The sequence below is a fragment of the Coloeus monedula genome (genome assembly GCF_965178545.1).
Source record: "Coloeus monedula genome assembly, chromosome: 1".
NCBI classification, from domain to species: Eukaryota; Metazoa; Chordata; class Aves; order Passeriformes; family Corvidae; genus Coloeus; species Coloeus monedula.
In genome coordinates, this window is record NC_138781.1 from 83,109,014 (window position 1) to 83,397,371 (window position 288,358).

A 288,358-nucleotide genomic window follows, 5' to 3' on the forward strand; every position below is an offset into this window, starting at 1 on the left:
GTTATTTTTTTCCACTTTCATGAGGATTAAACTGGACAACATTCTTCCAAAAAGAGTAAGAATGTTGACACAAGTCAAATATTCTTCCTTTTCTGTCTTTATTTTGCTGTTGTTTGTAGCTCAGTTCAGGTGTGTGAAAGCAAGTAAGGGATATATTGTCCTTTGCCTTTAAGCAGGAAGTCCAGTGGGTGTTCTACAAAACCTAAAGGAAGATGGGAAGTCTTTTCTTTTAGCTCTCCCAGATGTCCGTGCAAGATACCAGACACAAGTATGACACAGACAAGGGAAGAGTCTTGCACTGCCTCTCAAGTCTCTAAGATCTGCAGAGTGCCTGTGCTGTGCCTGTGCACAGAAGTGACGTTACCTTCTGAGCAGTGCTGCTGGAATTAGCAACCTGTGAATTTTTAGTACAATTCTAATTATAGATCACTGACGTCCCTTTTTTTGTTAAAAAAGAAAGAAGAAGAAAAAAAGAAGAAATGTGCATTACCACTCCTGGAATAATAATAAGTCCTGATAGAAACTAAATAATGCAGAACCTTAGTTTTTCCAAGGAACAAATCATCATATTAAAAATCATCATAATAAAAATCATACTAAAATTTTAATATGAAAATATTAAAAAGCCAATATCATGATAGATAATGCTGTGAGGTTTGCTTCTCTTGTTTCTGTTTCATGGCAAAAATTCTAATAGAATTTAATCAAATGGAAATGGAAATAATTTTCAAGTTAAAAATTAGCCTGTTAAAGATTGAGGTAGAAAAGTAAAGCTGAAATGACTCTGAGAGCACTAGCTTACTCAAACAGTTTTGTAGAATCATAGAATATACTGAATTGGAAGGGACCCATCAGGATCATCGAGTCCAACTCCCGGCCCTGCACAGAACACCCCAAGAGTCACACCATGTGCCTGAGAGCATTGTCCAAACTCTTCTTGCACTCTGTCAGGCTTGGTGCTGTGACCACTGCCCTGGGGAGCCTGTTGCAGTGCTCAATTCACCTCTGATGAAAAATCTTTTCCTGATATGCAGTCTAAACCTCCCCTGACTCAGCTTCAGGCCATTTCCTCGAGTCCTGTCTCTGGTCATGACAGTGAAGAGGTCGGTACCTGCCTGTCATGGTTTAACCCCAGCCAGCAGCCAAGCCCCAGACAGCCACTTGCTCAGTCCCCCACCAGTGGGACATGGGAAAGAATCAGAAGGGTAAAAGCCAGAAAACTCATGGGTTGAGATAAAGGCAGTTTATGAGGGAAAGCAAAAGCCACACATACAAACCAATTAAAACAGGGAATTCAATCACCACTTCCCGTGGGCAGACAGGTGTTCTGCCACCTCCAGGAGAGCTGGGTCTCATCACACATGGTAATCAATTGGAAAGACAAATGCCATCACTCCAAACATCCGTTCCTTTCATCCTTCTCCCCACTTTATATACTGTGCATGAGGCCACATGGTCTGGAACATCCCTTTGCTCAGACTGGGTCACCTGTCCTGGCTGTGTCTCCTCCCAAACTCCCGAGCACTCTCAGCTTCCTCACCAGCAGGAAATGGAATACGGGAAAGGCCTTGGCTCTGTGTAAGCCCTGCTCAGCAACAACAAAAACATCTCTGTATTATCAACCCTGTGTTCGGCACAAATCCAAAAGACAGCCCGTATCAGCCACTGTGAAGACAATTAATTCTACTCCATCCAAACTCAGCACATTCCAGCCCTAGAATGCTTATTCCATACCATTTACATAATGTCAGGTGCCCCACTATTCAATACAATCGCAGTAACCACCACCTTAACCAGCACACTGCCCCTCTGCTTCCCCTCATGAGGATGTTGGAGGCAACAGTGAGGTCTCCCCTCAGTCTCTTCTCCAGGCTGAACAGACCAAATGAGCTCAGTTGCTCCTCATACGCCTTCCCCTCCAGGCTCTTCACCATCCTCGTTGCCCTCCTTTGGACACTCTCTAATAGTTTAATGTCTTTCTTATATTGTGGAATCAAAAACTGCCCCCAGCACTTGAGGTGAGGCCGCCCCAGTGCAGAGCAGAGTGGGACAATCCCCTCCCTTGCCCAGCTGGTGATGCTGTGCCTGATGCCCCACAGGACAGGGCTGGCCCTCCTGGCTGCCAGGGCACTGCTGGCTCATGTTCAACTTGCCATTGATCAGGACCACCAGGTGCCTTTCCACAGCACTGCTCTTCAGCATCTCATTGCCCTTTCCATACACATATCCTGGCTTGCCCAACTAAAGTGCAGAATCCAGCACCTGACCTTGTTGAATGTCATATGGTTGATGATTGCCCACCTCCCTAAGTTGTCAAGGTCTCTCTGCAGGGTCTCTCTGCCCTTGAGAGGGCCAACAGCTCCTCCCAATTTAGTGTCATCAGGAAATATATTCAGTGTTCCTTTGAGTCCTGTGCCCAAGTCATGAATGAAGGTGTTGAAGAGAACTGGGTCAAGGATGGAGTGTTGGGTTGATGTTGTGTGGCTGTCATATCCCCACCCAGCTTCTCTCTCACCCTCCTTAACAGAAGAGAGGGGGAAAATAGGATGAAAAACCTTGTGGGTCAAGACAAAGACAGATACTGGCTCAAGCAAAAGAAGAGACAGCACAGGGAAAATTATTTTAATTTATTCCCAATTAAAATCAAAACATAAACCACCTTCCTTCCACCCACCCCTTCTTTTTGCAGGTTCAGCTTCAACCTTTCACTCCCAACTCTTCTACCTTCTGCCCACAGGGCAGTGCAGGGAGATGAGGAATGGGGGTCAGCTCCTGTCTGCTGCTCCTTTCTCCTCCTCACACTTCTCTGCTCCAGCCTTGGGCCTCTCCATGAGTCTCTCAGTATAAACCTGCTCCATCATGGGCTCTCCATGGCTACAGTTCCTTCAGGACATGTCTGCTAGGGGCTGCAGTGTGGGTGTCTGCTCCACCATGGTCTCTCCAGGGTCTACAGGGAAATACCTGCTCCACCAGGACCTCTCCAGGGTCACAGGGCAATCTCTGCTTGGGACTGACTCTGTTTGGCATGGGGTAGTCCCAGCCTCTCCTCACAGAGGTCACCTCTGCAGCTCCCATCCTCACCTGCCCCCCGGCACCTGTACCCAGTACACAGACAAACATTTTTCTGTTTCAAAATATGTTTATCCAGTGGCTGAAAAATTTTATTTTGTGCAGGAGATGGAGTGCTGGGGCTGGAAAATTCCCTCTCATGAATCAACAGGATGGTGCTGCAGTCAGAGCATGCCTTCCTTTTATAAGAGGCTTACGTGCCATGACCAGACACAGGAGGCCTCTGTAACTACACTTGGAAGGGAGATAGAAATAATTTAAGCGTTGGTGCTTAAAAGCTCCTTCTATATTTATAAACATTTATCCAATGAGCTCTACACAGGGCCCAGCATTCTGTGCTACAGTCTCACAAGCTCAAAGTTACACTTACTAAATCTACAGATGCCTTACTGCTCTTTAACCAATTCATGTGAAAAGCAGAACATAAGCCATGAACAATGAAATGCCACCTCAGAAAAGCCAGTTTATCTCCTGCATGGCAAGTTACCAGCATACCACAGACAATTTCCTTGAGAAACTACGAGAATTCACTTCTAGGTTATCTTTAAACAACTTCCCAAAGGAAGAATTTGGGGAGAAATAAAAGATGAAACTGACTTAGGATCACTGGGAAATACTTGTTCTTAATTACTACTTGAATGAAGGCTGCTTTCCCAGAAGGACCACAGCTCCACTTGACCAAAGTGAGATCACAGTTAGTATCTCAAAAACCAGTATAATAAAGTATGCTCTGATCAATATACTCATATTTTACTTTTAGGTACTTGTGTTCTCTGAGATTTAAAGAATATTTAAATGGTCTTTTACAGGATCCTAAAAATGAAATTAAGTACTATATGAAAACATTTTATTGTAAAGATATCTTTTTTATTCTCATCCAAATAAGTAAGGAGCTGGGGAGAAAAATACTCACCAGCAAAAAACCAATAGATTTAATTAAAGAGGGGACAATATTTCTGTGTACAAATATTTGAAAGACACCTGGGTCTAGAAGACTTTAACAACTTCTCAGTGAAAAAAATGGTCCAACTAAGAGAAATGAAAATTGCTAGTAAGAGAAATGTTTATGGCAAATATCACAAAAGCCTTTTTAATGGTAGGATAACTCAATATTAATTTCTATGGCACAATAATTTTTCATATGACTGCATTTATGTACTTCCATATGTAGAAAACAAGATCAGGAAATCATAAACAGAAACAGGATTAGTATAGGCAGGATGCAGTTGTTAAAAAATAGTGAAATTTTGTTGTCCTGCAAAATATTTTCAGTAGTAAGAGTGCCTAGTGCAGGATATGAACATTTTTTCATTGACCTTGTATTTGGATTTGTGCAGGACTGGCAGTGCTGTAATCACCTCCATGCCAGAAGATGAATTAAAATGAGAACAGGTGCATAGAGAGGATATTAGGATGAGAAAGGAGCAGGGACTCTATTCCAGTCACTACAGAGAGGGGAGGAGGGGCGTGCACAGAATTAGAAGAGCATGGCTTGTTCTGCTTAACAGAAGTCGAGAGGGAATGGTATTGTTCTCCATTAATACATTGCAGAATAAAATTTATTTTAGGCAAAGGACGAGCCTAAGATGGCAGAAGAACTCAAGGAGACAAATAGATCAGAAATAAATTTAGCTAGAAGTTCAAGGTAGTTTTAAAATATTCATGGAATGAATCACAGACAACAATTCAAGTTGGAAGGACCCACGGGAGGACATCTAATCCAAGCTGCAGAGTCAGCTCTGAGGTCAGACCAGGTTACTTAGGGCTTTAAGCCACCAGGTCTTAAAAATCTCCAAGGATGGAAATTGCACAACCTCTACGGACAACCTGCTCCAGCTCTTCACTGTTCCCAGAGACGTATTTACTTCTATCCCACCTTTTCTCCTGTTACAGCTTACACCCACTCTCTCTCATTCTCCCATAAAGCCCCACTGGGAAGTGGGTGGCTCTGCCTTCTTTATAACCCCTCGCTGGGCCCTGGCAGGCTGCCTTGGGCCTCCTCTGAAGCCATCCCTTCTCAAGGCTGAACAAGACCTGATTCCTCAGCCTCCCACACAGGGCAAGTGCGTCCGCTGAATTTGTTCAGTTTCTTCATGTCTTTCCTGTACTGGGTTGCCCAGGGCTCTGCAAAGCACTAAAAGATGAAAGAACTTGGTGGTGAAGACAAAGAAGGCATTGGTCTTCTCGGTGTCCACTGCCACAAAATCACTCTCCCCACTGAGCAGTGAGCACACAATTCCTTGTTTGGCCTTCCACTGCTCACACAGAGGATGATCTTTGTCTTGCCCTTGACATCCCTACCAGTTCCCACTGGGCTTGGCTTTCCTAACCCCACCCTTGAAAGCCTGGGCAATATTTCTAAAGCCCTCCTCTGTAGCCTGGCCCTGTTTCTGCCTCCTTTATGTGGCCATTTTCTAGAGGAGTTCTGTCATGAGTTCTTGGCTTAGCCAAGCGAGGCTGCTGATACACCCACTTGTTTTCCCAGGTATCAGGATGAGCTGTTCTCATGTGGTTCATATAGTCATGGCAGCTCCCCTCATCTCTTTCACCCTTCAAAGCTGCTCCTCTGTGATCTCAGCTGCCTATGCTACACAAGATGCCAGCTGCTCACCTGGCGCCCCACGTTTGGGCTCTGCAATGCTCCTCCCTTCCTCCCCTCAGGATCTTCATCTCCTCTCTTTAACACCATAGCTAAGGCTCCCACGGGTCACCACCTCCCCTGCTGGTGTCTCCTTGAAAGGGACAGCAGATTCATGAGCGATCCCATGGGGTGGTCCAACCAAGAAGTTGTCCCTAGCACAATCCAGAAACATACTCCTGCATGTGTCCTGACATGCTGCCCCTCCAGCAGTGACAGGGAGGTTCATGGCCCCAAGGAATGCCAGGCTCTGCCCTCCCCAGACTCCCCTGAAGGTTTTAAGTAGGTGCCCTCCCTCAGTCTGACCCCGTGGTAACACGGTAACATGGCCCCCCGTGCTGCTGTCCTTCTTTCTCTTCGCTCGGTTCTGCTCATGTGCTCTCACCAGTCCCTCAGCTGTCCCACAGGAGAACTCCAAACATACCACCTGCTCCTTTAAGCCTTGGGCATCCCTCCTCCTCTTCCTCCCTGCCTGACTTTCCTGCTTGTCTTTCCTGAGTGTGCCACAGTGAATTACTGGAAGAGCCTCCCAAGAAAAGCAGTGACAAAAAATCCAGCCTGAATCAGAGGGGTTTTGATGACTTTATGGAAGTAATTGGCATGTCATTACTAGTGGTGGCAGAAGTCTGCAATTAATACCCTTCTGTCCTGGTTCCAACCAGGATGGGGCTAATTTTTGCATACTGGGAGAGGCATGGCCAGGACCTGGAGGTTACTCCGTACCACCTCAGCTTCCTCTCTCTTCCAGGGAGGAGTGATTCCTCCTGGTCAAGTAAGTGTGGTGGAGGGAGATGTCCGGAATTGTCTATTGTCACAAGGGGGCTACATGTGGATAATTTCTTTTCTTGTATCCTCTGGCTTTAGTATTGTAGCTGTTAATGTTTGTTTCTTATCTCATTGCTGTTTCCAGCAAGTTATTGTGATCTCGGCCCATGATCTTTACCTATTTTTCCTCCAATATTCCTCTCCAGAGCAGTGCATGGTTTGGAGAGTCCCAGTGGAGGCAGTGAGCTGGGGAGAACCATTCCTAATCCACGACACCTTTCCTCTCCGTGCTCATTTCTATGGACATAAAATGCACACATCTCCTCTTCTGAAGAATTTCATGTCTCCTCCAAACAACTAAACTCTTTCTCTAATTAATCTAGTTAAGTGAGAAGCATGCATTTAAAGGACACCAGAAAAATCACCATTTACTCAACCCCAGGACCAGATTGCAATATGAAGTGAGGTCTTGCCTGAAGTTCCAGACAGAGGAAAAACACTGGAAATCAGACCTCATGTCAAACTTGCATTTCAGTCACCATCCTGTTCGGGTATTAAAACCACAAGCAAGACAGAATCAAGGTGTTGCACAAGCTAAAGGTTTGCACCACCACCTCTGGGAAGTCACATTTTTTCAGTTTTCCTTTCATTAATCACCACTGACAGTAAAACTGCAGAACCACAGGCAGAATAAGGGCAACTTTTGAGTTTCTCTTTTGGGACACAGTTAAAATAGCAATAATTTTGCAGGGAACAGCCCTCACATTCATATGACAGAAAGCAAGAAGAATCAGATTCTGCTCATGCAAGAATAGCAATGTTGGCTCTTAAATTGAAGACCACTATCCCAAAACTGTAAATGGTGAAACACAACAAGGGTCACAATGAAAAGTTATTTCCACTCACTACTGTATATATAAGGTTTTAAAATATTTAAAGTAAAAAAAACCCCAAACAACTCAGCCCATAACAAATAGATTACTATTAGAGGCATATAGTTTAGGGAGTCAAACTGAGCACAAGTTCCTAGACTGCACAGACTCAATAATTGTTCTGAATATCAATAAGAAAACAAATAGAAACCAAAAAAATATGCTTCATAAAGAGTTTCCTGACCACAGAAAGCTAATATGAAGGGAGCTCTGTGAAGTAACTCCCTGGATTCTCATTTCTTTCCTTTGGAATTATATTAAAATTCAACTTATTGTTAAATCATGTAATATTTAAAGCAAAACTTTCCACTCCTCTTGCAGCTGGGCATCATCGGTATTAACCTGCTCTGGTGTGTAAATCAAATTCAGTGATTCAAAGAGCGCTGCAAAGAAACAGGTAGAACGTTTACTGAGCTCTGCCTGCCTGATGACACTACAGACAAAGCCACAGTGGTTTGACAGGAATTCTTTTACTCCATTCATAAGGTTCCATGGAACCCATCCTGAATGCAAAGCAAACTGCTTGTTGGCTCCTCAGGAATTAATTTGCAACTTGGACTCCACTGCAACAGAAACTTTGAGGAAAGGGTATATTTGATTTTGTTGTTGACTTTTCATATTAGTTGCTTCATAATATTTGGGGTTTTTTTAACTACAGAAGGTCTTAGTTTATTGTGTCTCTATTCTGTAAATGACATATCCGTGGAATGCTTACCAGCACTGAAATCTAACTCCAGTCTACGTGCAGCAGAGTACAGGACAATACAAGTGGGTGCTACCATAGTGCAAAGCATAGCTCTCCTTCTGAAAACTTTACTGGTGTGTTAAGATTTCTACTGGATTGAATTTGAAAAGAATTTATTATCTGTCAGATCTGCAAGTCTGTTAATTATCTCCTGAAGAATATGAATATTTTTTAATGATTTAAAAATAGGAACTGTTAGCAGGTTTTCTGAAAAGAAAGGAAGATGCTCTTTAAAGCATTTCATTTTTCTTGTTTGCCTTAAGTAAAAAAAGTCATTTTAATGAGCCTCACAACACTTTTAAAAAACCCTAGTGAATTATCAGTTCCTAGAAATACCTGTTGTATAAGAGGAGATAAATTAGTGTTCAGGACTGAATTGACTACCTTAAAGAGGACACCAAAAATAAATTTAAAAACCAGTACTAGTCGTATTTTATGTATTAAAATTAGAAAAGAGGTTTTGGTTCTTTCCACATTCAGAAATTTGTCAGGTGGATACTGACATTCCTCCTGGATTTAAGAAGAGATACTTATAATGCACTGTAGAGTGCAAACACAGTCTGTATTAAAGGTGATGCATACATTAAAACCAGTCACACGGCAAAAAAAATAAAAAGGAAAGACTAGGAAACAGGCCTATGAGAAGCAAAACACCTTTCAAAGATCACCTGCAGATAACAGGAAAAAAGCAACTATTAGCATAACTTCCTCCTGCTGTGGCCAGTCAGCTATCCTGCAGGCTTGTAGAAACCCATGGACATCCTCCTACTTAATGAATTCTCCCCTGACAGATCGAAGCTATCCTTTCCCCTGGAGCCTCCTCACGTACAAACTCTAGCTGAATTTGACCCCAACTTGTCACTATTTGCTCCCTTACTTTAGAAGCAGTGGGCTTGAGGGGCTGTCCTCTGACCTACAGAAGACATCTCAGCTGGCCAAAAATTCGTAAAAGCCTCATAAAATGACATTTTCACCAGGAAGCAGCTGACTGGAGCCAACACAGAACTTGTTTTAACACCAGACCAAGCAAACCATACTGAATCAGATCCATGCTGGCAAGTCCATCCAAATGACAGAATTTGACATCAGCCATGGGCAGAGACCAGAAATGGCACCAAGGTCACCACAGGAGGAAGAGCTTAAGGTGAATGAAAGGGACTCAGACGATGATGGTATAGTGACCCAAAAAACTTTCTTCAGTGCCCACTGTTCCTTCCAAGCCTGAAACCTTGCTTTGTCTTACACATGAAGCTAGAAAAGGAACAGCCAAACTTCTGAAAGCAAAATTTATGTTTAATAATTTACTCAAAGGTCCTATTTTTTAGGCCTGATCAGCACTAGCTCTTGAGGAAAGAGTACTTCTCCCCTGGTATGACCTGCCACCAAAAGGCAAGAGTAACTCAGGTTTTTGTTAATAGATCCCTTGGGGCAGACTTGTGTGACACGGCACTGAGTGGTCAGTGTTTATAAATGTACATGTTTATAAATGTACATTTATAAATATACATATGTATATGTTTATTTTAGAACAATTTGGTTGCAATGGAAAGCAGGTATGCAGCCCTTTTGGTTGTTATTATCTATGGTAATATAGCATATAAAAACATAAAAATAACACTTAAGAAAATATGTAAGGAAAAGACAGAAAGAAAAAAAAAAAGGATAAGAGTAGAAAGATATCAACTCCTGTGGATCCAGTCAGAAGACTTGATTATTGCAATTTCAGTGTTCATCAGTCAAAGTGATGGTCACAGTTTTGACCCATCAGAGATGGGGGAAGCCCACAAACATAGGGTTTAATGGGTTATTAATATTCCAGTCTTTCACATCCCCTCCCTTATTTTCAACTTTTGTCCTGCCAGTTTTGAAAACATTTCAAATTAATTGGTTTAATTTGAGTTAATTAATTTCCCCCATTTGAAAAAAATGAGGGGAAAAAATGCAACCCAGAGCAGGGAACCTTGTTTTCTTAAGGGAGCATATCAGTCACCACATGCGCCTCACCCAGATTAGGCCAGGACTCTAAACGTTGAACGGGAGCAGCTAGGTCTGTAAGGAGTGGAAAGCTGACCTCCATGGGAGGAGATGAACTGAATGTGGGTGATGCTCTCACTTTGCCATGCCCCTGCAGCGAGGCCTCACCTGCAGCAGCACTCACTGCCTCTCAGCTGCCTGGGAACTGACCCAGACTGTGGAAGGCTCGGAAGCCTCAGCAGCCACTGTCATTCCTGAGGCTGGCTCTGTCTCTGCTCTCTGCTGCAGGCAGGGGCCTCTGGTAAGTCCATGAGGCCTCAGCCCCTCTTTACCTTTCTGCTCCATTTCAGAAATCCCTGTCAGCAGAGCTGCTGCTGAGGAAGGTGTCTCTTCCTTCCCCCAGTGGCAGCTGAGCTGGAGAGCTGTGGTCAGGGCTTGACAAACAGGCAGTCATCCTCCCTCCTGCCCAGCCCTACCCAGCCCTGCCACCACACAGGAACCTGAGTAAGACAGATAGCTTTTACCATTGGGCACAAACAAACAAACTCCTCTGTGTAGGTGCAGAGACACACTTGGATTTGTTTTTTCTAATGCATCTGGTCAAAACAAATAGTAGCTTGAGTGTGGTGCAGGGACAGACATTCAGTGTCAGCTGCATTTCTCCTATCTGGAAGCATCCCTGAATAAAACTCTTTCATGTCTCTTATAAAGAAAGCAATTAAATCCAGAAAAGGCACAAATAATTTTAGTGTAATATGTTTTGTGCAATATGTCCCTGATGGACAAGGACATCTATCATGCAGGCACAGACTGACTCCATCTGGGTTGTGCTACTTGTTAAACTTTGCTATCTCTTGTCTCAGGCAGATTCAGCTTGTATTCATGAACTTCAGAATGAGTTTTTACACTTTGAAATGGAAGGTCTTCTGTACATGGGCTGATGTTAGCAATACATTTCAAACTACATTCAGTGCACACTGGGGTGGGACATTTGTTCCCACTAAACACATCTGGGCTATCACTCACTCCCAGACATTAAGGCAATTTATCCACATCCCACTTTGCCACTGATGACAACTTGGCACTTGTCCATGAAATGAGTTACTGACAGGCCTGTTCAATATTTATCCTCAGATCAAGTGTTTATCACCTTTGTAGGATATTAATTTGGGTGTTACATATTTAATAAATGCCCCATTTACTCCAGTGGAGAAAAGTGTGCTTCATTTTGTTTATCAATTAAAACACTGTTTAAAAAATGCAAACATGGTCTCTGTAAGTAACAGCCCCTAATGACCTATCCACCATTTCCAGTAATTCATAAGGATAAATTAATTTTCCTGTCCTCTTCCCAAATTCTCATGGTTTCTGTGGAGGTTTCTTACCTATCACTCAAGCGAACTCCCAGACACCTCATGGCTCACATACTGAAAGGTGAATTCTTCACATGCCAGGACAGCCCTAAACTCACCATTTGGGTACAACCAGCATTCAGCTCTGCTCTGTCACCCTGTCAGTGGAAGTTGTAGGGGTCAATCTCTTCCCAAGCACCCCCTAGATGTGCTAAGTGCTGTAGTTAGGGAGCTGTGTGTCAGCATTTGCCCGCTTCCCCAGCTGAAATGGACTCGGCTCATGCCACAGCAACCTCAAGAGCTGAGACACAACATGCTCTACAAAATCCATCAGAGGCCAGCAGCTGTCCCCTCACACTGAAAACACAACCACACTGCACAATTCAGCTGAACAAGCTTCATTCTTTTGCTACATCTCCCTGTTGTGCATTTACCATCTCATCAGCACACTTTGTTCATCTTGCCCCAGGCATGGACAAATGTAGTGGTCCCACCAGAAGGGAAAAGGAAAGTTACTTGTAACCAGATTTCTGGGAAAAAGAAGTTGTACCCTCCCTTGCCCAGGCCCATTGTTGTGCTGCCCTTCAGCAGCAGCACTGCATCCTTTCACTGCTGCACTCTGTGAACCCAAAACCAGCCTGTGAGGATGATGCTCCTCCGAAGTGGGACTGCATGCAAAGCCCAGTCCTCAGGGTGCTGCTGGATCTGACTGGGGCACTGCCACCAGCCAGAGACAGGCATGCTCTGCAAGGAGGGACATACTGAGCTCCCGGGCAGTAGACAGACTGCTATCTTACCCCATCAGTGACTTCAAGCCTAAGGATGCCCAAATATTCTCTCACTCCCTCCATGCACAGGCCAGCAAGCTGACAGTGTGAATCAGCCAGTTGAAGAAATCACAGATAAGGGCCCAGGTCTCTTCAGCTGAGTTGGTAAGTGGCCAAGGTAGCACAGAAAAGACAGTTATTGGTGGAAAGGGACAGAGCCAAACAGGAACCCAGGCTTTCACCCTGGCTTTAGTGAGGACTTTTCACTCATTTTGCTCCTCTGTACTGGGATTCCTCTCACCCTTTAATGTACTTAGAGTTTAGATTCTTAGATCCTTTTCTTTACATATACAGCTTCCTCTCTCTCCTTATATAACATATCACAAGGAGCCTCTGCTCTTCAGCAGGGCCTTTTAAAGCCTACCTAAAAGTAATATAATGTCATGTAATATAGCGGCATCCTCACTCGAAACCTTCGGGATAATATTAAACTTGTACTAAATACAAAGCCAGAATTTTATGGTGGCTTGAATACAATTAATTTGAGAAATAAAGATACAGTGTAGAAAAATATATGCAGATTCAGTAATACAGAATTTCAGTAATACAGATTTACTGTTTTGAGGAAAACATTTACAGTAACACATGGGTGTATTGAAGCTCTGGTTCTAATGCACACATTCAACGGCCATCATCTCGACTGAGAGGGAATTTTAAAAGGAAATAAAAAAGCCAGTGATTAAGATTTTGGGGATTGATTTGGTAAGGACAAAACCACAGACATTTTTATAGAACCTTTCTTTATAAAAGAAAGATATATTTCTGAAAAAATGATCATCCAGATCTTACAAAGAAACTTTAGACCCTATAGCATTTTAGCTTTGGCTAGCTTTGGCCTCTGTGTTTACATGAAGTCTCTTTCAAACTGAGCTGCCATTTGCTCTTTCTGGTTTTTGTTTTTTCCTTTCGCCCTGTTCAATTCAAATTCTCAAGTGGTTTCACAATGACGGAACAGTTCTACTCAGCCAAAGTGGAAGTCAGCCAAGATACCCAGATGAAGAGATTTTCAGATGAGCTGGGGGAAATTCATTATGCTGAAGGAACATCATTATTTTCAGTAGCATTTGGTAAAGTGGAACAGGCAGTAGGTGATTATTAATCATAGAAACATTAGCACTTTGGCTCCTCTATGCAACCTTTCCTCCTCTGCTTCGGTTTCTCTGAAGTCACACTTGCTCTGGGCTATTAGTCTTGGACTTATGTTGCACCTACTCTCTCAGCATCAGCAGTGATGGAGAAATTTCCCTGCAAAATTAAAACTGGAGATGCTGCTGTTATACAAAAGCAATCAATAATGCTACTTAACCCAGAACACTGAGAATGCTACAGCACACACAGCAAAAGCATGCCATGATAACATATTTTTTTCCACTCATTAAAAAAAAAAAAAATCATAGACTAGCTTGGGCTGGAAGGGACCTTAAGGGTCACCTAGTTCCAACCCCACTGCCATGGACAGGGACACCTTTCACTAGGTTGCTCAGAGCCCCATCCAACCTGGCCTTGAACACTCTCAGGGATGGGGCATCCACGGTTTTTCTGGCAAATCCATTGACATTTACAGTCTAACCTTTCCTTGGTCTCATCTGCAAGTTAGATTAATCAGCCTTGATAGTACCTGGAAAAGGAAATACAGAGATCCACCTCTAGGACCCTGAACTCAGAGCCAGACCCTGATTATGAGAAAAGAACAAAAGCATCTCGTGAAAATTTCCCAAGTGTTCACACTGCAGATCCACCAGCTGGCTATTGTTTTGAAGGAAGCTAAAAGATTGAAAACCCTGAATGGTGGCACATACCAAAAAGGGAAAAAGTGAATTTCAGTAGTGACAGGGCACAACTCTGGCTTATTTAACCCAGAAAAGGCTCCCATGAGGCTTACTTAGTAAAAAGCATGTAACTGTCAGAGAGAGCAACAGTTGACCTTGTTGCAATGAACTCGGATCTTAACAACATTTACCAAGAAACAACTGGAAAAATCCAAGCACCTGTGTACCAGCTATTTTGGGACAAGTGAAATACTTGTGCTACATCAACTATGCTATGCTTTTTAGGCTGTTTGAACTTACCTACACTGAATCTCTAGAAGTCAAAATTATTAGACATAGACTGTAATGGTTGTTCTGGTACTGGAAGTCTATTCTTTTTTCTTGCAGACTGGTCAGAGACTGATATGTCCCAATAGAGCTCACATTTCAGTAGAGGAAGAGACAAACTAGTAGGCAGCAATGGATGGCAATATGATAAGAGATGGGCTGTGGTCTTCCTTCCCTGTTGCCATGAACCAACTGTTTCAAAGAGACATGTGAGCTCTAGATAGTGTAAATAGGAGTTTTGCTACAGATGACAGGAGAATGACAGGAGCATAAAGGAGCTCCATTCAGTAATGTTATTTCTGAATCAAAGCTCAAGCTTTGCAGTCTACAAGCAGATCGAGTTACCTGATGACTAAGGGGGTCCTCACGAAATCTGGACTGGGTTCCCAGTTTACATGCCCATATTGGTTTATCCCTGAAATCTGAAAAAGAATCTAACCTAAATAAACCATGATATCTTTCCACAGTCATTTTGCCTGAAAAGAAGAATTCTATCATTAGTGGCACTGGCAAACCCCATAAAGCCAACACAGAGAAGTGGCACCAGGTGAGGTGGTCCATAAAGTAAAGGAAAGCATATGTGTGCCAAGCTGCTGCATAATAGAGGGGCTGGAACCTAATGTGGATTTAGACTTCCTCGAATCACAGCAGGATTATCTCAGTTAAGACACATTTTGCATCATCAAGAAGAGGGAAGGCTAAGTTTTACTTTTCTTCCAAATGATGCTTCTGGATGGCAGCAGTGTCTGCTCTCTCCATTGTGAGAGTGAAGTAATAGATAATGATGCAAAGACCTTCCCCTCTCCCCTGCATTCCCAATTCCTGTTGCATTTCAGAAGTAGGCAAAGTGACATCCAATTTGTCCAATAGGTGTTTCCTCCTCTAGAGTCAGACGTAATTGAATATTGGATGCACAAGCAAGCCCACTGTCTAAATTGCATACCACTTTTTCTTTAAAAGGCAAAAAGTTATTCAATTCTGTTGTGCAATGCCCTCTTCACATTAGGTTAATTGAGCCAGTACCATTAGTTGCATGGGGATGAGATATTTTGTGCCCTGAATAAACAGGGCTGGAAGACTTGGGCCTTACATCTTCTTGGGATGATCAGTTAGAGATGAAAAATCACAAAGGCAATGAGTGCTTGTCTGCTGTGACTGAGCTTAGCTTGACAGCTGGCCAGCCTAATGCTAAATGTGCTAATCCCGTTAAAAGCAGGGCAATTAGTCAGAGCACAGCAAGGACATGCCCGTTAACAGTGCTGAAAGCAAGCAAAGGAAACCTTCCCACATTACAATACATACTTTCCTTCCCTAGAGGGCTTTCGGGATACCTATTATGGAAATGTTTACTTCGGTAACACTGAGGGGGAAATGGTGCAGTGACGCTGCTGATGGTGATAGCCTTGACGTTGTACAAGGGAAGCCAGCAGTCATTTGTACAGAGGGACACCAGCAAAAGGATTTCCTACCTTCTCTGTGATGGGTCTCATAAGAAAACTCAAACCAGAAAAGAATACACAGTATAATTCAGAAACTGACCTGCTCTAGCAAGGAAAGACCTTCTCCTATTACAGTCAGAGTGAATTGCATGTGGTTAATAATTAGGAGACATCTTTTGGTTAGATGCAATAATCCATGGAGTTAAAAGGATTGCTGTTAAGGCACAAGAGATTCCTGCTAATACTTCAGGTAAAAAGCTACCACTTATTTTACATTGACCATGGCTGCTTACCAAGATTTCATTTAAATTTTTCGTAGAATTACATTATCTACTTTAAGGAATAAAAATCCTGTTGAAGCAAAGGCCTGGAAATCCTCTCTTCAGTATCCATCTCTTGAGTAAGTCACCAAATGCACTCAGAGGAATATCTGGATGGAAACTCAAGATGTGCTGCAGCCCCTCACACAACCCCCAGAGCAAACCCTGGCTTGGTCCCTCCATGTACTTGTGGAACCCTGCCCCACGAACTGGAGGAGGAGGAGTGGCATAGCCTCCTAGGAAAGGGGCAGGGGCAGGAAGTCTGCTGGGTGTTGAGGGCTGGCTCCACTCAGCTGGCACAGCACTGGCTACGAGAGGATGTGGTTTGAAAAGTGGACATTCTGTGTGTATTCAGTTGTGCTAGCTCTGGATTTTGTTGCCTGTTGCTGTATGGACACCGACCTGATAGGTTTGTTGTTTTTATGACAAAAAGGTTACACAGACTGAGACAGAGCAAATTACAGGACTGCTTCATGTTTCAGCCAGAGTCAATGGACCTTGGGCTCCTACTAAACTGTTTGCCAAGCTATAGGAGGATTTCCATGTGAAGAGATCACTGGATTCATTGCCTCTAAGGCTCAAAGGAATCATTTTTGCAAGCCAGCTGGGTATCCTGTAAAGCCTGTAAAGACTGCAAAATGCAGAACGTGTGGGGATCTTGAACAAAATGTTCTCTCTTTTATCAACAAGGAACTGATCTTGGATCTTCTACAGAAAAAAATAAATCCCATTGAGACCATCCAACAATAACGGTAATGGATGGGACTCTTCACTAGCTGATGAGAGAAATAACAGACAGCAGCTATGGAATGGAAGTCTCTGTCCCCAGAAACAAAACAACATTGTTTTCATAATGGCAGAAGGTACCCCAGCTACCAGGGAGCTACATTTCTCCTTTTCTGAACAGAGGGTTTGCACATAGCCATATGTTAACTCAGAAGATGACAGCTCACAGAAAAAATGCATGAGGTAGTAAAAAAAAAAAGCAACAGGGAGCTGCCTGCTGGATTGTTATGAAGAATTGCTGTGAGAAAATGTTCATCCTGCTAGGCATTTCCAGGAGCATTGACATTCAGCTGCTCTCCCATTATAAAACTGTCCAGGAATGACAGCTGCCACCTTTGCTAAGCGGTGTTGGAACAGATTCAGCTATGGCAGGGGTCATGTACAGAAAGCATGTGCCTTCTCACAGGTACCACACCAAATGCCCAGGCTTTGCATATATGGCTACAGCAAACTTTAAAAAACAGAAAAGAAGAGTGGGAATGCAGATGGAAAGAAAGAACAAGAACAGAAGCATTCCTAGATTACTCTCACACATGAAATGCTCAGATAACCTGTATAGGTACAGCTTCCAGGCAAGCCCTAAAGATGTTGTAACTTGACATCACAGAAAAGAAAATCCTTACCCCACCAGCATCACTGCTGCAGTCAGGCTTGCTCTGCTCACTGCTGGAACATGCACTCAGAGTTAGTTTTCCTGCGTGGGCTTTGTAGGCAATACGTCTTAACCCAATAATAATTCACAGTGCATTTGGACAAAGACAAACCCTGAGGGCTTTCCTCTTTGTGCGAGAAGGTAAGATCCCCTGGGCAGGGATGCATGCGGGTCCTTTCCCGCAGATGGAGCCCTTGTCCCAGCGAGCAGCCGCTCCTTGGCTGAGCCCCGGCCCGGGGAATTCCGGGCTGCGGCACAAGCGGGTTTCAGCTGCTCCTTCTCTCGGTTTTATCCGACTGGGATTTTATTTTCACTCCGGGACATTTGCATTAAATGAGCTGGTTTTATTAGCCAATTCCAGGACAAGCCAGGATGGTGGGGAATTATAGAGAGGGTAGCTCAGTACTAGCCTAACAGGGGGTCAGGAACACAGAGGGAATTGGAAAGAAGTATGAAAGCAGAGTTGTCAAGTAACTCTCTTTGTTGGGGGTTTTGTTTGGTTGTTTTTAGTTTCCTTTTTTCCAGGAAAATATCCCATTCTGCAGGAACCCGTAAAATCTGACGGTGGTTTGATCCCCTTTCCTATCGTTGCCTGTAATTAGCCCCTGAAAATCCTGCAAGACTCATTTATGGATAATTCTGTGCTTGCCCAGGTGAGAGGAGTGGGGTGTTTATGCCATTCATGCAAGAAGGAAAACCGAGTGGTTGAGCACAGCAAGCCATGATTGCTGGAAAAAGCCAACACAAATCTGCAAATGAAATTTTTCCCTAAAACACTCTAAGTTTCAAATTTTGTTTTATCCTCAATTAGGAAAAAAACAAATTTTAAAAGTGCTCACAGAGTAGAGCTATACATCCAAATAAATCACACTAAACCCTGTAAAGTGATACATGCTGATGATCTCCAATGTTTTACTTGGAAGCTGACATAATTTCATTGAATTGTTTTTAAGTGGTTTTGTTCAAAGAGTGAATGGAGACATTTTTGGAGGGAAGCTGGTCAGGCTGGTCAGGAGACAGGTCAGACTTGGAAGGGAGGAAACATAACGCAGGTTTTATCCAAGCCAAAATGAAAACTTCAGCATTTAAAAAAAGTTTTAAAATCATTTTGAAAATATTTTGGTTCTGTGACAGTGAAACTGACCTAATTTCACAATTCATGGGGAATTAAATAGTTTCATCTGAAAAAAAAAAAATTCAAGAACAAACCCAGCAATATTTTTGATCCCAAATCACCACATTTCTTGGCTGCCAGTGCAGCAGAGAACTAGATTATAGTACTGAGACAGATGTTATCAATAATGGTAGGCCAAGAAATAACTACATGTCTCAGTACAAGAGAGTCCTCAGTATTCTGAATCATGTCAGGCTATGAGGGAACACAAGAACATTCCAGGAAAATCCAGAGTGGTGACATTAGGTAATGTCACTACTCAGAAAACACGATGAAGATAAATGCATGTACTGAATGTGCTGCTTTCACGCTGGGTGAGCAGTGAAGTACGAGCCCCCACAACTGTAAAACTTCATGTGATACTTCAAAAATGTTTAGTTATTTATGTTACAGACCCACAAACTTTATCAGTTTGGAACTAACCCTCCCAGGTTCTCACTCAAACCTTGTCTTGAGCGAATCTGACAAAATCCAGGTAGTCCTTTCCTTGAAAAGCTGAAGAATTCCAGTAAACCACCGTATGCCATCTGCAGCAGAGGGACAGTTGTTCAGACTGCAAGGATCTGCTCAAGGACCAATCTCCAGACAGCAGGTCTTTGGGAGAAGTCTTCCTTGCCCTCAGGAGGCACTGCCTTTCTCAGCAAGACACAGGCAGCAGAAGGTCCTCAGATCAATTTTGCAAGATAAAAGAAATATGAAGAATCTACTCTAATTGTCAAAATTACCATAAACACTTAGGAGCCATGCAACCAGAATTCGTCTTATATCCATTATATTTGCTATTTGGCACTTGTATAATTCAGTATTTTGAATATAAAGTATCTTTTCATAGCTGATATTATATTTCCTACTGACTTAAACTTCCCAGTATGAGAATAGACTTGTAGATGTACCATAGCTTTTAACCCAACACCGTTGTGACAATATGGGGCTTTATTTAGGCTAATATCTACTACTTAAGCAAAATATAAATTTAACCACTTTTTTCATTAAGAGAATTTAACCTTATTAGAAAGGATGAAGAAGGAGAGATGGGAAATTTTCTCTGCAGAATAAACCCATTAACACCTTCTTCTTACAAAATAAACCAGGACAATCTTTCTGCACAGTATGAAGATAGAAAAGGCATTCCTGCCTCTTATTTAATAGGCAGTGTTGGTTAGCAAGGAGAGCTGATACTGCCTTCAACTGGTATCCCAAACACTGCAAGTCAGCAGAAACATTTATCATTTTCACATGAATTGTTCAACTTGGGTAATGATCCAGGATGACTCTTCTGCAGTAAAACATTCATGCACAAAAGTAAATTAAGTTCATGCTGTCATCAGCTGCCAGATTTTTCCACACAAACCAGCCTTACTTGCAAAGGATTTATCAACTGTTTTAGCTACCAGAAAAAAAAAAAAAATCATGTGGGGGATAACATTTGGGGGATAGCTTTCAGCATTTAATAGTCTGAAATCATGGAAAGCAAGGCTCTTGCTCCTCTTTTATACATGCAGTTAATTCTTTACAGTAAAATCTTCCTAGTTGGGCCTTTTTAGTCAAGAATTTAAAAAGAAAAAAATAAAAAGAAAAATCAAAGGATTTCTGAGAGACCTTCAGGGCATCTCCTAGGTAGAGAAAAAATATTTTGACTTTAAATCAAAATGAAGCAGGTAGGGTATAAAAGCCACCACAGAATCTGGGAAAATGAGGTAGGGAAAAAACCAACAAAGCAAAAACAGCTAGGGAACAAACAACAGAGAGAACAAAGAGACTACTTAATAGCAAATTATTTAGTACTGAAAAACAGGCAGCAGTGTAAATTGCCATCACCTCGTAGAACATCATGCAGGAAAAGAAACCCAGGATAACACTTGCAACCCCTTAAAGGTATGAGCGTGCTGCAAACATATGTTATGCAGCTGCTGGAACCTGCACTGCAGTCCCTGCTTCTAGAACTCAGCTGGGCTTCAGGTCTTCATCCCTCCCTCCTCTGATCGCCGCTCACCTGGGATGTGCAAGGGAGGAGAGGGAAGAAGGAGGGGACAGGCAGTTCGCCATGTGGAGGTCCCCAGCTATGGGATGAGGTAGGGCTATCCCACACCAGGCTCTGGGACAAGCCCTGCAGGTGTTGCCTGACGCCCCACCCCTCGCAGCACCTGTGGCAGGGCACATGGAGCTGCACACCACGCCCTGCACGGGGCTGGGGAGGAGCCCGGCTGTAACTGCAGAGTCAGGCTGCTGCTGTGCTGCTTCCTGCAGCCCTGGGGCCCAGCATGAGGGGCTGTTTCTTCATCAGCTAAAGGGCAGAACCAAAAGCAGAGTAGGGTTATAACCTCACAACTATGTCGGGTATTAGGATGTTCTCAGTGATTCGTAGACTGTGACTCTACGTCCCTGCTCCTTCAGCTGGGGATGAAACCAGTGCCACAGCTTGAGATGACTTCACCTTTCAAATCCCAGAGACCTGCAGCAAAGGCCAGGCAGTAAGAGCTAATATGTCTCAAATTTTTTCTTATTCTTTTATTTTTAAACATCAGAAACATTTTTGTTTTGAAAAGGAAGCTCAAACTGTCTTTTCTTCAAGAATAAATATTTGCACAAAAATTGTGGCAGGCAGCATTACAAAATGATCATATCCTCACATGACAGTAATTTCTATGCCTGCCTCCATAGTCAACCATTTGTGGTTTATCTTTTGTGTGTTTGTGGCCCAGCCTGTCTGACCTTAACCACAGACATTTTCCCAAGAAGTTTTGGATGCATGTTTCCCCAAGGAAGGGCAACTAAAGGCATTTGAGATGGCCGATGGCATCTGCCTGGCCTCCCTCTGCCAGTGCAAAAGGGCACAAGTCTTCCTCAGGGACTGTCACCCCGACCAGCCTTCTGTGGATGTCTCAGATACCCTTGTGCATCTCTAATGGCATCCAATACATCTGTTTTGCCAGCTAAATTGAGCCTTTGGTGTAACACTTTTCCCAAAACTTTGGCCTTAATGAATGTAAACAAGGAATGAATGTAAGCCTGCAAACGTGTCACGGATCCACAAATGTGTAGGTTGCTTCACAGTGACAAGTCTTTCTGCAAACAGCTGCTCTACACTGATAGGATTTTCCCCAGTATGAGTCTACATTTACATTAATCTGTAAGGGTATTACTGGCAGAACACCTTATGAAAAAAGAAAGGCAGGCTGAGATTACACAAAAAGAAGCAGCTATTGATGACCTTAGAGAAGAATCAGGATGTATTTAAATATCACTGGTATTAGTTCTACCTTTTCTTCATGCATTGTGGACTAAATGGGCAAATTAAGCAAAGCTCTTAAACACATGAAGTATTGCCACCCTGTAGGCAAATTCTGTGGAGAAAATTAGGTGAAGCCCAGGAGTGTTGCAAACAATGTCTCAGTACTCCAAGGTCAGCACAATAATTCTGTATGGACTTTTTTTCTTTTTCTTGGTTTACCATGGGTGACTTCAATCCTTGTTCAAAGCAAAGACTTGATCCTCTCATACTGCCATAGTTTCCTATTTGTCTCCATGTTTCCCTAAAAAAATTATTAAAGAAAGAGTTAAGTTCTCCAACACTCAGGTCTTAGTTCAGTTGTGCATCTACATGGGCACATTTGGGGCATTTGTCTGAAAACCTGGGTGTACCTTGACATTCAGCCATGAGGAGAATGGACTAATTTTTTCCAATCTTGGCAAGATGAGGACTCTTAAATCAAAACAACTTAGTCACATTATGAAAGCTGAGACCCTTGCTGTATTTATATTCCTCACTGTGTTTGGATATTTGCGTGGGCCGAGGGCCAGAAGTAGGCAAAGGGTTTGAAGGAGCAGAGAAAGGACTCTGTGTTGCTGATTTGGAGATAATTTCTGCATCCTCCAGATGAGTTTGGGAAACACATAAGGACTGGCACTTGGTGACAGTACAGTTTCTGTCAAGTGTATATTCACTAGTTGTATCCTGCCTTCTAGGCATCTAAGGGGGATTCAATTCTGATGCCAAACATCACAGCCAGTTTGACCTGACTGAGCTGAGCGGTCAACTGCCCTTATACAGCTGCTTGTGTCTGACACATGGCAGGCCTTGCTAAAAATTAATAAAGGGAAGCAGAGATGCTTAAACTTGTCTGACAGAGCAGAGGCTCCAGGCAAATTCTGGTCTTGATTACAAAGATGCAGTCTTAAAGAAATCAAGAGGTTTTTTGATTTCCAAAATTCCCCCTGTAGATGAGAGGAGTGAGAGAGACCTGGAAAATCAATGTCTCTGTGACCAGCTTCCCAAAGTGCAGGAGATGGAAAGAGCACAAAATGTTCTCCTTCCCCTGCTCTCTCTTCCAAATACAGACATGCTTGCATTGCAGCCTGCAGCAATAGGGCTTAAATATGCAGGGCACCAAGCCCCCAGCAAAATTTCAAGTGCCTACTCCCATGAGAGTCAATGGATGAGAATGTTAGCTCCTGAGTACATTGGGTTTTCCAGTCTGAAGCACAAGGATTTCAGAAAAGAGGGTGATGAAAATATTTGATTTGGAGAACCTTGAGCAACTCTGAATAAGGGCATTGCAAGCAAGAAATGAGCATGTGCTCTGTGTCACGGATTTGCTGAGACAAATACAAAAATATGAAAACAACTGCTGACAAAAAGGTCCATGTAGCTGAACCGTCTGTCTGACTGTAGCCAAAACCAGACACACACCAGAGAGAAGCACAAGAACAGAGCAAGCGTATTTTCCCAGCATAGCCTGCCAGGCTCCAAGACTTGGTGCCTCAGGCATTTCCTGAGCCAGAGGTTGTCTGTTGTATTTAATAGCTGCATACATGTTTTTCCTCCACAAACTTGTCTAAGCCCTTCTTAAATGATGTGAACATTTAGCATCCACAACACCCCGTGGCAGGGGTCTAAAGCTTTAACACATGGCAAACAAAGAACTACTCTAATTTGCCATGGATCTGTTACTTACTGTTTTCACTTGATGCCCCAAACTCTCTTTTTCCCCCACTATTAGTCATGGTAAACATTCTGTGCCTTCATCCATGAAGCCATCCATGATAACATGACCTTTGTCATGCGTGTCATGTCTCACCATAGTTAACTCTTTTCCAGACAAAGCATCCTAGCCCACACTGTGATGCCAGATACAGAAGCCATTCTCAAAACTTTTTTGGTGCCCTCACCACCCCAGCCTAACAGGTCCCCCTTTTATTTATTGATCCTTTGGATTTCTTGTAGAAAAGCTGTGTTGGTTTTTCCTTACAACCTCATTTATCCATGTGCTCACTACATGTAATCTTTATGATAACTTCAATTTACCCTCCAGCTTCACAGTACCACATTTGACTCCCACAGGAGAAAATCATTTATAAGCAAGAGATTACACATTACCACTCGTAGTTCAGCTTTCAGCCCTGAATTCCTTTGCTCTCTTTATTGGGAATTTTGATGCAATTATCCCTTGCTTTTTCTTATTTTTTGGCAGGAAAAGGGAAGGCTGCTCTGTCATGCTCTCAAATTTAACCAGCCAGAGATTTATGAACTCCGAAGTTCAGGCTGCAAGGCTGTCTTGTGTCTTCATCAATTTGCCTTACAAAAAAAAGTAGACCGATGTTCAGAAATCAGACACCCCTCTGATCTGAAGATAAGCCAGTCTCAGTGTTTTTGGATGAGGTTCCCTTACAAAGGGTAAATACCAAGCAACTCTAAAAGGCCACTACTTAAAAAAACCCAAACCAACAAAAACCCACCCTTCCCACCTCATTTTACAAAAATAAAGAGCCTAGAGTCTCTCTTAACATGTCCCTCTGTTGCATCTTCAACAACCTCCCCTCAGCTTACCAGGACATGGTCACCTCGGCCTTGTCACAGCTCCCTTTGCTGCTTCTGAGCAGCCTCTGCACTGTGGAAACTCTTTGGAGACAAATCTGCCCGGGCTGGATGCCAGGAAAGCCCCTTCTGCAGAATGCACATTTCTAGAAGGAGCTCCCGTTTCTATCCTGCGTTTATGACAGGGCTCCAACAGTCTCTGCAGTATGGATACCCCACCAAGCAGACTTTCCTTTTGGAGTCCAGCATTTAATGAATGAGATTGCGGTGCCCCCTGTGCCAAACACCTGACATGAGGCCCGGCCTGCCTCAGGGCACTTCAGAGCCCCTCCCGACTGGCCACAACGCCAGAGAGAAAAAACCCCAGTGGTGCTGCCCCCGCCGTGTCACCGAGGTATGACCTGACCATATACAACATGATAGACGCATACCTGATTTTCTACTACACTACTTCAACAAAGAGGATTTAATGGTTTGATTATGCAGACCACTTTCCCCCAGCTGATTCACCTTGTAATTCTACATATCCCCATAATAAAAAGCATCAGAAAGCATCATATTTACTGACATTCATGCATGGACTTCCCACCTACACTGAGATACATCAGCAAGATTTGGCCACTGAGCAACTTGTAGTCAATCCCCTCAGTTAATCACCTGGATTGTCTGCCAAGTAGATGGCCTTACTCATCCTATTAATACTGAGACATCCATCATTTGCATTACCTGTGACTATGGAGGTGGAATACCTCAGACTGTCGGAGGAACTTATGTAACTCTTTGGGGCAGAAAAGTATTTTCTTGAAAGTTTTTGAAAGTACTTTCACAGCATACAATAGACCAGGAACAGACAACTAGGGCAAAATTGGGGTGTCAGAAAAACAGAATTTGATATAAGTATTTATAAATATTTTTCCAGTTGTCCTGATAAAGGCTTGGGATATATCCTTTATAGAACAAGTGATTAAGACATGAAAAAACTTGATAAGGGTTAAATTAAATTAAATTATAAATGATACATTAGCTACACTTATTTTTCATACCTAGAAATTCAGTTTTTCTAAAGCTCTGATGTCTGTCTGCTGAGGCAACAATATTGAAGAAGTAACAAAACATCTCAAGAATAGCCATTTACTTGTTTTAAAAAAAGTATTTTAAGAGCCATCAAAGATAGACAATGAAACATGAAACTGTTAAAAACATTCATTCCTTTTGGCACAGATCCCTCTTCGCATTCTTTCTCCTCTTTGCAAGATGACTTTTTCCATGTCTACCATTTATGTGAGCTTCAGGCTACAACATGCAATGTTTTCTTAAAAAACAAAGGAAAATGAATCTATTTTAACCCAAAGAACACAGTAGCTTTAGTGCTAGAAGGAATGGCTAAGACTTTGGTTCTGCATTCAAAGTGCCAGGGTCACTTATAAAAGCTTGGGGGGGTTACTTGTTTTGAAAGATCCCTTCTTCTGGTTCCCCTGCTTCTTCCTCTGGTTCTTACTCTGTTGCCTGTTTAGTAACTTTTATATTGGCTTAATCTGACGTATCTATGGCCAACTGGATTGTTGCACTCATAATATTTTTGAAATTTGCATTAGCAGAGGCTACTTGGAAAAGATTTCCACTGACTCCTTTAAATCTCAGTTGTGCCTCTATGATCATCCAGAGGACAAGGCAAAAATTACCTGATGTTTCTATCCAGTTTACACAGAAGACAAAGATGGAGGAAAAACCTGCTCTGAATGTGTACAGCAGGGTGCATGAAAATAAGCAGCCCTTAGCTATTTTACGAAGAAAACTGATTTAATCTGTTTAACAGCATGCAGTAATGCTGTTCAGTTAAATGTATTTTTGTTAGGCTAAGTTTGAATTCTGATGTCTACTGGTGGCAGGAACTTGAACCTATGATTATTATGCCCTTTAACAGTCCTCAAAAATGGCTCGAGTCTGGCTCCACACTAAGGTGGCTGCACCTCAGCAAAGCTGAGCAGCTGGTGTTGCTGAAATGCAATGCCAAAGAAGAACAGACCTTACAAAGCTGCCTTGCCTTGTTCTTCTCACCAGGCTACCTCACACAAAGGTGAAAAGGCAGGAAAAAGACACTGGGGCTGACAATCTCTCACCCCTTCATATACTGGTAAAGCTATAGATTTCTGCTGGTAAAGACCTTCCAACCTCACAAAATATATAAATATATATAAAGGTAAATATTGGATACATTAAATGCAAAATTACTACTTTATTTTTGGTTTCAAACTTGAGGCATCCTCACTGAAACACTTTGTCAGCCTTTCTCAGAGCCTGTGCCAAGGGAGTGTACTGTATTTAAATAAAGTTCAATTAACTTTCTTCATGTTTCTGTTCCTACCCCAAACTTCATTCTTCAGTATTTACCTCCTCTGGCCCAACTCTCCCTGCTCAGCCAGTCATACAAACCCACCTCTCTTAACCCCAGTTCCAGTTTCTTTGCTTAAAATCATTCAATCTCTTATCATCTCAGTCCCAGTCCCCCTTGCCCAGGAAATCTTCATCCTTCTTGTCCCCGTTCTCAAAACCCCATCATTCAAGCCTGCCCTGACTTTCCAGGCAGCTTCTATATAATTCAGGTCATTTCCTCCTTCACACTGCTAGAGTGATAAACGCCTCTTAGCTTTGCCAAATCTCAGCCTTGCCAGACTACAAGCTCCAAAAGATCTAAGCATGTCCCTTTTCTCCCTGGTCACAGAGTTGGATGTAACGTAAAGACATGTAATGTAGGCAAATTTAGGTGAAACTTACTGGGAGATAGGAGGACACGTTGTCTCAAAGCTGACCTCCTGGCAAGGCTCACACTTTCACTCTGAAGGCCTTTGAGGAGATGAAGAGCAATGGACCGTTTTCAAAGGAAAGGTCACCTGGAGTTTAACATGAGCAAAATGACATTTCCTCCAGCTTTATTTACAGAACCAGATGAACCATTTCAACTAACATTTTCAAAGCCCAGCATGGGAAGTTTCAGCATGAATAGCTAAACTGACAAAATTATAAAAAACTGAGGGTAGGTAACTTTCCTGGGAAAAGCTTGGGGAAGAGGAGCCACGCACCAACTCTGTCAGAGAACTTTTCCCCTCTAAACTAACACTGGCAGCTGAGGGGTGGCCAGCCTGCAGTCCAAATAATTACTGTGTTTCTTTTTAATAAGAGTTTGGACCTGCTTCAAGCCTAGTGCTAAAATTAGATATTTTACTAGCTTTTTAATTTTTCAGTTCAAAGTCTAGAAGTTTTGAGAAACCACATAAAGCCACTACTGAAGGTTTCCGTCTGGACCACAGTTCTGAGTTCAAGACATCCAACAGAAGCTGTTTTGCATTCTGTAGGAAGCCAGATGAGCACAGCTCAAAGAGGCAAAAGTGTTGCACTTCTCATCAGTTTCATGCTGCTAACAGGAAAAATACAGTTCCACTTTTTACAAAAGCCAAGGGAAGGATGAATACCTGGATGCTGAGTTTTGGCTATAATCACAGTGCATGGTAGTTTAGATGTGCCTTTTCTAAGAGACCCCTCTCTAGAGGACACAAATGATTCCAGAGACGTAAACAACATGCCAGTCTGACTGATGTGATTCTTTGCTGCTTTTCTTTGATGAGATCACCATATGCTGTTGCAGAGCAGAAGAAGCCTCAATGCGTGAGCCTGAATTTTATGGTTCAAGAATCACCTATGTTTTCACTCAGAAAATTTATAGTCTTTGCTAACCCTAAACTATAAGACACATCAGTCACACATTGCAACCTTTCCAGCAAACTCAGCTCCACATGCACTATTTCAGTTTCTTTTTTGGTTCTGTCATTTTGGAAGTAGACATAGGAAAAAGGTTAAAAGCCAAATCAGGCAAGCTGTATCAATAAGTTCAAATTTTCTTGAAGTAAGTAGCAGTCTCAGAGTACCAACTCAGATCATGTAAGACTATGTACTTAAAAACATTTGGCTTAGAAAAATTACCTTTATTAACTTTCCACCAGTGCCCCCCAGAGTAGGATTTTTAGAGCTTTCAAAAGGCAGCAGTGCTCCAGTAAGGGCTCTACCCTTTCAGTCGTTCCATTTTACTTTTCCCTTTAAATATGTTAACATGCCTTTAAACCAATGCAGAGACCCTCCTGAAATTTTTACACATGTGCTTTTTATATGTTGTTTTTCCTTTTACTTACACTTCCAGCTTCTGATTATGTTTCAGGGTCAAGAAGAACCACATGAGGAAAATCAAATTTTAAAGAGAGAGATAGGCGAGGTCATAATCCATAATAAATTTTTTCCCTCTTTTAATATAGTCATCCACCTACCTAATGGGCTGATATGCTCAATCACCTACCTACTTTTCAAGTTCTGCAAGTATTTAATCTTTTCTTTTTTCACTAGCAGTTAATCAGTTAGTGCAAATGATGCTGCATGCTCATCAGTTACCAATATATTGCTTTATTTCTTGGTAGCAAATTAAGGCTTTATAGTGAGATTTGTACAGTACAGGCCAATTTAAACATTAAAAACTTTAAAAAACCATGTAGCACTATTCACTCCATTTTACATAGCCAGAAAAGTAGCTTTTTTTTTATTATTATTTCAATAAACAATTAAATGTTACTAGTGAGGCCTTATATTTCACGAGTGCAAATGGCTCAAAATCCCACCATCCTCAGGGCTCAACATTTAAATTGCTTGAGGCCATTTTTAGATAAAGGATAAACAGAGAGTATAGCTGGCTCAGATAAAATATACTGTATTACTTGCTGGAGAAGAATCTCTTATTTTAAAAATATGGAAAGGAAAACCCAAATGAAATTAACTGTCCAAGGGATGGCATCACCCCCTATTAGTCACTGACCAGTAACAGTAGCAATGAAAAATTCATTTTCCATGGCCCTCTTCGCTTCAGTATAATTTAATTTATAATTCAGAGCTGATGCCATCCTGTATATTAAAAAATTCAAAATTGGAGGAACGTACATAAGTTGCAGGAATTTTTGCAGCAGCAGGACAAGTTTCCTCTCCAGGGACATGTCCAAACCATTGCCCTTTTATTTTATTTTTTTTGTTTTGCGATTTGAGAGAGCATTGTTATAAGTATTTCCTCGGCAGTTACATGTTTTTCTTGAGCATATTGATTTTCACCTCATACCACTGACTTTATTAGTATTGTCTGGAGATGATGGAACTACTGCTTATGGAAACCAGACACAGTGCTTCCCTTCTTATGAGCCACTTACAGCGTTTGAGATGAACGTATGAATTCACCTGTCAGTCAGGCACAGGGGGCCTGCCTGAAAATATCATCACCCCTCACATGTCTGGCTTTCATTGAGCATTGCATGTGAAAATACAGAGAAACAGCTGCCAGAAAATTGAGAAGAAAGTAACCATGAATCAACCACACACTCTGGGGAAGGAGCCAATGAGATGGGGGACTTCCAAAACACTCCTGCTCATACAAGAGCAAGAGTGACCATGAGAGCACCAGGAGCTCCCAGTGTCACAGGGCAACACTGGTGTTTACTTCTTTGTTGAACACAGCTGTATCTCCAGCCTAAGGAAAGACACACAGCCGAAGTCTCAAAAAATTGAAATCTAATGTGAGTAACACTCCAAGCCCCTCTGTCCCCAGGGGTGCTATCTAACATCAGGCTAATGTCTTTGAAGTTTTGAGATCAGCCATCTATCCTTTGAACTGGAAGGCCACAGAAGAGGGTCAGGTTTCCAAGTGTATTAAGGCACATACTGACTTTGCCTCAACGCATGTGCCTGGTTTGCTCAGGGAACATCCACTGCAGTGGTGCCACAGCTGCTGAAAAGGTACAGCAAAGGGACAAAGCCAGAATTTCTGGTGACAGCCGTGCAGCACAGCAACTTGGACTGCCCCGTGCAAGCTGCTCCACAACATCTCAGAGCCTTCCCGCTGTCCTACAGTACTATCTCAGCTTGTAGCAGAATTACAGCACCTCCTCAGGCTGGTTTGCTGGCTTTTCCTTTTGCCAGGCCACCAATATCCCATTTGTTCTCCTTCACTCACGTGAATACGTCACTGCTTATCAGAGCCAGAAGTCCCTATCTACTACCAGAGGGTGGTACTACACATGCAGGAGAGGACAAATTTATAAATGAAGGCAAGTAGTGACCTGGAGGTGGGCTTCCCAAGAGAATCCATGCATGGGCACAATCTCCAGATTCACTCCACAGAAGTGCTCAGCAATGGCCAGCAGGTCTTACTCTGCCTCAAATGAATATGTTTAAGAACATTACCCAGTATTTCCTGAGGGGTTACAATGGATGACTACCAAAGAGAAACTACGTGGAGACAAGAGGATGCTTTATCAGCCATATTGGAAAAAGTTGGGGAACACAGATAAAATATTGCATAGTCAGTTTCATGAGCACAGCTAGAATTCAGATGTATTTGACACAGCTTAGTAGCATTTCCAAAGGAGGGATTATGTGCTATTTCCTTTGGAGGCAGCTACTGTAGCCTGGGACAAGAATATGGCTCTTATGGAAATGACACCCCATCAGGGATGCTGAGCACTCATTGCTTTCGCATTAAGGCAGCCTCTCCACAGAGACCCACGGCACCTTAAAAAGTGATCATACAAAAAGCAAACAAAATAGTCCTCTAGAAAACCCCCTCACCCACAAGGTACAAGAAAAGCTGACTCCCGTGAGCGACAGAAAAGACAGCATTACTGAATATGGGAGCATGTGTTTATACATCAGTGTTTTTAATACTGCATTGCAATGACAGGTGTGGGGTGTCCCTTTAGAAGAAAGCAGGGTTGGTGTGCTCTATAATACAGCGCTTGCAATGTCGTTTAACAAATCGCAGAGCATCCACAGAGACTTCGCAGTCCTGCACGTTCAACATCTGCAGGTCAAAACAGTTGGCAGCTACAATCTGCAGGCCCTGCCCAGTGATGCTCTCGCAGGATTTCAGGCTCAGGCGCTTCAGGTTGAAGCAGTTGAGGGCTAAAAACTCCAGGCCGGTGTCTGAGACCAGAGGGCACTTGCCGATGTCTAGCGATTTGAGTTTTGTGCAATTTTTGGCGAGGTACTCCACGCCGTGGTCCGTGATGCCCTCGCAGCCCCGCGCGTTGAGGTAGCGCAGCTTGCTGCAGTACTTGGCTATGTATCGGATGCCCACGTCCGTGATGCGGCCGCAGTGAGCGATGCTCAGGTATCGGAGGCGCGACTCCAGCTTGGCGATCTCCCGCATGCCGAAGTCGCTGACGAAGCGGCAGTCGCTCACGCTCAGTTCCTTAACGGATGTGCAGTAAATCATCAGGTAGCGCAGACCCTCGTCGGTGATGCGGACGCAGCGGCGCAGGTACAGGTGGGTCAGCTGGGTGCAGTGGGCGGCAATGGTGTGCAGTCCCTCGTCCTCCAGGACAAAGCAGTCTGTCATGTCCAAGTAGCGGATGGAGATCTGCTTCCCGTGCAAGGGAGACAGCTTGATGGAGGCTTCGCGAGTCAGACTGATGCACGTTACTTTGGAGCAGCCTAAGTGGAGAAACACAGTGAGTTTAAGCAAGCAGTAAAAACAAATCTCACAGCAGGACCAGAAAGCTGGCTGTGGAATGGTGTGCGGGACGTGATGAAGGTATCTTCATGTTGCAAGAGTGGAATCATCCTGACTGACTACTCTTGACTGGCTGTGCTGAGTCCCCACACCAGAGGAAATAATAAACTCCAGTGAAGTCAGCGAGGTTGCTTTGAGATTGTGAGCACTGGGAAAGCAACAGACTGATTTTGTCCTTATCCCAAATGTAAAATGATGGTCCTGGTCTATGCAGGGACAGGCTATGATCTGTTACTGCAATATAAACCCAGTGACAGAGAAAATGATACTACGTGACAACAAATGCAGTTTTTTGATCAAAGTCAGTCTCACTGCTGACTGGCTGAATTTGCAAACCAACATCAGAGGCTTTTTCACCATCCAAACTCATTATAGAAAACACAACCCTGCTCCCTTCCCCCCCTCCCCTGCCCCAAGCATTTGGAGAACAGATGTGAATCCAGCCCCAAGCCTGCAATGTGGGAAGGATGCAAAACTATGGCACGACTGTGTGCTTGCAGAAGGGTGGAGATTCGGATAACCTAAGGAGAATAGGGAGAATTGGTAGGAGCCACCAGACTGGTAAGGGCATGCGAGGACACAGCAGACAAAGAAAAGGACTGTGTCCAATGAGAAAGTCTGGCCATGAATGGATGTTACTAGACTAGAGGAGAAACACCAGACCTTGCAGGCAAAGACAAAGAACTCGATTAAAGGGAAAAACACACTCAAAGACTTTCCCCATTTTTAACCTCTACTCAGTGCGCAGTGGAGAGTGAAAGCTTTTTTTGGAAAGTGTGGTTTCTGCTGCACTGCAAACTGGCAGTCAGGCTTCTTAGGGAAATTCTTAAGCTGTGCCAAGTTCAGCTGGGCACTTTGCATTAGCATAGCTAGGAACAGCTGCAAGAAAGAAGGGAGAGTATACCCATTAGTGATTGAGGCCCAACTGTTTTAGCCATAAATGTCTACTCAGAGAAATTCTGCAGGTTATGCCCAAAAAGGTGCCCCCAGGTAGAAATAAAAAGACCTTTTCTGTATTCCTGGAACACTGGCCAAGCAGTATGAAGTGACTCATAAAAAGTGATGACCTTAGAGCTCCATGTATCAGAAATCCTGCAGAAATCCTGTAGTGTGGAAGTAAAGAGCAAGATAACGTATGGAAACTGCCTCAAAAAGTTAAATGACCCAAAGCTATACCACTTGCTATAACAGGTTGTCATTCAGAGGTTTAGTGGGAGGTATGAATATGCTTCAGTTCTTAAAAGCAAAAAGGAAAAAAAATCACTTGAGATAACCCTGTGGACTCACACAAACGTAAGAATTGTGGGATATGGAGTTGAAATAGTTTGCCACCTGCAAATAGAGTTCTACATTCATCAGTTAAATTTATGCTGGATCTTTAATTTGGGTTTCAAATTTAGTTGAACAGATGCAAATTTTACCTTAGGCCTCAGAAAATTAAATGGGAAAATTGCCCACAGGTCATGCAGAATCAAGACCTTGAAGTAAAACGCTCTATTCAACAAACGTCTTATAACTGAATGCTATTTTCTCTTCAGACTGTGTTTCAGACCCATCTGTGCTCTGGAGCAATCTCTGGAAATACTTTTGCCTTCAGGTAAGTACTATATACACACTCAGAAACATAAAGGATTTTTCTAAAGGGAAGCAGTACAATACGAATGGTGTATAAAATTCACCTCTAGTGTAGTCTTTGAAGTAGGTGATACAAAATACATAAAAGGAGTTCCACAGAAGAAGCTGGCACCTAGGCAGAGTTCTGCTGCACCTGATGCAGCTGTTGCTGTTGCATTTGGCTGAGGAGGTTGCTGGATTAAGAAGTCAGTCTAGATATTTTATAATCTGACCAGAACTCAATTTTAAATCTGGCTTAGTGAGAATGATCCGTCCACGAGGCCAAGGAGAACATTCTGTCTGCTGAGAGTCCAAGAAGCTTTAATGACCGTAATTAGAGAGTGAATGTGTCAGAAGCCTTGCAGCGCGGCTGGAGTCACACACATCAGCGTGTGATCACTATTTGACAAGCTCAGTATTGCCTTGTCTAGTTACTTTGGCTACACTGTAAAACATTTCATGGGAAGGGTATTCAAAATGGTTTCACCAGAAAAAAGAGTCCATGCTGATATAGAACTGCCTGATTTTTAGCAAAATGACAGGTTCCTGGGTCCACAACAATTTTTCTGTCCTAAATAATACAAAACGTAAAAATGAAGCTCTTGTAACAGGATTTTCCATAAAGTAAGTATAACTGATTTTTAAAAGGGAGCAGAAACGTCCAAACAGACTGAAGAACATGTTGGCTAAAGTGTTAGATAATAACTTGCAGTCAAGCTCAACCAACTTCTAGCAATATCTCAGACCTGCCCACAAAGCCGATGCTGACAGTGACAGAACTTACATTGTGGAAAGCTCCTGAAGTTAATACAAACATCTGGTTTTGACATTAAAGACTTTGGTACGTTTTTGCTGCCAAGTAGCCATCCAAGGGGAAAACAATTCACCTAGATGTACAACTGTGAACTGGGATTTAATTAACTAGCATCACCCACCAGCACACATCCCCACCTCCTCTTGCTCAGTACGGAACCAAACCAGTGAACCACTTCTGTTCTCAGAATTGCTTGAGTGTGTAGGTGCAAGCCTTGTCCTCATAACTACAGACAGAAGCAGGGGAAAATGGAATCCTCTTCCAAAACATCCTCCAAAATTACCCACATCAGAATGAAAAAAGTGGACTCAAACAAGAGCCTAGAGATCAATTATCCTCAATTCATATGCAAGTACATGCAGCAAAAGCTATACCTGAACCCAAACACCCTGACTTCTGAGCATGTCCAAAATCAGGAGTTTTCCCTTACATGCTCCAAACAGAAAGAACAACTTATGAAAAAAAGAAATTAAAATTACTCTCCTATCTCATTGATGAGACAAGATTCAAGGAAGACAGGCATTTTATTTGTTCCCTACACACTTTATACCAAACTGATGAGCTCTTAGGGACAGACATTATCTTCTGGGTCTGAGAGTAAGAGACTTAGGAAAACCACAAATGAAGATAGACCCCAAAATAACCTGTTTCAATACCTGGTATCATCTTTTCCCTGCTTTTGAAAAAGTCATCTTTGGTCTATAGCAAACCCATAAAGAAGAGCTGTGGACCAAAGCATTTTCAACCACCTATAAGCCCCCAGGTATGCCAGGGTGTGAGCTTCAAAGCTCTAGCTCTAAATCCCACAGGTACATACGTTTTCTCCAGGCACTGGAGATGCTTCAACCTGAACGTGTGATTAGCAATCCAGAACTAATGTCAGTGTGTACCAACAACAAATAATTCATATACAAGGTCACTGTGAATAGACTCCTGTGGAGTTCCATAGACTCCTTATTACTTTACAGTTTTCAGAAAGCAATCACAAAAAGTGCATAATTCTGATTTGTTGGTATTTGTTTTGATGTCTTCCATGACATTCTGCCATCCTAGGAATGGGGTGAGAGAGTTGGATAAATCAGCTTAAAAAAATAAAAAGGCAGAGAAAAGAATGCAAATCAGTGTACACCAGATAGGCAGCCCTGGAAAAAGCAGCTGATCTGGTACCAGTGACTTGATAGCACCACTTCCTAGCCCCTGTTGTTTAATTCCCTATTTTCATCCAGCTTGTTGCCACTGGTACCTCTGCAATGGCAAATCTGGTTCAGATGATTTATGATGGCATTAGACTGATAACAAATGAGATCACAAAGCAAATGTTGAGCAGCAAATTTGCTTCAGTGCTCTGCTTGGCCACATCCTTTCCATTAAGTGGCAACCCATTTGCAGAGAGTAAATTCTGTGCAGCTGACCTTGGGAAACATCTTGTTTCCCCAGATCAGGCTTGAAGAAAATTGTCTAAAACATTTCTGCTGATCTAAACAGCTGCAGCGGCAGCTTTAAAATATAAAAAATAGGGAAGAAAAAAGAGAAAAGTTCAAGCTGGCTAAGTCTTGTTAAAATAGCAATGGAAACAAGGGGACCTTGAAGTTTAACTAGGGATGACAACTGACATTAATACCCGGAAAAAAAGCCTACACTTATTCTGAGCAGCTTCTCAAGTCACTTACCAGGTTACAGATATATTCATTACCTATATATATATAGAGAGAGAGAGGTGTGTGAAAAAGATGAAACAAATTTTGCTGAAGTAACTAGGCTTCACCACATGATGTAGCACTGACTGCAACGTGGGCCCTTCTATGGGTGCTTTGTGCAAAAATCTGTAAAAATTCCTCATGCCATTTCAACAGGCCATTTCTGCTAGCTCACCTCCTTTGGAAGAGGCCTGGCCACTCCAGAGGTGCTGCTGGCATTAGGGGCGCTGAGATTCTAGTGCTGCCTGTCTCACAGGTACTGTGTTAGGAGACAGGCATTCCTACTTCAAAAAACAGCACAGAAAGGATAAGTGTGCAGTTGTGGGGTATGACAAACATGAGAGGCATCTGTATTGGAGCATTCCCTGTTACCTGACACATCCAGGTGTTCCAGGTTTGGGCACAGTGACACGACATCAAAGACTGCCTCATTGGAGATGTTGTAACAGCCAGACACCTCCAGCCTCCTCAGTTCTGGACAGCACTGGGCAATGGTGTAGAGTCCTCTGTCTGTGAGCCGCCTGCAGCCACTAACAATTACCGTCTCCAACATGAGACAGACGTTGGGAGTATCCTGACAAAGCCTCCGGGTCAGCACTTTGAGAGCCCTGTCCACGTTGATTGTCTCGCCAGTCAGGCGGATAGTCCTCCACAGCCGCGGGTCCCAGGCCAGGTTGTACCAGCGGCGGCACACGCGGGCACAGCGGCACAGCTGGTTGGTGGGCAGGAAGGAGAAGATCTGGATCATGGAGTGGTCGGGCAGCCGGTCTATGTTGGCCTGCTCCTTCTGGTGCTTGGATGCCAGCCGGATGAGAGGATGGGTGAGGCGGGTTGGAGGTGGCGAGTGGACCATGGCAACAGTTTCCCCAGTGACTGAGGATGAAGATGTTGACGACCCTCTGCCATTTTGGAACCCAGGGGAATTTGGTGGAAATATTAATGCTGGACTGGGTGTGCTGAGCGTTCGCATGCTCAGGTCGGAATCTGGAAGAGAGAACACAGGATTTCAATAAGCACTGGACAGACACAAAGGTTTCTGCACAGCACAACACCCTGCTAGCCCATTTGTTTGGGGTTTGTTGGGGGTTAAGCAGTCACTTTTACCAGCGCGAGTGAGAAAATCTATTTCAAAAGCCATGTGAGCAAAGGAGACAATGCAGTTCTGAGCCCTGAAGAGGAGAGAGCAGAGGACGGGTTTTTTTTAAATCCAAGGATTTAAATTCTTTATACTCTTAATTAAACACTGCAAGAAATTAGTATTTTTGAGTCACAGGCTTTTTTTTTTTTGCCAGAGAGCAACTGTCCATAACCTTGGCACAGCTGTGGGCTCTTAGGGGAAGAGAATACTGTGGTCCTTCACCTCTCAGCTCCTTCAGCCATTCAGCAAGAGGCCAAAAAAAGCTCACAAGGCAAATTCTGCTTCCTTCACCAGATCTGAGCATATGAGAAAAGCATAAATCCATACACTTATTTTCATTGTGTCATTAGGGAAATTAATTTTTCAATCATGCAAACTGGAACTCAGAAGTTCAACGAAGAGCCCAGTGACTAGTTCTTCATATGCACACAGAAAACACTCCTTTTCAATGGACTAAAGTGAACTTCAGTTGGATTGGAAAACGAAAAGCCCAGAAAAGTAAGTGACAAAGAAACAGCATGCCTGGAAACTTGTTGAATTTTTACACAATATTTACACACTTATTGCTAGGGATATTCGTCACACTGGAAGCAGTCAACTCAACTCCCCTCCCCAAAACAATTTGCTACTTCTTTACCTTCTTTAGTTCATTTTAGTGCCATAAATCAGGCACAAAAATTGAGATAATTGAGATATTTTGCTACTAGGAAAGGTTACCTTTGCTGTAAGATTATTTCAACTGTTTTCCCTTTGTGCTGACATTGCCTACAAGTAATTTCCACTCCCGCTCCCAGTTTCTCCAAGCAAACCAAGTAAAAGACTGGAAGAAAATGAAGATACAACTTCAACAGTCAAGCAAATGCCATGGGCAATTCATTTAGAGACTCTGAGGATATTTTAGTGGTATGCTACACAAGACACAACCAGTGTATGAGAGAGGCATCCTGCTGCTGAGCACACCCCCTCCATCTCAGTACTGATCTCAATAGAAATCCTTCATAAAAGAAGGCACCGCCCAGAAATGGATACAGTAACCACAATTTAGTGACCAGCAGAAGAATAACAAGTTTCACAGACAGATGGTGTTTTTAGCACACCAAGCTTTTCTCCCCATCGCATCTCCTGCCGTCACACCAATCTTCAGGCATTTCAGGGAAGTGTACAAAGGCAGCCCCTTAAGTAACACTGACTCTACAGCTCTGTGATTGTGACAGCACAAATTAGGGCTAAGCAAGATACAGCCAGAAATGCATTCAACAAACATGCCCAAACCTGGATTTGGGCAGAGTTTTTTAATTAAGTACATTTTTGATGAATTTGATCGTTACACATAAACATCCCTGTCAAGCTTTTACTCAGCCCAGCACAGGCCTGCTCTGATCTCACAACCTACAAAATAGCAACCACAGGCCTCTATTTTCCCAGTGTGTCTGCAAGGGAGAGAGGCACAAATGTTTAGCTGAAGAACCCAAGAAACAAAGTCTGATGGCTTGCTCAAGATCACCCAGTTGAGCTGCAGAGAGATCAAAATCATCTTCTCACACAATGGAGGAAAAACCTATAGTACCCAGCTCCTTCCGTCTTCCTTTTCTGTATCTTGCTTTACTTAGAAACTCACTATTTCAGCAAATGAAAGCAAAGAACACTTTCCCCAAGGCTTCTGAGTCCGTGCTATGGCTATGTGGTCCTAACACAGGGATTTGTGTATTTATGAGCAAGAACAGTATCTTCATGCTGAGTGGGTTTTGCAGACGCCCTGCTCCCTTTGACACCTCCTAACACCCCCCCTGGCAGCTATTGCAAATAATTGCATCGAGGAGTATTATTTGGTAAGTGTCTGGTATATGCTGGTATTTCATAAATGAGATTTACAGCTGGAGAGAAAAAACCCACAACACCAGCAGCAGCCAGGCTCCTGCAGACAAGCACTGACTCCACAGGCTCTTAGGCAACAGTCCCCGAGATTAATTTTCGCAAGGATTTACCATATGTTTGACCACCCTCACATTATCACCAAAACCAGGGACAGTGCCTGAAGTCAAACATGTGCAGAAGATGTGGCAAACCCAGAGCCTTTACATTTTGCTCTTTTTTTTGAGATTTTAATACAAGAATGTTTCTAATATAAAAGAACATACACTTTTTTCCAAGTGCTGGATGCATCTTTTTACTATTACATGTATTTGATATTGTCAGTTCCTTTCCTTTTTTTTACTTCTTCATTCCCTTTGGGCTTTTGGTTGGTTGATTGTTGTTTGTTTGTTTTACACAAACCAGAACAAAAAGGAAAACAAAATGATATAAATAAAAAACCAGAACAAACACTTATTTCTATTCCACGAAAGAGAATTAAAATCAAAAGCAAAAAGTTGAAATTATATAACATCTGCTTTAAACTATTTTTAGTCCTGTGGGAATGAGTACCTTCTGTAAGACATAGCATATTTGGAGAACATACATTTTTAGTCAATTATTGTTGAAAACACCTTAAAATTTCTGTAGGGTTACAGTCTTCCTTAGTTTCCATTTCTACTTTAGCATAAAAAAGCTTTTCATACTCCATGATTCTCCTCCCCTTCCCCTGGTGAGCAATACACCAAGCTAATACGGCTAATCTCCACTCCTTTTGGATCAGAAGTGGCATTCCTTCATCACTCCTGGGCACTGTGAATAATCAATACCTTAGACATTCCATGTGCATAATGAATTACTAATATGTGTTTTTTAACTTAGACCTCGAGTTAAAAAAGGCCTGACCTTCTGTTTAATGTGTATGCTCCGTGCTTTCTTTGTGCTTGCTTAATTCTCTCATTAGTGTAGCAGTTCCAGATGTGCATCCTGTATTTCCTTTCCCTTCAGTCCTGAAGCGACATCACGTGAAACTTGCTCCCTCCATCCTCAGGGCATGGACTTCCAGACAGACACATACACATACATACACATGCACCGTGCCTCCCCACCACAAAGTATTGTGGAAAAAGACTGTAGTGTTGTCATTGTGTTTAAAAAAGGGAGTCATGAGCACATTACTGGTCTGCTGAGCCTGTAATGCAATAGGCTCTCAGACAGGAATTTTACTGGTAGCTCAGCTGAACTCCATACAGAGGTATTCCTGCTTACTGTTTGCTGTACACCCCTAAGGGGAAACGAGAAAAAAAATAGCAGGTGAGTCCAGAAGCCAGGAAAAACTTGGAAAGCTTTTTGTTAGCATTTAAAACTTCAGCAAAGCACTTGTTCTACTGTACATTTTCCAGACTTTTCTAATGTTGTTGGGAGGGGCTTCCTATAGCACTATCTCAACCTCTAGGAGTTTCCTTCGAATTTTGTTCTTCGCCATGTACTGAGCACTAGCCAGCAGGCTGGGGCAGTCTGAGAAAGAGCAACTTAATGATGGTGAAACATTAGTAAACACAACCTTGCAAGTACAAATGAAGCTGCTGATTACAGTTCTCAAAACACATCTTTACACATACACATGCCCTATACAAGCATTTCTCTTGTAAACTCAATTGTTTACAAGCCTGAAATGCAACTTTAATTTTGCTGATTTTAGAAAGTAAAAGCAAATTAGAAAGCAGTCCTGCACTTCCCTCCCTACAACCTCTTTTGCCCCTTTGCCTCCAATCTTCTGTGCAAGATGCCTTTTATTAAAGCTTTGATCAAGCTCTGAAAGTTGTTTGTTGATGTAAGACAAAATTTCTTAACAATCTTTAAAGAAATCTCAAAAGATGTGTGCCAGAAACAGAACCATAAAAGCTGACACAGAGGGAGAAAATGCACTAGAGGGAGTTTTCTTATTCCATTAGAAATCTGGTTTATTTCAAAGGATTCTTTCTCCCCAGTTTGTTTCCCAATTAATACATACATCTGGGAACAAAAAGCCTTTAAATATATAAGATTTAAGCCAAGATCTAGTCTCCATTCTTTCTGGCATTGACAATAATATGCAGTCTCTGATTTCAGAACCAGAGAGAGAAAACAGTGTTGTATTTCCATTACTCCAGCAATGCACACTAACACAGGACACTCAATGTCCAGATCCCAGCATGGACTTCTTAAGATTGAACCACTTTTCATTCTTGAGGCATGACTCCATTCATCCACACCTTTCACTGTGGTAATGTGAATGAGTTTTTTTTTTTTTTAAGTGAATAGTATACTGAGCTCTTCAAGCTAAGAAAATTAAAATGAAAATTTTGCAAAAATCAATCAAACTTCAGATTCTTATCTGACAACTAAAAAGGATCCTCCATGTTGATCTGCTGTCACCACTGGCATTTTTAGCAAAACTAAGGTAAGAAATAAACCATACTGTGTTCAAGCTCTGAAAAGTCAGTATACCTGAGAAAAATAAAAAGCAATTGTCATGTTTGTAAACATTAGATGCAGAGTAATGTGTGCAAGAAGCATTTACAGAGTGCCAAAACGTCACTGACTTAGCGTCTCTTCAGTAAGTGTTGCATAGATATTACATATTTTACTAACTGCAGTGTGGGTACAGACGTCACATTTTTACCACAATACCATCAACCTCAGGCATGCCAAGTAAGTACTCCTTTTACAGAGACTGGGAAAAGTGGGAACTTAATGGTTGTAGCAGCTACAGTCAATGGTGCAAAGGCTTCTACAGAGGCTTCTACAGGGGGTACAATGTGGGCTGATTCAACAAGAGACTTGTAAATTTGACAGACAGATTTCAAATACGGCTGTGTGCCCTTATAGGAGAGTAGGAAAAGGAGTTAGCTAGGACAGCAGGGTACAACACAGCCATTTTCTTTCCAAGGCCCTGGGTATGGACAAAGTTCCAGAAAAAGTGATACCTACAAAAAAATAAAGAACGTCTTCCACATCGCAAACATCCTCAGGCATTTCTCTCAGGATGAGTTACCCTACTGACCTCGGTTCCTCCCAGTCCCAGGAGGCTGGGAGGAACTGGAGAGTCTGAGATAGCAAAAAGGCAGCTGGAACAAAACTCACATGCAAACTTGTGTGGGGCTGCAGCAGTCAAGAATGCCAGAAGGAAAGGGTTGCCCAGTGGAGATACCTGCATGATTTTGCAGCCTTTTACAATGAAGAACATACAGAATGAGAAATAAAGTTGGATGAGGTCTCTCATCTCTCTCCAAGAACACTAAGTACACTTAAACTATCTCTGATGTGCATGTCTGCCCTGTTTTTAACTGCTAGGGGCAGCTATTACTCAGCTCACTGAGGTGCCTGTTCCAGTCTTGTCACTGTATCAAGTTTCTAAGTTTTTCCTCTTATTTGGCTCGCATAAGGAGCTATTTCTTGCCCCCTCTTCTCATGCTTGTGAAAAATGAGGTCTTCACTCTCCCTGTAAGGATTTCTTACATGCATTTGCCTTTCCTTTTATTAGTCATGTTACTAATATTCTCAGTTTCTTCTATCTTTTCCTTTACATTTTCTCCACTCTGTGTGTTTTTCTCTTAAAGCACAATGCTCCAAACACCATCCAACCTCACCAGCAGTGGTGAAAGTGGAGTCCTGCGCACCCATATTTCATGGAAACCACATTTTCAACCTTCCAGATTTCAACAGTCTCAGAAGGCTGATGTATTTTCACTATGTGACTCAATATATTGCCCGGATTCCCATGTGCCATACAGTACCTGGACATTTATTTTTTTCCTCAGTGTTTATAGAATCCATTCATCTTCCCTACACCTGTATCCTTAGAGAATGCTATGTTTTCTCTCTCCTTAATCTACTTTTTCAAGAGTATTTTGAGTACTGAGCAAGCTTCTCAAATTGTGTTAGTTTTCAGTTTTCCAAATATACTGCAGCTCCAATGTTGTGAATTTTAAGCCATTTCTCTCTATATTGGTAATTTTGTGTCTCAATTCACTTCAAACAGGTGGTTCCTAGAGAGAAATGGGAAGTCTGGCAACCTGTTAGCAAATACTGTAAGGCATCCCAGATGAGATCAGCTCAGTTGGTCAGAGCATGGTGCTGGTAACACCAAGGTTGTGGATTTAATCCCTGTGTGGGCCATTCACTTAAGAGTTGGACTTGATGATACTTGTGGGTCCCTTCCAAATAAGATATTCTGTGATTCCTAAAGGGTTCCTCCTGAAACATCATCACAGTTGACAAATGCTCAGAGTGATAACTACACAAAATACTATTCCCCTCCAGTGGCCATCTTATCATGATTTCATTTACTCCGGCTTGTTTCCAATACACACATGCGAAAGTCCTAATAAACCTGCGATGGGTTACAGCTACTGCTTCCCTCTCACCAGACCTCTTATTTTTGCCAAACAGAAAATTAAATTGAAAACTGAGGTCAAAGGAACAAAAACACTTTGGCAAAGGTGAAAACTAATTTCTTAATCCTGTGTGATGCTGCTGGTCATGCAATTCTCATTTTGAGAGCAAAGTCCTGCGGCAAAGCTCGATTTGTCAGTGTAAGAATGAGCAACCTTGGAGCTCACAGAGTAATCGCATCCACATGGTCTTGGAAGGAACAGTTCCACAGAACTTGAAATAACCTTTCATGGTTTTTAAAAACCTCCCTTAGAATGTCATAAGAAACTGTACCTATTGTATAAGACTAGAGGCTTTGTGGAACAGGGATATGTTAACTTCAATCTGAAGCCATTTCATAGTAGTTTCTGTGTGACACTTTACACCTTGGATTATACTGGTGTAACTTCCCTGTGATGTTGAGCTCCAGTTTTCTTTAGCCTATGAACTCCTCTACATATACTTGGAGACCTGATCTTGCATTCCTGGCATACTCACAATAGATGCTTAAAGTCAAACAGCATTGCAAGTGAAGTAATCATTATAGTTTTATTAAGCAAGTAATTCTTCCTTACAATGTATTTGTCGAAAGCTGAAACTAATTTCCCCCCTACCGATTTTGTCCCCTGCCACTTGGCAGGAATTAATTTTATCCCCATATTTTTGAACAGAGCTAAAAATACAAAGACTGAGGGGGAGGAAAAGTAAAAAAGTGATTCACAATTAGTTTAGGAAGTTAAAGCATCTTAATTTTGCCTTCAGTACCACTGATGATACTAGCCCATCAGCTCTGAGTAAAGGGTTTCACAGTGCATCATTGTTAGGAATTACATAGAGATGGATTAGAAGGTGCATTTTTTCCATGTTCAGTAAATACGTATCCCAAAATGAATTCCACACATGCTTAAGTACTAGCTCTCCTTAAATCCTTCAGGTCAGATGCTCTCACAACTCTTTATGGTATGCCAGGGAGCTCCTCCAGCTGAGCTAGTTTATATTTACATTAGCAAGGAGTGCAGCCCAGAAAGAGGAGTTTTGTGAAGCAAAACTAATATTGCTGAAAACCCAACATCCACAGGCCTGGGAAAGGGGTGTTATTGTTTTGCCAATATTAAATTTAATCCCCAACCCTGAATGCTCAGTAGGGGTTGCCTTTGGTGCTTTAGGTGTACTGCCAGAACATATTTTTTGGCTTTAGTTTTGCCTGAGTGTAACTGGGTTCATATACCTTGTGGTGGTTACTAAAACAGAGTAAGAAGGAGAGGCATTTCACAAGTGAGCTTTGGGCTTGAGCAAAATTGCTAATGTAGATAAATCCACCAGACAGAAGAAGCCCCTGTCTACCTCCTCCAAATCATGAGTTATTATCTCCCAACCTATTCCATACCACTTTGAGGAGAGGCATCCTGTGCCCTGCTGGATTTTCAGGACTGGATTATCAATGGACTGGACACGCTGCATTTCATCATCCCCCATTTTCAGGATTATCACACCTATGGGGATCCATGCTGTTCAATTCATTGCTCAGAAATGTGCAAACCAAATGTAGTTAAAATGAAAATAAGCATTTTACAAGATGCTTATAAATAAGCATCTTCAACATACTTCTTTATAAAGGTTTAAATAAGACAACAAAAAGATAGCAAGTTTGCTTAATATCAAATCATACTAAAAAAGCCTGCCATCATCTCTCTCTCTTCTCCTCCTAAATTTGACAGTCTTAATTAACCCATGAACCCCATCCTGGTGAATACAAAAACCCTTCCCAATTTATCCAGAGAATGACTTGTTTCAGTGAAACAGGCTTACAACTATATCCTGCCTTTTCTTTGAGTTACTCTAACATGCTCCGAGGTAAAAATTTTGTTGAGGTAAAACATTTTTCTACCTGACTGGACAACATTTACATTACTGTGTTCTACTTTTAAAATCTATTGCTCTTTATCTTTCATTTAATACCAAGTTTACACCAATGTAGAGAAGATGAGTGCACACTGCTTTATAGTGGCCCTCAAGCTACACACGCATGGCCAGTCACTTAGAATAACAGAGATGGGAGAAACAGATCCTACTCTGTTTTTGAGTGATAACCATTAAGTTTTTGTCGATGTAAATGTATCTTTGCAGTTTATATAGAAAACTGGAACAACTGCTTAATGTCTCCCAACTTCAAAATGCAGAAATCCAGTCAGCTGCTCCAGACAATTGTAGCTGTTCCACTATTTCACCTTTTAAAAATAGGAGAATTTGGAATAAAAGATGTACCAGTTTAGATTACTACAGAACTTCAAGACAAGTTGCTGGAATAAATTTATGGGAGAGAATCCCCAGTTCATGTGGATCAAAACCACAGGGACCTGCAGAACCTGAAGCGTAGTTCTGGCAGATGCGTGTAACTCTAAACCAAAAATAATGTACAAAACAGAGGAATCTTTGCCTCGAGGAAAAGCTGACAATATAGTCACTTTGTTGTGTAATCAAGAGGACTTCCATCCAGTTGGTAGCAAATGCTGCAGTAGGCAAATAATTCCCCCAAGAACGGCTGTTTCCAGCATATTCACCATAAACAAATTATTTGTGCAAAAGAACATTGTTTTTCATAATCAACGGTTGGCATTTTAAAAGCATGCAACTCTCAGAAATTACTGACTTTCAAATTAACAGGGGATCCAGGATTTGACCTTCAAAATTGGAGAAACAAATGGCAAGCAGTATGCTAAACAGAAGAATATATGGTAATGAGAGATTTAAAGCCATGAAATTGTGCTTCTCTCTTATCACTCAAGTTTAGATCACAGAATCATAGAATGGTGATGGGTTGAAAGGGACTTAAAGATCATCTAGATCCAATCCTCCTGCTGTGGGAGGGATGACTTCTACTAGACCAGATTGCTCAGAGCTCCACCCAGCCTGGCCGGGAACACTTCCAGGGATGGGACATCAACAGCTTCTCTGGGCAACCTGTTCCATTACCTCACCACCCTCACAGTAAAGAATTTCTTCCCTATATGTAATCTAAACATACTCTTTTTTCACTTCGAAGCCATTTCCCCTTGTCCTGTCTCTCCACGCTCTTGTTAATAGTCTCTCTCCAGATGCTAATGAAGCATTAAATCAGTGTAATTTAGAATAGTACAAATATCCTTCCTAAAATAAATTCAGGTTTTGAAAACATAGTCTTTGCTGGTAATTTGGAAAAGATAAACCTGCAAATTATAGGACAGAGTTGTACACAGCACAAGAAGAGGCCTCGATTAAAAATAAGAAAACAAACCCAAAACCCAGTTGGTAAAGCCAATCCCAACTCAGCTTGGTTCAGCCCAGTTTGCTATGGACCATCCATGAGATACCTGCAAGTGCCCACTTGGTGTCCCAGCTGATGAGTCATGTGTCAGAACAGTAGACACATCCCTCTATCAGCTGAACTACCAGTACGTGAGTGATAATGAAACAGCAACAAAAAATGCAGCCAACAGACAAGAGAACATAACCTTCATCTAAAAAAACTGCTTAGCAAGTTACCATGTCACTGCTCACTCCAGGGTGAGGTTGGTGAGCTCTTTTCAATCCCATAGGAGAATTACACTGAGGCAGTAACAGTTTTCCTGACTTTACAAATGAGATGTGTTTACTCCCAGACTCATGCTTTTGCAGCCTAGGAGCCCTGCCTGCATCCATCTGCAGGATACCCATGGATTACAGAACATCAGTAGAACTGTGCAAAGTGCAGCTAAAGGCTGTCATGCAACACCTGATCCTGATCAGCTCAGATCCATTTACCTTAGTTTTCAAAGTTTATTTTCTTTTCCAGGAATGAGATTCCTCCAAAAGCACCTGCTAGCATCCTGGCAAGCACTCTCATGTTTTGAGGGCAAATACCTCGTTTCTAGGGTTGCATCCCTCCTCCCTTCTGACACATGGCCAAACTGAGAAAAACAAAGCTGGTCTCCAGGGCTTTTTGAAGGAAGGGTAGAAAACTTCACTTAATCCTCAGTTTTGCATTTCTTACAAACCCATAGTGTTGCCACTACACGTACACACAAAGGAATGTATTCAGCAAAGAGCTGGCCAAAGCCAATTGCCCAACGAATCACCTTTGGGACCTGGGTGAGAGGAACACTGTGGAGAGGTTGAAAGAAAAGAAGCATATGCCTCCGAAGCAGAAACCCATGACAGCAGCTCAATCTAACTTATCCAGCATCTCTCCAACAAAGATACATAAACCGAGGTTTCTCATAATAAACACGTCACGTTATGAGAGCCCTGGAGTGACAGCGAGCAGTCCCCTCTTGTTACAAACACACACAATACACACACAGCAATGCACTGAGCAAGCATGTAGTGCTTATTCAGAACCACAAGGATTAAAACTTTGTTTATGGGAAATTGGGGAGTTAAGCTGGGAAAGAGACATGGCCACTGGCAGCTTTCTTCTACTAGAAAAATGTAACTGGCTCAAGCCCAACTGCACTAAGTTACATGGATTCCTGACCACCAGTGTGAAGCAGTCCCAGACTGTGTCAAAACAGATGGTACTTATGACTGCAAAAGCATTCAGAGGGCATTAGCCACCCTCTGAAACCCAGCCCTGCCGTCTGAGGTCCCAACTGCTGTGTCTGTGACTTGTGCTGTATAAATTGCAGATCGCTATTTATGCGCAGCAGCATATGGTAATCTGACATTTGAGGAATATCAGATGTACATACATGCAAGTAAATCAAGAATTCAGCACTCAGTATTTATGGCAACTTCAATAACTTCCCAGTCTACTGAACTCCACAATAAATAACTGCTTTATTGTGCCTAAAATATGAACTGACTGTAATTATTCCTTTCCAATTCATTGTGATTTCAATTTACCGAATGAGATAAACAAAATTGTTCACTGACTCTTTTTATGTCATTCTGATTTCATTAACTCAAAATCAATGTACAAAAAAAGAAAATGTGATGTTTATGTCTACACAATTGTTGAGTTATTATTCAAAGCAAGAACTCTGGCCCTATCTAAGTTTTCTAGTCTCTTGCATGTTAACCTAAGCTAATTATTTAAAACGTCATCACTAGCTCTATATAGAATTTTACATTTATCCTCAAATTTATTATCTCAGATTTATTACCAGCTTATGGCAGTATCTCAGGGAGTAGACTTAAAAGACAGGACAGCAGAAAAAGCAGCATTTGGAATCAAGAAATATTAGACATCTTGACAAAGAAAGAGGAAGATAAAGAGAAAGGCCCTTATTTTCACAAAGCCCAAGAAAAATGGGAACCTGTCAGGGTGGTCTCATGAATATGTATATACACCTGATAGGAAGTTGTACATGAGTTCCTTCTAAATATAATTAGTCTGTGTTTACCAACTGAGTAATTCAACAATGCTCCTCTTTTTAAGGCCTTGCACAGAAGAGCAAACTCTGCCTAATTAAGGCAAATCAAACCCTCGTGAAAACGTCATAATAAACGTGCTAATTCCCAAACACCGAGTGGAAAGGTTAAGTGATCTTGACCTGTGCCGCTGAAGAGCAAGAAGGATATGCTAATATGTACCATTATCTCCAGCATATGTAGATAGAGGACAGAGGCAACAGAAAGGTTACTGTACTTGCAGAGCTATGTAAGAGGAGCAGTAGCCAAGTTTGACTAAGAGAAAACTTTGTAGTTGAGGGTTAAAAATTATGACACAGTACACAAATAAGTCAAGGCACAGGCCAACTCGGTTAGGATTGACATCTAGAGCTTTCTAGGAAGCAGCAAGATTAAAAAAAACCAAAACAAAACACATCAATAGAGGAATTAATCTATCAAGAAAATTCTGCTTTAAGCTGTTGTTTATACAGGATGACCCAAGGACTTTCCCACCCTTTATCATCAGCCAGCTCTCGTTTTTTAGCCATCCTAGTCTTCCTGAAACAGAGAAGTAAAACTGTTACTGAGAGAATTTGTCAGGGGGGTGAAAAATGAAGGAGTAACTGATGCTTATTTTCTTCATTGTCACAGATACACATTTTGGGCTGAGAAGCAATGCCCTTGCTACAGCTTGTTCCAAGTCATTTCAGTATTCACTTTTACAGATATTGTACTCTATGCATAAAATACAGACCATTCTCCATTTTGGGAGGAAAGAGGATGAAGTTCGCTGCAATGCACATGATCCACAGGAGCATATTAAACTCTGCTCATGTGGACTTTGATACATCTCCTGAACTTCAGTGAAAATTCCTCAAGATGGTCTTTTTTTTTCTCACCAAAGTTATACCAAAGATCCTTGTAACTTATAACTTGAGCATGAGACTCAGCATTCACTGGCCTCAGTTATGACACTCCTGAGCAGCACACTCCACCGCCAGTTTTCCTCCTTGGTGTAGAAAAATTAGTATGTGCTCTCCTTTACGTAGAGTTGAGGCTTTCTTGGTGGGACACACTGTGCTAAGCTTGGAGACAAGGACTATCAGAACTACTGAACTGGTACTGAAATCCCAGTGAATTCACCCTCAGACCACCTCCAGCTGAAATGACACTTATCCCTATAAGACCTGCTTCAGAAGTGAGGCTGATGAACACAAAGTTATACACTTTCAGAGAGAGAAAAGCAGTGTCCAACTTCTGTACTACTGTTATATTTAAGGAGTGAAGTGATGACAAGGTTGTATTTGCAGGATGTGTGATGTAAATTAAGGTACGCATCATAAGGCCTGGATTCTAGAAAAGACGTTTAACTCTGTGCTGTAGTGTCACTAGGTACTGAGGCTTCAAGTGGAGAAATTATAGTAATGACTTACTTCATCATCTCCTTCCTAATTGCACAAGACTTCAAGCAGAACAGTAATAATAAAAAAAAAATTGTAAAAATGTATTCCTAGCATTCTTCAGTATAATTTGGAAACACGGAATACAGCCAATAAAGAGAGATCACAAAGTCGCATTTAAAAACTTTTAATGAGAAGGTAAAAAATTTTTATTAGGAAACATTTAGAAGCACGTAGTGACTTCACATTTTCCAGCTCACTGAATTTACAAGCAAAGAGGCTGATGCTGCAGTTCCAAGTAGTTCCTAGGATGTGCAGAGTACCAGAGGCTACTGTAAGTTCAAAGCAGCCAGCATCTCACAGGATCACAACTCCTCTCACTACACACTAAATCTGAAACACTGCCAGGTTAGTTCACTCTCTCTCTTCTATTTGTGGTAAAGAGACTTTTATAACATCAGTAACTGGCTGGAAAGTGTTGCCCTCATTTCATCGTACTAAGTTACACTCCACTCATGTTGTATTCATGACTATTTATAGCATGAACCATGTGTAGGAACATGACACTGCAGAAGTGTCACCATGAGAAACGCTAAAGTAAGAAGTGAGATGAAATTACAAACACTGGGCCACTAATCTGCTATAATCCAGTTATACATTTACTTGCTCTGTCATTTTGATTCCATTTACAGAACACATGAGCTGCATGCAAGGCAGTGATGCTACTGGCATTACACAAAATTCAGGAAAATACTTGTGTAGCCCTGAGGGTGACTCAAAAACTAGTACGAAATTTTGAAATTTTCACTATTTAATATCTTATCCAGTCTGGGAGACAGAAAAATCTGTTTCCAGTTCCTGATCACCCTTAAGTTTGTGGGAATAGGTGTCTATCACAAGACATCCCTCTTGTTCAGTTTGGACTGACTGTTTTGACATGATACATGGAAGGAAACAGAGGTGGCAAAAGCACTGAAGTAGAACATTTTCAGTGACAGGAGTGCATGTGGCTGCTTATGTCTACAGAGATCTCTCTATACTAGAGTACTGAGGTCCTTCCATTTGAATCTCAGGAATTAAAATTCTCCCTAGGATCACCTCCATAACACATGAAATGGGTCTTTTGTTCACTACCTGCTGAAATGGGACGTCTGTACATCAACCTGGAGATGGAAAACAATCTCTCCACCAAGCTGCTTCTCATGTGACTTTTGCAGTACCTGAATTCTACCACTGCAGCATCAGGCTGTGATTTAACTCATCAAATCCTGGCACAAAAGTAGCTTGTACCTTACAGAAGGTGTCTATTCATGAGGGCTAAAGAGCAGAGTGCAAGGACTGACTCTACAGTTCACATGGAGCATCATCTCTTATTGAACAAACCCTGATCTTCACCATCCCACCTTTTTAAGGAAAGACCTCACAAAGCTTTGAGTTTACTGAAATGATGTAACAAACACATATGCTGCTGAAACAATATTTGATTCACAAGGCTTTTATGTTTAATGGCCTCAGCAGATTAGAAGTCTCTATTCCATAAGCTCTGGAAGGCAGCAATACATTCTCAAGTGATCTGCTATGTTATAAACCAGACAGAAGCCATTTGAACACCACAACTAGAAAAGGCTTCAGAGAGGCACACAATGCCTCCAGCCACGAGGGCTGACCATTAGACATGGACATCAGCTCTTCCTTGCTCCAAAACACAGGTGGGATGCCTGCCCTGGGACTGAGCCATGGCTCCTGCACACTCCAGTGAAGCAGTCACTTCTCTTCATTACTTTCTGTATCTACAGCACTCACCAGTGATGCTACTGAGTCTTCTTTACAGACTATAATAAGTTTCATGCAAGTGAAGCCATATCTGGGGAACAGTCCAGGCAGAATAAGTTATTTTAGCTGAGATTACAGCTGGCAGAGCCTTCCCCTTAGGCAAATTGCCTTGTAACACAACAAAGCCTCATCTGTTTGTAGTACATTGCAGCAAGTTTGCCAGCCTTTCTCTGAACAGATATTTGCTCCTTGATGGGAATTCAGATTTTTGTTTATAGAAAAACTCCAAACTCTCAAGAGCAAAAAGCAATGTCATCACACTTGAACTACATTCAGCAGCCTTGCTGTACACAAAGGTATGGGTGGGGGCTATGCTTCTATGCCCTGCCTATGCAGCAGAAGATTACTGATGATAACAAGGTGAGATCTAGGAACAGATGATGATTTCATGGCCCAACCTTGGAAAATGGTCTGGGACACCACCATTTAAGACAGGAATGTGAGTGAACCATTGGTGGTGCGCAGGTGTTAAAAGGACATAAAATCAGTGTGTGCTTCCCAATACTGATCATGTTAAAATGCATGAAAACTGTCATCTCTAACCAGTCACCTTAAGAATGTAGAAAATCAGCAGCCAGACAGAGCAGCCTCCTAGTAAGCGGCCAGGAGCTGCCTGCTTTCAGGAAAGCTGCTGCAGGCAAAGAGCCACAGATCATGTGGTACACCCGAGCTTGTGGGTGCTGCCTCACCAGCTGCAGGGAGCAGCACTGGGTCCCAGGAGGTGATAGCACCCACATCTCCTGCAGGATATGGGCGTCCTTCAGATGGGGAAGGGGGGGAGACCGTAACCCCCACATGCTGGTAGAGTATGTGTGTGAACTTGTGGAAGAGAGTCTGTAACTTCTGGAGATTAGTTAAAGCTGTTTAAGAGCCTATTAACATTAATTCAGTGTTCACTGCTGTAATTTATCTGTGGCATTACTGGTACTGATCCCAAATGAGCAGTTCATTGACTACTGATTAAATCCATGCCATTATTAAACTGCTTTGATCCTCATTTTAGTTTAAGCTATGTGAACTGAATAGCATTCTACTGCAGCACATGTGATTCATCACTCGCTGCTGTTTGTTTCTGTTATACTTTTAAGGATGGGAAAACTGATTTATATCAGGTGTTGACAAGAATTTCAAAATAAAGCTAGGGATTAAAGAGTGTTGTTTAACCAGCTGCAACAAGCCATTGCTAAGAAAAGGTGTGGACAAACTCCAAAAGCAACCTAGATGTCACTGTGGATTTGTGGAGCACTGCTAGCGCTGCATAGTGGAGCAACAGGGAGATGCTGAACACCTGCACTGAGGGATCATGTTCTGCCTTGGCAAGGACTGCAGCTGATTCAGACTCTGATTTCTCCTGCAGGGAATCACAGCCTTGGTATAATCTAATTATCTCTCCATACATATATGTGCATTATTTCCATATATAGCTACATTTGGCTGTCCCTATAGGCAGTTTGCTATAATTACAGATGGCCAGAAATGAAACAGCGGCTTTGAATTTTTTTATTAAGTATGGAAAGTAATGGAAACCACAGAAGTGCTAGGACTGAAGGCTTACCTTTTATTTATAGAAGGGTGTACCAGGGAAAACTTAATAATATACACGTAATGTAATTAGGAAACCAAATTAAAGACAATTAAATAATTTAAAACTTTTTTCTAGGAAAAAGGATCAAATTCCTTATGAGTATATTCTAATCACACAATTAAACCAGAATGATTTTACCCTATTAACTTTCTCTCTTTTCTTCTTCTTTTGTGTTAAAATATGTAAAATCAGGAATTGGCATACTACAATAGATGAGTATATAAGTATGAAAAAAAGCCAAGCACGCAGTGGCACAGCGGTAAGGACTATTTTTTAAGCTGGGTTAAATTTAGCTTATTATGCTAAAATTAATGAAAAATTAATTAGGCAAGCCACAGAATATAGCTTTACAATAAGGGGGACTTGCACAGGTTTCATCTGCTTTGTTTAAAATGGAGATGCTTCATGATAGCACTGCTCAGAAAACAGATGGACACGAGCTGTAAGCTTTAAGACAAGCTACCATGGTATCGTAACTGTTAAGTTTACACTGCAAGGAAAACAGCTTTTAGTGTGTGTCCAGCAAATCCTTGTAACTCAGCCAGGCAATGGCCCTTCTCACTTTCCACTTACTTGGATCTGTATTAACTTATGAGAGGCATGACTGCAGTACTATAGTTTTTTTCAGGCTCATACCAATGTTTTGATCAAATTCTCCCTTATTAAACACTTACTCTCCCCTTTCAGCAGAGTGGCAAAAGAACAGACCCGATAAACCATGAGAATGACTTTGGGTTGTACCAGGTCTTCAGGTGAGCTCCCATGCAGCCCATGAGATGATGCATCCTGGGGATGCACTAATGCTGGACCAGAACTCCTGACCATGGGAAACATGGAACGTGGCCCAGAGCTGGGGATAGCTGCAGCTGTGGGAGACATGCTGGGGAAATGGGAGCCTTTCCCAAATGATGGGAAGCACCGTGGTTTCAGAGGATATGTGCACTGAGCTGTTGTCAGCTAAGATGGTGTAAAAAGTGCTGCCGTTTCACTCTTTTCCCTTTTTTGCACCCTCTGTTAAAATCCATAACTCCACTGCACAATATGATGTCAAAAATGTCATACAGATAATGATGAGTGGAGCCAGAGGATGAAGCCAGACGTTTATTCTTCTGTTTTAACCAATATAAACTGGATTAGGAAATTCAGTTTATATTTAATTGTATATTTTAAAATAAGCCATAATAACTTTTGCACTAACATACAAGGAATTCAGAAGCTGTTGGATGTCTTGGCAACCTTGATGTAAATTCGTATTCTGCTTCTTTTAAAAGACTGTGTCCAAAAGAAACACTGCATCAAAAGTATTGTTGAGACTTTCCTCAGCACATGTTTTGACATCTAGGCAAATCTTCTGAGTCAGGACGGTTGAGAAGCTCAAGCAACAGACCTGATGCTGCTGCATCTGACAGATTCACTACTGGGAGAAAGTAAATTGCCTGTCTTCTTTTGACAGCTGAACAGGGGACCTCAGCCACTTGGCTTCGTGCTCCCCATCAGTACCCTCCAAGCTGTCCAGCTTCAGCACGTGGCCAGGCAGGGCATGCAGCAGGGCTGAGCAGCATCCTCTGCAGCTGACACTGAGGTGCTCCTGGTGACATGGACAGAGCACTGAAGGAATTTTAGGGCACTTTGGGACACCCATGCTCTCAAAGCAGCTGACAGGCACCTAAACCACATCAGTCACCTGTGAGCATGCCACAGTATTACCTGTCCCCTGCTCTCCTCCCCAAAGCACTGGCAGCTTACTTCTATCACATCTAATTAGGCACCAGGAGTCATTTAGCGGCCTGAGGGGCAGATCTCAGACAGCAAACCCAACCTGGTTACAGAACAGGTCTGCTTCCTTGCAATTGCACATTCTGGTACCAGAGCATTAAAGGCAAGTGGGGTTCACAGAGAGGCATAAAGATTTCTTTCTTCACAGGAATATTACACGTGGCATGACCACGTGGTGCCACCAACCTGTGTTAGGCATCCCATGAAGATCATGCAGAATATGACATTCTGCAACACAGGTGGCTCAGGAAAGAAGCTAATGCATGGTACAACAAAACCTTCATTAACACCTCAAGTTAGAGGTGGTAGCAGTCTTGAAATACAACCCTCTGGACACCCCACCATGCACAGTGTGGAATCACCAGATTCTGGTATGCAGCCCTAAAAAACCTGGCAACCCTAAGGTTCATTATTTGAAACAGCTTACATCTTCAGTTCAAGTTTCATTTACCTGTATCACAGAAGATATCCAAGCTGAGACATGCTATGAGGATTCTCCTAGTAAGTCAATAATCACAACAGAAGTCTGTTTGACAGGAATACTGCTTCACATTCACTCTTATGAAATCTTATGAAAAAAATGTGAAAAAAAAAAAAAAAAGACAGAGCGAAATCAAAGCAGGTAAATTAACCAGCCTTCCCTAAGACATGGAGTTACCTACTGTTAGAGGCTGTGGTGAGGTTAAAGCCTTTGTCACTGGTTTCTACCATCTGGCCAACACATGACACATTTTAATTTTCTATATACTATTGATGCCTTTTCCTGGTCTTAAAATCAAGAGTCAAACATGGTTGGAAGGGAAAAAGGGATTTTACCTTGGTATTTATTTTAAGGATCCTTAGGGGCACTACGTCCAGGTGGAATGTACCTCCATGCACACCTCCATGCACACCCCCAAAAGATACATTACAGATCTTACTAATTAGCATATCTATTGATGCCTTTTCCTGGTCTTAAAATCAAGAGTCATACACGGTTAGAAGGGGAAAAGGGATTTTACCTTGGTATTTATTTTAAGGATCCTTAGGTGTACACGTCTAGGTCATATGCATCGAGATGCACCCCGCCGAGTCTATCTCTGTGTCTCTCTCTCTGTGTCTCTACCCCCCAACATTGGGTATAACATTATAGGTGTTACTAATTAGCATATCTATCAAAGATTCCCCAGTGAGAGGCTCGAGTGAGCCCCCCTCCCCAAGGAACCTTCCCCTGGATGGTTCTATCTTAGTTTACAGAATGTGTTCTGGAGAGGACCTTGGGGTCTGGGGCACACTGATCCCTAGCTACGAAGCTTCTAAAATGTTTAGTCTCTTAGCTTGACAAACAAGTCCAAGAATGTAGGCAAAAAGCACCAGGAATACAGAAGTTGTAAAAAGGCATAACAGGGGTATAAAAGAAAAGGCAAAAATCTTCCTGGCATCACTATCAAAGATTCCCCAATGAGAGGCTTGAATGAGGCCCCCACCCCAAGGAACCTTCCCCTGGATGGTTCTATCTAAGTTTACAGAATGTGTTCTGGAGAGGACCTTGGGGTCTGGGCACACTGATCCCTAACTACTACGCATCTAGGATGTTTAGTCTCCTAGCTTGACAAATAAGTCCAAGAATGTAGGCAAAAAGCACTAAGAATACAGAAGTTGTAAAAAGGCATAACAGGGGTATAAAAGAAAAGGCAAAAATCTTCCTGGCATCATGTACTATAAACACATTCTAGATTTAGGCTTTTTACATGAACCTTCTACCTGCCAACCCCAAAACAGCATGCTGCACACCACAACAGAGAGTTGCCATCCGTGGGATGGTTTGCTTTTGCCTCTAACTGCTCTCAGCCACGACACCCTCCCACTCCCAGGACGCTCTGCAGAGGAACTCCCAGAGCTTGCTCCTCTGTGCAGATACCAGCACACAGCACAGCCCTGCTAGCAAGGAAACTTGGCAGAGGCTCACAAAATACACAACTTAGCAATCAAGGGCCTTGTTGAATTGGACCTTTTATTGAACACAGCTCTGGCCCTTGTCTCCTCTCTCTGTTTATAAGGCTTACCAAGTATATAAACTATTGCTCTTAAATTATGAGGACCCACATTTATGAGAGCAATTATCCCTTGTTTAGAAAGGCTATTTGTCTTTCTCTTGTCTTGTACATGCCTCCCTGCCTCCTTTGCCCAAAACAAAGCAAAATGTTTGTATTTTTATTTGAGGGTGGGCTCCATCTGAAGTTCACTTAATGAGAGGAAATCTCTGCTATAACCATTGGATTGGGGGAGGAGCTGGAGGAGGAGATCTAGTCTTGCTTCAATTCAAATGAAAGTTAGGCAAGGGAATTGTCTGTAGGAATAGATAAAGTTTTTGCTTTTATACATCTACAAAATTAATTATAAGGTCGGGGCAGCTTGGCTTTAAAAATCACAGTACATATCAGATAGTAAGTACCTTGCTGTCAACTGTGTACTAGAGCAGAGTAGGGTTTGAACATGGGACTGGCCCTTCTGCAGTCTGTTCAGATGAGATGGAAAGTAAAAACTCACTGCTGGGGCTTTAAGAAGACCATGCTATCTCTGGAGAATGGATTAAATTATAACTTCCAAAAGACAAAAGTATGTTTTTGTAAGACTGCTCTATGCAGAATTAATACTGCCAACATAGCACACATTTGAGCTCTGCAAGTGAGCACACTTGGCTGTCTGACAGTGCTTCCCAGGGAGCTGTCAAGTACCAAGCATAGACAGACTTCCTTTAAGTTTCAGAAAAATGATCCCACATATCAGCTCTGTCATTCCTGTAACTCCAACAAGAATCTAAGACCTGAACAGTCCCATGGCCTGCAGCCTGGCAGCTATTACCCTGAGGACCTCTGCTCTTCCTTCCTGTCCGGAATTTGCAACACGTGCCCTCTGCTACAAAAGGCAACACCCAGATTGAGCCTTTGAAATCGTGGAAAAGAAAGCTTGGTTGCCTGGAAAACCACAGCAGCAGTAGGGAAAGGAAACAGGCATGTGGTGTAGCTCCTCCTTTCCTCAGGCACACACCTCCTCACTGTGAGTAACACTGGAACTGTTCTGTTGTAAGAAATGCCCCAGCTAGAGGAAATCCTCCAGTATCCTTTCAAGTGTGAAACCACAGAAGTACCTTCTGAGAGATGAGGATGGGACAGATCTAGAGTAGCTGAGCTTCCTCTTGGAAAATAATTTTTAAAAAAAATTTTAAAAGGAAGATATTTTTGAAACAAGTGCTACAGAACTGTCAACAGAAGAGAAGAGAGGACTGGCAGGTACAGGGAAGGATGCAGATGGGCAAAGTCACTGCACAATCACTGTGCAGAACAGAAATGCAGCATAGAAAAATGTTACAGTGCAGATACTGCAACACGTGTATTAATCAACGAGGCCCGTGGAAAAGAAATATCTATGGACCGATTCTTGGTAGATGTTTCAGAGATGTTTATTTCTCCAGCCGCATGGCCGGGGCTCTGCCGAGGAACTGCTCAATCACGGGACCTGAGGGTCCTTGCCTGTACAGGGGAACACAGAACAACCAATGGGGAATGAGGCTGACCAGGGGCTAGGGAAACCCCGTGCCTCCCTTCAGGGCCCCTCTGCCAGGACCACATGGCAGGGGGGAAGGGACCCCAACAGAAAAACCTTCCAGGAAAGTGGCTGTTGTTCTGTTCAACAAAGCTGATCAGAAGATACTTCAGAAGTGAAATCAATTTTCTAAATTATGGATTCTTAACACTGACAGGAAAAACACTTTGACCAAGTGGTTTCAGTGGTTGTTTTGTTCTCCATGTACCAGGCACCCATCCCCTAGGTGACTCTTACTAACTGAAATTCAATGTTTCAGTGCAGAAAGCAGAAGCACCAGACACTTGCAGACTGAAAGTACATTATTCTGTTTATAAGCCAAAGTTACCAACACTCCCTAACACAGCTTCCATATCCAGATATGATTAGAAGGGATCTTTTAATGGGACTTACTGACACAAAGTTATAATAGGAGGTTATCTTTCATGAGGCAGGATGCATTACACACTCAACAGTGCATTACTGAAATAAAATCACAAGTTTCCCTCCCTGTAGAAACTGCTTTCAAGGGTAAATGAACACAGTTATCTTTAGGTATAAATATGAAGTACTCTAGAATCACAGACCCATTTAGGTTGGAAAAGACCTCTAGGATCATCAAGTTCAAGCACAAACCTAACACTGTCAAGTCCACTACTAAACCATGCTTCCAAGTACTACATCTACCTGTCTTTTAAACACCTCCAGGACTGGGGACTCCACCACTTCCCTGAGCAGCCTGTTCCAGTGCCTGACAACCCCTTTGATGAAGAAATTTTTTTCTAAACCTCCCCTGGTTCAACTTCAGACCATTTCCTCTTGTCCATTCACTGGTTGCCTGAGAGAAGAGACTGATCCCTACCTGGCTACAACCTCCTTTCAGGCAGTTGTAGAGAGCGATAAGGTCACCCTGAGACTCCCTTTCTCCAGGCTAAACACCCCCAGCTCCCTCAGCCACTCCTAAAACTCATTCTCTTAATTAATCATGAAAAGCATAAAGATGAGCTCATGCAAGAGCTAGATGCCATTCTACTTTCCAGAAGCAGACTTTTTTCCTCTCCAATTCTTTTTTGTGTTGTTGTTGTTTTTTTGTTGGGGGTTTTTGGTTTTGGTTTTGTTGGGATTTTTTGTTTTATTTTTTTGTTTTGTTGTTTTAAACCATCAACAACCATTTTTATGGATTAAGTTTATGCCGTGTCCTAAATATGAATTTTATAGAAAGCTTTTGCTGTAAAAGAGTCGTCTGGTTTGATAAATAGTCATCTTGAACAGGAAATACTTGCATAATGTGAATATATCTTGGACACAGATCTAGCTCACAGTAGGTCTTTTGTGCTACAGAGACTAACCTGGAACTGTTCCCACTGATACTGCTCTAAACAATCCTGCTGGACTGCAAAGTGTGGATACCAGCATCTCCTTTTGCAGGTTCCAGGCTCTCCAGCTGGAGAGGGGAATTTACCCAAGTTCCACCAGATACAGATGAAGAAGAGAAACCACCTGATTACTGAGCTGTGTAACTTGGCCTTCCAGTCAGAAAGCCTCTGATCCCTATTACATGGCTCAGCATTGCACACTTAGCTTGGAATCGAGGGCCAAAATGTGGAAAACCCCAAGGTTACTTGTAGGCTGGCAAACAAAACCACTGCAGGCAGCAGTCTCAACTAAAAAAAAAAAGTGCCAAAGGACAGAGGAAGATCTGGTGGCTGTAGTCTGCTCATGTTTCCAGAATATACTCAATTAATGACTGCATTGAAGGTCTTGAAAAGAACCATGTGGCCAAAACAACTGGGAAGATCTCAAAGGTGAACTCCTTATTTATGAGAAAAGGAAACAAAGTGTGAGTTATCAGTCAGTTCTTGTCATTCAAGGAAGGATCCAGACAGTTTGATAGGCTCACATGTAATCTAGACAATGTGTTTAATAGGAAAACAATAAGTACAATGGTTGATAGATTAAACTATTCAAGGAGGTAAAGATGAGGGCTTGCTCTGGAGAACTTCAGAAAAGTCTTAATTGCACTCCATTATTGGACATTACATTGTCAAATCATTTAATGTATGTGTGAATGAAACTCATTTGGATGAAGTTCCAGGCATGCTCACAAAAATATGTAATTTTCCACATAAAGTGAAAGAGTTTGAGCTGACCATTACTATTGACAAGTAAGGACTTGTGATTGCAATAGACAGTTACACACCATAGTTTAAAGTATACATAGTCTTGACCAAAAAAGCAAAGAAGGGCAAAATCAAAACTCTCACAAAGGAATAAAGAACAGGAAATGAACAATCATCATCACACAGGAAAAATACAACTCAAGTTTTGCATGCAGTCCTGGTCCTCTCCTCTCAAAACATAAGCAGAAACAGTTCAGAGAAGGATGCTGAGGACAAGTGAAAATAAAGAACAGCTTTTGAATGACAAACATTTTTCAGTCAGAAGAAGAGACAATCAAAAAAGAATATGATGGAGATCTGTACAGTCACAAGAGGCATTAAAAAGCTGTACCTCACTTATTTGCTTGCACTAGAGAGGAGATGATAGAAATCAAACTAACCACTGACAGGCTCAAACCAAACAGACATGAGAGGGCAACATCTGTAGCTGAAGGATGGCAGCATTTGCAGAAATCACCTCTTCTCCTATCATATTCATAATGTTTATAGTTCTTGTTCAGCTCCATCAACATGTAAAATCTCACTCCTTCCTCTCCCATGTGGATTTTTAAATCCTGTAAGAATGCCATATAAGCACTTCCAATAAATATAGGACTGAAAACACATTATACTGCAAAGTGTTAAGAGCTGCTGTCTCTTCTATATAGAGTATTGCAAACATGATTGAAACTGATGAGTGTTTTCAAGCCCTAAGGCTGACTGGAAGGTGCAATTAAATGCCTCCTTTTATAAGAACAGCTGGAGCCAAATGGTGGTGAAAAAATGGTGAGGGCCATAAGTCAAGAAAGTAAGCTGTGAACCAGGTCAAGAAAAGGTTAAGTTGCAAACAGGCAATCTGGCACTTAGGACTAAAAAAAATTAATGTGCAGCCAATTGCTTAAGTGTGTAAATATTAGGCTTCCAAATAAACATGTCTGAATAAAAGGGGAAGAAAAAACATGGCAGGAGATGAGCATTTTCTGTCAACAGCCTTACAAAGGTAAGGTAGACCTAGGTAACACGCATGGGAACAGCAATTTAACTCAAAAGACTGGTGGGTGCAGTGCATAAGCCAGCCCCTCAGCTTGCTAATACCCTAACACTCTACAAGTCTCTCTACAACTCCCCAAAAAGAACTGATGATCTCAGAGGTCATTCTAAATGATTCTGTGATAACTGCCTTCCTGAAGTTCAGAGAAAAATTCTTAGTCTAATCTTTGAAATTTTGAAAACAACCTTCCCAGTTCCCATACACTGCCAAAGGCTCAGGCTAGTATTACTCCAAGTAAATTTTGAGTTTTGCAAAGTTTGACAGTGTTTTCTCACAGGATTTTTTACATTTCAGTCAAATGCCACCTGTAAAAACTCACAGAGAAGAACTGTGATCTATGTCTGACCATCTGCAGTATTATACATGAATTCTGGTGATAAAAAGGAAAATTTTGTTTTCCCAGAAGGTCCTGCAGGACAAAAACATCCAGAAAATGGTTTGTATTTGGCAATACTTCTATTAAAATCTGGTCAAGGAAGAAAGGAGAATACTTTCCCAGCTATCTAAATCTCAAGATGAGTAAACAGAACCATAGTAGGTATATGGCAAGAAAAGACAAAGTTTACTACTAGCAGGATCTAAAAGTTATTGCTTTTTTTTGTCAGAGAAAAAAAAAAAGTTATAAAAAAGAAATAACTCCCCTCTTCAGGGCACAAGAGGCAACAGAAGCTGAGGAACAGGCTCACACAAGTAGCTCATGTACAGAAATCACACCCTGGGAATGCCTGATGTGGATACCGCAATTCATTTCCAGTGAATGAAGCAGCAAAAGCTGCTGTTGTCACCTAAGGGAAAGGGAACATGGTACCAGTGTGGGAAGGAAGAGGGATCCTCAGTGTTTGTGCACAGTTTACAGATAACCATGCAGTGGCATTTTCCCTGAATACTTTTTTCCCCCTTCAGCATCTCTCCACTCATGCATACACCTGAGCTTCTGCAGTAATTAGAGACACCCCTCCAGGGCCCAGAATACCATGGAAGGGCTCACAGGCAATTCTGTGATTTGTTCTGTATTGCACACACCAAGCAGTGCCCAGCTAAAGCGTGATTAATCTTCCTTGAGTGTATTGCTGTCACTGTGTCCTTTATTCACATGGAGTTACAACATCAAGCAGCCTTAAGCAGGGCCCAAGTGCAGCAGCAAGCAGCTTTTTCTGCTTCACATCTGGGAGTGCTGCTTTGGATTAGAGCTGGATTGCTAATAAAGCAGCAGAAGTGGCTGAGGGTGTGCCGAGAGCCAGCAGAGTGCATGCCTGTACAAATGCTTTAATCCCAGAAAGGAAGAAGTCAGCTTGAAGTGAAGCTTCAGTGAATTGTTCCTGCTGACCTTCCAGACTACCCTAACTTTGCCTGTGCAGAAAGGTCACCTTCGCAACAACGAGCAACTCTATCAAAAACATTATTTTAACAGTAGTGCTGAGAACACAGTGGGTCTGTAATTAATAAGACAAGGAAACTCCACCAAGGTGTTTTTAAAGGGTTTGGTTAGAGGAAGAAGGCAAGAAAGCAACTTAATGAAAAAGCAGCAAAAAAAAGACATAATGCTGAGAGTTCACTGGAGTTCAATTTTCATATATGTAATACATTTTTTTTCAACCCTATTGCTGTTTCTAAAATAGTCTGCTGTACTTCAGGAGCAATGAAGCTAAGAGCTAGGTTCCTCTTAGGTTATTCGAAAAGGAACAGGTATTATCTGACAACTTTATTACAGGTTCTTAAGTGTAATAAACACCTGTAGGGAACAGCAGGAGCATTAAGAAACAGCGAAGTGAACTAAGCAGGAACAAAGACATTCATGACTTAATATCAGGACAGGAACTGCAAATATGTTTGGATGCTCAGTCTGAATTATTAGATACACAGTACTTGTAGTTAGGAGGCACACTGCCACAACATGAAAAAAAACCCAAAACCCACTCCCTTCAATGACTTGTATAATAAATTATCAGTGAGGCAAATCACCATGGCTGGGCTGATAACTGCAGTATTACCAACACTCAAAGAACAGCTGTACACTGAAGGAAAACCTATGCTGCTGTCAGGGGATGTACATTGAGCACAAAAATATTACTCATCAACTTTTCTGCAGTAAAAAATAAATGTAGCTTTACTGAATCCTCATTTTTTCTCATGCAAACCTTCTGAAGAAAAGCTTCTCCACCATGATTTTAAGAGCTGTGGTGGCCAGCCTGCAGAGGCATTCAGCTGCCCAGTAGAGCAGGCAGAACCTGGCCAGCCCCATCCTGCAGGTTGGCCCTGCTCAGTTGCAAGGGTGGCTATAACCCATACAGTCCCACATGAGACAGCTGAGATCGCTGCCAATGCACCAGGAGTATAAGCACAAAAGCATCTGGCATATATCTGTATTATGTCAGGGAAGAACGTCACAAGTTTACCTGCCATTACTTAGTCACAGGAAATAAAAAAAAGATCAGTTCTGCTAAGTTCCCTCTCACCTCTGAGTCACTCCTTTCATTTAGCCTCACCCCTTCAGTTTGAGGTCATCTTTATGCATGGCTGTTTATAGTTTCCCATTTAGTCTATTCTGGTTTGCTTCATTTGACTGGCTTCACCTTTTGAGCTTCATGCTACTTCTTCGAGCAGTTCTGAAAGACTGCTGTCATACTGTAGTACACAGCGTGCACTTCACCACCCAGCTTAAATGCCTGGGCAAGAGAGTACCCTAATGGTGTGCTTATTAATAAAACTCTGCTCAGTACTGTTTGAATTCCATCCCTTCTTCTCCATGACCACTACATCTTTTGAAAGATCTCACACTAAGCACTTCTTGCCTATTGTCTTAATCTTCCATGGTGTTTTCCACCATATTCCTCACTTTTCATAGCACCACCAAGACCCTTTAGTTCTGATTGGGAATGAATTGTGGAATAGTACACAGCACTGTTTAATTTCTTTTAAGGGTTACAGATGCTGAATGCCATTGTTACTGCAGTAGTCCTGTCACTGAGGCACCTCTTTTTCTTTCTTTGGGCAGCAGGTAGGTCATCAGGCTTCTCTCATGCGCTCCCCCAATTTCTGAGGTAGTTTCTCCTACCTCATGCAAAATCCTGTCCTCTTTTTAGCATTTATAATTTTAATTCTTCTCTGAACCCAGGCCTAACTCATGGAGATTAACCAATTCACAATATAGGGAAATCTTACTCTCCATCCTGAGCAATCCTTCAGATCTAAAGGAGATCTGTACTGCTGCTTTATATTCCCCCTTCTTTACACTCTAATAGGCTTTTTACAGCCTCCATCACCTTTGCACGTTCAGGAAGGAAACAGTACATAACGGATTGGAGAAACAAAATTACTGAATAAAAAAACAGATGCTATGCCAGCTTATGCAGTAAACATTTGTAACAGCTCCACAAACCCTGGAATGGCTTGAGTCAAATTATTAATCAGCTTTAATGAAAAAAGAAAAAATTAAAAAGGGGAAAGAAAGCTACCCAAAAACATTCTCAGTCTGGTATTTTCCTTGTCAGACAAAAAAAAAAAAAAGAAGGAAAACAAAGCCAAAAGGTGTGTGGTGTGAAGTGCTGGATTCAAAGTCAAAAGCTATATCTAAACAAAACACTCCACACAATGCCATGCAAGCTCTTGGAGTCTGACTCTTCTGTGTACCTCTTAGCAGTAAGAGATGGTGAGATGCAGCAGTTCTAGTCAGATCAATTCTTATTAAAATAACATCTTTAAAACGGCATGCTTGGAGTTTTAGTTGCCAGCATCAAAAGATTTCTTTTTTAACAAGTCACATAAAAGACTAAAAATATTAAAGAATCAAGAGTTTAAGTTTGAGAAGAGCTAAAAAAATTTTTTTTTTTAAGAACAAAAATCAGGGACTTAGAAGGAGAAGCTCACAAACTTACCAACAGCTTAAAATTTAGACATTATTGTGTTTCTTTGTATGATTTATCTTCAAATAATTCAGACTCAAGCTTTATTTGATAACCTAAAATTATAGAGAAATATTTAATAAGCTTTTAAAATTTTTATATTTTGCACAAGACCCATCCAAGGCCAACGTAAACATGTTTCAGTCTGGATCTCAAGATTTACACTTGCAACTTCTTCAAATTCTGACATTTACATTCATTCTGCAGAGCATTCTGAAAGCATTGCTTGTACTAAAGAGTGGCAAAGCTATTCCATTTTCACTCGAATTTGATGTGACTATGAAGTTTTCCTGATGGTAGGCCTTTGCTCCAATGCAGGAACTTTTCATCTTAATAAAAATGCAGCTGAGGAGAGGAAAGGACTCTAACATATAACTGCCTTATTCCAGCCAGACCAGCATTTAACTTCTTATGTATTTTACTTAAACAAAATATGTGTGACTCTAGGGAAAGCAACATTAATAAACATGATCATATAAACTTTGCAGTGAAAATTCAATTTTACCTTTAATAGCGTCTCTCAAACAGTAAACTTTACTATAAGACCAACAGCCTAATCAGATCCTAGCACCAAAATCAGGTGTTTCATTTTCAATTTTTAATGTTTGTCCAATTGCTTCTTGGAATATTTCATGCCCTAAATAAGATAGAAAATGCCAATGAAAATGTCAGATTCTGCTGGAAACTGGACTGATGCCTCCACTCTCCTCAGTTCCAGGAAAATTTTTCTTGACCAAGGAAAGCATTCCCCTTTGGTTACTGCAAGATTCCATATCTGAGAAGCAGATATATTAATGTAAGCAATGAAATACTAAAATTTGTCCAGAATGCTGTTCTAAAGCTTGGGTTAGCAGCAATTTCAGAGTCACACTGCTCTGAGATGATGGCACAAATTACATCCAAAGGCAAAAAGAAAACAGTTGTGATACAAGCTGATGATACATCTTTACATTCCTTTGGTTGCTTTAAGTCTGTCATACTCTAGACTGTTCTCCTATGCACTATCACCCTCAGCACTTATTCCCAGTATTTCCATTGAAATTTCCAGAAATGCTCTAAGGCATTTTCCTCTCTGCTCTCATCACAGCATTTGCAGCACACAAATATGCACAGCCTGGCTTGTCCCATAAGTATACTTTCTGGTTTAAGACACTATTGTTCTTTACATGCAAACATATAATTTGCCAGACACTAATTTCTTTCTCAAGCCATAATGTCTTTAGCATATTTAAAGGCAACTCCACAAACTTTATATGCTAGGCTAGCGCATCATTAACTTTTTCAGGGATGCTATTTACATCTCTTTCCCAAGAACACATGGAAGAGCTTTTGCCCTTTTGGAAATTCTGTGTGGAGCCAAGCTTTCCACACTTAGTGGAAGCACTCAGGTTTCTGGTAGCCTCCGGTTCTGCATGCTCAGTTTGAGTGATTACACCCAGACTTGCCATAAACAGTTGCCTCAGCTTCTGCAGTGGGGCACAAGGAAGAGAATGATGTTGCATCCATAATCTGCTCTGACATTGTAATGTTTCCACCCAGGTGTGAAAAAAAAAAAAATCTTGACTCTCAACTGCAACTTTGTGTGGCTGAAGAGTGTAATGAAAAACAGCGACTTATGGTCTGCAAGTGCAGTTTGAAGACAACTTTGCTGCAAAAGCAAAAAGAACTCCCCTGCCCCTGCAGAGTCCAGGCTGATCACGAGCACTACATATACAGCATAAGAGAGAAGAGGTGCTCCAGTTCTGTATGGTTAAGATTTTGCCAGAATACATAAATATAAGAGGGGAAGTAAAAGCTGTCATTCATATGCAAGGTTAATCTTCGCAGTTCTATGGATTGTTATTAGATAACAAAGGACAAGAAATTCACAGGGAACATAATTTTGTTACTGAATCTTCTGTACTTTTGTCTCACTACATGTTCTAATGGTGTTGAAAAACAGTCTCGCACCCACAAGCCTGCCCTAAACTCTTTACCTATCCTATGGAAAATATAATTTATTTGCAAAGATGCATGGTGGCTATAAAATATGTACATTTTTGTAATGTTATAAAATTATCCTTTCATGTGCATTTCACCCAGGCACAACAGCTATTGAAAATTTTTAATTACTGCCATAAATTTTATACCTATAAAGGGGAAAAAATGCAAATGCTATTTGCAATTGCATCCTCCTTCTCTAAAAGCCAAACAGTTCGAAAATCAGACAAAACTTGTGCACAAAGTATTGTATTGATGGGATTATCTCCCAAATATATTGCAGCACACACAGGCCCATACCAACTCTTTTCACATTCTCTGGAAAGAAAAACATGAAATTCCTCCACTCCATTACCTGAGTTTCTGGATGACTCAGACATATGTTTCCAGTCCTTCCAATAACCTGACAGGCTCACAGGTTTCTGCATTCTTTTAAGATTACTCAGACTAGGGAAACTGTATGACAAGTTGAAGGAACTACAACAGCATTACTTTGGCACACATGGGGACAGAAAGGCTCTCCAAAATCAGGAGCATTAAAGAACAGAAAGAAATTACTCTTCGAGAAAGCAACTCTGTAGGATTTAATGCAAACTCTGAGGGACAGACAAGGTGAAATGTTCCAGGCGATTTCTCACTATTTGCAGAAGACTTAATTACTTCAAGGACAGCTTGTTTCTGCTCTTCTGGATGCTGCAAACCTGTCACGCCACAGGACAGATTTACAAGATGTATTTCCTTCAGTGCCAAGCCAGATGCAGGAGGTTCCACCCTGTCAGCTGGGTTGATTTGACTCCACACGTAACCGCATCGCTCCCTGGATTGCCGGAATGCTGCAGTTGTTAGAGCATCCTATTGTGTCACAGCACCGCACGGCTCGCACAGCTGCGCCCGGCCTCGCCGCAGTCTGGCTCTAGCTCACGCCTGGGGAAGGCAGCACCACAGTCTCTTCTCTTGCATGCCAGAAGAAATGGATCAGTGAACCCCAGGTGGGATGTGCTGTGCAGCAGCCAAAATGAGGCCAGTTTTAAGAGGCCAAAAGCAGCCCTTTGAAGTGTCAATAGATGTAATGCTCTGCATCATGTCACAGAGTTTTCTGCCACGGATCACAATGAAACCCAAGGTTTGCTGCAGAGAGATGTGATCTGCTGTCATGAGCTCGAGCAAGCTATGACAGCCACTGTGCCTTCCTCACTAGTGAGGCATGTTGCAGTTGGGATATATGAAGGAAGAATGAGAAAGGACACAAGACACAAATCAAGCACCTAAAGGGACTTTTGGAAAGCCAACTTATGACAATGAAACTGTTAACATGAGGGTACTTACAGACATCTGGAAAAGGATTTCCAGTGCTTAACCTTTGCTTTCAAAAACAGAATATGCAGACATTGGGAAAGAGATGAAGGTATAGGTTTTGAACCACTCTCAGCCTCTGCAGGCTTGTTAGATATATGAAATAATATATTTTTGTTCCCCAGCAAATGTCTTTTGAATGAATAGTGTAGAACCACTGCAAACTATCCACAGGGAGAAATACCTAAGTAGTCATTCTGTTGCCATGTATCTACTCCAGATACTATCCTTGCTACTCACAGAAAAATTCAATTGTTTAGTGAGTTTAAATGACTGTTAGAAGGAATAATTTCTGCCGTCTTTTGCTTAGTCTTAGTAAAGTCTTTTCCCCTCATGCCTCCTTCTCATTTTAGTATAAAATATGTTCCCATGTTAAATGTGACTGCAAAGAAAATTACATGATTAACAACTGAATTCAAGTTATATTCATAATCTTTAAATTCTGTCTTGAAACTTGATATATAAAATCCCAATTGCTTCTGAGAATTAAAAGAAAATGTACATAAAAAGCTTAGCACAAAATGCTTAAATCCCATCTTCTTTAGCAAGCACATGTTCTACACAGTTGAATGGGTTCCAGAATGAAGTTTCACATTATTTCCAAATAATCTTTACTGTCCTATAAAGCAGTCCATCATATGAACTTTTTGGATTGGACACATAAGCAGATAACACAGACACATTTATTTAATGCTGTAACTGAAACCAGGCATATATTCAGTATAAAACTTACCCCGAGGATCGAGGATTGCCAAATGCCTAGGTCAATGAAATGGGAAACTGGGGCAAAATATTGGGAATCCTGGGAAACTAGACCTGAAGGCTCCCACCCCACAAGGCACAGGATGTACCAAACTATATCTTAACACCAACTCTTCCAACTCTGAGTGGAGCTTTAAGATATCAAATCACATTTTGTCCTGCTATGGTGGGTCCTCTCACCAGCCTTTCTTAAAGATGCTGCAGAATAATGCAGCACCAGTTCCAAACATTTCAGCATACTTGATGCTGTGAAGAAGGCTCTGTTGCATCCACTGTTCTCTTGGTCAACAGGACCAAATAACTTTATGTACAGCATGATCAGGTCAAAAAGAAGAAAACAAAAAGTGGATGTGCCACCCTCAAGTCCATGAAACAACTACTTGTGTGCAAAAATGGGGGCTACAACCCTGTCGTTCAAGTGCTCACTCAGTCTTCTGCCCAGAGTGTGGTGCAAAGCAGAACCCACCTGGGCCAGATTACTTCCCATTCTTTATAAGAAGTCACATGCTTGATCACTGATAAGGGGTACTTGGAACCCTACTTCATAAACCAAAGTACCTAGCTTGTTTGTTTATCACAAATAGTGACATTTTACCTTCCCGTTCCACAGAAGAAGACAGAAAAGAGACTATGTAGCACTTGTGTTGCTAAAAATGGCTTAAATTCAATCTCAAAGTACCGTCACAGTACCTGCACAACCCAAGGGAGGTGGTGGCCAAGCAGAAGCAGATTGAACATTTGACCCCTGACTGGAAAAGTGGTGATGTACCCCAGTTCACTTCAGCTAGGTCCAACTGCAACAAACCATCCTGGCCTCAAACCTTTCCCCATCTCTGGGAACACTTTGAATGAAGCCTTTGGTTTGCTAAATTCATACAACACCAGAAATGCATTAATGCTTTTAAACTCTATGTGTCAAAAGGAACTAAACACCTCTTGGGCTAACATTTTTTCCAAAACACTTTCACAACCACGATGGTAAATCCCACTTGCAACACAATCAGAAACATGACTGGAGCAGTGGCTTGCACCTCCCAATAAGCATTACATGTCATCTGGTGGGCAAAATGCCCTCTGGGAAACTGAGGTAAGAAACCACAGCCAGTATTTGCCTGAATGAACACATAGTTGATTAAGGCCAAAAAATATCTAGTTACCAGAGGGAAAAAAACCCAAACAACCTGGTGATTGCTCAGTCTGGAGAGAAGCTGGAAATATAAATTCATATATGTTCCACTGGACACCAAAAAAAAAGTAAAAAAAAAATTACAGACTCAAGAAGAATAATGATCTTAAGGTATTTCCAATGCCCCTCCCTCCTCCCAGACAGCCTCTCCACAATCCACAGGCAGTGTAGGTTTCAGGTCATGCTGTTTTCCGTAAGAACTCTGTATCTGTCCACCTCTCCTCCTACTTTATAGTCACCCATCTCTCCTGCTGTCAGGTGGTTGGACCAACAAACCCTATCTACACTCCAAACAGTTGTTAAACTGTTAATGAACTGTGAAGACTGCTGCAGGCTATTTTGGATCTACAGAACAGCTTGTGCATCCAGAAACATGTATTCCTCCCACTCATTATTATTATTTGCTCAAAAAAAAAAAAAAAAAATTACCTCTCCTCACTAATCCCTCCTGTGAAACTTCAAGCACACTGCCCACGGAAAAGTGGGTGTTGCAAAGCTGCATCAGGAAGACGCTGCTCAGTGTTGTCCTCCAAGCCAGCAGCAGCCTCACCTCCATCTGCTGTCATTTCTAATTGTTTTCCACCCCTGACTACTTAATGCTGCCAGGCAGGCCCTCCTCAACCCCGTGTAATTTACTTAAGCAATGCTATGATTCATCCTGCACAAGGTCTTTAAGCAATGTGGGTTATTTTCCACACTTGTACTGACAATAAAAATTTCTCAACTGTATTTCCTTTCACAGACCCCAGACTGTGTATTAAGGCATCAAATATCATCAGTGTCCTTCAGGCTGGTGGTGCTCTTGGCAAACCATACTGATCAGACCATGGCCAAACTGTGACTGAACTGTCAAATAAGTCAGTGGTAAGAAAGATTTCAAATCCTGTTGGGAGATACGACTTATCCAAAAAATGTAATAAGTATGGGGTTTATTTTTATTTTTTAAAAATATATTATGTGGTTGCTTGGTTTCACTTAACCTTTTAAAAAAACTATTTGGTGGTTTAAGGAAAGAAAAACTGATGTATTCTGCCAATTCTCTCATTCATCTATTTTCTTGTTCTATTGTTCTCCAAGTGTCTGCTTCACTTGTTAACAATTAAGCTCAGAATCTCTATGTTTTTAGATACCTATGCACTGAGGTAGTATCCACACACACCAGGAGAGAGTGAATTGTACTGTGACAGCAAGCAAGGCAGTTCCCATCTGGCCAAGCTCATTTAACCCCTTTCTCAGGTGCTGAAAGTCCTTCAAGGCCCGAGTGAGGTAAGGCTGAGGTGCTGCCACTGATCCAGTTTAGGAACCTGGGCTCTAATCCTTGCTCACCTCTGTCCTGGAGTCTGTGAAGGGTGGATGTGAGTGACTGCAACTGTCTGCTCCAGCTGGTCAAAACCAAAAATGTTTCTAAAATGTGTAAGTGAAATTAAGTGCTGCCTGCAGTTGCCTTCACGTGGATATGAAAACATCACATACCAGCATACTCTCTGGTATGCAGGAAAGAACACTGATTTTAGTTCTGAAAGGTTCCTGTCTCTGTCGTCACACAAGGTAGCAGCTGTTGGAAGTGGCCTCATATGGATTCAAGATACATTGCCTCTCATATATCCTAACACACTTCTTGGGATGCCCATGGAATACAATCCAGTAAGGAAGCCCTACAAATGTCCTTACATGACACATATAAGACAAGTATCTTTTACATCCACAAATCCAGGGGATCTGCTGTTCAACCAGAAGGCAGTTGCAAAGGTACTAGATTTTTATCCCTGTTTTGTGGGGGAAAATGTATATAATCCAATATTCTCATCTTCCATGAATAACCGCAGCAGAGTTGTGGTTTGGTATGAGGACAGGGAAATACCAGGCAGGAAGAAAACACTGTCTCTGTTGGCACTAACATAAGCTTGGCTAGCAAACCACTCTGTTCTGCAGTCCACAACACAAATTGTATGGAAAAAAATGGAGAGAGATCAATAAGAGCCACGAGAATGACTAAAACATATTTCAGCAGACTAGGAAATTCAAGCATCTGAGGATATTTATCTTACAGAGAAGGTCCAGGATAACCGTTTGTAAGTGCCAGTAAGAAAAGACAGATTTGATAGAGGATCACTCAACTTTGGACATAAAACATATAATTATGTATTTGGAAATTGAAGTAGACATTCTTATTGGAAAGAAGGCTTATTTTTATTTAAAAAAAGAACATCAAATCCAATGAAGCTCTGGAAAAACTTATGAGATTTATTCTCTCTACCCATTTCTTTTAGCTGATTTTTAGAGTTGTAGAAATGATATGCTGTTACATAAGGAAGTAAAGGTCTGTGTTTCCTGTCCATGCAAGAGGTAATATGCGCTCAGTACAGACCCTTCTGCAGCAAGAAATGACTAAATTCATAGAAACTTGAAAGATATTTTGCAACCTCTTCAAAGAGTTTATTTCTCTTCACTACCACTTAGGTCTGGAAGTAATTAACATTATGCTGATATTTGGTTTCAACTTTTTAAGAAAAATTATTCTGCCACCATCTTTGCAACCACTTAAGCAATGTCCCTGAGTAACTACAGAGAATGAAAGAGGAATGACAGAGAGGGGAAAAGAAAGCAATATAATACCTTATTATTTAACTGCCAGATGCAAGAGCTAGTCTACAAGGAGGGCATCTCCCGTTAAATCATTTGCTAACTTTTCAAAAAAAGGAATGAGTACTATTTAATTTGCTTTATAATTCAGTAATACCTGGAGCATTTGGTTGCAGCAACTAAAACATTCCCAACACAGATCATAGAATCATTTAGGCTGGAAAAGGCCTCCAAGATCATCCAAAGTCCAACCTTTTACCTAATACCACCATGCCCACTAAACTGTATCATGGAGTGCCATGTCTGTCTGTTTTTTGGACACTTGCAGGGGTGATAGTGACCTCACCACTTCCCTGGGCAGCCTGTTTCAATGTTTAACCACACTTTCAGTGAAGAAATTTTTCAGAATATCCAATCTAAACCTCCCCTGGCACAGTTTGAGGCCATTTCCCCTTGTCCTATTACTTAACTGCCTGGGAGAAGAGTCTGACCCCCACATTAACACAACCTCCTTTCAGGTAGTTGTAGAGGGCAATAAGGTCTCCCCTGAGCCACCTTTTCTGCAGATGGAACAACCCTACTACCTTCAGATGCTCCTGATAGGACTTATATTCCAGACCCTTCATGAGCTCCACTGTCCTTCTCTGGACCTGCTCCAGCACTCAATGTCCATCTTGTAGTGAGGAGCCCAGAAATGAACACAGGATTCGAGGTGTGGCCTCACCAGTGCTGAGTACAGAGGGACAGTCACTGCCCTGGTCCTGCTGGCCACACTATTGCTGATACAGGCCAGGACAGCCTTGGCTTTCTTGGCCACCTGGGCACATGACTGCTCATGTTCAGCTGCTGTCACCAGCACCCCCATGTCCTTTTGCAATGGGCCACTTTCCAGCCACTCTTTACCCAGCCTGTAGTGCTGCCTGGGGTTGCTGTGACAGAAACCAGCACTTGACCTTGTTGACCCTCACACCATTGGCCTCAGCCCATCGCTCCAGCCTGTTCAGATCCCTCTGCAGGAGCTTCCTACCCACCAGGAGATCAACATTCCCACCCAACTTGGTGTTGTCTGTGAACTTACTGAAGGTGCAACTCGACACCCTCATCCAGATAATGGATAAAGGTATTAGACAGGACTGGCCCCAGATGCTGAGCCCCAGGGAACACCTTGGGGGACCAGCCACCAGCTTGATATAATTCCATTGACCCCCAACTCTCTGAGGTCAGCCATCCAGCCAGTTTTTTACCCAGCAAAAAATACACCAGATGCTCTTCAGCCAATATGTATCCTCTCATCTCATCGTGCAGAGCTCTGCCTTCCCCTCTGTGAGTGCAAAGTTGCCATGCTGGAGTATCTGAAGAGCTGTGGCTGCTCACACACCCAGCACTCACCCAGCACCACGACTCACACACAGAAAAGGAGTCTGCTCTTCTGGGTTGTTCTCCTTCCACCACACAACAGCCTGCTAGTGGGCCTCCCTCCTCCACGGCCTGAGATGTCACTACATGTGTGGCACAGGAGCCAGGTCACCACAGCCTCTGGCAGGGAAGGGAATCACACCGTGGCTGAAAGAGATGCCTAGGGACCTGGGGGCTGTGAGCCAGCAGATCCCAAGAGGCAGCCTGCTGCCCTTGCCACAGCATAAATCGCTGAGCAAATGCAGAAACTCCAGCCCCTACAGCTAGTGACCGCTGACAGGAAGCTGTTGTCATATGGTACCTCATCAGTCCCACGTCAGATCTTAACAGAATACCCTGGCAAAAGCCAGAGGGGTCACCAACAGCCTGGAGAGATGATTTTTATTTTATTTATATATGTTTATATAAATATATATAAATATATTATAACTGTGAAACATGTTTCATTAGTTCTTATCACAAAAGTTACTGAAATGAAATAGACAAATATCTAACTACCTCCTAGTTCTTGAGCTAGTTGGCCTTTACATCTAGATTGCATTAGGCTTTGCTTGCATTTTAATCAAGTGTGAAGTTTGATTATAAATTATATTTATGATATGTAATGCATGAAAAAATTATATATAAAAAACATTAAATATTATAGTTACAGTATTATATAAAACACATTCCTTATAAAATATAAAAATAATATCCATTGGACTTCCTTTACAGCAACACATTTATTAATTACAGTACCCAAGACATCAAAATAACCCTCTGAAAATTTTGAAATCTAGTTATGACAGAAACGAGCATGGAAAAGGAAAAGTGAAGATGATGAAGGCTCTGCTTTGTATCACACACGTTCCCTGACAGGCTGCAGCTGCTACATCCATTCTTCCCCACACCTGGGGAAAGAACCCAGCTTGCCACTCCTTTCCACTCTGGGGAGCTTTGCTCAAACCCAAGAAAGGACAGCATCACTCAGCAAGGCTGGGCTGTGTTTGAAGGCTCATAGTTATATAAACTAAAAGGAGACTCCACTCATGCCATGTAAAGCCAGAAGGAGCCATGTGAAACCAGCTCCCTGCCAGCACAACGTGGAGCACAACCCAACACCACTGACTGAGCAAAGCAGGAGTCTGGAAGAGACTAGAGAGGCTGAGCATACTGCTAGCTAGTCACTGGCTTATAGTTCCACTTGTTAATTTACTTGCAGGAATCCAGAAGGGAAAAGCAGGCTCATGTATAAAGGCATGAACCATCTGCATGTAGAAATTACTTCACCTATTCAGAATCCAGGGAACGGTTCGAAGAACACAAACTTTTTTAAAAAAAGGAAAGAAAAAATAAGACTATGAAATAATCTGGCAACTTTCTGCTCAGGAAAGAGCTAAGGGAAACATATCCCTGCTGATTATGTGTCTAATAGCTCCAAAAGCTGTGTTCTGTATCAAACAAATCTGTGCAGCACAAGCCTGTTTGCAAAAGGGAGGGCAGGTCTTTAATTGACCACTTTGGAAATGATGTAAGAGTTTTACAAAGGAGCAAGAGAAAAGAAAAAACACACAACCCGATTCGTAAAATTAAGACATTGCAGCAAATAATATAAAAATATACATGCTGTTAAAACCTAGACCTGTTCCTGTACTACAGAACTTACATGTGCCAAAGTGTGAGACAGTATGTGATACTGTGGAGCCATGTGAGACAAAATATTGTGCCACCAGAACTAAAAATCTAACAAGAACAATGGGTGTTTCCCTATTACTGCCCAAGAGACTGCTACATTAAGGAAATTACTGACCAAGGTCAAAGGCTTCAGAATTTACTTTGATGGTATAATTAGCAAAAAGCCAGAAACATTTATTGTAATCCCAGATCTGACAAAGCCCACTTTATAACTTGGCTTGGCATTTAAGTGGCTTGTCTAGCATTACATTAAAGCCTGGGTGATGGATCAGAATTTACCTCATATATATGTGTATCTAGATTTGCCTTAGAAGTCAGTCGTTAAAGATATAATAGGCTAATTTTTTTTTTTATCCCAGTGACTTTTCAAACACTGTAAAATACAGAAACTCCATGTCTCTAAGAAATACATGGTAAAAGAAAGAGGAGTTTTTGCAAGTTTAAACTTCAGCTTTTTTTCATATTTTAACAAGATGTAAATATATTCTCTAAATAAAGTGGTCTGAAAAGAGTTTTTTATAGACTTAATCCTAATTTTGATAATGTATTAGAGCACAGAACAACAAAAGCCATATCGATTTTTCAGAACAAAACCAATTTTGTGTGTTGCAAGTATTGTTAAAAAAATACATTTTCCACTGTGGTTAGAAACTTACTTGCATTTGTTCCCCAAATCAAAGTGAGATGTGGGGAAGCATCAACACTTTGTGCTGCCCCTTGGTTCAAAGGGTGCAGCATTCTCCAACAGAGAAGGGGGCTATCAGTGGGAGCAGCACTTAAGAGGAACACGTGGTTTGCTCCCAGGCAGGATAAGGAGGCCTCACGGCTCATTAAGGAGCAGCAGCAATGCTGCTCACCTCAGTGCGCTGCTCACGCTCACACCACGCGTCTGGGTATTATCAGCAGCGCAAATATGACTCACTGGGCTTTCTGCACACAAATGCACACCCAAAATCCTTTAAAATCATTAAGCAGCTGTCTCCTACAGCCCCTGGAGAATCAGTAAGTTGCTGAAGTCAGTCAATCAACAGGTCTGCAGTTCTGCTCCAGGTGGACTCCGGTCAGTTGGAACAAGGTGGAAGATTTTCATCTGGATCCTTTATTCAGCTGACAGGGAAGCACAACCCAAACTGTTAAAGCAACTGAGGTGATATTCTTTCCTTGGGGCTACTACTGAGTTGCAAAGAAAAGTAAAAGCTGTATCTTTGTGTCCTGACATGCACTTTTGGGTGTTGGTAACTACAGACATGACCCAGGGGCTGTCCAAACCATGTGGTGGAACGGTGCATTTGATGCAGTGCAGCAGTATAGTCATGTATGTGAGAGGAGTAAGTGTCTACTCCCAGCTTCCCTCACCTCTCTTGCTTCCACCAATTTTGGATGTGTTTCGGGAGATCAGGTGTTTCAAACAAATTCCAGAACCAGTCTGATGAGTGGCAGTCACCAGCTGGATCAAATGAGACAATCTACCCATGTGTGGGCACTGCTGCAGAGAAGGGCGGTTCTGATGGAACAAAACAAAGGAACTTCATCAGGCAGGCTCCAGACTAAAATTGAAATAATGGGCAGCCCTAAGAAAGATTTGTACATCTCTCGATCACCAGATCTTTGATGAAGACCAAGGTCTCCATGTTTTCAATATTTCCATGGTCTAGCCTGCAGTTAAATTATGCTAAATGCAGTGACTGCAGTTAAGAGTTCTACTAAATATTTTTTGTCTACTGTATTTTAAGCAAGTCCTGCAGACAACAGGAAAAAACCTGTTCTTTTCATACTTACTTAAATGGCATCCAGAAAAAAAAAGTTAAAAGCCTTGTAACAACCAGTGCAACTTTTAATTTAACAACTTTCTGTAGTCCTGGGGACAACTGTTTCTAAAACCAGATGAACAAAGGGGGTCTAATCCTTTATTTTAAGAACAAAGGCAGTGTAATCTAGTCATTAAATATCTGAAGATGTGGTTTAATGACATGTGAAGAAGTGCCTTGGAACAGGCTGGGGAACATGTGCTAGCAAGAGCACAGATTCCCATGTTGCTGTGATGGAAATAAAAGCCATGCCAGGCCACTAAAGCACTTGCAATAATTAAGCCTTTAGCAACAGAGACCAGATAGCTGGATATCCTAAATTACAAAATCTACTTTAGCAATAATAACATTTGTGAGAAGTTGCTAGAGGACAAAAAACAAGGCAAAGATACATCATAAATGCACAACAATCTCAGAGACCTTTCCCTCCAATTTAGTGTTAACTGAAGTTAATGAAAATGGGGGATATATGGATAAAAAAATTATTAGCCTAATACACAGAGTGGTACCTACAGGCTCAATTCTGCAATACTGTCTTATGTAACACTAGAAATACTACTATTTGGATAGTAAAAAAAAGTGAGCAAGAAAACAAAGTAAGTAAATATTGGCCACTGAACCACAGGTGAAGCTTCTATTTCATTAGAAAAATCAGAACGAAATCTTCTAATCACTGACCATGCAGTTATAATCACTTTCTATTGCAGTTGAGTGAGTGTGGAAATGAAAATTTTGGTGATGTACTAAAAACATGATCAGAAATGCAAGCAGCCACCTTCTCTAACTCTGTATGTGTGTGCACACACACATATATATATTTATGTTTGGTAAATGTGAAAACACGGAAATGCAGAAATATTTAGATGATGAAGCAGGGGTAAGGACTATTTGCTTGCAAAGTGCCAGCATTCCCCAGAAGACTAGTTTCCTGTATTAAAACCTGCCTAAACACAAATGACCACCTGTACCTGAAATAAACTAACTGTTACCATCTAATTGTAGCTTTTTATTACATTCTGCTTCCCCTCTCCATGTTAAATATTTAAAGGACATCCAAGGGAAGCACTTAGAAAGGTTTTAGATACAGAAAAATCTGTGTCCAAGAGGCGTCTCAACCAGCACAGTAAAATTCCTCCCCAATACTAGAACTATCACTGATGTAGTTCACACGTCTTTTTTTTTTAAACTTAGCCACAAGAGGGAGTCAACAGTACTTGAACGCCAACACCACACCCTTCCCCACAGCAGAACCAAGACATGGTGCTTAAAAAAAGAGTTTAAAAAAATCACATTCTAGAGATCCCAGTGAGGTATTTTATATGCACTTCAGGAAAATTAGGAGCACTAGCTATGGTGTAAATGGGAAGCTTCTGTTTCTTCATATGTGAATTCATATTCACTTCTTCGTACATGAATTTCACAGTGAAAAGAATGCCTATAATGCATAACACAATGATGCAAACAACTTGATGCAAACAACATAACAACTTGATGCAAAATTTCAGTCACTTCATGGCACCATCCCACTCACAGCCTTTGATAGTGGTACCAATGATTTGAATTACCCAGCTCTGAGCCCTCGTGGCCTCTTCTACTTGCTCCCAGGATCCGTGCACACAACAGCCATCTCTGTTGGGATGGTACCCAGAGTACCTGGCATGGAGTAATGTGCTTTTGCTCAGCCCCTGCCATCTAAAAGCTGTGTGTGCTTGTCAGGGCATCACCAAGTAGGCAGGTAAGCCCAAGCACGAAGGTCTGCATTTTGAGTTGTGGGAAGAGCAGGGGGCCTCTCTAAGAGGCAGGCTGGGACACCTCAAAAAACTTTACAGTCCGTTCTCTCCATACCTTCACAGCCTGAGCCACCTGAAGGCTGACTACAAGCTGTAGATCCAGTATCCACCTCTATAAAGTAGCAATATATTGGAAGAAATTAAAATAAAATTAATTAAGGAATCTGAATGAAAATCAGGTCTGTTCCTTTTTCTCAAGGTAAGGTCAGGACAGAAGTACTTGACTCTTTAGACTCTTTGCCACCTCTTTTTCTTGTATTTTGCCTTACAAATCATTCCTAATTAGATGTAGTTGGCCTTATTAAAATAATTTTTATATTGACTAAAATGAATTTAATTCTGTGGATAGCTGCTTTAAGCTGGAAACAATACTCAAACAAAGCTCAAAGATATAGTATATTCTTCTCTTCATAATATGTCTACATAAACAAAGATTTGTTCTGTCCATTCCTACATTTACTTAGGAGCTCATAAAACAGAGAACCAAATTAGAAATACCACCCTTTGTTTCAGTGACCCATCATTTCTTACACTTTCCTTCTCCCATATTCCATCTCCCCCACTATATTTGTGAGAAGGGTAAAAAACCCCACCATTCTCATTATGAAGTGTATTTCTATTCATCTGATAAAACAAACTGCTTTCTCAGGATGTCTTATAATCATACTTCATGTTCGTGTTCTGCATTTCTACTCAGATGTTCATTTTGTCCTATGAATATGCAAATGACCACTACTGACACAAGCACTGAAGATGAGTTTGCTTTAAATGTACCAAAAAAACCCAAACAGAGAAACCAAACAGCCTCTCATGCACACAAACCAAACAATAACCTGTTGAGAGTTTCTGCTAGCTGAGGCAATAGAGGAATTTCATCACTAACAATGCTCACAGTTCCCAAAATAATTCTGGTACTTTGAATTGTCTACTAGCCTGGTGATTTATGATACAGGATGCTTTTAAGTGCAGATCCCATTGAAAGACTGATTTAATAATCATGATTTTTTTGGTGAAACTTCCTAAGTTCTTCCAGCTACAATGAAGCTACAATAGAAGCCTTTAAAAAGTAAAGATTTATCATCATTAATTGCCACAGAAGACCCTGTCTCTGCACAGAAGGCCACACGACAAAGTTCACAATGAGCCTTAGGAGGCCAGTGAAGAGAAGAGAACAGCTGGGTACCCACACTGGAGCATCCATTGCTTGTAGAAAGTCCATGACATCCTATTCAAACAGGGGAGGACCAAACAGGTATGAGACAAGATGAGGGCAGTACCCTCTCCGCCTACGTTTTTCCCACTAGGCTTGTTTCAGATTTGATTGGCATTTGAACTAGGAAACAGGCTGCCAGCATTAGGGGATTCTCTATCACCAGAGATTAGCTCCCCTGGGAACGAACTTACCTACCCATTAATGCATTCCTAACACTTAAAGATGAAGACTACAAGAAATACTACCCAGTCTTATGCTTGATGACATCAAATGTTCCACTACCTCAGCTAGGAACAGCTTTTGCCCCAGATCATAGCCAGGAAGACATGCTGGGCACATTCTCCCCCTCTTCCTCAGACCCACCAGAACATGTCAAGGCTGGGGATAAAGAAGCACTCTGTGCTGGGGACAGAAAATCCTTTCACTCATGTGCCTGGATAGTGTTCTCTGCTTATACAGTCATTATGGCTCAAAGAAAATTCCATTCCTGTAACCTGTGATGCTGGAGAACACATACTGCAACAGACAGCACACCCACTGGGAGGAAAACCCACTGTCCTCTCCTGGAAAATCTGCCTTCAGTTGTCTCTCCCATTTTCCCTGTGATCTGAAATAATGCCCCGCAAGGCTGAATAAAGACTACAATTACAGCTGTCTTTGTGTGCTGTATAAAAGATAATTGATGAGCGTTGTCCTTTTCTTCAGGGAGCCAGTGCAAGGCAGTGGAACCTGAATCAGCTTAGACAAGGGGTAGGACCATGTAGGCACAAGGCAGGAAGCAGGCCACTCATTTTAGCTGCCCAGCTCACTTGGAGCTTAACGCAGCTTTGAATTTTTGCATGGCTAAAAAGCTGAAACCACATAAACCCACCAAGTTTTACATGTTTCCATCCACAAAGAAAAAACTGACCTAGATTCCCTCATTCTTAGAGTCCCTCATAGTTCTGGCCAGGTTTTCATAGGGTTGCTAACCTTGGCTGAGTTAAGGGTTTATAATGAAACACTAAAACACAAATACGTTTGAGCTGGCTTGGATTTTATTATGGATGTTTTGGATGGCTGTAATGCTAGAGTCAATTCAGACGTTCTGGGTACTTTTCATCCAAAAATTGCTGCTTGGAAAAAAAATCCCATGTTTACAATAAATTAAAATCAATCATTATTTTGGGCTTGATTCTCCACTTCACCATGCCAGCAGAGCATCTGGTTTAAGACCAGGCTCCTGAACTTGCAGTGAGTGTACCTTGGTTTTATATCCTCTTACTACAGTAATGAAAATAAACCATTTGTGAAAAAATTTACTTGCAACTTCAAAAGAAGCAAAAACATAAGGTGACAGACATGAAGGAGATGAGTAACGAAATAAAATACTTAGAGAAAAGTCAGAAAAAATAAAGCCAGAAATTCAAAATATATCAAAAGTAGTGAAACAAGACTCTGACAGTGTAAAAGACAGCATCTTCAAGCTTGTGAGATGACCCACTGCCTTGAGACGCATATGAAAATACACCATTAATGTGAGGCTTATGATAATGGCTTCTTAATTAATTTACTAATTTAACTAAGAACTTCATCCTCAAAAAGTTTAAGCAATGACATACCTCCACTGCCAATCCACAGCTCTGGAAGAACTTGGAACCCACGTATCTGAGGTACTGGCAATGCAAAGCAGCACTTTTAACATGCTGCTAAAGCAGTACAGGCCCTTCTCAGAGGACTCGGAATAACTTGACATTGAGAGTATGAAGGCAAATGAAAACTACCATGAAGACACCATGCCACAGGCTAAGTAATGAAGGAAGTATTTTGAACGTGAAGTTTTTTCATGCTTTGCTTGATAGGCTGTCAGTTCTGTCAGCATGTAGCATAGACTGATTTTTGCCCTTCAGTCAGAGCAGTGACTTCAGGTAAGGATGCAGTAGGACAAAGGGAGAAAAAAAGGGCGTGAATGATGCTGTCAAAACACTCTAACTCTGGAGTTCTTCAGAAATCAAACTGATGTCTGATGCTACCTTCAAAGCCTTTTTGCACTTATTTTAAATTCTTCTTAAGAAAGCAATATTTTCTCCTAAAGAAAAACTTAAACCCAGTTTTCCATGTTAAACTCCCCCAAACTGAGTTTGCAAAAAGTAGTTGTACAGCAGGAATAAAATACTCTATACTATGCAAATACTGTGCATACCTTAACAATAGAGAGTTCAGAGATGCCTGTTTTCACTTACAAATAGGGACAGGGTAATTCTCTGTTAATTTTGTCTGCACTTTATTGAAATAGTTATGAAAGGAGGAAGAAAAAGCATGCCTCAAGCTTTGCCAATATCCAAACAAAACAAACAGCAGCAGAGTTTTGTTTTCACTTAAGTTTCATTATAGTTCATATATAGAGAATTAGTGCAACTTAAGACTGGTTTGTATTTAAACCCACGTGTATGACAAGACTAGCCAACATGCTCATTTGCTAGTGGAAAAGTTTTGTTCCTGCCATTGTTTCCTCATGTAATGTGTTTTCATATATTCTGGGAATCTTCTTCCTAAAACAAAAGTAGATCTTAACAAATTAGCAGAGCTGAACCAAAAAGCCCAGTCAAGAAATCCGAACTTCCAGGAGTTTGCAACTGACTTTACAATTCTATGGCTAATGTTCCTCCACTGTGATAACTGAACTTGGGTAAGGGTGGCAAGAGAACATCAGTCACCCAATGAACAAGCAAAACAGCCTTGGCAAAGCTTTGGCAACACTGAAAGCCAAAGACACAGCCAGAAGCAAGCTGTGTTTTCCCCAAGTCAGGAGAGGTTACTCAACAGAAAGTTCTCGCTATTCCTCATGCTGCTCGTGCAGTTTGGCAGCTGAGCCATTTCCTATTAATTCCTGTTACAGCTCACTGCAGGCCATCAGCATATACAACCTTAATGACAATCAGCAAGAGAAAATATTTAAATTCAGCAAAGGCACCAATTGTATGCATCTCAGATGCAAACAACTCCCAGCCAGTATGTGACTGGTGCATTACATAACACATCTGCAAGAGCTTGGAAGTTATCTAGAAAACCCACACAGGCAGAGAGATTAACTTTCTAAGTCGTAGTCCCTACATGAGGATTCAAGGTGTTCAGTCGTTTAAGGGTGATGTTCAGCACTTCAAAAAAAGCATCTTGGAAAGAAATAGCATTACATCTATGAGCTAATTAACATATTTCAGACAATTCATGACAGAAAATGCATGTTCAAACACTATGTTTCAATTCTTTGTTACCTGCTCTAATTGCATGATCATTCCAGTTTTACACTATCCAGGGGAAAATGCTAAGGAGTAAGGTGTAAGAAAGGGCAGTTAGGCTTCCATTTAGCAGAGGGAGTGACAGATTTTCTTACAGAAGTGGAAAATAGAGGCGAGCTCTCCTGAGTCAGTTTTCTATACTGTGTGTATGTTGTGGTTTAGGCATGGTATTCCCCAGTTCAGCGTTCCCACTGAAACACTCCAAAGCACGTGCCATTTCTTGCTTCTTGCTTCCCCTTCCCCCTCCCACTGTGGCAGGATAGAGAGAAGAATTGGAGGCACAAAAGGCAAAGATCGTGGGTTGAGATAAGAACAATTTCCTGGAAACAGCAACGAGATAAGAAATGAATACTAACAGCAACAACATTACTAACAGAGTGCACAAGAGAAACCAGGACAGCGTATTAACAATCACTCAAGAACTTTTAAGACCAAATCAGTCAAGAAGCCTCTATGAATCAACCATGACCTCAGGTAATCTGATTTAGCAAGGAATCAGAGGACAGTATACAACAGCTTAACTTGAAATTGTTCAATGGTATTTATGCTATATATTAATTGTTGAGCCATCCAACAAATATTAGATCTCTGTTCCCATAGTTTTCATGTCAATTTTCAAAGCAAGGAAAATACTCCTCCATCTTTTTCCAGACTCTGGTCATCTTTCCACCAGAAATTAGACAGGAGACAGCACAGCCAACTAATATGGTAGGCAACACGTGACACTAATCCTGACCTGCTGGTTGTAATCAAAGTTGTGACCATCAGCCTAAAAGCCAAAAGGTCAAAAGGCTCCATGTTTCAACAGCACTCTTACAGCAGCTGCTTCCTGCTTGATTTATTAGCTTGAAAAGAGCAATCTGGGAAGGACCTTCCATGGGCAGAGTTGACCATGAAATTTCCACCACGTACATGCTTCAAAATTATGCCTCCCTCTCCTAGATTAAAGGAAATTCTTGGGAGGTTTTTTTTTTACCCCAGGACTAGTATGGTGGGAACTCCTGAGGATTTTGGAGGGTTGATAACAAAAAGAGGCCTTCCAGTTGGACAGAAACAAATATGCTATGAAGTGGATGGATACCAGAACAGACATGAAAGTGGCAAAGTGTTAAGACAAAAGAATCGATCAAAATTGCCAAAATGCAATGATTTCACAATGCTTTTCAGAGATGGGAATAAAAAAATAATAAAATTAGAAGGGGTCTTAAGGACTAATGGAAGCAAAACACTCTGAAAAATATTGCTTAGAGCCCTGGCACTTAAAATATAACATTAAGAACAAGAACAAAACCATCATTTTCAAGATACAAATAAACCCTTAAGAGAAAGCAAACTCCAACTAAAGAAACATGCAGGTGATATTCTCTAGATCAGCATGTGCCATTACAGCCTATAAACATTTGAAAAAAGCAATTTGGTCAAATTCGTTCCAGCTCATTTAATCTCTAAACAGAGAAGCTAATCTCAAGCCAAGACTAATGAAAAAAGAATGTCTTCAATCTAATAGGTCAAATGTAAACAGGTTTAAAATCAAACCATTTCCAAGATATTAGAAATGACACTATCCACATGACTGTTCATGACTCCACATGACTCCTCTTCCTCATCTGGAAGAGGAAGTCCAGGCCTGCCTCCAAGTCTCCTGCCCTAGTTTTGTTCCTACCCAAAGCAACCACTGCTTAACTGAGTACATATAATCGATTTACTTGGCAGGGTTAATAACACTCAGTGGTATCACTGTGACTGAAAAAGAAGCTGAGAGCTGTGTGTTGTTTGGAGAGCCTTAGATTGCAAGATCCTTTCTTGGGAACTGAATGACCAGTCTGCTACTAACACAGTTTCCAGCCCTACTCCTGCTGCTCCTTTAACATCCAATTCTTCTCTACAAGTTTCTGCAGTTTCACCAATGGCTGGATAAAAAGCTGTCCTGCTTGAAGTTCCTCCAAATCTTTGTATTTAGATGTTTTGCCTTGCCCCCAGTCTCCTTCATTCTTTTTTTTTTTTTTTTTTTTGATTGGGGGCCTTTTTTGGTTGGTTTTTTTGGTTTGGTTTGGTTTTCCATAACTATGCAACGGTAGCGCATTGTTAGAACATGATCTAGAATGAAAGTTCTTAGAATAAAATATAGAAAACCCCCACCCCAGCCCACCCCAGAACCCAAACCAAAGAAACACAACCCCCCTCACCAAAAACCTCACAAGCTCCTCCCTCTCCCCTGTGCCCCACTCAGATAGTTACTGCAATAAATACTGAATCAGAATCAAAGCACATAAGCTCTTGGTGACAGGAACTAAAAAAGTCATTAATTACAGAAAGTATTTCACAAAGAAATCTACTGATCTGAACTACAACAGAGACAAGCTAGTTTTTGGATTAAATTTTAGGCAGAAACTTTCTGTGTGTAATTTCGTACAGCCTGATACACAAGTCCTTGGGTCATACTATTGCTCCCAGAAAGTCAAAGCCTGCAATTTCATGGCTGCTGAGCTCATTGAGCAGCACAAGCCATGAGATGCCAAATCCCTTCTGTGAAGCAATGAAGGATCTCAGATTTTTCCTGAATGGTCACTGTACCCTCAGTGTATTGCTGGATAAGACCTTCTATTCCCCCTTCAATAACAAATGGTATGACTTTGCATCCCAGCAAATCCGCTAGCTTCACCAAGCTGAGCTACAAGAATGCAAGCTGTCTGCAAATAGCCCAATTATTTTCCTCTATCCATTATATCTAACCTAATCTGAATAAGGACTGATCAATTACAACTTATTTCAGTGTTTTCAGAGGACTTCTTCTGTTTCTAATCAAGATTTTACATTAGAGCTATCCTTTCATGCCACAAATACACAAGTGTAAAACTTTCTTTCACTTAAAGAGTTGAAAGCTTACTAGGAATTATCTAAACCATCAACTGAATCTGCAAACTTCCATTTGAATTGTGTGAAAATATCAGATGATGTTATACTGCAGCTACATTTATGACTATGTCACTGACTGCACCTTTTGGTAGAGCTCAAAGTACTTCTGGGGTAGTCAGTACTACACAAGTATTGGAAATAGTGATGGAAAGTTGGGCAGTAGAACTGAACTTCTGCTACTGAGGAAACAGCAGCAGGGCCAAGCATGCTCATCAAACAGCTAGTTCAAAGGTACAAATTGAGGTTAACTCACCTTACTCAGTATGGCCAGAGGAGTCCAGCTCTATCTCACCTTTACTGTTCATAAGAGTTCAGTTTTATCTCACCTTTACTGTTCCACTAAAGTAGCTGAAGGCAGCAATACAATCTTGCCAAGACTGTTCTGCAAGCAAAACAAGCCCTGTCACCTCAGCCTTTGCTTACAGGTAAGTGCTTGAGCCCTTGGCCTTCTCTGATGATGCTTCATTTGACTGGCTTCATTAGGCCAATATCTTTCACGGTCTGGGGAGCTCAAACCAAATGCAGTAGAGCAGGTGTGGCTTCACAGGTGCCAAAGAACTACTTCCCTCAGTTTGTTAACCACACTTTTACTAATACAGCCCAGCCTTAGGCCATTTTTTCCAGCCAGTTGATATTCCCCCTGCCCTCAAGTAGATCAGTCATTCCACTTAGTTTGGTATTATCCATAAACTTGCTACGAACACACTCTATACCATCCACCTGGGTTATTAATTTGGATTTTAAACAGTGTTGGCCCCAGTATCAGTGCCTGAGGGATACCAGTGGTAATTGGCCGCTAGTTGAAATTTGTGCAGCTGTTAACCTGCTGATTCATATAGTAACCAATAATCTCCCTTCTGAAATGCATTTTATAGTGTGAAAAAATAATTTTAAAGAAAGTTAATTAAAAACCTTCTTTATGAAAACACTTCTCAGCATTTATCCTAACAGACTGTTTTCCTTGAAATATAAGTTCATGTGGCACAAGTTCACGTTGCTGTACCAGGGAGCATCTCATACTCTCAGTGATGCCACAGTTCAGGAAATTATTTACATCACGAGCTGCTTGGAGCTGCTTTGTCAGAAGTGCAAGCTTTGGGAGAGTCTGCCAAGCTTACCACAGAGAGATGGACAGCTTGTCCTAGCTTCAGCTGGGATAGGGTCATTTTCTTCCAGGTAGCTGGTACCATGCCGTGTTTTGGATAAGGATGAGAATGATACTGAGAACAGTAATGTGTGATAACACACTGATGTTTGATTTTTTGCTGAGCACTGCTTACTTTAAGTCAAGGACTTCTCTGTTTCTCAGGCTCTGCCAGTGAGCTGGTGCACAAGAAGCCAGGAGGGGGCATGGCCAGGACAGCTGACCTGAACTGGTCAAAGGGATATTCATACCATAGAACACTGTACCCAGTGTATAAAGTGGGGGAATTTGGCCAGGAGGGGATGATCCCTGCTCTGGGATGGGAATCTGTCAGTGGGTGGTGAGCAATAGTATTCTGCACCACTTGTCTCTCTTTGGTTTTATTACTCTCTCTTTTTGTTCTCTCTCTCTCAACTTTAATTATTAAACTGTTCTTAACCAACAGGTTTTATCTTTTTCTGATTCTCTTCCCTGGTCCACCACGGAGGATGGGGGGAGTTGTGAGGAGCCATGTGGTACCTAGCTCCTCTCTAGGGTTAACAACAGCTTCACAGTCATCCCTCAAAATCATTGGAGTAGGTAAGACAGGGATCCTGACTGTCCAGATTCCCAACTGAAGCTTGCTTTTTCTCCCCAAGCAGAGTGCTGCATATGCAGAATTTCAGCTCTCAGTTCCATTTGCCATGGAACATCGCTTGGGAGACCTGTAACTTATGTCAAGTATGAGAGTTCTTCCTGAGAATAAACTGATTTAATAATGCTTGAGTTTTTAATCATAAAAAACTGACAGACCATGCCTGCAAGGAGTAGAGAGAAGTTATGAATTACCTGGTTAGAATGCAAAGCCATTCCACTTCAGCATTAAATTAAATTTTCTAATCTAACCCCTCATGTACTTATCCTGCTTGAGAGCTTCTTGGTGGGACGAGAGCTACTAACATTGATTACTACCCATGGGGGATGTTCCTACAGAAATACACTTCCACCATGTACAAACAACATTAGTTTCAGAATTTGTGCTATTAGCACACACTGCTTCAAAGTGCAAAGAATGACTTCTTTGCAGGCCTTCTCAGAGACCTGTGCCTCCAGCAGCAGCAACACACGAAGTGTGTTTGTCTTTGTGGTTCTGGAACAGCAGAGGGAAGCTGCAAAGAAGACAGCTGTCCCTGGAGAGTCTGTCACCTTTGGGCAGTCAGAAACCTTTGTTTTGATCTGTAAAATGGATGTGAGCATCACCACAGCTCATGGTGGCACTGAAACAGCTTGAGGCTCAGCCTTACTGTGCAGTGCTGCAGCTCCTGGGCACCACAGAGCATGATGGCTCAGCTCCACTGTGGCTCCACATCAGCAGCCCCACTGCAAACACCCTGAATGTCAAACACACACAACGTACCCCTGCTGAGGCATTTAGAGGTGTCTGTTTTCCTGAAAGCTGCTCCTTCTGCTCTGGATACTGAGTAGTCACAGAAAACTGTGTTTAATCAACACAATATTCTTCTACTTCATAGTAGGAGAAAAACACATCTCTTCAAAGAAGTTTTCCTGGAAACCAAGACTGGCTTTACTCAAGGAGAGACTGGATTTGGGTTCATGTCTCCCATGTCTCAAACAAACCTTAGTAACTGAACTTCTGGACATTTCAAAAACAGATGCTCTGCTGTACCTCGGCTTTCCCAGACACATGCATACCTATTAAAAAGTTTTGATTCCAACAAGTCAGCATTTTTCAAAGAAAAAAACTGTGATCCAAAGGATGTTCAGTTTCCATAGACAGAATAGTGCCTTTGACATCCATCTCTGAAAATATTAGGCTATTTAATCACACTATCATCCTTCATGAAACTTCAAATGATTAAAGGGAATGGAAAAACCAGAACCTGGTCCAGCTTTCTGACATGTCTCTCCAGACATTGTCTCTGGAATCGAGATGCTTGGCTTTATCTTCATCCATGCCTTAGAGTTAAGCCCTAGGATCAAGTACCACAACTTTGCATCCAAATCTTGTATTGTTAAGCCCATCCAGAAGGCAACCATCACTTCAGTGTGAACCATCTGCTCTCTGTCATCTCCAGTTCCACAGTATATCACTGACAAGTCTTATTGGTGAAATTTCATAGCATAGACAATTAACATATACAATGCGTGTGCATGTAGTATTTATTTTAAACATGCATGTATGTACACAGTTTAAAAAGATCTTTGCAGAAACAGGAGGAGAGGAAATCAGAATACACAACATTTTTAAAGGGCATGGACTCAAGCAGTGTGAGACTGAATTATACAGAAGACTTTGAATTCATTACCTCTGTCAGTCTGTGCCGTGGCAGAGGTGGAGAGGGCAATGGAAGCACTATTTGCAAGCAGCTTAAGCTCACTGCCTGCTGTAACCAGATGAACTGTGGCAACCACCTGACTTCCACGAAAATAGTGATTGACAGAAAAATAGAACTTAGAAAAAAATGAAAATTAAAGTTAAAATTAAAAAAACCCCACACCTTAGAAGCACTATAGGAAGACTTGGGCCAAGCATACACACCAGCCTAAACTTCCCAGTGAACTCAAGCAAACTGCAGACCTTCAGATGTAGGAGCAGATACATTACATGCTTTGTGAAGGGAAGGCAGAGCAATATATGCTTCTCACCAGCACTGTCAAAAATGCTGAGAAAGAGGCAAGCATTAAGGATCAGTTTTAGATAGTCCTACTTCCTCTTATCACTCATGACTGTCTTAAAGGCAAGTGTTCCCACACTCACCTAACACTACATTAAGTTCATATCTTCCACCACAAACACTTTTTATTCCTTCATTTATTTTCTTCCTACCTGCTGGCAGGTGACACTTAAAATATACTAAGTTGATAAACCCATTTACTGCACATTTAGCTAACAGAAGTTTCTCTGAAGGAGATATAACCATATTTCTGCACGCACAGGAAAATACAGCATCTGTAATAAGTCACTAACTGCTTTTATGGCCTCAACTGTCCCTTTTATTGTCTGGGAGATTTAACTACCAGGCTTCTATAATAAGCTATGCTAACAGCATACCTTGCTGCTACTCAATAGAAGAATCTTCCCTCCCTTGCATACCAGATTTCTAATTCAAGAGAATCAATTTTCTGCTTTGCTTAAAATACCCATTTAACATGCAACAGTCACAAGAACACTGTTAACTGACTTAATAAATACACTGGTGTCTAATTCCCTCATCTGCTCTGATCCTTACAGCCTCCTGCAAGCAAGCAACACCTGCCGTGACTCCCCATGACTTCCACAGCAATGCACGCTGCATCAGGCATCTCACAGGCTCAAGCCTTTCAGAGAGCTTAACAAGGTTTCATGTAATGAGGTTACTGAGGAATGCTCTTTCCATGGAGAGAAGTTATTCCTCATCTGAAAACAGCTTCATGTTGTTAATTAATGTTTTCTTGCCTCTGAGGGTCATCTCACATTCTTTTCTATTCATTCACACAAGAGAAGGAGCTGCAGTAGCTCTGAATGCCAAGGAAGACACGATGTCTCTAGACCTGAGGTGGGGAGAAGACCATGTGAGGATCTAGGAGTGGAAAGGGCACATCCAGCACCACTAGCAGAAAGATGTTGCAGTGAGAAACTACATGTAGCTTTTCTAAATAAGTCTGCACATAAATTAGAGCCACATAAAACACACTCCTATGTGCTGTCTAAGATCCAACAGTCATCCAGTAAAGCAGATGACTACGTCACAGGTATATTCAGAGGTGACTCCGTCTCAGGGAATGCAGCATGGGAACAGCACACACAATTAAGAGACATGGAAGGGTAGGGGTCAAGGTGCTTTGCTTTTATTTTGGTTTGGGCTGTTGGGGATTTTTCTTAGAAACTATTGACAGAAGTTGCAGAAGAGAAGCAGGATCCTGTAACAGACTTTACAGAAGATTAGAGGGAAAGAACAATAGCTTATGCAGAACAGAAGAACTGTTTTGTCTGATGCTATGCCAAGCATGAGTTAATAAACAAAACAGTATCCTAAAAGAATTTGTTAATATGGCACCAAGTGTCTCCTGGACGGATGAAAGATAAGGCTATGTAAAGCATTGCTAATCTATTTGAGCACCAGTTTCTGCTACTCAAGTTGAAGCTATAGATCTTGGCTGTTGGAAGACCTGCTGATTTGCCAGTGAGCTGGCAGCAGTCCTTGGTGTGCTGTAAGTTCAGCCAAGCAGCTTCCACATCTTTTCAGAGGACCAGCTCTTTCTAAAGTCACAAATAATTATTTCCAGTAATTTCAGCCCCCCAAACAAACAAACAAAAAATTACTAGCTACCTACAGAAGTCAAGATAGATCTTAATAGGATCACACATTTTTTTGAGAAGAGCTTTCAACTTGTTCTGATCCCACTAAAACCCAAGCAAGCAATTTAAAACATTCCTTTATTGAAGTCCCCATTGTCCTACAAGCCATCCATCCATACCTACCCTCCAGGTATTTATGTTACTTTATTGCACCTCTTAGTGCAGTAGATTAACACAGACTCTGGCCCAGAGAATTTATTCTCTTATTTTAGCCAAGACACAATGAAGAGAGAGAGGGGAAAATAACTGAGAATGTGAAAACTAAGCTATATGGTTATGAAAAGGAGTAAGGTCATGAATGGTAGAAGACTGGCAAAGAATTTGGAGGAGAATGCAGCTTTGCACAACATATTGTGATATGCTAGACTGAAAAGATGAACACCATTTGGGTATGTCACAGATGAGAAATAGGCAATTTACATTACTTAGCTGGATTACAGTGACTTGACTTTATGGATCAAAGCAAAGAGAAAATCCTAGTTTGAGTGAAGCTATGCAGTTAAATCAGTGCCATGCAAAGATGCATTCTAAGTTTCCGTGAACTGTCAAGAAAAGGGATTAAATACAACTTCAGAGCAGTGCCTGATGAGGGATTTTTACATGCAATTGCTTTCCATGATCTTCAACATATGGTTATTGAAGATCAGATTGCTTTGTTCCCTTCCTGTAACACAGATTTATGATTATGTTTGTTTTCCTTTCTCTTCTAGAGCAGAATTTTTAATGCAAAAAGTAATGAAAAAAGAATCGTGCCATTAGAGTGTTACATGCTCCAAGCAGCAACTCCCTCCTCTCCTGCAAGCATCCTGGGACAGCTTGTACTTATCTCAATCACCAATGTACATATGCAGCTCAAACCAAGGCTGTGAGGAACTTGGCAGCACTTACCTTTACAGGCTTGCCACTCCCACAATTTTGTTGCTTTCTGACCGGCATTATAACACAAAAGAAGCAGCCAGAAATGCCTAGTTTTGGCACATAAGGGTCACAAAGATGTGCAAATTACAAGTTTGTATGGTTAAGGTAGAAACCAGAGCCTGACTGAGACACAGATCCTGTAAAATCATTTTGGAGAAATGGGGATTTTCTGTTCCTAGGCCAAGTTTCAGGTTAGGATTGGATACCAGACTGATGTTTGTATTCAGTCCCATGACTGCAGCTCCTTTCCAGCATAAGGAGAGACAAAAACACCCAGTGCTCCCACATTTAAGTAACCTTAGCAGAATTTGGGCCTTTAATGTTTATAGCTTATGAAATAAAGCTAGAAACTGAAAAGGCTTTTTTATTATTATTCTTTTTTTCCCCACCACATTTCATTTTCTGATTTCACAGAGTATTCTAAGTTGGAAGACACTCAGGACAAAGACAAGTATAGGATTTCAGTTACATGCTCCTTACACTTGTAAACTTTTAGTGCTGTTGCATGACCTTCAAAACTCCAACAAACCAAAGAAATTAAATCAGGAAAAAAGAATATAAAATTGCAGTCAGCATTTTACAGAACCACTCCTATCACAGGTCACTAAATGCTCTTAAAACATTCCAAGAAAGCAGAGATGCTGGGAACACATTAAAAAATAACAAACCTGGCCCCCAAATAAAAACAACAGTACTTGATTAAGATTAATCAATGCAGATATCTCAATGTTTATCATCTGCATGCGAAAGAACAGGGAATTATAAACAGGGCTAGGAAGGGAATATGATAGGATGAAAAGAAGCATAAAACCAAGGAGCTCCTATCCTAAACTGTCCCTCTATGAAAAGAGAGAAAGTGCTTTAAGGCAGAAGTGTGTGTATGTGAACTCTTGCTACATCTGCTGCCGTGTGCTGCAGTGTACAGACACTTGGGGACCTGCCATCAAAAATAAAATGAGCAGTTTGCCAACAACATACCAAACATTAGTGGTCTTTTACATAGCTACAGGTTTTGCTCACAACAGCGCTGCCAAATGACAGCAGGGTTTTGTTCAAACACTTGCTTCACTCTCGCATTGCAGAACAACTGCCTGCCGAGCTATTGCAAATTAACCTGAGAAGTTTCTGATAAATATGTCTGTTGTAGGCATACGGAAAACCCACAGGCTTTCAGTCATTTGTGTGTCACTACAGGGCCTTTAATCACACAATCATTTGTTAAAACAGTTACTGTGTGAAAAGTAGAAAGAATATGCTATGGTTTCTTGCAACATAATACTAACCAATCCAAAACCGGAGTAAAGACTTCCACAGCACCATTCAAAGTGTGTTAAAAAGGAAATTTCAAATCTAGCAGCTCATCAACTTCATTGGCTTGCTTTGGTTATCATTTTACAAGCCATGAACTCTTAGATTAAGTATGATCTATTTGTTTCCATGTGGTCGAGCTGTACAGGATCGCTTGAAAGTACTAAAAATTAGAAAAGTAAAAATGCCTGGAGCTACTGCTAGCTTAAGAGGAGCAAAATACCAGCCCTTACCTATCCATGACTGTACCGCAGTTCAAGTGAAAGCAGATAAGCATTTCCATTAATACACACAAAGCAGAAAAACAGGTGCATTCTTTAGTAGTCAGCTAAACTCCACTATAACCTTGTTAAATTGCTGATTAAGAGCACGATATGGTCAGAAGAGGGGGCAGAAGATCAGCATCCATGTGCAGCCCGTTCAATCATGAAATGTAAATGGTCTTCTGAAAATCACTAACAAAGGAAACTCAAGGCCAGTTCAGCCTACAGACAAGGTTCATTAGTCCACATCCAAACTAAAGAACTTGGCAGGACAAAATATCAGCATCTTGCCCTTGTCATTTCTAAGACAGTTGGAAGTCAAATCTTTGCCATAAAGCAGTGTGAAATCATCCAAACAACTACTCTTTCCAACTGCTGCTCAGACTAGTCAGTTGTCAAAACCAAATTGAAACAGATAAAATCAACAACAAAACCCCTCCCAAGAAACTCAGCTCTAGGAGATATTCTTTCAGAATTGCTAGAAAGTGTAGAAAGTCTTTGCTTGTGTTATAACAACCTTTTTCTCTTACGCAAACAAGACTGCAACTGCCCGTCACATCTGAGTTTCAGCAGGTGAGATAACCTCTAATGAGTCACCAAACTTTGCTATCCTTGAAATAAAATTTAATTGTGGCTGGAGAAGTAAAGGATCAAAAACTGAAAGCTAAAATTGAAAAAAACAGCTTTGAAAACTTGGAAACAATAGCAGTAAAAGAAGTGACTGATATTTGACTGTTGCTTAACTGCTCTTTGATTAGGTTGGGTGTTTTGGACTGTGTCCTGAGGACCATTCTCTCCTCTCTCTGTGCATCTCTTCCAGACATCTGGATCTCTCACAATAATGACAATGCTGGCCTGTGCTGGACTTGTATCCACCTGTGCCTATGACCACCCTATCAAGTCTCAGTCACTTCCCATGCTTTTGTCAAAACAGCAGCCATTTATGTAGCACTGCTGAGGGACCTGCTGTTCTATGCATCACTTTTCCCACCAACCAGTTCAGGAGAACATACACACGCTGCATGACTGGCCTCAGGTTCCCATTGCGTAGTCCATGCCAAAGGTGTTTCTGGACCAGATTAAAAATTAACATTGGAAAATCTTGATCCCTCCTGGCCAATCCCCCAGTTTATATATGGGGCATAATCTGTGGTATGGAACATCTCTTCAGCTAGCTTGGGTCAGCTGTCCTGGCCATGATCTCTCACAGCTTTTTGTACACCTACTCATGGGCAGAGCCTGAGACACTAGCGAAGTCCCTAACTTAGAGGAAGTGCTGCTCAGCAACAACTAAAACATCAGTGATATTAGTGCTATTTTTCTCATTCTAAATCCGAAACACAACACTGTACCAGCTACTAAGAAAAAATGAGCTCTCCCCCAGCTGAAACCAGGACAATGCCAAATTTAGTCACCTAAATTCACATTCTTGTTTCAAACAGGAATTCAGCACTGCTGAAGGGTTGCCCAGTCTCCCCAGACAGTAACAGAGCTGGACAGAGGGAGGGCTGTCCGGTTGTCTCCTCCAGTCCGTAGGGAAACTGCCAAGAATTCTAACCACCAACTGACTCTGCCTCTCCTGAACAGTCAGCAGGGCCAATGGCATGGACCAGCCACCCTTAAGCTAAGGGGGAAGTGACACCAGAATGTTCTATTTCTCTGCATCTCCAGCAATCCAGCAAAGCAACAGCTGATATATGAAGACATCAGACAGCTTGGCCTCCTGCTTTTGAAGGAAAGTTAATCAATACCTCATGGCTTCTACTTCCAGAAAACAGCACCAACAGGTGTTGCCATCATCACTTGACTTATCACAACCCAAGAGGGACAGACTAGGACTCTCTGGCAGTCTGGGCATAAGCCAGCCACAGCCCCCTTCCTTTGCCTCTACAGTGCTTGTTGCTTGCTAGCTGGGCTGGAGATTATATCTCAGCAAGATGAGAAGCCATCCTGGTTCCTACTCTTCCTTCTGATACACATTTTATTTCAGAAGACCTTCCCTTTTCTCACTTCACTATCCCAAGGATAGATTTATGAATCTCTACCTCAAATTCCTTTTGCAAAAAAAAAAAAAAAAAATTCCTTTTGGGTTTTCAGACTACTTCCTAGAAGGGGTCCAACTCTTCTGTTTACAAGTTTACAGTATTTGAACATAAATTTCAGCATAAATTTTCTCCCTGTCTTGGCTAATTTGTCTCCTTCTGGAGCCTGCCACTAACTACCTAAACAGACTCCCAGCTTTATTGCATGTGCCAGGAATATTCAGGTAATGCAGCATGTAAAGATTATAGAGTCCAAGCCCACTTCTCCAAAACCCAGGAAGAAGAGCTTACCTAAGTGCATATGGGGGGGGGGGAGGGGCAAGAAAACTGAAGTAAGGGGAATTGGAACACTGGAAAAATTGTTCTGAAAGGTTTCACATTTTAAAAAGCTAAAATTTTTTAGCACAGCAGACATGTCAAACAATGCAACTCTATTTCAAGGCATAGCACTGATCGGCTGCAGCTCCTATAAAACACAGTGCCGCCAAAAGTCATTCTGTATTTACTGTTTCAATTTCCAAAGACCTTCTCCCTCTGCTATGGAAGGAACTGTTTGTGACACTGGAACAAAGTATGTTGTAAAACTTTTTTACATACAACAGGTCAAGTTATTGATGCTCTCAATAAAGTTCTTCTTTGAATACTTCTTTGATGAGGTATTATCACCACCATCATTTTGTATAATGAAGCATATCCATTTGGCAGGTTTTCCTCTGGAAATTCAAATGTCTTCTTTATTATGCCATTATAACATTGACTCTATTATGTCTATTATGCCCATTTCTGGGCCTTGTGGATATAATACTCATTTACCCACCATCAAAATGAATATTTTCTATTTTTACTGTTAGAGAAACCAGCAAGGGAAAACAACCCACATGTTTCTAGCTTACTTGGCAATGCAAGACTGCTTGCAATATTCAGTACATTTGATAACATTTATGAGACAAAAAAAGTCACCCTTATTGCCTAAACCTATTAAGGCAATATTTTCTATCTGCTAATTAAATATTCCTCATGCTTCTCACTGTAGAAGTGGTAAAGACCAGTTTCACTAAGAAATAACTGGTGACTGCAGACTGCCCATAAAGTTGTTATTACTCCCCATGAAATAATATTTTTCTTATGCTTTCAGTGTAGTACATCTCCAGGAACAAGACACCTCTTACCAAGCTAGTGCAAACCATTCAATAAAATTTAGTTTGTGCCAGAAGACAGACTGTTAACAGCTGTTAAATACAGGCTCTGCTGAAGATTGTATTACCTGTTGGGCAGTTGATTAAAGCCACAAATGAGCTCATCTAGGAAGGGAAGTGTCTACATGCAAATAATACAAGTGTTTGCACAAGAAACTACAGAATAATTATTTCATCATTTCTGCCATATGTTATATATGTGTATGCATATACATATCAATATGTATATTAACAGTAATATAGATTTACATTTTGCTAATACAAGCCCTGGCTCAACACCAGACAATGCTACTGACAGCAGAATTAGGCACGGTAAGAGTCCAAACTGGCAATGGTAGGAGGTCAGATGTAGGAAGGTAGTTTCTGTATATGCTTCCTCCAACATGTAGATCAATAGTGAAGTTGCAATCCCACTGCCTGGAGGTGATCCTAGAAGTCACCACACCCCAAATTACATCTCTCCACACATAGCATTGCTCAAGCCTGCTACAGAACCCCTTTGAACAGAGATGGGGTAAGGGAAGATATGCCAAGTCTGATATGAACTGGAAAAAAAAAGTGTCTGGCCACTCTTTTTCTGAGCTGTGCTGACCCAATAAAATTAGATTTGACATTTGAGGTATTTTGTTCCATTGATAACTTTCAAGAGTGGATTTTCCAAGAAAAGGCTTCATAACTTAATTTACTTAAGCAGAACCTGCCTCCCAGAAAGGACTAATTTGTACTATTTATTTGGCAAGCCATTAAGTACTTTCTAACTGATGTATTCTGTTCCTAACAAGAGTCTAAAGGGCTCTCAGTCTGCCAGAGGAACATACACGCACAAAGGCACAGTTGCTCCTCCCCTAGGATTTAATGGTTCTAAAAACTGAACTGTAACAGCCTGAAAAAAACAAAACAGTTTCCATGCTAGATTACTCCTATCATCAGCTTCCAGTCAGAAATCTACCCCACCTGATTTTGCAGTTGTAACATTAAGTATCTTCTCCAGCAATCAGCAAAACAAGATGAAACAAAAATGCAAACTGTAGAAGCCATTTCCAGCAGATAAACTCCTTGCTAGCTCTCTCCTGCCTGCTGCTAAGTCAGCCTTCTATCTAGAGGAAAGACCTTTGTGATTTTTTTCCTGCTTTAGTATTATGCTGGAAACAATGGCCTTTTTGTTCTGTGGGAAGAATACTCCGTGCACAATCGTGTGATCATCGTGCGGCCCTGCGTCCCAACCTTTTCGAAACACGGCAGGCACAAAGCTATCCAGCTGACTAATGAGAAGACCCAAGGGAAACAATGAAAAAAATTGTCACTTCCAACAAGGCAGAAGGCCACTTCAGTATTCCCACAACCTCTTGCCAGTTTTTCTTTCCTTGTGCGATTTCCTACATCAAATAACTACTGTCAGTTTTGACTGCTTAAATGATTAATTATTCTGACCATAAATATTCTTAAGAGAAATGAGAACAGTGACCTAGACCTGGAACACTTGCCATAATAATCATAATATGTCCCTGAACATGAAGAAGGGTCTGAGACACTAAGCAGTTTATTCCCTAGGCTCCAAAACCCAGATGCTACCCTGCTTGGCCTCCCTGAGGTAGGTCCAAAATACAAAAGCTCAGCTCCCGATCATGTAGTCCCCCTGGAAGACACCTGTGTAACAAAACTATGCTACAAGTCAGGGCAGAAGCATCATTCCAGAAACGGAGACCCTTTTCTGGAAGTTTTTTGCCTGGTTACAATACAACTAGAGCCTTCTGGGTGCACCCCAGTAGTGACTGTGCAGATTTGCAATTGGTTTGCAGCTGTGCCTCTTGTCTGCAGCATCAAAGCATTTCAGTTTGCTGTCTCACCCCGCCACACTAGCAGATACAATGGTTATGTGCTATGCTTGTGTTTTCAGAGGGTCAGAGACACCCAAGCAAGTAGGAATTTTTCATTGTGTTCATTCATAAGAGGAAGAAGTTCATTTCTTCAGAAAAGGCAGAACCAGATGATGTCCACCCTTAGACAACTTTTCACTATCTCCGCAATTCTGCAACTAATCGAGCAAATGGAGGAGCAGGGCTGCAAAGTGCTGCTAGGAGCCCTACTTCACTTTGCAAAAGTAACCTACATGCCACACTTAGTGGTGAAACTCTTCACCACAATTACAATTCTTGGCCAAAAAAGTGCATCAGTTACTTAGAGAGAATTCCATGATTTAGTCATGGTCTGTCTTGCACATGGTTATCAATCGTACTAAATCCTGCATATTCCATTCAGCAAAGCCATACAGATTAAATGGCCAATGAGAACCCCAAATATACTCTGAAAAGAAGTGGCTTGCTTCAACTCACTCTGCTCTAACTTGATGGCTTAGGGCCTTGGGATCCAAAGTAGTCTCAGATTCATATGCTGGGGAAGAGAAGATTCATCCTAAACTGAGTACAGCTCTCACCCAACCTCGGTCTCACTGTCCTTTGAACTCCACACTGTATTCATTGTATGTGGGGGGCTGAGGGTGTTGGGTCTGTCTCTTCTCTCATTCTTGGGGAAAAAAAAGCCAAAGAACCCCAAAAAACCAAACAACCAAGCAACAACAACAACAGAAAAAAAAAAAGGGAACCAGCTAGTATTCTTGTGTTTTCTTCACAACTAATTTCTTTCCACTGTAGTACTCCTGCCCTACAAGACACAGGCAGAATTTTTTGAGGTAAAAAAATATTCCACATTCAGGAGGAGTTCCTATATTTTCTTCAGATTATAATAAAGTGATAGAATGTGTTCTACTATGCATTTACTTGACTAAAAATAGACTTTGACCCACCTGCCAAAACTAACAAAAAGCAAACAGAAAAAACCACCCAAATATTGTAAAAAAAAAAAAAAAAAAAAAAAAAAAAAAAATCAATATAATGTATTCCAAGTTATTCTAGAATATGACATAATTTATTTTAATGTGTTGGAATAATAGATATTATGATAACATAGTGATATATCAGGATGATAAGGAAATTGTAAAATACTTTGGTTTTAAAATTTAACATCCAGTTATTCTCCAGAGCCCCATCCAGCCTGATCTTTAATGCTTCCAGGGATGGGGCATCCTCCACCCCTTTGGGCAACCTATTACTGTGTTTCACCACCCTCACAGTAAACAACTTCCTTCTAACAAGTCTAAATCTTTAGTTTAAAACCATTACCCCTTGTCCTAACACAATAGGCCCTTCTAAAAAGCCTTCTCCCATCAGAGAGAAGAAGATGTACATGTGCATGTAGAGATGTATGTGACAGGAAGCAGCAGGTGCCACATTAACTGAATGCTGAATCTAAGGATGTCAGTTTTCAGAGTCCTTCACTCACCACACAGGTATCAGACATCTTTGCTTTATGTCAGTATTTTAACAAAGTCTAAACACAACACATAACTCTTGAATTTGACAGTGGAAGCTGCAGTGTCCTTTGTACAAGGACTATTAAGTCAGTTTAACTGGTGCTTGCTAAGGAAAAAAAACTAGATTCCTTATATCCTCCTGTCTAAGTCAAATGTCGACCTGTCAAAAAAAAGCTAGAAAGGCTTCCCAATTTCACCAAAACTTCATGTGCCACATTCACATGCAAGGACAACAGAAAGGTTTACTAAAACCCAAAAGCTGTAGGGTTAGAGAAGGAACAGATGACAACCATGGAGTATACTAAACATGATCTTTCACTTCAGGGTCTTCCTCCAATCTGACTGCCCTGGGTTACAAACAGTAGTCATTTTATTAGGCTATGACTGCTAGAGATGCGCTGCAAAGTATTTGTAGTGTTTGTGATGTTAGCTTGTGCTGATAACATGGGATACTCAGTCATCCTCCAAACAGCATAAAGCAGTTCTGACAATTCATGACATAAGTTTAATTGTACTATCAAATTGCAAGGGTTTCTCTCAGGCTCATCAGCCTAAAATTTAGTGGTTTGACTGTTCTGCTTTGGATCCCTGAGCACACCAGCTGTAGCACTTACCACTGTAGCCTAATAGACAAAGCAATAGAAGGGAGTTGGCAGGCAAAAACAAAAATGTGATTTTATGGGCTAGCATATACCCACAAAAACAGTGGTGGAACACAAGCCCAATCAATATAGGACCATAGGGACCCCTGTTTATGTAACGTGAAGCCAGAACACATTAAACTCTTAAGTTCTTTCCAGTGTTAGAGGTTTGCAGCATGCTTTGTACAGACTTTGGAACAGTATCTCCTCTACTTTGCCAGCAAAAACATTACAGATGGAACTGTCAGATCTTCTTGTTTAGTGGTGCCTGCCATTCTAACACGTGACTTTTTAAAATAACAACTGTCACTCATCAGATAAGCTCAATGTGTTTTCCAGCACCTGCAAAAATGCTTCGAGGACAGAGAATAGATTTCAACAACTGACAAAGTGCCTCTCAATAAGCCATTTTAGGCTGTTTTAAACTTCATGCTTTTCACTTCTATAATTCTGGTTTTTTGTTGATTTTTAGGATCTGCCACTGCAAGGATCTGTTGTAGATTTGCCGCTTACTTGCACATTTTTTGCTATTTCTTCATTTTTTCAGAGTTAAGCAAACAGTGGGCATGCAGGAAAGATCGTCCTCGAGATAAATTTTGTGTATATGGTGTAAAAACGGCTACAGCAAGCTTAAGATTCCTGTCCTACGAGTCTCATTCATAATTTATTTCCTCATACCAATCAGGATTCAGAGAAGGCTTAAGGGTACTTTCAGTCATGTCAGCGGGAGTAGAGGAAAGCCAGCACAAGGTGTATTTGAAAGGCAGCCTTTTCACAAATGAATTTTCACTGAGATCAAATCCCAAAACCAGATGCTGAAAATGAGTTCAGAGTTCAAACCCGGAGTCTGGCTCCTGCTACTTTTCTCACTTGTCCTTAGGAGTGACGACTAAAAAAATCATTACTATAGGGTATTGCATAAAGCAGTCTTTTTAAGTACAATGTTATTACAAAAAAAAAACAAAAAAAACCACAAAAAAAACCGCAACAACAACAACAAAAAAAATGAAGCAACAAAACCCAAATCCCAAACAAACTGATTTCAGAGAAAAGACCACTTTATTATCTCATAATAAAGAAACTGTAAAAGAATGTTGCAGTCATACAAGCAGAGAAAGAGTTAATAAATACAGCACAACCAAGCTTTTGGGGGTCTCCCAAGATTCCCTGAGAAGTTGCAGAAAATCACTGCTACCAAATAAAATCAGCTAACAATTAATTTTAGACCATAAACTTTCCATTACAAAAACATCAGTAACAAACACTATAAAAAAATCCCTCTCAAGAAAACTTAGCAGAGGTCTAGTTAATCAGAATACCAGGAAGGAAAAAAGCAAACTTGGAAGACTGACACTGGCACAACCCTTGCTGATAAAAAGGAAGAAGCAGGAAGCAGACAGCTCATGTGATATGGCTTAAGCCATACATATGCAAAGACTTAAAGATCTACAAGCAGAAAAGTTAGTATGAAGAAGATGCATCACACAAGCAAAATAGTATCATTTATAGAAAGGTTTGGTCATGACAAGTATTTTGGGGTTTTTGTGATTTAGTTGATTGTTTCTGTGGAATGCATGTTTTTGCTAATTTTGGCTGGTTGAACTACAAGAAACTATTTCACAGTTCCTGCTTCACTACAGGTGCAGAATCAAGATGGGAAACAATATTTTTCTTGTAAACTTAGAAGCATTTAAAGAGTGCCATTAATAAAGCTAAGTATTACAAGGTAATTCCTTTAAAAAGCTTTTCTAATGCCAAGCTACATTGACTGTCCATACTAAATTTAGGGAGGGCTATTAAAAAGATGATGTTACTTGCTCAGGCATTTTAGTCTCTCCATGTTCATTCTAGACTTTGATGCATTAGGAAAACATTACCATTGCCAAAAACCCCAATGGCATTTGTTATAGCCATCATTAGAAGCAACTAGAACAAATTTAATACCATCCACTTCTCTCGAAACAAGGTAGCATTTAGCAACATAGACCTGAACTTTACTCAACAAATGTAGTTTTAATACATCTATTTTAACTCTAGTATTGAAGGAAAAGTGTATCAACATGTTTCTGTAACAGAGATGATGATTTAAAAAGAAGCAACTGCTGACGGGTTCATTAGATGCTTACATCTAATTAACTACACACACTAGTCAACACTTCGCTCAAGCGCTCAGTATTAATCTGAGTTGCTGGTTAATAAGGTCCTATATGCATATATATCCACATTTATATAAACATGTGGTGTTAAATATGATACTGTCAGTCTCCTTTAAGAGGAGAGTTTAAGTTTGTGAGTTCGTTCCATGTTTCTTGCAGATGTCTTTGAATAAGTGGTTTCTACCATATTTTTGGGGGGAGCTTTTTTCCTAGGGGTGGTTGCTTGTTTTAAGACTGTCCATTCCATCAAGATAATGTTGAGAAACTTTGTTCTGTGGAAAATATGCATGACAACCTAAACAGAGACTGATCTCCCATCTTTTCTACGGCAAAAAGGCAGCAAAAACTTAATCACAAACCACCTGTTACTCAGCCTGAATGATGGTTTTCTATTCTCATCTTTAACCAGCCACATAAAGTACTTGCTTTCTTGCAATGCTTGCATTGCATGAACTCTTAGAGCATCCTTGCTTCCCCTCAGGTTAAATGTAACATGTACCTGATTGGCAAAAGATAGTCAGAGGAGATTCCGGTAAGATTTTCATTTCAGTTAACTGAATTTCAAATGTTAAACTATGTCGCCTTTACTTTTTGTAATGAAAGTGGTTGGAAAGTTTCAGCAACCCACAAAGCATTTCCTGAAGGCCCAAAACTCTGAAGCTTTATCAATTATGAGATCTATGTCAGATTTAAAATATTCATGAACACTGCAGTTTGACAGTGTGGCAAAGTGAGTAATTATATGTCCAAGAAGGCACTGCAGCAGTTGCACTGCCAAGTCCGAAGGTCCTAAAAGTATTACAATGCCATGGGAAGGTGATGTTCTTAGGCAACCTAGTGTCCATTTTGCTGTAAGGATGCAAACACAGGACAAAGTCAGAGGAAAGGAAAGAAGTACAGCACAGACCTATTGCTTTCGCTGCACAAAAGGCAGCACAGGCAGTGAAAATGGAAAAACACCTGAAGCCATGGCTGCCTCCAGAGGAGGCTGGGAATCTGTCAGCCAAGAGGCTCAGAGTGTCTGTCCTGCTTATCTTGCTGAAGAACAGAGTAGGAATTAGCCATGAATATTGGCTGGCTTCTGCAATTGCCTTCCTTAAAGAACACCAGATTTCTAACATGCTCTGTGCCAAAGCTTCTCTGATAAAAGTGGGGGTTTGAGGGTGGGCTTTATGTGGGGGTTTTTTACTTATTTGGATTGGGTGTTTTCAGGGAGAGAGGGACTATTTTGTTTGTTTTCAGCTCGTTGAGTAGGTTTGGTGAGAACTTTTTTGTTGTTGTTGTAAGTCTTGGAAGACAGACCTATAGTCAGGAAGAAAAGTAAGGAGACTTAGGGTCAGTCTAGATAATGCTTCATAAAAATACTGAGAAAGCACCATCATTGTGTGAGAAAACAGAAATTAAAGTGGTGTTTGCAAGCTGTCATCACAGCACACATTTCTGTGGGTATGAACTAACATCCTATGACAGATTTAGATTTTCATCTTCTTTCCTATGTGAAAGGCAGTAGCAAAGTTGTCCTTTTAAGTATAGAGATCATTCTTGGGGTAGCACTATGTTTTCATACACGCAAACGATAGATTTTTCACCTATGGAAAAAGACACATGTAGTACTCAGTTTTTGCTTCATTAGTTTTTCTTTCTTTTCTCCTGTTTCCTAGGAATCAGTTCCTGACTGACATAGGTTCAAAAGAAGACGGGCAGATATGTTAATCATCGACTACCAGAAAACTAACTCAGTGGAACGTTTGGTTTTGTTTGGTTTTTATTTTCCTTCAAAAATGGTTTGAGAACCACTGAATCACAGATAGCTGGGTTGCCCTGTTCTGTGTCAAAGGAAGGACAGAAAACTGTCTTTTCAACATGTGTGTTTACATGAGCCATTGGCAAGGCAGAGATTCTCTAATTCCTCTCCCCTCCCCTTTTGGTCTCAATGTTTTGGCCACTGCCTGATAAAAAATGTATGAAAGAAGCCATGCAACAACAAAAAATTTTCACATTCCAAGCATTAACATCACATATGCTGAGCACCAGACTCAATTATAGCTTTAAAATTCATTACAGATGTAGCTTAAACCAAATGGGTGCAAGATGTACAGTCAGATATGAATTTACAGACAAGTGTTAGGAAATAGCTGGCAGAAGACAGTCAATGTTGCTTGCATTTTGCCAGCCCAATCTTCTCCCCTTTCCCTCCACCCCTCTCTCCCCTTAGGAGTTTTGGCAGCTGTGTCTCAATCTCTTCAAATTACTCTTCTAATTGGGTGTTTCTATGGAAACAGAGTAGAAGACACAGTACCTCTCCATTAAAGAACTATAAAAACAAGAGGTATACCATGAAAAAAACAGAAAGGATGAAGAAGAATAATATAATGGAAAAAGTTCTTACCAACAATGAGGAACTGTACAGCCTTTAAACATTTTAACAGCACAAGACAAACCAGGACCACACTGATGCTGCCAAGTTACCACATAACCAGCCGTGACTCTGCAAGGATGGCTTTTGACTGAAACAGCAAGCATTGTGCAGTTTTTCACATAAAATCTCTCCAGGCCTCAAGTGCCTGTGCCAGTGGCCTGATACAGTCTGTGTCTGATCGTATTTCTCTATAACGCAAGATAAAATTCTTTTGCAACTTCATCCTCTGCAACCATGTACTTTGACATTTAGTGCATTTAGTGTGACCTCAGAAGGGAGATTTCCTGATACAGTACAGCATTCCAAGGGGAGGAGCAGAGAATGTGCTAGACTGTGACCTAGACTGTGCATCATTCCCTAACAATGTTGCATAGATTAGCTCTTTGATTGGTGTGTTTCGTGTACTCATGTGGGTTTTGCAAATAGCTGGGAAAGCTTACCAAATTCAGCCCCCAACCAGAACTGGTTGAGTACCAATGATGACCACCAAGAAGCTGCAGCACCACACCGAGAAAACATGAAGTGCTTATACCCAAAAAGAGAGTACAAGATGGAGCAGGTGTGCTTCACCCAATGCCTGCCTCCTGCAGAGACAAGACCTGGCATTGTTCAATCTCTTAAGGAACGCAGTGAGTTGATCCTGGCTGTGTGCCTGGGGCTCACCAAAGCCACTCATCACTTGTCCTTAACTGGGCAAGGGAGAGAAAATCTAATGAAAGGCTCATAGATTGAGATAAGGGCAGGGAGATCTCACTCAACAGCTACTGTCATGGGCAAAACAGACTTGACTTGGAGAAATTAGCTTAACTAATTACCAATCAGAATAGGATAATGCAAAATAAAACCAAATCTTAAAAAACACCTTCCCCCCAAGCCCTCTTTTTCCTGGGCTCAACTTCTTTCCTGATTTTTCTACCTCCAGCTCTCCAGCACCACAGAGGGATGGGGAATGGGGGTTTCAGTCATTTCATCATCCATTCTCTCTGTCACTGCTTTCTCCTCAGGGGGAGGACTCCTCACACTCCCCCTCTGCTTCACTGTGGACTCCCTTCCCTGGGAAACACCCTCCACAAACTTTTGGAACACCTTCTCCCTTTCCTTTACTGGTGTCTGCAGGGCTGTTTCTCTCACATCTTCTCATTCTTCTCTCCTGGCTGATGTTGTGCAGTAACTTTTTCCCCTTTGTAAATATGTTATCTCAGAGGTGCTTCCACCGCCACTGATGTGCTCAGCCTTGGCCAGTGGTGGGTCTGTTTTGAAGCCAGCTGTCTTTGGCTCTGTCGGACACGGTGGAAGCTTCTGGCAGCTTCTCAAAGAAGCCATCTCTATAGCCCCTGACTACCAATACCTGGCCACACAAACCCAATACAGGGATTAATCACTTCACAGAATTTAGACTTAGCTTAGTCATGTCCTGTCACCGATACTGAAAAAAAGTTAAGTCTATTAATTACAGAATCTCAGCAGTGTCAGGTCACTGGACCTGGCTGCCCAGCCCACCACTTTAGCCTACAATGAGTGGAGGAAATCAGTAACAGGCATTCCATCACTTCAGATCCCAAGTTTATTTCAAATCAGTTAAAAGGCACTGCCTACTAGTGAAGGAATTTCACAGCAGCCTCAACTGCAAAAGAAAGTACATTCAAGATTTAATCAATTTACAGCATTCCCTTACCTCATAAAACACACATAGCAGGAAGAAGGACCACATGTGGAAAAAAATCAGTTCAGAAGCATAATGCAAAATTAAAAATTAAAGAGTGGAGGGGGAGAAGGGAACTTAATGCTTCTTTATTCAAGAAGTCTGTTGTGCTGGATTTTTTAGGGTGAGGTTAGGAGGTCTCACCAAAAAACAGGCCTTCAGTGTTTTCAAGCCCTGGTCACAAACCTTGGTAATGGCTTTTATTTGTTTGTTTTTTAAATTAGTCTGCAAATATTCTTCTCTGCTCTTAGTGATACTGAAGACACTAACACTAGGTAAAATATTTTCCCTAACTGTAAAATGCAGTTCTCATTAATGCACATGTATCTCTTATAACTAGGTTCATTAACTTCTTCCCTCCAAGTTGTTGACTAACTTTTCAAAAGTGCTGCTAGAAATACAGGGCATCACCAGCAGCTGCTACTCAGCCGTGTGAGGCAACAATACCCTCTAACTGTACTGGAGTAACAAAGAAGAATTTGTCGATATATTTTGGGAGGGCTAATGAAGAATTACTCTTGTATTCCATGCAAGTTAGTAATTTATGTTCCTTCTTAAAAATAAACATCTTAATTTCCAGCAATCACCAAAATAAAGATAGAAAGTATTAAATACTTGACATTAACAAGTGGTGCTTAGAGCTAATCAGAGATTTTTAACCTCGAAGAATAAATCTGAAATCCAGTGATAGTTTTATGCAATGGTAGCAGCAAGGAGTAAAACAAATGTACTTTTGTTCAAGATCATGTTTAATGTTGGGATTTGGTTGAAAATCTCGTTAGAAAGCTACATTGAAGACTGCTGTGCTTATCAGTCTACTGGTTTTTAAACAATATGGTAGTTAACCTAATCTGATCTCTCTGTTGCCAGGGCCTAAGAGCTGAAACAGAGGTCAGGGCAAACAATAGGTCATGAAGGAAATAAAACATTAAATAAGGTGGCCAGCTGCCAACTGTGCCTTGGCATGAGGAGCTTATTCTTCATCCCCATGCTACTCCACCTTTCCCAAATAACTCCCTGAGGAAGGACAGTGAAATTTGACATGTGATCAGAGTTGATAAGCCACCCCATAATTACAGTGCTGTGCTCTAAACTGTAACCTGCACCTCCTTCCACCCCCACAAAGTTTCTCTACTACATTCAAAAATATAGCAACAGGGGTATTTGGTAGTTTTTCTGGGAACCCCCCACTTAGGTGAACACCAGTTTGTGTCCCTGAAGGGACACTTATCCATGTCTGCCTAAGATACAAAATACTGTCACAGTTGCTCTGGCAGCAGAAAGCAGCATTCTCTAGATGCATCTGGTGAGCAGAAAACCCACACAAGAGGTAGGTGACCCTAGGAACACAGGAAAAAACAAAAATAATTCATTTTTTAGTTTCCTTTTGGACCACATATGAGCATAAATCCATGCATAAACGAAGGTATTTGTAAGAACACTCATCTGCTACCTCATACCTTAGCCACTCTTGACTCGGGAGAGGCTTACTGATATGGCCTTTTGATGAAGAAATGCAGAGAGTGGTTTGGGGAACAAAAATAACTTAAGTGATCTTTTACAGAGGCCTGCATACTCACCAATCATGTTAGGAAAAAGATCACCAAATTTCAAGGCAGAGAGAACTTTCAAAATTAGGAAAGATTTCTTTTATTCCCCAACAAAATACATTATGTGTTACCAGACAAGTTCATATTTTATGACAGTGCTACAAGGAGCCCTCATTTTCATCAGTTTCTTGATCACTTGTTGTAATTTCCCCAGTGTACTGGGAACTCAAGTTCCTAACATCTGGAGTTCTTGTCTTCATACTGCAATCTATTTGGTAAGAAAAAAGCTGAAAACAAAACCCCAAATAAGACATCTAATTAATCATTTTTAAAGTAATTATAGTATTCCTTTAAGTGTGAAGATATTCTCCCTCCATGCTCAGGAAAATCAGTGGCCAAAAAAAAAAAAAGTGTGTATCACGGAAAAATTTTCTGGTTCTCATTAACATGAGGAAAACCACCTGGAATTTCAATAGAATTAAGAAAAATATCCATTTCCTTTAAACAGATATGAAAAAAAACATGTTACTTGAGAAGAGGAGACTGATGCAGACTGATTCCTTACTCAAAATTACTTTTAACAGCCTGTAAGTGCTGCTGAGCAGGGCAACATGATTTCATGAAGCTTTGTGCAGTCTCACAAAGATGAGAGAAACAACAGGAGCTCACAATGCTCAGAGCACACATAAAGTGAAGCCTTCCAGGACTCCCACTCAGGCAGAGGGCCAAAGTCATACCTAGATACAACATGAGTGGGCTACTGATTTACTGCAAAGTCAACTGGGTTCACTGTCTAGAAAAACGAATGTTTGCATGCACGTTCCAGAAAATATGAGCTATTTCCAATGTAGAAAACAGTTCCCATATTACCCAAGTCTCATTTACAGACAACAGAAGTAATTTTTGCTGCCCCCATGCTGGACAGCTGCAGTATATCATTGCCGTTTTCCATCTCAACCCCAGAGAGAAAGCAGAAATACTTCTGATGCACACTCTGTTACAATTATTTTAAAAGGAGAGAAAAGAAAATTACCTACATAAAAAATTAATGCTGCATGTTGTTCAGCAGCACACTGGAACAAAGGAGAGGAAATTGAAGAATCATGATCCTTCCAACACTGCTGCAAAATGCTACCTGTCATAACATTGCCTCCATGTGCACCTTCTGCTGTTCTGCCCAAAACAATATGCAAAGTGGGACAGTTTTCAATTTCATCATTTTGAGGGAGATCTATAGCTGCATACAAACTGACCCTATTTCCTGCTTGCATCATTTGCAGTTATGTACTTTACATTTTCTTGTGACATCTCTGCACATCTTCTCACTTCCTTGGAAAAAAAATTAGTGGGGGGGACAAGCAACAGAAAGGAGAAAGTTCCATCTGTCTAGGTTACTTCTCATTAAGCCAACAATAGGCAGCTCCTTGGACAAGGCCAGATCTGGAACAGGATTTTAGACTACTCGGTACATCTTCACAATATTCCCAAACAAGTCATTAGTTCTGGTCTATTGTATAAGACACAGTTAATGTTCCTAGACATCTGGCACTAGGTGAGATGTTTTTAGCAAATATTTAATAAACAGCAGAGAAATTAAATGAATACATGCAAATTTTAAACACTGAATTTAACAGCTTATTGAAGGTTGTTTGATCCATCAGGTCTACCAAATCATCAGGGCTGCTTTTATACTGCCATGAAGTTTGACAGCCGCTGCCTTGCTAAGTGCCAGAAGTCATTTGCTTACAACTCTTGTGCACTGAGATGTATTATATTTATACAAGAGAATTGAAGAGTACTGGATGTGCTACAGAGTATGTTAATTTGTTTCCAGAATGCATCCCTGACCTACTGTGCGCACTCCAAGCCCTATACAATTGTCACTCAGAGCAATATGATAATCCAGCCTGGCAAAGACCAGGAGAATTCAGGCTTTCTAGTAAGCTGTGGCTATTGCTGAGGCAATGCAAATGAAGAGAACTTAATACCATGTATTACCAACTCAGATTTCAGGTCAGATATGTACCATTGCATTTCTCTTACATCAACTGATGTAATTAATCAATAACAAACTTTTAAGTAAGCCTTTTTTTATCACGTGAAATTGCAGCTGAGGTGGTATTAAAAAAAACAATAAAAATCTCACTGCAATTGTTCCATGGATTTATACTGCCTAGAAGTATTGTGGAGACATCAAATCAGACAGAGAGCACCTTCCATGGAACTGTTTTTCCATCACTATGAATGCAGGCATATCCCCATTGAGATATGGCAACCTACACTCCTCAAACCACACACCTGAGGAATCCTGGATACATGCAAGAAAAATCTACCCACAATTCTATTCAGAATTCAGCATTTCCCTCTGCATAAAAGAAACCTTTGCTCTCCTAAGCTGTTTAGGAATTGTTTTTCACATTTTGATAATCTCAAGAGGAGAATGGTAAAAAACCAAGGTATTGGTGAAGAAGTAAACAAAACCCATTATTATGTGCCTACACCTGCAGGATTTCTATCAATTTCTTTGCTTTTCATTATTTCCTTGCATTGCTGACCTTTTGATTCCTTCTTTTCTGGCCAGCCTATGACAGTCTAAGCCAAACACTTATCCACTCTTCCATTAAACTAAAAAGACAAATTAGGACTTAGCCACGGTGGGTGACAAAACAAAAGAGAACAAAACAAAAACACTTGTACATAAGCAGGCTAAGGAGAATCTGCTATTTAAAAATTAACTCCCAGTTTCATACACATTTTCCTTGTTGGTGGCAAAACTCACCCACAAGAATGGGTGAAGAGCTGGGTAGTTGTTTTATCTTGGGCTCCTGTAGGCATGGCCAGTGGTGCTGGCAATGCTACAAAGTTTACTCAGCATGGCGTCGTTTGGTGGCATCCAATAGTTATTTACTTTACAAAAAGTAAACAAAGCTTATCACCAGGAGACAACACACCAGAGCCCTAGACAGGCCACAAACGGTCACTGAACTCATCTACTTTACCCTAAATCACAACAAATTTGCCGAGATTTCCCTAGGATTTTTATAGGAGGAATTGTTCCTGTAGGCAGATTGGTCACTGAGGTTGGACAGGGCTTAACCAGCAGCATCTCTAGAGTAAAGGTTGTGGGAACAGTTGCAGCTGCATTTGTGTCCAAAGCTAAATATCAAGTTCATAAAAATAATTCATGGAAATGGGCAGAGGGATTTCCCATTAGAGAATTTCACAGAGGACAAGAGTAGCTTATTTGCTTAAAATAACTGTGTTTTTAAAGCCTGCAATTAGTGTGTGTGTGTGTGTGTGTGTGTGTGTGTGTGTGTGTAGAACAGTGTCATTTCAACCCTCTAAGCAACTTTGAATGACTCAGCCTGGTACCTTATGCAACAAGTTGTTGCCTAACATCTGGAAGGACTGTGTGCTTTCCAAGAGAAAGAAAAACGGCTGGGCAGGGTGGGGATGAACAGCTTCCTTCATTTCCCCAGAAGGCACTAAAGAAAAACCTCAAGCACATGGTGCCCTATCAAATCCAATTTCCTATTTTTGTGGTAAGGAAGATGTCCATTCATCTGACGTAACAGCCAATATAAACCAGCACCTGCCACACTTTAAGTGATTCCTCTATGCCTTGCATAGGCAGAAGTATCTTTTGTTCACTCCTTATAAACACTTATTTCTACAGTGTCACTGAAAATCTGATAATATTTTGGAAGCCGTTTGGCTCTGTCTGACTGATGGCATCATGTAGTTTAATTGCTGAATTTATATTTTTCTCATGCTTCACATTTACTTACATGGAGCATATCAATTTCTCATCTTAAACCAGCTAGAGAATTTAAGATTAAAACTCTCAAGGGTTAATACTAAGATCAATACTTCAGTATTTTCACTAAGGACTTCAATGATGGGAGTAAGTCTGCCTAATAGTAGTTCTGGTCAAGGCCCAACTCAAGCCAAGTTTGGAGGAATTGAACATCTGTACTCGGTGTGTAAATATGACTATAATTCAGTCACCTTTCTCCATAAGTACTGGACAGCCTAGGGCCTGCTGAGCTTGAAACTGATGCCCAGCCTATGGTAAGACTGCTGAAAACCCCAGTGAATCTGCACCTGCTCACAAAGCTCTCCAGCAGTACAGGTCCCTGAAAGTGATATTCCATCTACACTAGAGCCAACAAGCTCCTACAGCCACCTGAGGAAAACGGACATGGGATGAGTCACCCTGGAAGGAGAGTGCTCAGTTTGAAAAGGCACAAACAATGACACAGTAAGAGAACTACTTAAAGACAGCTAATAGAGAAGGAGGGCTGGCTCAGCTTCAGAAGTGCTTAAACTCAGGAAGTTATCCCACATGAGGAATGCCCTGGAGGGAAGAAAGTCTAAGAAAGGACCACAGATTTCCTTGAAAGATGACATCTAGGCATCTGTCGGGAATACAGAAGGGTGCTGTTAAGAAGTAAGAAAACATCAAAGGAGAAAACACTGGTCTAGAAGCACAGGAATAAGATAGAAACTGCCCCAAATCAAATTTAACTAGACATTGAAAGGTTAAAACATCTAGTAAGAAGTTCTTCAGCTATATTAAGAAAAAAAAGGAACATATAATATCACAGGTAAGTAGTAGAGGTGTTGTCCAGAAATAAATGTAGATGAAGATCATTTAGGAGCAGTTTGATAACCAAGATACAACAGTAAGAGAAGAGCTGTTCTAACTACAGAGTGTTGCTAAGAACAAATAGGCATTTTGGCCTAGAACAGTTTTAGGCTTTGAATGAAAGAAATATTCTGGATCCTTAGAGAAATAAAGCTTTGAAATAATTTCCCACAGAAATGAAGGGGAGGGGACAAAGGGCTTACAAAAGGGATCAGCAAGTTAATAAAAAGGATTGCATGAGGCAGTTGCTCCCAGAGCAGAGCAGCTGGTCCCAGTGTCCTGGGACATCCCTTCAATTTTTTTGTTGTCCTTCAGAACAAGCCAGTAAAACCCTTGCCCACCTTTATTACGAGAGTCAGTATTACATTCACACACTGTCATAATTTGCAAACCTTTTTTAACCCTTATTTCATTACTAAATGAAAAAATAATCCAGCTGAAGAAATAAGTGTTGGTGCTGAACATTAAAGCATTGTTCTACAAAGCCTTTTCTCTTCCGAATACAATTAATCCATCTCCAAAAATGGACTGAACTGCATGGGAATAAATCAAGGTTCTAAAATCCCAAATTACTATACAAGTGAAGAGACACTGAAATCATTTCCTCCATCCCTAATGACTTCGGTTTCAGTTCTGAGATGCAATCAGAGCAGTTTGTTAATGCGTATCGATGTTAACTCAGTTTTAGAGAAAAATGGCTGGAAAAGCTCCAGTGCAAGTACTTTCTCAATATGTGCTTCTCCTGAAATGAGTGTCTTTCAGAAGACTGTATAATGGCCAATCATTTGCCCAATTTTAGGAAGAAGTCAGCATAATAGTTGAAGATTTTCAGAAATAAAAGTCACTTTTTTCATAGTGAAATGAATGCTTTCTCTTGCATCAAGTAATAGGATAACAGTATTAAAAGTGAAAACAGAAATAAAGTTTCAAATCACAAGAAACAACTGAAAATTCTGACAATCAAATGAAAACGTTTTCCTGTTTGGAGTAGTCTTATAATGTAAACTATCTTTACAGCAAATGTCTCTGTCTCGCTCCATTATCTATATTCCCAGACTTAATAAAATCCCACATTTTTCTAAACTTGTACTATGCCTCATCTCTTTGCAAAAAGTTGACGGAAGTTTGCTTTTATAAAAAAAGCTTACAGGTATTAGAATGGGAATATAAGTTGAACAAAGGAGAGACCTCTCCTCTCATAGTAAAAGAACAAATTTGACTCTTACAGTCAGTTAGACACGGACTTAAATTAGTAAACTCAATACAGATTTTAGAAAAAAAAGCAGAAATCGAGTAAGTCTTCAGGAATGTATCACTTTTTCTATGCTACAAGGTATATGTAGTTATGATGCAAGTTTAGGGGCAGGAAGAGCTGGCTTTAGGGATTTGCAGCATATTTGTAAGGGTTTTCTTTTCAGCTGCTGGGGTGTCAAGTAAAAAACCGGAACAACGTAACTGAAGCCTCCATAAATTAAATACTATTCTAAACTGCAATTAAATTGTTCCCTGCTACTAGTTTAATAGTCCCTCCTTGGTTTCATCTTCAGCTTTCTGTGGCTTACATTCCTTGCCGGGATACGTCAATCTGTATAAACCACAGCAAGAATTGTTAAAACTGTGGTGTCTAGGCAGCTGCATATACCCAGCCAACAGCAGTCAAAAGCATAGAAAAAACAATTAAATTTTCTCCTGCATGTACGTTTTAAAAGAACAACAAACCTTACAAGCCCTGTAGAGGAGTCAAATAAAACTCTGCTGGAAATACTAAGTCCGACTTTGGGCACACAAGCACCATGGTGTAAACTGACATCAGCCTTGGGTTCTGATCGACTGAGCAGATGGGAGAGAGGCAGGAACACTGTTGTGGGCTTTCAGGACATTGGCTTTGTGGGGAGGCTTAAGCTTCTGAGGAGATGCCAGGTGCCACAGCTGAACGGGGATGACACCTCATGATGGCACGCAGCTAATGCATAGGCAACTGGGGAGAGGGGCTGTGAAGGAGGAGCTTCTGAGCAGCCAAACTCTACTGTTTCCAGGATCTTGTGCTGCATTTAAAATGCAAGGATACCAACAGGAGGGTGAATACTACCCCTTTTTAAGTGCCACTGGGACAAAACCATAGGGGACCATTGAGAGAGGTCTTTGGCAGAAGCTGCAGTGAGCCTGGATGCCTTTGCAGAAAAGCAGGCAAGCAGTGGGGTTAGACCTAGAGGGGGTGAGCAAAGCCTACAAAGCCAAGCACGGACTTTAAGTAACAGCAACAGAGTGATTGCTGAGGAAATTCTCCATACTTCCTGAACTGCAGTACAAACATGTCTCCCAGATACTTAACACCCATTTAGCTGTTAGGAAAGCACCAGGCAATTCAATGGTTATTTTGAAAGTTCACCAAAAGATTGTTTCTTGCACCGAGCACAGCATCTTCTCATGTGACACTCCACTGAATGCTTCCATCAGCCTGGGGTCTGATACTGGAGTGATGCTTTGTGTCAAAACAATTTGCCTTTTCAGTATTCAGTCCTACTGTGCTGTTAATCTGTATTAGCTACAGGAAGCAGGAAAATTCATGGAGTTTTCAGCTCTGTTGATGCATATGAAAATCTTTACATGGCAAAGCCCTTCGTATGAGAAAATGAAGTAGAATAATCATCCTGCAATTAATAACTTCTTTAACTGGGCCCATCTAAATACTATTCAAGCAACCTCTACCATTGTAGCACGTTCAGTTTGTGACCGGGCAGAAACACCATTTTAGTGTAATGGTTTGGTCCAAAATAATGATTACTGTTTACCTTCTGTGAGATAAGAATTAGGAGAAATGCAAAGCAGACACCAAACTTGAAAGAATATAAAGAAATTTATTAACAGACCTAAAAGAGGGAAAAAGAAAAAATAAAATCATACCACACCTTCAGAACAGTTCTCCTCCCCCAACCTTCCTCCCTTCTCCCACTGACAATGTAAAAATACAACCCTTGAGATGTTCAGTCTGTTTACCACTTCCATAATAACCTTGTTCAGTTCATTTAGGAAGAGGAGTCTCTCTTGCCCATGCTACGAAAACATTATCACAGTGAGACAGCCGCCCGGGTTGGTTCTCTGCTCGCATGTGAGTCCCCTCCCACAACTTGCAGCTTTTCCCACAACTGCTTTTGAGGGTCCACTCTTGAGCTACTGGGGTGCAATTTTAAGGTTGAGCTGTTCAGAAACAAAAGTTCTCTTCACCCATCTCTGGGAGCATTTCATCTCTAAGAATAGAGGCCCTTCTCCTTCCCTGGGAGCAAAGGGTCCTCTTCATCTTCATCTCTAGGACTATCTCTGGGAGCATCTCTAGGAACTGAGGTTTTCTCCTTTTCCATTTGGAGCAAAAGTCCTCATCGCTTCCATCTCTCCCTGTCCAAAGTTCTCATGAAATTACAGCTGCATCAGCATCTGCTTAGCACAGGTGCTTTTGCTCATGAGTACAAGTTGAATGCTCCACGCCCCATGCCTTCATGAAATTACAACGGGTACTCTGATATATCATAGCTTCACAACAGAATTTCAGCTTTAAGCATCTCCTCTTTCTCTTCCCTCAGGTTTTCAGCTCTTCACAGCACTAAAAGGGTTAATCTCACCTAGGCCTTGCAGCTGGAATTTCACTTATCGCTGTTGGTCACATGATCTTTTGCTGGACAGCGGTGCAGATTCAGCTGAATCTTGGCCGCACTGGAGAGGGGGAGCCGGGCGCTCCGGGTGCCCACAGCAGGGCTGTGGGGGGTGGGGGGGGTTCCGTGTGTGGAACAGGGCCCATTGGCTCCAGGATGGCCGTGGCCCGGCCTGGCCTGGCCCGAGCAGGGGCCCCGCAGCCACCTGTCCCAGCACTGGAAACGAAAGAGGAGCTCTGCTCAGGGTTTGTCTATTCTTAAGTGTGGATCACAGAGGCGGTCACAATTTAAGTGGCTAAAAAACTTGTCCATATTCAAACTGGCCAGCTGATAGGTTCTGTCAGGTAACAGAGGAAGCTGTAAGCACCCCTTTGCAAGAACATCACTTCTGGAATTATGCTTGCTAACCCATGACAACCATCTAAGACATGACTCATGTTTCAGCATTCAAGTGGGTCCCATCTTGGAACCCATTTCTGGGCACATGTAAGAATGAGATTTAGAACAATCAGCAAAGTTTAACCAAGAGGAAATCATGTCTGACCCACCTGACTGCCTACAGTGATTCAGTGACATTGACTTTTTTAAGCCTTTTATTGGTATCTTCTTCAATATTTTTGCAACCAAAATGGTACACCATGGTCTGGATAGCTGAACAACCAGAGGGGCAAAAAAATGTTGGATGGTTGGTCCATTCCCAAATGCTCAGTCCTGGAGATTTATGTGACAACATCTCCCTTACTTCCAAGTTCTGGACTCCCTGATACCAGACTAACATTGAAAAATTGGAGTAAGTCCATCAGGAGGCCCCCAAGGTCATTAGGCTACTGGAGCACGTACCTGTGAGGACAGGCTGAGGGATCTGGGCTTCAGCCTGGACAAGAATCAACTGAGGAAGTGGCAGGAGGAAAGGGCTAACACCAGTTTCCCAATCCTACAAGAAGACTGTCAAGAAGAGAGAACCAGGCTCTTCACAGCAGTGAAGATGTGAAGAGGCAATGAATATAAGTTGAAATGAAGAGTCCAGATGCTATGAAAGGTAAAGTATTTTTTGCTCTAAGGAAAGTCAGTGGAAGAGGATTCTCAGCCACTGGTGTTGGGAGTTTACAAAACCCAGCTGAATAAAGACCTGGAAATCTGGGCTGATACAGCAGGCAGTTGGACTTTTCCACCAGTTGTCTTCCAACCTGAATTATTCTATAATTTTGGAAAATACTATTTATTTTCTTTTACAGAAAAAACACTGTAGGATGTTAGATGTTAGATTCAGAGGTATGACAGATTCGCTAGTTTCTGAATGAAGCAGATTTGCTTCATTATTATAGGTACACAAACTTTTCCAAAGCAGCTCTTCCCAGCATGGACAACCTGTATCAAGTCCAATGAAAAAAAAAAATACCATCTAAATTTCCCAAAAGGAACTAGAATTAAAACTCAAGAGTGCCTCATGACATTAAATCATTCATACTATTACCCCATATAAAAAAGTTATTTCATGTGAACAAAGGATCCCAATCATGCTGTGGGATCAAAAAACATGACTGCTGCCTTAGTTAATTTATCTAAAGGCTTCCTACAAGCAGAGGCATTTATGAGAATATCCCCCTTATCTGCTTTTATTAACAAAGTCAGGGCCAGGCAACTACTACCTCATGCATGCAACACTAGACTCTACTTTTGCCCCTACTGAATACTGCCTCACAAGATATTCCCTGTAACAAACTTCATACTACAAGGGTTAAAGCATCCATGAATGAAAGTGCTTATAGTACAAAGATTTAAGTACAAAGTCATTAAGGACAAGTCTGCACTCTGGAATTTAACAAGGAACACCAAATGCATCTGGAAGAGACTAAAACAGGCTGTAGCACTTTTTCCCAGTTATCTTCCTAGTATACTACTATATCCTTCTTTGAGTCCTGCAGCATTTAGCAAGAGTTCTATATGCTAAGAGTTCTAAATGCTATTCTATAGCATTTGTTGACATATTGTGCAATTCTAAATGTAGGACACCATTTCTTACTGTCACAATGAAAGCGCTGTCTTTTGGGGACAGAACAATATTTTACTTTTACTGGAAATGGCAGAGGGAAGAAGATTCGGAACAAGGACTTCTAAAAGATTCCTAAATCCACCGATTTTCCATTTCCATAATTTGCAATGTTTGAGCAGTCACTACAGTTTGGAAGCTATCGAGATACATGACTCACTTCTGGAGTATTCCAGCTGTCACTGATCTCCCAGAAAAATGTCTGAACAAATGAAAATGCTTTAGCAAGTTTATCTGCAGCCAGAAAATCTCACACTAGTAATTCAGTTTTATTGTAAGTGTCAAGATACTGCTAATGTAAATGGACTTTGTCCCTTGGCTCAAAGAATCAATATATCTCAATTTTTGAGAAGACTTCAACTTGCCATACCTAACAATATGAATTAATAGAAATTCAAACAGCTGACACTGCTCAACATTACAGTGAGCACATTCCCACTGGTACTTTCTAGGACCCCAACAGCACTTTTGGAATCAGGGTTCTGCAAAAGGACTGGAATTGCACTTCCAAGTGCAGGTCTGAGTGGGAAAAGCTTTTTCTGCCATGACTGCATTCATGCTTAATACTTTCTAGCTCAAGGTCTGAAGTAATGTTTAGCTATCTTGTAAAGTGACAACATGTCTTTATTTCAGAGCTGCCTACTCTATGGACAAAAACATTCAAAAAGCATTACTTCCGTCACATGGGAGGGAGAAGGAAGCTTTCAATCCTTTGCAGATCCAAGTTACTGCAGATAGTAAAACACCTGATTTATGTGTACAGGCGCTGTTTGCCTCTGCACATTATGGTAGAAGGACTTTACATTTTGTTTTTTGTGGCTCCAATTTTGCTTCAACAAGTCAATTGTGGGTGGAAATAACCAAATAGCATGTAAGATGCCAAGCAGAGGCCTCTGCAAACTTGGCCCAGAGTGTGCATACTTGTCAGTCTTAAGTTTGCTGTTCTCATTTTAATCTCCTGTGCTTCTTGCATCTGCAAATTGTTTAGCAAATTTAAGTCCTTCATTTATCCACTTACAACCCAATCTGCTTTCCTACAATATTTTATCATCAGATTTATGGAGCCGCCATTGTTTCACTTTGAATTTAAATTAAGTTAGATAGTAAATGATGCTAATCTTTAAGCAATGGCCACCAAGAAGGTGCAGGTATCAGTAACAGCATGTTGCTTATTTAAAATACTGCTGCCGGAAATCAGAGGGCAAGTTTGAAAGGGAATTAAACACAGTCATATTTCAACTCCACCATATCTCAAATCGCACTATTTTACTATTTTATTCCTGCAGATTACATTAGATGGGCAAATATTATGTGCTAGTGAGATGTTAATTACCCAAATGATTTATTTAAACCTTCAGGTTTTTCCTTAACACAAAATGCATAACTTGGTATGTTCTGTACCCAGTTTCCTGGGACACACAAGGTATCTTTCTTTTCTTATGATCCTTTGACCTATCCATTAGTGGATGGAATGATTAATACATGGAAACCTCAGCAATATGATAATTCTTCCCTTGCAGAAGGGAGCAAAGTATAAGAGGATATTACTACAATATAGACAATGTCATTTTTCTGGAAAAAATAATATGAAACTATCTAGTAAAAAGCCACACAAACATGAAATAAACAAAAGAGAGAAGTTTAGAAGCAGCTCCCCACTTTACCTACCAAAACAGAAGAAAAAGAAACAAAAAGAAAAAAAATAAATAGAAAGGGTCTGACATGCAATGAAACAAAAAGAATCATTCCTCACTTCAGATTTCAATGAGTTGCACATTTCCAGACAGCTGTTCTGTTTCAAACAAACAGAAAGGTCTGCCTCGGGATATGAAAGCTTTCTATCAGGATCTTTTTGGCTAGATAGGGGTAGTCTGGCATGGAGTACCTGTATCTGTATATCCTATTGAACTAGGATTGTTTCTCCTATTATACTAGGAAAAAAAAAAGAAAAAAAAGAGAAAAAAACCACCAAATCTACAAAAAACCCTCCACCCCCCACAAACAAAACCAACCCTAACAAAAGAACTCCACACACAAAGAAAGGAAAAAATGCCAAGTCACCAAGCCCCAAACTTTTAGGAAATAAATTCCTCTTTTAAATAAAAAAATGCTACAGGCAACTTTACTGCCATCACATAACATTGTTCTTTGAGAGTCTTGCCTTGCAATGGAAGTTTCTCTTCCCTTGCATATTTGATTTCCAGTTCCTAGATGAATTACAAAAATTAGTCCCATGAAGTTCTGGGTAATTCACTTAGCTCCCACTGCTCTTCCAATCCTTCCAGGACTGCAGCCGTTCCAAGGCAAGCACAAAACCCCAAGTATATCTGCCATTTGATGTGCTATGTAAGCAAATAATGTGTCTTTCTCCTGGAAAGAGATGCAAGTCTGACAACTTATTTCATGCTGCATAATTTATTTCAGACCTGAACAGCTAAATGACTTAATTGGTCTCAGCAGCTGACCACTATGGTTTGATGGCCACATATGGCCAAACCCTGAGGGAAAAAGAATGCTGGAGTTAGCATGGCAGCCAGAACTTTAAAATGCACAAACAACAGGTGAGAATACAAAATCATCTGGTTACCCAAGACAGGCAGCTGCAGACATAGAAGATGTGAGACAGCTGCTTCCAGTTGGTGGTGTTGACTGTTAGAAAACTAGTTATCCTTACAAACTTAACATATCTGCAATAGATATCCCCAGGAAGACATCTGGAAAGGCACAGAGGAGTCTTAATTTCCCTTAGAAACAAAATTCCATCACAATCCATCTTATCTGTAACAGATGCTCATTCTGGAAAAAAAAACAAAAAACAAACCACCAAAAGCAGTCCACCATAGGATTCCCCATCAAAATTCAACTACAAGTTTTGAATTAAAAAATTATAATTATGTGTAATTCACAGCATCTTGGGACTAGATACTGGCCACTCAAACAATACAGAAGAACATGAAGAACATGCTGCTCAACGCAGATGCCAGCGGAATAGTGCCACCAGACAAGAAACCTGGGAATTTGAATTCAGATCAAAAATCTGTGCTTTAAGACTTGAACTCTGCATTTGTTTTGGATAACAGAGAACTTCTCTCTTTCCATGAGAAACACATGCTACTAGTCAAAAAAATGTTCGCATCTAGCAAAAGCAACAGTAGCTGACTAGTGGAAGAGTTAGTTATTGATGTCCAAGAATGAGAAAGCAGTTTAGGTACAGAAATCAAACTGCTGCAAATTTATTGTAAGACTTTTTACTCTATATTTGTCCAAACCAGCTCTCAATACTGAATTATAGGTACACTTTCTTTTTCTAAGGAGCAAAAGAAAATACGAAACTGGCAAAAGATTTTAAAACATTTACCAACAGGGTTTAAAATAACCAATAATAGCAGAGAGTGAACAAATGGCTTAAATATGGTAACATGCTGGAGAGATAATTTTTTGTCAACCATGAAGTGTAATTTGACATGAATGTTATTGCTGGCACTCATAAAATAGCATCATCAAGAGCATGCTAGTGTGCCAGAAAAAGTCGCCTATTAAACAAATTCAGCCCTTGCTTCTTTCCCCGTTCCCTCACTGTACTCAATAGCTCTGCAAGAAGGAACACAGCCCTGAATTCTAACTAGCTGAAATGTACTTGGAGAGCACCTTCCTGAAAGCTCCTCAAGCACAGGGCAAGTAAAAAAGCTGAGTTCTATCTGTTGGCATGGAATTTATTTTAATTTCATCCATCCAGCTCCACAGTTCTATCCCTCATCAGGTAAAACATTAATATGGAACTTGAGATTTCATTACAACTGCAGTGTTCTGAAAGAGCAGCATTTACCAGCTGCACAAGGACATCAAACTCACCTGAGTCACACTTAAAATTACAAGCAACAGAACAGAACCAGAACACCTCAAACAGAAAACAGAGAAACTCCCTTAAAGGCCATGAGGGTCAAAAATATGAGTAGGAATCCTTCCTTCCAGTTTGCTTCCCATATTTCTATGGTGCTCTGCCTGTATGTACCAAATAGAGTTAGCTTTTGATGGGTCAAAACATAGGAAATTTTTTCTAGGATAAATAAAAACAAGGGTACTGGGAGTTGGAACAAACCATATTTTCATATTGGAGAATAGCAGGTGCTTTTTAAACCATGAGTTAATTCTGTACAGAAGCAACACAATTTGGTTTGAACTTTCAAAGTAATCTGAAGTCATTAAACAACCAAATTCTGCATTGAAACAAGGCCTCAGGTGAATTATTATTATCTCTGACCTTTAAGACTAATTGCAAGCTTAACACTTGTAAATATGTTTTTATAGCATTTAACAAACGGGCAAAAAATTTAAAGTGATGTTTGAATGCTTGAGTTTACAAACATATGTCAAGGACTTAACTTTTGGCACAGATAAGTGAACCAAGTACTTTGAAACTCGATGTCAAGGCTAACAGCTGACCAATTCAACTGTAAAGGCACTTTGGACTTCATTCACCTGAACTTATGGCTGTATAGCCAATACTGAAGAGAAATACTTCAGCATAAGGAAACCATTGATCATATCAATATTTGCTAGGTCATAAAAAACTGATTATACTGAACAAGCCTGTTCTAAATCAACACTAAGTGTTGGGGTCTAATACTGTTTGTGCAGCAAACATACTCACTGAGAATTATGATCTACTTTGTTTTTGCTCATTTTGAATGCTTTTCTCCTCAGATGATTTACAGTTTTATTTTTTCTTCCAAGGCTCAGTTCCTGGAATTCTTAAACTGCTCCAACTCAGCCACTTCCAGATCATCCATTAGTTGTTTCATTAAAGTTGTGGATTTACAAGGCCCACTCAGCATTCTTTCACTGACTCATGTTCTCATCAGCAAGCAAGTTCTGACCAGTAACTATTTCACCCCAAAACTGAGCTCTGCACTATCTGTACAAGCCACCTTGCCAGCATGCATGCCAGCACCAACTGGGTACCCAGGTTTTACCCCCTCCCAGGAGCCACTTTAAGACTTTTTTTGAGAATCCAACATTTAGTCATGCCTAGTCCTGCAGTCCTCAAGCATCCAGTCTCCTTGAAACCTCACATCAGCTGGACATTACCACGAATGCTGGTAACACATCTGCCTTCCCTCACATTTCCTCCTGCCTTACACAAAATATCTCCTGCCTTGAGGCAGCTTTGCAAATTCCATTCCTCCTAGAGCCAGGAAGAACTGGGAAACACAATGCACACTCAACCTGAGAGAGAGTAAATTAGAATATGTTAGTTACATCATGTTAACACTGAAAACCCACCCATTCTTCCCAATATTAAGCCAAGGCATTTACAGAAGGCTGTCAGAAGTCTGAGTATTGCTCTGCAAATCTGTGACTCTCCATGAACCAGAAAGACAGCTCTCTAACAAATACAATCTGAAATATTACCACCTTTAAATAGCACTGAACAGGGACTCCATGATACTGCTGGCTTGACTGCCTATCACAACGGAGCAGATTGAAAGAGAGACACTTAAATGTTCATGTGTACATTACAGTTTCTATAAGGAGACAAAAAAAAAAAAAAAAAAACAACCCTGATAGAATCAAGAGTCTTTTTCCTCCAATCTTTTTATGCTGTTTCCTATGGAGTTCTTTACTAATGTGTCCAGAATATATAACTATTGCTTTAAATTCAGGTGTTAGTTTGTTGCAGTGTCACTATGTTTTAGTTTGCTAAAGACATGCTGCAGATGGAACTGTTGCTTTTAAATTAACTTTGGTAATTTGTGATAATTTCTATTGCCTGTTTTCTTACATTAAAGTTTTATATCTAGAGTAAGAGAAAATTAAGATGCATGTTATATTAATATAAGAAATACTTAGGCTTGCACATAGGCTTCATTACTCAAAGATATCATAGATGGATTTGAGCTATATTAATAAAAATCCACGGATCCCCCCAATATGCCAAGAGGGTTAACAATCCCTCTTAAACCTTCCATGGTTGGAATGATCACAAAATGTAAAGTAACACCAGGAAATAAAAATACGAAAGTGTAGATTGGTGCCATTTTAGCACTCCCAGACATGAGCAAGTTACGGCGTTAACATATCCATTCAATTTCCTTGGATGTATGAATCCCAATATGATCCTCCCCCAAGCACAGTGTGTGGTTAGCCTTTAAATGGAGCAGTCTTTGCTTCTCATATGCATATCACTCATCTGATCATACAGCCTAAATGTGAATTGCACCATTTTTTTCCAAACAATTCCCTTAAGATTCATGCCATTCACATTACTAATAGGCATACTTATTTTACTCCTCAGTTTCTTGTATGTTAGTATTCTTAGTATGTTAGCCCTAGTAGCTTCTAAAAAATTAACCATAACAGTACTGTCCAAATCTGAACTACTTCAAGTTCAATCAATATTCAAGTCTCAAAAAACAAACAAACCGAAATCAAAAATAAAAAAGCAAACAAGAAATGAGGTTTTTTCCATTATTTTACTACCTCAAAGTGACTAAAACAAGTATCCTACATTGTTATGTGATATTCACTTTGTATAAATGTAAATAAGTCCATTAGATAAAAGGCATGTGTGTGTGTGAGTGAAATCTGGCCCATCAGTCACTACATAGCTTACACACACAGAAATATGCTAGCAATGCACTGCTCAGCCACTTCAAAACACAGCAAAACAAACTGCATCAGCTGCTGAACACAGACTGATATCAGGGAAATTCCTGGGTTAAGAAAGCAATGCACACGGACTCCTCCTCAACCGTAATTACTCTGAGAATAAATTATATATCATTGTTAAATAAATCACAGGTCATTACCAAGTCATATAATTCACCTTCAGGAGAAACAACAAAAATGTCGGATACTAGTAAGAATAAATCTCTGTGCCTAACTGTACTTTTTTTCTGCATTTCTGTATTTAACATTCACTGTTCCCCTCTAATACTTATTTCATACGCTCATTAAATTCCTACCAAATGCTTAGATACGTCTTAATTCCTGCAGCATGAGCACCATCACTCTGAGGGTAAAGGTTCAATTTTGCTCTCAAATCAAAGTGATGCCTTGGAAGCCCTGAGTTAAACTGAGATAATATGAACAAAACTGAACCAAATAGATTCATATATTGGTAATCAGCCAGTCTGCCAGCTGTGCTACTGGAGCAAAGTAAGTTATCTGCCAATTCTTGAGCAGGTATGTGCTCTCCACATGAGGAACCAAGGCTCTTGAAGCCAGAGGATTATGTTTAGATAGCTTCTATACTACTTTCACTAAAGTACATTTTCTCAGGCAGACTAAATATGGTCTGGGAGCATTCTCTGGCAGATGCACATTTAGTAATGTAGGTCTCCAGATTAAGGCAAAAAGAATTTTCGTTAGAAGCAGCACTAACCAAAACTAATGAATTTAGGGGCACATTTCATTTCAAGCAGGACTGAACCCTACATGACAGGGTTTTGTGAGGTTAGTGCCTTGTACAATAATTTCTACAAAACACTGAACAATGCTCTGCAAGCAGAGGGTGAGAAAGGTCACAACTTCTAGGTGATCTCAGAGAAGAAACAATAGGAAGAGTCACTGAACTTTTCCTTTTCTTGTTTCCAGCTAACCCTGCCAAAGCAATCCCAATCATTTAAGATTGTTTTCTTCTTTATTCAAAATAAAAGTTTAGCTTATTAATACACAAAATTTTCAACTATTTATTCTGCTCAAAGCACATGCAGATTTCATTTCTTATCACCCTGATATTGCTCTGGTCTCTGCTGTCATATTCAGAAACCCCATCCATTGTGTTGTGAACCATAGGAGAACTGCATTAATGATGATAATCCAAACAGCATTTTTTCTACACACACAAGTTGCTGCACGCTTTCAGAAAACACATCCTGCTAACTTCACACCAGAAAGGATAAAGACAGGTTCCAAGCAAAGCCATGCACCAAAAATTTTACATAAAGTATTGCATCTACTAAAACAATATTGTTCACTTAAGTAATTTACTAGGTGTACACCTAAGACATTACTTCAAAATTCATGTGTTAAGCCCTGAGGGAGTCGGGAACTTTCATCTACATGGCCTGTTTTGAAATCTGGCATGAGATGAGTGCCGATGAATAAAATTTGTCACAAGGCATTTTTGCCACGTAGTTTTGCATCACTGAAATAATTTTTTTCACCCTACACTCATTGACAGTTGTATTAAATCTGATTAATACAACCATTTCCATTGCACTGTCAGATTCTAGTGAAACATGAGTTTCCAGTGGTTCAAGAACTGGAGCTGTCAACTGTAATTTAAAACTGCACCCAAACAATGACACAACATTACCTCAGTATTTCAAAGATATCTTAAAAGAAGACTCCTTAAAAAAATACCCCCTCTTTGCATGAGAAAAGTCCCATTAGAAATCCCCACTAATTAATAATTTATATTCTTAGAAGAATTATTAAGAAGTGTCAGATTTCAGACTCCAAATTGAGCTAAACCCCCAGAGGCAAACTGCAGGTTTAATTTACTGTAAGAGGATCTCATCATTTTCATTAAGCATGTTATCTGGAGAGAGATTTGAGAGAGGACTGATGGCTTCCAGACTACAAAGCACTTGACTCCCAAGAACCTACCATTCTGTCAAATCTCTTAGTATCATCTAAGAAAAAGGCAAGTGCAGAATAGCTTATTGCTCCATGTCAGAGCTGCCCAAATTTTTTACTTCTCCTGTCATGCATGTTTCCTCCTTACTGACTCTATTCTGAATAGGAAGCACAATTCATACTGACAATGTAATTGCTTAATTATTGCAGCCTGCTTACCTTCCAAAACAAACTAATCCGAAAGAAATCAGAGGAAAACAAAAGCAACTGATGGCATCTCATGAGCCAGAGCATTGAAAACAGTGGAAAAATCAAATAGAATAATGATCAAAATATATTTTTCTAGTACCAGTGCCACAGAATTCATAAAAAGTTAAAAGGAAACTTTCAGATTAGCATTTGGTAGTTTGTGCTCATGTCTTCTGCTTCCCTTCCTCCCCCATCTTACTCTGTGGCAATGTTTGTCTGGTAAAACTTTAGCAACCACAGATGCATACTCTTTAAACTAGTGGTATGAATATAAGTTTATTCCTAGGCAACCTGAGTATGGTATTAACAGTCACTACTGGTGTCCTACAAGACTTCGACCACAGCAGGACATATCAGGAGCAGCACCTTTAGTTCCATCCTCAAAGAGAATCTCCTTCCAACCAACACTGCCCACTGAAGGCCAAATGGGAATTCAATTATTTTGTGCTAGGTGCTTCAGAGAGAACACACTCTACCCACACCCAGTAGCAGTCTGGGTAAGTTTTAAAGACAGAGCTAAACCCACCCAAAACAACGTTGATTTTCCTATTTCTTCAATTCACGTTAAACAAGAAAGGTAAGCCCTGAACTCTTTATTCTTTAATGTGCAGGATTACTCTGCACATGTGTCTTGCTTATATCTCCTCTCAGGATGTGGTGAGCATTACTTACAATAATATTCTTTTCAAGTTCTGCTGTTTGCAGACTCATTCTCATTTATCATTTAATCAGAGTTTCTAAAAAGATGCAGAATGCTGAGTAATTCTTCATTCTCTTATCACACACATAGGTTTAAGCTTTTCAAAGAGCCAACTTTGCAAACTGAACTAGTCTGAATGTGAAGCTGCATTTGGTTTTTACTATACAACCTTCAGGAAAGGCTGAGTAAGTTAGCATTATTCTCCAAGAAGAACTTGTGCAATTCCCTTGAAAGACATAATCAATGGCTGCCTATTAAATACATTTCTGCCAAAAATTCATTATTTGACTAGTATGATAAAAAATTTGGTAGGACATACCATACTAAAATATCTTTCACACAATACTTTAACTCATGATACTTCAGCGTGAGAATTAAATGATTTTGGAAAAACACTGTCCTCTTTCTTTAAAGCAATGCCACTACCAACACCAGCCAGCAACACACACACGGTGTAATACCTACCTATTCTGTGTTCTGTTTAAAGCAGCCCCTACATCAAGACACTTCCATCTTTGCTGCCTGAAACAATTACAAAAACAATATAACACCAGACCTTCTCACTCCAAATTCCTTCTCTCAAATGGGACAGAGGATTTCCAGGCTTCAGTGTGAGGGACCAACAGGTAACACTGTTTTCAGAGGAAGGCTCTCAGTGGAAGTCTCAGCCTGAAATGGATCCACTTCTGCGGAGAGTGGGAGGATTTGAAGAAACCAGGCAAATGGTGTTTGACCTTTGCTCTTAAAGCAAGCAGAAAAAAAACCCAAAAGCCTGAAACTCACTGGGTGGCACATGTAGACCCTTTATGCAAAGCTTTGTTTTTCTCCTTCAGTTATGCTTGAACAGTCAGAGAAAGCAACATGCCAGAAAGAAGTTTTGTTGTTCAGCTATCTGACACTGCACGCTCCCTGGAGGCTTCCTCTCAGATTATCATGTTGTGCTTAGTTGGGTCACAATATGTTTCTGTAAAATATTTCACTATACTTGGAAAAAAGCCTTAACAGCAGTCTTAGGGGAAATCACCATGAATAAAATGCCAGGCTGCTTTTCCTAAAAAGTGGCAGATATGAAGTGAACTTGATCGGGAGTGTTTGAAACACCCCATCACCTGCTAGACTGGCAGTTCTTGAGTCAAACACAGCAAGTACCTCCAAGCACAGTGCAGTTATCCAGCCCTGAGATAATTATCACCGCTAGATTATGTCAGTGCAACCAATAAAAGAAGTTTATTTGAAGCTTCTGTTTACATAGAACCCCTAAGGTATTCTTGTTTTGAAGAGGTTGTTCAAAAATGGTGTCAACACAGCTTCAGCATTAACATTAAGAGATACATTTTCAAGCAGGGCTTCTCTGACCTGACCTAATAAAATAACTTATCCACAAATGCAAGCAATATTTATAGAATCCCTACGCGATCTTAAAACAAGAGTAATTATTTTTCCATACTTGCAAAAGAGAATTTATATTTATTTTAAATACCTAAATGCATCCTCCCTCTTTTTCTCTGCAGGAACAGCCAGTTATTTTCACAGCTGAAAGCAATAATTTCTAAATGGGAAAGTATTTCCAAACAAGAAACTTCTGATTATCACCAAGCTGCTCAATTGTTATTTCATTTGGATTTTTTTGTTCCTCTCCTCCACAAACAACCATCCACAAAGAGGGTGGAATTTAGGTGTGTGTAAGAACACACATTTACAGGCAATAAGCTCTTCAAAGCATGTACAGTTTCTACAAAAAGCACCATTAATACAATTCACATTTGGCACCACAAGTGTGCTTAGGACGGGAAAAGTACTTTTCTCCTACCACTTGGGAGAGGAACGGGAACATCTTTCAAAGTCTTACCTATTGAGTCATAGCAATGATCATATTCTTCATAAAAGACACAGATCAGAGGCTAGTTTCTGCAAGAGCCATCTTTCCCCTAGATGTTCTTAAAGACTGAATTCCGCTAACTGAAAAGATTAGTGCGGGTTTTATACAGGCTCTTCTCTTCTGCTGGTTCCAAGGCTGTTCTCATAAGCAACCACCAAGCAGTAATCATACAGCCAAAGACTACCTAGAATAAGCTAAATCTCTTCTCACAGTCTTGTGCCTACACAGCTGTAAATATTCTGAACCCCATTCATATCAGAGCAGTGGCAAATGATTCCTGCACTAGTCTATCACTGAAATACTTGAAAACTTGGACAAGACGTATCAGAGGCAAAGACTTGAAGGATGGAAACAAGTCCAATAAAGCACAGTATCATAAAATACAGATCCATTAATATCATGGGAAAATCAGAATACATGCAGCTGTCCAGGAAATAATCAGGAAATTACATTAATTAGAGCCCTTTTCTCTGCTTGACATTGCACCACAATACAATGACTACTTTTTCAGCTGCTAGTAGGACTTATACTAGATTTTCCTAAATTGAACAGAGTGATAGCAAAGTGAATTAAGTTAAGAGGCTATACAACCTTGAACTGTTGCTTTTCCACTACACGCCAGAGAAGAACACAACCCCATTTTCACAAAAGATGTTCCAGGCAGATCACAGATGTTTACAGATGCAGCCAGTTAGAAAACCAGAATAGGCTGGGCTGTTGCCTCTTTCTTCTGTTCTAGAAGGAACAGATGAAAATAGTGGAAAGATTTCTCCCCCCCCCCCGCCAAAAAAAAAAAACATCATGTCAAGTTGGTGGACTAGATCCTTTTGTTTAAGTCCTAGAGGACATAATGTCCTCAAAAGTGGCAGAATTACCTTTAAGTAGCAGAAAATGAAGCTTACTATTTTCCTGTCAGCTCCGTTTAACGAGTAACATTAACCCCTACAGGTCATGTCTGGCTGAAGCCTTTCAGTGTTCTTATCCCTTTTTCCTCATTGTCATAAAATGGTTATTATACAAGAGTATATATAATTTTACATCAACAGTAGGAAAAGTAATGTCTCTGAACTAATATCTACAATACATTCCTTATCAGACCAGAAGTCCTTTCCTACAAACACAGCCTTCACAGAGGAAACTGTCCAAACAGAGTTGACAGTAACTCAAGAGCTGCTATTACTGAGAAAGTCTAATTTCTCGGCTTTATCCAAAGCAAATCCACCCAGAATGAAATTTCACAAACTGGGTTCTTAAGACACCAGTGCACATTTCCAGGCCATTAACTAGGTTCACATGGCTTCAGTTCTACAGACAAAAGAGGGTGTTTCAAAAGCTTAACCACAACCACTTCTCCTCAATGCCTCTATTACTAAGAAAAGCCTGGTGACCCTCCATTCTGAAGTACTCCTATTTCAAATTCATACTCATGACAAATGGCCACAAAGAAAAGAAACAAATTTGCACGGGATGTGAATTCTCTCTACAGCTGGTACAAGGAACATTCCATTTTTCAACATCTACAGACATTTGGGGTTTCATTGTGGCTAGGAAAGTGTCATATGTTTATGTGGAGTATGCTCAAGTCCAGCAGAAAAATTAGGAAAAGACACAAAAAAAATCAAGTTATACTGTAGAACTTGGACAATTGAGACAACAGTTTAAGCCAGAGGTATCCTATAGAATCCCATAGACCTGCCACCTCCTAAAGAAACCAAGTAAAACCATGGTTGTGAGGTAATGGTATACTTCTCCTTTTTCCAAGAAATCTGTCTCTATGTAGTTTCACAAATTCCTGCACAAAGAAAAATGGATGAAGAAGCAGAGGCAAGGAACAGGAATACCACAGAGGAAAGACTGGCTCTGATCAAGGACCAGTCTTGACTTTAAAAGTTAAAAAGTGATCTTTGTCCTAGAATGTTAGATCACAGTTAACAGTCTGTTAAAGGTGGTTGTTTTTGGGGGGTAGAGGGAGCTGTGTGATGGAGACTAACACAGGGATTAAGCCCCTTCTACTTCATACATTTTCTCAAAGCCTCACAACACAGGATAATGAAAAAGAGTATAAACTTGCAGACTGGGGGCGGAAAAAAACCTGGGTGAGTTAGGCATGCACAGGAAATGAAATTAATTTCTGTAGGTATAAGATAGAATACAGACAAGAACAAATGAAGTTCGGAGTTTTAAGGATCCAAAAGGGTACAACTGAGTACAGTAGACATATAAGATTTATGGAAGGGCAAAAACAGAGGCAAGGACATGAGGACAGAAAAAATAATGTTACGTTCTATTTCTCAACACCAAGCCTAAATATCTGAAAGCAGAGATGTGCTTGCCAGAGAGCATGGTTGGTGGTGATGTGAATGGCAAGGGGAAGGAAATTCAACATGTGGAACCACTCAATAGTTTTTACACAGTTACTGTCCTTCCCACCCTCAGTGCTCTGTGCAGAGCCCAGCAGAATTAATTTCAGTGCATTTACAAGCAGGTTACTAGCCAGAGGACACATCCTAACTGGGTTAGGATAAAAGCTAGACTTTGGGAGAATTACAAGCAAATCTCCTCCACTCCACCCTATAACAAATTCTCTGTAGGGTTTTGGAGCTCAGCAGGAGCAGCTCCATATTCCTGAGTTCTGAAGGTGGTCATCACTCCTTTTCCTTCCCTGCACACTAAGCAAGCAAAGAGGTTTGCCAGTGGGTACCTAGCTATATCTTTTGTGGCACAATTATAGCAGTACACTTACACACCAGCAAAGAACCATCTTTCTGCAGACAAGACTGCTGATGCACAACAGCCCACCCTGAGACATAACCATTAAATGGGATGCTCCCACACAAGGGTTGACCCTCATATCAACTGACCAGGTTTGATTAAACTTTTGACAGCAATTCCATACTTTGCACTGAGCCAAGAGACCTGTACCTATCATAGAACCATAGAATACAATGGGTTGGAAGGGACCGTCAAGATCATTGAATTCAATCCCCGGCCCTGCACAGGGCACCCCAAGAATCACACCATGTGCCTGAGAGCATTGTCCAAATGCTTCTTGAACTCTGAACTCTGTCAGGCTTGGTGCTGTGACCATTTCCCTGGGGAGCCTGTTCCAGTGCTCAATCACCCTCTGGGTGAAAAACCTTTCCCTGATACCAAATCTAAGCCTCCCCTGACTCCGTTTCAGGCCATTTCCTTGAGTTTTGTCACTGGTCACCACAGAGAAGAGATCAGTGTCTCCCCCTCCTCTTCCATTTGTGAGGATGTTGAAGACTACAATGAGCTCCCCCTCAGTCTCCTCTTCTCCAGGCTGAACAGACCAAGTGACCTCAGCTGCTCCTTATGCTGCTTCCCTTCCAGATCTTTCACCATCCTCATTGCCCTCCTTTGGACACTCTCTAATAGTTTAACATCTTTTTTATATTATGGCACCCAAAACTGCCCCCAGCACTCGAGGTGAGGCTGCCCCAGTGCAGAGCAGAGTGGGACAATCCCCTCCCTTGCCCGGCTGGTGATGCTGTGCCTGATGCACCCCAGGACACGGTTGGCCCTCCTGGCTGCCAGGGCACTGCTGACTCATGTTCAACTTGCCACTGACCAGGAGCCCCAGGCTCCTTTCTGCAGCGCTGCTCTCCAGCCTCTCCTCCTATACACACAATCAGAGTTGCCCCATCCCAGGTGCAGAATCCCGCCCCTTCCCATACTAAACTTCATACAGTTGGTGATCACCCAGCTCTCTGTAAATAAATTGGTGCCAGTGCCTTTTTCACTTCCTCATGAGCCTATGTAACAAAGTAAAGAACATTTTCTCAAGAAGGGCAAGTCCCCTAGCTGTAAATGAGGCCCTGCCCTTACTATTTACTACTTACCCACTACTACCAATGGGACCTCCTTCAGACTAGAAAAGGTGTAGAGGATCCCAGTTGTTTAAAAAGACTACACACATATATGTGTGTACACACACACACACACCATACCCCTTCCACTCCCTCAGTTCATTTCTTCAGATACTAATGGCATTAGAACATGAATGCATGGGAACTTCAAAGTTAGGATACAAGTCAACATTGGAAAAATTTTTAAATGGGAGCAACACAGCTAAACACCTCTGGTCAGTTTTATTACACTGATTCAACAAAAAAGCACTGCTTCAGTCAATATGTTTTTCTGTTCAAACAACATGTTGCAGCTCTTCAAGGTTCCACTGGTGAAAAGTCATCTCTTTCAGAAACAGAAAGGTAGCAAGTGAAGCATGAAGCAGTCCTCCTTTTGGTGAAGAAAGAGATGCTCTCATTTTTCTCAGGGGTTAAAGACAAGTGATGAGTTAGTGCTACCCATGTTCTTAGTACACTACGTTACTTAATTAATATGAAATGTCAAGTATGTGGTATTGCTAACAAAGAATTTTAAATATTTTAATGTGCATAGTAAAGCAATTTGCTATGTTCAGTGCAAAAGTTTTAATCTACAATGCTAAATACATGAACCAACAAGACAAATTTATAAAAAAATGAGCACAAGACTAAGTCCTAATGCTAGGTATGTATACCACATAATTGTGGTGTGGCAGTTGTGTTTTCCAGTGTCCAAATAAAAATGTTACATTTATGTCTTTATTATAAAAGCTTACAAACACTACTTTTGTCTGACATTAATTCACACTCGTATTTTGCAGGTTACTTAATATAAGCATAAAATATCGAGATTAATGCTGACATGCCAAACAGACATTTTTGTGTTTACCAGAAACATCTAATTATATCTGTCTACATAAGTAATGAACATAATCTAAAGGGAAGTCAGTATTATCTAAAGCACCAGTGCAGAAGAGTAATTCTGAACTTGCTGAACTAGCAATCCTGTGTACTGATACTTGCGTTGACAGGGATTAGTCACAGCAATATTTTTAAGACATCAGTTTACATCTGAAAAAGCAGTCCCAAAACATTTGACAAAACACCTGCAAAGGTGCAAAGAGCAAGATAAGTTCACTAGCATTAAGGAATAGGATAAATCATGCTTCAGGACTTGTGAAGACAAAGTAATCTGAACACACAGGAGCACCTTCTTTTCTACAAATGACCACCCATCTTAACATTGACCAGGCAATTTCTTCTGCATTGGCTATGACTGAGATTGAATCATAAGCTTATGAAAAGAAAACTCTGCACCAGCGTTAAGAAAGTGCTGGCATGGCTTACAACTGTAACTAATTTTCCATGCTGCAAGAATCACCTCTGATATTAATAACTGCATTTCCATTTCATGTAGGCGAGGATTAGAAAAACTACTTACAGACACAGATAAAACTAAGGAGATACAAAATCTTTTTACTTCACAGTGAGATGTCATCTTTAGATGCTACACCACGAATAACAGAGAAAAACCAGCTTTTACCATAGTATGACTGTATTTTTCTCAACAGCCAGCCCTGAAGATCAAAATGCAGAAAGCTAACTCACAGCAGCAGTAGATCTGAAGTACAGGTGTCAAGCTTTTAATTGCTTAGCAGTTTTTCATTTGTGGGGTGGAAGGCAGCAATTAAAGCAAGAAGATTTTAATCATAGCTCAGGAATTGCATTTTCTGTTTTGCATCTCTGTGCTCCCAAATCTGGACACGGCAACAGTGTTTTTAGCAGCTACTTCGTTACCCTGAAGTCTGACCTGATGCTAACTAAGGTCTGTAACTTGACAAAAAAAAAGAAATTACTGTAAAGTAATTAACATTGGGAAAAAATTTTTCACATTCCAGCTAGGAAATGAGAGATCAGAAAAAGAACACAGGAGATCAGACTCATGGCTGCATACAAGACACCCACAACATAGCAAGAAGCCACTTCAAGCAACACACTGCGACAGCATGACAATCCTTTTCAAGGTACTTGTGAGCACTGGAACAGGCTGCCCAGGAAAGTGGTGGAGTCACCATCCCTGGAGGTACTTTAAAAGACTTAGGTGCCTAGAGACACAGTTTAGTGGAGGACTTGGCAGTGCTGGGTCAAATGGTTGGCCTCAATGATTTTAAAGGTCTTTTTCAAACTAAACAATTCTATGATTTAAAGGTAAAATGAATAGTGGAATTTTCCCACTACAACTTAATGACTGGGGGGGAAAAGGGGATGGACTCCAAAACACAAAAACAAAGGCACAGTCGTGCATTTCTCCCTCTAATCCAATATACTGTTGGAAATGAATGCATCCTCATTTAAAATTTGCAAACAAAAGGCCCCATACAGCATATGGGACATGCAGTGAGATTTCAGCTAAAATATAGCAAACAGTACATATCCAGATGCTGGCAGAATTAAATCTCATCATATACAGCCATGGGATCCTAGATCTATCTGGAGGTATCGTCAATTTTGGATGTATGTACTGGCCAGTTTTGTTTTCTTTTTCAGTTTGCAAAACTCAATTTTGTCACTGGGAAGCTAGCTGATTACATAGAAAAGCCAATAATTAAACTCAGTCTTCAGAATTAGTACAACTATCCAAATTTTTTATTTTTTTCTGCTTATGAACTACCAAGAAAAATCATTGACCTTAGAAATTGAATTGATTAAATACTCCTTTGACAGTGAATGCACTGTATTCAATCACTTTTTTTTTCCTGGTTAAAATCAGCATTTTATTCAGAGCCTATGCAAAATGGCTTTTTCACATTTAAGAAAAAATTACTTAACAACCAATTTTGTGTCTTCGGGCTTAATTTTAACTTTTGAAATCTTCAATATTAACTAGTACGTAACATGGGAGGAAAGCTATATTTACATTTCACAAAAGAAAATAGATTCCAAATTCAATTCTGCGTCTGTATCATAAACCTGATGTAAGCATATTTAGATCCCATAAGACTGTTACAGTGCAGTAGTTCCTTACTGTATCATGATACTAATGAATAACGCAATATCTGCAGTAGAGAACAAAGAAATACTTTTTTCCTTGAGAGATTTTAGCAGCATTTTCTCACAACATGATTTTAGATTAACTGCAATATTACAGAATATCAAAACTTTGCCTGTATGGATCCTCTCAGTTACTCTTAAGTTAAAGAGGTCTATCACTTAGCAGTTTGAAATTGTTGCCTTTTGATCCATGAGTGAAAATATATTGAAAAGTAAGTTTTAAACCATTTTGGATTTATTGAACAAATATCATTCAAGTCAGATTGATAGATGGTGTACTATCATATTCAGGTTCTCTTTATTTTTGGGGTTTGCTAAAAAAACCTTTACTATTCAAAATATTTAGATGTCATGGAGAGTGACTTTGATTTGAAAAGAAACAAAAATAATATTTTAAGATACCAACAAGTTTATAGGCAACTATACATTCTATTAAACTGTGTCCCACTGTTGCAGCGGGGATTCTTGCAACACGTGTATCAGACAACGTGGCCTGTGGAAAAGAATATATGGACCGATTCTTGGTAGATATTTTCAGAGGTGTTTATTTTTCCAGCCGCCTGGTCGGTGACTTGGCCAAGAACTGAACAATCACAGGACCAGAGGGTCCTTCCTGGGCAGGGGAACACAAAGCAACCAATGGGGAACGAGGTCGACCAGGGAGTAGGGAAAACCTGTAGGACCTGCCTCTACCCTGGGGCCCCTCTCCCAGGACCACATGGCAGGGGGAGGAACCCCAACATCCCAAAATCTTTGATTTAATCAAAGATTTAATGTAAAGAAAATTATTGGTATTAATTATTTAAACTTGCTTCTTGCACATTTTCAGGGACGTGTTCATTCTTAAGAGTTGTTTCTAAACTAACTGAAGTGGCAATATTATGATGATAAAACAATTAAACCAAATGAAGGTGGCTTACATTTACCTAATTAAGAGTGATTGATAATCTCAACATTCAGTTCAAGCCTAAGTCATACAGCGCTATCCAAATGAGTGTCTCCTTTGGCCTTTGAATCCTTTAAAAAGAAATATTTGGCCTCAGATTTCATCAGGAACATCTGATTCTTCACAGTCAACTTGGTACTTCACTTTTCAGGAAGAAATTCCCATACCCTCTCTTCCACTTCCCTCCAGTGGAATCTCCACAAGGAATGACACTAGGCACCCACAAATGCTGCTGTTCCCCTTCCTCTGCTCCCCAAACTCTACTCAGCATGTTTGCTGATAAGTCATTTGTTCATAACCTTCTTGCTAAGAAAACTTAAACGCTGAGCTTCCATCACTCCAGGGCTGGAATCAAGGGAACAGTAAAGTGGGGAAAGGCTTTTTCTGTCCACAACTATGAAACTTTACTGGACTGACCACTGGAGTTTAAAGCTGACAAATTTACCTTCTTGAGTAAACCGGTAATTTACAGGTAAGGAAAGACCATAAAGGTTATATAACAAGACAAAATACTGGAATTAAGGGAAAGCATCTCACATCTACCTCTATGTCCTTAAGCAGCTTACTGTAAAAGCCTAGATCCTCTCCAGTTTTCTGAAGGAACAATTGTAAGGATAAATGTTGCTTAACTTTAGAGACCTCATGATGGATAGGCAAAGAACCAAAATGTAACATGTTCAGGTAATATGTAAAAATAATCCACATTCTCCCTTGAAAAACAATCTTTTCCAAACTAGCTTGTGTCCACAGAAGTCTAAAAGCAGGCATCCACATTCTGCGTGAAACAGCGCTGTTGCTGATGCTTAAACTCTTGTTAAATCTCTCCCATTTTATAGCTAATCACATTTTTATAGCAGGCATGAAGCATTCTACAAGGCCCTTGCTGAGCTGTTCCTGTAAATCAAAACCTTATTCCATCTTTCTGCTTGCTGGCAGCAGAGCAAGGTTACTTTTACCATTTATGGTTATAAAACTCATCCAACTTTTTCCCCCCTTCAGTTGCTGCCTTTTTTCCACTATTCTTTCCTTCTCTGTCTCACTCTGAGAAAGATATTCCAAGTTCAGCTAAACTTCAGAACTCATCTATAACCTTTTTCTTGTCTCCCAGTACACTTACAACCTCATGAAAACATCTAATGAGAAGACAGTGAAACATTAATACAGTATTTAGGTCAAGAGCCTCCTTCTGACCTCAAGCCACATGAAACAAACAAAAAGCCACACAAGAACAGCAGGAGATCAGAAGCTCTGTATGATAAGTTATCACTATATGGCCCATACATATATCAGCTCACAAAATAAGGCCCAGATCAGACTGGAGGCGCTCAGAATGATACTTATAACACCCTGATATAAACACTCAGTTCAACATGTGAGCAAGAAGGCTGAAGAAACACAGTTAAACCTTACTATTTGACCCACATATAAGCAGCCACCACATTCTGCAATAAAGCAAGCTTAAGAATGAGGGAGGAAAACAATTCCTAGATTTAGATATGCTGTCCAATTACATCCAACCCTCCTGGCACATAGGGTATTAAACTGAAACAGCCTCTATTTACAATGACCACAGACTGAAACACCAGATTCAGTTTCTTCTCAGGTCTGGTTCCATTTTTCTCTCCTCCAACTTGGAGCCGGAACATCCTGCCACAGAAACAGGACACTCTCTGCCCTTTCACACGCCTCCACAGGGCACATTATCAACACAGCTCTACAAGAAGCTATGTTGCATGGAAGAACAAGGATGTACATTGGAAATTCCTGAATTTTCAGCTAGAAAGAACTCCAGCCCACACTGCATATGGGAGCAGTCAGCACACATGAAAATCATTACAGGGATGTTATTACAGGAGAACACATGTCCAGTTACAAAAGCAAAGGAACTGCTGCTTAGAAATGAAGTTTTTCCAATGGACATGAAATCTACAGTGCTTCAGAAAGATATAGATACACTTCTGGACTAAATCAGATTTATCTGAACATCAAGAACAACCTCTGTTTGGTCTCAAATAATCCTTTAACAGTGTCAGCCCATTGTTTAAAACTTGATGTTCAAAAGAAATTTAAGCGTAGCACATTCTCACATTTAATTTCTACAGTCATCTTACCCAGGGATTTGCCACCACAGAGAAATCAGCACTGAAAAAATACTGACATTTGAACTTAAAATTTCCTGAATCTTACAGGTGAAATGAACAAGCCACAGAAACGGTGATGTACATGTGTACAGAAAAAGGATTCCTAAGGAGATTATTCCCACATTAACTCGGTGGCTCATGACAACAAGCTGGTCTGTGAAGCCACATCACTCCATTCTTTTTGTTCCATTCTGCCTCAAGCAGAAATCTGCAAGCAATCAGTAAAAATGATGCAACTACCTGCTTATCAAGGGGGTTTGGTTCTTCTGGTTTCTGGAAGTATGCCTTAAATAATGCTGTTCACTTAAAAGATGTTTGATTTTGTGCATAACTTCTCGTACATATTCTATGCAGATGTGAGCATAAACTGTTACAATTTTCCACCTGGATATTCACAGTGACTGTACTGATTAATGGCTCCATAACTATTACATCACTCTTGACTTCATCCCTTGTAGTTAAGCACATTTCATGAACAATGGAACAGAGGGTAATCAAAGGAAATAAATTTTCAAGGTCCTAAGTCCTTGACACACAGACCACCTGCATGAGGTGCTCAAAATATCTTTACATCCTGAACTCAAGGGCAGGATGAGGCAACGGAAACGTTTGGAGTAAGAGCTGGGTGCTGGACACTGGGGAAATAGTAGCACATAACGAGAGAAAGGGAGGGGGAGGAGCCATACAAAACCTTGCTCTGCCTGCAGAAGTTGCCTCCCCTTCCCCTGAGCCCAGCAGGACAAGGTACCAAGAAGTGGGGCTTCCTTTCACCCAGAGAGGGAGTCCCTGGGGAAGAGCTGCAAAGAACAACACCTGTGAAGGTGTCTCCATGCTTGTATTCTTTTTTTCATTATTTTCTTGCAGAACTTACGCTACTACTACTAAAACTAAAGTCACTACAACCATCTCCTTCCTGTTTGTTGGCTATCTCACAGAGAGGTCCTCAGAGCTGCTGCCTTTACCTTCCTGCAAGGGAGAAAAGGTTGAACATCCACTGAATCAGAAGAACTCCCAAAATTAGGCTGCCTGCAAGTACTTTCTGATAAGAAACTTCAACACAGCCATCCTCTCTCATACTTAACTTAATTAACTACAGATGAGTGCCTTCAAGAACTCATCAGCAAAGGCAGAGAAGGAACTTGCTATAACCTTTCAGCTCTATAGCTCCCCTATCCCAATGGCAAACCAAATCAAACATGGGTTCTTTATTCTTCAAAAACAAAGGTCAGATTACAGTTTCATGGTAAGATGAATAAGTATCTGGAATAACACTATTATGTCAATGGAGATCCCCTGGATTTGCACAAAAAATCTGGCTCATTGTATTCCAAATTGCTAAAAATGTGGTTGACATCACAACATAGAACAGTAGCTAAAAGACTTGAAGAGAGCTCTACTTGCATGCATTTTTCTGAGCAAAAAGAGCAGAAGGTTAGATTCCAATCCTACTGTCAACATAGCAAGGGTCAGCATTAATATTTTCTTCTCATGTAATGAATTGTCAGACCTCAGCTATGCTGCTGTCCTATTATCTCCTGGGAGGAAGGATAAATTGGTTAATATAGTTCTTTCCAAAAAAAGCGTTCAAAAGCAGAAACATCTGGTATGTTCATTAGTCACTATTTGGCCCGAGTTCAGTAGTAAGGCAAACGACAAAACCCATTCCCTCTCTCTTACCTAGAGAGGTCACAGTAAATGGGACCCTAGGTTTACGGAAATCATCGCTAACTGGAAGGAAGGTGGCTGTGAAGCTTACAGATACACTTTGTTTCCTGTTCTCAGCAGCAAAAAAATGCATTCACACACACTATCATCTAATGGCCACAGGAAGTCATATGATTTACAGGAGACACAGAGATTCAGGTAGTCAAAATATTTTTAAATGTGGCATTAAAGAAACCCAATTTTTTTTTTTTTTTTAATTTAAAGTATGCTAAGAGTTAGCTCAAAAAGCTAAGCCTACAGCCACATGAAAACTGGAAAGAGTTGCAGAAATCAAGCAGTGTGAATTAGTCTGAAGCAAACCTGGGAGCTCAATCCAGATACCAGAAGTTTGGGTATAACTCTTTGGTCAGTTGCCCGTGCAACTGGACTGAGCAATATTGGAACCACACCCTTGTTTTTACATTTAAGAATACTAGTATGGTTCAACCTTAATTCAAGCCTGCCAGAATTGGAAAATAAACATCAGAACCCTATCAGTCTTTCTCCCATCTGGACTATACTAAACAGCAGCCATTTACAAAACAGAATACCAGTTTTTCACTCATCATTCATGAGAGAGAAGTACACATGACATGCATGAGGCACACCATCCAAAGAGAACTGTGTGATGAGATTATTAATGGGATAGTTTAATCACAGCAAAATCCACAATAGGAGTTTGTTGTTGTGATGCTCAGTATTCTAATACCAGGAGTCTAGACAACACCTAAGAAAGTCCCTAAAACTGCGGGCCATCTTTCTGCATGCACATAATGTGTTTTCACACCTGATTTAAGGTAAAACTTCAGTTAAATTTAGGACACCCAACAATGTCAAAATTACATAGGTATTAGGTCATCACTTTACCTCCAACAACCCTTAGGCAGCTGAAGAGTGCTTACATGCAACCTGCCCCAAAGCTGTCTGGACACATCAGAAAGATAGGTAAATGCTGCTCTATCCAAAATACACTGCGAGCACTACACCTGAATTATTGGTACCACAATTAGAGTGACCACAAAAAAAACAGCAGATCTTTGAACAAGCACCACCTTAATATCAGTTGAGGCGGAAAAGGTCCAAAAGGATTTTTTAGAATTCATAAACATAACAAAGGCAAGCTAAAGCTTTACAGCATTTCCTTATTATAAAATGCTTGGGTTCAAAACCATGACTACTGTTTCACCTTAGGTCATAGACCACTTTTAAGTTTATTTAAAAGAAATTCAACCAAAAATAAAATTTTAGACTATAGTCTTGCATTGAAACCTGTTTGTTTCAACAATTATTGACCACCTTCTGATCCAGTACATAAACCTCTGCTATTCAAGCAAGTAGAGATTTGAAAAACAGCCGTTGTCATACATCACAATGGAAAGAGCAGACTGGAACAAGGGATTAGCACCGGGTTTCATAGGCATTTGCAAACAGAAGGCACTAACCATGTACTTGGGAGATCTCCTACCCTGTCCCACTCTTCCTGACCAAGCCAGGTCTCTTACCACTCCGATTTTTATCTTCCTTCCCCCTTCAAATACTTGTCCAGCTTCTTTTTCTCTGAGGGCTGTAAGAGACAAACACTTCCTCACCCACCGTCTGCTTCTAACTTTTTAGCAGTTGGAGGTTTGGGATGTGAATGTGGAAAGGGTGGGATTTTTGTGTTGTTTTTTTTCCTACTTGCTTGCTTATTTTTGCCACCTTTTCAGTCCAAACTACAGCATCTGTGCAAGCAGTAGAGGGTGGCACTGGGGAGCTAGGAATAAGTTTCTTGATCAGCTCTAGTACTCTTGCAAAAGATCCAAGGTTGTGTTCATGGTGACACCAAAGGTTTTAAAGACAACTCTCATCAAACACAGCCAAGCCGAATGTTCCAGGGTTTACAACTCAACATAATTTGGATCTGGCATTGCAAGGGTACAGGCTTCTGACAAAAATTAGCCTAACTCAAACCAGGGACTCTGTATTCCACAGCTAGAGAAATAAACAATAGACATCAGTAAAAATTATAGTAGGACTGCAAAACCTTTTTCTCAATCTCCACAGAAGTAGTTAATATGATGCAATGAAAAAGGCTAAAAAAAAGTTAAATATCAATAGCACCATACTACAGACACACTAAGAAGTGATGTAATTAAACTTCTGTGACCCTTTTGTACAGGTTATCTTTACGGTTGAGCCGCTTCGACACACACATTTAAGAGCATTGCTTCAGACTGTAAGAAACTCATCTGTTCCTCTTAAAAGGTCCAAAATTATATTTTATAATATTTTAATATAATATTTTGTAATTATATTTTATATTCTTAGAAGATCACCCCATATTTTAAAAAAGGGCGGGGTGGGGGGTGGGGATGTACTACACAATGTAATTTTTTACCCGAATTATTTTAAAAATACTAAGCTTTTTCCATAAGGAAATGAAGTTTAATTTAATCTCATTATTTTCTCATATCTAGCTTCTTCTTGGTTTCCAGCAGCCCTAGCAATTTCAAAACTAGCTAACAGCTAAACTTTTTGAGGCAGTAATCTTACTAAAATTGTTAAACATTTCTCTAGACTGAAAAATGGAAGGACATCTCCTTATGACTTTCATTATCTATTTTTCTTCAAAATAAGCTTGTTCTGTTTACCTTCAGGGATCTTCAATGTTTACTATGCATAATCTGCACTATTGAGCAATTTCACTTTCAGGAAGTAAAATTTTCAGCTTTTGTAGTTGTCATTGGCTTGTTTTTATTCTTCCTGGCAAACATGCTGTTACTTGCATACGGCATCAATGTGAACCCAAAAGGGAGAAACCAAATCTGGAAAACACCTTGAGCCTACAGTCTTATTAGTTCACTGAGAAAACTGAGATGTTTTGAAAATGTCATTCAGCATCTAGAATCTGGAAGTTAATTCTAACTCTATCAAACTTCACAGTGTGAAGAGACATGAACTATTTTAGTCAGAGCCTACAAACTTTGAAACAGCAACTAAGCGCACTTTACTAACTGAGGTGGAGACCCTAACAGGGTACCTCCTGACTTTCACATCTATAGCAAATAGTGATGCCTTTTATATACAGCTTTTTGCTCCAGCCAAATAGTTTATTCGTTTACTATGGATCATACTTTCAATGAACTCCTGGAACAATTTTTCATACGCTTCACCTCCTTCCCACATACAGGAAAACATGTAAGCTCCATTTTATCTCACATGTTCCTACAAAGAATATTCCACATGTTTCCCCATGTGCCCTTCTGCTAGATTTTCCTATAGTTTTAATGCCTATAAAAGTTGACCCTACAACAGAACAGGTAGATCAAAAGAAGGCTTCCTGGAGACACTTCACAAAACCACTTGGACATTTCAAAAAAGCTTCCTTGGTAGTTGCATTGTCAGAGATGCTCTTCCAGCCTATGCGGTCACCAAAATCCTGGTTTTCTTTAGTCTACTATTCTCTAAAAGAAAAAATGCAGTATTTTGTAGTCAAACTGGAAAGATGTTATCTTTCACATCAGCAGGCAGAATCTGTCCATAGTAGGAATATACTCCACTCCTAAATGACAATCCATTTCCAAACTTACACATTAAAACCAGCACTATCAGAAAAATACTCATTTGTGAACAAATCCAACGTGAGAGCAGACAAGGGATAGAGTCTGCAAAAGCTCATAAATAGTCCCTTTTCATTTTTAGTTCTTCTATTTCACACCAGTGTTAGCTGTTAGTTATAAGTGTATATATAAGACTTAAGTATTAGTCCTACAAATATCTAGGCCAATCTTTCTTTCCTTCATGACTCAGCAGAGGCACCAGAACTTAACACAGGCTCGTTCAAGGCTCATAGTAAAATTTGACCTAATATTAAAGTCTAATTCTCTTATCCACACCAAGTATGGACAAGTTCTTAATCCTTTCTCTTCGCAGTCATTTTTTTCTGTATTCCAAGACACACTTATGTCCTCTTGCCTTCCCTGCCTTATACTAGATTAAGGAAATAAAGGTATTTCAGTGATTTCCTTTACATGTCAGGTTTTCTGGACTTCAGTTCAATCCTGTATTGCCTTGAACTTACTCAAATCATTACACTTGTAATGAAATACACTCATAAACCCTCAAAACAACTACCAAGATGCTTCTTAAAGATAAACACAGCTTAAAATGCAAAGTACTTGAAATTCAATCTAGCAGGGAGCTCGTATATCATACTTTAATGCTTTTTCAAACTGAAGGAAGGCATTTGAAATGCCAGTGTGAAAGAACTCTGAAATAACTCCATTTATATGAAGTTGCCTTTTTAAGACACTGTAGTACTATTTGCCACCTCTATAAAAAATAGTAACATTCACTTTAAATACCACAGGTTTTATGGTGTCAGCCAGGATGGCTGGGCAGAGCTGGGTGCACCTAAGTGCTGCAGGACATGGACTTCATGGATTACAAAGGCACTTGCCTCTCTTGATACTTGATAGACCACATACATCTGAGAACGGAAATACCTTTAAAAAGCCCCATGGTGTTAGAAAGTGCACCACCAGACAAATGAAGCTATTTCACTCAAGTTTGTTTTGGCAGGTTTTCAACTCTCTAGTCTATCCTTGCCTTGTTTTCACACACAAGCCTTGGAACAATTCCATTTATCAAGTGTACCTAGACGGAGCATTAAGTTGGCCTCTGAAATAAGATGGGGACAAAAGGGAAAAGTAACACGATTCAATACTGTTAACAATTTTCTCACTATAGTTTTATGTACGCAGGACAAAAAGTGCAAGGTAGACAGGGGAAAAAAAAACACATATGAAATCTGAAGGTGCAAAAGACTACTTTTCAAGAGATGCTTCTTGGCAGAAGACAATGTTAGCCAAATATTAAAACCTACCCTTGTGAAAAAAGTCATCATAATATCTCAGAATAATTTTCAATTAAGCTAGAAAAGGGATATATACTTATTTTCCATAGTCTAAATCAGACAGTTGTTAGTGCTTCATGTAAGACTGAAGAGCTTCCAGTTATGCACATTATATTTTTATATATTAATAGAATGGCTATAATTACACACATATCGTATATCCAGCATAAATCTGCTAATGGAAATATAAAATTACTCTGTGTTTCAAGCAAAAGCTACACTTCATTTTACACTGTCTTTCAAGGGAAGCTACTTTTTTTACAGTACCAATATACACATTAGATACCACCAGGAAAGAGTAACTAAATATGTACACTTGGGCATCTATTCACATAAGAAGAGCTTCGCAATTGCTGAATTTTTATAGCAACTTTAAGAAAATGAAAAAATTTTGGCTAACCATTACCATGCATTGAACTTGAAAAATTAAAGCATCATCCTTACTCTATATTGGAATTTAACTTGGACAAAATTCAGCTTCCATTTTATTCTCAGACATTTCAGTAAACCATAACTGAGTTATGATCAGTTTTAATTAAGTTAATGGGTTATGCAAAATAAACTACCTAAAATCACACAAATCCTTTTTACTAGGGCCTGCATTTGGCTTCTAAAAACCAGTTTAGTTTGGCAGACACTTATACTTACCAAATGGCAAAAGCAAGAATAAAAAAGCAATGAGAAAACACTGCCACTGGGATGACATCTAATATCTTAAAAATTGTCTCCCCTAATAAACATATCTTGCAATATTTTCAATGGTGTAATCTACAAACCTTTAAGGAGGAAATTGTGTTCTTATGACCATGAAATTCCCAGAGCAACTTTGTTGAGCATTTTAAAGTATTACTGCAAGATACCCGCCATCCTTCCTGCTGTATTTTCTCTGTGCTACATAGCTATCAAATAGAGCACATGCTCAAAGTCAGTCTTGTGCTCCAAGCTTTTATAAAGTAAAACAATTTAAGTCAGACCCTTAACTTGATTCAGAGTATCGAACTGATGGACACTTGTTTATTCAAATTATAAATAAGATTTTTGCGTATAGAACAAACCAAAGTACAGATAAATGAGTCATTTATAACACAACTTAACATTCACCATTTAAACAAACAAAAAAAACCCTCGCCATTTTACATCTTGTTATAGTTTGACTTCATGGCAGGCAGCCACCCTGCATCCTTCGTGGGTGAGGAAATGGACTGAAATTATAAATGACAGGAGTGGTTTCTAAGACTTAGAAGTTCCTTGATTTTTCCCACAACAGTGCCTCTTTTCAGTGGAGATGTCATTACATCAGAAGTTTCTACGTGAGGGTTCAAAACTTTTACTATCAATATAAAGAAAAAAAAAAAAAAACCAAAACAAACCACCACACCAAAAACCAAGCAACCCAAACCTATTGTCCCCAAGCTAAAGTTCATGACTGGACTCTGTATTTCATGGAAAAGTTTCAAGATCTGCAGATCAACGAGTTGACATTCACAGCACATTACTTCAACTCTGTTAACCACTTTGGCAAGGAGTCAGTCCTTGTACAGTCATCAAGAAGTACAGACAATAATTCTTACCCTTTCCCTTCTAGGTCCACACTATGTGCTTGATTAATGACTGACAAGTTTCACCAGTAACATAAATCGACACATTTAGCAGGGAAGCCATGGAAAATTGTTTGCCTATCAGTAGAAATTAAACATAGGATTTGTACAAAGATTAGGCTTATGAAAGATGGGACAGATAACTTGCAGCAAGACAACATAGCAGTAACTTCCCACCACAGGAGGTCTTCTGGAAAAGCTTTACTACTCTCCTCAAGTCTCATCTTGGACAACAGGGAGTAGTAGCAGTGTCTCAGTAACAGATACTATTGCAAGACTGCAACCAGATGCTTTTCTCTGTGTTAACCAGATAAACAGAGCATATTTTCAACACTTGAACTTGTCTACTTCTGGTGTAGTCAAAGTTCTTCACCCAGAACAAGTCAAGATTAAGCTACTCAGTTACAGCTTTACTTCTCAAAAGAAATTAACCAGACATCTAAATCTATCTATTAAATCTATCTATTTAAATTATCCAAGACAAAAGTTTAACTGCTCCTAATAACCTAATAATCTTCAGAGCAACCAGCAGGTAGATCATGGTGATCACTTATGGCATTTTATATTAGATTTACAATGCTGAAGCCCTTTTCTGCTTACAGAAAAAACAGACAAGGTTTTTATTTCCTTCTTCCTGTGCATAATATTTAGTGAAGAATAGTCATGATTGTTACTCCAGCAATCAAGCCTATTTTTCTGATTGTGGAAGTTGGTTAATTAATTTATGACTGCCATCGCTTGTTAAGGAATTTCTTTCCGAATAACTGCACAATATGGGATATAATTTCATTTCAGGTGAGACTATCAAAATACAAATTTGTGCCAGTTTGGCCAAATTTTGAAATGTATAATAGAGCTCCAGGAAAAAAAAAACAAACCAAACAACCAAACAAAAAACAAACAAGCAAAAAAATTTTTAAAAAACCAAAAACAAAAACAAATGGAAAACCCAAAACCTGAAAAAGGAAAAAAAAACCCACCACTTTTTTTTTTTTTTTTTGGCTGAAACAGCATTCAAGTCTACTTTGCAATTGCGTAAAGTTCTGCCAAGCAATTCATTTCATTTTCATCTCCTGCAGGTAGTACTCCTTCCATCCATGCTTTTCATTTGAAAATGGATTAGATATAGCCAGAGGGTGGAGATTTTTTCAAGAAAGCCATGAGCCACTACTTTACACCTCCAACCCTCATGTCATCTGAGAGAGCTGGCATCAAAGCTTTCAAGATTACTGATGATTTTTCCTGCTGGCCAGCTGAAACCCAGCAGTACAACAGAACTGAGTACTGTCCTAAACCAGTCTGAGGTCAACAGACCTCAACCTTCATACTGTCCAAATCTGAAGACTCCAGAGCTCTGCTAGGTCTCGACAAAGAAGTTTGACTACATTAAATGAAGCACATGCACAACTACAAGGGCTCCAGAGAAATTAGTGACTCATTTGCCTTTAATCCTATGAATGCCCTATGGTTCTATAGTCAACCATCGTTTAGCAAAGTCATTTGCCTAGCTACCATTACAAAAATTAAGGTCTTCACACTTAGCAACTCCAGCCCAGACAAGAGATGCAACAGAACAGGGCTGTGAATACCAGTGGCTTCTGCCTCCCACACGACCAACAGTCCCTCTCACCCTCAACATGTAAACCTCAGTGCAGCCATACTTTATATATCCTTGGAGAGGATTAATTTAATTTTGATTTCCTCCCTGTGTTTGCTTTGGAAGTTTGCAGCTTGAGCAATATATATACGACCAAAGTTTGGCAGCAAGAAGCCCGTAACTATGATGTATATCATTTCAGCCTGGCGAGCATATTCAAGAAAATAAGCTGGCAGTGAGGACAGCTTCATCTCACATTCAGAAAGTGGAAGAGTGGTGTAGGAATAAGGAAAGGCAAGACATTTCCAGAAGGTAAATTTAAGATGGATGGAGTCTGATATCGTCCATGTTACTTAGGGAACACAGTGCTCAGCAAAACAAGCTTTGATCGTGACAGAGGAGGAAGTGGCAAGCATACAGATCTTTAAAGGCCTTTCCATCGTCTGACAGGTTTCTAGTGTGTTGGTTACTGATACCTTCCAAAGCTTGCCAGAGCAGTGGTAAAAGCAGGGCTGTGCAAAGAGGTATTATTGTCACAGGATAGCACACAGAAAAATAAGAATTTTGCTGGTCCAGCTTGCATGTTTGAGCATAATCCTAGATTGATGAAAACACTAAGTATTTGCTATAATATTTTCCAGTGAGAGGAATAGTAATGAACTCTGCACTGTACCATTTCCAATCTAAGTGTCAGTTAAACATTACAAATTTCAGTCTCAACTTTTATTCCACCAGTTGCCCATCACAAAGAAGTTAAAAGCATGTATACTATGCTATTCTAGATACAAAATATTTTATTCCACGTAATCATAAAATCATGCTTCTATGATAATACCTCCAAAAACAGCTTCTGCTGCATTCCAACAAAACACGAGGACTTTCTTTTTAGCTTATTCATGCGGTTTCTCAATAGCTGAAATGCATTTGCTCAGCTGAGTTCTGTGGTACCTCCCTGCAGTCATAAGCTCCGATTTATGAGTGAAGAAGGCACTATTGCCTGGAGCAAAATAATCCATCTGTCAGGCCACAGACCTTGTTTCAGGGATTTTCTAGTACACAAGGGTTCTTCACTGTGTAAGAACTCAAAATTATCCAACATCACAACTTATTACTGCTTCAGTAGAGTACTAGTCTTCCAGCATTTAGATTCCATGTGCCTAGAATTGACAGTGCTCCTTTCATTAGACCTCTCTATTAGTTTGGCAAGATTCTCTTGTTGCTTCCAGCAGAAGCCTTCTGTAAAGAGACAAGTGCTGAAATGCAATGCTCTACATTTGCCTTAATGTCTTGTTATCACTGCTTAGCAGTGTGTTATCCCTACAGATAAAACCTATCCCTACAGAAATTGCAAAAAAAAAAATTAAAACATAGTCCATTCAGACTCAGCTCTGGTACTGAGTTTGTGACTAAGCATGACCGTTCCATTAAAACTAAAAAATTAGACACAGATGAATAGGAGTTATCAGGTTCAACTCCATAGTCAAAAGCTCATCAAAAAAAAAAAAAAAAAAAAAAAAAAAAAAAAAAAAAAAAAAAAAGAGGAGATAAAACCTGTTTAAGATCAGTGCCAGTTTCCTACACAGAATTTCACCCAGGCCCAAGATTCAACATGCAATGTTCAAACACCAAGAATAAGACCATGTATTTCAACACCTACATAAAAGCTTTTATTTTTTACTTTTAAGCCTTTGCCCTTGAGTGATTCATGGTTTGAATACTGCTATCTGAAGACTATCATACTATGCATGTGTAAGACAACATCATTTACAAGATGGTGCAACACAATTAAACACCTGGTTTTCCCTGGCCTTGTTCTGTCAGCCTGCAATTCTTTCCTGAGGAAAAAGAGAAAATTATGGTTTTTCAACTACTTCCAGATGTTAAATGGCAATGGCTCTGACCAGGATACCTGAAGCTTCAAAAGCTCTAGCGAACTTGTACATCCACATTAAACAGAATCAAATTAAGCACATCTGGCATGGTAAGCAAAGGCATCATGTCACACTTCCAGAGCCCTGCACAGGATGCCTCGACAAACTGGGGGCAGGAGTATCCTTCATTTGGATCGAATTCACACAGACATGATCTACAAATGAGGATGTTGAGCTGGCACATCAATAAAACTGCACAGGAGCCTAAAGACTTCAAAGCCCAGCAAAAGATTTAATTCTGAGCTGAACACACCATTACCAGACCACAAAGCTTGCCCACAAAGCTGGGTTAGAATTGAAAAGATCACAGTCCAAGGACAGCAAATTTTTTCCGTTGATATTTGAACCACATTAGTATTAAAAAATACTCAAAGTCAGAACAAAATTGATGTTACTTGTTTAATTTTCAAGAAGCAACCAAGACAATAAAACCTTTCTAGCTTTTGAGAAAACACGCACACACTACAAACTACTGCAATGCAGTGTTAACGAGGTGAGGACTGGCTATGTGTTCACAGTTTAGCATCCTCCCATGCCAAATTTCTTTAAAATTCCAATATGCACAGAGATGGGAAGAGCTGAAGCTCATCCCAATCTTGAATTTAGTTTCCTGGACACTACTAAATGAACACAAACAGGAATAAATAACCCTCCAACACATAAATAGCATCCTAGCACCTAAAACATATACATTTTTCTTGCTACAGAGAAATGTGTCAAGACATAAATGGAGACCAGGATCATTGACATATGCAGTACATACCAAAGTGCAGTACATAGCAAAGATGATCTTGTCCTCAGGTTTAAAGGAGCTGACAAACCTCATGCCTCAGGTTTTCACTTAAGTTTCAACTATTTTCTTTTCATAAAGGCTTTGTGTAATGTTTGATCACTAGCTGCAGTTTACCTCACTATTACTATTCCAGTGCAAGTCCTTTCAAGCACAGCTCAAGCTATTCTTGATAGATAGCCCCTTGATGGGACACACCCATAGGTTCAATGATGCTCAGACATCAAATGAACTCCTTCAAAGCTTTGAAGAAATATGGCCTCTCTTAGGACTTGAAATTAGTGACACTTACTTTTGGATTTAGCGTGAAAGTATAATTTAATCCAAGACAATAAGCAATATTTTCAGACTGCTTATATTTTAGAATCACACACAATCCCAAGATAAATATCATTAAGTTTTATATAGAGTTTATTATTTATCTTTTGGATAAAGGAAGTCTATCCAGTTTCCCAAGTAACATCAAATTCCAAAGATCCGCCATGATTACATTTGCTGTTAACTAAAACATCTACTACAAAATACTTGTTTCTCTGGCATGCACTGGCTAACCATTCAGGCAAAAAGTCACCATTTCCACAAAGAGGCCCAAAGGAAACATTTTGTCCTTTCTGCAGTATCTGAGCCTGCTAACTTTATGAGCATCATATATCATACTGAGCAATAGACAGTAGAATAGAAAGGTTTGGTCACTCAGTTTTAACCATATTCTTTTTTTTATGACTTTGCAGATACTGTTTTTCAATTTCTTTTACCTAGTTTTACTGCTTGCAGTTCCAACTACAATCCCTTTTTTCTCCTATTAGGCAAAAAAGTTTAGTTATTTTTTAGTTATGGTTTTATTATTCTTCCTTCAAAAGCAGTACAGAATATCACATATTTAAACATGGTTGCTTCAATTTAGAATCAGGAAATGTTTAACAGTAGAAGTTCATTGCATATTGTCCTTCTACACTCCTCTTATTTCCAAGATACATGAGAAAAGATCTTTCTCTCAGATAAGGATACATAAGGAGTTGACCTAAAATTTTATGTTCCAATTTCTGTGAAATTAGCAGGTGTAAAATTTAAGCAGCATTGAAGCAATTACACTACTCAGTTAAAGCACAAATGAAGGATAATAAGTTACTCTATCAGTCTGGCCATTAACTTAACACCAAATTCAAGAGGCTACCCCTGTTGTTCTTTTGCTTTAGGGTTCTGTTCACACCAAAACTGGAATAACCAATAACAGAAATTAGGACATGAGATAAATTACATCAGTTCTGAGCCTTGTTTTTTCAGTTTGTCTGCTGTCTAATTCAAAATGAACATCTATCAATAATCATGACAAGTAGTGTTTCACAACCAAATCTCATGTTTGCTTCAGAATCTTCACAGTCTTCTCCTTATGAACAATATTTTAAAAACAACTAGCATCATCACAGCAACACAAAAAATATATTAGGTGGGGATATTTTGTGTGTGGTTTTGGGCTTTTTTTTTTTTCTTTTTTGCCAAATACAAGCACACATTCTAAACAGAATTAAAAATATGTGAATGCATAAACACATCAAGGTGAGAAGATACCAATTCTCCTTCATTCTAAATAGCTATTTAATATGATTGGTAAAAATCTGAACCCAGTGACTGAACAGCAGTGCTGTTATTTTGAGTTGGATACACTTCATTGGGAGTGACATACTCAGCATAGTACAGCAAATATTCATATTTCACTAAATGCTATGGGAGTCTATCTTCCTTAATTAGACAGTGGCAAAAGTGATCTTTATGAAACATTGAAGGATAGAAGCAGATTTATCATTCATCTAATGCTATTTCAGAGGAAAGGAAAATAAACGTTCCTTGAGAATTTTTTTCCTCAAAACGTATTTGTTAAGTAGCCTGTCAAGTTAACAGCACCAACTGACACTCACTGATGTCATCTTTTTTTACTGGAACATGACAAAGCATATTCAGAATATTGTGAGTTTTATCCAGGTCCAGAATAATCTCCCATTAAAACCAGGCACATCAGCTTCTTGATCAGCTTCACACATTTTACATGGCAAAAGCTTTCAAAAGACAAACCCTAGGCTGGACAGAAAAAGTGTAGTACAAGTAAATCTGAGGTATGAGGGCATTAAAAGAAATTTGAGATAGTTAACTCTACAGGAATAGCAAAGGGAAAATACACTCACAGCTAAAATCAGATTGAGCTGCAATTTTGTCTCAGATTACAAAAAGTTACCAAAATCTTGTTTTAGAAGTGAAAGAAAAGTAAGAGAGCATTTTCAGAAAGCAGAATTCAAGCTAATGGTTTATCTCAGCCCACAATACAGAAGGGTCACACAAATAGTTTTCCAGGACAGAACCCACAAAAGGCGGTCCAATTATAATTTTATCATTTAGACTACATGTGTGCCTATTCTATAAGGAAAACTACCATACAAGTCTTTCCTTGACCAAGGTAAATGACTGCTCTGAACAGTGAACAGTTTCTAAACTTCTGGGTGCCACAGTAAGTTTTTATTGCTCAAATGGAAGCTCAAACCCTACCTGATGAGGCTTACAAAGTTTCTTATGGGGGGGAGGTGGGAAATGTGGGTGTGTCTAATAAATAAACAAATAATCAGTGTTTATGTAGGTCTACATGGACATATAAATACCTTCATATTAAGCAAACATCACAGCTGGAAAAAAGAATTTATTCCTACTGCTCACATCCTTGAGATTTCTTTCTGTTTGTCTTTCAGAGGTTCCCATGCAACATTATTTCCCTATAATGAACAAGGTAAAAAAACTTCCCACAAACAGTGAATATGTCACAGTGCTGTAAAATTTCACTCTCTTAGATATACAAGATGGAAATGGACTTCATGTTATGGACAACTAAAAGCACTATAGATTAGATTAGGCACTGGTAAACCCCAAAATGTAGTTATGATAACTCTGATACAAATTTACAACAGAGATTTATGATGTATCCATGCAAGCAGCATGCCAGGTCACAGTCATCCAGTAAAGCTATCTAGCTTCTTCCCACTCACACATTCACATGCCCAAGGCAGCACAAACACCTCAAGTGGGTGACATACCTATGAAAAGTCTCCGTACTTCACTTTGTGAGAGGGTAACTCCAACTAGCTGATCTAAAATGACTACAGGATCTTGCAAACAAGCATTTATAATGCACCTCTAAGGAAATCCTGCCTGCCTTCTGGCAAACCTATGTACACCCAAGAGGACAGAGTAAAGTAGAAATCTCCTAGCCCAGTGTAGCTGAAAGATTGCTATGGGCACTTGTTTTTTCCCTAGCAAAAAAAAAAAAAAAAAAAATTTAAATTGTTAATACCACAATTTTACTTGGAGGTTCAATAGATACAAATTTCCAAATCCACCATCACAGCTCAAGAAGAAAACTATCCTTAAATTTTAAAGGAAGTATCACAACAGCCACTTAGTGACCATGCATCAGACAGCACCAGACCACAAGTTATATGTTCAGCTGTAGCTGATCAAGGCTGGAGGAACACATATATGGAAAATCATCAGATTATACTCATGCTCACAACTTCTGCTTATACTTCCAGCCTAGTCTGCTGTAACTGCCTAAACCAATGGTGATCCAGCAGTCAGAATTATCAGGAGCATAAGCATTATCATTATCCACCCTTGAACTGCCATTTTCATCAGCCAATCTCAGTACATACTTCTCAAGGGAAATCTGGGAATGCTGGCAGAAACGAGGAGATGCCAAACTTGAGAAAAACACAGCAGCAGGAACTATGGTACAATAGCCAGAAGAGAAATACAGAATGGCTCAGCAACTCAAAGCAGATATTTCTCAAGCACGCTGCTAGTTTTGGCACCGTTGGTGGTATCAGTCTTAAAAATTATGCAGTCATTTGACAAGCTGACATAAAAAGATAAGATTAGGAACATAAGGCAGGATATTTGATGCAATAAATTTAAACTACAGCATCTTAACAGGGATTGTGAAGTTATAGTCAAAAAATTTGCTGTTCCAATTTTATTTCGTTATTTCAATCAAGAACTAGAACTAATCTGAAGGAACTTGTTAGTCTCAGTTCATAAATTCTGAAAAACTGATAAACCTGACATACTTAAATATGCATTATCAGGTTGTACATATTCTTCAAGAAGTCTTAGGAGACAGTCTAGCGTTCAAGGATGCGGTTTTGACCAACAAATGCTGGGCATTCTTCAGATACTTCATCATTCTTCGAGATGACGTCACTTTTCAGAGAAGGAAACTACTTTAGACAGCTATTATAGGCAATAACAGGAGGAACATTTAAGTGTCAGAACCTTCCTGTGATAACAGTATTTGAGTAGTTTGGTACAGCATTTTACCCAAAGAATTATACTTGGGATCCTGGATTCCTTAAAATCAGATTTACAGGTAATTGAATAAACTGCAAGCACTCCTACCAAGCATCAGACCTTACTCGGAAAAGCTAATGCCAGGTTTTTAAATTGGGATCATTTCTCTTTAACTGTACTGTAACTGCATTTGCTCTGGTGGGTCTCACATTTCAGGCAGCAGATCAAGTAAGACTGCAGTTTCATGTACATTTCCAATTTGTTCTTGGTATTGTTTGGGCAAGTTTTAAACATTTGGCTATAGCATTTCAGTACAAATTAGCCAGAATAACGTAAGGTTTCAATTTGCAGGTTTAACCTTGCCAATGTCCCAACTACTTTTGCCTTGTATTTGAACTCTAATTTAAATGCTGATTGTAATGGTATTGTTGTAATTAGCAGAACAGTTCTGCAGGAACACTGCCTATTAGATAGCAAAAGCATATCAAGATGTGGTTAAGCACAAAAAAATAGCGCTTAAGAGCAAGCTCTATGCAACTTTGTACCTTCAAATACTGCTTGAGGTGATTATATTTGTGTATGCATTCAGATATGTTGGTTAAAGGAATTTAAATAGTGAGCTCTGTTTATTCAGCCAAACTGTTTATAGTTTTGGATTTATTACCTGTCACGCCTTTCAGCCCCCTCTTACTCCTCCTCAATCTTTTTGGCTTGAAATGATTCTGTTTTGGCACATTCTGCAATGCAACATTTCATTTTTCTAGAAAACTCCCCTGCTAGAAAAGTAACACAAAACCCCAGGAAACTTACCTAGTCTCCAGTTTCACTACCAGCTCACAACAGCCACAGTTCACTCAAAGCCAACTGAATCTCTACCCAGTTCCAAGCAAGCAGGGGCAAATTCAGGCATTCATATCAACTTCTGACACACTTTGGTGTACAGAAAGCCTGCTTTGACAGAACTTCAACAGTAGAACCAAGAGCCCAAATACCCAATAAAAGGCTGCAAAGACATGAGGACAGAGATGAAAAGAAAACAACTGCCATCAGAAGAATAGGAACTATGCAAAGATTTGCATTCATCCAGAAAGAACCCCTACAGGTTTTCATTTCTGATACTGGGTTAATAAAATTCTAATGTTAAAGAGAAAATGAAAAGAAAAACGGTGAAGAACTGTAGTGGGAAAAGATTTCTTAACAGGTATCAGATGAAATAAGTGATCATCAAGAAAATCCAGGTAAAAAACTGCATCTCTTTTCAGCAATAGTCTTTTGCCACAACACCTAGCTCAGTGCCCCAAGAGGCTACACAAACAACTCAAAACCTTCAATGGAATGCTGAAATACCAAGCATAGCTACCTACCTATTTATGTGAACCTTAATACACAGAAAGGATGTCTATTTGCAAACTAGTTCTCTGAGATTTTTATCTCCCTCTGAAAAAAGATCAGGATTGCACTCACCTGAATCTCAGTTTGAGCTGATTCTCAGTCAGGAACCATTTAAAATACAAAAAGCATTCAGAAGGAAAGAACCGGCTCCATCTTCCCAAATTTTTCGTGTTGTCCATCACAGTCCACAACACAAGCACTTCTCCTCTTAAATTCATTGAATAAATTAAGAATTACTCAGAGATCCAAAAGATACCACATGTTTTGAAAGAATTTGATCATGAAGCCAAAAGAAATTAAATTAATTACAGCCTCCCTGAAAGTATCCTATAACAAGTACTTTGTTCCCTCACTTGTAAGGTGAAATGAGAGGCACACAACCCAAATAAATTTGTGTTCAAGAAATGTCACTTAATATATTCCCATGTAGAGCAGTGATAAACGTTTTCTGATACTGAGGTCAATTTTTTCTGGGAAAAGACATTTTTCTATATAGAAGCTTCAGTGGCCAGGTCCCACAATAAAAGGATGGCCAAAGGCCACAAACACAGCCTGATCAACCAAGCCATCATCTTGCACAGAGTACAGTAGCACTTTTACATGAGTAATTAAAGCACTACATATTTGAAAAGTGCTACATTTTCACATAGTTGCCCCCCAAGATGATTTAATGGAGGGAATGGTTTCTAATGAATGTAATTGTTCCCACCAAGCTATATGCCCTGCTGCTCTGAGAGACATAGAATCACTTAGGTTAGAAAAAACCCTTAAGATCATCAAGTCCAGCTGTAAACCCTGCACCATCATGTCCAGCAGGAGGAGGATACAACTAAAACAGGAAGGAGGATACAATTATGAGAGGGAGGGCTTTTCTAGTACATACCTAAACTGCAGAAGAAGTACCTTGTGTTGAGATGCATACAAACAGCTACTGCCAAAAAAAAAAGCATTTGATCTGCACACTAAACATACATTGCAGTGCACTCTAGAATTTTCAGAGTACTGCAAAAGGAGAAACAAAGTAAAATACTAACTCTTTGAAGGTCTCTAGAAGTCAACTAAAAGCAGATAAAATTTTATCTTCTTCAAAATACAGCAGCTGGCTTCACCATATTTTTGCAACACTCAGAATACTAAGATTTAATGGGATATATTCAGAGGTACTTCAGCACTGAGTCCCCTTGCTAAAATAGTGTTTTGCTTCAGACCTAATCCTTCAATTTGATTTTACAGAAGCTGAGAAATAAATTAGAACTTATTCATTGAGCTCATACATGAGCTCTCAACTTAAAGCTGCCTCTGGATTACATCTTAATGGCTCTATAGTGAACTGCAAACAGTATTGATTTCTTTTATTTGAAAAACAGTCTGTCAAGTTAATACAAAGCGTTCAGCTTGGACATAACATTCCATGCTTTGCAGGTAAGTGTTAGAAGAAAACTCCCTGATCAAGGCAAACCCATACAAAAACAGTCATTCAGTCTAATCTTCTAAATCAAGTTTCAGACAACAATATTCCAGCTGAGACTGTGTCTAGCAAATTGCATTTAAATGGCCCACAAAAATCCATTTAGTCTTTCACTTGCCAGAAGAGCAATGGGGGGTAGTAAAAACTCATGCGTTCTCAAGTTTCTAACTATAATTGATTGATAGGGTAAAGAATTGCAGACAACGTCCGAGACTGGGAAGGAAGTAAAAGGCAGTGATATTCAAAGCTAAAGAAAGCTGTATCCTCAGGAGAGAGGCAGTGTGGAGGCATCAGCATGCATGCACACCCACAGGCTACCACCTTCCTTCTGAGCCAAGCTGTAGCCAAACAAGCAGGTCTCTCCAGCCTGTGATTTACACTGAGGACCAGACATCTGGGTTTTGCCACCTTCCCTTCACTGAAGTACACAAAGTGAGAGCCACTGGACTCCAGCTTCAGCACCAGTACAGCCTCACCTTTGCATCCCTCTCAAGTGCATCACTGGTATCTCAAAGCTTGAATTTAAGAAGCTACATGGTCTGCCAGGTACTGTCTGCTTTCCTCTATGCAACAAAAACAGAGTAGTGGTTACCCCTCCAATGCATCACTGAGTGAAGCTTGTTTGGCTAAGGATACCAACACACACTGTCCTTCTCTGGGGGAAGATCACCCAGACACACTCAATAGCAGGATCAACATTTTGTCTCTTTGAAATATAAAATACTCCACAACTCTACAGACGCTCTAAATCTACAATGTGAGGGAGGGTACCACTATTTTGGCCATAGCTGCACCACCTGTGCCCATCAAAAGAGGTAAATTATGTTCCCTTAACAGCATATCTAGGAGTGGAACAACACAAGCCATTTCAAGCATCTTGTTTCCCATTTTAGTACCCATTCTGTAGAGAAACATCATAGCTCTGAAACTCGACAGGTAACATGATTGCAGTCATCAGGATGAAGAGTATGGTTTGATTGCTTAAACTGATGGCAACACCTGCTGTCAGATACTTCCTGAGGTGGTTCGCCCTTCCAAGCAAGAATCCTGCTTGGATTTTGCAGCTCTTGGGAATCTGTACCTGCCTAAGTAGTACTTTATATGATTGCTTCTCTGCTGTACAGTACAAGAGCTAGGATGGATCAGTCCCACAAATTTCCTTTCTAGTTGTTTCAAGGCATTCCCTTGATTCAGCTTCAACAAGTGTTGTGTCACCTGTCTTACAGAAACAGAAGACAAGCTGTACAGAACTGGAAAGAATTAGGTCTGTTTGAAAAGCTGGAAAGCAGAGGCTGTGAAAGGCCTTCAGCCCCAAACATTCTGCTCTTCACAGAGCTGGGCACTCAGGAATTCAGCTGGCAGTAAAAATTCAGAGGATGCAAAGAAGCCATCTGCCATGTGCTCAATCAGGATCATTTCCCATGGCAATGAAGGCGAAGAAGAGTTCACCTGCAATGTTTCCTAGTCCCTCCCTTGCCAAACCTAGATACCTACAGCTCGCCACATAACACATGACTCATTCATAGGACAGCACACAGTGCTGTGAATTTACAATACAGGCAGAATTGGAGCATTCTCTCCCTGCAGTAAAGTCTCCAGTGAAAAGAAATATAAATGTACCACCCACTGTACCATGGTAGGCAAATACTAGAATGGAGTAGGTAAATTTAACTAACAGTTAAAAAATGTTATGCACACACCCCAAAATACATAAGTGCCACTGCTTTTACAGCATCTAACACAATCAGACTCCTGTTATTAGCTGGACCCTGGACATTACTCTCTATAACTGAACAGTACAAAAACATTCAGCCTTCCCTAAGCGCAGAACTCAACTCATCTTGTGGAAGGTAAGAGTCTTTATTATCAGCTGAATCCTCCTTCAACATAAGTCTACTGTTCATGGAGAAAAGAGGCAGCATTAGTAAAAAATCCAGACACAAGTTGATAAATGGGCCTTCCAGTAACCGCACCAGTTTCAACAGCACCTGTTTTGCCCCAACTGCTTCCATGTCTCTGGTCTCACTATCCTTTGCATAACTCTTATGCTCCCTGGTTATTACATTCTTCTGAATCTGTTGTCAAAATAAGTGTTTGTCAAATCACACTATTCCAGGGCACAGAAAAATGAGGCTAACATCTGAAATTTCCTCCAAGTATAGAATACACAATTACACTGCTCTGAACTCTGATTCTGCATGTGAACTCATAAAAACATATTTTTACTACAGTATCTGCTGGCCTGCATTTAAGCCTCCCTCACTAATGAATTAATCAGCTGCAAACTAGTGGTGAAGATTTCAGGGTCAACATTAGTATTCACTGGCTCCATAATGGGCTAAATTAAGAACATAAATCTTAGAGATTAGTAAAGGATTATTTTGCGTTAACTTATTTGAATCCAAGGGGGAAAAAATGCTTTACAGACTGAAGTAGAACAGAAATTTAGAGCAATTATTGAGTACTGACTTCAGAGTTTCCACTATTCTTTTGTGGTTTCTTTTCTTTTTCACTGCTGGCTGTCATACAGAGAATGGACTTCCTAAATCTACTTTGTGTCGTGGTAATTCACCTCTTTCAGGTACCTCAAAACTTTTGAATCTACGGTTTAGAGAAATATGAAGTCTACTATTCAACTTAACATTATTAACCATTTATCTGTTTATTGTTAAATTTATTGGCACAGATTCTAAACTGGTATCTCTAATGATTCGTAGGTGCCAGATATTCATTTTTTGTGGGGGATTATGCATGCCCAACAACAGAGCCTATGTGATCTATGTGGTCATTTATTACTTACATGAACTGCTTTTACTGAACAGATTCTACAGTCATAGTCAGACTTGCCAAACTAGAACTTTTCAAAAGTCTGACTTCTTTTAACCATAAGAAATAAAGCTAGACTCAGAGTAATCAGAGCTTGTAACTTAATTTGTAGTAACAGAAGTGTAAGAAATCAGAATTATTATTTGATTACTACCAAATATAACCAAATCATTATGACAGAATTAAACAGAAATACTAGTTAAGGCATATAAATGTACAATTTTTAAAAATCCTTTTAGCTTACATCATTATATATCGTTATTTCCTCCCAGCCTTCAAAGACACAATTGTAAAAACCAGGGCAAATAGACTTCCATTTAACAGAGCACACCTACTCACATGTAAGAAGTCAGAAAGGAAGAATCAGCATTTCTCTGTTCATAGGCCAGTTAGTACAACACTGTGCTAATACTGATAGATAAGACATCTCCTTCCCCTGGACATTAAAAATCTAGCCCTGGGTGATGACATACTCCAGTAATTGTAGGTGAGGTGTATTGACCTAATTAAATCCATGTCATCTCTTCATGCCCACAGCTATACTTTTGAAAAACTCCTCTCAAACAACTCACATTTTCATGGTGTTCACAGTATGAAAAGAAAGAGGATGATATTTGACCTAAAACGTATTTCAAAAAGCTTCCATCAAGCATATCCTTAAATATAACTGCAAAATCAGATCATATAAAACCTTAAGTATGAAAGTCTTTGCTGAAGAAGTGGCACACAAAATTACTCCTAACCCTCTACATTCAGGTTCTGCAGAAGTATCTTAAATCCTTTGTCACAAACTTAAATCAGAAACTACCACAGGTTGAAAGTGAAAACTGTTTAAAGGAAGACCTGTTTTTGAATTCCTAGCAGACCAATGCTACTGTACACAGAAGGAATGAGGAGGAGTGGTTCCTCTTCTGAAAACTGCTAGGATTCTGCTGGGGGGCCTGACCTGGGTAATGAGTACCAGCTGCCTACCTTCACTGGTAGCTGCATTCTTCTGGGCTTTGGTGGGTGTGTGATCCGTACTGGAACTCACGTCGGATGAGATGCTTGAGCTGCCCTTGCCTGCAAAAAGAGAAAGAGGTGGAGAGGGAGGGAGAGAGGGAGAACAAACATGAGTATCAACTCTGAAATAGAAAGACCTTCAATATCTGAACCTGTAACAATTCCAGGAAGCTTTAAACTAAGTTTAAAGCAGCTGATGTGCATTTTGTACACACCAGGGTAGGAGTTAACTGCACTGTAACTTCTAGCATGTGCATCTTCACATGTATTAAGGCTGAAAATAGTCTCCTGTGCCACTACACATTTGCTAAGCTCCATTGTAAATGAAATGTTTGTGATTAACAACATCAGAGGAACTAAAATGTTCAGTTTACTCATTCAAATACCTCTAACACAGATCAGGATAAATGGTTACATTCAAAATACATTAGATGAGTTTAGATTTCTGTTTTTAATATGTTCACATCATGTATTCAAGTCACTTGGTCATGTGAAAATGAAAGCAAGGTATCTGTTTTCTCCTTCACCATGCTCACTGCATGATCTAATACACCATTTCAAAACTAACTTCTCACTAATGGTGGAGGGTTTTTAACTGTAAATCAAAACCTATGGATGTTCCTTCTCTTATTTTCTCTCTTAAAAGCTTTTCCTGAATTTCCTACATCAGCGTCTTCAGACCTACATGCAGAATGTCAAAATCTAGATACAAGTTACAAACAAAAGAAATCCAAATACACATTAAAAATTAACCCAGATAGATATTACAGAAGAGCAGAGTTGTCTAAACCAAAGCTGTCTTTTTGTTTACCTGTGAGGATCTAAGGAGTCACTTCTGTTTCCCTTCCCTCATTCTACTCAATCTCAGTAATTACTAACGGGGGATACATTGTACTCTGCAGCAGGAACCAGACCAACCACCCAATGAGCAATAAGTGAGATAATTCTAGAGAGAGGAAATGCAGTGAGTACTGTTGCATTTTTAGAAGTTACCTGTCCCCACAAACACTGCATCATTGAAGCCTTTAAGACCTGTGTTATTTTTTTGACCAAAATTAGGCTGTATGCAGAAATCTAGCTGACACCAAGTTTCTGTCACTTGAGTAAACCTATAATCACAGGAATGTTAGCAAGAGACTTTTCTGATCTGTTATTTCAATCACGCATTCCTTGGGGTTCTGGGTTACAGTATGCCTGGTTTTCATAACATTTAGATGTAAGGGAGAGGTCTGCTTTTTAAAGGTGCCACAACAGAACAAGGATTTAAGTTTTAATGGGAAACGACTGGAGAATGTGCAAATGTAGGTTGCTTCACAATGGAGGTACTGCCACTTAATCTGTCAGCCAGCCCTAGAGAATCATTCTCCTCAGAAAGTTCCTTAAGTTAACATGCTTAGATTTGAGACATGATTATGAAGTGAACTGGAGTGAAAGGATATTAAAATGGCCAGAAGGAAATAAAAAAATAAATGGCTAAAGCTAGTAGTTGGGCAGGGTGAAGAGAGAGAGAAAAAAGTGTATTTCCAATGATTCACTAACTGCTTTTTACATTCCTTTAAGAAGTTAAGCAAAACCAAGAAGCAGCACTTCCAGAATATCACTTCAATTGCTCTCAAGCTGTGACATGAATTGGAGTAATGGACTGTGGGGTCTTTATAGAAATTACTGCCCCAAAATAACTCTCCGGCTAAGGCAACGAGGTTTGTGGTAGAAGAAAGGCAGAAGAGAAAAGCAAGGATAGATATTAAATGTTCTTTCCTAGGAAGAGGCCAAAGAACATGAAACACCTGCAGCACCTGATAATGAAATCATTACTGACAGGAAAGGTATTTAGATAGTATTGCCACTACCTGCAAGTCCTTATGTATCAAAAACTCCAACAGCAGAGGCAGAAAACAAAATTCCAAGGGGTATCCGCACTCCTTAAGAGATTAATAGAAAGAAAACAAAACTAAACAGAGTAACTGGAAAATTATTTCCTCAAAGCAAATGAACAGGATTCCTCTAAAAAATAACTTATCTTTTTGGGGAGGGGGGGGGAGAGGGGGAGGGAAGAGCAAGAGGAAGTCAGTGATACCAAATAGCAGCAGAGTAGGTAGATGGTCATACCTGGCATGGGTTGTTTTCACAAAGTGAATGCTTCCCAGGCTCCATACCTCCCCATTACCAATAGTAGTTCTATTTACCCTAAATACAAGCCCACCTCAAAGAGCATAACCAAAATATTTCACCCACTGTAAGCTACTAATTGTCAGTACACCCAGCAGCAACATATTTACAATTGCACACTTCTATAGAAATTGTGAAATGCCTAATGTAAGTGTAGAAATTTATCATATAAATCTACTTGAACTTTGAAACATTTTAACACCTTGCAAGAATTTAAAAATTAAGGAAAAAAATATCCACAGTTACTGCTTTGGTTGGATACAGTTCTACCTGTAATTACTTTTTTAGATAGAGTCTTCTCTTACTGTATATAGCCCCAAAGTTAGCCTTTTTCCTTACTGCCTACTCTGAAACACTCCATTCAGATGAGGAGGAAGCAAGACATACTTTCTAGTAATTTTCAATGTGTTTCAAAGAGACTAGCTGACAATACATATCTTTTGTTTTGAGTTTTTTTCTGTGCAAAACAAAGCTTCTAGTAGGCTAGATTTGGCTACTGCAGATTCATGTACACGTGCCAGAGCTAAAACATAACAGTTTTTAAATATTCTCCAAAGAGGAAAGGATAGGAGAGCAGCAGCTGTTCAGCATGGAGATTGTAGTTGGCCTCTTCTCCCATGTAAGAAGTGACAGACAAGAGGAAACAGCATCAAGTTGTGCCAGGGGAGGTCGAGATCCAATACTAGGAAAAATTTCTGCTCTGGAAGGGTGTTCAGGCACTGGAACAGGCTGCTCAGAGAAGTGGTGGAGTCACCATCCCTGGTGGTATTTAAAAGACATGTAGATGTGGCGTTTAGGGACAAGGTTTACTGATGGACTTGGCAGTGCTGGGTTCACAGTTGGACTCGATTGTAAGGGTCTTTTCCAACCTAAATGATTACATGGAATATTAGAATCACAGAAATTCAAAGACTGCCGATTCCCCTAATGCCATAGGGAAACTTAAAGCACAGTATAACACTGTTTCCAGAGGCCAGTTCCTCTCCAATTCAGAAAGTGCACTGAGAAAGCCATTGCACATAAATATATCCTGACAACAGTTCTAATGCAACGACAACTAGAAGGATCATACAGAGGCCAATATTGCAAAGACTAGAGCAGTAATGACTGTATTTGATCCTCTGCTTAAACAAATTAAAGGCCTGCCAAAAGCTTCCCTAACATGACTTGCAATCATCTAGAGTTTCCTTCATACAGTCAACAGCTCTTTATTTCTCAACCAGAAGATGCAATCGAAAAGAAAGGAAACTGCACTACTATGGTAGTAGGTAGATATGGTAGAAGAAATCTATTTTCCTAGAATACAACATAATTCACACTGGGAGTGAAGGCACCACAAACCTCACAACACCTGCAAAGAATCACACAGCTACACAGTTGCAATTCAGATAATTTCTTTGACCTGCTTCTGAAGAAGCAAAAGTATAGATTTTTTTTTTCCATCTACTAGTGCCAAAATCTTACAATAGTGGAAGGAACAAGATTCCAGCCATCTAACCTAGTATGCTATTTCCTACAGATTACATTTTGATCCTGATGGAAAGAAAGTTAGAATCAGGCAAGCATATAATATAACAGATACTTCTTCTGAACATTGTCTGTCTTCAGGTCTTTGTAGCCCACGTATACTCTTCAGCCATAGATGTCTTTCTACTCAGTAGCCCTCATTAAATCTGCCTTATCTCTTTTGAATAATGACTACTAAAATAATGTGTTTAACTTTCTTTTTATCATCACGGATGGCTATATTGACTATAATGTTATGTTTGTTTTATAAAAGTGTTTCCTATTTTAGTTTTGCAGACTTTGGATTCTGCCAGTCACACTCACTGCTGAGAAGTGTCAAAGACATCACAAGTCAGTCGGGACAGAATCAATGCAATTTAAACTTACCTGGGAAAGCACAGTCTATAACTGTATGACACTGAAAAACTATTTTTGGAACCACATGTGCAAAGCCTGTCCTAGTCTGAACCACAGTGAGTCCCCTTCTCTTGTTCTGGAACAATTTTACTAGGTTTTTTTGCAGCACATTTGCCTTGGATTCTGGTGTATGGGCATTTGCATGCCCTATTTTACACATCCTTCTAAGATCTCATAAAGATAGGCTGACCTGACCATTGTTTCTTATGTGTCACCCTGGAAAGTAACAGCAGTATTTCTCTTGACATCAAGTTCTTATGTGATGACACCTTTCTTCAGCAGGCAGTGACAGGTACCTCAGTGTCACAGGTTAGCAAGCATAGTCCCAGAAGGGATGTCCTTGCTAAGGGGTGTTTACAGTTTCCTCTGGGACCTGATACAGTTTCCTCTGGGACCTATCAGCTGGCCAGCTTGAATATGGACAATTCTCTAAGCCACTTAAAGCTGTGACCGCCTCTGTGATCCACATTTAAGAATAGGCAAACTCCCCCTCCAAGCTCTCTCTCGTTTCCGGCGCTGGCACAGGTGGCTGCGGGCCCCGTGTGGGGGCCAGCGGGCCCGGCCAGGCCTTGCTTGGGCCAGGCTGGGCTGGGCCACGGCCATCCTGGAGCCATGGACCTGTTCCAGCCATGGAACCCCCCCCACTGCCTTGCCGTGGGCAGCCGGAGCGGCTCGGCTCTCCCCCCTCTCCACTGCAATAAGAAAAATTCAACATTCCAGCTGCAAGGCCCAGGTGAGATTAACCCTTTTATTGCTGTGAAGAGCTGAAAACGTGAGGGAAGAGAGAGGAGATGCTTAAAGCTGAAATTCTGTTGTGAAACTATGATATATCAGAGTACCAGTTGTAATCTCATGAAGATATGGGGGGTGGAGTGTTCAACTCGTAAGCAAAAGCACCTGCACTGAGATAGGCAGATGCTGACGCAGCTGTAATTCCATGAGAAGTTTGGACAGGGAGAGATGAACCAGATGAGGACTTTTGCTCCAAACGGGAAAGGAGAAACCTCAGTCCCTAGAGATGCTCCCAGAGATAGTCCTAACGATGAAGATGAGGAAGATCCTTTGCTCCCAGGGAAGGAGAAGGGCCTCTGTTTTTTGTTTCTGAACGGCTCAACCTTAAAATTGTACCCCAAAAACCTTCAAGAGTGGACCCTCAAAAGCAGTTGTGGGAAAAGCTGCAAGTCGGGGGAAGGGACTCACATGCGAGCAGAGAGACTCCTCTTCCTAAATGGACTGAACAATATTTGGAAGTGGGCGGCTCTCTCATGATAATGTTTTCATAGCACGAACAAGAAGAGACTTCTCTCTCTAAATGGACTAAACAAGGTTATTATGGCAGTGGTAAACAGACTGAACATCTTAAGGGTTGTCTTTTTACATTGTCAGAGGGAGAAGGGAGGAAGGTGGGGGGAGGAGGAGAGTTCTGAAGGTGGTATAATTTTTTTTCCCCCTCTTTTAGGTCTGTTAATAAACTTCTTTATATTTCTTTCAAGTTTGGTGCCTGCTTTGTGTTTCTCCTAATTCTTATCTTACAGAAGATAAACAGTAATGAGTATTTTGGACCAAACCGCTACACTAAATTGGTGTTTCTGCCTGGTTACAAACCCAACCCGCTACACTCAGGAATTAAATGGATAGTAGGGCCAAATCCACGGCTTGCCATGCTGAAGTGAAACATTAGACAAAATGCAAAAACAGAAAAACAAAGTAATCATTTAGGAAAAGAGAGCAGAAAGCAATTAAGCTCAGAATATCCATTAATCTTTTTAACTGTCCAAAAGTGTTATATTACAATGACTTTGATGTAAAAAAATCTGAAAATTTTATTTACTTAAGCCATCAATTCTTATCCACATGACATTATACAAATTAAATTTCTCAACACAAAAGTGCATATGTGCATGGTTTTCCTACCAGATGATCACTACTTTCTCTTTTATATCTTCAGAGAAGTTCTTTTAAAATCAAATACATGCCAACCACATCAAGTAGAGATCCAGAAAAAAAACCAATCCAAACCTCAAAGCATCAGGGATCATTCAAGAGGAAAGAAAAATCTCTTTTCCTTCTCTTGTTTCCATGACACACATTATGCTGGTCCAAGTCACCAAAACCTCAAGTGTATCTCTTTACAATCTGCACCTCCAAAGTCTGCAGACTCCTAGTATGCTTCCAAGTACTCCCATAGAAATCAGCAGCCTAGTGCAGTACTTTGGCTTTGCAGATATACAGCATCCTTTAAAGATGCAATATATCAATTCATTTATCCAAAGTAAAGTTGGACTACACACTGTGGACAATCATTCTCCTTGAACTTTACATTTGTACCAATGGAAATTCTGTCATAAAACTGGTTTCCACCTGTTAATTCTTAACTGCTGAGCAAACTGCCACTGTTTCAACACTGAAGTTACCTACCTACAAGCATTGTTACTCACTGAACTGTTTTCAGGATGAAATATGTTCATTTACAAATTCATGTTGACCTTCTGCCCTAAAATCTTAGCAGTATGGCTCTAAAGCTTACTCTTTTTTTTTCCAAATTAAAACATGTGCCAATATAACAAGCAGGCTCCAAATTTCATTCCACCCAACATTTGTCAGGATATGATAAAACAAACAGTAATCTGCACAAACTCCAATCCCAAGGAAAGGAACTAAACTGAATGTTTCACAGGAAGCACGCTGAAGTTGGAAGAGTTTGCAGATATGTGCCAGCACTGGCACTTTGGGACAATATTTCTTAAAACTTTCACAAGTGAAATCTCCACAAGCATTTTTACATTACTTTTTTTTATTTTTAAACCACAGCTCCGGCTTCCAGGATTGTGAAATTTGGCTGTGAAATTTGGCATAACTTAGCTATGAAATAGTGCACTTAGTTCTACAGCATTTCTGTAAGTTTTAAGCTAAACGTCAACTCAGGTCCCACAGGCCAATTTGGCCAGTTTTGCTCTTCCAGTCAGTGCCTGCCTCACCTTCTCAAGTACCACAGCACACGACAAAACCGCCTGCAAACGCCAACAGGCTACACTAACATATCTCTGGTAGGGAGTAAGTCACCTTATGTTTTTTATTTCTTTTAGGAAATTGTTTCAGGTGCAGGCACCAGCCAGCTCCATCGGCCCCACCACAGGGCATGGCTGAGCCCCTCAGCCATGGGTGGGCAGGCGCCTCAGAGCAGGGAAGCTCTGAGGCACAGCCCCTTAGTGTCACCTTTTTGAGTCAGTCTTACAACCAGATACAAGAAGCCACTTGAAAGGTGAAGCTGTACCAACAAAGGCACTAAGCATTATTTAATTCTGATGTAAATATGGCTGTGCAAGTTCTGCAGCTAGCAAGACACAATGGCTCATGCACTATACTGCGAAAGGCCTGAAAAACATACAGTAAAGTGCAGGTGGGAGATTTTTTCAGAACCATTTAGAAGAATTATGTTTATTACTAGCAAGGCAAGACTTCAGAAAGTCTGGATTAAAATCATGAAGCTTAAGTAAAATTGTTCACATAGGCAGAGATTCTAGTTGCTGTGCTAGAAGCCTACTGGGTTTGTAGTCAGGACATCTTTAACTCTCATCTTGGTGCTAAATAACTCACTATGAGTTCAGAATAGCTAAATGCTTTATTTAATGAAGTCTTCAAGTGGACTCATCTAGTCTAATGGCTAAAAAGAGGCAGGGCACATATTGCCTCCTCTATGTAACAGATGATAATATCTTTTCTAGATATTATCCCTTTTCTAGAGAACTTCAGCACTCACCCATGAGGCTTGTTAACCAAGAACCTTTATATGGCACTACTAAGGTCACCCTGATTTTTGAAGACAGTACGTGTCTGCCTTATCACAGGATTTCACAATAGAGTGACAAACAGCACGCTCCACTGCTAGGTTTATATAGAAGCAATAATGCATCAAGCTACTCTCTTGACACCTGCTAAGCAGCCTGAATGCTGGAAGGTAATGCTTATTTGCAGCCAAACTTTGCACCCACTCCAAGTGTTAAGCTCTACTTTTCAAACACACACTGATAAAAGCCCGTGAACTGTTTAGTCTAGGCTGCCTGAGAAGAAAGAATGCAAGTACTTTTCTTATTTGAACTCAAAGCGAGAAAACAAGATGAGAAAGCTTTAACATCCTTTTTTATTACTCAGCAGGACTAGCATGTCTCACGACTAAGTATTAAAATACTATCTTTCCCTGAAGTGGCTTAGCCTGTATTCCAAAAATGGTTCCTACTCTGTAACCTTCTACTTTGCCAAAGCAACAGGGAAACAAAACTTTGGCCTTCCTACCAATCACAGAATTTTCCTAGAAACTGTTCATTCATTCAATATAGGACTTTCCATTACAAATTTTCATCCAATCACCACCATGTTTTAAGATGGGCATTTACTTGAGATACAGTGTTCTCAAGTTTATTACCTAACCTTTACCATTTTAATCCAACAGCTGAAAAGAATTATGAAACCAACATAAGAAATTAATAAACACAATTAAGTCAAAACAAAACCCTTTTTCTAGTTTTATACTTTCTCTGAGAAAGTCACTTCACTGACAAGTTCCTCAATAATGGCTAATTGAAATCTGTTTTTTCCCACCTCTGTTGTAATTAAAACAAAATGCTAATCCTTTCCATTCAGAAAAGCCAATGACTATGCAGTTCAATACCAAATATAAATTAGTAGAGACTTCATTTGCACCTTCTCGCATGAGACATGCCAAAGAGTGGAGGTAGCCTGAGAGGATAAACTCCAGTGTAGATTCTGAAGTGGCTGCAACCTGCTATTGCACTGGAATGCATCAGACATTTGGTATAGGTCTGAAGTTCATTATATAGTTCAGTCGTACAAAATCAAACCCACCACATACATGTTTGTCTTCCACAATAATATCATTAATACTTAAAATATGTATTTAGATTTTCACAAACAACTAGTTCCAAGATCTAAACAAAAAAGGTTAATATTAAACTTGCACTATCAATTTTACTGCTCAGCCATGTACAGTGGAAGCAGAAGGAACCCACAGCTGGAGATGGCTGCTGTGGCAGTGCTGGGGGAGCAGCTTTTTTGGTGTAGTACATAAAAACACCACAAAAACCAACCCCACAATATCTCCCAAATTTTGAGCTTGAATATTGACAGCTGGTTAAGTCAGAGTTAATGTTAGAGTTGAGGAAGTGAGAAACCTTTATCAAGACATCATACAAAGCACTCTGGTATCAGTGTACGCTGTGAAAAGCGATACAAAAATCTTTCACATGACAATACAGATCTGACAGCCTGAGATGACTTCTTTACTTAAAGATGAACAAAAGAACCTGACAGCTAAGGAAGAGCAGACAAGGATCACTCTTCTCTTTTAGATAAGCACAGTCACTTCCAGCTTTTCTTTACTGATGGATACAGGGAGGGGGAGAGGGGGAAAGGGAAGTGGCTGACTCAAGGATGCAAGTAGAAGGAGACTTTGCAAAATAGTGGGATTACAAAAACTAAATAAAACAGAATTGTGAAAAAGGCATATAGTGAGAGAGAGTGATATCTTAAAGGCAGCTAAAACGAGAGAACCTACATGCTTGAGAAATATCCCTACTTTTTCAACTAACAATCAAGTTTGGCAAAATTACAAGCCACATTGTAGCAGGTTCAGAAATGAAACTCACCAGCACACATAACTGAGTTAAAACAATTAAGACTATAAAAAAAGCCATACTGACAAAAGAAATCAAACTAAGGTTTCACACAATACATTTGGCAATCAACTTTAGATTTCTTCTTCCTTTCTCTCTGAATTCTATGAAATGCAAAGTTCTAATGTTGCACTAACCACAGATGTCTGGCAATGATTGCAAGGAAAATATGAAAAAAAAAACCAAAAAAAAAAAACAAACCCAAACCACAAAACAAAAACAAAGACCCAGTACCTGTCTGATTTTTTTTTAAACACAGTTTTAACAGATCATTTTAATATAGTAGAAAATTCCATTATTCCTATTGAAAACTCTGTGTTTCAATTACTTAAATTAATCTTCTAGTCTCAACTCTGCACAGAGACTGCATACTACTGTAATTTGCTGCTGCAGTTACCTCCTGAACACTGAGAATAAAATTTATCCAAAACAACACAGAGGCTGATCTATCCCCAGAATATGAGCAGGATAGTAATCCTCCATAGAAATACAGTGCCAATTCAGCATTTTCATTTCTTCTGCACCATTATCTATATTTCAGCTGTCTTTCACAAAAAACCTTCCTTTCAGAGAACATGAAAACGTGGCATCGAAACTCTCAGAAGAGTTAAATTTAAATGTATCTCCCTCAAGACATTACAATTTTTTCATCTATTTTAATCGTAGAATACTCCAAGGTATCCCAACAGACCAGCCACAAACAGACAAAGGACACTTTTTAGCTTGCCCTACAACCTTCACCAGGGCCATGTTATTTATAACACACAGATATTCAGTGGGATAAGGACACATTAAGGAAAAAAACAGAGGTAACTAATATCTACCCTGTTGACAATTCCGTATTTAATTTTGAAATGTTTTTCATTCTCACAGTAGTATGTGTGCAACTGTCATAAAGATTGTTTGGTTATAGTTTGAGGATTATAAAATTCCTGCTGAAGTATATCCATAAAGCTCAGATTGAACTGAGTAATTCTGGAGAAAAAAAAATATTTAAAGGCATTGCTTTCAGAAGTGTTTTATCTAATGCCTTTGTGAAAAGCCATGCTTCATCCCCCTTTCTTTCCTGCAGAACCAACAGGAAGTAGTTTTGGTCTTCAGTATAACTCATTCTTGTAGTATTCAGTATTAGCTTCTCATTAGAGGAAAAAGGAATACTGAAACTAGGGTACATATCCAGCAGAAGAAAAGAGAGCAGAACCAACAGAAACAGAGAGGGTATGTCAGTGACCACTACATGTGACACTTCAAACAATCTCTTGCTCATGATGTTCTTCTCTGGATGGTTTCTGGGAACCAGCAATGGTGCAGCAGGGCCAGTCTCCAGCTCCCAAGCATCCTGCTCAGCATCACACTGATTCTTGCAATGTTCATTAATTCATGCTAAGTTTCTTTCTCTGAGCTAACTCACTACCTGTACAGAAGAGAGGACAGAGGACATGCTGCTTGCATTAATATTCTGTCATTTGACACCAAATCTTCACCACACTTACTACAATGTCATGTGAGCATGCTTAAATACTCAGGGATTCATCTCTGCTTCTTGATCACACTATTGCACATAGTTTTTAATTAATCAGTACTGGTAAACTAACAGAAGCCACACCAAAGAAACATGGATCATTTCTGAGAATTTTTCCCAACCAAAAAGCAAACAAAACAAAACACCCAAACAAACAACAAAAAACCAAGCAAAAACCCCAAAACCAACAGAAAACCCCAAACCAAAGAAACAAAAGAAATTCCCAAAAATTAAAAAACCCCAAGCAAATAAAAAAAAAAAAAAAACACCACAAAATCCACAACCAACCAACCATTCAACCATTACTAACATTTGTAATACCTGAGGTAATTGTTAAAAGCTGAGAGAAAGCACATAAAGTGGTACAATTGCCTATGGCAATGCAACAGCAATTATTACAGAAGAAACAGCTTATTACACAAAAACTGCTGTCAAGAATCAGGCTGGTAACATGAGAAGGAAACTAGAAATCCAAATGGGGATGTCAGATAATCTGAGGCTAATGGTAAACACAGACCAGGCTCTGTGGTCAACAGGATAAGGTCCAAGCACACTATCTGCAAGATACTTCTGGTTCTCTCCTTGCATAAACTTCCACTCAATTATACATTTTAATGGCTTTTGTATCATCCTGAAACTAGCTAAGCTACCTGTGCAGTGTAATGAAGATGGCCCAACTGGCTCTACTTAAGGATCAGCACCTTACTCCTCGTTCCTTTGAAAGATGTGCCTGATGAACCAAACTGAACTGAGCAATGCCCAGGACAGCAGTCTTTTTTGGCAGACCTGTTAGGCAAGAGTAGCCAAACATCAGTCAATAACTTTGCCACTGAATAATACAACTCAGCTTTTCCCAGTTCTTTCAGTTTCTCTGGTTAGCTTCATTTTGCTGAAAGCAATCACCACCACTAACTCAGTTCTGTGAGCACTGTTCCAACTCTTTGACCACAATCTGTCTGACAAGAAACATTCTCAAAGTGTCTTTCAAGTGTGGAGTAGAGATGTTCAACAATTTAGCCATTTGGGATTTAATTTGCATCTTCCTACATTTGCTCCAACCTAGCAAGTAAATTTAATAAAATTTACAATCACATTAGACCACTTTTGCTAGCAAACAGAGCAAGTCTGGACTTTTACATGCAGAAGTAGAGCACGGAGCAGAGTAGTTATGTCCTGGGAACTGACAACAGCTGTGCATCTCCTCTCACTCCCTCCTCTTTGAAAATCTCTGTCTAGTGCCATTTGGCACCTTTCATACCCAAGCACTTCCTTAACTACTAAGCATCTACTTTTGTAGTTGTAGGCAATAGCAAGCTGCATTTTACTTCCAGGAAAGCATGGAGTTTACATGAGCCAGAGGGAAACACCTGCACGTCTCTGGTCTTGGCATGTCCATGGCTGCATATCGGATCAAAACACAGTTGATGTCAAAGAGCCACAGGTGCAGGAAGCTTGCTCCAGTGCTCATTTCCACAATATCCTTTTAAAACGACAGCTTATGCTTTGCTAACTACACTTAAGAGAGCTGCTAACGACTCGTGCGATTCTTTTTCTAATGTGTTTTAGCTAAATGCCACTGTAAAAGTACAGTTTGAGAAATACACTATGCCATGCCAAGAACCTGACTTACTCCTCTTAAAATTTAGTCTTCAGAAACTATCTGTACCATGCCAACAGGAGCAAAACTGCTTGTCCAACCCAGCTAGAAGTTTTGTTGATTTATCTCATTCTCCACTATGCTAAAGTAGGGTAAAGTCTATGAGCCAAACCATTGCTCTAACACAGAAAGGGCCTTCAGAAGGTTTTGAGATACTCTTCTACCAGTTCATTAGTACGTAGTGCAAAATGTAATTGAATTGAAATGCAAAAGTATTTCCATGTTTCAGGGAATTTTTGCAAATTAATACTGAAACCCAATCACTTATTTACTGAAAACTACTTCTCCAAAATTAACAACACACTGAAACTAATACTGATGCAGTGATTTCTCATGTGATTAATTAATTCTCATGTGTTTTTTCCTTGGGTACTCCTTACCCTCATTAAAGGAAAAATCTAAGGCTAACATTTTTTTCAACATAGGCACAAACCCTACAGCAGCAGGAAGACCATCACAGTCCTACACTGGCCTGGAACAAGCAAGCCCAGTTACTCTGTCCAGGGAGCACACATCAGAGGCATTTTATACCAAACAGGCTGATTTTTCCACTTATGCCAATAAGTGTATGTTCATCCCCTAACAGAGGACCTGAGAGAAGGCAGAAATGCTTAAAACCATCACCTGTTTTTCCACTGCTTGTCATGACCTCTGTCAAAAGAGGTCATTAAAAAGGTACTTGCTCAAAACATAAGCAGTGGCAGTCTGTACAGGATGGAAAGGCAGAAGGATAGAAGTGCAGAACACATGCAAAACTTGTCCTATGTCTGTGTCAGAAAACAAGTAGAAATATATCTGAAATGTTGGGTAGCAGAGGTGAGATTATAAAAATATTTTCTGAAAAAACTTCCTATGCTTCCAACAGTGTGGAACAGATATTTATCCTACTGAATGATTATACTACACCTCTGAAATTAAAATCAATAGCTACCAAAAGGAAGTTGCCATAGGAAAATAAGAGTTTTACACAGATTCCTGCTGCAATTCCAGCACAGCACAGCTACTAACTCACAATTTAGCCAAAAGAATAAATGCTATTTGAACATCCATGCTGTCTTGAAAACTCAGTGAGGTACCTGATTTCTGCATATAAATGCACACACAGGGTTGCATACAGTCAAGAAATGCAAGAGTGTGTCCATTTTTAAGATCACTTCAGAAATCAAAGTCGTACAATGCAACAACTGCACCAGTATTACAACTATTTTGAAATTCATAACCTGCATTTCAGGTGTCAGTGAACACCTCAAGGCAAGCTTTCTCAATGGTTACCTCTTAACCTGCAGTGTTCTGCCTTTTTCCTTTGAAATACAACACACTTTTCTTTGAAGTAAAAAACACTCTTATTTGAGCCGAAACCCAACTTCAGAAAGCATCACAATAACATCTGAAGCTGTAGACACAGGCGTCTATAAACGACAAATCTTTAGTAAGTCCACTCACAAATAACAAAATACATTTTGAATCTTGTATCTAAAGCATTTTAAAATATTCATAACTATAGAAGAATGTTTGCCAAAGTGGTTTTTGCACACAAATGGAGAGATGGATACTGAGCATGCATCCACTGTTCTAGGTCAGACAGAAAGGCTGATCTATCTCTGAGCTCCGCTGACAATGCCAGACAGCAGACGCCTTTTTGGCACAGTTATCCCATCTGACTGAAGAAAAGCACACCTCTCAAGAAGGACTACTATCACACCCTTTTCATTTTATCTTACCTTAAAAGCATGTAACAACCATTAGTAAATACCTGTTTGAAAAGGAACTTTTTTCTTTGAGGAAACAATCGCATAAAGCTTGATCTGTTCCCAGGGTGACATTTCACTATGTAAGACTACTTCAAAGGGATAAATCACAGCCTCAGTTGTCATTATCCCACTGCACTAGCTTGCAACAGTGCAGAATAAGCTTTCTTAAGCACTTTGACAGTCTCCCTTTCCAAAATAGGCACCACTGATACGCAGCACCTTACAGCAAGAACTTGCATTGCGTGCACTGCTATCTTTAAAAATCAGGACAACAGAAACTATCCACAGGCTGTACCTGACATAAGGGTTGGATTCAGATTTATTCACTACTCACCATATCCCATCCTGCCAACTGAAAACAAAATGGCCAAACAGCTCTTCCTTCACAGCCCTCCATTCTACCTACTCCCTAGCAACATCCACAGGCACTTTCCCAACATGCTCTTCAAGCTAATGAAATCTCTTTAAATACACTGCCCTCTTTTAGTCTCTCAGATGAAGCTCTCCATGATTTAAGCAGTCTACTGATAGGTAGGCAAATATCCATCAAGACAACTAGTATTAAATACTAGTTGTTTCCTCAATTCTGCCTTTCTATATCCATCTGACTCTTTCAACAAAGAAGATAAGCTCTGGAGGACTGGAATTTCATTCTATTGCTGCAGTTCAGCAGCAGAAACAACCAATGTTTCCATTCTGGAAGACTGCAGGGAAAGCTACTTCTCCTATTCCTGGCAAGAACAAGCAGTTAATCTTCTAATTTTCACTGAAAAGAGCAGCAGAGAATAAAAACTCTGCAAGTTGATCAAGTACCCACCACAGTGGGTAAAACAAACTGCCAAGTGACATATAACAGGATCCCTGCAAAGGTATGCAGGGTCATGACACACACGATCTTCCACAATGATTTATTCTTTTTAAAAAGCTGTAAAAATCAGGGGATGAAGTAGGTGGTCATGTCACTCTTCATCCAACAAGTCTGCACTGATACAGTGCCCTGAAGTAGACAAACTTTCATAACAACATTGTGAAAACCCACACAAGTGTCATTAACTGACAGATGACTGAGCTGTGCTAAATGGCTCCTTGCTCCTTCTGCACAGGCAGGAGGAAAAGATGCAGCTCACTGAAAACCTTACAGTTCTGCAGATGAGCTTGTTTGCTCCCCATCTGTTCATGCCCTTTTGGTCTCTGTTCAAACTGGAAGAATACCCTCCGGAGAGTGTGATCCCCAGGGTGCATCAGGTTTCTGATCCACAATGAATGCTGGGTCAGAGCTTGCCTGTGGAGAATGTTTTAATTACATCATGCCGGAATTTGGCAAGAGTCCTGGCATTTAATTAAACAGCCATTTTTTGAAGCAAAGCTCACAGCAGAGCAAAGAGACACAGAGGCCTGATGATGTGCTTCATAGCAGCACTTCCCCTATGGCCCAGTGCCTACTTTGTAAGCAGTCCCAATCTACAGGAATACAACATTTCACATCACCAGATGCCTAAAATCAGGCTAAATGGGGTGGTCTACACCCAGGAGTACGAAAACTACTCACACTTTCCAAGAACAGTGAAAACCATGATAGACTGACTTCAGGTACTGCTATAAAAGCTGCACAACCAGTATTAGGAAAAGGTGATTGGGAAAGGTCCACAGAGCAGCCATGCCACCATACTTCCCCAGACACTTACAAATGTGAGGCCCAACAGGAAGATAACAAAATAGCAAGCATGATGGTGGTAACGCCCTCTTGAAAACACTTCACTAAGTGCTCTTCACATCAACCAAGGTTTGTTCACCCAAAGACATTTCATTTCAGGAGACAGGTTTTCCAGGACTACAGGCAGTAGGGGAAAAGGAGGTGAGGCAGCAAAGAGCTGCAGGGAGCCTGCAGGTACTGTCCAGTAGAAGACACTGCCCTTTGGAAGAAGTACTTCCTTTCTGAAGCATTAAACAACACAAGGCAGAGCTGCCTTTTGTTAAGGAACTGAAACTGATGTATGCTTGGTTTTGATGCAGTTTTACACCAAAATTCAGCTTGAAAAAGCTTGAAAACCTAACCCAGCATCATCATGTCTAACATAATGACAACCGTTACCACAAGCATTACAAAACCTTGCAGCTTCCTATCTGTGAACTGTCAAACATCAAACTTTCTTTGATAGTATTTGGAGAGAAAATTAGGACACCAAAGGTCCTAATTTTCAAAGGTCTCTTCTCCCTTTAAAAATTTATTAAAAAAAAAAATAAGAACAGTTGCCATCAAGACCAAGAACACAAGGTCAAGTGAAGATTCATATGGCTGATTTATTGTCCAACCCCATAAAAATGAACTTGAACTTCTAAGTTAATCGACTATGACTTATACTTGCACATGTAAAAGTTGAAAGCTAAGCACCCCAAAAAAAAAACCAAAAACCGAAACAAATCCCAACAACTAAAAGAAAACCCACAAACCAATAATAGCAATAATACCTACAGCTAAAATAATTGAAATGCTATGAAATATGAGCTACTTGCTTTAAGGCTAATCCACCTTTTGAAGATACCTGATCATAGTATAAAAGCCCTGTAGTGCCTCAGATACATGAAAAATTTTATATGCTTGGCCGTGAGAACCCTTTAAACTGAGCAGTTTCCAAAGCACCTTACAGGGAAGATGTGAGGTTGGACTGTCAAGCACACTGCATGCTCAAACAAAAATTTATGGGAATTTGGAAGCTTTTAAAAGTTTCTCTACTGTACACAATATCTGCAGCATGAGTTGTTCTCATGCCAAGGCTGTATTTTTCTAAAACGTGCTAGCAAACACTAAATTTCATATTTAATCTGATGTGACACACCAGATTTTAAACTCATATATGCGTAGTCATTTTAACTCTGAAGAGACAGACATTTTTAACAAGTAGATGCTAAAATTCTCCACAAAAATCCCACCACCTACAGGCTGCCAAAATTCATATGACTGTAGTGATTTCAAAACACAGCTGACTTGAAGGCACCTTGGAAGCTGGTATGTATTATGAATGCAATTTCTCCTGTCACAATTCATATAATCCTGGGTCATCGGGCCAGTAATTTCCATTCTACCTAAGCAAGAGGCAAAGGGTGCCCTGATGACCTTCAGCAAACACTTGTTTCCATACACCACATTTTAGATGAGGCTTCTGGAATGTGTTTCCACCAAAGACCACTACTAACCTGCTACATGTAGAGTAGAGAGAAGTACTGTAACAGGCAAGACAGAAAACACCTGAATTAAACAGAAAAAACCATTTGCTTATACAAAAACCAGTTACGGCCAGCAAGACAGAGGTGTCAGATCTCATCTCAGAAAGTTCCTCCTCTCAATCTCCTTCCATCAAAAAATTATTTAACTACATATGTTCTGATGAATTATACGCATTGTTTGGCTGCCAGCTACAATCTTTTGATTTGTACTTACAGCTGAGTCAGAATTCTTAAAGAACCATTTAAAGTTCTAACTCCAATGTGACTTCATAATGGGTTACAGTATGCTTAATGTCACACATTCCCCAGCTGGCTTACAAACTCACTCAGAACCAGTCACAATGACTGTCTGCACTCCAATGTCAAATTTTATTTTTAACATTAAGAATATATATGCTTATATTTCTTTCATTTTAAAGGTTTAATATTTTCTTTAAAGGATAGCATCTTTTAACCAGGCCTTTTTAATTGGGTTACTATATGCAAATTATTGTGAGAATTAGTATTACTAACACTTTATAGTCTACATATCCTCAGGAGCCCAGCAACACTATTTGCATTGAAAGCTACCCAAGGACACCCTCACAGAAGTGAAAACTGTTACAATTAATGCCTGACTGCCTTTGGAAAAGCATACTCATGAGCTGGAGCTCTTCATTGTATTTGTAAAAACTGGGGTCCAGTAGTTGTCCATATCACCACAGAATCATATAATCATTTGAACGGAAAAGACATCTAAGATCATCAACTCCAACCATGAACCTAACACTGCCAAGCCTAGTACTAAACCATATCCCCAAGTGCAACATTTACGTCTTTTAAATACCTCCAGGGATGGAGATTCAACCACTTCCCTGGGTAGCCTATTCTAGTGCTGGACAAGTCTTCCTATGAAGAAATTTTGCCTAATATCCAATCTAAACCTCCCCTGGCATAAATTGAGGTCATTTGCTTTCATCCTGTCACTCAGTTACCTGGGAGAAGAGACCAACCCCCACCTCACTTCACCCTCCTTTCAGGCAGTTGTAGAGAGCAGTAAAGTCCCCCCTGAACCTCCTTTTCTTCACACTAATCAACCCCAGCTCCCTCAGCTGTTCCTCGTAAGACTTGTGTTCCAGGCCTGTCACCAGTTCCGTTTCCCTTCTCTGGGCCCTCTCCAGCACCTCAATGACTTTCTTGTGAAGGACCCAAAACTCACCACAGGATTCAAGGTGTGCCCTCACCAGTGCCAGGGGAACGATCACTGCCCTGTTCTGCTGACCACTCTATTGACAATACAGGCCAGGGTGCCACTGGCCTTCCTGGTCACCTTCAGGCACAACCATATTAAAAAAAGAGGCAACCACTGTAACTAGACAACATTTGACGTGTTGGTTAGTTGCACAACTGAGTAAGCAAATCCCTAGGAATGGCAAAAAATTACTCTCAGGACTTAACACAGACTGCTGGCAGCTTGAATAGCAGAGGTGTAAATGCCTAGAAAGACTGCTTAAGCTTCTGGGTCCTGTGCCTGCTATAGGTGATTTGCACAAACATACCAACAGAAACAGAAAATTCATAACAAAAGCAAGCCTCCAAGCATGGACCCTTTAACAGAAGCCATAACTAAGCAGAAAACAAAACAAAAAAAAAATTATATGTTTTGCTTTTAAAACTAGTAAAATATTTACCTTGTTTTTCTCATGGCAGGAAGTTCGAATGCCTGCTTGAAAAAACTTGACCTAGCCACACCAGGAACCACACTGCTACATCTGCTTTAGGCTGTCATTTTCCATGTTTTACAGAATCACAGAATATCCTGGGTCAAAAGGGACCCATGAGGATTATCAGTCCATCTCCTGGCCCTGCACAGCACCATCCCCAAAAGTCACACCATATGCCCATGAGTACTGTCCAAATGCTTCTTGAACTCTGTCAGGCTTGGTGCTGTGACCACTTCTCTGGGGAGCCGGTTCCACTGGCCAACCACCCCCTGGGTGAAAAACTTTTCTCTAACATCCAACCTACACCTCCCCTGACACAATTTCAGGCCATTCCCTCAGGTTCTGTCCCTGGTCACCACAGAGAAGAGATCAGTGCCTGCCCCTCCTCTTCCCCTCACAAGGAAATTGTGACTGCAGTGAGGTCTCCCTTCAGCCTCCTCCAGGCTGAACAGACCCAGTGACCTCAGTCACTCCTCTAATGGTTTCTAAACAACTTTAGATTTATGTATGAAGCAAGAACCACATCTTACTATTACGTTTTTGGAACTTACCCTGGCAAATCTCATAACTGCTTTTATTAAAACTAGATTTTCTATATGAATCAATCACTGACTGGTAAATCATGCAAGTACTTTAGCTTTTAATAAAGACATGGCATTTAATCAAAAAGTAGTTGGATTGCTTCTGTATTTCCAGAATTACAAAATCAATAGTAAAATTCAACACATATAGATGAAAAATTTCTCAGGCCTAAGTTTCCTCTCTGCTTACCCTGAACAAGCTTCCCTGAAGTAGGTTTCCCCCCATTTGAATCACCTTTTACTGCTGTTTGCCAGTTTAAGAGGAACAGTCAGTGTTTCCAGGTCCAGGTTGCTCCATTTAATCCAGAGCATTAACGCAGACTCCCTGACATGGGAAGCAGGGCCACGCTGACATGCCTGCAGGTATCTGACATCCAGCTACCAGAAGCTGTTAATGCCAGGAGACACAAAACATGAACAAATGGGCTGGTAACAAGAATTGTCCTGGAGAAAGAGCAGCAGATGCCAACAGTATTCAGCTTTTTGTAAGGTAACTAAAATATTTAGAGTACTTAGCGTTCTTCTTTTAAGAGCATAGGCCAGAAGAGAGCAACAGTCCTCATCAGGCCTAAAGAGAAATATGACCTAAAGAACAAGTCAGAAGAAATCACACCATTCCTACCAGATTAGATTTGGAGCATCTTACCTTGTGATGGGAAAGGTCCTCAGTCTGTGTTAGTCCTCTACTGCAGGAAATGCTCACCATACAAAAACCAGTATTCAGGAAAAGAAAGCCTAAGCAGGATTAGATAATTACAAACAGAGACAAGCAAGTGAGGCAGCTTTGAGTCACAGCTGTTGTCAAGCTACAAAATCTGCTTTTTGCAGGATTCTGCCAATAATCACAGACAGTAAATGTGTCCATTTGCCTTTCTTCTATCCTTACCAAGGAGGAAACAGACACTGCAGTTCTATTCTTTTTTTAAACCCCTGGAACGGCTTCAAGTCCATAAAGGAATTCTGCACAAGTTATTTGAAATTCACAGACCAGACCAACTTTAGAAACTTGCTGAAGAAGCAATGACCTTTAGCAAGAGAATTTCTTCCCATGCAAACCTTCTGCATGGGTGAGGATCACAGTTTAGACAACTATACCAGCAACAAATGGATTCTCCAATGGCACCTTACCTGATCTGAGGAAACTACTACAGACTAAATTTGAAAATGCCCTTTTCTCTGTATAAACCATACTAAAACTAAGGGGGCTTACAGCTATACCCAGCAGGTAGATTAGCTTTCACTCTAGGTTCACCCTCAGTTTAAAAGGTAGTCTCATTGCTCTGAAACAGAGACTTCCAGAAGAACAAGGATACTTTCTACATGCAAACAGATGCTTCGACTCACAGTCATTCTCAGTGAGAGTTGCCCCAGTTGGACCCACCAAGTCCAAGTCAGGGCTTGGAACTACAGTACAGTGTGATACAAGCAAAGTATTTCAGAAAAAGCTATTTCAGGGTAAGATGAACGCAGACAACTTTATGCTTAAAAGCTTTTACTGTAAAAATGTTTATAAAACCCATCCCTTATTGAGAGCTATTGAAAACAGATGAACAATAAAAATGCTTATGCAGGAAAAATAAAGAGCTTGGAAAAGTGCAGCTTTATTTCTTATGGTCCATAAATCCAACAGTTAGAGATGTGCTATACATGCAACAAAACCCTAAAATGGTCCTTCATATGTCACTGCAAATTCATGGAGCTTCAATTAATTTTTTCATTATGACAGGAGTAGATCACACAAGTAGGTTAATACATTGTCACTCAGCAAGGCTGCACTACTAGAACAGGGCTAGAAAAGCAGCTTTATCTATCTAACAGTCCATCCATCAAATCAAAAGGCTAAGAGAATAGGGTTTGTTCAGACTGGAAAAGAGAAGGCTTTGGGGTGACCTAGGTGTGGCCTTTCAATACCTGAAGGGACCCCACAAGAAAGATGGAGACGTGTTCTTACCAAGACATGCAGTGACAGGACAAGGAGGAATGGTTTCAGACTGAGACTAGGTTTAGGTTAGATATTAGGAAGAAATTCTTTCCTGTATGGGTGGTGAGGTCGCCCAGAGAAGTTGTGGATGTCTCATCCCTGGAAGTGTTCAAGGACAGGTTAGATGGAGCTGTGAGCAATCTGGTCTAGTGACAGATGTCGCTGTCCATGGCAGGGGGTTGGACCTAGATGATCTTTGAGGTCCCTTCTAACCCAGGCCATTTTGTGACTAAACAGCAAGGAAAAAACAGACTCTCTTTCTCTCTAATGAAACTTCTTATATTGCTGCTGCTCTGAGGCTCAACCACAAGGTGCCAGAAACAAATGTTTTTAGCTAAACTATAGTGATGAATGATCATAATTTGCAGGATTTCATTTATAAACACAAAATACGACTGCAGCTTTTCACTTCTACTGACTACTGTAGCCAAGAGAATTGCAGTATTTCAAATAAGGAGTAGTGAAGACCTAACAAGAAAAGAGCACACACTTACCTCTCATTCTTGCTTCAGATACCAGTCACACTTCTACAGGTTCTGTCTATTAACTCTTCACATGACTCCATTAAACTATTCTTTGTTCATAAGTCACAAAGGGTCACTGCAAAGGACAGGACACCAGGCTACAGGGGTCTCACTTCAGCCAGTTCACGTATTTTAGGCTCTACACAAAGGTACTCCCAGGAGTGTTTTTAGAGAAAGCGATCTTGCCCATACAGCCCTTTTCTTCCAATTCCTACTTCTGCCACTGCTGATAACTGCCATAGAGATTTTAATTTAAATAATGGGGGACACACATACTGTGCAAACCCTGGGCTGTCAGCCTGGAGAGATGATCATCACCTATACAAACAATGCACAATATTTCTTAGGATAAAAGCAGAGCATTAGGATTTAACTCCGTGACATAAATGCAACAGCATGATATGAAGAGTCCCTTTCCAATGAGAACCCATACAAAAACATACTGCTCTGAAGGACAAACCCTCAGGTGCCACGTTACAGAGGAAGGCAAGCAGTCCCACAGCAGCACACTCTCACAGGTCAAGGACATGTCTTGGGTTAGCAGAAAGCAGGCCAATTAATCCCAAGGAATCAATCACCATTTAAGTTTAGCATCAACCAAAAATAAACATGTTCAAGTCTAAAGAGCACTTTTACATTACGCATGTGCAAACAACATTTTAAGATAAAGGTAGTACTTTGCTATGAATGAGGCATAAAGTACTTCACAACAATTTATCTTACTGTCATTAAGCATTCAAAGAAACAGCAATTCTAGTTTGTTTACTATGGCCAGATTCCCAGATTTAATTTTTTTTCACACATCTATTTAACCTAAAAACTGGACAGCTTAGGCTTCAAAAAACAGAAAACTGAAAATGTAAACAACTTTTCCTTGAGGTGAGAGGACTTATAAACTTGGTAGGTCGCTTATCTTTACCGCAACATCGGAGAACTTTTGCCAAGACTGTAGATTCCCAATTAGTTGAGACAGTACAGGATTTTACATCAATTTTCTCACTTAGACAGAATAACAGTCCTTAGCATCCTCCACTTTCATCTGCAACTCTAACTAGCAAAAGCAAATAATGACCATTTATTCAAAGTGAAGGTGGGAGAAAATTCTGCCCACAAGTTTTCCTGCAGCTCTGGTACCTTGTTGAGAACTCATCTACAGATTATGGAGATTTAGGGGGAGAGAAGTAAATGTTTCTCCCTTTCCTAGTTGATAAGCTGGCTCTGAAACTCTTCATTTCCCTTCTGCTGTTTTAGAATGAAGGAGGCTTGATCCAGTTCTGTCATTAGATTTATGAGGAATGTGCAACACAGACCCAGTGGGCAGCAAGGCCCAGTTCTGTCACCCCTAAATTTTCCTTTGCTTCAGAGGAGTTTGCTGGCTGCTATAATTTAGTTGGCCTTTCCTATTTCCTGTGCCTCTCGCAGACAATAAACAGAAATATTCCAGACATTGCATTTTGTCTGGATCCCAAGAAGCATTTTCAAAACAACACAAGTACTTGCAGTACGCTCTCTCCCACACTTCTCAAAACAACAGAGCAGAAAAGAAATACTCATCTCAAGAGACAACTGTGCCATTAAGCCAAAGAATAACCTCTTAGCCACTTCATAATTTACTCAAAAGTGATTAGGAGGTGTAATGGAAAATTCTTCAGGATGTTAAAAACTTCTGGCCAGTCTGAATGACACCAAGGCAGGAAGAGTACTACCTGAGCTGCACAGAATCAAGCAGCAGTTGCCACCAACCAACCATCTGCACAAGGGAGCACACCCAAGGCTTTACTGGCTTTGCATACAGTTACCAAACTATGAGAAACTGTTGTCAGATTTTACAAGAGGGCAGTAGGCAGCTGGATTTACTGACTGTAAGGATCTCAGGATCAGAGAATCAGAGACAACAGATGTGCATCTCTCAGAACACACTGAGGCGAAGCCAGACTAATCTTAGACTGGAGTTTGCTTTCAGCTGCAGAGAAAATTTGAGAGGCAGCTCTTGAAGAGCAATTCCAGATTTGACCCAAAATTACAAGCAAATTCCTTTGGCATCTTCTGGATGGATTCCTTACCGGTTCTAACTTCATTCAAACCACCTTTCTTACCTATCCTTAATTGTTTCCAACATGGCCACAGAGCTTCATAGTAGTTTACACAGCAAGATACCACAGGAAGTAATTCAAGTGGCAAACTCTCTTTAAAATACTTTTGAAAGCCTTTGTGCCACTTATCTAAATGGTGTTATCTATCCATACGGTGTTACCAAATCATAAATCCATTACCCTTCAGAATAAATCCTTATGTAAGTGGCAAAGCAATGACAAAACATCAGATAGGGAGAGTTGTCCATTTACTGTTCACAACTGATGCTATGTCTTTAGAGAAGTTTTCTTATGTCTCATGTAAAGAGTTAATCTTCAAGAAAAAAAACAAAACAAAAAAAAACCAACAGTGATACTCTTTCCAACTTCGTTGGCAAGCACAGAAGAATCACCTGATATGCCAGGCCCTTGAGATGTCTTGGACTATTGCCAAACAGGAATATTATGCCACTGTACTTCTTTTTACCTATTGCTCAAGAGAAAGTCAGTCCTTCAGTAAATGGAAGACAGCAACAAATCTGATAAAGTTCATCAAAGCTGTGACTGCACCGCTCCACGTTAGAAGAGTTACTCTGCCACTGCTCAGATGCAGCATCCCTGTCTCCTCCACCACAGAACATTCCACCAAAAAAATCCTAGGGGAATACCCAGCTTATTGCAGCTGGCAAGCAGCAAACTAAGAACACATTACATCAATAAAAGAATTTTAATTCACCACCTTTCCAGAGGGCATAGCCCTGTTGAAGGGTAAGGTTGTCACATTTCACTGGGTCAGGTCAATGCACTACATTAATATATATTGACATAAAGCATTTGTGTTATGGTAAATTGTTTATAAAAAATGCAATTAGCTGATTTCTGGTCTGCTGGCAACCAGAATTATCAGGGCTCAGCTGATGCATTTCATAAGATAGCCAGGATTTAATGACTTTCCTGTATAACTAATGTGGCAAGACAGTCTCAAGGAAAGTACAATGGTCTGGTTTCCAATCTCCTTAACACATTTCATTCTTGCATTACTTGTGCTTGGTTTTTTGCATCTTTTTCTAAAGGCATAACAGTACATTTTCCTTATCTGAATTTTGCATTTTAAATAAAAAAGTAACAAAAATACAGTTCAATTCCTTAAATGAAATATTTCAGAAATAAGCCATCCTTTTTAGATCACAAAAGTCAATGCTGGTCACACAAAACTGAAAATCATATTCTTAGCCTTAACTCTTCAAATTCATTTCACCAGAACCAGATTAGAAAACTCTTTGAGGATTCTTATTGGAATTCTAGGGCTTAAAATTCTAGATATTCCATTAATCTAGGTCATATATTAAGAAGAACTTAGAGGCTCAAAGAGAGTTGTGAAAGCCTTTTTTTTTTCTTAAAGATGCACTACACAGGTAAATAAAAAGCCAAAGTATTAACAACACTATGTAGTATGAATATACAACATCTCCAATATATGTTCAGAAGCCAAAATTAAGGCCAGTTCCCTAAAGAATTTTGTTCTTCAAGTTGTTCATCATACATTTTTCATTTTTGCATCATGGATTTTTCATTTCATTCTTATCACACAATTTTGATTTCTGCAAAGCTGTATTACTTGTGTGCAGTCTGGGTATCACTAACACAGGACTTCAGCTGTCTGGCAGACAAATGCAAAGCCAACATACAACAATTAGCATATTAAGATTTTTTCTTTTAACTTTTCATGGCTTCATCATGAAGGAGGATTTAAAAAAAAATTAAGTCCTTATTAAAAAAAAATCCCTTTTTAAAAACCAGTAGCTCTTGTTCCAAAGCAAAGAGGCTCAGCTACACCACAAGATAAGGATCTTTTCTCAAAACTGAAGCAAACTCAATTTTGCTATTACTGTAGAAGAGAATAGCAGAGAACACTTCATGTAATTCATTATTCTTCCACCATTTCCTATCACCCCAAAACACACCACTAGGAACATCTAGCTCATGAGATGATTCACTAGTGACGCAGATTAGCCTATTATCCCTAGAGCATTCATTCACTTTTTTAATTTAAGCAAAGTTTCTACTGGGTACCTGCTGAACATCTCTTGTACGGTCCAGGAAAAAAACACCTTTTCACTGCAGCTCCACCTCTTTGTACTTTCAGCTGTAAGACTCAAGACTCTAGAATATGTAATTGAATTTACACTGGGTTTTTTTTTCCTGAAACCTCCTGTGGTCAAGTCTACAGAAAAGAAAGTTTTACACAAAAATCCTCACACTGGAAGAGCACATGTTGTTACAATTAAATAAATGCTGGTAAGAAGCAATCTTCATCTTCAAATCAGCCTAGAGTATCTAGGATTTGTTAAGTGAGGGAGAGGAGGTGGAGCAATTTTATTCTTAGTTCTGACATCCACTGCTACCAGCTAAAGAGCAGTCCCCGAATCGCCTGCACCCCCTACTTTATTCAAGTAGCAATAATCTGTATTGGCAACACACTTCCATCCTCATATGTTTGGATAAGGGATAGCAGCACTTCTTGCTCATAACAAGGTTTTTCATAGAACACCAAAGAACCTCAAAGAGGTCAAACCTCAAGCAGGTCAAATACAGCACCTGCAAGAACTATGAAGAAGAAACTATGCATATCTTTTACTCCTGTGGAAAGGTAAAACTCTACAGAGATGGAAGAAATTTCAAAGGTTTTGTGGAACACTCGGAAAAAGCTGACTGCAAAAGTATCACAGAGCAGCATTGCACCATCACACTGTATTTGGAGAGCATTCTAAACCAAAGGGGATTAGAAATCAATGAAAACCCCAAGAATTCTTTCCATTTGCCCTTGAGGTCTTGCATTGCTCATCCTGCACCTCTCATAGTGCTACAGGTTAAAACCACAAAAAGCAAAAGTAGATTTTTCATGTAAAAGTGAAAAGAAAACATATCACACTTATTTAAGTGTGGTCAGGCTGCCTACTAGTTAAGGATTTGTGTGAAAGAGTGAGGAACTTCAGTGACCCCTTCTCTACCCTGCCCTTCCTTACCTGGCTGCACAAAGCAGCATCTCTCACGAAGCCTAGATTACTACACTCCAACAGGTGAGCTCGATCTATCCTATTCATTAGGGAGAACTTTTATATGACAACGTGGTCATTGTCTCTGGAGAATGCCATCCACTTCAAGACTTCACCAGGCATGATGAAGAACTCATGAAGAACAAAACAGCTCCTTTTGGGTATGAGCTAGCAGACATGAGGGATCTCCTCACAGGGCTGACCAGGAGCCATGTACCGCCACTTTCCACCCTTGGTAGATATCAATTCTTCTCAACTAAAAGAAAAACTTAGAAGAGTAAGTTCTACTGATTTTACAGTGATTTCGTTCACACTTAACACCCACTAGCCAGCATCTACAGATCTAAAGCAAGATGGTGTGACAATCCCTCTTCTCCCAAGAGCATAGTTAGAGACCTGGCCTTGGCTCAAAAATGCCTCCTAAATCTACAGAATCCTTCACAATTTGTCTTATATTTTCTCAAAACCATGGATGGCTAGCATTAGTAACAAGGCTGTTACCAATATGACCCACTTAACAAAAAGCCCAGGCTCTGTGTCCTACCTACCACATTCCTTTCAGTCAAGTGCCGATACCTCAGTTACGAGGAAAATTGAGGAAAACATGGGTAGGATTAATCAGTGCTTAAAAGGCACAAACGGACAAACCACACAACCACTGACAGCCAACTGCTGTGTGAAAGGCTCCTGTGTCTGACTAGACTGATTCTGGTTTAGATTCTAATCCTGGGGAAGCTAAACTTCACTTTCTAGGAATGTTTTTGCTCATGTAGGGACTTAATGAAGAAACCCTACACTTCAGTGACAGACAAGGCAAGGGTAAGGTCAGGAGATCTTATCCACAGAAGGGCAAGAATTTGTTTTCTGTAGAAAATGAGGCCTGGCAAAATGAAAGCAGGAAACCCATAAAGGAACAGGTCTGCAGCATTCACTGTGTCCTACTTCTGCTGCCAACTCCTGTGCTCAAAAAAAAGGTAAGCGATAAGGTTGTTCAAATCCACTTCATTACCTGACACTATGGAAACATGTACCATTTTAAAGATGCTGGGCAGTCATCACAGTTCAGCTCTTGGAGAGACAAATACAGCTTGCCATACAATTTACTTTCATGATGAGAAGCAAATTACACCATTATCAAAGACCTAAATCAAAACAATATTTGAATCAATAAATTCCTGTACAACTAAAGAGAAATTAGCCCTTCCCCTTATTCACAATTTCTGTGCTACCTCTTGATAAACTGTAAGCCAATTCACAGTTGGATTATTTCTCAGATACAAGAAAGGCTCTCACATGGAGCCTTCTAAAACCAGATTTAAAACAGGAAAAATTAGTAATTGTTTGAGGGAGAGGAAGTCTCACATTCACCTTTGTTCCACTAGTTCCTGGCAAGAGAAATAAATACTCACCACAAGCATTCATGTTTTTCCGTAAAGACAATCATGCAGGGCAACAAAAGGTACACCCACAGGGGAGTAAAGAGCAATAATTTCCCAAGAGAAATGAAGACATAAGCGAAATATTCTGCTCATGCCTAATTGAGTGCCAAAGAAAACTTTAGACTGGACTATGCTGTCTAGTCTATACATACAAATGGAAAGAAAAACAGTTTCAAAAAGTCACCCCTAAAATCTTACATTAGAACTTTTTAATTCATGCACTGCGGCTTTAGTTCTGATGCCACAGAACATTTAACCTTTCACCTTTCTAGAAAGTTACCCCCTCTCCCACACAGAACAAATGTTCAAGGAATAGACAACATTAACAGGTGAATTACCCTAGAGGTAGCTTTTTGGTACTAAAATCAAAATGCAAATTCAACTGCTCTACTAGCATCAGACATAGCAATACCCAGAACCCATTGTATTGTACATAACTTTTGGTTTTAAATAGAAGACACTACATTGAGAAGCATCTACTAGCACTTTAGAGGATTAAAATTAACCATGTCACCTGGTGATGAGAGCAATCAGTGATTGCTTTCAGAAGAAAACTTAAGACAATCATATTTCATTATTTCACATATGAAAAGTAAGCCATTTCTTTGAAACTAGAACATTAACCTTCCATAACTTAAATGGGGGATTTAAACCCTCTTTGATTCAATCCTAGAATATGTGAAAAGAAGCAAACCTTTACACCAGTAGAATAAGGATTACTGTCAAGTATTTTTACCAGTCACGGCTACATCAACTTGAATATGGCAGAAGTGATTTCTTCTTATTATTATTAATACAACTTTATTAATTAAAGTAACAATCTTAATCTTAAAAACAGAGCTATTATGGCTAGCTGTTCCTCCTGAAGCAAGCAAAACTCCACTGAAGAAGCTTTTATGAAAAGTACATACCATTGCTGCTGCCAGAAACAGCAACAAAAAAACACAGCCAGATTCTACCACCACAACTCTTAGGAGGATTCTTCTATTTTATCTGTTCTCTGCCAAGAGAAAGTGTAGTCATTGAGAAAGCGTGAATTTCTTTATGCAGTGGAAGTGAATACCATTTTTACCATTTATAATATAAGGTAAAAATAAATTACAGCTGAAAAACTCCAAACCAGCTGTAGACACAAGTTTACAGAGTACTGTTTAATACTCAACTACTGTAATACAGCCTTCACACTTGCCAGAACTTGCTACAGATGAACTCTATTGCTTCTGAAAGCCTGGTAGTAGCTTTTCTTAAACATAAGTAACCAGTAGAAGTACAGGAGGATCAAGCTAGGGAATATTTAACCAAACTGGACAGACAAATCCATGAGACCCAATGGAGTGCACTGGTAATGGCTGTGGGATCTGGCCAATGTCATGGCAAGGTCCCCCAGTTACTGCAGACAGGTCATGGCGATCAGGAGCTCCCCAGAGCTGGACAAAAGCAAAACACACCCCTGTCTCTAGAACAGCTTAGAGGACAATCTAGGGAGCCACAGGCTGGTCAGCCTCACCTCAACCCAGGAAAAGTGACAGAGCTTGCTGGAAAACATTTCCAAGCCAAGAAGGTAATGGGAAGTCATTATCAGGGATTTATAAGTGGAAGCCAGGCTAGGCCAACCTGATAGACATTAATAAGGAAACAACTGGCTCGGTGAACTAGGGGAATACACAAATGGTTTATCCTGACTTCAGCAAGACTTCCCAACTTTTGTTTTCCATAGCACCTTCACAGACAAATGGATGAAGCACAGACTAGCTAAGTGGACAGTGAGACAAAACTGAAAACTGAGAAATCTGCCAGGCAGAAAGTTACTTAAAGAGCTAGGACACCTTACTCTGGAGAAGAGGGCACTCAGACAGAATCTTATCATTGTGTATGAATACCTGGAAAGGAGAGGGAGTAAAGAAGACAGAATCTTCTCAGTGACAGCCAGTGAAGAGACAAGAGGGAACAGTCACAAATTGAAATACAAAGATTTCCATTTAAACATTAAAACATTTTTTTCTTCTTTTAAAACCTACAGGTGACCAAGCACTGCAACAGGCTTCTCAGGGGCATTGTAATATCTTCATCTTTGGAGGTGCTAAAAAATCTGACAGCACAATATTCTGTGCAACCTGCTCTAGTTGGCTTCATTTTGAGAAGCAGGTTGGATTAGAGATCTCCAGAGGTGTCACTTCCAATCTTTGGGTTTGTGTACTTCAGGTTCTACAGACATTAAAATATGTCCAAGAGTTGATTGGAAAATGTTGTAATGTAATTTTAGTGTCTGTACAGATCTCCACTGGCAGTCTAGTATTCCAAAACAAGAAAAAATCCACAACTAGAGGCTCTGGAATAAGAGAACCCATGCTAAAAACAGGTGAGGACCTTCAGGCTTGTTGGCCTGCTTGTACAAAAGAGTACACTCATACGTGAGCCTGAGGAGGAAGGTCAGCCACAGATATTCTTGACATATCGGAGCATAGAGTTAGCTTCAACTTAATGCTAGCAGGGCTGGCAATTAACTGGAATTGAAATCCTCCTGCTACAAGACTCTTTTTATACTTCTTTTAGTATATTCTGAAGTTTCAAAAATTCTAAAAGCTCAAGTTGTATATCAACAATTTTCATCACATAAACCAGCAATAGCTTATTGTTTCCACAACCTTATTTTAAAAAGGTTATGCAAGACCACACTTGGAGTGCTGTGTCCAGTGCTGGAGACCATAGCACAGGAAAGACGTGGAACAAGTCCAGAGAAGGACCACAGAAATGTCAGGGTGCTGGAGCACACCTTCCATGAGGACAGGAGGGGAAAGTTGGCGTTGTTCAGCCTGGAGAAGAGAAGACTCCTTTAAGACCTTATTGCAAACTTTCAATACTTAAAGAGGGCTTATAAGATAGGGACAGATTTCTACTAGACCTGTTGCAACAGCACAAGGGGTATTGGTTTTAAACTAAAAGATTTAGACCAAATACAAGGAAAAATTATTTTACAATAGGGTGGTGAAACACTGAAACAAGTTGTACAGCGAGGTGTTGGATAACCCATCCCTGGAAACATAAACGGTCAGGTTGAAAGGGGCTGTGAGCAACCTGAAGCTCATTGCAGGGGGATTGAACTAGATGACATTTAAAAGGTCCCTTCCAATCCAAACAACTCCATGATTCCATGTTGACACCACAAGCAACTTCCTTATAAAGTGTCAAAGAAAAGGCAAATGAAAAACTGGAATAGAAATATGTTTTACTCGGTACTACAGGAAAACCTCAAAAACATCTGTTGGGTACGTCTGTTGGTGACCAGCTGTTGCCTTTCGCCTTGCCCTCCAGTGACGAACAAGATCAAGTACTGCCATCATTGTGACAGAGACAAAACAATACAAGAGCCATGAGCACCACAAGAAACTCTCAAATAAGTGCACTTCGTCTTCATCAGTTCCCACAATAGCATTACTATCTCTCAAGGATAGGATTTAAGCAAAATTACCCTAAGTAATTATTACACAATTTAAGAAAAATGTCAAAGTTTCTCTTCTCTCTGCAGCCATTTACACAGAAGGAGGATTGTTCGCAATCTAGCAACAAATTATCTGCGCCTTGAATAGATGGCGTGCTGCTCCACAAAGCATGCAGTCACACAAAGTCTGGACTCCCCACGAACTGACAAGATTACAATTGTCATGTGACAACTACACTCGATACAAATTCTCCTTTTACTGTGAAACAAGGTCGTGTGACTCTCGATCAAAAGAGGCTCTTCCTAGTTAACTATCATTGATGTTATGCCAGGGTTTTTGGACTTCTCTTTCTTTCTTAAAAGAAAGATCAGAACAAAAAGACAGCCAACCTCATAACTGCGCATTTTATAATGTCATCTGCGAATTTCATTTGGTTTTCTTTTCACAGGAACAAAAGAGGAAATTGAGGAAGATAATTTTTAAAATAGATTTACTGAAAAGAGTATTAAAACACCTTCCTCCAAGCTACTACCCTGCTTGGAAAGACTTCAGTGTAGCATTACTGCAGCTATTATACACATTTGTACACAAATCCCTGAGAAAGAAAAGTGCCACATGACTTCAGATCTTGATTTGACAAAATTATGTATTGCAGACAGGAATTTCCTGATTCAAAACATGGGCATGAAAGAGAGATTCCTGTTGCTCACTTTACTCCAAGAAGGGTAAAAAAGGGTAAAAAAATCCCCAAAAGACAACAGTTTTTCCCCATTTACTTGTTTAAGGCAGAGGTCACAAAAGTGCATAGGGTGAAGACTCTATTTTGCCAACAAATTATTTTTGTTGAGTTTGGATATTGGCACAGGGTAGGAACCTTCTTCTTAAATACCTGTTATTACATGCTACTTGAATAACAAAGTCCCGCAGCTCATCTATCCAATCACAAGCTGCACATCTATACACATGGAAAGTGTTGCATATTTCTTCTTCTTATCAAGAAGGAACAGATTTTACTGGCAGCCCACCACCTGTTTTCCAGCTTTTTAAGGTCTCTACTCCTTAATTAAATAGTTGTCCTAATTTAGCAAAGCACATGTCCTGTATTAAAAAATAGGGCATAGCTAACTATAAAATGAAGAGCAGAAATAAACCACTTGTGCATTTCAGCCTTCAAATGTCATCCACTTACTTCTGCCAGTCACTTTCCTAACACAAACAAGACACACGAAGGAGCAAACCAACTCCTAGTTAGGAATTGTTCACAGAAGTAAGGAATCCAGAAGTGGCCAAGGACTGAAACCGCCAGAAAACTAAGTTCACTGAGGAGTTTTTTGGGGTAAGCGGTTTCGACTTAAAACCACTCACCCAGTTCTGAGTATATGTAGATTTTTATTTCTTCCCCCTCACAAGGAATGATATAGTATCAACTTCAGTTTGGATTTTATGAAGCCCAGTCTGGTAGAAGGATATTCAAATTCAGTTTAGAGAAGTTTCCAAAGCAGTCTCATCTCCTTCCATGCCTTTGGGGAGTGGGTAAAAGAAGGACAAGGATGTGCAAGTCCTGGACTCCTACTACCGTAGCTGAGACAGGTCTGCTGGAAGCTTTCCATGTCATGCATCCCCAGCTTCAAAGTTTATTCAGGCCTCGGACTGGAACACAGGTAACCATTTATTTTTTTTAAATGTACAGAAGAGCATTCAGTTAATCTTGCACCATGCAAAGCTACCAACCGAGTCAAAGATAACTCCCTAGAGTACAGTTAGTTAGCTAATATCTATTAAAAAAAATAAAATAAAATAAAAAGTGACCCCTCCTTCCCCAAGAAGCCTTTTATGAAACAATAACATTTTATGAAATAGGATGGATGTTAGTCAGTAAGTTACTTTCTAAAAAGCTATCAATAAAATTAGCAACTTTTTAAAGCCTAAATCTCCTACAAATCTGTAGCTGCGTATGTGTGTGTGTATAAACGCACATGCTTGAATCACACACAGGCTGTTCATTTTTTTTAGAAAAGAAAATTCTGTTTTATGAGAAACTGACAGCAGCACAGCAGCTCACTTAAGTACTGTGCCCGACACTCCTCCTGCCCCTGCCATGTGATCTAGACAGCAACATGCAACATAAGCACTGAGCTTAGAGCAAATTTACTTTTTGGAGACAAACTGAGTAAACACACACACACACAATCATTTCGAATTGCTCAGCAGACAGTTACTTAAAAAATGAGCATCATAAGCAGCATTTTTGAAGATTACTTTTGGTTAACAGCAGTTGGCCACTGTCAGACTGCAAATTCACTTTTAAAAAAAAACAACACTGGTTGAAGGATTGAAATTTGGAATATTGCCCTACTTCCAACCCCAGCTTTGCTGTTAAGAGGCAAGTCTCATCTCTCTGAAGGGAGCAGCATGAAATCCAGCCAAAGGTAAAATGCAAGAACCGACACCGGACAAGTACCAAAAAGCAGAATACAACCACGTAAGCAAGTGTGCACACAAAAAGCACCATTGATTAGCACCATAATATTTACAGTAGTCCCATGGAGGTTGTTAAGGTTAAAAAAAAAAAAAAAAAAACATAAAAACCCCCAAAAAACCAAACAAACACAAAAAAAACCCCAAAACAACAAACACTCCAAAACCCAAAAAAATACTTCTATCAGAGCAGAGAGATATTTTATCTCAGCAGATCACTTGAGAAAATATCAGAACAGTAAAGTAAGATGGTGCTAAGTGTGATATACTAAACTTCATGTTTAATAGCTCAAATAGTATTGTGTAAATGCAACTCAGACATCAAAACAAAGTGAGGAAAAAATGCACAGCTTAGGAGCATTTTGGCACCCAGCTAGATGGGATTCTTCACTTGACCATGGGAAACTCATGGGATAGAAAAAAACACAAATACCAGGATGAAAAACTGCCCTTGCTGCTAAAGATGCAGTGCACAGGGAAGATACCTCAAGGGGGTGTCACACTTTTGTAATTAAATAATGTAGGAAAAGCTCATTTATTACCATTCCCACCCATTTACCCTCATTAAGATTTCCTGTGAGGCTTCACAGATTCTGACCACCAATATAAATAATTGATAAATGATTATGATTCAACTCTTAAACAAAATAGTGCAAGACTATCATGGTATACTGTTTTTCACAGCTGACGTAAGCACTGCATGTGAAGTAAATCCAGCAACACTTTTTGCAGAAACAAATCCTAACATATGAAAAAATCTATAGGTCCTGAATGCCAGAACTTTTGGATTAAAAAAATTTCCATACACGACATCAGGTGTGTCAGAACACCTGGCATCACTGAACTAGCAGAGATCTAGTTTGAAATGAAAGGCAGCATTCACAAGGAGTTAGTGTCCAACAGCACCTTCCAGAAAAAGGACAAGTCTGAAAGTCTGGGTCTATAATGCAGACCTTAATCATGCTCTCCAGCTGAAGGGAGAGATTTGAGAGGGTAACATACTCCAAAATGAACACAGACTGACCATTGCTCCATGGTGCGACAGGCTGGCAATACCTAGAGAGTTTTAGCTACTGTATACCAGGTCACACATCATAATTAAAGCCACCTTTGTGGAACCGTGTTGCCTGTGCTTCATAGCAACAGTATCTCATGACAAAGGCAGGTTTCTGTATTGGTGCTTACTTTAGCAGAACACTGGGATCTACACAGGAATTCTCCCTCCAAGTGGTTTGTGAACAGAAAACACCACAAGTAAAAGTTTGGAGAAGGAACATTTTCAAACTAAGAACTGAGTGAAAGTTATTCCTAAAGAGTTTGCATTAAAATCTTGCCAAATTAAATATTCAGATTCAGAAAGAAAAGTTTGTCAGCAAGGCTTATGATTCAGAAAGGATGTTGATTTCCTTGTCTGAGCTGCTACTTAATCTATTTATCCCACAGTTTCATCTATTTTTCCCCTGCCATCCTCTGTTCTCTACAGCACCAGGCTCCTGTGTTGCATCAAGTCTTTCACGATACATTTTAGCTGACCAACTGGAGCTGCTGCTCATTGTCACCAATCCTCTCTAGACCAGCTTCTAGAAGGAGAAAGTGCAGGAGATGTCCAAAGAAAGTTTTATCCACAACTGCAGGATTCTGGACATTTGACTTATTAAAAAGACATTCCTTCGTATGGTCTGAATACCGGTATTGTCAAAATTCTGTACCATTATTTAGCTCTTCTCAAATTTGACTGGTCTCAGTTAATGGTCTCAGTTTAATGAGGAAGTCACTTGTGAAGAAGACATGTTGAAAAGTTAGTTATTTTGCAAAGCACTATTTCACCCCAATGTCACAGGTTCCTTTCATACATAAGAAAGGAGATTATTCCTCCAACTCATATCACAAAGCCAATTTCCTGATGTTACAGAAGCCTGCAGTTTTAAAGTCCTTCCCAAGAGGATGGGAAACTGTCTCAGGTGGTAAGAGGGACAGCATCCAGTCAGCCTTTTCCCAAAAGTCCCATGCCAACAGCTGGCACTACAGTCAGCACCCACCCAGCCTCGTGCCCAGCGCAGAAGGTTTTTCTGGGCAGAAACATTACAGCACAGCATGCAGCAAAGCACAAGGAAACACTGCCAAGGTGTCTGATCAACTTGGCAATAGCTAAAGGGCAACATCCTTCGATTCAGTCCACTCATCTGTGATGATGAGTAGGGTCTTGTTTGGTCAGCTGCCACAGCATTACATTTTAAGAGAGGTCCTTAAATACACTTGACTTTTGCTAGCTTCTACAACAAAAGACTGCTCCATCCACTATCAGACACAAGGCCTCCTCTTATTTAAAAACAAGCGGAGAGCTAAATAAGTGAGAGAAAGAAGAATGATTTATCCCCATGGCAAGAAAGTGAAAGACAGCAGTAAGACTCTTGCTAAGGTAACTGATGATTCCACTGCATAGGCAAAAACTCTACAACTTCTGCTCCATGATAAAGTGGATTTCTTGCTCCAGTGATCTATTATTATCTATTATCATCAATAGCACTGTTCAAACACAACTGCTGGAACACATTCAGAAAGACTCCTTCCAAACTTTAACACTTCAGTCTGAATCTACAGCATACTACAACAAGCCTGAAATCTCAACCTCCACATATTTTTCAGGTAAACAGATTTCCAGGAATATGATTTATAAAAATCATTTTAAAAGTCCAAATGAAAACTTAGAAAAGTAAACTTGTATTTAATATTTGACATTTTAAAATAGGTAAATTCCTGTAAACAAAGTTTTGTTTATGTATTAATTTATTATGTTACAAATTTTTAAATGAGTGTTGCATTCATATCCCATCTGCATGGCATGATTTTTCAGATAAGCAATATTATTTACATTTAAGCTTCATTCAGAGCAAGTTTTAGCCTTAGAAAATTAAATTAATGGAAAACAAATACATTCAAAGGCACTGTCAATTATTCACCAAACTCTATACTAATTTAGACTCCTCAAACATCCAACTGTCTTGTGCATCTTAACATGACAATTGTAGCTTCCAATAAAATCACATGCAATAAAGCCTTGGCCAACCAACTAAATAAAGGCAACCCAATGCAGTTTATGTGATCAGTCACAAACACTTAGCTGCCTGAGATTATTACATACACAGCACTGATGTGAATTTTTTAAAAAGTGTATTAATGATAACTGTAACAATGTAGCAGTCCATGCAACACCAGATTTCCTGGTCATAATAGCTCTCTATTTTAGAAGTGGTATCTTGAGCAAGAATTATCCTTGCCCTAATGTATCTGTTCAATATTGAGATGAGAACCAATTTGGGCAAATTCACTAAGTTCTGCAGTTCCACAGAAGAAAGGAAGGAAGGCTATGTGAAAAAAACCCAGTCATTTTAAAAATCATTTGCAGTTGTCTTCCTGAAATCTCACCTAAGATATCAGCAAGAGGCAAATGGGAAAACAGCATTAAAGAAGCTCAGCTAAGCTAAGGTACTTTTCTCCACCCCTAAAATGACACATCATGGTACAGCATCTGCCTACAAAGCCCAACAGGCTGAAGACTGTGTACCACAGGCACCACTCCATGAACTTCCAAATGAATATTCAGGTTGCTTTTAAAGTACACAGCAATTGGTGTTACCCCTCCACCCGGGAGCACAATCACATCCTACTAAAAAGCAACTTTTTACAGCAATTAAGTTGTTCATTTGTCAAAGGCACCAAAAGCTCCAGTAGTTTATGGGGGGGAAAAAAAAAAAAAGGCCTTCCTTTTTATCAGGTTTAGATTTGTTCTCCTCTGTATCACTCAGGGGAAAATGTAGCATGAGTGCTTCTCTAAGTTTCTTTGTAACTGATGACGCTTAGAAGTTACCAGGAAACACGATCTATGAAGCACATTAATGATGAAGTTTTGGTCATGGGGTTTGGGGATTTTTAAAATTTATTTTAATTTTAAACCACTATTCCACCTACTTCTCAACACAGGTAATGCTCTGTACTGCAAAGATTATTTTGCCACATGTAGTCTGCACTCCCAGGATCCAATCTCCACTCTGAATGTAGGAGAGAGACGAACTAATTAAGAACACCCTAATAGCACTAATCCTCCTCTTCCTCACAGTGCCTATCAGGTAGTTCCAGAACAGTTAAGCTCTCCTTCCCTTCACTGAGGGCTGCAAAAGACTCAGTGTCAGTCACATTCCTCCACAGAAATTGTACATTTATTGAAGCAGTCAGTCCTCTGAATCCACAAGAAAGCTCAGGCATGCATCCATGCCTTCCTGTCATTGAGGTAAGCACCCCCCAGCAGCATGATTTTTTGCAAGTGAACAGAACTATCAGCAATGACCCTTTCAACTCTGGTGAAAAACTAAGATTTCCCCTTTCAGGAGGGATCCAAAGAGGCTTTGATTGCAAATTCCAGGTTCATCCCATTTATGCAGGAGTTATTCTAGCAATGCTATCAATTGACTGAAACGCCACAACAGGAAGAATAGCTTAAAGCATCTGACTTCACCAACTCTTCAGAAAGCAGAGCTCATCTGGCAGTAAATGAAAGGAACTGCAGAATCTGCTCTAGAAGTGGCGTCTTTCCCCTTTCCTTTACACAATCTTCATGCATATTTTGGATGTGAGAGGTGTATTCTTTGGCAGTTGCCGTCTGGACTCCCAAAGAATGGAGCAGACCACAAGATCATCTCCCTCGCTCCACCTACAAACCCTCAACAACAAAAAAAGGGGGTGGTGGAGATCCTATATGCTTGCCCAATACGCCAAGGGTAAGACATATATCCTACAGAGTTAGCTAAATACTTGGAGGGCAATATATATAGAAGAAAGCTAAAAGTTAAAGAAAGCTTAAAACTAGCTGGAAGGAAGACAAACTTTCTGTACTTGCCATTGGTTTGTCTAACACCAGCTGACTGTTCCAGTAGTCCTTCACACCAGAAGCAAAGCAGCTGAAATTCATCCCTGATGCAACTCCAGCGAGACTAATAGGTTTCCACAAGAACGAATCAGACCCTGTCTATCTAAAACCAAGCCCACTAAAGTTTCACTGAAGCGAAATTGCAGGAGTACAATCTATGGATAACAGCTGGAGAACATTAACTCTCCCCCCAACCATTGCCGGGGTTAATTTTTTTCTTTCTGTTCAGACAGGAAGCAGTCATATGCCATACTGCATAATATAAGGATCCTGGGATATAAAGACGAGCAGAAAAGGATTACAAAGAGCGCTCTACAAGTTTTTTAGCAAAGTTTCCGCTGCCATAACTCCCGAGCTGCCTTCGAATAGCAAGCCTCGTCGCTGCCGCGACATCCTGAGCTGAGACAGCACTTAAACTCCTATCGAGTGAAAAAAATTATTAAACATTAAGGGTGTTTTTAAGGGGCGCAGCGGGAGCCCAAGGATTGTGTCGCGGATCCGGGCGGGGGTCCTCCCGGCCGGGGAGAGGAGGACCCCGCCGCGGCGCCCCTCGCCCGGTCACCCCCTCCCCGGCCAGGAGGACCCCGCCGCTGTTCCAGCACCCCTCCTGCGGCCCCCCCAGCTCACCCTCGCTGCCGTACTGCTTGCCATTGTTCGCGCCCATCCTGCCGCCTTCATGCTCGTCGCCGCTTTCCCACGCCGCCGCTCAGCATCTCTACCGCGGGGCTGACGGGGAGCAGCCCTGGGGCAGTGGCGGGGGAACAGCCCCCAGAAGTCTTCACGGCGACATGTCCAAAGCAGCCTTACAACCTTACAACCTCCTCCGTTTCTTCTCGGGTGGCCGACACCCTCCCTTCCCCACCTCACAAAAAAAAAAAAAAAACCAACAACAACAACAAAAAAAAAAACCAACAAAAAAAACCAAACAAACAAAAAAAAAACTTTAAAAGTGAAAGAATCAAAACCGCGATGTATCGGTGGGCCCTGCGCTCCCCGGTTTCCAGCCGGGGTGTCAGGACAAGGAAGGCGGCTCCAGTTATAATCCACAAGCAGGACGGGCGGGACGGCCTCCGGGCGCTGGCTCCACCGCCCCGCGGCGGGCGCTCGGCTCCTCCGATGCTTCAGCGCCGCTCCGCCTTCCACCTCCTCCTCCTCCTCGCAGCCCGGCCGCTGCTGCCGCCTCCCCCGGGAGGCCGCCGCCAGCCACTTGTTGCCCGGGGCGGGAGGAAAGGGAGCCTCCGCCGCAGACTTTTGTTAGCGGCAGGCGCCTCCTCCCGGCGCCCAACGCCGACGGGCCGGGGGAGGGAGGGGATGGGGATGGAGGGAGGATGGAGGATGGAGCCCGGAGCCGGCCCCGGCCCTTAAAGACACAGCGCCCGGCACGGGGCTCCTGCGGCCCCCGCTGTCCCAACAGAGCGGCCCGGGAGCGCCCGGCGGGGATGGTGCGGGGGCTGCTCGCAGAGACCCGCCCAGGGCGGCCCTGCCCGGGTGTCCTTCCGACGGGCAGGGCAGGCGCTCTGCACCTTCGCGGCACCCCCGACCCCGTGCAACTCGCAGGGGCTGACAGAAAGTCACCGTGTGTAGGAGGAAGCTACTCCGGAGTTCGAGCTATTTTCTCCTTGCAAATGGTATTCCCACAGTCACTCAATTCCAGTGAATCACTCCCAGCCTTTACCGCCACATCCAAGAAAAAATATCCAAATGTTGAACATCCCCCAAATTAGTTCTTCAGGTATCCCATAGGGATATATCTCATCCCTTGGGATGAGATGTTTCTATTTAATTCAGCTTTCTTAAAAAACAGTTTCTGCTTCTTTCATCCTGAAAGACAGACTCTTAGACTCTCAAGACCACTGGGACCACTGGGATAGTGGAGGTCGTTAATGGGGTAAGTGCCTTTCCCGAGTGCAGCCCATGCAAACAACAGCTTTGGGAAGCAAGGATTTCAATCTCACTACTGCATGAGACCCCACACCACCTCTGCCTGGCAAAAGGGGCTGGATAACAAGAGATGCTGTCAAATGGGAGTGAGGATAAACTGCACGTGACCAGGTTAATAAAAAAACTGCCGGTCCCAAGAGGATACCTAGCCCCAATGGGCTAGGTAAAAACATCAATTAAATTTGCTCCATGCAACTGTTACCCAGATTAAGTGGTAATCAGGTGTTATCAAAGGCTATCTGGGAAAGAACCAGATTTTAAAGTGAAAAAGAAGGATGAAAGTTTGTGATAGGTGGAGAGAGACACTGGAGCAGGCAGTCCTGGTTTGGTGCTGGTATCTCTCTGCCTTGGCCTGATGGTGCTGGCTCTCTGTCTGGTGGCAGGGCAGGGTGTAACAAGCAGGGATCTCCACCCCAGCTGTGTAGGAGGTCTTGTAGCGCCTATGTTAGCACAGGGAGCAGCACAGTACATGTTACTATACCTGAAATGTGGTTGCACAGGAACCTGCAGGATGTGTGTGGGAGCAGGGGAACCCACACTTCCAGAAGAGGGCTGTCAGCTTGCAGCCCACACAGCCTGGGGAGTGGGCTGCCCAAAGCAATACATGTTTGAGACTAGGACTTTTTAGGATTAGTTTCAAAGCTCTTTACTAATATTCTGCAAGTATCTATGATTGGTGTTTACTCATACTGACCATCAGCCAGGTCAGCATGTCCTTGTTAAAAAGACAAAACCGCATTAACGCTGATTTGATTAAAACCATGAGTTGAGCAGTTTTCCCTGCACCACACTGTGATCATATGTATGAAAAAGCCTGTCTTCCTAAACATGTCACAACACCCACAAGACAATTACTGCATGTACAAATAATTCTGAGCTAATTGTGTCTTTGTCAGCTTATACAAGCGGCATATGAAATGGCAGAGGCAAAAGTATCAACACTGACATAGCTACAGAAAAGGTGTCTAAAATCTGAAGATTTGGGGATGAGGGGGTTAATTAAAAAAAAAAAAAAAAAGTAGCGTATTTTCATTAAGAGATGGGCTAATTACCAGAAGCTGAAATAGGTACCAGCACCACAGATGACTGACAAGTAATCAGGCAATGTTTATGAGGCTCTAATCCCATTGGACACCCATCATTAACTTTCTCCTTGTAAAAAAGTTTTGGTCCTGATTCAATACTGAATACTACAATACAATGCTATACACACCCTTCAATTCTCAAAAATCAGTGAAGTTCTAAGAAAACAGTGCCTTCTGGGGTCAGACTCATCAAATGACCAGCCTAGGTCCTTTGAAACAAAATATTAATGAGTCTAAAAATATAGGTTTCTGTAATCAAAGGTTAATTTCTAAGCACTGATATTAAACAAACTTAGTACTGTGCCAAAGCAGGTAGGCCTTGACACAAGTGTCTGCTTTTAACATCCTCTACTTTCTTTTTGAGTGTTACCTGTTCAGGGGCAGGGCAGGGGAATGGGGAAGCAATCTGCCTTCTGTAAGACAGTAAATGGTTGTGGGGCGAGGTCAATATCTGCTCACATATGGACCCACAGACTACCAACAAACACATACAAACAAGCACTTCTTTTCCTGCTGTGTGGCTTGTGCGAGTTTCAAAAACACACCCCAAATGCTTGCTAGGAACTCGCCTAGGCAGAGTAGGATGGTAAAGAAAAAATAAAGAGCTCTCTACAGCACAGCAGCCTACCTTTGTCACTCAACCCTCCCACCCAACTCGGCTGTGGGCCAGCACACCCAGCCACACCATCCTCCCTGCCAGTACCGCAGGGCAGCGTTAGTCCCCAGCTGTGGGAGAGCACATGCAGGCTGAAAACAAGACGTGTCCCTGCTCCTTGTGCAGCACAGCTGTGCTCAATTCTAGCCTGAAATACAGCGATGGGAGGACCCACTGGAAACAGCTCCTGAGGCAGCCTCTCAGCTCCTTGTGTCACACCATGTGCTCTGCATCCCACGGCAGTCAACCACCTGAAAGTTTTCCTTCATGGGTCATAGGACTAGGAAGGCAAATGATCCCACTCCTAACTCCTAGAAAGCTGTGCAAACTTTTTGACATGTAAGAGAGAAATTTCTCAGACTGGCTGGAAACATCACCTCACACAGACCCAAGTACATAGCTGTATGTAAATAATTTTACATCATTCAGGAAAAAAAAAAAAAGTCTCCTTGATAAGGAATATAGCAGTTTCCCTCCAAATTCAACATCTGATGCACCACAACTGAAATTACTCCCTTTGCCAAGGGGTAATTTTGCTTATCAAAACCAGCATAGGCTGGTGCTTTGTGAGACAGGAAATTCAACTGTTTAGGGAGCACTGTAAAGAATAAAGACATTAGACAGAAATGTTACCATTCTGTCAAGTTTATTACATAATTCCCAGGAATATTCCACCATGACCAGAACCAAAAGGAAAGAAAAACAAAACCAATAAAACAAACAAACAAACAAACAAAAACCAAACAAAAAAACCCAACAAACAAAGCAAAACACACAAGCAAACAACAAAAAAAAAAAAACATGGGGGAAAAAGTCTAGAGAGGAAAGAATGTCTTGGTCTAGGAAATTTTAATACAGCTTTCTGATGAAGGACTGAATATTGCTGCTGCACATTGTGTTACACTCTTTCTACAGGAGAACAAGGTAGAGAACACAGGGACAAACACAGGGACAAAAAAAGCACCAAACTCATTTTTGTTAATAAAGACATAAAAATGTTGCCAGAAATGTATCCATCACAGATGATACTTCTGACAATGGGTAACTGTTTCATGAAAGGCATTAGGACACTCAAACTTGGAGCTTCATAAGCCCAAAAACATCAACATGAGCAGAGAAGTTAGGAAATGCTAGTTCGAAGAGGGCCTACAAGTTCCAGCTAGGACTGAGTCATCTCACAGCCCTTCCGTATTTACCAAACCCTTGGTTCATTGTGGGATGCACTGTGGGACCCTGGGAGGCCTATTATGTTCAGACATATGGTTTGGGACTTAGTAACCTTATGGTGCCTGCACATGAAACTTAGAAGATATTTTCTTTCAACAATTTCAGGGATGTTTCACTCATTCTTGGCAAAGTTCTGTAGTAGGTTTTTTTTCCTTTTTTTTTACTCCTGGCGATCTAGTTGGTCCGTACCTTATACATCGCAGTTTTCCAGCTTGAACTACATAGTATATTTATATATAAGTACGAAGGACTGGTAGGAGTCTCTTGGCTGTGACTGAATTAAGCTGTCTGAACCATATCATATAACTCCTACGTGAAGCTGTTTACAATAACCCTTTAAGACACTCCCACCTTCAAAATGGTGCAAAGAATCTGAAAGCGCATCAGTTCTGCCATCTTTTCAATGATCCAAAGGCGATGCAGTGCTTTCTGTAAGGAGAACAACAACTTTTGGTGGTTTTGCCTCTTAATACAAGCAGTACACACCCACTTCAGAGGGAAGGAGTACTATCAAATGCTGGGTTTGCAAGACAGAAAGATTTGTTGTTCCATATGAGATGTGCCTTCCTACGCTTTCCTTCTTCATAAGGAGACATCAGTGCATTTTTCTTAGACTTGTATCCTGTCCCAGCAAGAGGAACTTAGAAATTATTAGAACTGAGGAAAAATAAGAAAGTTATGGGCCAAAATATTTCTATTTGGATGTGTTGCTACAGTCATTTCCGGGAATGTTTGTATTACATCTCTATTCATTATGGGCCTCCCTCTGTGGTACATTACATGTCTCATGATGTACCATTTTTCTATTTCATGAACAAAACCACAACGATTTCAGAAGAAGAAGCCAAACAAAGGGTTCTGGATTAAAAAAATAAAATTTAAAAAATTGAAAGCAGCAGAACTATTTCCATAAGGTATCATCATAGCAATTCCAGGACTAAATAATTTGGCTTTGAAAATTTTGCCACAGTTGTTTTGGTAAGGTTTTTTCCTTCAGTTTTAGTCCAAGTTTTCCTCTTTGAAAGAAAGAATAAACAAATATCAAAAACCTCCAGCTACTTCAAAGTAGCCTTATGTCAAAGTTCAATTTAAAAGCCATTTGTATTTCAGGTCTTAAAATTCCAGCAGCAAATCTAGGATTAGTTTCCTATTTGGTGAAAGAAGCTTTGATTTTTCCTTTCCTTTCCTTTCCTTTCCTTTCCTTTCCTTTCCTTTCCTTTCCTTTCCTTTCCTTTCCTTCCTTGAGCATTTTAAGCATTTTATTTCACAATTTGAATTTAAATAAAATATTAAAAAATTCTGTATCCTTTTAATGACAGCAGAAGCCAAGTGATATTTTTCTAATTAAGTCTACTTTTACATCACCATGTTCATAGGGCTGCATATATTTTGTGAATGCTTCATGATAATATCTGTGTTGACTGCTTTTGGGCATTGTAAAGGGAAAAAGAATCCAAAAGAAATTTGACTAATATGTTGCTGGCAACTTAAAACCATTATCAAAAGCATATTGTTTCATTAACTAGAAAATTATCCATTAATTCTATGTACCTCCTAAAGAAAGAAAAAGTCTAGATTATCTTCAACTTTATAGATAAAAGTTATGGCCTCATTGCCCTGTGACCTCAGAGTATGTGCCATTTTCTCATTAGTAGCCTCAGTATCATTATGAGTGGCTTGATCTACATGGCTCAAAAGCTGCAGGATCTAAGCATAGCTCAGATTGTATTTTAAGGGGCAGCTTTAAGTAGAGCCTGTTCTCCTGGCTGAGAACTCTCTTAGCATTCACTTGCATGAGGTCAGGCTGCTCCAGCCAAGCAAAGGCTCTGGTCCCACAATGACTTCAATAGGTCTGGTTGAAATGCACTCAATTGAGGTCATGTTCAAGTTATAGGACATTTTGGTTAAGATGAGTTTATGTTCTGATAGGTTTGTCTGATGGGATCACAGACCAGATGAAGTACAGGCAATTCTATCAAATAAAGATCCAATTTTATTTTAAACTTCTTTCGGAACTTCAACTAATTCAAATCTTTAAAAGTTTTCAACCAACCTGAGATTTTAAGACATTTTTGCTGATTTTTTTTTCAGTTTTACAGGAGAAAATTCTCACTAGGATCGGATTTTTCCCTTCTTCCAACAACAAAAGCAATAAATAAAGTTCAGACTGTGTTGAAACATGTTTTACATTACATGTAAAATCTGTTGAAAAGAATAGTGAGTTTGAAAAGCCAAGCTCCTAAGTCTCAAGTGTTAGAAAACACAGGAATGAAGGCTGTGTATAGCTCCAGAACCACCATCCTGAATTCCCCTGCCTTGTCCTGAGTACACCTTCCACAACAGACAAAGCTGAGGCCTTCAGCCAACACTGCAAAACCACTTCAGTCCCAGAAGCAGTTTGCAATCATGCAAATTGTGGCATTTTAATGCATAGGCACAATGAGACATAGTGGGACTGTGGAAGCAAAATTAATTCTGGCATTTCACAGCTTATGTCTGACCTTGCAATTTTAACATAGAGGTTTTTCATTTGATTTAAAAACCAGTGTTGGCTGGTGCAATCTCCAAAAACTGAGCAAAGAATGAACTTAAGATACATTGCCTCATCGCATTGACATCTTTTGCAAGGATTTTCAGGGTTGGAAGCCTGAACTCTGCTAAACAGGGGGCTGTTAGTTGGACTAGGAGAAGTACTGATGGAAACATAAGACTTTCCAAGCACCATGGTTATCTATGCTTCTCAGAAAGAAGTTGTGGCCTTCTTTCCTGGTGTGGCCAGGTTTCCTTCCAGTGACAAACAGAGCAGGCTGAGGGTTGTGCCTGGGATGTTCATAGTAGACCTTCACACTGTGGGCACTCCCTACACGGGGATGTGGACAAACTCTGGAAACCCCTGTCTAGAAACAACCTGCAGGAATCAAAACTGGGGAAAGACAAAGCTTTGTATGAGTGAGGTGTATCTTCTCAAGAAGCAGCAGGTGTTGCAGGATCACAGGGTGCTGGACAAAGGATGCTCCATTAGATCAAGCTCCTTCTGACCATTGCACCTCCATAAGCACAGTTTCTTCTGCTTTGACCACCACCCCCACAAACAGTGCCACACCACATGCACACCAAAGCCTCATTTCACATCCTTTCTTCCCGTCTGGCTAGTTGTAGTCTCAGCTTCTTCTGTCCCATGTATGCCAGACACCTCACTCAAAAAAACTTGCTTTCACCCTTTGGACTTCCCTCCCTTCTTCCTGCCTCTACGGTCTTACCTCCAAAGCACACTCTTGCATTTCCACAGAATTTTTCTCCTCAACACTTATCTCCACTAACTTCCTTCTACATTCAGTCTTTGTGAGTATTCCCTGAACCAATTTTCTTCTGGTCTCTGGCCACTGCTGCTGCCAGTTCCATTCTTCTGCCTCAGACTGATGTTAATGCAAAACATTCTAATAAAATTCACAGTGGCTCTTGAATTGTTCAGCCCTGATGAACTCACTCCCAGTTCTTTCTTCTTTTTGTAAGGAGAGGCAGCAAAATCTAGCCATGCTAAAGGGAGTTTCACCAAGTTTCAGTCAGACGGTTTTGTTGTGTTTCAGAACTTTCTCAGACATCACAACTGAGTTGTCCAGCCTGCAGCTAAAATGTCCTATTTTCCATTGGTGGTGTCACTCCCTGCACAGCCAGCCTGGATTTCCTTCCAAGCTTAGATTGACTTCCTCAGTTTTCAGTGAAGAATTCACAGACAGCTCTGTACAAGGTTCAGTGAGGGGAAAAAAGTCACGTTGCTGACCCTAGATCTCCTCATGGGCCTGGCAGAATCATATCTTGCCCAGTCACTGGGTCACTCAACTCCCAGATGGAGCTGAACTAGGTTTCTTCTGAGGCAGCTTGCACGCACTGAGAGCAAGCTCTGTGTGCCTTCTCCCAAAGGCAAAGCCAGCAAATGGTGACCCCATTGTCAGTAACACTAATACCACTGTCACCACATCCTGCACTCTTAACCAAGAACCAGAACTTGGTTTGTAAACAGTAGTGTGGTATGCTGAGAAAAATGGATGCATGAAGAAGCATGCACAAGAAGCTCTTTCAGTGCTGCAGGCTGGACTACTGCGCCACAGTGAAGGAAAAGTGCGTGTCTATGTAAACATCAGCATTCACATGTTGAAACAAAGATAAGGTGCGAACATCAGCCATGAACCTGCAGGGGACACCGATGGCAGCTGTCTAGATGCAAAAGAACAGCTCAAGTATCAGCCCATGAAGAGCATGTGTACTACCCCTCACAACAGGACAGTCTTGTTTGTATGCTCTGCTAGGAGGTTTTCCACATAAGAGACCAAGATTCTCTGCCTATGGCAAATGCCCCAGTGGATGGCAAAAGTCCCAGCGGAGTCATTCTATCACGCAATGCAGCATGTTCAGTGAAAAGGTTCCCTCCAGTTTTCATCCCCCACACACACCTTGCCTTGTCCCATATTGTTGTGGTTTAGGAATAGTATTCCCCACTGTAGTGTTCCCATTGAAGGGCTCCAAACCATGCACTGCTTGCTCGCTCTCTCCTCTCCCTCCCTGCAGAGGGCTGGAGAGGAGAACTGGAGACACAAAAGGTAAAGATCATGGGCTGAGATAAGAACAATTTACTGGAAACAGCAATGAGATAAGAAATGAGCAATAACAGCAGCAGTACTAATAACAGAGTGTACAAGAGGAGAGTGATTCCCACATGAGAGCTTACCACGAGGAACACAATGCTACCCCCACAACTCACGTCCCTCTACATGACCAGGAGGGACCCCTTCCCCACTACACTCCCTGAACATGATGTGAGGTGCTGTAGAATAACCTCAGCATCCTGGCCATGCCCTTCCTGGCTACTTCCAGGAAAAACTGACCCTTACCTAGCCAGAACCAGGACACATGTGCCTATGACTAATTTGGGAATTCACTGTAAAGAGAGTATCCACATGTAAAGCCAGCACAATTAGCATGTGTTTAATATTTCCAGAAATTTTATGAGACATCATTTAGCAGGTTAATTTCTGGCTCAACTAAACCAGTGGATTGCTTCTGGGAAACAAGGTACCATTGCTTCCTTTTTAGCATTCAGATCTACTGTTCTAAAGATTTTTGCTCATACGTATTAAATCTCTTGTGCATGTCCTTTGCAGTTAAGAGAAATATAATAGTGGTCCTACTACAAAGTGAGCCAAGAGCTGAAGCATTACTTTTTCCATCTGACTTTCATTGATACTTCCATATTATGGGACTCTTCACCACACAACCTCCCCCTCCCCAATGGCTCCAGGAGGAGTCCACCCATTTCATTACCCCAAAACTTTGCTCAGAGGAACACCTGATGACAATGCAGAGTGCAGCCTACCACCTAAGCTTTAGCTTCAGCATATCATAGCCACAGAATAGATTTTAGATTCTAGATTTTTACATCAGAGAGATACCATATTCAGGAAAACAGTTTTGCAAAGGGATGGAGCTCATCTGAAGTTTCCCTGAATGTGGGAAACTGGGCAGCTCTTCTCATGATACAGTCTAAGAAGGATCAGCCACATCTGGTTTTACCCCAAGTAGACCAGTAGTCAACAATATATCCGTACTATGATTCCTCTTCAAAATTACCATCAGTCTTCAACACAAAGACAGCTTTATATTACAGCTGGTGATGGGGTCAGTGGCTCTGACCCAGGAAGTGGTGACCAGTCCAGAGAGATGGTCCTGAAAGGAATCGCCTTCCCAAGGCCCGGTATCTTCCCTCAGCTGCTGGCAGGAGGGCCCTTGCAGAGGCTGTCAGCTCTGTAGTGATATCAGCTCGTGATTCCAGCTAAGCTCTGCAGGGCAGCCTCCAGGCCAAGCCAGACCAGAGAGAGACATGAGAGGCTCATGTGGCTGGTTCTGCACGGAAGGTAGCTTTATCGTTGGTCCCCTCCGGCAAAGGGGAAAGCCAGGGACGAGAACTCTCTCTGCACAGGGGCCAGAGGGCTTGCTTTTATAGGGATACAGGGGATGGGTGAGGACCAATGGGTTACAGAGGATCTGGGATGGGTAAAGGCCAACGGGTTATGGAGGATCTGCATAGGGTCTCCTAAAGGATTGTGGGTCTGTCTTTTCTCGCCGTGACCAAAGAAGTGGTTGCCTTTCCAGGGAGTCCTGCTGGGCGATTACAAAATCTCTTACCTCAGCAGAGATCCCTCCAGGGCAGGGGCTGGGCATATCCCACAACTCCCCCTTCTGTATTTACTAAAAAGGCATTCCCAGCAGCCTTTCTGCAGCAATGTAGGAGGCAAGAGAACATAAGTAACACAGTGATAATTACAATGAATACCCACAAAGCTCCCTTAATCAAAGATGCAATCCATCCCATTATTCCCCATCGTCCAAAAAGGTCATAGACCCAGGCTCTTATCTACTTTTAGGTCTTTTACTAGTTCTTGTAGTTTCTGGATGTTTGCCTGGATGGATGTTGAGTGCGAAGAAAGATTGAAGCAGCACATCCCTTCAAAGTCTTGGCAGCCATGTCCATGGGCAAGCAGTAGGTAGTCTATTGCTGCTCGATTCTGTAGAGTTGCGTGTCTGGTAGTCTCCTCATCTCTTAAAAGATCGCTCAAGGCAGCAGATGTCGCATTAGCCTGTTTGCTTAGCCAACACCCTAGGTGACTGATATCCCCAAGGGCCTTGAGTGCAGCTAACCAAGGGGTGAACATGGAAGCTTCAACTTGTCCTGCCTTATTCCAATTGTAAATGTGGCTGTCACAACTTTCGTCAAACTCAGCAAAGGATCTCTTTTGCCATGTTAATGTGTTTGTTTGTCTCCAGTTATGTAATAATGTGATATTTGGGGTGAGGGTAGAAAGCTTGCCAAGGCTACAGGGGCCTCCTTGGAGGCGTGAGGGGATCCCGGCCCATACTCTGTCACCACACACAAGAAACACTCCCCGGGGTAACACTTTTGGGAGAGTGGACACAGAGAGTACGTGGCTGGTGTAATTGCACCAATCTTGACTATTATAGGCTTTGTTAAATGGTGATATGTCTTTTCTGTATGTGTTTTTTGCTTGGTCAATCCCTGGCCAGTGTTGGCTCTGCAGTCTAAAATAAAATTTGACACAATATGTTGCTTTGGAGGACCCCAGCAGGTTTAATTCTTGGGGTTCATCTCGAGCATTTGGCAGAATCTTTGTCCACTCATCCCAAGTGTCTACCGGGTTGGGCCTCTTACCTGTGGTGCGGAGGAGCTCTGAGTTAGTGATGGGCCAATCATCTGCTACTAAAGGAATTCCTACCAGGCACGTAGAGAGTGGGCTGTCTACGCTGCCCATGGACAGGCACAGATTGTCTTGATTGAGTGTCTTTGCTAGGGTTACCCAAACATTATGGCTAGGCTGTGGGACAAGCCAGCTGAAGGCATGTGGTACGGCGAAGAACATCGAGGCAACGGTGAGGACAGCATCAACGTGGATAAATTTCATCTTTGGGCAGGGATGGGGCTTCTGAGAGGGAATATAAGCAAGATTTGTTAGCTTTGTGGTGAGAAGGGAAGTTTTGGTGTTTAAGGAGGTTTTACAAGGGTTGAGGGAAGGGGATATTTTGGGGTAACAAGGGGTGATAACATATAAACTAAGGATCAGTTTTTCAGGCTGTGTCTGGCCTACGGCTTGACTTTTGCCATAGCTTCTTGTTCAGCTTTCTGTTTCGTCTGCTGCCATGTGGTGGGACGATCCTTTTCCTGGTTGGTGGGCATTTGGCGACGTCTTCGTCTCCATGCAGAGCTGGTCTGGTTTTGGGGAAGTCCTGTATTTGACTCAGGAGAGTTCTTGTTGGTGTTTGTAGGAGCAGTGTTTGTAGGGCGTAGGTATGGTTTTATATTTTTTCCTGGGAACCACTTTGGGTCAGATGGTAGCTGGACACAGGCGTAGCCTCTCCCCCAGGTAATCAATTGGAAAGGCCCAGAGACCTGGTGTGTTTCAGGGTCCTTTACCAGCACTGATAGTTTCTCTGTGAGCTTAGCTTGAGTTGAATTTGAGAAGTGGAGGAGTACTGGGGGGTCAGGCTGTGATGATGTACCGTTTAGGAAGTTAATGACATAGAGAGCCTTACAGAGTCTTTCAACAGGAGACAAGATTTCTGTTTCTCTCCGTTGCTGGTTGAGGACTCTTTTGAGGGTTTGGTGGGTCCTTTCTATGATGGATTGTCCTGTGGGGTTGCTGGGTATGCCTGTCTTGTGTTTATCCCCCATTGGTTGCAGAAATCTTTTAACTTACGAGAGGTATAGGCAGGCCCATTATCTGTTTTGATTTCTTCAGGGACTCCCAGGGTGGCGAAGGCAAGAAGAAAATGCTTGATGACGTGGATGGCACTTTCTCCTGCATGGGCTGACGCAAACACTGCCCCAGAAAATGTGTCAACTGACACGTGCAGCTTTATATCTATACTTATGTCATTTTTCTGCATGGTATAAGTTTGGTTTGGTTTAGAACAGAGATTTTTCAACATTTCATCACATGGATCATCTTTCAATATGGATTGGCTGTTATCTCCCAGGCCTTTGAAGCAGCTAAAGCAACTGCTTAATTAAAGGTAACAGCTAACAGTGGTAGCTTTTTGCATGGATACTTTCCCTTTTACCACACTAAAGCCTGGTAACAAGCACACGCTGTGTGTGGTACAAGCCTGGGCACTAGGCCATGGCCTGACCTTCCTCTCTGAAGGTCTCAGTAGTCTGTGTAGTTCTCCCTGTGATGGCTTCACACATCATTCCTTGTCCAACCAGGCATATTTAGGCTGATGGCCAGAATTCAACTTGGTAAGGCAAGTGCCTAGTCCACACTGACCTTACTCAAATGCTGGTAAATGTCCTGGATCAACAAACACCATTATCTTTAAGACTTAATTTTTCTGGAAGCTTTCAACCATTAACAAGGCTAAACAGAATACAGAGTTGCATTTCCTAAAACAGACGCTTTTGTGACTTTTGTCCTTTTGCTGCTCCTTTCATTGACAGGGATCAAGTTAAAGAGTCTGAGGAACTTAAAGCATTTCTAAATCCATTTCTTGGCACTTATGAACTCTAGTGACCGGGTTCAAAATGGTAGTAATAAATTAATGAATAATTCAAAACCACTTATGGAAGTCACCCTCAGCAATTTCCCTTCACATCCATGTACTGAACAGTGAAGACAGCTACAATGGTTGGCTTTATCAAGACATTAAAGCTGTTACAAGGGTTTAAAAGATAAGAATAGCAGCACACACAATTTCAAGTAGAAGTTACATTATACATGGTGATATCAAGCCAATGTTCTCATGAAAGCACTCATTTAGTGAGTTTAATGAGAGCAATTTGTCAACAATTTCACACACCATTTGCCTAGAATTCTCCAATGCAGGATTTCACTGCACGCTCCTCCTCCCCAAATAAAGTGCATGTTGTATACAGTTTTGCCTATCATTAATCATCTTTTCAGCGCTGCAAGTTCAATGCTGCTTTCCCAGTAGGAGTCCAAGGGAGCAACACAGCCAAAAGAGGGAAAAGTCATGGGAAAAGAAGAATATAAATGTTCACTTCACCAAAACAAAAGTAAAAAACAAAATACAAGAGCAAAACCCCCAAACCCTAGTAGGACTATCCTTGCCTGCCCACAGTAGCTCCTTCTAACAGCAACTTCTGGAGTTCTACTTCTTCCTTGAGCTGAGTGTACAACTATCAAATCCAAATTGTGCTTCTTTCAGCTTAAAAGGTGGCTAAGACTACCAGTCAGTTTAGAATAAGAAAAATACAAAAGCTAAAAAAAAGTCAAACCACTTCCCCCTCTGTCATCAGGTCCTGGAATTGTTGCATTTTGTTTTTCAACTACGTCCAATTCAAAGATAATGCTTTCTAAAAAAAAAAAAAACAAAAAAACACCAACAATTCATGTATTGATTTAATTAATAACTAACTTAAGTCAGTTGATTGTCAACATTTTTCTCCTAACCAAGATGACTGAGGGAAAAGCAGATGGAAAGTAATTAAGAAAACCAGGAGTGAGGTTAGCTGGAAGTAACTGATACTGTTGGTAAATCTGGGACTCATAAATGATTCTCATCCATGAAGGAAAAGAGGCAGATGTTTCTGCTATTTCAGCAAGGAGCTAGGGAGAGCAAGTAAAAATGAGAATAAAAATCAATAGAAGAACAATGAACCCGAAAATATGCAATCCAACTGGTATTACACACTTCCTTCTTTTCTCTGACACTCCTAGTAAGTTTGAAGGCTTTGAGAAGTGGAGAAGGAATACCCTGACATGATCTTATTAAAAAAATTCAAGACACAAACAACTATAACTTACTTCATCTTTTATGGACTTGTGCAGTAGGAATATGGACAAAAAAAAGCACTAAGTTTACTTTTAAATATCTGAACTTTTAAAGATGTGTAGGAAGAATTGCCAGTTCTGCACTATGTTTTATGTTATGCTTAAAAGATATTGAAAACCTGAAATGAAGTAAAAGGGAAATAGGTGGAGCTATAAGTTTATATTGAACAAAGGATCACTCCCTTTTGCAGGAAAGGCATTTTAGGAAGGTTGTGAGAAGAAGGTGGAGGACAGGGGGAACTGTACCAAGCATGTCTGAAGGGGCAAGGCACGGCTCAAGCTATGAAGCATTTCCATGGAGACAAAGTGCTGCTGTCATCTGCATTGGCAGCATTTTCAACCCAGCAGTGCTCTGTTTCACTAACTGTGCTCTTCTGCCAGAGGCATCTGAAAGGAGAAGGTTGTTTTCTGAAGTGCAGCAAATCAAGAGTTTACTATTTTGGCCTTCAGAAATTATCAATAAAAGGTTAAATGAAATATTGTCTTGCACAGGCATAAGTATAACTGCATGTTATATAGCAACCAGAAAACCACTCCTTTTAGATTTGTTCTAAGTCTGTTTAAAGATATGTGTGTTCCTCTGAATACTTACCCATCCACCTATCTTTCAACATTTAAAAAAATACTTCAAAAATTGCCCCAGATGTATGATACTGCATCTGAAGGAATTAAGATGTTCCATCTCAGCTGCTGTTGAGATGCTACAGGCTTTTGAGAGATTCTCCTTCATGGGGGAAAAAGATAAATCCATACAGAAAGATCAGGGATATATATTTTTTTTAAATTAACATTCTAAACATTCTATTTTTTTTCCTTCTTGGAAGCTATTGAAGGGTTGTCAATGGTTGGCAAGAATAAAAAAAAAGGAAAAAAAAAAGAATAGCCTGCTTCCCTGACCCCAGTTGTCCAGGTATGAACCTATTCAGATTAGTCAAAAAGAAGCTATTGCAGAAAATACACAAATGTTGAGGGGTTTCCCTATCTCTATTTAGATTTAATCTCTTTTCTGGCTGCAGTAATACATGGTATGCTACCATCACTAGTCTCAAATTTAGGAAAGTAATTACTTAGAAACTTCAGATCTGAGCTTTGAAAATGCACCTCTGGCCATAGTTTACAGTGTGGTTACAGTCAGAAAAGTCCTGTAAAAATGACATGAAGATGATGCAATATTGTCAGCCACAGAAAATTCTATTTGTTCAATTAGCAAGGTCAAAGGATTTTTGTTTTTCTTTTAGTCCCATGCCACAAAATTTGATGTGGCTGAAGAGCTGCAGAGTGCATTTCTGTGTCATAGAATCATTTAAGTTGGAAAAGACTTCTAAGATCATCGAGTCCAGCTGTTAACCCAGCACTTTGAAGTCCACCACTAAACCACATTCCCAAGCACCACATCTACATGCTTCTTAAATATCTCCAGGGATGATGACTCCACTAGGCAGCCTGTTCAGATGCTGGACAACTCTTTCTGTGAAGAAGTTTTTCTACTCTCCAATCCAAATCTCTCCTGGCACAACTCGAGGCCATTTCATCTTGTCCTGTCACTTGTTACCTGAGAGAAGAGACCAATGCTTGCCTCACTCCACCATACTTTCAGGGAGTTGTAGAGAGTGATAAGGTCCCCCCTGAGCCTTCTTTTCTCCAGGCTAAACATTCCCAGGTTCCTCAGCCGCTCCTCACAGGACATGTGCTCCAAACCCTTCACCAGCTCGGTTGCCCTCCTCTGGACATGCTCCAGCACCTCAATGACCTTCCTGAATTGAGGGGCCCAGAATTGGACACAGGACTAAAGGTGTGCCGTCACCAGTGCCAAATACAGGGGGATGGTCACTGCCCTGGTCCTGATGGCCACACTATTGCTGTTCCAGGGCAGGATGCCATTGGCCTTCTTGGCCACCTGGGCACACACTGGGTCATGTTCAGCCAAGTGTTGACCAGCACCCTCAGATCCTGTTCCAATGGGCAGCTTTCCAGCTACCCAAGTGCAGGACCCAGCACTTCGCCTTGTTGAACCTCAATTGTCCTTGGTCCATTGATCCAGCCTGTCCAGACCCCTTTGCATAGCAATAGGCACTACAGGAGAAGAAAGACAGACTTAACATTTTGCACATAAAGACATCCTGTGGACACTCAAGAGCTACCTGAAAAACTCTGGAAGCCTTGGACCATATGGATCTTTCATCAGCAGAAACTCCTGCATGATCAAATCCTTCTCAAAGGAGAATCTGTGAGAGCCACAGGAAGTGCCAGTGGCTGTCTCAACACCAGGTTCTCCTGCACACAGACTGTGGACACTCAGGGCAGTGGTAGAAGCAGGATCTCCACAGAACTGGCTTCACCCATAGGTGAGAGACCAAGGGTATGTCTATATGGAGAATAATCCTCAACCCCTATTGTGAACGCCAGACCAAATACTTCCTCTTGGAAAAGTACAGATATACCAGGAGTACTCATTGTAGTATCTTCCTTATTATATAGCTAATCGTACGCTACACATCTTTCTGCAGAAGGATGTGATCCTGACCTGAATTAGCTATAGGCACATGTAACACTTGTTGCTTAAATACTAAACCTCAGACAACTGAAGATGAGAGTGTATCAGTTTTACTTAATACTTGAACTAGTTCTATTACCACATGGTGAAATATAGTCACCACCTTAAGGATATATCGCATGGAAGAAAGTGGATAAAAGGCTGTAAGGATGCTTTTAAGTCCACGCAGTCCCACAGGTAGACAGCCAAAAGTCTACAGGTATGCACAAGAAAATTCCATCCACAGCCCCACATGCTTCAAAGCTTTTTTTTAAGTGATCATAGTGCAGGAACCAAAACTCCTAGAAAGAAAATCAGAAAGGCAGGCTCGGGATTCCCTCTGATATAAAATCATAATATACCTCATGCCATCTTTGTGGAACTTGCTGACATGGGAGATTGTGGAGACAGACAGCATTGTCAGATTCAGAAAGGATCATGCAAATTTATGGACAGTAGGTCCGTAAACAGAAAGGGAACAGGAGGGAATGCGCCCTGTAACATCCCTCATCCAACTGTGGATCCAGTGCAATCCAATGGGAATGGACCAGGGAAAATTACTAAGGCTGAACAATCTTATTAAATAGCAACTACAGTTATCCTTGCTGCTGGAGAGAAAGTGTACTGGGAAACACAGCTGGTCTGATTCTGCAGAGCATTTAGAGAATCTATGCCCTTCTTGATAGGCACTTAAAATCTGTACTGCTTGCAACTGCATCAGGAATCTGTGTGACATTCAGGAGACAGGCCTCAAAACGATTGAAGTCTGTGACCGTGTTTTCTGTACTGGATAGAGCTGTGTTAACATTGATATAACAGGCAGCCCTAGAGTTATTTCATTATTTAAAAAGTCTGAAGAAAACCAGCATTGTAGTTTTGTGTTCTTCTATCCAGCTCCCGTCTGCAATGATGGTGGAGTCAGGCACCAGTCTACTGCTTAAATCTAGCATCTCAGCCCTGTCCACCCCCACACTGCTGTTCCCTAATGCATACTTGTGACAAACTTGGAACAACATCTGACCTTTGAGGCCTCTATCCACTTCCCTGCTGCCTGCCAACAAATTCTGGCTAACACTTAAAGAAGATATCTCACCACTGACCTGGCACTGTGAGTTATCGGCCTACAGTGAGGCCCCTGCAGTTCAGTAAAACAGTGCCCCAAATACCCCAGGATTCCTAACCCTGCACACTCACACCCCCTGTTCGTCAGAATAGTACAACTGAGCTTTATTATTGCATCATTATTAATTTGAAGTATGTGTGCTCTCTTGCCTTCAAAAATAAAAGAAAAAGTCTTAATTCAAACAGTTAGAAAAGGGCATGGGAATATAAATAAGCAGGGGTAACAGTCAAGAGCTTTCTGTAAGTGCTTTGTCATTTCAGATGAGTTCATGGAGGGAAAGTGACTGGTCTCACAAGTCATCTTAGGACTTGCTACACCTACACCTAGATATATATATACTTTTTCATATTCAGGATGGCTGTCCCCACTTTAAGCCTTTCTGAAGATGTTGCTAAAACTTTGGAGACTGTATATCTTTATGTAAGATATTTATGAAGTTAGTGTAAAATTTAGAAGCTCTCACAAGAAAACCACCTGGCATGTTGAACAAATTACAGTAGGACTGGGTGCTTAAGTAGGTACCATTGATTTTAGGATATGTCACTGCAAGGTTTGGAAAGAGGAAACCTAGGTCATTTTCCTACAGAAATCTCAAGTTTAGTGAGTGTCTCAGAAGATCACTTGGGAAAAGCAGGGATTATGTCAGATGTCCTGGGCTCATGTTGATCTAATTCAGTTGCAAGACTTTTGGTGATGAAGACAATTTCTCCAGTACTTCCGTATGCTTGCCATGAGAAGCTTTTCCCTAGTATCAAACTTGAATCTTCCTTGCTGCACCTGAGCAGATTTTGCTCTACCCACCACAGACATGAAGTGAACACTTGTATCCTACCTCCTCCCTCAGTCTCCTTCCTGTCTCTGAGACGAAAGAAGCCACTTCATTACATCCTTCACTGAGATAAATACTGTTAAGAGCTCTGATTGTCCTCATGAGTGGTCTCAGATTCCCTCTCTCTAAGCTGTAAATGCCTCTAAGCACAGCACCCAGAACAAGGCACAATATCCAAATCAAAACCTTATCAGAACTGACTGTCCTGCACAGGGGTGGGGCTCCTTCACACACAGCCACCCCTCCATTTCTCCCTTGGATTGGGAGTTTTGCCTTCTAGGCAGCAGCTCTATATTGCTGATTTATGTTCAGCTTTTGGCCCATCTGCAGGCTCTGTGTAGAGGCACAGGCAGCTGTATTCTCTTGCCAGTTTGAGTTGCTGTAGCCTCAGTGGCAGTGATAAGCAGACTGCTGCAGATTTACAGTCAGTGAACAGATGACTCAAAATTGCACAGACTTCGCTTTTATTTCCTCTTCACTTTATCAACAGACTCAAACTCCACAGGGTCTATAAATTCCACAAACTTCTCTTTCTTTTTTGGACTTTGGAAAAGTGCAGGTCAGGCAGTGAGGGTCCTTTGTACAGGACATTGCTTATCCCTACAATGCGCTTGTGCTCAAAAATCCAGTTTGCATTCCCTCAGGAATATACAGTTTATACATAAATACCTCTTTCTTATTTGGAAACACTCCTCAGTCTGTGATTTCAAGAGGAGTTCAGCTACTCAAATGTGGGTCTCAGTATGAAGATAACTGGCCACACCAAGCAATGTGCAGTAGGAGACTCAGGACTGGGAAGAAAAGTTGGTCTGCTTTGTAGTAAGTGGCATTAGATTTACACATCTGGAGTTTAAATTCCCAAATCCAGTAATAACCACAGGAAAAGCACTAGGGCAACCATATTTCTAGGAAACTATTGACAGTTGTTCAGTAGGTAGGAACAAGCAAGGAAGAAATGGTTAAGGAAGCTCAAAAAACCCTCTTAGAGCAAAAACCTACCAAAAAGAAGTAAAGGGGAAAAAAAAAGATAAAAGAAAAAATAAACAAAATTAATATCTCTGAGAAAAAGTGATACTACAAAAAAGATAAGGCCTGGTTTTTAAGTCATTCTTTCAATAATTAAGATAATATTTCTTGTAATATATAAATAGGAAAAAATGGAACTGTTCCAATTATTCTACACTCTTTGAAAACAAGAAAAGGAAAAAGTAAAAACATTTTTCATCTGGAAGAGAAAACCTGCAACAATCTCTACCAAAATACAAAACAGGTACTTTAAAATTACAGTAGTTGTTCACTGCTAATTTTAAAGTTACAGAAAAAGGTTTTCTTGCATATTTTAGCATTAAACCTTTCCACTATGGTAAATCCGTAAAAAGTGAGATATTAACAGGATTCCTTATATATATATATATACGTAAAACCAGTTAGTTGTTAGAAGACACTTTTTTTTTTAAGTATGTAAATCAGAAACTTGTCTAGAGTTAAATTTAAGAAGTAAAAAACCTTATGAAACTCAATTGTACATGCTTGCCAATTTAATTTCTTATTGACAAGTATTATAGTAATAAAACCTAGCCATAAAATGCACCTCTAAAAAAGCCAAATAAAATCAGAATTTTTTAAACTAAAGCTAGTGTCATATTTGGTCACCTCCATTAGCCTGAACACCCATGAGGTTTTTGATGTGCAAGCACAGCTTAGGCTGGCCCTGCAAGTGCAGTTGCTGACACCCACCAGCCATGCAGGCTGAGTTGCTCTTTAAATCATTCTCATGCCACTAAAATATTACTCTGCTATGACTGTGGCAACGCAGAACCTGCTTTACAAAAAGGTAAATCATCCATACAGTGGAGTTGGGCAGACAACAGAGCAGGAAGACGGGGCCACTTGCATTTTGATGAAGCTAAACTTCCCTCTTCAGTGATGTCTTCTTCAATTCTTTTAGCCCTAGCTGCCTGCTCTCCACTTTCAGCCTTTTTTTCAGAGGAATAAGCAGTGGAGTCCAGAGAATAATCAGTGGAACAGAAGAGAAGGAAAAAGACAGAACCAAGGATGGACTGGTGACTAACCAGTGAGCAGCGCATGTTTGCTCCTATTATTTTAAATAAACTTTTTTAAAAATACATGCCCCTGAAATACCCACATTAATGTAATTGATTTACAGGACGCCTCTAACCACTAGACCAACAGCCCACAGAAATAAATAGTCATTACAAAAGAATGTTTCAGTATTCCTTGCACAGCTATTACTATTCTAACATTAAGGAAGAAAAGCATTCACTCTTTCATTCAAGGAATTCGGCTATTAATTTTTTTCCTGCGAAAACTGTTTTGCTGAAGATACCAAATCCTTTCCTTGACTGGAAATTACCTCAGTATTGTCTTTATTAAAAGCTTGTTATTTAAACCACTCTGGACAACTGGCCTAGCAGAATGCTGTGTCGGTGCATCTAGTTCAACACACAGAGCTCCTTTAATTAGGGAAAATGTGTCTCATGGATAAAATCAAATTGTGCTACTAAGTCTGCTCCAAGCGTTAGGTGAAGAGGATCTCAGGGCAGACCTATTTCAGGCAAACTTTAATCTTCATCCATCTTATTGCCACAGATTTAAATGTAACCACATATATCATCAGAAATCTTCCCCTCTATTAAAAACTAGGCATCAGACATTGATTCATTGGGCTATACTGATTCAATGATGGAAGCATCAGCAATCCATCTCAGAAAGGGAGCCAAAAGCATAAGGGATAGTTCAGCTTATGGGGTGTTGCTGTTAGAAAACTAAGAATGTATGTAAATCAACCCCAGACTCCAGTGTGTGGGGAGAGAGGGGAACTTGAACACCACTACACAAAATGATGTGGTCCTACCGCATACTCAAGCTTGTTTGGTTTACTGTAATACCCAATCCGCCAATATTAATTTCTTAATGAAAAACTTGCATCTGGGAAACAACATCAGCATCAAAGTGACAAAATCCACATCCTGCTTAAATTTCCTTCACTTGAATGACATATCCATGGAAAATCACTGCAAAACAAACCAGAGCTACAACAGAAGCAGACAAGAAAAAAGTACTGTGTTTATTAAAACTAAAAGCATGTCTTTTTTCCAAAGAAGCCAAGCCAGTATCTTTGCTACAATCTACTCGATTAGAAAAAAGAATCAAAAATAATAACTAACACACAAAACCAACCAACCAAAAACACCCAATCTCTCCCAAAAAAACCCCATCCCCCCCAAAACCCCGACCCCCCCCAAAAAACCCCCAAAAAACGTAACACCCAACAAACAACACCAAAATATATATAAAAATATCAACAACAAACAAAATTTCCCCCCAAGCCCCATGCAACAGAATCACACAGGTTTTCTGCTGAAACTAGAAACCACTGTTCTGTTGAATGCCTTTGATAAAGAAACAGGTCTTTCTGTAGTAGAAGTGAAAGAGTTAAATTCTAGATATCATAAATACCCCCACCTTTCCCTGCTGCTGAAGCTGTCTGCACATAATTTGAGAAAGTTGAATTAACGGAAAAGAATACTGTATACATAACACGTTAAAGTATGAGTATGAAAAGAATGTATGTGAAAATCCTGCATATTTTCTGCTTGCCTTTAATTAGAGATGGATTCCTGATCTTGATTATCCCAAGCAGAAAATCAAGACCAGTCCCTGAAACCAAACAGTCTTCCCTTTTTGGGCCTCCTCTTGATTTATGTAGGGCTTTAAACAACACAAAAAACCCCCAGAGCTGAGGTTACTGTTCTTTCACATTAGTTGCTTTTTCTGAGGCTGTAGATGGGCCTATGCTTTACGATATTTATTTCTTGTTATGCCTTATATTCCAAGATAAGAGAGAGCTGAGAAAAACCACTGCACAAAGTGATACACTTTCAAAATCATATTTTGTTAACCACTTTATTATCTTTTGATTAGGAGTCCTCCCATTGTAAGATGCCCCTCCTGACAACCCATCTTTTTGGTTTGGATACTACTATGCCACTTCTAAGACAATTAAATCCATTGTGGAGTATTTTGTGATAACTGCTCTTGGCTCATTCAAAGTAGCACCCAGATACCTTGAATAGCTTATTTCACCTAGCGATGCTTCAGCCACTTTGCCACAGGAATTAAGGCAATAATATTTTGGGAGAAGCTACATTTTCAGATGTGACACAACAATATGTCAAAGTCAAAATTCTGAAGTAGTTGCTTGTGTGGTTCACAGCTTGCAGGGGGAGAGATAAGAATAAGGTAAAAGGAGAAAGGGAAAATTATAATGCCAAGAATAAATGGCATTAACACTGTGAATTAAAGGGTTTACCATCACACATTTTAGCTGCATGTTCTCTTCTCGCACGTACAGAGAAAGATTTGAGGCCTACAGCTCCCTCACAGAACCTTGAAAGATTTAGAGTCCTCCTTCTGCCCCGCAGCTACATAGAGGAAGACAGGGAGGCTGAAACCACTCTGTTTCTTACCCTCTTAGGCAAAGCAGCCATTGTCCCTACCCTTAGGAGGAAGGCGAGACTGGCTGATCTCAGGGGAGACTGACTGACCAAACTTCACAGTCATCCAGCCCACTGGAGGGAATGCTGCATGGAAAATGTTGACACAGAGCAGAGGGAATGCAGTGTGACCAAAGCAGGCAACTCAGCCCAAGTCAAGACAGAGCAGAGCCTGCTTCTGTGGGTATCAGGGGCTACATTGCCCTGAGGGTTGCAATGGTCTGGCAGGTTGCTAAATTAGATGTATGTGTTGGGTTACAAAGCCATCACAAAAAATATCCAAGTCTCAACTCTTTTCCAAAATGAGTGAAGGTAGCAGGTCAGTAAGATGAAATGCTTACACCCTGGTCAAGTTCTCATTAGCTGAATAGTGAAAAGCAGAAAAACCTGCTTTTACGTTTTCTCCTAAAGCCACAGGCTAACACATCACTTTATGGCACCGACAGTTTCTAAAGTTATCATGAGATCAGCCATTATATCTCATCTTTGTTTTACAACTTTTTCATCTGTTTCACATTGCTTGTCTCTTTTACACGGTACTTTTAATAGAAATCTGACCACCATGACTACAGTACTGTACTGTACAATTAGCTTGGGGGATATGGATGACTCATCAGCAAGAACATGTGAGGAACACAAGTCCCAGCAGACTGATAGAGTCTTTACCTGCACAGCAAGAACATGTGCACAGACATGATAATTGAGAAGTCTGTATCAACTGCAGAGCATGCAACTCTCCTTGGCTCAGGTGGCCAAATTTGCCATTCCAAGGAGTCAGTTTGAGAGGTTTCTTCTGAAGCTCCACACACATCTGGAGCCCAGCACTCATATGTCGTTACTGCACCCCTGAATTTTCTATGAAGTTGTTCCCTTAATTTAATTTCAAAGCCCTGCAGGACTAATTACCTGACCAGTAAAGAAACAAGCAGATAATTCTGCATACAGATAAACATTCTTACATGTTTTTTTATTTGAAAGTGACTTCCAGTTGAAATTGCTTTAATTTAGACTGTATTTCTGTAGATCTTGAAAACTCTAACACCAGATTCTCCCTCAGTTACCTTTTATAAGGTAACTAGCACCATTAATCACATCTAGGTTAATCCAATAATCTTGCATAGGCAAGTAACTGAATACTTACACTGTCTGTCACTCCCTGACATGCATATTACTTAGTCACTTTACAATATGGCTGTGTGGAAAAGCTTGTATATGATTAACATTGCTCCTCAGGGATGGAAGAACAATGTTTTGCATAATGACTGACACAAAGAAAGGGAAAAGATTTATTTGGAAAGTTATGATGGGCAAGGGGAAAATAACAAAAGTATATTGGAAAAGGGAAGGCACCAATCACAATCTTCTTTCAAAGTAAAGTTACTCTAATCATTATGAAATCTATGCATGGAAGCTGTAGACTATGCCTGACTCCTCTCACGGGCTTACAGAAACACACCATCTAGCAGAAGGAACAGGAGAGTGAAGAAGCACTGCAGAACTGCATCTCAACTTTTATCACCCTGCAAACACTCAAGACCAAGCTGGACAGGGCTCTGAACAGCCTGATCTAGTTGAAGATGCCCCTGCTCATTGCAGGAGGGGTGGACTAGATGACCTTTACAGGTCCCTTCCAACCCAAAACAATCTATGATTCTATGATTCTGCTGCAGGTCTCAAGGACACAGCATGATCTCAAAGATGGCTAGATCTGAGTATTCTAATTGTATTTTCGGTGTTTCTCTTACATGAAAAGAAAAAAAAAGGTATATCTAAGAAATGCCAATGTCATAGATCCTTATTACAGCAGAGTTTAAATTATCAAGTGGTATTCTGCACTCTTGAAGCATTTGTGAAGTGATTGGTCTCAAACTCAAACCATCTTTTTTGAATGATTCCTGTAATGCACATACTTGCTTATCTGCTTTTGAAATCACATTGAAATGAACTGCATTCACTGAGCTACAACAAATGCCAGAAAAAGCTAGAACCTAAACTGTATAGCTTCGTTCTTAGGGACATGTTTCTACTTAACATCCTGTACTAATATGATTTTATTTTTACCTAGACGCTTTACTTTGGAGCAGCAGCACTAGAGATCAAAAGGAACATTAAGAGAAGTTCTCATCAGAGACTGTTTGTGATGATCTCAGTTTTGCTTTGCCCTTAATTACCAAGGAAAAATAGATTATTTTAGTAAGTTTTTGTCATGCTGTTTGAAGTTACAGCCTGTCATTAAGACCCATAAGAGTGCAACAGAGTACACCAAAATCAATACCACACTTTCATTCAGGGGAGTCTGGTGTGTATTTACATTGCTGTAGACTCTGATGCTGTGAAAGCCTGCTGACTGTAATAAGAGTGGAGTTGGCACACTGGTACAGGTCTTGGCATTTCACCATGGAGCCCTTGCATATACTCACTGCTCTTGTGCCAACTTCCTCTGAAGGAAGTGTATCTCTTGACAGGATCACTTTTTCCTGTGAGAAGGGAAGAGAAGAACATGGTGAGGCTTTACACATAGGCATGTAGTCTCCTCACTGACTCTGATCAACTGCAAAATATTTGCAACTTGGAAACAAAAAAATTCCCTTCTTTGCTCCCAGGAAGATAGGTCTGATACAAGTAAACTGCACTGAGAACATTCTGAGAACATCTACAAAATTAGCGAGGCAGGAGCATAGTGTCTTGATTACAGATAGTGACTCTAATGTAGGAGCTGTCCCGAGACTAAGACTTGTGTGGACTGAGGTGCTTATGGTCAGTGCCAAAATGAAAACAGGGTGTGAAATACAGAACTTAAACACAGAGGTTAGGGATGTGCTGAGCTGAGCCTCTATGGATTGATTAACATTTTCCAACTTCAGTAGAGTGTAGGGGCACATTTTATTAGAGATGTTGGTGGGGTAACATTGTAGGAAAGTTTAACTTCAGTTACATCTAGACAAATCAACCAGAACATCAGATTAGAAAATGACGAGTCCACATAATTCACTGGGGATATATACTCTTGAGTAGCTGCTTGAGATGACCTCCAACAATCCCACTGAAGGAAAAAGCTCACCTCAAATCCTAAACAGGTTTCAAATTTAATTCAAATTTTCTTTAGGTGAGGGAAAAATATTTCTATTTAATACTGTTAAGCAACTATTTACAGTTAAGCATCTGTCCCTCTATAAAATAAACTAGCTGATAATCATGAGAGAAAGGCAATGACTACACCTGTGAAGATATTCTCAGCTATAAGCAAAACAGGGTGATGTATATTATTAATGATATATATTTTAAGAGTCCCCAGGACGAGGCAATCTAGCAGACTTGGCAAGTGAAAGTAAAGGTCAGGAATCTGACTCAAGTATGCATTGATGACCTGCTGGCAATATACAGAACATGCTGTTTTAATGAATTCCACTGCTGGAACAAAAGCTTGGTACAACCAAACAAACGAATTTGTTTAGCACAGTTGTGGGCTTTTTTGTAAACTATTCAATGGGGTGAGAGAAAAAGAGTTCAAAGCATACAGTACAGAGATATCATTTCCACTGAACAAATCCAATCTAATAATCAAATTGCCTGATTGATCTAGTCCTGAATGTATGAAGGCATTACCTGAATTTATTTTCTATGGGTTTCTTTAAATTTTAATTGGCCCTGGAACTCTTTTTTTTTTTTAGCAGGATAAAAAATTAAATATACTGTCATAATATCCCTTGCATAAAAATCCTTAAAACTCAGAAAAACCTTTTCAACAGCCTTGTTTAACCCACAAGAGCAACACAAGAGTAATGCAGAGACTCAGCAAAACAGTGTCTAAAAACTGGCAATGTGCTGTGCAGTACTTCCCAGCCTGAGGTTCTGGATATGCCATAAACCTATTCCAGGGTTACTCAGAATCATTGTCGATTGAGTCACACAGATGTAAATTTGCAATGCCCACAATGGCCAGGTCTTCTCTCATGGTGCAGTGATAAACCCCAGACACACAAGGTGTCTGGCATGCTTGTGTTCAGAGGCCTGATTAGCTAAGATTTCCTGCCGTTACTACCACTATCCAAAATTAAGCATGAAAATTATGGAAACAGGTCCATACTTAGAGTCATCATCAAACTGCTGCACAAAACAAAAGACTTGTGTGAACTGGAACTGTCATAGTGTTTGGTAGCAGATAGCCAGAACAAATCTGATAGGCTCAGAAACCTGTAATCTTTCAGTTGAATGACTGATTTATCATTAAAAGGGCTGATGTTGCAGGTAAAAAGTGAAGAATCTGAGTTGTTGCCATAGTCACTTTGAATATTGGGAATGTATTTCCAAAACAGGACATTTCTCACCTTCAACAGGCCAAACAGCCAAATTAAGATAAGGCCATGATGATCACAATCAGCTAACAGTTTTGGATAGCAAACAATTTTCATCTTATTAAAAGAGAACCTCTTACAGGTATTCTCAGTTCTTGAATTACAGACACAGCCATAGTGATCTGCGGGTGTTAAAGCTTGCTTTCCTGATGAGTATGTTAGAAGGTAATTTCAATTATTTCAGCAGATAGAGATCTGCCTCTCATAAGAGATAAATCTAAACCAGCACAACACAGATGATGTGTACTCTGTTTAAAGTACCAAAGCAGTGCTGTGCTCTAGAGAGCGTGATGAACTTGCTGCTTTGCTTCCTATTTTAATCATTATGAATTACTGATGTTACAGGTCAAGGAGTCTAGGGAAATTGCTAGAAGCAATTACAGTTCCAATTTGCTGGAAATAATGAGAACTTCCAACGATTTGTTAACCTACAATAATAGTACTGGCACACATGGACAGCTGTCAGCAGAAATTCCAGGTGGAATGTGTTATCTACTCTCTCAAAAATTATAGGGCTGTCCTTACCACTCTGCACCCAACAACCTTGACTCATATCCCTGCTTCAGTTGTCTCACCTTCTGTGTTTTGCAGTCATTTTATTTCTTAGCAACATAACTAAAGCTGTTTATCACACCCAGCCTGCCACTGTTCTTCAGTTGCCTCTTACATTAATATCTTACGATATTTATTCCTTATTTATGATAAGGAAGATATTTAGGCCTATTAAAAGAGCCAAGAAGTAATAAGTCTGTACAGATACATGGGAGTTTTGATTTTGGTTGCTAACTGAGTGTCAAGGTAGATGAAAGAGGTAAAAAAAGGAGGTGAGTGCAAAAAGAGGGCAGAAAGACACATAAAATAAGAAGTAATTACAAGTGAAGAAAAATCAGGAATTAAACGAGAAAACAGCAAAAAAAGAGGCCAAAGTTACTGTAAAGGTTTAATTGCCTCTCATACGTAAGTTTCCTCAGATTCTGAAGAAAACATTAATACTTTCTGCAATTACATGGGAAAACTGAAGTCCTTGTGACAGGCAGCTTCTCGCAGTCCTGTGCCCTGGGGAGAGATTCTGGGTTTTTTCAGAAGCAGGAGAAAGTAATGTCTATCCCAAAGAAAGCGGTGACATAAAACACTGAATGGACCAAAATCAAGGAATATGCAGAAAAACCTTACGGCAGAAAAACCATGGCTGATGGCTCCTGCACTCATCAAAAGAGCCGAAGATTTTGGTGAGCATGAGGAGACATTCCCTCTTCAGCAGTCACTTGAAAATGTACATAATTGTTGCCATGTCCTATACACCACAAAACTCCTCATCTCTGAGCAAACAACAACTGGATGAACATGTTAAGAAAACGGAAGAAGACTGATGTGCAGGAGATTCCAGTGCCTATGGTCAGAAGGGGGATCCATATATTAATGCCCTGAGGGACTCAGCATCAGCTATGTGTGCAGGAGAGAACTGGAATCTGGTGGGGCAAGCTAGTTTCTCCAGAGCAGCCTTTCCCTTAGGATAGACAGCAGAGGTACTTATTAATAGACAGGCCAATCCCATGACAAAACTGAAGATGAAGCTAAGTATTAAGCTTTTCAGGTAGAGAATTAACACAAATGAGTTAACAAAAGCCTGGTTTTTAACCGAGAAAGAGGAGAAATATATTTTTCTACCCTTTTATAACTGTGAGGACAACCAGAAAATGCTTCCAAAATTGATACCATACGTGCAGATTAAAACCAGGCTGCAAGCCAAATCCTCCTCTTCAGTTTCACTGGTGGAGCCCAGCAGACTGCCACAGAGCTACACTGAAGCAGCAGGGAAAAGAATTTGACCCTTTGACTGCTGCATCAAAAGCAGCTAACTTCCCACTGTATGTGGCGGTCTCCATTTTAAAAGCTACAAATGGCTTTGTGCTCAGAAACATATCGATCTTCTGCTGGAATAGCTATGAGGTGATGTCCTTCTGCCCTGCTCTCTCTGAAATGACATTCCCTCTCCCCTGAGGCAGCGTAACTGGCATTCCTACTGTTGTCCCTGTCTAGCTGTGGATGTGTTGGATTGTATTTGTTGCTGATGTAGGAAGTTCCCCCATTCCCTAATCATTCCTCCAACATAGATAATCTGTCAAAATAGCAAATGATGATTTTTAAGCTGGGCTATCATTTAGCTTCTTCATTATTCCACTGGTCCATACCTATAGACTCAAGTAAAAAATGTGCTCTCCCATCATTTTCAAAGTCAGGCAATTCAAATGTCAGGGTTTATCTCATGATCACAGCTGGTTACGATTTATTTTTATGGAACAGAGGCTACATATTGTATACATGAACAAGAAAGTAGACTCCAAAAAGAAGAATATACATTACTTTGCAGTAAAGCTAAACGTGGAAACGCGAACCTTCAGTTAGCAATACCTCTTTATACCATGAAATTCTGGATTCTCTTGGGAAGGACTGAACACTAGAATATCTCACTCAAATGATCGATATAAAACGTATACTGACTAAAAAAAGAGGTACTCACAGCATGAAAATAGCTGTTTTGCTATTCTGTACTAAAATACCTTATAACTAAACCTGCTAAAGCAAAGGAAAGTTTTGTTGTTGTTGTTGTTGTCGTTTATGAAGAAGCTCACACCAAGAGCAACCTTCATATACAAACTCGATTTGTCCCTTAATGCACTTGGATACAGACTTAGTTCAGGGCACTTGCCCAAGCATTTTAGGGAAAGGCAGGGATGTCTCTAGCTCACAACACACCAGCTGATGCAGAATTCAGTTTTCACGTGATGAATTTAAGAAAACGGGAAAGGGAGAGACAAGAGCAGGAAAGAGCACTTTGGTGCTCTAATGCTATGTCTCTGCTGCAGACATGAAACCTTCCTTCAGTTCCTTCTCCCTCCTCAGAGCTCCCCACCATCCAGCCCCTATCCCTTCTTTTAGCTGTAGCCCATGTTTTCACCAGACCCCTTCCAGCTCCCCATCTGCTTGCCGAGTGTACTGGGTTAGTGTAGCCAGGCTTTGGTAGCGGGAGGGCTACAGGAGTGCCTTCTGTGGGAAGCTGCCAGAAGCTTCCCCATGTCCAGCAGAGCCCATGACAGCTGGCTCCAAGATGGATCTGTGGCTGGCCAAGGCCAAGCCCATGAGCTACCTTGGTAGCACCTCTGGGATAATGTATTTAAGAGGGGATAAAAAAACAAACACTGCACAACAGCAGCCAGAGAGAGGAGTGAGAATATGTGAGGGGAGCAGCCCTGCAGACATCCAGATCAGTGCAGAAGGAGTGGAGGAGATGCTCCAGGCACTGGAACAGAGATTCCCTGCAGCCTGTGGTGCAGCCCATGGAGGTCCATCCAGGAGCAGTGATTGACCTGCAGCCCCTGGTGGGCCCCATGACAGAGTAAGCAGATGCCCGGGGGAGGGTGTGACCCTGTGGGAAGCCTGTGCTGAAGAACACTCCTGGCAGGACATGTGGCCCCATGGAGTGAGGATGCTGAAGCAGTTTGCTGGCAGGACTTGTGACCCTGTGCAGCAGCCTGTTCCTGAAGGACTGCACCCCTGGCAGAGACTCACACTGTTTGTGCTGTTTATGAAGAGCTGCAACCTGTGGGAAGGATCCACGTTGGAGAAGCTCATGCAGGACTGCATCCCATGGGAGGGACCCCACACTGGAGCAGGGCAAGACTGTGATGAATCCTCCTTCTGAGCAGGAAGGAGTGGCCCAGAAAACATGGGATGAACTGATCACAGCCCCCATTCCCTGTCCCCTTGTGCTGCTGGGGCAGAGGAGGTATTGAAAATCAGGAGTGAAGTTGAGCCCAGGAGAAAGGGAGGGGTGAGGGGAAGGTGTTTTATGATTTGGTTTTATTTTTCATTATCATACTCTAATTTGATTGGTAATAAATGAAACTAATTTCCCAAAGTCAAGCCTGTTTTGCCCATGACAATAATTGGATCATGATCTCTCCCTGCCCTTATCTCAACCCATGAGCCTTTCCTTATATTTTCTCTCCCCTGTTGAGGAGAGGAGTAATAGAATGGCTTTGGTACGCACCTGCTGTTCACCCAGGGTCCATCACACTGAACCAGACCTGCTCCCTTCTCCGGCACCAGAAACTTCTTTGCAGTCCCTGTGTCTCCACACTGGCAGCATTCAAGGGAGTGCTGCTTGGATGCTCACTAAGAGCACAGGAAACTTTGCTGTTTTCCACACAGCTTCCAAGATTCACACAGTCCAAAAAGTCCAGCCTCCATGAAGAGCATGCAGTCAATTTTCTCTGAGGCTGAAGCCTTTAATATGCTTTTCCAGAAATGGCTCACCTGAAAAAAAATAAACCACAAAACCAAACTCACCATAATTTTCTTGTACTACAATGTTTATTCTTCATAAGTTCTATTTTAAGATATGATTAAAGTTTTGGCTAGTCCTGAAACAATGCAACAGAAAGCCCCAAGACAGAAAGTTTCAGATATTTTTTTCTTTTTTTGGCAGGGCCAAAACTACACATAACGTCTCAAAGATGAAACTTAAGCAACCACCAATGACTGCAATGCCTGACCTGCTTAATGTGTACTGGGGATACAAGAGAAAGACCAGTCTGGTAAAAGAGAGTCATCAATAACTTTTAGAATGGATGGTGATATTCATTGGGTTGAGGGAAAGAGTAGGCATGCTGTATCTTAAGCAGCCAAGCACTTCTACAGGCACTGCAGTTAATTAGCATTTTTGCTGGTACCTGTTCCCTTACATTTCCAGGAGCCTCCTGTCACATGGGAGGCCAGTACAAGATCAAGTAGTCCATCTCTGGATTATTTCTGTACAAGATAAGGTAATACGATCTCATTAGATCCTAATATAGCCAAAATAGTTTTATAAATTTAGTTTACCATGTGTTTCCAAAAAAAGTCATGTAGAGAACATCAATTAAGATGACAGCAAGGCAAAAGAAAGCTTATGGAGGGTGCTTGTAGCTACACAAATAAGGCTTGAATGAGGTGACAACAATGCTTACAATTGATGATTTAGCATTAGCATCTGGTGATTAAAACTTCCATAGAAGGTATTGAAAATGGTCAGGTCTAAGAGAACCTTCCCAGTCTCTCTTTTTTTCCTAGATGGGGCACTTCAGCATCCTTAGCAAGTGCTCTTCCATCCTCAGAGGGAAAAGGCCTGAGCTGGGGTAACGTGCCCAGTTTACCCACCACAGTTACAGATTGTTATGCATTGGTTGGAGGAGTCCAGAGAAAGGCAAAGAGGTTGATCAAGCAGTTAGAAAACAGGAGCTATGAGGAAAGATCAAAGGTATGAGATTGTTTAGACAGGGAAGAAAGAGACATAACCATTTTCAAAATGTAAAGAATAAGTTTGACCAAGACAGGCAGCAATATTGGATGCTTACATATGATTAAAATGCAAAGGAGGGATTTAAACAGTGAGGAGGTGACTTGTCCAAAGCAACTCAGAAAAGCCAAGAACAAAGTTCAAACCCTTTCATGATCAATCCCATGCTCTTGCCTGTAGCCATTATTTTCCAGATACTGTTTAGGAGACAAGCTCTTTCTGAATGGAAGATACCAAATGACTGTGACTTTATACCAAAGTGAAGTTTCTCCTCTTACCTGAGACTGTTTTATCTTTACTCTTATTAGTTGTTCTTACCCTCATTTGTATTATGTGCATCCAGCTGTCTTTATAATCTCATTTCTTTCCCAACCAAACAACAGTATGAAGAATAGCCAGAAAACCTATTTGTAAAAGGTGAGGTGGGTAAGGGATAAATAAAATGATCTAGCAGTCAGGTTTACTGTAGTCTGTTGACAATCATCCTTCCAGCTTTCAATTCCTTGGACAGCATGAACAATGCTCAAAAATGACAGTGGTGTATCTAATGCAAATGGTACTTTTCTCACTGTATTTTTGCTGCCAGGTCTGAGTTGAGACTATTGCAGTGTAAAACTACAAAATAAGTTTTTAAGATGGGGATCTTCACTATATTGATGGCTGCTCTATATTTTTTGAAAGCAAGCTGTCCATAGCCCTTTTACCTGCTCCCCAGGTACAAATTTGTACCTGCAAGTGTGGGACTGGGCAGGGATGATGTCTGCAAGCCTGTTCAATTTTCTACTGGCTTGGAATTTGCTACAACTTAAGTGAGTCCCAGTAACAGTACATTTGAAGAACAATCTCAAATTCTATAGCCACAGGATGATAGAAGCCCACCCTGTCAAAGCACAGTCCCACTCTCAGGCACATCACAGATGCAGCACTTCCTGACTTCCCTCACTACTAACTACTCTGCACTGTTTGCAGTAATGGTCCTTGGAACAGTTCAGCCATCAGAGCCATACCATGAGCAAAGTTCTGCTATTCAGCTACATCTGGCTTCTACAATGGGTAGTGATTTTTTAAATTAAATCAGCATGCTGAGGGTGTGCCAGCTGGACACAGTAAAACAGATAGCATTCTGTTGAACAAAGAAAGAAAAGAAAGATAGATATTCAATAAAGTACATTTGACCCTCAGTTTGAAAACCCAAAAATGAAAGTAGTTGTTTGCAAGAACATCTCAGAAAGAGACACTCCAAAGACCTAAATGCCTGAATTTTCTGGTTGCCCGTGTGGCCAGATACCAATCTCAACACGTGGCAGATAATCTGAGCATAGGTAATGCATTCTAAATTAAGTTGGCTATCCAGGAAGCAAGTCACTTTTAGTTAGGTGCCAAACAACATCAAATCCATTGGGAGCTGGAATGCTCAAGCATTTTGAGAACATACTCAGAAAGGAGAACAGTGTTACAAACCAGTCAGGACTTCCATTATTGTATTTTTTTCATTTCAGGAACCAAGCTCTTTTATGAGTTGAAGCAAAAGACTCTGATTTACTAATGGCATTATTTAGAACATAATTTCTCCAACTGATCCCTTGTTAGGCACTATGTGCAAGACGCCAGAATGAAGTCAATGCAGTAAGTCATGAATCATCATAACCACAGTTTTTGTTGTTTTTCTGAAAATTTTCTCAGACTACACATGATTAGTGTAAATTAATGATACATGTAATTGCTTTTTTTAGTATAACTACCACTGTAGATGGAACATCTCTTAACAGATAAGAGACTGCTGATTGGCAGGTTGGGTTTTTTGGGGTTTTTTTTGGGGGTTTCTTTTTGGCAGCGAATAACCTTCCCTTTGACACTGGGTACAGTAAGAGAAAATCATAATTTTATGTCTTAAAACTTTGCCCCTGTCTCTGACAATAACTATATTCCCTTGCTTTGCATGCAAAACCACTAGAAGTTTGATATTTAGTGTCTCTAAACAAATATTTCAGGTTGTAGGCAAAGGTGAGAGTTAGAATGCTCTTTGGTCTCATAGCTAGCTGCATTCTTAATTTTTCAATGCTTTCAAGGAATTCACAAAATAGAGAGGTCATCCTTGCTCCAGTACAAAGACTTCTGACAAAAGACTTGAATTTTCAAGATTTACACACTCGAGTGAGGGCTCGCTCCTTATGTAGGACACTTACGGGATCCGACTGAGATATATGAGCCTACTTCAGGCACAGAGGCTTTAACAGAAGGCATCTTTAAGATCAAACCTAATAATCAGAAAGGATTTGCATATAGCAGCAAGTGACTGTGAGACAGGCATGGAACTCAAGTGGAAAAAAAAATGGATCACAGGAATATGTGAGACTTTTCTCAAAGATGTTGTACCCTCTGGCAAATCTGCCAGACAGCTCACCTAAGTGTGCACACAGAATGCCACATCCTATTGAGACTAATACTCTGCCAAAAGTATAACAGAAGAATGAATAGAAAAAAACACCAGAACAATTTGCAATACTTTTTCTTAATAAGAATCACATATAAGACAATGTAAATATATCAAAGTTCAAGTTCTGTAGAAACAAAACAAAATAACTCCTCCCTCCTTATAACATCACATTTTGTTTCTTTCCAAAAATCCTGATATAAACACTTTTTTCAGCAAGCAAGGAACAAGCCAACCAAGCACTGGAAAAGTTTTGAACCATGACACTGTACTGATGTCAGCCAGAAAACAGAATTCATCATGAATTAATAAAGAAGGAGGGAGAGGAGGTATTGTCAGTTGGTTTTAATCACTTACAATGAAGCAAAAGGAAAAAAAAAAAACCAGCAAGAGAATAGGAACTCTAGATTTTTTCATCTGATACTGCCAGCAATGTAGATGTACTCTGTACATCTGATGTTCAGGAAGATTCAGCATCCAAAATTTAAGTGTACCAGGAACTGTCTGGGAAACTGAGCACTTCTAAAACCAGGCCATTCTTCCCCTTTCACTGTCCAAACACATTCATCTCCTGTAATATCCTAAAAATGAATAGCTGAGATTGACATATCCCATACTCTGGCTGCTTCATTGTTTTTTTCTTCTGTGTTGTGGAAGCTACTGTTGAGTGATTGAAAGTTAAATATGTGTCCAGGTTAAATTTAATCAATCTTAGCATTAATCTCAAATTTAACACAATCACTTTCTAGGAAAAAAAAAAATTATCTCTAATACTAGGTCCCAATTAAAATAACCTCTCTGGCTTGAACACCAACATTAGAGATGAGAGACCAAACTACTGTGCTTTGCTTGGCTGATTATCTAAGTCTTTCCACTGGCACCTTCTCAAACTGACAGCAGTGGAGGAAGGCAGGGGCAGCAACAGTATTGTGGGGGTTGCTGTCGAGATGGGAGACAAGGGAACAGCATGCAGGGCTATGGAAAAGGTTGAGTGTGGTTGGGAATCACTGGTGTATAACTGGTCCTGACTGAAATGTTTCACAAACATACTTAACTCAAGAAATATTTTGCCATTTCCTCAAATACGCCCCCCACTCTGCACACACACGTCTCTCATTATGGACTTAATGCGCAGTACAAGCATCTCCCTTTCACTTGTGCAGCAAGAGGGCTTCAACATGAAAAATCTTTGGGCATTATTGCAAAGCTACATGTGTGTGTGGCCCTCCTGCCACACACAAACCAGGATACAGTTTACATTTAATGAAGTTTTTAAAAGAATATTGGCTTGACCCTGCTCTTGGGAAAGAGGAAGCCCCTGAAGTATAACAGTAATGACAATTTATGTTGTTGTTTGGGGTTTTTTTCTGCTGAAGAGAAATGCTAAAGCCTCCTAGTCATCATTTTGGACAAATAGCAAGGTCCAGTGTCACCTCAGAGGATCTGTAGTCATGCCATTTTTCTATAGGGGTCCCTGCTACCTGCCATGAACTGTTCCTCCCTCAGTCAGCCAGGTATCAATCCACCCCCCTTTCTAAGAACAGTGATAACTTCCCTGCCACTCTGCTCAGTTTACTATTTCAGCTTTTTAGAAAGTGTGGATAACACAGAGAGCTAAATACATTCCACCAGGAATCTCCCTTAGAGGTGATTCTTCAGCAGCTGCTTTTGTTTTTCAGCTCCCAGGAAACCCATAAGCAGTTTTTTCTGTGCCAGAGCTTGTCAAACACTTGCAGAAAACCATCTCTCTCTTCTCTTCTCCCCTGTCCACCTTAATCTTTCCACTCCAGCCCTGGAAGCAACTCCTGCACACAAGCAGATGAGTTTATCCCAGGCATAGTTAGGGTTAATTGGCCTGAAACTCTGCTCCCTTTTCAGCAGAAAGTCCTCTCAAACTTATTAATGCAGTAAAACCAATTTATATTTTAGGTTTGCCCACTGGCCCTCCCTGTCTCCCATGCACCCCTGAGATGGAAACAAAACACTCTTCATTTTTCAGATTTCTCTGCCCTCTACTATTTGGACAAAGTGGGGAAGTGAAATGCAAGGGGTTAATTTTCACTTTAGGCCTCAGCCAACATGCTTATACATACGTTTTACAACTTGCAGGTTTCCCAGTGAGAATAAGCTGATGTAAATAACATTTTCTGCAGTCATCTGGGTCCTCTACAGTGGCGTTCAGCCCAAGAACCTGAGAAAAGATGGAAAATGTCTCCAGAGAAGAGAGAGTGACGATATGAACAGATCTGGGTCTATGACCACAGCTACAAGAGAATATAGGAGAGAAAGTGGGAAGGGGAGATACATAAAGTACCTGATTTCAGGCAGCATGATGCTGGGCAGTAGAAGCAGTGAGAAGAGAATGTGTACATTTTCTGTTGCTGGGAAAAGGAAGGAGTTCCATTCAAGCAAAGAGCTGAGAAAGCCCATTCACAATGCACTAGCAAGGAGGATTGAAGAAACTTGGATAATGGCGTGGGAGGAATCAAAGTTAGACTCCTCAACATTTTCTGCAGTGCTTCACTTTGAAACTTTCTAAAAAAAGTGGAGGTTTATTATCCCTTCAGAGAAACTATTCCCAGCTTGGTAACAGTAGATACCAAAATAATTTTCTTCTGCCATTTCTTCTGCTTCCTTACATCACTTTCATCCCTTCAAATAGAATGTCAGACCTTGCCTAATTTCTAAAAGGGTATCGTGTATCCTCTCCATGTACTAGGAACTGACACTTTGAAATCCAGGATAAAGACCTGGCAAATGTATCACATATTGCCAGATAAATGAGCTGAATCAGTCACCTCAGAAAGTCTACTCAGTTCATGGCACCTCTAACTCACTACAGTGAAGTTTCCAAACAAGAAACCTGAATCCACATCTCTCACCCACTGAGAAAAAACATTTAGAAGTTGATACACATCTGGATTATTTCTTCCAAGTCTGATTAAACAAATATAAAACAAACCAAGTCTGCTTCCAGGTCCAGTGGACACCCAAGTGAAGATGTTGGCAGGAGAGTATGTCATGAGATCCTGGTAACCCCAGCTCCAACTCCCAATGCTGCCCAGGCTAGTTTTCTGGGATGCATTTTATTTCTAAAAAAGTTATCTTCTTCTTGTGACTCCTACTTTAGAGGCCTGCGTGATTCCTCTCCCCGCAGCCTTCCCCAGGACTGGAAAGGAGAGGAAGCAATGGCATGACAATGTAGGAAATAAATGCAGCCATGTTCTCAAATCCATGAAGCTCAAAAACGGGACAGGTAAGCATTGCCTGCTGCCTCTGCCTCTCTCAGAAATCAAAGGAAGGAGAAGGAGGGAAGCTCGAAGGAGGAAGGCTCTAGGGCTGCAGCAGAGAGTGGGAGCATGGACAGAAGTCTCTTGGGATTGATACACGCTTGCTTGGCACATGGCAGTCAGTGGCTGTGCTGCTTGGACTCCAGGATGGCAATTCTCACCCTATGCCACGGCAAAGTAGAATTACTGTCTGACTCCACTTCTGCTTGATCTATACACGTGTAACCTTACAGCTGTCAGACTCCATTGCAGATAATGAGATCCTGACAGATGAGAACATTTCCCCACGTCCCTTTCCGAGGGTGCAGCTACCAATCAGTGGAACTCCAAACCTCCCAGCCTCATCATGAGCAATAGTGGAGGCACTACCAAAATCTTAGGCAATATGTTTTGGATGAATTTCAATCCTCTCTGCTTCTGATTCAATCACTTCCCCGTGGTCCCTCTCCCACTTGCTTCTACACACACAGCCCTGACATATGGCCTGAATTATACCTTTCCTTCAATTCAGGATTGAAATCATCTCACCTGCCCATCAGCTTGTCATGGACCAGCTACCATAATGAATCACCTACTCTAAGATGACACCTGAGCATGCCAGCCTGTGCTGTACGGATGGCACGGCCAAGCAGACTCAACAGCTGCCGCCCTGTGGTAACTGAAAAAGCAAGTCAGGAGGTAAATGATGCCTTTATCCACTGCCCAGACAGATTCAAACTGCTTGAGAGAGACGCCTAGCTTTGTTCGCCCCACCTTTTATGGTTATTTTTTAGTTTGGAAGATTTATATTGGAAGATTTGCAACCAAAATAAAGTACTGAAAAACCAAAAACTACTAGAAAATTACTTTTTTCAAGTTATTTTATTTGTCCTACTCCCGTTTCTGTGGTTGAGAGGAGCAAACAGAGCAATCACAAGCATAGGCATGAGCTAGAAGAGCATGCAAGAACTCAAGGAGCAAAGCATCCCTCTAGTAAGCCAGTATTGGGCACAGAGAATGATTGCTTAAGGGTGGAACAGTATGGTTCCCTGTCTGAGGTGATCAGTCATAGACATTTTGGAGATGCATTGACTTTTAAGGAATGCAATATATTGACCTGAAAAATGAGGGTTGCTGGCTTTACCAATGACTCTAGTTCCTTGTGAACTTGGTTTACTTGCAAACTGTGTCTTATGTCACCAGACTTTCTACAAGACTTGTGGAGGTAATAAAGCCCAAAATCTACTTTAAGGATTTGAGATTTGCTACACCAGACTCAGATTCAGTCATCTATTTATAAATTCTGAAATGTTTGTGGCTAGTCTCATTTCAACAGCCACTTAATTAAGCATGTTCAGTATTCTATAGAGCTTAGAGCTGTGATCCAGGCTCCTAAGACCCATTTTGAGAAGACTGGAATAGTCTTGTGCATGCAAAGATAAGAAGATGGCAGTCCAACCAAGTGACTCAAGTATTATGTAAACAGTTGACTGTTTGGACTCATTTTCAAGAGTCTCTGTCCCTTATCCTTAGAAATATTAAAATTAAGGCAAAACAGTGCTGTCGCATTTGTCTCAGACTAAATAGATTTCAATCACTGCTCTACTGGGAATGAAACTAAACATTAAACAAGTTAATCTTCATCTAAATGGGTTGTAAAGCAGCTTTTCTCCATAAAAATGTAAGCTACTTAAGAAATAAAGTGTTCAGGTTAATACCATGTCCGCATGTCCACATATGTCTCCCACCAAAATCTATACAATTTTTTGTGGCTTTATAAGACTTGTCACTGATACATTAAATACATAATAAGAGCAAAATATCAAATCATCCTTTCTCTAATGTAAATTCTTATGCATCACAAGAGGAAATTCATATGAGGGTACGAGCTAGGTGTACCGTTTCCAGTGAAGTGTTCTCTCTGAATCATAGCCATCGTCACCGGCCTTAAAAATTGATTAAGAGATCAAGTGTACTTAATAGCATATAACAAAGAGAGGATTTCATGACAGGGAGTTGCAACCAGACAGATGTGACATATAAATAAATGGTTTTTGCTCTTGAGGAATTAAGCAAAACAGCTTGGCTCAGCCAGACCTTATCAGCTCCTCAGAATGGAAAAGATGTGTCCAGGAGGTACTCAACAAATGGGATGCTTTTGTGTTTGTGATCTCCACTCGTCTTGTATTAAGTCACCATAGTAACTCGACTTCTTTTGCTCCCGGGATTGCCTACAAGAAAACAGACGGAAACCTTGGCCTAGAGATCGTACTGCCATCTGGGAGCATGCTGTGGGGCAGCATTCTGCTACTTTAATTATATCTATTAAAAAAAAAAACAACTAGATGCTGCTGCTCATTAAATAGATCAAATCCCTCCAGTTTATCCATCATGTAAGGCTACTTACATGGCTAAGACTGGCCCAGACCTGGACTGTAAGTTCATGCTGCCCTAATTTTCTGCTGACTTAAGTCTGCCTTACCTCCCACTATCCTGAGAGTGCCAATATTTCTTACTGTCCTCAGTCTCTCAGCAGCACAGCTCCCAACTGTAAACAGGCTGTAAGAGCCCAGCTGGCTCAGCAGAACTGGGATCCAGGAATTGCTATCTACTGTGCAAAAGCCAAAAAAAGCTTTGGGGAACGTAACAGAAATGACCAGAGTGGCTCTCAGACTGTGTCACTAGTCTGTTGGACTACTGAAATCCCAAGACCCAGTGAGGAAATGCTTCTAAGAAAAACTAAGGGGCGGGGAGCGGGGCAGGGAATACTCTCATGTTTGCAGGCACACATGCCTTCAGGCTTTATTTTTCAAGCCTGGAAGAAAATCTGCTGTTTTGATTTCTGCATGTCAGGTACTGAAGTAACAACAGAGCACTCCAGTGCAGCACAGTGCTCTTTTCATGCACTTACTAGCGGCACCCTTCTGTGCAACTTTCTTTTTATGGAACCTGTGCCAGAGCTGTCATTCAAACAGTCTGAGGAAAAGCATGATTAGGTAAGGTGCGGTCGTATCCTTTTACAGGCAACTAACGTCCATAAGCACTACTAATTCAGTAGACACCTAAAGCTTGCTTTCCTGACTGAGTAGTGCAGGTCATTCATCCCACACAGGGTTTGTTTTGCCTTACTCTAACCGTATGACCTACTTCAAAGGTTAGGCTTTTTTTTGTACAGGTTTTACAGACACAAAAACTCCCACCAAATCAATCCGGCCCCTTCTTAATTTAAAAACAAACAAACAAACAAAATCTCAAAACAAACGTAACTTATTTAAGACTGCCTGTAATCGCCCTAGAGGCAGAACATTTACTGTGCCTCTACTGCCTCGGGCAATGTTTCCATCGCGTCCTAGGAAGTAGTTCAAGACACAACAGCACCATCTACCGAGGGGAGCCTCTGTAAGTCCTAGGATGCCTTGCCAAGTGTGTTAGATAAACGGTATAATTAATGACCTTGTAACAACTAGGAAACTTATTTCATCCTGCCATGAAAACTGTTTAACTTCACCTATGATTGTTTCTTTTCAGCCTGTTTAGTCTAGAGAAAAGAAGACAGAGAGGGGATCTCATCAATACATATAAATACCTCAAAGGCGGGTGTCAAGAGGATGGTGCCAGACTCTCTTCAGTGGTGCCCAGCAACGAGAAGCTATGGTCATAAACTGAAACACAAGAAGTTTCACCTACAACATGAAGAAGAACTTCTGTGCATTGAGGGTGATAGAACAAGCTCCCCGGGTAAGTAATGGATTTTCCCTCATTGACGACATTCAAAATCCAGCTGGACACATTCCTGTGTAAGCTGCTCTAGGTGACCCTGCCTTGTCACTGGGGTTGGATGAGATGATCTCCAGAGGTGCCTTCCAACCCTAACGATTCTGTGATTCTCAAAGCTGAGGAAAACTCTTCTCCCATTTCAGCACCCAGGGTTGAACAAACTGGTTATTCATCATACAAATGATATTTTGTGGGTGAGATGCTTAATTGGTACTGCTGAATATATAAAAACAAAAGAGGAAATCAACATAGCTGTTTCAACCTGGTAGTATAAAAAAAAATCTCCTACTGAGATACACAATCATTTAAGCAAGTTTTCCACACAAGTAAACAATTAAGACATCTCACCTTTTTTTTCTGTTTGAAACAGCTTCTTTGTTGACTCTATTCAGGTGATTCATAGTAAAGTGCCTGAGAAGTAGCAATCAAGTGGCATTCAGCCTTAGATACTGTATTAGCATAATATTTCAAAGCATTTTTCATCACTCTTTTATGACTTAAAATGCAATTTCTCTTCAACCTGTATCAAATAATCATCCGTAACTGTAGCAAGATGATCTTCCAGTATTCTTTTTTTTTTTTTAATCTCACATATATTATTTCTAGGCACCCAGCTTAATATGACTTGACATTGCCTTTGAGCCAGTGCCTAAAAATGCATTCTGCCTGGCTGGCTGCCTGGCTGATTTGCTTAAATCTGCTTTTAAGAAACACTGAAAGCATTGAGATTCTGTCTCACTTAAACAAATAAATACAATCTGCTTTGTAGAAAGCAGATACTGTGTGCTTCCTCTTCCTCTTTTTGTTCCTGTTTAATAGGGTCTGGAGACTGATTAAAGTAGGAAAAAAATCCCACAAAAAAGAAAAGAAAAAAAAAAAAGAAAAAATTCCTGTAAGGGGTTTTCAAGGAGTAAAAGCTAGATTCATGTCTACAGCAGGTTTTATGGAATTTCACCATCTCTCTCCATCTCCATCCTCTTCTGTGGTTTGACACACCTTAGGCTACAGTATTAAACTCATACATACTGATAGACGATATTCAGAGGCATCCTCTTCAATCAAACAGCTGAAAATGCACGAACAACAAGAGAACCTGGGCCAAGAATGCAATCTCACCTGCTCTAGCATTTCCAGATACGTTCCTTGCATTTGTCTGGACCTTGGGTACAATCAGCTGCAAATATGATTATCCATTTCAACATTCAATCTCACCTTACTATCTCACTTTCCCACCTCCTACTTGAGTTTTTTATTAGCTTTGGATCTGATTTTTTTAGCTTTTAAGGACTGATCAATGTTACTTACATAGCACAACATAGTGCTACTTAAGTACTGTGACTACTTAAGTAAGTAGTATAACCACTTAAGTACTATGGCTACTTAAGTACTATGACACTGTAACATCTCTGTAGTTTCCTATCTAGCAGGGACAGCCAACAGTGCCCTGGGTTCTGTCAACAGGGTCACAGCCAGCACATGGAGGGGAGGAATTCTATCCCTCTGCTCAGCACTTGTGAGATTTCATTTTCCATCACCTGTGTCTAATTTTGGGCCCCTGATACAGGATGGACATCAATAAAGTGAGTTTAGTGTCTGGGGGTTGGAACACTGTCCTCTGAGGAGGCCTGAGGGACGGGGGCTTTTTCAAGACTGGGGAACCGAAGGCACTGAAGAGACCTCACAGCACTTTTCCAATACATCCAAGGAGACCATTGAGAAGAAGGAGACAAGGGCTTCACAGTGATGCACAGTAGGAGGATGGAAAGCAGCGAGCGTCAACTGAAACATGAGAGCTGCGATTTGCATATGGCAACAGTGGAGGAGTGGAACAAATTACCTACAGAGGCTGTGGAGACACCAACCTCACCAATTTAGAGCAGTAAGTTCCTGTCCCTGTATGCACCTTCTTTCCTTACCTCCAGTACTTCACAGATTGTCATAGTGCCTCTTCACTCCTCGTTTTCACTTAAATGCAAACAGTGACAACTTTTAGCTATCCATATGCTCACCTGTAACAAATTTAAGCTTCATGAACCCACCAAACTTAAGCTCTAACAATCTAACCACAATGGGAAAACAAAATTCACTCCATACTTCATTCAACACTATTGCACATATTAACACAAATGACAGCAACACCATTTAACCATTTCATACAGCTGGAATTTTCCTGAGTGTTTTCTTCATGATGGCAATTAAAATATTATGAAAGACTTTTATTACTAAGATCAAGGTTTGGGGTTACAATATGAAGAAGCCCTCTTAAACACTGTATTGTCATCAATGTAAAATGACAGCATTAAATTTTGCTGATGTTTGAGAAAAAACCTCCCAAATCTGAGGTGCAGCTGAGAAAAAAATCCAATCAGGCATCCAAATAGGTTGTGGAGGGTTGCCCTTGGGAGCAGGGAACACCTATTTGTCCTCCATTTGTGCAGAGCCGGACACAATAAACTCCTCATCCATGACAAGGGGTCTCAAGCACTGCAGCAACATAAATCCAAGGGTGAGCATAGTAGACTTATCCTGGTGCATATTACAAATAATGGAATGTGTCCCTTGGCAATAAAACGTGGTTCAGATAACCGTCAGGCCCTGTATATATATAATTATGCATACAAAACTGGATCCAAGCTGAATAGCTGCTTTAAAAATATCCTTCAAGCCACATTTTTTAAAGTTCTTCAGTTTAACATGGTAAAAGCACATAAGAAAGAATAAGCTTTGCAGCTGTGTGGTTATCCAAGTCATTCTCATGTACAACTGTGTCTTCTCTTAGCAGCATCTTGTCTGCGCTAGGGGCTCATTAAAATGCTAAAAGGTAACCATCAGGAAGGTGCATGTGAACGTCATATGCTGCAGAGAGTTTAAGGCCCTTTCAAATTTTGGCACAAAGATTACTATGAGCAGATATTTTGAGAAATTTCTGGATGCTTGTTAATCTTAAGGTATGTTTTCCATTCCTGAAGGATCCTGCCAAATCTAAGGGAAGGGAGAAGGAAGATATAAAGTACTCATTGTTCCTGCTGAGTTTCCTTCTTGGTTTTTTTTTTTCATTTTATCATTTAAAAAGAGTATTGTTTTACTTCAAATCTATTATAGAATAGGGAAGAGAACTTGGACCCTTAATTCAGCAAGTGAACTCTACCAAGTTTTGTGCATATGAACAGTTCCTGTAACTTTCATGTAACTTATTACAGGTGTAAATTGAGACATGATAAGACCTTTTTATAACTCAGATGTGTGTACCTAATTTTCTTTGAATTTTCTTTGATCACTTCTGCAAAGCATTCATCCCACTCACTTGAGCACACTTAAAGAGAGGTGCCAGCATTACTCAGAGACTTACTCTGTTTGGATCATAGTTATTAATATTACAATTTCTTCTTCTCCTTCCTTCCTGTATGCTTGGCATCCTGCACAGGAAAGGGAAGGGGGGAGCAGGGGGAACCCATAAAAACAGCAGTATATTTGTAGTGGGTGAGCAATGGAACTAATGGAACAGTAACAGAAAGAAGTAATCTGGTCTGAGAACAGGCACTTTTTCTGCCTTTTTTGTTGTTGTTGTTATTTTAATAAAAAAGAAATATGCCTTTATTTCTAATAAAAAGGATGAGACCTTTACACACATGAGGCTCACGTTTAGGAGCTGAAAGAGAACTGGAGGAAGGTCTGACACTGGAGTTAGGGCTACAGAGAAGGACAGTACCTGAGGAGTCTGAACAATGGGACAATAGGGCCAAAATTAACTGGCAGGAGGAAAGAGGCAAGAAAGTGGAAGCACAGACAAATGCATCAATGTTGTAATGGAGTGAAGGAAATGCCAAAAAACCTCCCTGACAGAAAGGATTCAGCAGAGCCTCAGTGTCAGGTTATGTACTCATACAATACTGCTGCCAGAGCGGCAGGATCAGTGCCGTGTCCCCACAACATCAGAAAGAGGACACATGAATGAAGGTCACCAGATTCCATGAGACATAAAACAGGAACTGCAAAGACATTTTCTTGTTTATTACATTTGAATAAACACAACTATCAGCAAAACTTAGTGACAGTGAGACAAGCACAAAATTGCATCTCTCATACAGCCAAGGTCGCAAAACAAAATATGGGGAAAAGCAATCTACAAAGATATTTTCTTGGGGAAAATAAAAAATGGATCTTTCACTAGTAGACAAAGAAAAGGCCAAAACAATTGGAGGGAGTAATTTCTCATTTAATCTTCTTTGACTTTCACCATGAAATACATTTACCTCTACTTTACCCAGATACTGATATTTTTTGACTGTAGCAGCTCGATTGGACGTGAACCAACTGGAGAACTATAAAGGTTCCTTGCCTTGTGCAACAAGCAATGCAGGATGTGAATTTTAGCTCATGAATGAGATGCAGTTTTTCTCAGGCCTCAAATCAGGGGCATAAATCATGTGGAGTGAAATCAACATCTACTACTAGATTACACCTACCTTACTGCTTGAGTGAGGCTATCAAGTTGTGTGAGACATGACATATAAAAATACCAAGCCTGTGCCAAGGACTTCACACATCCACTTCACCCCAAGCAAAGGAGGTTGGAAAAACACTGTTTTGAAAGTTTTAATTGTCTTCAGTATTGTATACAGATTTAGATTTTTGAAACTAAGCAGTTTCGATCAGTTCACTGAGTCTGCATGGGTGGAGAGCAGGTGTGGGTATTACAGCTCCAAATGCAGGGCAGAAGTCTTGTGATGTTTTTGATAGACTTCTGGTCATGAATCCTGCACTGATGCACAGAAAGAGCTGGCCGTGATGCCTTAGGTTTTAACTTCCATATTTTTCAAATCCTGTACTGCTTAGTGTGTAACTCTGGGGTTTCTTGTAGCCTGTTAACTTCTGCTCTCTCATGCCAGGTAGATATAACAAAACCTCTCCAGGCCAGCTCTCTAAGGACACCCAGACTGTGCTAGGCCCAAAAAGTATAAAGCAAAGAGCCTCTAAGGAGGAGCAAGCTGAGGGCAAATTACATCATTAAACTGAAGCTTTAATTGGAGAATTAACCCTGCTATGCAAATGAACCAAACCTATAAAAGTGTGGAGAACTCGTGACCTGTCGTCCATCTTGGGGTCTATCTTGGCAACAGCCTCTGGCTCCCCAGGGTGTACCTTTGAAGGCCTTTCAAATAAATACCTACCTTTATTCTCTTACTCCTGTCTGGTCTCTGTTTCTAGGAGGCCTCTTAAGGCATCAGCTGGACCTGCAAGAACCACACTAAGTAGGTCTCAAGCAAAGAAGGGTTTGTTTGTTTGTTTGTTCAGAGATGTCTGTGCTGTGCCAGCACTGAGGTGACTAGGACTCCAACCACTTGATGCAGAAGTCATACATACAAGTATTCCCAAAACCACAAAAAAATAAAACATTTTCATAAAAAATATTCTTTACATGGTACATTTCATGCCAAAAATATGTTGCATCTCTTCAGCTCCTCAATGACAGAGGCTGAATGCAGCTCATCAGGCCACCAGCCAACTTTGTCTTTGAGCCTTGCAGCAGGAGAAGAATGGCACATTGCTCAGGAGCCAACCAGGGCATGCTTCTCCTGACTGCAGCTCCATGCCACAGCCAGCTGGAGACAGGGAGCTGCTCCCACATCACAGTCATGCAGGGCAGCCTCAGCTCAGTTCACATGCTCAAAGTTCAGAAGATAAGGTGCTAAGGCAAACACAGCTGTCACAATCACTTAAGTGCAAAATGCCCAATTAAACCATGGAAATACAGCTCTCTGAAACCAGTGATTTTCTTCACACAGCTTTGGCAGTAATCAGCTATCTTCTTTGTTTAACCTGTAATAGTTAAAGGTGACACGGGAGTGAGGATACATACTAAAAAAATAAACAAATTCACAGGTTTGCCTCTTTTCCCCTTGCAGAACACAAGCTATATTGATGATTTCCTCACAACTGTACCTGCTCCAGAGTTTGTCCAAAATGTTATCTAAAATTAATGCTGTTATTAAAAAAATAAAATGTCTGAAACATTTCCATGTTTATTAGGCTTCTTCCAGATATTGTTTGACAGTATGAAGGATAGGATTAAGATGTCTAGGTACTCTTACTAATGAAAAACAAAACAGCATTTGGGCTAACCTACTCTCCCAGAAACAGATCTTGGGATCAAAATTAGCATTCACATTCTCTATTTTTAAACAAAAATCCCTTTGTCCTGCACAGGTTACCTGTTACCATTGTTCTCAGTTTTCAGCTGACTTCTCAGGAAAGGCAAAGAATCAAACAGCATGATATAAATGTGAACAGCCATCACTTAAAACAACAGTGAGAAATGGTGACGTTGGCCTGATCAGCCATCATGGAACCGAAATCACTGACATTCCTATGCATTTCTGCATAGGAACATAGGCCACAGGGTGAGACTGGGAATCACTGTGCGTCGCTATTCAAGTGGCATAGCTTACTCCTGAGCTGTTATATTTAGGCTGAATATTCAATCTTCTAGACAGAACAGCCACTGGAGAAAGAAATAAGGATCTGTGGAGTTGATGCCTAAGGAGATCCTAGACTTTATACAGACTTGAAAAAAAGTTAATTATTTATTATATTTCACCAAATACAGACAGGAACATGGTGGGGAGCAGAAATTTCTCTTGGGGTTGCAGGGTCATCCCTGCCGGGTCCCCGCTCCCGCTGTCCCCTCAGGCTCGCAGGGCTGTTTCCCGCACGGTTCCCCCGCTCAGCCCTGGCTGCCGGGCAGCGTTTTGCCCTCCCTTGGCCAGGCTTTCGCCGGGGCTCTCGCCCGCCCGCCCGTGGCTGAGGGGCTCAGCCGTGCCCTGTGGTAAATGCTGGCTGTCTTTAAAATTAGTGCTCCTCCATCACTGCTGCTAAAAGTTGCAATAAAACTGTAACAAGACAAAACTGTATCTCCTGAATCCAGGCTGAAATACCAGACTGGAAGCTTTGTCTTTACCATCCAAGCACCACCACTGCACCATTTAAATCTGAAAGCTCTGTGCCTAATCTGGATGCCTGTGGATACACTGATGCCTTTCCCAGCTGACCAACAATTTAGGGCATTTTTGAATGGGGGAAGGAGGGAGAAAGGAGAGAAAGAGGGCACCAGATACTTACTAGAAAGCAATGTATTAACCCTGCAAAGCTATTTACGTACACAAGTCGTCCCAATTAAGCAACAAATACCTCAACTGGAAAAAATGAGCAACAGGAAAGATTATCATATTTGTCTTTTAGTTATGATGTTAATTTAACTTGACTCCCAAGTTCAAAATATACTATTATTTTCGGTTGGTAGCTCAGATTTCATGAACAGTTTTCCCTCCAAAGGATACCAGTAGGGGTTTAAACTTCTCATTACAAGTTTGAAAGATGTCAAAAGCTTGGCAGCAGCAGTACAGCCCTCATTCAGCATTTGGGATAACCTGGAAAAGGCAGACCTTTTCCACTGTTTGTCTTCAGAGCTTTTGCTCTGATCAACCTTACCTCACTAGTTTAACAGATTTTCTTCCTTTCTCTAAATGATTTTACAAAACTATTTGTACAAGCAAACATCCCATATGTGAAGCAACTCACCTGAGAAGAAGGAAAATTTAATCATGCTCTAGAAATCTAACATCCTAAGTTACTTGTCCCCAGTTTGCCAGAAGCACCTGGGGACAGTAGGGACTGCTGCAAGGGAAAGAAGGCAGAAGGGAGGTGAGTGAGAGTACAACAGCTCACAGCACACATCAGCATTTTGTATATAGATTAACCCTCATCTTAGCACATGAAATCTTCTGAAAACACTCTAAGGAAATTGTCTTAAGTGATTTCTAATTCAAGTGGAATGAACAGAGGCAATTAAATATTTTGAAATCTCCATCTTGCTGGTCTTAAATTACAGCAGATTGTGGGAAACCTTGAAAAGTTTCAAAGCTAAGGGAGCAAATTTTTCACATTGAACAGCATCGTATGACTTTTAAATGTGAAAAAAAATTGCTTAAGGCAGACATCAGAAAAAAAAATTAGATTTTTAATAGCCTCAAAATAAATGGAGACCTGAAAGTTAGCTTTCCTCCAGTCCAAAATTCAGTAGGGAAGGAGACCAGAGATCACTGTGTTCATTTTGAGCCTAAGAGAATTCCGTTTTAAAGAACTCATAATAATCATAGCTGAAGAAAATCCTCTCTGCATCTGCATGCTAATTTCTCCCTTAACTTTCAGCCTACTGCCTTGGGTTAGTTTCCCAAAATTCATATTGTAACTCTGCATATATGTATTTTGCAATGTCAAAGCCTCTGTCAGTCTGAAAAACTATTATTTAGTGTCCAAATGTAAATACGCATGCCACTAGTAAAAGGATCTATAAAAGAGGCTATGGCCCATTTACTTTTTAAATGTTCATTTAAAGACATACCTATATCATGAATGTAATCATAAAAATTATGTATAATTTTTAAATAGACATCACCTGGAAAAATAACTTACAAATTGCAAGACATTAGTGGAAATAGATGGTACTATATGGAGACAATTAGTGGACTGTATTCACAGGAATACTAATGCAGGAGAGGAACAATCACCGTGAAATATTTTCTCTTTCACAGGTATAGATAGTAAAATAATGAAGCTTGATTTCATTACAGACTGACAGGTGTTAACCTTTATGAGAAACTGTTGCTTCCACTGTTAAAGGAAACTGAAAGTTAACTTCGAAAAGAAATGTTTTTAAAATGAAGTGGCACAGAGCAAGAAATTTCAGTACCTTATTTGTGAGATGCCAGTTGGCTTTCCTAGATGATGGAAAAGACTTTACGAGGAAAAATAAATTACACATTGGTGATATGACTAACTGTGGTTCAGCTTTGAGAAGTAATGAACTAAGTTTACATGAATCTCATTGCTAGAGTTATCTAGTGAGTGTTTTCTTCCCAAACACCAGCAGAGTGCAAACTCCTCTCAGGACCAGAGGACTATATTTGGTTCCCTTCAGACCTCATAACTGCATCATCAAAACCAGAATTGTTTCCCAAATTCTGAACTAATGTATAAAATGTGCTTAAATTCCTTACCTATGAGCGTACCTATGCACCAAGAGTTTACAACAAAACTTCTAAGTGTCCCATTAAGGCAGTCCATATATCCTGTCATTTTGCTCAGTATCCAATTCCCAGAGGTTTTAGAGATTGAAGGGAAGAAGAAAAAGGGTATATTGCAAACATACACAGAAAAAGCATTTCCCCAGCATCCTGTTATTCACAAGGAAACCTTGTTCTAATTCTCAGCAGTATGTATATTTATACCATGGTACCACTGAACATCTTCTAAGAGTAAAATCCTCTTTTCAAAACAATCTCAAGAGGCAGTCTGCCATCTAAACTAGAAATTTCCTGGGCTGAATGGTGCCCATCCTATCCAAGCCCAGACGGCAGGACCAATGCCAAAGAACAAATGGTGAAGAGACTAAGTAATCACAGGTGGTGAGATTAAAGAAAGGCATTTGAAGAAAGATGGAGATGATTTGGAAGAAGTAAAGGCAAGTAGTGAAAATTATCAAGAATAGCCCCAACTCCTTTACCTAGAGGCTGAGTGCATACAGCAGCAAACACCAATTGATGGCAATATAGGCACTCTAAGGGACATAGGGAGAACATATTTCAGAGATAGGTGACACTTCTCAAAATGAGTTAAATCTTCCTAGTGATTAGAAGTGAAATTAAAATTCTTTCCAACCTGTTAGGGTCTAGGATTTCTCTCAGAAAAATACCTTCATCAGCAGATGTAACAGAAAAGGCCTGAGAAACAGTGGCGGGAGATGGCTCTGAATTGCCTGTGTCAAGTGTTGGCTGTTTGGGCCTCAAAGGCAGTCAAAAGCCACCTGCTGATGGGATTTGACAGGACACAGGTTGATGGTAGGTGAGCAAAGAAACAGATTTGAACTGACTCAGGGTGTGAGGAAGTGCACAGATGCCATGCAGCCTTATACTCAGACCCTGAATCAATTAAAATCTTAGGGTACGTCACAGTGTCTACTTAGAGAATAAATGAGGTCAGGATGAACATGTATGTGCTCCTGCAGGAGATCTCATGGTCAGTGGTATCCAAGCAAACCAGGCTGGCAGCTCCTAGGGGTAAATCAAAAACCTGTAATCATCTTTGGGAATAAAAGTAGTAAGCACTCCACAGTGCAAAATGGTCATGACTTTCCCACAGTAAGAAACCCCTCATATTTATTGCAAGTACTAGCAAAACAAAACAAGGGCTCACAGCCAGCACAAGTTATCTTTTCCTCAGGTTCTCCTTTAAAAGTAGTATCTAAATACTAACTTTTTGTATTACAAATGCACCAACAGTGAAGCAACACAGCAGGATATCAGTCAGCTTTCTGCAGTCGATTTATGAGGTATAGTTTGTATCTTCTATTACACCAAAATGCTTATGCCAAAAAATCCACAAGAATCCAGAGGAAGTACAGAAAGACAAGTAACAGCTTTTTAACACTTTCTACCATGTTTCTCTACACATCTTGCTCTATTTATATTACCTCATGCTACCTATTCTGGCCATACAATTCAGTTAGCAAATCACAATCCAAGAAAGCTATTTGCTTTGTGACAATTTAGATAGTTAAAGCAACCAGCCTCCATAGACATAAACACCAAAAGCCGTGTAAATAGATGGGGAATGTCAAGCATGTGAAAAGTTGCAGACAAAGCAATAGACTATTTATTAGAGCAAAGACATTCTCAAGTATTCTCAAGCTGTAACCCCACCAAAAGTGTATCTTGGAGGCTGTTCTCATAATTTCACTCCATACCTCCTTCCTCCCTTCCCCAAAAACAACAGGGACGATGGGAAAAACGACATCATACATTTTGCTTGTTGAAGAGTCCCATAGGCAGCTAAAATATTACACGGTAGTTTTTCTTAACTATTGCTAAAGCCACAACAACACGTTCCAAAGTAGTCCCAACCACTTTTCCAACTGGAACAGATTTTCCTTGCTCTGAGCTCATTTAAAAAGGATTTTTGTCTTCACTTAGCACTATGTGCAATCAAGCCAACATAAGAAGTCCAAACAGTAAGTTTTCATCTACCAGCACAGGGACATGAGAGAAAATGGACATTTAACACTAATACCAGATAACAGGGCTGTTACATAAAATTCCATAAGCTCAGTGGGGAGTTTTTCATGCACAGTTCCTTCAAACCACTAATTAGCAGAAGAAACACACAGAATGTGCACACCCCCTACGTTCTTCCTTTTATTGGAAGGAAGCAGCAGGGTTGATTTCTTTTTTAATATACTGAGGTCAGCATCATTTAAGACAAGTACCAAAACTTATTTGTTGAAAACCTACTGAACCCTTGTGTTGACTCTTGTGCCCATCTTTGATGTTTGTGGAGAACTGCAGAACACAAAATAAAGAAAATTATAATCACCTTGCCATTATTTGAGTACCTCTGAATAATTTTCATGGGACAGGTGTGTGTTAATACATATAATATTGACTCTGTGTTTTGGTGCACATAAGAAATTAATACTTGATCTAAATATAGTCAGCTTAGTTCAATCAAAACTCAGAAAAATCTCAGAAAAAAAAAACAAACTCAAAAAAAACCCCAAAAAACCCTAACCAAATATTCAACAAAAGCATGAAACCTGTCATTGAAGTCAAGTATTTATGTTCTCAGCTCATAGCTTTTTTTTTCTTCAGTGTATCTTATGGTCAGTCTAACTTTTCACTTTTTAATATCAAATTATCTATAAAAGAGCAGTGGCAGAAGACTGTACTCAAGGCAGATAATAGTCTTTTGATTGAAGCTTTTCTTAATCCTCCCTTTTTCATTCAGAATGTGACCACATTCCCAGAAGATACCAAATAATATTAATCTCTCATCACTGTTTATAAGGTTTGCAAGAAATTTTGAAAGAGACCTGTCAAAGTGTATTAAAACTGCAGCATTTCCAAAACAGTCCCAGCTGATTAACAGGAAGCTATACATTAACAACCTATTGAACTTCAAACTCTTAAAATGTCATTTTTCCCAGACTGATAGAATAAAAAAAAAAAATCAGAAGCAAAAGGTAAGGATGGGATTACACAAAACTCTAAATCTAGTGCAGACTCAGATCTGTGATGTGCAGTTTTTTAACCTGACTTACTCTGTTGTGAACTTGCAGTGCAGTGAAGGTCTGTGGACATCCCGAACCAGAAACTACTGCTTCGCAGAATTTCATTACGAGGTGATAGCACAGCGTGAGAATCTCAGATCCTCAGCACTAAAATGGAGGAGAAAAAAATGCTCCTAAGAGCTAAGAAACAGAGACACATCAATTCCAGGCAGCTGCTGTGCAGAATAAAACAGCCCTTTTGCGATTACACGGTTTATGACTATATGGCTACAGGTGCTTAGCTGTCATGGTACTAGACCGAACAGACATTAGTGACAACAATAGAAAAGTAGAAAATATCATAGATAAGAAACACTCCAACACACTAGGGGAACATGAAGGGACAGCAGTCTAACAGGAGAAAAACCTACAGGCATAATATCAGAAACACTGCAATGAGGGCACTGGCCTCCACTGATGACACTGGAGGCATTGGGACAAAGCCCTAAGAATGGTCCTGAGGGAGCAGAGAGTAATGCTAAGACAAGAGCAAGATCAGCCTCTTCTCTTAATGTGTTGCTCTAATCACTCTCTACCCTTTGCACCTTTGCCATCTGTATGTTCACACACCCAACCCCCATATTTTTCACTGCCAATTTGATTTTTAACTGAGCATCTCCACCTAAGGGAAGGCTCTACACACTTCCATTTACCAACTCCATGTGGCTTCTGCCAGAATCTTGGAGATGCATCTCCCCAGATCTCCCTTTTCCAGCCAACCCCAGGAAGTCCGAGCAAGTGTTAACCTAATGAACAATTCCATGTTCTTATCCAGTTAGTTGGCAGTGTTCTGTTACCTTTGAAATTCCCCACAATTCACACTGATCCATAACACCTGTCTTGCAAGGTATCTGCACTACTGCTGCTGATGGCAGACTTTCATTAGTTTTGGACACACCACATCCTGGTACTTTTAAAGATAAATCCATTTAATATCAAAAGCTCCTCCTAAAACTGAATTGAGGAACCAGGAAATTCCAACAGAAACCAAATTCTGAGCAGGAGCAGCAGAATAGACAAAGGTATCATTCATTTTGTTCGTATTGATGGGATGGGATTAAACAATTTTTGCCATGACTATACAAAAAAACCCCACTGGCTGTTCAAACGATGCACCACAAAGCACACTTTGTATTCTTCCATTTTATCATACAAATCAAAGCAGACCAGGCACTTACTGACAAGAATTCCAAATTTAAGTAAGCAATAAAATTCATGCTTCCTTACTCATCACAGGCCCATGAAAGGACTACTGCATTTTGTTTCATACAACCATATTTTCTTAAGCCAAGAGAAGCACCAGAGCAGTATCTTACTGTGCATATCAGGAGTCGTCTGAACAAGGGTTGTAAGGATAACCTGGCTGGAAAACTGGTGGTCTCATCAAGATATCCACAGTTGCTTAACAGCAGATATTCATACCAATCACAGATTTATTTGAGTAACTCCTTCACTTGTTAACAAAGAAATAGATCCTATAGATCACAATACCTAAAAATTCACTTTTAATTTCTCTTTGAAGAGACTATGTGAAGTACATTCTGCGTTAGAGAAAGACAGAGATGATGAAAAGTTAAGCAAGGGGCTGTGACCACTGGAGGTGAAGCAAGAGAACAAAAGAAGTGAAAAAAGAGTAAGGACATAAAGATAAACAGAAAACAGGAATTGGAAGAGCAGTTTGTAGAAAAAACCCCAAACATATGTATGCAATTGGAACTGCTTAAAAAAAAAGTAAAATAAATACTTTGAACCTAAATAATGCAAAACCAGTCTAATATGTTATTTGGGGTTTCATCTTCCTTTCATGGGTTACTCAAGAGCTGTGAGTAGGTAAAGGAAATCATAGTTGCAGCCACAATAGGAAATTTTCTTCTGACATTTTTGGTATCTCTATTTCTTCTTATTCTCTAATACAGGCAGGCTCAGTTGACTTGCCTGAAGTACAATTGTCCTGTAAAATATTTTGATAAGGACAAAAACCTATAAAAGAAGAATTTTGCTACCTGCTTAGTTTCCAAGTTACAGAATAGGCTCTTCTTATGTTCTTCAACTCTTCTTTATGTAGAAGTTGTAAAACCTTGATAAATTATCTGAAACCTTATCAGACATGCAGATGTTTCAAATATGCCCAGCTGGGAGACAAGGTACACAAAACTTAATATGCTGCCTAATTTTGCTTGAAAAGTCTGATTCAGAAAGTGGAGAAGCCTTTAAACATTTTGAAGATGTTGACAACTAGGACCTACATCATCAGGTGTTTCAGCTACAGCGAAGTTTGATACAGTGAGACATACAGCTACTCCCTGTCCTAGATTTAGATCCCCACTGGTACATTCCATGCTTTGTCCTCTGTTTACCATGACTGTTGGGCTGCCAATTTTCAAGTCTGTATGAAATCATAAGTAAAATTTCTGCTATATTTAGTATGCATACTTAAGAAGGTAAACACTAAAATCAGTACATTAGAGCTTGTATCAGTTTCTGTTCCAACTGTACCCTCTGTTATACTGTTTCACTAAAACACTGAATGTTGAGCAATGTTACAGGATAAACAAAATACTTAAGAAAATAAATATTCATTAAGAGAACATGCACTGTTGTATCTGAGATTGTAATAACGTTTTATAATTTCTTCTACTTACTAAAAATAGCTACCTTGAAAGATCAAAGCAACATTAACAAATGTTTATTAATTTAAATTGAAAATACAAGATAAACCTAAAAATTCTAGATGAGTTATTAGCAGTGTAAATAAAGACAACCCTTTTTGATCTAAAAATGTTTCTTTCTCAAAAATAGAAAGCACTCAGGTGTTCCCAAGCCTTACCATATCATGAACTTTATGTTCCAGCCACAAGACAAAAACAAAGATCAGTAATGCAAAGAGTAACAGAAGCTTTCTTCAGGACAAACATTGTCAAAACTGCAGCTCTAAAATCAGACATGTTCTTGGTTAGTGTTATCAATTTGAATCTTACACTAAAATGAGATTTTTTAAAAAAGCTAAATTTAGGCTTGGAATGACTATTGAGCAGAAGAGAAATTACAAGAATAGCAGTTCAGACCTCTTACAGCCAAAGCAGAGCCCTACTTCTAATACCAATTGCTAATGAATGTTGACAGCCAGCATGCAGGCATGCCAAGGTAAAGCTGTGGAAATGTTTTGAACACTGCTCGTCTGCTAAAACACGAGTGTGTGTTTTAATTAATGCAGCATTCAGTTCACTATTATCAGAAACATCTGTCCTAGGATCGGTTGGCAATTAATGGAAATTCAGACCCTGCCAGAAGTCACACAATTTGTTCATGCTTTATTTTCACAACAAAATAAAACTTCAGTTGAATTTTGTTCCAAGTTTAACACAGTAGTTCTAGAGACAAATGTAAACAACATTAACATTGCTTGAAAAACTATATTCTACTTTCTCTTTGAAACAACGTGCCTACATTTCTGCAGTAAATAGGCATATGGAAAAATACTTTTATTTGGCAAAACATTTGAAAAGTTGATCTTAATTTGCTTTTTCTTATGTCTTTCTACACACACACACATATATATATATGTATATGTATAGATGATACTGCATTGCATTACATCCACTGACTGTTCTCCACAGGATGGTCACCAGACCAGCCACGGGTGAACAGAATTCCTCTACAGAGCAGTTATTCAACATTTTGCCTTTTTGTTGCTACTCAGTGTACTGCCTTGGGCATATTTACTGCAGGGTATGATTATTTAATTTGTTTTCAATAACAGGATAGAATAGTATTACTAAAACAACAAAAATAGAACTAAAACTAATACAATTACTAGAACATAAGTGGCTCATGAAAACTAATTTGTATCCATACCCTACACAGTGGAATTATCCCCACCTTCCAAAGGTAAAGGCACCAGTCAACCCTCAGGGCTCATATTCTCACCATTGTACTTCACACAATGTAGTAATTCAAAGTCTAGTGAACTATGTTGTGGATATGTGAAACATTATCACTTAAGTTTCTACTGTTGAGTCAGATGCCATGTTCATAGTACTCTTAAAGGTTTTATATCTAGCCAAGTTGGGATTTTTTTACCCTCCCTAGATGACCAGCAAAATACTCAATGTGAAGGTAGCCTGCTCTTAAATATCAAATAATTTCTTCAAAGTAAGAAGCTGCCAAACTTTAAGAAAAGAGAGGATATAATCTTCTCTGTTCTTTGACATTGTTTAGTCTTCACCGAAGAAGTTTTAGCTCATTTCCCCACCCCCAGCTCTGCTTGAGACAGATATTCAAAATGGAAAATTGCAGTTCAAACTGTTAAAGCTTAGCAAAAATAGTACATAAAACTCAGAGAAAAAACTTACAATGGGAAATACTGAGCATTATGGATTATGTTATCACCTAGGCTAATGACATGTCTATAACATTACCTTTCAAACACTCAGAGTTACACATGTAAATGATTTAAAACCTTGCCAATGGATTACAAGTCTTTTTCATGGTTTTGATGAGAAGAGTACACAGCTGCCAGAAGGCTGGAAAGTAACCTGAAAAAAAGGAGTTTGCTGCCAAATTGTTTCAGCACTACTGATGAGATCCAGTTTTGGGGATGGGTTGGGGATTCTCACCATCTCTGTCTTAGGCCTTTTGAGTGCAACACCTCAATCTTTTCAGAACACTGCAGATTTGTGGCATCTTTGTCCCTCACCATACAACAAATTTCTGGCAAATGCATAACTGCAAACTCCAAATGTACCAGCTTACAGAAGAGCCAATTCTGATGGGAATGATACACACTCATATGAAACAGAAAACTACGTAATTTAAACCACATTTTTAACTGTTAAGCCTTTCTTCACCAAAATATTCCTCATTCTCCATGTGTGTGTATGTGCATATAAAAAACCCCAGTTGTTGGCCCAGTTCTTGCCGCTGAGCTCCCCAAATGCATCTCTGAATGTGCGGGTGGGCATTGCAGACCAGGAGGAAACTTTGCAGTGAAAGGTAAAAGAACCAATTCCAGGACAATTTACAATTACTGTAGGTATTGCCCAGTGTTAACCTGTAACCAAGGGCTGATGCTACACATCCACGTGAAAGAGAGTAAGTTTTCAACATTTTATAGCAGCAGTAAATTAACGATTAGTAAAACCATCTTTATGAGATATGCATAAAATAGCAGGTGCTTTTCAGACAAAGAGAACTTGTCCCAGTTTACCGAGTTTCCAACTGAGAGATCTTTGCTTTAGTCTTTCATGGTATGATTGGGAATGTACAGAGAACATCTCCAAAAGAATAATACGTATTTCTGTGAAAGAGAAAAACAGATTTTCTGGATATGAGGCAAGGTATATGCTAGAATAGTGTGCCAGTACAGTCAGTTCTAGGATCTAATAAAATAGAGGAAGGGACTCATTGTGCCTCTGAAGCAACTGATTCCCAGAGCAGAAAAACACTCATGCCTCACATGCCTTGGAAACAAATTCACAGGAAAAAAAGCACGTGGCAAGGGAAGTCAAGGGATTGCTCAGCCTGCTTCATGTTTTTGACTGCTTTACATGCAAAATCTCTTGGAATCCCAAGTCATGTGCTCACATATGCCACACGATCACACATCCAAAACCATCTCCATTCCAAAGACCTGCAACAACAGGTTAAATCCCTTCCTTGCAATATGATCGCAAAGGTAGACATCTCCTACAAAAATGAAGAGGGGAATAAGGCACCTGTCAGAACAGCGATGCCAGGTGGCAGGTGCTGCAACCTTCCAAAAGCGTCGCCCAAGGGAAGCCGCTCGGAGAGGCCACTCCATACACACACACAGAGTCCACATACACCGAAAAGCTATCACGAACAAGCCAATGGCAAAGAGAGCAGGAAGGGTCCTCGTATGGGGCTCCACAAGAGGTGTTCATCCCACACACGCAAAACGGTCCAGGCACAAAGACCAAATATCAGGCAAGGGTCCAGGGTTACATATGGGGGCAGGGAGAGCATCCGGAACCAATGATCTGAGGGTGCAGGGGCGGTACAGAGGCGGGGCCAGGGCAAAGGAGCCAATAGAGAAGCTCTGAGGGAGCAGCAAAGGGACAGGGGCCAATGGGGGAATGGGACAGGGAGAACTTTCTAGATCGGGGACATAAAGGGTAGAAAAGGGGCAGGAAGGCCAATGGGCCAATCACAGAAATAGAACTGTGGTATATCAACATAATCAAGCAAAGTATCCTGGGGGAGGCTATTTTGGTCTCCATGAGTAAGAGGTAATAGGCTCAGAGCCTTTCCTCCAGGGCACATTCAAGGTCGCTGAATTGGCTGGCCTGTTGGCCTCCACAGGCACCCACCATCAGATGGAGGACTTGAGCTCCGTGCACTCAAAATAGGCAACTTCAACACCTGTTTTCACAAAAAAAGAGGTTCAGACCACTGGGTCATAGATAAAACTTCATATATCGTCTTGTGACTGTGCCACCATACATTAGAAAATCCAGGACACAGAATCGGTGTGCCTGGAAGAGAGACAGAGCCTGAACATGAAAGCACAATGTTGGAATTAGGTTGAGGACACTGTCAGGAGGAGGCATTATTCAGTCATCTCTGTAGAGAGTGAACAACCCCACTGTCTTATGCTTACCCAAGAGAGTCTGCACCCTGTCCACAACTGATCTTACTTTGGGATGTAAGTGTTTTTAAAGGTTGACACAAAACCCTGGGATACGAGTTTTGGTGCAGGCATCCCATTGTGTTAAGTAAGGAATTCAACACCGTCTATCTGCCAAGACGTGCAGGCTCATCACGATGGCCTTTTGCCAAGGTTGGGTAGTCACAGAATCACAAAAGAGCTTTAACAGGAATGAAATAATCACAGTAAAAAGAAGACAGACGGAAACTTATCGATCTGATCTTTAAAGTATTGGGGTAATATCCTCTCAAAACACAGATGCAACTGGGTATGCAGCTCCCAGTCTGTTTTCTTTTGGAGGTAGCTGGGTTTGCTGAGACCTGCTGCAGCCTTGAAAGACTCTTCTCACCCTGTTTGTGAAGCTGCTTTATGCAGCTACTGAAATACAGTTCATCAAGCAAGTTTAGACTGTTTTTGAAAGCATACTAGTATTTCAGGGATGGAGCACAAAGCAATGAAATGGAACTTTATGATGAAGAAAACCAATTTGCAACTTTACACTGACTACTGATGTTCATAATGTACTCCATACCCATAATATACTAATATCCGACTATGTGCTCCAAAATCATTTAAAAACATTGCAATGCATTAAATCTTATATTTGAGGGGTGGCAAGCCACTACATAAAGATGCCATGTGCCAAATTCTGTCAAAGGAAATAAAGTCCATTATTTCACTTTTTTGCTAGAGAAAAGAGTGTTTTGGGTCTAGTAGAAGGCAACAGAACCCCCTTCTGAGGCAAGCAGAAGTATGAAACCCTAACTTTAGACTTCACTGTCAATGAGTTATCTTTCCAGTTATCTTCAGCAGAATGGTAGTGGATATAGATATGTCACCAGTACCAGACTTGAGTGGACCCGTCTTAGCTTGTTGGCATGCATTAAGTAGCTATTAGCAAACTTCTAAAAGTATTAATAATGCCTCTGCTAACAGTCATTAAATCAAAGCTAGGGCCTTCCTCATGAGCACCCTGATCTCCAGTAAATGCCAAGTAGGGAGCTTTTCATTATGTGTCACACTGAAGGTATCTAATGCAAAAACGGGGAGTTGTGGACCTGAATCCCTCATAATGGTTCAACTGAGCTTTTTTATGAACTAGGGGATGATTGAAATCCATATGCTTAAACAAAAAAGTCCCTTCCATTCTTTTTTACAATCAGGTTGAATTTTACAGCCTTATTTAGATTTATGAATAGTCATTTCTATATTTATAACTATTGTAAAAACTGAACAGCTTATTGTTTTTGCAAACCTAACCTCTAATTTAAGCCAGGAAAATAAAACTAAAAGCTTTCTAAAAAAGGAACATTGTTCTTACACTGACAGAAAAGAGAGAAAAATAAAAATGAAATGGGCTTTCCTGGTCAAGGGGAAGTAGTGTCATGAAAAGAGAAAGTATGGTTCATAGTCAAGTTTGCTGCCTGACCTTTTGTGAGGCTTCTAAGCCCGCAGGTCCTTCCTTCTACTTAGCTCACTCTAAGGGTCATAACCACAGGACAGAAGTAAATGTGCTGACCTCCTTCCCTATGTGCCTTTGTGGGAAAGATAATTTATCACTAGTAACTGTGACAAATTCAAGAACTTACAGCCCTGGTAAACAGTCTATTTGTAGTTAACTTGCGAGACTTGGGAAAAGGGAAAGTGGATACTCTTGGTAACACAAGCGGTAGACTGAACAGAAGGCTTGGTTGAAAGATAACAAACTGCTTAGTACACGTAGTTTATTTAGTACAGCACATACCCCATGTCCAACACAAAAATAATTCTCTTCCTTTCCCACCAGCTACTACAGCAAGACCATTGCAATAAACACTTCCTATATTTAATTGACAAAAGCTACATCTACTACGCTGTCTAGTATTCCAAAAGTTACGAAGAAAATAGGAGTCTTAAAGGTATGTCAGTCCTACAATTAAAATAGGAGTCTGTAATGCTGAAAACAGCACTAATAGCTTCGCCTATAGATCATAAATTTACTGTACTGAAGCCTACTCAGAATCCTTTGACAGTCATGAGAAAACCCAGTGGAGGAGTCTGGTACAGACAGCAATTATTTGCAGTAGGGTAGGGATAGAAAAGTTCCCTGAAAAGGCACTGCAGCAGTTTTCTCAGTAAAACTCAGCTACTAAAACATAATACATACTATGCAAACTGAAACTACAATGTTAAATCTCCAAATTTTAGGGAAGGCGTTTATAAACTTCTCTAAACCCCTGAAATTCAAAACTTAACTTGAAAGGCTTCCAAGACCTCTGTCCTTTCAGGCTCTCTCTACTGAAACCATACATTGTATATTCTAAACACTGCTGTTGCATTGCAATGAAGCTACTGCACACTAGTGGCCCGAAGGGACATTGCCACATTTCAGTCATTCCGGTTCTCTCAGGAGAGATGGGGCTTACCTCCATTATGGTCATACCACTCCCTAGATCCAGAGCTAAAAGTAACTGGACTCTTCTGACAGTATCTGGAAGTCTTATGGTGAGGATACTGCCAGGACAAAGCAGAAGAGGCTGAAATTCAAAACTGAAAGCTAAATGTTCAGGCAGGGCATGGGACTAAGCAAGAAGCAAATATTTAGGAAACAAAAGCAAACAGAAAAAACAAATCCCAGTCAAAGCGGTGAGTACATGCAATAGAGAAGGGAAGAAAAGGGAAAAGCAAGGAAGAAATTGAAATGCTGGAGTATTTGAGCCACTGGTGACAGTTTCAGTGGGAGACGGCAAATAGGCATCATCCCTTTCTCCTAAAATTCAGATTCTACTTACAGTCCTCCATGTGTGCGCTGAAGAAAATGGTTAGGAAATGCAAAGAAAGTTGCAGTGCACGTGCCACTCCCAAGAACTTTCTAAAAACCGAACCTAACCAAATTTGAAACTGCAGGTCATCAGTCTACACCTTTCAAAGAGTCAGAAGTCACTCAAGCTTTTTGTTTAAAATGGTACTGGTTTTCTTAACAGCAACAGAGAAGTATTTACAAGATGAAGTAACTGCAGAGGCCTTGTAACAACACTATGCAGACAACTCACCAGGGTGTTTCCATCTCCCCTACAGTTCATGTCAGAACCCTGCAATATCCCCAGCTGCACACTGTAATAGTGATGAATGAGTTATGCAGCTGATACAGAAAATCAGAGTGCAGTTTGCCCTTCTTCATCATTCCTCAGATATTTAGCATAGCTTTCACCTCTTTCCCTTACAATTCACAGAAAGGCAGATGGATATGTTTTTCCATGCTTTGCTGGCAGAAAAGGACTGCTAGCTGTTTGCCTTTTATTTAATAGTTGTTTCAAGAGCTTTTCAACAAAGAGAGAAAAAAAAAAACTACAAAAAGGAAAAGGAAACAGTCTCCTCGAAAGGCAAACCACTGCAATATTTCCAAGCCAGAAGGCACAATCTGATCAGGCCACTTAAATGATGGCATGGATTTCACTCTTACCTATGGATTCTTTGACATATAGGTCAGTCTTCTAGTAATGAGGTGACTGGTAATAGTATTTATGTATCAAAAGTTTGGACACTAGCCTCCCCCACACTAGTAGGTTTTCTTGTGCTTTTGCTGTGTTAGGAAGATCACTTCATTGCTTCTTTTGGCATTACTAAATGTGGTTTTGGAATGAGGAATGCAAAATGGACATTTTTTTAATCAGAAACATGCTGCAATAACTACATTTGGTTTTGGTATTTTTAAGCAGTCTGCTTAGTGACAAAGCAATGCCCATCAGGTGTCCATCTGCCTTGGAGCTCAGTGGAGCTCTGGTGTGAGTGTTGTCCCATGCTGCAGAAAGCAATGTCCAGCAGGAGCAGAAAGGCCAGAGGCTTCACATCCTTAGTAAACCAAGTCCTCAGGGGATTGAGACCTATTCTTCTCCTTAAAGGATGAATGTACATATAAATCCCAGTGTTTCCATAAAACATTTATAGTTTGAGAACAACAGAGCAAACATAGGGCAATTGCAGGGATTTGGTTGCATTTGCCTTCTGTAGAAATGTGAAATCACAGTAATTTTTCTTTTACAAGAGCTTTTGTAACATGCACATGTGCTTTACTGAATTAGCAGTGGTCCTGTCTGGAAAACATATGTAATTAAACCGATGTAGGAAAAGAAGAAAGACAGTCCATTGTCTATTGTTCCTAAAAAAATAAATATTCATGTATCCAAAAAATAAAAGCCAATTGATGCAGCTCTTATTAAACCATAGGGACAGGATAAAAGGGAGCATCCTCCCATGTTGTGCTGCCAGAGCAGGCCAGGGGGCACTGTGAAAACATCAGAGAGGAAGTCCTTGAGGAGCTAGTGGAATTACTTGTTGGGGGCTGAGGGAGGAAGACTGGAGGGGGCTGCTGGAGGTTCTCCACTGCAAAGTCAGCTCCTGGAGGGGCCATTTCAAAGCCCATCTGATAGATGGAAATCCTGCTTCAGCCTTAAGGAATGGATGCAAACCCCTCAGGAGATGAGAACCACCACCCACCCCTGCAATGTGCCTGGGGTTAATGAGGCCTTTTCAGGTGGTTAGCAATGGCAAGACCAAGGGCATGCTGTCTTAAGTGTCCCTTCTTGAATACTCCTTCTTGAGGAGCACTACAGAGCTTGTTGTCGTCATCCCCCATGGAGCTACAGGCAGCAGCCATAAGAAATGGGGTCTAGAAATGTTGTCCAGGGGTCTCAGCACTTTGTAGCACTCACTGGTTTCCTACTATGGTTGGAAAGGATTCTTGCCCCCAAGGTTGATCAGGTGCCACATGGTGGACCAGAAAATGTCTCCAGGGTGATTTTGCCTTCCTCTGCTGCATTGAGTACAGCCCCTTGCCAGGGCTCCTTTGGACCATTCTGTAATAAGTTCACATTATCTAGGAATTAATCAAAAAATAATTTATTGGCATACCTGTTCATCTGTTTTCTCCCAAATATACAGCCCACCTTATTTCTTTAAGCTTAAAAGACCAAAACATTTAGCATTTAAATGTAAACAAATCTAAGTGTTCCTACTGAAATGCAATACAAGTTAGCTTTAATTTCTGAAAAAATTGTACAAAGTGATTTGTACAAAAAGAACAAAGCTACTCAAATCTCTAAAGGAAGACCAAACATTTCAGCTGACTGCAGTGAAAATTCAAACTAACTTCCCAAGAAGGCTGTTTTATTTTACTGCACAGGTGCAACAAAGCCTAGACCATTTGTGTTAAGAAAGGATGAACCACAGGATTGAAAGGTGTGCTGGCTGAGTTTTAATCACTGCAGATGGACAATAAAACAATAGTTACATACAGTGGATCTACAAAAACATAGAAAAGGGGAATTTATTGAGTTTATGTTTACTTTCTTCACATTTTCTTTGCTTAGGTGGAGGCCACTGAACAGCCTTCTCTGAGCATTATGAGATGTATATTTCTAGTAACTTAAAGCCAGACTTGGTATCCTTTCCATATTGTCAGTCAGCATCCAGGGTACACCAGTCTGTTTTCTCTGCAGAGATTTTCCTCCCCTGCCTTTTTTGTGTGTACTTCATTGCTCTTCCACCTGCTCTCTACAGCTTTTATCACAACTTATCTGTGATTTCGGGACCCTGCAGCCACAAGAATGAGGTACCCTCCCACTGACAAGTATTGTGGCTTCCCTGAGGATCTTCAAGGAAAGCAAAGAGAACAGCATTTTACTTTGCTTTCCTTTCCTCCTCAGTGGAGCAGGAGCTGCTGGCCCAGCTCTCCTTGTTCTTTTTCACAATGGACGAATCTAGTACTGTGTTCATGCATTTCTTGTTCCTCCTGTTCCTCTTCAGAGTGCTCAGATGTGCCACCGAGAGCCCTGTCCTTACCACACATTGTCTGTCCCTCCCTTCCACATGGTCCATCTCACTGGGCAGCTGTAGGCACTAGCTGTTTGAGTGCTGCAAACGCAGCTCCCAGCTGGGTGAGATGCACATCCCACGGCCAGACCTTCACCCTGAGCTGCCAGAGAAAGAAGCAGGATGAGGACATTGGTGCTGTTTGTGTTTTTGTGTGTGCTGGGTGTGTGTCTGTGCTGACCTGTGTAGCCAGCCATGTGCATGTGTGTGCCATATGGGTGTTTGTGTGTGCACATGTTGGGAACACACGCTCAGCCTCACTACTCACAGGACCTGGGGGCTTGGAGCTGCAGCAGCCTCCGCTCTATCGAGCTGCCACAAAAGGAAACAAAAGACTTCCCTGGGTTTCTTCCATTTGGGAAGGTGTAAACAACCGGTTGCAACAGTGCTCTGGAGAGTAGCTCTTGCTGACTTTTCTCGGTGCATTTCACAGCAAGGCACTGGGGCCAACACTCTCCTGGGACAGCCCTAGGAAGGGCCTTGATAGGGTGTCACCTTCTCTGGAGAGAAGGCCCCCATTGCCATTGTCCCTCTGTGCTGCTGTGTGTGTGAGGATGAGTGTTGTATCACAAAACCTAACATTCATAAGTGTGAATTCTAGTCCTTGAAGATGTTTTGTCCACCAGCCCACCACCTCCAAGTCCTTTAAGTACAAAATTTCCTGGTCTCTCTGATGCTTAGAGGATCATATATGGCAGTCTTCACATCCTGCATTTCAAAATAATAAATATGACCCTTTACTATCCAAGCAAAATTTTCATTGCTTGTTTAGTTACTGTCTGGGTTTTGACTGATGCCAGAACAAGTTTTTAGCTAAAGTGGTGGTCAACCCAGCCAAAAAATCCTGATGCTGAACAGCAATGTCTGCTCAGAGCCTCAGTTCTCTGGGGAAATGCTTGCAAAGAAAAAGAAGTCTGGTACGCAGAGCCTTTAGTTTCTGTGAGCTAACTGTAGGGACCTGGGAGATATTTGAAGGGTTTCTTGTTTTGGGGAGTTTTAGCAGAGATGGATGGATGGATGGATTAGCTCTTGATTGCTCTTTCACAAGAGTATATTTTTGTCTATTGCCAGACAAGAACAAAATTATTTGAACAGAAATTGTTTGAAAAAGAAACACACCAAGAAATAAAAGACTGCATTTTGTTTAAAGTAATATTTCTTTCAGTTGTTCAGCTTTGTCTAAGTCTTAAATGACCGTAAGAAAAAATTAAACAAGAATGTCTGTATTCTCCAATGCATTTTATTCTACTTCATAGATTTTTAACTGCTCTGTTCTCTGAAAATAAAAAATAAATCACACACAGCAAGGAAAACTTCTAAAACTTTAAAATAAAACCTATTTTGAAAGCAAATGTGTAAAAATGCCACAAATTTCTGAAACATTCATTGGTTAGAGTATTCTCCTTGGCCCAAATTCATGCAGGTTAGGAACCAATCTCAATTTTATATGGTCTCAGAAAATCATTACACTGCTTTTACAGATTTATGTTTCCAGACACCAGCACTTTATTATATATCTTGTACACATCAGGCCCATGTTCTGTATTCCACAGGGGAAAGCAACCCTCATTTTTTTAGTTCAGTCCTAGCATGAGGATGGGTTATACACAGTACAGGTCATCCAGGGTTCCCAAACCAAAAGTTAGTGTGCGCTGGAATCTGTTCAACCACACCACTTCAGGTACACAGTTGAATTAGGCAAGGCCTTTTAGGCTTGTCCCATCTGGGTCTCCAGAAAACTGTTCTTCCAAAATCAGGATTCATCACCCAGCATGCAGTAAGACACCAGGTTATGATTTATTTCACACTTGTGCATGGATGGGTACCGGGTGGTAAATCCACAAAGCTGGCACCCTGAGCAGAGAAGACAATCATTATTTATACACTGTTAATCTAATAAATATTCAATGTTTATTGCTCTATTATTGGTTACTCATAAAAAGGTTGATTGTGCAAGATATTATTTAATTCATTATTAGCTACTGTGCATGATCGGGGTCTTTCATTTGAGTCAGAGGTCATTTGGTGGTCATGATCTCCTGCCGTGAGAATTACCCTTTACCCAGTTGGAACAGAGTTAGACACCATTGCTGAATTAGTTTAGTCAGTATCTTTTTATCTTGGGTGTTCTTGCCAAGTTCTAAGTTCTGCATTCTTTGTGCTCACTATGAGTAGCTCTCTTCTTCCTAAGCTTTGTTAACCTCCCCTTGGGTCTGGGATCTTTGAAGCATGCCAAGCCCTAAACTTTAAACAATTCTACTGACAAGTAATTTGTCTTAGGATAATCAATACTGTTCCTCAAATCCTGTCTCCAGAGCTCTCCTGCTGCTTTGCCCCACGCAGGACTCTGTCCGCACCACTCCCACTTCCTGCAGACTCTGGGTTCAGCCTCTTGTGAGCAGGAATCAGTCACCACAGCCCAGCTGGTGGGAACTTGTGGCTCCTATTGCCAGGGCTGCAGTTAAAGAACAAGGTGGGATCACGTCCAGGGAGCCGTCTCTGAGCTGGCCATGAACCTCAGCCACCACACGTCCCAGAGGGGAACATCTTTGAGACCCATCTGAGTGAGTGAGTTACAATGAGCGCTGCACATTTAAGACTTAACAGGAACAGAAGTCAGAGTATGTGGCTGATGAACAGGACAATCTTTGAGACATCCAGCTTCTTCAGCCTCCGAATCCCTGTCAGCTATCTGTGATACACAGACGGGCAGCTAAGCAGCACAGTAACCCTAATTAAAGTAAGACTAGTGCCTCACAACCTTCTTTTTATAACCCTTCCTTTAAAATACAACAAATGGACCCTACTATTAAACAGCTTCTCAATTCTCTTACAGAAGAATCTTAGAGAAACTCTTTTACATTTTTCCATATCAGCTAATAAAACTTTGAAGAAGTAATTTTCTTCTCTCATAGTACTAAAGCCAGCTCCTTCCAGGTTATTATTATCTCTAAGCCATATTTAAAGGGAATGGCTGAAAGATGAAGTCAGCACTGTTACCATTTCATCCATTGATTACTTTTACCCAGAGGCTGCATCTCTGGGATGTAATGATTTTTCATGCTAGCTCCAGCTCATGAGATGGCATGTTGGACTGACATGAAACAGAGAAAGTATATTTTCCCACTCAAGTGTTTCAATATGACAGTTAGGTTTGCCAAATCCAATGTTTCCCTGTTGAATGAATCATGAGGTTGAGCAGCAGTGTGCTTGAGTAGTCTGCACACTAATTTTTGTGGCAATAGTGACCAAGTTTGCAACTTTATGATTTCTAAGCTTTCAAAAGAACAAGATATGTCTTAGAAAAACCCAACCAAACAAACAAAACAATGAAGAATGCAAACCCTCAATTAGCCTCTGACAGCCATTTGAATATTAGAAGCATCTCATTGACAAATATTTTAACAGCAAATAAAGTTCTCTCTCCACTCTGTCATCAAGTATGAACTCCTAGACATAAGGACAGAGGACATAAGCCACTGTCTTCAAATTCAGAAATCCTACACTTCCTGGAATTCTGCCCACAGCTATAGGATTTTTTAAATTGCCACAGATGTCATGGATTTGTTCAGTCAGTATCAGGATTTTCAGTTCTGATTTGGAATATATTGAGTTAGGAAAGAAAATTCCCTTCTGCAAGATATTTTGAAGTAACAAAAGCCAGCAGAACAGATTAATGCAATTTTAAAAGGGCAAACTGGAAAGATGATGTTATTTCCATTACAAAGTATGCTGCTGTGGGTGATTCTAAAATCTCATGTACTTTAATACAGGTCAAATATAAATCAACAACCCTTCTGTATTCAGCTTCTCAAGTAAGTAAAATGAGGTGTATGTTTTGTCCTAGTACTTTACCCACACTTTATCCCAGTTTAGAAAACAACAAATAAAATGCTTCTGGTATTGGAGCAGCCATTGCAATACTAATAATAAAAAAAAAAACCAAACAACTCTCCACTACTGGTTTCTGCAGAGCAATATTGGCATCCAGTGGCCAATTCAGTAAATCTCTAGCAGCTGCATTCTGCAGAGATGGCTTGTCTTTATACATGACTTGAGAAGATGCATCTACATCTCAAATCAAATACTGAAGCACCATTCAGTTTTTCATAACTGCCTATTGACTCCATTGTTTGATGATCAAAGCAAGCTCTCAACAAGTTTAAAAAAACCATTATAGTGAGCCATACATTTTTTGCGCGTTGTACAATCACAAGAAAATTTCCAGACTTTTGAACACCAAAGGGGTTACTTTGTGCTTTGGGGTCTTTCTGGTTTTACATCTTCACCTTTGTCACTCCATCTAACAGTGACTCTTCCAGCAGTTGTGATGGCTAGCATTACACTTTCAACACTTTTTGCACCCTCTAACTGAAACAAAATTAAGATGTATCCCAATAGCATTGTATGGTGTGGTACCTACACCACCTCAGCTTTCATTAGCAGTCACGAGACTGAAAGACGCAACAGAACGTTCTAGTTGTGTGATTTAAGTACTCTAAATTTAGAAACCACAAGTTGGCCAAGCATCAGCTGTTTTGTGAGGCAACACCATGGACACACAGAGGCTCAAAGACCAGACATTCCTTGTCAACTCTTCCTGGAAGCTGCCCAGGTGCTCTGCAAAAAGCCAATTTGAGTTCCTACAGACTCATCAGCTGAGTAACAGCTCACGTGTGAGCAACTACCCAAATCCAAAGGTCAGCTCATAACTAATCTTTATAGCTGAAACAATCCAAATTATTTTAGTAGCTGAGGTCCCACTAGACCTGAGATGGCTTTCTTGGGAGATAGCTTTGTCTTCCCCGCCATAGGAGCATAAAGGAGTGCAACACAATGATAATCCAAGTGAAGCTTGTGCCTTAGCTAAAGCTGATGATCCCAGATGGCCCAGCCCCTCCAAAACCAGGCAGATGACATTATTCTAGTGCTCTGTAATCAGGAGACTGAGTGGAGACCTCATTGCAGTCTACAACTTCCTCATGAGGGGAAGAGGAGGGGCAGGCATTGATCTCTTCTCTGTGGTGACCAGTGACAGAACCCAAGGGAATAGCCTGAAATTGTGTCGGGGGAGGTTTAGGTTGGATATTAGAAAAAGGTTTTTCACCAAGAGTGGTTGGGCCCTGGAACAGCCTTCCCAGGGAAACAGTCACAGCACCAGCCGGTCAGAGCTCAAGAAGTGTTTGGACAATGCTCTCAGGCACATGGTGACTCTTTTGTGCAGGCCCAGGAGTTGGACTCAATGATCCTTGTGGGTCCCTTCCAGCTCAGCATATTCTGTGATTCTGTGGTCATACTGGGTGCTGTTCAATATCAGTACCCTCACTGGTCCTCTGGCTAATTTTGCATTCAGCCTGTGAGACAGCCCAGCATCCCCTGGACTGAGAGGCTGTTGCCTTTGACTTGTTCTGCAGATCTCAGAATAGACACAGCCAGGCCCACCAGCCCCTGACAACACATGCACTTCTGTACTGCAACACCTGGCCTTTTCCTCACTGGGGGATTTTTCAGCATCACATAGAAAAACCCTTGTCCATATGAAAGCAGTACCAAATTAAGAAGTAAACACAGGACAGGCCACATGTTATGGGGCTGTATCAGGAGCCAAACACAAGAAACAATTCTTGACAAACCTAGGCTGGGGCATGCCTAGTGAGCATAAACTTCTGGATTTAACCAAGGTGACAGTAATGCCACAAAACACAGGGATTGGCAAGCCACATCTCCGTCACAGGGACAGGCTCCCTTGGCAGGTCCCACCTGTCAGCTCTATAGAATTTTTTTGAAACCAAAACCTATGAAAACTGAATAATCTTAATTTTTCTGGATTTTAACACTTGCAGAATTTCACTTTTCCCCCATGCCCCACCAAAATTTAAAGACAGCCACCCAAAACAGAAGGAGTTTCAAAACGTATTAAGGAAAATTGATACAAGAAGATTTGCAATGTCTTTTCACATATAATTGCTAAATACAGCAGAGTGGATTTAAGGATTTATCCACTTTTCTGACCCAGAACCAGTCAGAGTTATGTATATCTCTACAGAAGACACAAGCACAACAACACTGGTAACAGCAAAATTAAGTATTCTTAGTGAATTCAATAGAATTTAGAATCAGAGCATTCCAAGTTGGAAGGATTATGATAGTCCAACTTCCTGCTCCTCCCATGACTGCCCAAAACTAAACCATATTCATAACAGCATTGTTCATCTTCTTTGGTGACATCAATGCAAGTCAAGAAGACTTCACAACAGAAGTTAGGCCATCTCAAAGACAAGAGAGAGCTCAGCCAACAAGGCTGAGCAGTTTCTCAAAGAGCATGGTACATGCATGTTGAAGGACAGCAACTGAAGTATTCCTGACATATCTGAAAGCAAAATACCTTAAGCCTTCTCTAGGAAGGCAAATAAAAACATTGGAAATGTATGCTATACCTAATGATTAGACTAATGGCTTCTGTCTCTTAAGTGTCTTATGCCAGCTCCTCTTGTCCTTGAATAGCAAGCTAGTATAGCTCTGTGTTACTTGTCTGGCCCACAGCCTCTGCTGATACTTAAGCCAAGGAAACAACACCAAAAGAACAATAAACACAAGCAGGAGATTGTATTTGCTGCTGCGGCCTGCATTAGAGAGGAACAGAGGCACAAGCTCCGTGAATTATTCTATGGCAGTGACAAGGGCCACACCAGATCCCACTACAAATGTGCAGCCATTGGCTCTATTCAAGATAAGTACATCTCCTACCTTTTTGCCCTAGACTTGAAGAGAATGAGCACCTCATTACATACGTAATTCTTACAGAGAGCCTTCCCAGCATGTGCTTTGGAAGCAGCAGTTTTGTAGCTTTTCTTCCCTGTAAATTTTGCTTTTGGCACAAGGTACCCAGATCCCATGCTGTAACATGGTAAATACCTTGGCTAAATGATCTTATTATTTGTCAACGAACCATGCACAGCTCCTGCTGGCCTGAATTTACAAGCAGACTGACATCAGGCTTTCAAGTTATTATAATGTCATGGTATGCTCATTTAATCTGCTCCATACCACATTTTTAGCTTATCTTTTCTCACAGAAGTTAAAAGTTGAAGAGGTGGACTGGATCACTTGTAGCAATTCAGGACAGAATCATTCCCCACATTTGCATATTCAAGGACAGGTTATTTTGGTCTTTCCTTAAAGAAAACAAACAAACCAAACAGAATACTTGAAGCTGATCAGTAAAGCACCTATGAATTTGTTATTTGTTCTAACTCAATGAAGCTTCTTCACAAATGCCAGCACAATGGCCAGCTGGTATAATTTAGACCCTTCCTTTCTGAGGAAGGATTTTAGTAAGCCACAGTGACAGCCTGCAATAAAAACTTGCTTGTGTTTTTCCTTGAAGTGTTAGATCCCCCACCTTTTTCTGGTATCTTGCAGAACCGAATCTATCTGCAAGTCTTTTCAGTTCTCAAACTTCAATGCAAACATGATATGGGAGCCTCTTGTAAAGTCAACTAGAGTAAAATAACACTTAGAAATTAACAATGACTAGTTCTGTCCTCACAGCCTCTCTATAGCATGGTTCAAGCATCATTTGCAAAATAACGCTTTAAAACTTAACATTACAACACATACAGAGTTAAGTCTCTTTGTACGTGTTCTGAATCCAAAGGCAGAGAAAAATAGAACTAGTATATGCTACTGAAACTTAATGGAATATCAAATTGCATCAGACACCCTTCTAAGCCAAACCAAGCTGAGCCACACTCACACAGTGGGAATGTGCAGCTCCTACTGCAGTTAAAAACTCCATATGCTCTTTTTCCAGACAGGACAGTGCATGACATTTTCCCAAAACAAATTCTCCGAAAACCGCCCAGAACCCCTCCCCCTTGACAGTTGAGCCATACCATGCAGAGGAACACAGAGAAGTGTCTTACACATTTTTTGGCTCCTTTGCACTTGCAAATGCAACAAACCAAATCAGTTTTTAAGTGCTTGGTCAGTTATTTAAATGCTCGGTGCAACTACTGAGCAGCTTATAAACAAATAATAATTTTAAAAAAAACCAAAAACAACAACAACAAAAAACAACACACACACACAAAAAAAAAAAAACCCAACCCAAAAAACCCCAAAAAAACCCAACCAACCAAGAACCTCATCAGCATGCAATGTTTTCCTCATCTTTGTTTATAGGCATACACACACAGTGTTTTAACTACCCATGACGCCAGAGCTAGGCTGCTAGGCTTTTCTGCTCTGGTATTTCCACCCAGAAAGGCCTTCAGAATTCTCCTTTTCTACTTCTGCCAGACATCTCTTCCTGATAGAAATGGCAAGCCAGTAATAGTTGCTCCTTCTGTTGTTGCCTTTCAGCAGTGTAATAGTGGCAGAAGCTGATTTATATTTCTGCAGACAAGGAGGACCCTAAAACCTTTGTATTTATGCAGTCATTCCTTATAGAGACTCAAAGAAAGGTCATAGTGATCGGAGGAGATTCCCAATACTATGAAAAGACAAATTATGTATTCACCTTAAAGAAGAGTATCAAAAGACTCTTGAAAGCCATGGGCCAGTCAATCAAACTCCAGTCCCTGACAGGACTACTGAACAAATTCTCACAGGCAGCCACAGAGCAGGGACATCCCTCAAAGAATGATGACATGGTCAGTAGTGCTTGATGTCGTTATTAATGACCAGGATGGAGGTAGAGTTCACTCTCAGCAAATAAGATACCAAACTGGAATCACTCAGTACACGGGAGCAAGTTGCTCCTCAGGAGCCTGTACAAGCTTGAAAAATGAGCTGGCAAGAAAGCTTGAGAAGTTCAACAGATGCAAGTATCAAGCCCTGCACACGAGATGAAATAACCCCACACTACAGTACAAGCCAAGGACTGATAAGCTAGAGAGTATCTATGCAGAGAAAATCTGGGTGTGTTGATAGACAGCAAGTTAAAAACTGCCAGCAATGTGCTCTTTCTTGCAGCAAAGAAAATCACCTACATGCCACAATGCATGCTAGCAGGCTAATGGAATTGTTTATTCCCTTCTCTTTTCTATTTGTAAGAGCACATCTAGGATAATGTGTCCAGTTTTGTAGTAGGAAAACAAATAAACCAACTGCCTCCCAGACCAAAGAAAACCCAAAACAAACAAACAAACAAAAAATGCCCCACAAAAACTATGAACTTGAATATCCAGTTACAAAGAATTTATCCTGATGCTCATTTCTCCTTTTCAGATTTCATTTTCTTATTTTTCCATACTTAAAGAGATTTATCAAAGGGAAAGGAAATGCTTTCTACTCCCTAAGTATACAAAATAAATGAGGATTGAAAAAATCTTCATTTTCCCTGGAGTCTCATACCTGCCATGGTAGTTGAGGACCTTTCAAAAAATTGTGATGAATTAGGAGCTTCCAGTCCCCAGATACATCAGCACAGAGCCATCACAAGTGTAGATAACATAAAATATATATTTAAAATTTGATACATTTATGAAGTGATAAACAAATCTTTCCATTCCATCTGGATAACTGTCTGTATATATTACCCCCTGTTTTCCAGCTATGCTTCTACAGTTGCATTTTACAACAGGAAAGTCATTCTTTATACAGGAACATTCAAACAAGATAGTTTGAACTTTTATAAAAGGGTAGGTAGCTTCAATGCTCGTTTCTTCAAGTTCCTGCTTTTAATTAGTCTAATGTTATACTTTTATTAAAATGTATTTTTCAGCAATCATTAACAGCCCATTCAGTTCCATTTTGCAGAAAGAAGCCATTTGTTGAACTATTTATGGTGAAAGTGAATGGCAATAAGTGCTTTAAAAATAAAAATACGAAGGACTGAAGAACCCTTTTTTAACAAAACAGGAACATTTCAATTTCACCCCCTCACTTCCCACAGTAATTTTAAAGCACCTGCACTGTACAACAACCAGTAAACAACTTTTAAATTAGTTTCTCATATTACTGTCTATTACTCTATGCAAGAATTTTGTCCAATATTCACAATAAAGATATACAGTGAATACAGAGCTTTCTATAGCTTTCTCCCCAGTCTCCCAGTAATAGATTGTGTGAAATAAACACTATGGAGTTACATTTGGGTTTTTTGTTCAGCCTCTTTACTCCAGTCACGTGAGCTGGTTCCGTGATACAGATGTTAAAACTCTGGGAATAGTTTAATCAGCTCTACACTGAAATGTCAAACTTCTTTAACAGAGAAGAGGAAGTCCAGAGAGGAAAAGAAATGTTCCTGTGCTGCCTTCTACCTTCTCCTTTCCCCTCAACGAGCTCTATCCCAACAGACGAATGGATTGAACCAAGTGCAGTAAGTATTCTGTCCAGATGTTGTAAATAGCAATTTTGGCTTCATGTGCTTTTCCAAAAAACATAAATTAACATTTGAATTTCATGCAAGTCAGCCAATGGAATATGATCTCAGTCCTAAAAGGTTTGTACTGATAGACCAACCAATTTCTGTCATTACATCATCATAAAACACTGTGAGCAAATTGCTATCAAAACAAACACACCTTTGAGCTGATGAGAAGTCAGAATCTCTTCATATATTCTCCAAAATGACACAATAGATAAAAACTGAACTTTATTGCTGTGAGCAATTTCTCTATCTCAAAATTCACTTTGCAGGATAAGAGACGAGAAATTTAAAACCAAGCCTGAAATACATAGCAGTATCACATTCCCAAATACTTATTTAAGGTGTACTACTTAAGTGATAGCCTATTTTGCAGGATCCTTCTTTCCTTTCTCATCTTCAGTAAAGATTTTGTAATATCCACTGGCCCTATACAAAGCCACAAACATCTATCTTGACTGTGAGCTCATTGCTGAAAGGAAGCTGTGACAGTGGACAGGATACTCCTGCCCTGTTCTTGTCTTTCCATGGGCTTTCCCTAAAGAGTCCTGACAGTTCTCTGGCTCCAGCAGTTGAGGTCACAGTAACAAACACAGTGTCTGTATTTACTATTTGCAGTCCAAATTTTATAATTTACAATCCTTACACATTCCGATTCCAGTACAAGTGGTGAGTTTGAAGTAGTCCCTTCCATCAAGACTTCTCACACCAGCACACCAAAAATCAATTTTCATTATATTACAAAAACTTTGCACCAGTTTACTTAAACTGGTACTGCTGTCTAAGCATTATAATTGCAGACCATGGCAAGCAAAAATAAATGGTTTGCCTCAAACGAGCTGCTTCCTTTACCAAAGATCAATGTAACTATGGCTGGTTGCTTCATCTATGTTGCAATTCATCACAAGAATGAGAGACCTAAATAAGAAAAGACAGCAAGGATCATTAGCCCACACATAAAGGCAGGTTCACCCTCTGCTTGCTGTCATTATAAGAGGAATTTGCCAGTGTTGCACAAAAATAAGAGCAGCTCAACATTCTGTCTGTACTGTTCCACAAGTTGAAGCACTTCTAGCAAACCACATTTTGTTCTGCCTTTCACATTATTAGACCAAAAGAGGAACTCATATGCAATACCCATACTATTGAACTGAAGGGCTTTCAAAATGCCACCAGGATGCACAGCAGCAAAAGAAATCAGACTACTTGCTTTCAGTGAAGAGTGCCACCACCTCCCACAAGAGAATTTTAATTTTACCTCTTTGGAGTATGGTCTCCTTTTAAGAACATTATAAATATCACATTACAAGTCCAGCTATGTAAAGCATACTCAGCCATATAAACTATGAAGTACCATAGCACTGTTTCCCTTTAAATAAATGACCTCAACTGGTGACTGGGACTGCAATTAATTTTTTTCCTTTCCAACAGTTTGAAAAATGTATGCAGTGTTGGGCCCCCTCTGTATAGCCCCAGACATAATTAGTGGAGCTCTTACTTTAATTAAACAATTTCCTAAGCTTTTTTTTTTTTTTTTAATTTACCACACCCTGCCATCTGCTTGACAATGTGAAAAGCAGCTTTACAGACGCTGGCAGGGTCTCCCCTCTTTCAGACCAGCAGAATTAGTGGCAGAGGCATGCCTTTCCAAACTCACAATAAGATCCCATACTCAAGAAGGAAAAAACAAAAGCTTTCCAACATAAGGCTTGCAATATTTTCCATATACTGGCTTCAGAAAGAGCTTGAAAATAGTTCTTCATATCCAATAGTGGCATAGTTTTTGTCCAAGAGAGCTCTGCCAGTTAGGTGCTGCCACACAGAGCTCTGCTTACACAGCGCTACTTGTACCTGTATGTTTGTGTCACCTCTGGGAAAGCACATGCTGCAGAACCAAAGCAAAGGTATTTTTCAGGGCTTTTGTTTGATTATTTGATTTTTAAATATTAGCTGCAACTTTATAAAGTTAATAAAGTGGCTACTTGCTGCTACTACTCAGTGACAAATTTAGCACGCTGTCACTTAAGCAGCTTGGAGCTGGCAACTCAACATTTCTGGTCACAGGGAGGTAGCTAAATAATACATTTTCATGATGTACTGGTAGCCTGATCTAGTTCAGCTGGTTAGGACAGGGTGCTAATAACAGCAAGATTGTGGATTTAATCCCTTTACAGGCCATTCACTTGAGTTGGATGTGGTGATCCTTCTGGGTCCCTTCCAATTTAGAATATCATGTGATTCTGTGAGTTTACCCTGCTCTAGGCAGGGCCTTGAGCCAGATGACCTACAGAGATCTTTTTTTAAGGCAACTAATTCTGTTATTCTATGTGGGAAAGAGGAGCCAAACGGTATTGGTTATTTAGTTAAATATTAATTTTATAATAAATTTTGTAGCAAAAATAGAATCATGGGTACTAATCTGTGGGTGAGAAAGTGATTGTCTTCTTCTAAACTTTCTGGCATAGTGTCTGCTGTAGACTGAAGCTTTCGAGAACACAGTTTAAGTCTATACACAGCAGCAAGTGCAAGAGATACTTGAGAGGCTTTAAATAAGGTTACTTCCACTGTAGTTTATTAGAAAGCTGCAGTGATACTGAGTTCAGTGGGGACTACATCAGCTCTTGTTGGATGACAGACTACAGCAATGAACACAAGCAAAGAGATACCACTGTCCAAAATCTAGTGAACTCCTGCAGTGAGCAAGATTATATTTCTGTTTAAAGACAGTCAGGTTTTGATTTTCTAGTTTAACTTTTCACAGCATAGCATGTCCCATCAGTTTTTCCACACAAAAATATTTCTCTACACACAATTGTTGCCAGCTCTACTGCCTATGGAGTTGCAGAGTCCTGCTGGATGCATGTTTGTAGGTAAACCACTAAACTGGAAAAGAATTATAGCAAGAAGTTGTGGGAAGACAGAAAGCTTATAGTTTCAAGTGGTTTCAGTGGTTTTGCAATGCAAGTCAATATGTTTGCTCTCTCACTACTTTTTTTTTTTCCTTCTATTTCCTGAACAGGGAAGACAAAAAAAACCCCTTACTTCTTACTGCTTATTTGATCAAAATAATATTCTAGCAATGAAAAGCTGTCAGGATCTCAAAAACTTGCTTTTTATTAATCAAACTAT

At 40.5% G+C, this 288,358-nt stretch overlaps 1 protein-coding gene across 1 annotated transcript; it reads right to left on the reverse strand.

The window, feature by feature from the left end:
• Window positions 1–31,278: 31,278 nt before the first annotated feature.
• FBXL7 (F-box and leucine rich repeat protein 7) lies at window positions 31,279–207,513 on the reverse strand. Its single transcript, XM_082278735.1, has 4 exons — window positions 207,367–207,513; window positions 166,575–166,664; window positions 36,676–37,287; window positions 31,279–32,099 (listed from the first exon to the last, which is right to left on the reverse strand). The coding sequence occupies exons 1-4, from the start codon at window positions 207,401–207,403 to the stop codon at window positions 31,363–31,365; spliced, it is 1,476 nt and encodes a 491-aa protein (XP_082134861.1). The 5' UTR covers window positions 207,404–207,513; the 3' UTR covers window positions 31,279–31,362.
• Window positions 207,514–288,358: the final 80,845 nt, after the last annotated feature.

Coding starts and splice junctions, on each gene's coding strand:
- FBXL7 (XM_082278735.1), bottom strand. CDS start 207,403: ATGGGCGCGAACAATGGCAAGCAGTACGGCAGCGAGG. Junction 166,665..207,366: donor CAAGCAGTACGGCAGCGAGG/GTGAGCTGGGGG, acceptor CTCTTTTTGCAG/GCAAGGGCAGCTCAAGCATC. Junction 32,100..36,675: donor GGAACACCTGGATGTGTCAG/GTAACAGGGAAT, acceptor TTCTCCACTTAG/GCTGCTCCAAAGTAACGTGC.